The sequence below is a fragment of the Barbus barbus genome, assembly GCF_936440315.1.
Source record: "Barbus barbus genome assembly, chromosome: 30".
Taxonomy (NCBI): domain Eukaryota; kingdom Metazoa; phylum Chordata; class Actinopteri; order Cypriniformes; family Cyprinidae; genus Barbus; species Barbus barbus.
In genome coordinates, this window is record NC_136758.1 from 24,620,810 (window position 1) to 24,909,167 (window position 288,358).

At 37.1% G+C, this 288,358-nt stretch overlaps 13 protein-coding genes and 1 long non-coding RNA gene across 32 annotated transcripts; 6 read left to right on the plus strand and 8 right to left on the minus strand.

Annotated features, from left to right (window-relative positions):
• Positions 1 to 11,114: 11,114 nt before the first annotated feature.
• On the plus strand, positions 11,115 to 16,647 carry LOC306850780 (galectin-3-like). Of its 2 annotated transcripts, XM_079386639.1 has the most exons (6): positions 11,115 to 11,201; positions 14,022 to 14,032; positions 14,124 to 14,360; positions 14,544 to 14,632; positions 15,528 to 15,696; positions 16,010 to 16,647. In XM_079386639.1, the coding sequence occupies exons 2-6, from the start codon at positions 14,027 to 14,029 to the stop codon at positions 16,166 to 16,168; spliced, it is 660 nt and encodes a 219-aa protein (XP_079242765.1). In that variant the 5' UTR covers positions 11,115 to 11,201; positions 14,022 to 14,026; the 3' UTR covers positions 16,169 to 16,647. The 2 variants fall into 2 exon arrangements, with proteins under 2 accessions (XP_079242765.1, XP_079242766.1); XM_079386640.1 differs by lacking the exon at positions 11,115 to 11,201 and having other exon boundaries at positions 13,964 to 14,032.
• A 1,242-nt stretch (positions 16,648 to 17,889) lies between these two features.
• LOC306850646 (F-box only protein 34-like) lies at positions 17,890 to 33,922 on the plus strand. Of its 12 annotated transcripts, none has more exons than XM_079386386.1 (5): positions 17,961 to 18,129; positions 25,952 to 26,105; positions 26,620 to 26,884; positions 27,827 to 27,950; positions 30,715 to 33,916. In XM_079386386.1, exons 4-5 carry the CDS (start codon positions 27,910 to 27,912, stop codon positions 32,792 to 32,794), a joined length of 2,121 nt encoding a protein of 706 aa, XP_079242512.1. In that variant the 5' UTR covers positions 17,961 to 18,129; positions 25,952 to 26,105; positions 26,620 to 26,884; positions 27,827 to 27,909; the 3' UTR covers positions 32,795 to 33,916. The 12 variants fall into 12 exon arrangements, with proteins under 12 accessions (XP_079242505.1, XP_079242509.1, XP_079242513.1 ...); XM_079386388.1 differs by lacking the exon at positions 17,961 to 18,129 and adding an exon at positions 23,916 to 24,005; XM_079386387.1 differs by lacking the exon at positions 26,620 to 26,884 and having other exon boundaries at positions 17,952 to 18,129.
• Positions 33,923 to 34,609: 687 nt separating this feature from the next.
• LOC306850648 (beclin 1-associated autophagy-related key regulator-like) lies at positions 34,610 to 40,095 on the minus strand. 3 transcript variants are annotated; one of them, XR_013782424.1, is made up of 11 exons: positions 39,628 to 40,095; positions 39,017 to 39,079; positions 38,894 to 38,936; positions 38,705 to 38,786; positions 38,296 to 38,533; positions 37,585 to 37,808; positions 37,131 to 37,248; positions 36,753 to 36,843; positions 36,580 to 36,665; positions 35,164 to 35,911; positions 34,862 to 35,056 (listed from the first exon to the last, which is right to left on the minus strand). XR_013782424.1 is itself a non-coding variant. In XM_079386393.1 (10 exons), the coding sequence occupies exons 1-10, from the start codon at positions 39,918 to 39,920 to the stop codon at positions 35,614 to 35,616; spliced, it is 1,536 nt and encodes a 511-aa protein (XP_079242519.1). In that variant the 5' UTR covers positions 39,921 to 40,095; the 3' UTR covers positions 34,610 to 35,613. The 3 variants fall into 3 exon arrangements, 2 of the variants coding, with proteins under 2 accessions (XP_079242519.1, XP_079242518.1); XM_079386393.1 differs by having other exon boundaries at positions 34,610 to 35,911; XM_079386392.1 differs by having other exon boundaries at positions 34,862 to 35,911; positions 37,570 to 37,808.
• A 3,340-nt stretch (positions 40,096 to 43,435) lies between these two features.
• LOC306850649 (bifunctional peptidase and (3S)-lysyl hydroxylase Jmjd7-like) lies at positions 43,436 to 46,980 on the plus strand. 2 transcript variants are annotated; one of them, XM_079386394.1, is made up of 8 exons: positions 43,436 to 43,710; positions 44,063 to 44,216; positions 44,302 to 44,555; positions 44,650 to 44,706; positions 45,348 to 45,443; positions 45,569 to 45,642; positions 45,758 to 45,917; positions 46,045 to 46,980. In XM_079386394.1, exons 1-8 carry the CDS (start codon positions 43,662 to 43,664, stop codon positions 46,131 to 46,133), a joined length of 933 nt encoding a protein of 310 aa, XP_079242520.1. In that variant the 5' UTR covers positions 43,436 to 43,661; the 3' UTR covers positions 46,134 to 46,980. The 2 variants fall into 2 exon arrangements, with proteins under 2 accessions (XP_079242520.1, XP_079242521.1); XM_079386395.1 differs by having other exon boundaries at positions 43,455 to 43,710; positions 44,282 to 44,555.
• On the minus strand, positions 46,269 to 110,541 carry LOC306850650 (mitogen-activated protein kinase-binding protein 1-like). Its single transcript, XM_079386396.1, has 30 exons — positions 110,058 to 110,541; positions 105,140 to 105,231; positions 78,428 to 78,490; positions 77,316 to 77,373; positions 74,657 to 74,827; positions 73,401 to 73,538; positions 72,999 to 73,181; positions 69,151 to 69,311; positions 68,177 to 68,366; positions 65,553 to 65,690; positions 64,803 to 64,987; positions 64,460 to 64,551; positions 60,644 to 60,769; positions 60,494 to 60,564; positions 59,455 to 59,576; positions 57,361 to 57,436; positions 57,148 to 57,259; positions 56,984 to 57,047; positions 56,762 to 56,884; positions 56,529 to 56,674; positions 56,306 to 56,352; positions 55,998 to 56,228; positions 55,484 to 55,608; positions 53,850 to 53,989; positions 53,565 to 53,750; positions 52,904 to 52,979; positions 52,502 to 52,791; positions 51,490 to 52,353; positions 49,141 to 49,226; positions 46,269 to 49,011 (listed from the first exon to the last, which is right to left on the minus strand). The coding sequence occupies exons 1-30, from the start codon at positions 110,169 to 110,171 to the stop codon at positions 48,757 to 48,759; spliced, it is 4,725 nt and encodes a 1,574-aa protein (XP_079242522.1). The 5' UTR covers positions 110,172 to 110,541; the 3' UTR covers positions 46,269 to 48,756.
• LOC306850651 lies at positions 97,472 to 101,847 on the minus strand. Its single transcript, XR_013782425.1, has 3 exons — positions 100,797 to 101,847; positions 98,785 to 99,349; positions 97,472 to 98,411 (listed from the first exon to the last, which is right to left on the minus strand). It is a non-coding gene; the product is annotated as an uncharacterized lncRNA (long non-coding RNA).
• A 1,018-nt stretch (positions 110,542 to 111,559) lies between the features above and the next one.
• LOC306850845 (type-1 angiotensin II receptor A-like) lies at positions 111,560 to 113,877 on the minus strand. Its single transcript, XM_079386768.1, has one exon. It carries the CDS (start codon positions 112,972 to 112,974, stop codon positions 111,865 to 111,867), a length of 1,110 nt encoding a protein of 369 aa, XP_079242894.1. The 5' UTR covers positions 112,975 to 113,877; the 3' UTR covers positions 111,560 to 111,864.
• On the minus strand, positions 111,560 to 135,788 carry LOC306850844 (MAX gene-associated protein-like). 4 transcript variants are annotated; one of them, XM_079386764.1, is made up of 25 exons: positions 135,624 to 135,788; positions 130,290 to 131,442; positions 127,983 to 129,795; positions 127,437 to 127,509; positions 126,720 to 126,830; positions 126,503 to 126,622; positions 126,308 to 126,400; positions 125,559 to 126,190; positions 125,154 to 125,448; positions 124,760 to 124,950; positions 124,446 to 124,550; positions 124,321 to 124,357; positions 123,758 to 124,176; positions 123,389 to 123,638; positions 122,887 to 123,195; positions 121,763 to 122,065; positions 119,757 to 120,490; positions 119,485 to 119,648; positions 119,251 to 119,296; positions 119,012 to 119,131; positions 118,797 to 118,908; positions 118,100 to 118,633; positions 117,873 to 117,998; positions 117,661 to 117,783; positions 111,560 to 116,084 (listed from the first exon to the last, which is right to left on the minus strand). In XM_079386764.1, the coding sequence occupies exons 2-25, from the start codon at positions 131,375 to 131,377 to the stop codon at positions 115,192 to 115,194; spliced, it is 8,691 nt and encodes a 2,896-aa protein (XP_079242890.1). In that variant the 5' UTR covers positions 131,378 to 131,442; positions 135,624 to 135,788; the 3' UTR covers positions 111,560 to 115,191. The 4 variants fall into 4 exon arrangements, with proteins under 4 accessions (XP_079242890.1, XP_079242892.1, XP_079242891.1 ...); XM_079386766.1 differs by having other exon boundaries at positions 127,983 to 129,792; positions 135,624 to 135,772; XM_079386765.1 differs by having other exon boundaries at positions 135,395 to 135,699.
• A 223-nt stretch (positions 135,789 to 136,011) lies between these two features.
• On the minus strand, positions 136,012 to 154,161 carry LOC306849985 (tyrosine-protein kinase receptor TYRO3). Its single transcript, XM_079385389.1, has 19 exons — positions 153,831 to 154,161; positions 152,239 to 152,422; positions 149,931 to 150,031; positions 149,651 to 149,821; positions 146,227 to 146,313; positions 145,848 to 145,963; positions 145,122 to 145,302; positions 143,384 to 143,526; positions 142,772 to 142,910; positions 142,434 to 142,560; positions 142,009 to 142,103; positions 141,812 to 141,907; positions 140,457 to 140,537; positions 140,264 to 140,356; positions 140,054 to 140,175; positions 139,864 to 139,973; positions 139,549 to 139,708; positions 139,086 to 139,222; positions 136,012 to 138,290 (listed from the first exon to the last, which is right to left on the minus strand). Exons 1-19 carry the CDS (start codon positions 153,886 to 153,888, stop codon positions 137,870 to 137,872), a joined length of 2,622 nt encoding a protein of 873 aa, XP_079241515.1. The 5' UTR covers positions 153,889 to 154,161; the 3' UTR covers positions 136,012 to 137,869.
• Positions 154,162 to 154,876: 715 nt separating this feature from the next.
• On the plus strand, positions 154,877 to 223,646 carry LOC306850024 (mirror-image polydactyly gene 1 protein-like). Its single transcript, XM_079385438.1, has 14 exons — positions 154,877 to 154,991; positions 158,555 to 158,646; positions 174,605 to 174,689; positions 175,509 to 175,588; positions 179,201 to 179,414; positions 180,695 to 180,833; positions 183,075 to 183,180; positions 185,528 to 185,657; positions 189,634 to 189,667; positions 190,769 to 190,939; positions 196,117 to 196,224; positions 207,943 to 208,034; positions 217,345 to 217,530; positions 222,996 to 223,646. The coding sequence occupies exons 2-14, from the start codon at positions 158,601 to 158,603 to the stop codon at positions 223,060 to 223,062; spliced, it is 1,458 nt and encodes a 485-aa protein (XP_079241564.1). The 5' UTR covers positions 154,877 to 154,991; positions 158,555 to 158,600; the 3' UTR covers positions 223,063 to 223,646.
• Positions 223,647 to 227,685: 4,039 nt separating this feature from the next.
• Positions 227,686 to 230,387, minus strand: LOC306850352 (forkhead box protein A1-A-like). Its single transcript, XM_079385930.1, has 2 exons — positions 230,158 to 230,387; positions 227,686 to 229,380 (listed from the first exon to the last, which is right to left on the minus strand). Exons 1-2 carry the CDS (start codon positions 230,227 to 230,229, stop codon positions 228,166 to 228,168), a joined length of 1,287 nt encoding a protein of 428 aa, XP_079242056.1. The 5' UTR covers positions 230,230 to 230,387; the 3' UTR covers positions 227,686 to 228,165.
• Positions 230,388 to 231,896: 1,509 nt separating this feature from the next.
• On the plus strand, positions 231,897 to 237,395 carry LOC306849970 (uncharacterized protein). The gene is made up of 4 exons (XM_079385368.1): positions 231,897 to 232,015; positions 232,498 to 233,287; positions 235,889 to 236,049; positions 236,599 to 237,395. The coding sequence occupies exons 2-4, from the start codon at positions 232,700 to 232,702 to the stop codon at positions 236,600 to 236,602; spliced, it is 753 nt and encodes a 250-aa protein (XP_079241494.1). The 5' UTR covers positions 231,897 to 232,015; positions 232,498 to 232,699; the 3' UTR covers positions 236,603 to 237,395.
• A 29,784-nt stretch (positions 237,396 to 267,179) lies between these two features.
• Positions 267,180 to 268,283, plus strand: LOC306850379 (somatostatin receptor type 1-like; the record flags this gene model as incomplete). The annotated part of the gene is made up of 1 exon (XM_079385981.1): positions 267,180 to 268,283. The coding sequence occupies one exon, from the start codon at positions 267,180 to 267,182 to the stop codon at positions 268,281 to 268,283; it is 1,104 nt and encodes a 367-aa protein (XP_079242107.1).
• Positions 268,284 to 270,011: 1,728 nt separating this feature from the next.
• Positions 270,012 to 271,634, minus strand: LOC306849952 (complement component C1q receptor-like). The gene has a single exon (XM_079385344.1). It carries the CDS (start codon positions 271,607 to 271,609, stop codon positions 270,473 to 270,475), a length of 1,137 nt encoding a protein of 378 aa, XP_079241470.1. The 5' UTR covers positions 271,610 to 271,634; the 3' UTR covers positions 270,012 to 270,472.
• Positions 271,635 to 288,358: the final 16,724 nt, after the last annotated feature.

The window sequence follows — 288,358 nt, forward strand, 5'->3', positions numbered from 1 at the left end:
TTTTTAAAATATTTAAAAAGTATTTTTTTTTAAATCTGATATTTTTATGGTTTTATATAATTTTTTATCGCAAATTTAAAATACTAGGATTTACCTGTAAATGTGTTTAAATAAAGAAAAGCATGACAAACTAGTTTAAGGAAGCCGAACCTTTCACACCTCCACAAAGTATGAGACATAATCCTTATTATTCTTTTTTTTTCAGCCATTATCAGCCTTTATGTTGGTAATAAAACGTTTAATAAGCCACATTGCTTCAATCCCAGTACACCTAAGTATTATCAAAAGTATTTCTAAATAAATACAACAAAACATTTTCTTGTGACCTTACATGAAGTATTATGATAAAATGCATGATGTTGAAGAATTGGACCTGTTCTGCAGGTGCATTAGAGCTAACATTAGCATCATGCTACATAAGACAATTTATGAGATTAATAGTGCACTTTAACTCAGAACTCACTTGAAACCACCGTCGAGTGTTTGTAATAACTTCCTTTTGCGATCACGTGTGTATACACTTTGGGCGGCCACGATACATTATAAAAAGTAGCCAAAAAAAAAAAACCGCTATCCACAGCTCTGTAATTTTTACCGGACTGTATTTTCAAAATAGCCCAATTGTGCGGGAAAACTGCGACCCTGGCAACACTGGTTCACTGTACCTTTATCAAATATGAGTATGCATATCTCTTGTGCACTCTTGCTCTCTCTCTCTCCGCGTTCGCTTCACTTTAGTCTAGCCCGGCGCCTCATAATCACACAATCCCTGCGTCCCAATGTGCATACTATACACCCTATCTTCCCTAAATAGTAATGAAAATTACTAATATCACATAGAATTTAGGATGGATAGTGTGCACATTGGGACGCAGGCAATATTACCTTCCTCGCTGCGGTGACGGCAAGAAGTTGGGGTCAAACCTTATCAAACTATTAATTTGCGTTAAAAAAAATTTTAAATTATGATCTAATTATGATCTATCATCCAGTCACATTTTAGAGTTGGGATTATCCATTTTTTTAAGTTTTTAATTTTGAAAATATTTAAGTGTAATTTTCATAATTTTTTCTTATATTTTTATGGTTTTATATTAACATAATCTGACATATATTAAATTATATTATATTTACATAAAAATATAAAAATAACAAAAATGTTTTTATATATTTTTTCTTAACTAATTGTTTGTGATGTTTTTATTGTTTTATATGGACATATTTTAATTATAATCCATCATAGTCAGATCTTAGAGTTGGAACTATCCATACTGTAAGTTTTTGATTTTTAGATATTTAAAATGTAAACGTCAAAGTGACGTGACATGTGGCCAAGTATGGTTACCCATACTCAGAATTTTTGCTCTGCATTTAACCCATCCTAAGTGCACACACACAGCAGTGAACACACACACACCGTGAACACCCACCCGGAGCAGTGGGCAGCCATTTATGCTATATATATATATAATCTGACATAATATTTTTATTTAATAATTTTTTAAGTACTAATTTGTGATATTTTTAAGATTTTATATTACAATATAATCCATCATCCAGTCAGATTTTAGAGTTGGAACTATCCATTTTAAAGTTTGGATTTTGAAAATGTTTGAATGCGAGTTTATGTTGTAATATGATATTGTAAATAATAATTTAAGTTACCTAAATTACTATATTTATTTATTCGTTCATTCATTCATTCAAACCATCATTCATAGAGATTTTAGAAATATTTATACATTGTATATGGTTTTTTGTTTGGTATAGAAATATATTTCTCATGTGTGTTTGTGTGTGTTATATTTTTCTTCTTGCCACCTCTTGGCACTCCTCCTCAAGGGGGATGATTTCATTACAATATTAAAAACTACACATGAATAATTTGTTCCAGGCTAAATGTTCCATGTGTGTGTCGCCTTAGGGGACAAAGGAGTTGACACTGATAGGAGCGCTACACACACACCTACACAAACACATGCTCCCTAGAGCAGGAACCTGTCAGCGCAGTGCATGGATGCCTCTTTGTCACCATGTGGTCAAGGCTCGCTGGATCTGCGCCGCATGTCTTAATCTAACGGATCAGAGCGCTCATGCAAGCCCTGATGGCTGAACATTTGGGTGCCTTTTCATATTGAGGATTAGGGTTCATTTTCGGGACACCCTTTATTTGATCGAAAATGCCATTTCCCTAGACAATGGGGGTTGAGTGGAAACAATGTCACTGCGGCCGACCCGGGATGATATGACTCATTAATTCCTCACTAATTCCATTATTGGCAAGCAGCTTTGATGGAATATGTTGACTGAGGTCATGTTGGTGTTAAATGATATCTAATTGCCTTAAGCAGAGAAATATCTCAAAATCAGTGACTAATATTACTCTAACAGTGACACTAATCATTAAATGCAGAATCAACTAGATATCTTTTGCCCTTGCAAAATCTGCCACAGTGATGCTATGGTGTTATGGGTGGTTGCTAGGGTTTTTTAGGCAGTTGCTAGGGTGTTCTGTGTGTACTGGTTGGTTACTGGGTTTTCTCGGTGCTTGTCTCTGTGATAAATATACATAGGTCTGTAGATATGGCTCATGTTCAACATTAAGTTGAGCAAACAAACTACAAAAAGGCCTAAAATTTGAAGCAATAATTGTTCATCCTCCTCAAACCCCCTGTGTGTTTCCTTAGTGTAGCATTACAAAGACATGGCCAGCCAATGTAGTCCAGTGTTTTTGTAGTTAAAGGCAGATAATAGGCTATCTCAGAGTCTCAGTTCCCTGACTGATGTCCCATTCAGCATCAGTGACATGAGGCAGCCTCCTTTGGTTATCTGTGAAAGACATCTGCACACTGGACAGGTTGATTGACTGCTCGCTCTCTATCTCTCCGTGTGTATGTGCATGCATGGCCGTAACCAGGGTTTGAAAATGAGTGAGATCTGGGGTGGGGTTTATGCTATATAGTGTAATAATCCCTACAAGTAGCCTACAACTCATTATATTATACACTGAACATTTTTAAAGAGACAGACATGCAGATGTTTGTGAAAGATGTTTTCTATGGATATTTTAATCATTTGTTTATTATTCATGCAACAATGCATATTACTGTTATATTTTTCATTAATAACCAATGCTATATTTGCCTAGTGCTCTTATGAATGTTTTAGCATGATTTTATTAATACTGAATGAAATGGCATAGACTTCTTCACTGTTAATGTTTGCATATTTCATTTTATTCTGTAACCTACTTGTTCTACAGAACTGTATACTAGTTTTAAATGCTACTATTTTTGATAGCGTTGATAATGTTACTGATTTATAATAACATGATGTTTTTTTGCATTCCTTACTGAATGTGTTATCCTGTCCATGGGATATTTTGATTACTGTCTGTGTAGGTGCCGGCGATGCAGTGTTGCCAGATATTACTATGTAAACAAATAAAAACAGAAAAATAATTAAAACCGAAATGAGTTCAAATCTAGAAATAAGATCAAATAAAGATATCTCTAACCCTAAACTACAAATTGTCACTTTATTAACTTTCTCAACTGTCAAATTAGGTAGAAAATACAATTCCAAAGATGCTTATCATAGCTGGATCTGGCATAATACAATATAACTGCGGAAGCTGCGCCCGCGCCCTCACACACGACTCTATCAAGCCCTGTTCACTCCGCCAGCATCTTGCAGCGATCCTTTTCATACCACAGACATTCTTGTTAACTGTCTAAACTGAATTATTCATGCAAATACTCTTAAACAGCAAATTAGTCATTCATAGAAATTAAATTTTTTAACATGAAAATGTGACCTCATAGCTGGCTACGGCGATGTGTGCGTGCATGTGTGAGAAAAAGAGGGGAGGAGGGGGGGCAATGTGAAGTTGCATTACATATGCGTCTTTTGTCCTCTGCCCAGCAGCAAGTCAGATTCAACCTACTCAGCTAATGTTTTGCTCCGGTGAACCCTGTTGCTGATGCCTGCATGAAGTGGAGACATATCGGCATAAATGCAGCCTCATCTCACTTCAAACTGGCTCATCCAATTCTCTGAGCATCTAAAAAATTATTATAATTACAGTATAAGCATGCAGTGGGTTCTTCACAGAGCAGCTCTTTGTTGTCTGGTTTTGGGGTTACAAATGTTTGCATTAATTTAATCTCTCAGTTTTAATCCGTGCTGCAGCCCTTGAATGTAGACACAGTTGAATGGCTTGATTGTCTCTCCATTGTTTTTGTTTGACAGCTTGTTAGCTTTGTTTCTGTCTGTTGATGCATGAGTATTTGCTCTTCACATGCGTAGCAGTGAAGCTCATTAGTGAGACTTTGTCACTGCGGTCTCCAAATATGTTGATTACAGTATTTAATGTGCAATCAAGTGTCAGATATTTACTGTATGTGGTTAATGAGGGAAAAAAAATTTATGCAATCGTAATGAATGCAGATTATAATCAAATGCATGCTTTTAAAGGAATTGTTCAACCAAAATTGAAATTTAGTTTCTCACTCTCATGACATTTCAGATCCATTTTCTGGAATTTATTTTTTATTTCTTTGCATGGCACCTGTTTTCTTTCATAGTCAACATGTCTGTCAAGCTCCAAAATGGAGATAAAACACCTTGAAAGTAGCTTACAAATATGTATGTGGTCTGTTCCTCTCACAAAGCTATCACATGGCTTCAGAACTCTTGGATTATGGCGCTTTAATTGTGTGTTTTTTTGTCTATTGTGGAACTTGATAGACGTGGTTGCTATGAATTGTCCTTGTATGCAAAATAAAACTGCATGAATATTATTCAAATTTCCTATTTATAGAGTATGTTCCACAGAACAAATGATATATGAATATGAATATGGTAAAAAAGTAACAAATGACAGAGCTGTCATATTTGTGTGAACTCTTTCTTTAAAGAATGAATAAATGAACAATGAATGCAATTAACGTTTTCTTAAAAGCATTATCTATTCTAACTAATCAGAATATGAAAAGTCCCTTCAAATACTTCCAGTTTAGTTCTATTGAAACTGTTTTGCAGGATTCAAGGCCAAAAATGTCTCAAGCACTTCTGAATAAAGGACGGGCACTAGACCTTGAGGACTGAAGCATCCCATTATGAAGGAGCGAACAAAAAAACCATCATCATATGATGCAGGAGTAAGTGCTAGCGCGTGATTTTGATGACATTTTCAGCATTCCCAGAGCTTCTGCAGAAGCAAAAGTAGTTTGTCACTGCCGTGTGCTGTCAAGGATTTTGCCTTAACATGCGTTTGTGACCTTGTAACATTCTAGAAATGTCTTTTTGTCAATTTTTCAAATTCTCAACCATGCACTGAGGGTGTTTTTGTTCTGTTTAGTATCTCACCCAACTAACTTAAAAGGTGTGACTGTCAGTAGCAAACCAATTTTCATCGAAAAGTATGGAGCTTTGGTCAGCAATATGCTTCTACTTTTCTCTTCAAAGCCGAGACTGCTGCTTTGAGTCTGGGACACTGCTGATCATGCATAAAGGGTAAATAAATTGTACGTCATAGTGGTTTTTAGGTGAATGGTCAGCAAATGAAAAATGCAGAATGGGTTTCAACCCGTGGAAGGTCTGATTGCCATCACTGATGAGAGAACCCCCTGCCTTTAGAATGCATTCGCCTTTGGTTTGGTTTCTCAGTTGCAACAATCATTTGACTTTATCATGTGGGTTCCCCTCGTGCCGCAGAGGCGCTCTTTCTGCTTCTGCCATTAAACTCTGGGCTTCCAACAGGAACACAGAGTAGCCAAGCATTAGATTGAATGTCGTGTTTAGTTAAGCCCTTCCAGCCATCTCTGAAGGAGAAATAAACCAACCCGTTGTATCGTTCCAGTCTTGGAATCAAGCTTCAAACTAACTCTAATTCATTTGATCACAATCTTCCTACATCATCAAGAGCAAATTAGCTTAATTTAAATTCATAAACTACATCAGTGCAATCAAAGATTTGTGCAGTGTTTGTGTTGTGGTTTAATTTCAGCTTTTTATTTTTGCAGTTTGATAGGTAAATAGGAAAAAAATAGTTTTTTTTACTTGTTCAAAAGTTTGGGGCTGGTAAGTTTTTTTTCATTGTCTTTGAAAGAAGTCTCTTAAAGGAACACTCCACTTTTTTGAAAATAGTCTCATTTTCCAATTCCCCAAGAGTTAAACGGTTGAGTTATACCGTTTTTGAATCCATTCAGCCGATCTCCGGGTCTGGCGGTAGCACTTTTAGCGTAGCTTAGCATAGATCATTTAATTTGATTAGACCGTTAGCATCTCACTCAAAAATGACCAAAGAGTTTCAGTATTTTTCAAAACTTGACTCTTCTGTAGTTACATCGTGTACTAAGAGTGGCGGATAATGAATAGCTGTGATTTTCTAGGCCGATATGGCTAGGAACTATACTCTCATTCCGGCGTAATAATCAAGGAGCTCTGTTGCCGTACCATGGGTGCAGCAGGCACAAAGATATTACCCAGCGCCTGAAAGTAGTCCCTAGCTAGGTAACTAGTTATGAAATTGCTGGGGACTATTTTCAGGTGCTGCGTAATATCATTGCGCCTGCTGCACCCATGGTACGGCAGCAAAGTTCCTTGATATCGGCCTAGAAAATCGCAACTTTTCATTATCCGTCAGTCTTAGTACACGATGTAACTACAGAAGAGTCCAGTTTTAAATAGGAAAAATATTTAAACTCTTTGGTCATTGTTGAGCGATATGCTAACGGTCTAATCAAATTAAATTATCTATGCTATACTGTTCAAACTGACTGTAAGAGCACATAAATAAATGACCTTCCAGCAAAACATAGAGCAATACAGGAAATGACAAAGAGATAGCAAATATTGCATTTACGAGGCCAGATACGTGTATACAAGGACATTTTTGTGCAGTTGCGGTGGGGGTAGACCTGATGAGGCTCATAATCCAGATATGAAAATGTAAAAAAATGTAGTGATTGTTTTTGTTTTGATTCAGCTGGGACAGATAAGAGAGCTCTCACACAAAACAATTAGACGCTGCTTGTTATGCTTTTTTATGTTTGGACATGGCGAAATAGTTCAGATAATCAAACAAGCCTAAACAAACATGCCCTCTTTACGCCAGTGCTCAGGAAGATGCTAATAAAGCTGTTCGGTAGGGGGTATTTGGAGGAATGTTCTACAGATCCCTAAACATTAGTTCACTAGTACATAGAGAGCTGCATCTTTTCCATGTGAAAAATATTTGCATTCTCTCCTGTTTTCACAACAGCAGTGATACTATCCAAAAATATACAGTAAAGCTAGGGCTGGACAATAATTCAATATCAATATGTATCACGATATAATGTTTTTCAATAAATGTGATATGATTTTTAAACACATTTCCGATATTTCGATATACATTACCAATGTTTCTCATACATTGATTTATTTGTGGCGTTTGTTGAATTAACATGAGCACTACACGTTTTTTGAACAGTAAGGTTTTAAGAATTCTCATTTGTTCACCAAGCCTGCATTTATCTGATCCAAAGTACAGCAAAAACAGTAAAATTTGGAAATATTTTTACTATTTAAAATAACTGTTTTCTGTTTGAATATATTTTAAAATGTAATTTATACCTGTAACCAAAGCTGAATTTTCAGCCCTAAGTAAAGCGTTCCTAGACTACACTAATCGCTTTCACGGGCAATTCTTCCCAATGATGATAAGCTAAGATTTCAGTGTTATTATTTACAATACTAAACAAAATATTGTATTTCAGCATATAATGAAGATGGTACAAAAGCTGACAAATAAAGCAATTTCTGACAATTTCTGAGAAATCCATCATGGTGTTTTGTCTGCTCGGAACAAAGATAAACATCCACACCGAGAACTGTTCTTGTACTTATTAGGTTCTTAGACTTATTATCTTATCAAGCTTAATCAGTTGTCAATATTGGTCAACACATATTTGACCCCTCACCCCTGTCAGCCAATCACTTTATGACTTTTTCACTTTTTTACAGTCCTTGATTGACCCCTAGTGTTAATAAAACTGATTATAAACATTTCCCTGCCAGCCAAGCATTTGTTATAGATGTCAGTGAACCATTATATAAAAATTTACACCCTGCATAATGTAAGATAGATCATATATCCTGTTAAACATCTTGAATAAATATACAGAAAATTTGGGGAGCATGTGGTTTGCTGGAAGTTGTACAAGCATTCTAGAAAAGACAAGAGTAATTGAAGTTTTGTTCATGAACATTAGTCTGTGTTTGATTTGTGTTAATGCCAAATTAAGGCGTTTAAGGCTGGGAAAATGCTGTGGCATATTTGAACAAAGGCTTTAAACAAATCCACATTAGCATCATCTTACATCACTGATGCTTATTTACAGAGTAAACACGCCATCTAGTGGTTATGGAGTGCATTCACTTTCAAATGAACTGAATAGAAATTAAATTAAATCTAGATTATTGTTTATTATATTTGATTATTATATCCTATGAACACGTTTTCCTCCATGGATAAAGTCTTTTTGCAATGGATAAACTAAATGCTATTCTGAGGTTTCATACTGTTTCTTATCCTCGGTCATGTCATCTTAAATGTTCAACATAATAATGTAAAATATAATACACCAGTACAATACATTGTTAATTTGACTGTCCTGTTTAGCTAGTAGGACTTATATGAAATATATTTTGGTTAAAAATGGATTTTAAAGGATAAATTAATGTAAATTAAAATCACATAGGTGTGGCATATCAAGATGCTGATTGGACAGCATGATTATTGCACAGGTGTGCCTTAGGCTGGCCACAATAAAAGGCCACTCTAAAATGTGCAGTTTTATCACACAGTACAATGCCACAAATGTCGCAAGTCTTGAAGGAGCGTGCAGTTGGCATGCTGACTGCAGGAATGTCCACCAGAGCTGTTGCCCGTGAATTAAATGTTAATTTCTCTACCATAAGCCGTCTCCAAAGGTGTTTCAGAGAATTTGGCAGTACATCCAACCGGCCTCACAACCGCAGACCACGTGTAACCACACCATCCCAGGACCTCCACATCCAGCATATTCACCTCCAAGATCGTCTGAGACCAGCCACCCGGACAGCTGCTGCAACAATCGGTTTGCAAAACCAAAGAATTTCTGCACAAACTGTCAGAAACCGTCTCAGGGAAACTCATCTCCATGCTCGTCATCCTCATCGGGGTCTCGACCTGACTGTAGTTTGTCGTAGTAACCGACTCAAGTGGGCTCACTGTAGAGGGCAGATGGCAGACAGCATGTATGGCATCGTGTGGGTGAGCGGTTTGCTGATGTCAACGTTGTGGATCGAGTGGCCCATGGTGGTGGTGGGGTTATGGTATTGGCCGGCGTATGTAATTGACAACGAACACAGATGCATTTTATTGATGGCTTTTTGAATGCACAGAGAAACCGTGATGAAATCCTGAGGCCCATTGTTGTGCCATTCATCCACGACCATCACCTCATGTTGCAGCATGATAATGCACGACCCCATTTTGCAAGGATCTGTACACAATTCCTGGAAGCTGAAAACATCCCAGTTTTTGCATGACCAGCATGCTCACCGGACATGTCACCCATTGAGCATGTTTGGGATGCTCTGGATCGGCGTATACGACAGTGTGTTCCAGTTCCTGCCAATATACAGAAACTTCGCACAGCCATTGAAGAGGAGTGGACAACCTGATCAACTCTATGCGAAGGAAATGTGTTGCACTGCATGAGGAAAATGGTGGTCACACCAGATACTGACTGGTTTTCGGACCCCCCCCAATACAGTAAAACTGCACATTTTAGAGTGGCCTTTTATTGTGGCCAGCCTAAGGCACACCTGTGCAGTAATCATGCTGTCTAATCAGCATTTTGATATGCCACTCCTGTGAGGTGGATGGATTATCTCGGCAAAGGAGAAGTGCTCACTAACACAGATTTAGACAGATTTGTGAACAATATTTGAGAGAAATAGGCCTTTTGTGTACATAGAAAAAGTCTTAGATCTTTGAGTTCAGCTCATGAAAAATGGGGGCAAAAACAAAAGTGTTGCATTTATAAATTTGTTCAGTGTATATTCATCATCTTGTTACATAAAATGTAATATTTAAAATTTATTTAAGGCTGGCTCTGATTGCCATGCATTATTTAATCAGAACACATAACCTGCTGACAAATACATCCTTCCATTAATATTTAATGATTAATAAGGTAAAATGTATGATTATAACTTCATAGTTCACTCATGAAGAATTAAGATCTGTATTTGTAGAAACAAATTGTGCCCAGTGTGATTTTTCTAAAAATGTGTTTTAACTTTCAGTAGAAGGTGAATCAGCATTACATAAACATTACCATGCTAACATGAATCAGTGATACCAGTAAAACACCTGGATACACTTCACTGAATGTTTCTCTTGATCGTCAAATCTTTTTGATCTAAAGTCATCTTTCTTAAAATTAGTTTTTATAGGTGAATATAAAATGAGGCTTTGCGTGAATTTGTTTACAAACATTTTTAAAGCTCTATTTGTTAACATTAGTTAATATGAACTATAATGGAAAATATTTCTAAAGCATTTATTCATATTAATGTTCATTTCAACATTTACTAATACATTAAAACTAAATGTGTCTTATAATATTAGCAACATGAACTAACAATGAACAGTTGTATTTCTATTAAGTAACTTTAAAAAATATTGAAACAAATGGTTTGTAAGTTGTTACCACAAAATTATTATGCTCCAGCATTCCCTCGACCCTACATAGGATGAGCAGTTTGGAAAATGAATAGATGGATGAATTTATTATTATAATTTTTTTTAATCTGATGAGGTGGACCACCATTTAGGGAAGCTTTTCGCATGTCCTACATACATGGGAACTCCTTCGATACTGTTTAACAATCGTCCCATGGTGCAATACATAAATTTGACTGACATGAGTCATCTGTTACAGAAGAGGGACTCAGACTGCGTGACGGATAGTGGTATTTATTAACAGACTACGAGCAATATGGAGTTGAACAGGTAAGTGGTAATTCTGGATATCTTCGGAGATCTGGAGGAACGTTAACTTGAGTATCTTCTCTTGACAGGAGACAAGGAACAGGAGCTGGACACGACTGACAAAGACAGACTAGGGATCTCTGGAGGACACACTCGGGAGGAAACACAGCAGGTAAGTATCAGGCATAGAGTTTGTGATAGCAGTGGTAGTCCTCTTCGTATGAACGAGACTGGACACTGGAGTGTTGTGAGGTGTTTGTATTTGTAGGTGTGCTCAATCAATGATTAGGTGAAACCAGGACAGACAGAACAGAACAGAACAGACAGGTCCGTGACATAATCAAAGCTGCAATCTAGGCAAAGGGTGGTAATTTGAGCTAAAATATTACTTAGGTTTTATTTGTAAGATATTTTTGGTCATAATACTGTTATTTGTGTTAATTTGTCGCTTTTAATCAGAACACATCATTTCAGTACTATTCCAAAATGTGTAAAAAAGTAGCAATATTGAATTAATAGGTGTGTCCAGTGTATATAAACAGCCATGTAATGCCAGTTACTATGCAACGCTACATATGTTTTGAACTATAAACAGCTCTTCCAATCCTTGCCTAGTTGCCAACTTAGCTTTTTTCATTTATCTGTTCTTTTGTTCAACCAAACCAAAGAAAAAAAGAAGAGGAAACTCCTTGAAATCCCCCAAACACACCCATCCTTAAAACACATGTGGAATCTGGAGGTTAAGCGGCTCAAATGAACTGAGGTGCATGACCTCCAGAACACAGTGAAGAGCCAATATTGACTCAATCAGATAAGAACGTTTCAGTGTACTTTTAAAAACTTTATTCATAATCTCGCCTCTCCTCTGACTGATCATATTTCCCTATGGAAATCAGACCATGTGGTTGAATCATGTGGGTGTGGTCTCTTCTCAGAAGAGCTGGGGAGGGTTTTCAGGCCAGGGGTGAATATATGAACTCCACCTGGAAATTCCTGTCTGTATACCCATTGCCTCTACAGAGCAGTACCTGTGTGACACCAACTGCACAAATACAGGTATATATTTTCTTTTGGCTTTTTTTCTCATTTTCAACTTTCTAAGCAGCTTCAGGGTTAATAGATTTGAATTTGGTGTTTGTGTTTGTATAGCCATGTGTGTGGCTGGTGTGTTTTGCCTATGCAAACAGAAAGTGGTCCTGTCGTGTTGACATGAAAGATATCTTGAGAGTTTTACAGATATGAACAGTTTTAAAAGAAAAATAGAGTTTAGGTGCACTTTTGCTTTAGGTGATTTACAGACCGAGTGAAATCCACAGGCCTAAATTCATGTAAATTTCAGTAAAAAGACATAAACATTGCCATGCTAACATGAATCAGTGACATGCATACTTCTTACACTATCAGACAAACATCTGGATACATTTGACTAAATGTTTCTCTTGATCTTCAAATAAGTCTTCATATTCATTTTTGAAAGAAAGATTGTACTTTTGCTAGTTTTAAACACATGCCTTTATGTGGTTCACAGGCCCGGTGAAACCCACAGGCCTACTGACGCGTCTAAACTTGCAGTGTTCAAGTGGGAATCAAATGCAGATTGCACAATAATAAACTTTTGCTGTAGGGGAATAGTTTATATTGATCTGAGGTTGTAGAAATGAATGCTTGCGTGCAACTTTTGTACAGATATTCCACATTATTACTTTAAAAGCTGAAACATGTTAGCTGTGTAACTTATATTTCACCCAAAGCCATTTCAAGGGAACTTTATTTCATTTAACATGCATCTCTGTTAAGAAGAACGTGCATTTGTTACAATTCACACAGGGTTTTAAATAATACTGCATTATCTGCTACTGTAATCATCACGCATCCCCTCCGGCTCACCATTCATACAGTGCAAAGGGTGTGGTGGGTGGTTTCATGGACGAGTGAGTCATCAGCTCATGGGAGCATGTAATGTACTCCAGGGAACCAGGGATAAAATTTAATCATTTTTAAAACAAAAATTAACCAAATTTAATGGTGTTTTCAAAAACTGCTTTACTTTTATCACTCAAATGCACCCTTACTAACCTTAGTTTATATGTAACAGACTATGTTTTAGTGGAAAGATTGACCTTGGTGCATTCAGAATCTGAAGTAGTTCACCCAAAATTGAAACTTTGTTGAATGTTTTCTTAACCTCATTCCATCCAAGATGTGGATGAGTTTGTTTCTTCATCAAAACAGATTTGGAGAAATTTAGCATTACATCACTTGCTCACCAGTGGATCCTCTGCAGTGAATGGGTGCCGTCAGAATGAAAGTCCAAACAGCTGATAAAAACATCACAACAATCCACAACACGACTCCAGTTCATCAGTTAACTTCTCATGAAGGGAAAAGCTGCATGTTTGTAATAAATCCATAATTAGGATCTTTTTAACTTCAAACTGTTTCTGGACAAAATACCAGTCCACAATCCATAATAACGCTTCCTCCAGTGAAAAAGTCCATCATATTTCTGTCCTGATTTAGACGAGATGACTTTTTCATTTCATGGAGAAAGCAATTTTATGGATAGAAGACTCATATTTTAGTTGGAAGCAACAATTTGAAGTTAAAAACATCTTAACGATGAATTTCTCTATGACATTAATTAATGGACTGGAGTCATGTTGTGGATTTCTGTGATGTTTTTATCAGCTCTTTGGACTCTCATTCTGAAGGCAACCATTTACTGCAGAGGATCCATTGGAAAGCGATGCGATGCAAAACTTCTCTAAATCATTCAAATGAAGAGATAAACTGATCTACATCTTGGATGGCCTGGGGGTGAGTAACTTTTCAGCAAATTTTCAATTTTGTATGATCTATTTATTATTTATTCTAATAATGTTTTATATATATATACAAAAAAAAAACATATCTCCTACAGTATAGCATGGCCAGTGCATAATGATTTGTTTTTGCAAAATTAACAATGTCTAATCTCTGTTTTGGATTTCAGATATCATGGATGTAAGTACCGTTTTTATCACCTTAGTAATTCTATTTGTCTAATGTAGCACAACAAATATCATGTTATAATTTCACTTATGCTCCGTTTCAGCTTTCAGATGCCCTTGACTTCCCACAGCAAAATAATCAGCAGGCAGGAGGCCCAGTATGGCCCGGCCAACCAGCCAACCCCACCTGGCCTGCGCAGCCAAACCAAGCAGGCTGGCCAGGGCAACCATACCAACCAGCATGGGCTGGTCAGCCTGGGCAGCCTACAGCTCCTGGATGGCCTGGACCTGTACCTCAAACCGGCCCTTATGGTGCTCCTGGCCAAGCTCCAACAGCACTAGTAAGATGTTTTCACACTTCTTGGATTTGTACAACCATCATAGTGTTTTTGTCTGTAGAATACAGTTTAAATAACCAGGGCTGGTGAAGCTCCACATTTTCTTGTTAAGTGAACATTCTGTTAAATACAGTGCAGTGGTTCTTAGTTTATGCCCTTTTACTTTGCATTTAAATTTTATTCAAGACTGTGCCATTTGACCTGCCGCTACAAAGTGGAGCCTATAACAAGATGCTCATCACCATCGTTGGAGAGGTCAAACCTAACGCTAAACAGTAACCACAACAACACAATACACAACAGTGTAGCAAGCATCTGTCATTAATGATAGAGTACATATTAGTATTTAAGTCTAAATTTTAAATTCATGTATTGAGTTACAAATGAAATTTCATCCAATTGGATTACACAGTTTTACATGAAATAATAAACTGTGATGCATATATGTCCTACAAAAATGAAACGGGTAAGATTTCTGCACTGGTTTATTCCTAACTATTTGCATCTATTTGATTTTATTTAAATAGTTTTTCAAAATGCTTTTATTCAGCATAATTTTTTTTCTCTGTAAAAACAATTACACTCATTGAGTTAAAAAGTATAAACACCGTTAAAATACAGCTAGCAATAGCAATATTCAATTATTCAGTGATGATAAATAAATATATAAACGTGGTTATTAGTACTATTATTAGTACCTATTATTTATTAGTTAGCCCTAATAAAACTAATTACTGATACTAGTTCTAATAAAACAAACAAACAATATTATTAGTACTATTGCAGAAATCATACTTGTTTATGTGTGACTGACAAATATGCATCACATTTAGTTTATTAATTAGTTTGAAATTTTATATGCAGTTTAAATACATAGTTTAAATTTAGGCCTAAATATTTTTTATAAGTTTAATATACATGATTAAGTACATAATAAATTGTGTTATGTTAATACATTTTGGTAAGATTACAAAGACAAACATTTTGCTTGTAAATATTGTGCACCGATGAATTGTTCACAGTGAGATCAAGAACTAGTATTAAATGAAGAAATTACACGTGGCCAGTTTTGATTTCATTGTTATTATATAACAATTATCACAAGCTTCTTATTTGTGATGTCCCATTTGTTTTGTATGTGTGTATTCTTATATTTTCTCCTCCAATTAGTTTCACAGTTAATTTAAACCGAGGCAACGACATTGCGTTTCATCTAAACCCCCGCTTCAATGAAGAAGGAAGGAAAGTGATTGTGCGAAACAGCAAGATTGGAAACAATTGGGGCAAAGAAGAGCGTGAGCTCTCCTCCTTCCCTTTTGTCCCAGGAAAGCCTTTTGAGGTGAGCATGGCACAGAGCAACTTTGTTTCTTTTTTCATCTCAGTGGTTTTATTTAGATTAAACAAATGTCTTAAATATTTACTGTCAGGCGCTCATTGTGTTTAAAGACATTAGAGAATGTCTAAGATATCCGATAACTGGATGTCAGTGTGTAAAAGCAGAAAAAGAGGTCCCGAAATAGCATCACTAAAAATACTGCAACAAAACTCTTGTGCAAGGTTATGCATTTGTCTCCTGCCATGTTTGGTCAAAACTACATGCTGTGTGCCATGCTTGTTCAATTGCAACTGCTTACATTTGTTTTTAATTTCAGCTGAAGATCTTATGTACTGACACTGAATTTAAAGGGGCTGTGAACAAATCGCACCTTCTGGAATTCAAACATCGGATCCGTGAGCTCAACCAGATCAGAGCTCTTAGTATCTACGGTGATGTCACCCTCAACTCTGTTAATATGGAGACTCTGCAGTGAAATCATACAGACAAGTCTTTTAGCAATGATATGTGATAATCTGTTCAACCACATGTGCAAATTATTTTACCTCCAGTAATCATCTTTTCTCTTTTTTTACTACAGATGGTAGAGTGAAACAAATGTGCATGCAAATCCTGTTTTTCTCAATGCTGTAGTTAGCTTTTTTATATTGATATGCGAGATATATGATATTGAAGTGCCATTGATTATACACTTGCAAAGTCCGCTACATTCATGATGCTACTCAGAATAATAGTGGTGGTCATTGTTGGGAATGTGATATTGGCCAATCAAGAATAGTGCGTAAGTAATGTGATTCTAAAATAGGATTCTATGATCAGTAACCAGTGCCAAAAGATCATTCTTCTAGGTTTAATGATCCCATGATTAAAGAAACAACGACAGATGTAAAAACTGAGTGGTGTGCATGTAATTACAAGCTCCTAATATAAATAAAATAACAGCAGCGTAAACTGAAGTCAAGGCAGTGTTACATTTTTAATCATGGAAACAGTCTGTCAGAGACGCCCTGACGGAAATCTAATAGACCTGACCTCAATTATGCAGAGGTCTATTTATATAGTGCCTAAAGCACCTGATGACTCTTTGAAGAGTTGAACCCTGTTGCAACCCACAGATGAAACCTCCAGCATTGTATAACTAATGTGCACAAATTTCAAGAATCTTCCTTTGTGTCATGATTGTGTGATTCTGTGTTTTACATCACAAAAGCTATATTAACCCACTCATATCATATTACATACATATAGTGTATTTTTTGGAATATGTGGAATATGTATCAGGAAAATGTGAGATTCCTCAAATATTGTTACTTATCTGTCCAATAGGGGTGATTTTACTAGTTTGATAGTTTGCTAGATTTGTATTGTTTAATTGCTTATAGAAACAGAAGCCCAAAACAATGCAATAAATGAAAACCACATAAAATATATGTGACCATGGACCACAAAGCCAGTCATAAGCAGCACGGGTATATTTGTAGCAATAGCCAACAATACATTGTATGGGTCAAAATTATCTATTTTTATTTTATGCCAAAAATTATTAGGATATCAAATAAAAATCATGTCTAATGAAGATATTTTTTAATTTCCTACCATAAATATATCAAAACTTAATTTTTGAGATGTTTGATTACTAATATACATTGCTAAGGACTTAAAGGCGATTTTCTCAATATTGTGATTTTTTTTCGCACCCTCAGATTCCAGATTTTCAAATAGTTGTATCTCAGCCAAATATTGTCCTATCATAACAAACCATACACCAATGGACGGCTTATTTATTCAGCTTTCATATTTATATTATATTGTATGCATAAATCTCAGTTTTAAAAAAATGACCCTTATGACTGGTTTTTAGTCCAGGGTCACAGATAAACTTTTTCATTTCACTATTTTGGGCTTATTTCTATATATACAAATCTTTAAAATCATCAAATCATCCTAGGACAGAAAATGTACTTTATTTTAATAATGACTCATCAATAGTAACAAACCATTAACATTTACTAAAAAATATATGCAGTTATATATTTATATTTAATATAAATATATTAAAGTAAATATGTTATTAATTGTTCCCGCAAAATCTTCTAAAAATGTATGCAATTAAAAAAAAAAAAAAAAAAACTTGACTTGCCCATCCCAAGCGGTGCTCTGTATACATTTATGTACTGGGTGGATTCGTGCACGCTCGCGCGCGCGTCTTTATGCGCGTGCTCGCCATATATGAGGCAGTTCCCGCTGCGCGCTCGTCTGATCTGATCACACACGCGCGCGCAGACATGAAGCGTTGAGTCCTGAAGGACACACGACTTAAAAATTATGACAAGATGAGATGAATTCACCCGAGTAAAGACACAAGGCGACGAAGATATTGCCCCTTCAGCAAGTCAGTTCACCTCTTCGTTCGACTTTTATTCTGTTTTTGCTCAGGTCAGTTTTTAATCTTCTATTTCCTTATGTTTAGCTTATTACTCCTACGTGTCAGTCATAAATACCTTTATATTTGGCGTTAACTGAGTTTCAATGGCTTTAACTTGCATCTAAAGTGATGAAATGTAGCATTTATTCTTTGTTTTTTCCTCGATTTGTCATATGCTGAGCGGAACTAGCATTTAAACACCCCCAAAACAGGACCTACATCCTTATACAGACTCTAAATGACTTATTGTGGTTGTTTTGTTTATTATGCATGTGTATTTAAGAGCATATAACCGTTTAAGTACTCTTATTTTTCTCTTCTTTAAGGAGCAGATGTATGTGATGGCGTTTCTGTCAGTTAGCTTTAGTGCTAATGAGGTTAGACGCCTCTAGATTACATTTATTTTGAGTTTTTATTTTATTTTTTTATCTATCTATCTATATTTGTATATATTTCAGTGAAGTACTTGTATAACTTTATTGTCTTTTTTTTTTTGGTGCAATGGCCTATTCCTGATTTCTCTGTTATTTATTTTATATATTTGCATTTAAGTTTCAGGTTTGTTTTTATTCCTCTAAGAAAATGTGTTTTACATTGTAGAGAGTTTTAAGCTACTTCAGATACAGAGCTATAATGGTTTTAGGTAAATAGTTTTTTTTTCATTCAGTCACATTTCAAAAGCCTTTCTGACTCTTGAAGTCTTTCAGATTACATACAAATGAGAATTTAGGGGAACATGATGAATTCGACCCATCATAAGCCCTATTATGAGGATATGATCACACATACATGCTTATTATGAAGATATTATTGTATGACTTCTATAGAGATTGTTCTACCCGATCGCTGTAATTTAACTGAAACGCACACATCATGGTGTCCATGTGCATTAGTTGACCTGAGAAATCATGGTTAAGTTGTTGGAGGTGAGTGAGACACTAAAAACATATAATGTTTAACTACTTGATTACACTTCTGAACTTTGCCCCTGTGGAAGGTGTTAATACCAGCAACTCCGTCTCACCGGATTCAGTAATAATTTAACCAATTTTGACAATAGATTAAGTATATTAATTTGCTTATTTAATTCGTTGTGTGTCTAAATTAAAAATATATATATATATATTTTTTTTTGGTTATAGGCATTTGTTGGTTTTCAGACGCATGGTTATTAGACACTTAAAAACATGATCTATACCAAAATCAGTCATACTCTAATTTTTTTTTTGTATTCTGTGCAAGTTTGCTTTCCTGAAGTCAAGCTTGCAGCCAAATTTTGATCTGAAGCCTAGCGTATTTTTAACAGGTCAGTTGTTACCAACAGTGGGCTGATCTGCAAGCCTTGTTTTTCCGTAATGGGGAGGTGGAATGAGCATTTTGAAACTCTAGTCTACAGTTTTGTTAATTGCAGATCAGGAGTTCAAAGAGTGGCTTTTATCTTTGCTGGTGAGCTGTTATGCGGCATGTCAAAACCAGGCCATACATCCCGTTAAAGATGTGATATACGTCCTCATACTTGTTTGTCAGATGATGTGGTGGTGGGGTAGTTTTGTTTGTGGTCGCAGCAATTTTCTGCTGTCCTTTTGTCATCCTGTAGGCCATGTTTACACAGATTCATTTGTTTTCACTTTTCCAGGTTGTTTTATTTTAGGTGGGTCAATGTAGTCAAGGTGGCACATTGTTTTCTGGAAGGTCTTTAAATATAGATTTCAGTCATATCTTTGTGAACAACTGGAGAGGCGCAGAACATGCGTGAAGTTGTTTTAAAGCAAACATACATTTTGCAATACACAAGCCGGAAAGTTCAACACCAACCTGAGCAGTAAATGACTCTTAGATGAGTTAGTGTGTTTGATACAGAGGCATACCATAATTGTATAGTGATTACATACAAATTAAGTTATTTTAGTTATGCCTCAGAAATCTAGCATATAGTCTTGGACCATTTCTAATGAGTAGTTTAAACAATTCCTCTTATCAGTCCAATCAAGAGGTTGGTTTATTTGGCAAGCAAAAGTATTGATTTAAGCCACTGGTGTCATGTTGAAACGTGCAGAATTACAGCAGCTCTCTTTTGATGGCTGCCTTATGCAATGCAGTGAGAATATACTTAGTTAAGTGAGCACTTCATAAAACACAATTGAGCCCGACCACCTGTTTGAACGCAATGAGCTCTTGCGAGGGAAATCTGACAACTGGACTGCACAGCTTAAGAGAACCTGCTTGGCCACTCGGCCTGGAGTCATGTGGCAGACTAAAGGGAAGTGTGAAGCAGAAAGGTGTACCTTACCTCACTGAAAACCACTGAAAGCTTTTATACAAACCTCTCGCAGGGTAGAAATACCCAGCAGGTTGGGACAAGCTTTTGTCTTGAACATAGGCAGGTCTGCAGTATGTGGTTGGGATTGCATTGCCCCCTTTGGAACTGGGGTTTAGTGTGTTTTTCATCTAGCCTGAAATGCTTTGAAGTGTTTGTGTGGCAAAAATTTGCGCCTTTTCTGACAAACTCTGCATTATTCGGGTGGCATGTGAAATCCAGAGCCTTTATTTTCCACGATTACTAATATATTTTCCACGATTACTAATAAGTCTTTTTGTTTTGTTTGACACAATGTTTTTGTTTAATGTCTGTGGGCAGAAATGCACAATAGATATATACTAAACTAGGTAGTTTTAAAATTCACCCAGTGATCTGCCTGAATGGCTAATGGACTGAATAATTGGGCTGTTCTTTCAATATTCAGAATGATTTACAATGACGAAATCCAGTTAAACAAGCTGACCTTATTTGGTTAGTTTTATGTAAATGGACATTAGTGTATTAGTCATTGAAAATGCTCTATTTATATTTTGAATGATGGACAGTAACTAGCATATTATTTCGGTAAGATACCGTTAAGCATATTTTACAGCCATATTTGAATGATTTCTGAAGGATCATGTGACACAATGGAATAATGATGCAGAAAATTCAGCTTTGCGTCATAGGAATAAATAATATTTTAAATATTATTAAAATAGAAAACACTTAAATCGTAATGATGTTTCGCAATATTGCTATTTTTACAGTATGCAGCCTTAAGACTTGATGAATATAAAAACATCTATAAAAAAACATAATGTTCCCATCCCCAACCTTTGATGGTAGTTTATATACAAATTGTCTTTTTTTTTTTTTACTTATCCATCATACACAAGCTCACTTTAGAGTATTTTTTGTGCATGCTAAACTCGAAACATTCCACAGGGAAGGACTCATTGCAGACACTTTGTTGAACCCTATTAAGAACATTAGCATAGCTGGCACACCTTCTTAATGAGATCATACGTCTGTGTTCACATGTCTGCTCATTACAGACATTTATGACAGTGGGTGATTTAATAGGAGAGCGAGAGAAAAGACAGATAGCAGTTACAATGGCAACAAATTTGTCTTGGAAAGCTGACTGTGCTAGGTGTGTTCAACGTATCAGGTTTCAGCAGGCGAAGACCGTTCAAAGGCCTGCTTTTGTCTGAGGTAATGCAATGAATGTATATTGGTGCTATTTATTTTTATGCTTCTTGTCCTGGCTGGTTACTTTGGGTTGGGCTGTTGATATGCTTGTTGACCTGACCTAACTATTCCTAGTATGGTGTCAGAGTAGCAGCGTAGTATTTGGCAACAGGATGATTGCACATGCACACACTCTTATCGTGTACTGTTGCTCAAAGTGTCACAGAAGCAGTTGCAGAGCATGTGTGAACTTCTATTGAGATCTGGAATTCAGAGCCTTGGCTGTTGGGAAATCAGAGGCTCTACAGGTAGTTATTGATGTCTTCATTAAGGACTTTGAAGCAGATTGATTTGTCTTTGTTGTTAGCTTGCTGAACTACCGTTGACCTCCTTTCAAAGTAGTTCAATCTGCTGAGTGGTTAACACTAGTTGGTTCTTTGACTATATGATAAAGTCTTCTGGTATCATATGCAAACATTGAATAGGTACACAAGTCTGTTTGGGAGCTCGTTTGTCATGATAATCTTATGCTGAAGTTGCTGCTAAAATTACTGCCATTTCTGAGTGTTTTGGCTTTCATATTTGAAGTCGATTTAGACGTATTAGTCTTATTACTGACATCTAAACTAACAGTTTATTAATTATTAAACATAAGCACATATATCAGTGTATTTGGGTCAGCAATCAAAACAACAATGGACAGAGAGGGCAAAGATAATCACAAGCTTGTTTGTGAGTCAAGAACGTGCAGGAAGGCAACTTGAGAAGAAGGCAAATCATTGCACAATATCTCCACCACAACCCATCTACAGCTCAATTATGGGAAAGCAAACTCCCAAGTGCTTTGATTTGAAAGCGAACCAAATCAAATATAAAAGTGTATGCTGTCCATATGCCAAGTGCATTGAAAAATGCACTGACTCCCTTTGCTGGATTTGAAATAGAAAACCACAGATTTGCTTCATTGTTTCTGAGGAAGGGAAGTTGCACTGAAGAACCGTTGGGAAATTGAAATTCGGTCTGCTGCAGTGTATTTAGGTGGGATAAATTTTAGGACAAAAACATAAAAAAAAAACATTATAATAAATAAAATTTATTAGTATACACTTGTTTGTTTTGTTGGTGAATAATTTGATTGCACATAGCATCTTTTTTTTAAGAGTTTTAACCAGTATATTTTTTTGTTTATTTATATGAATAGAATTGCATTGATAGTTCTTTTTGCAACACTTGTATGTATGCTGTTTATAATATACAAATGATCTGTATACACAGAAGAGCCGAATGACCAAATTTGCATGCTATGTGGAATACTGTATCCCTCAAGGCAAAGCGCTCAACTTGACCATTTAATTCCCTGTGCAATGACTGCATTTGGATTATCAACCACAATTAAATCTCTCTTGATTTACAGATATTTTTTTAATTAAAAAATTCTCAAATTTAAACATGAATAGTAAGGTCATGTGACTCCATGCTTATGACATAATACATACTTTTTTGCGTTCCATTTTTGACACATATTTAGCAGTATACATTGCATACTTTGCAGTGTGCAGTACTTGGGAGTTGAATTCTGAATATGCCACTGCGGACATGACATGTACCCTGTCTTTATCCCTTTTGGTTTGGACCCAACTCTACAAGATACTTTCTACAAACTCAAAGGCTCCTCTGTTTGAAAGAGCAACTGAAAATTCTTGGGGTTTGTACCGTGAGAGATGCATGGTTCTTTGATTCATGTTTTTACAGGGCCTGAGATCTGGAAAGATCTATGAAAGCTATTGTAGCAGCTGGTCTGTTTTAGACGGTCTGGAAATGGCATTGTGTAAGCTTAGCAGCCGCCCCACCTCTCCTTTTGAATGAGTGCTATTGTTTTTGGAAAAGCGCGAGCAAGTTCAGGTAAAGGAAGTGCAATATGAGAAGTTCTTGGGCCTTTAAAGGACTTTGTATGTGCATTGTGCAGTTATGTGTGTGTATTCCAGTGTGGCGGTGTTTGTCCCACATCTTGTTTTGCTTGCATCACTGCACGTAAAGTGTGTAAGATGCTAGCAGGCAGATTCTGCTCTCCGACCCTGTTCTTCAGCGAAGGTCCAAAAGTATTGATTATCTTTGCCATTTATAGGCATGCAGGGATCTTGAATAGCCCATTGGCTCCTTATCAGACCTGCGTTTATTTCCTCCGGCAGGCGCACACGTGCTTGTAAGAGGAGCATTCCTGTCGTGGCCAATCACAGCTGCTTAGGTGAAATTCTGGAGGGTGTCAGTCAGACCAATAAAACCACGTGCTGTGCTGAAGACTGTGTACATACTATCCTCTGTAATGGAATACTGCGCAAATGCCGGAGTGGTGGAATTTACAATCCAATGACTTGCCGAATAGCTTGGATGCATGTGAGTAAACACAAAAGACATGTATGTACAAAACGGTCTGACACTCATTTGAAAAACATTGACGTTGTAAGGATCATTTTTTGACGCTGCGCAGGCTTTTAGGTGGTTGCTCGGTTGTGAATTTGCCTCAGGAGCTGCATGAACGTACTCGGAACGCACAGATAGCAAGAGGAAATTAAGTTATCTCTGCTTTGTTTTGGTCTGTCCGTTGAGACCATGTAATCTTGTTCTCAGTGGTCAGCTCAGCCAGTGTCCGTTTTATTAGCCAGTGTTTCGTTGTGGGCTTATGGATGGGACACGGGGATAATGTTCCAAAAACATATTTTTTCAGGCCTATCTGCTTTTCATGGGTGAAGTATCTCTTTGAAAACAAACTGCTTGGCTGCTTTTCTAGCCCCTGGAGAGGGAATGGGCATAAGAAATCCAGAGCCATGTCTTCTGTTCAGCTTTACTTCACATGTACTTATCTATGCAGTTTTATTTATGTTTCCAACTTTCCATGTTATGTGTGTCATAATCTTTTGAGCTGCAGTTTGACCTTCAGATTGTGAAATTTTTAAATCATTTGACATGATATACTTTTTTTTTGGGTATTGAATTTGTATTGAAGTAGTGCTGTATTTGTGACCCAATTTGTTACCAATTCAGGTTATTAAAGCTTTCTCACATCAGTGTTCTCTGTCTCTTATATAGGTTTCTATTTCTTGTCATATAGCCTAGTTATTTTAGAATTACACCCTCACAAGTGCTTGCTGCATACTGCATTAGCTATTTAAGTTAAACTGTGGTCACATTAAGCTTTGTGCATGCACAATTACATCGGACCCTTCACACTTTTCCGAATTATGCAGATTTGAGTTTTGAGTTAATCTGTGATGCATTGGTTAAATATCTTGTGGAAATTTGCAGGTCAGAGTTAACCAAAATTGAACTTTAGTATGCAATGGAAGACACAACTTTCTGGCCCTCTGTGGCCATGACTAAATTCTTTTTGACATGAAATACTCCATAATTGCCATAAGACCCCATAATGCATCACAGCCATAACCACGCCATCTCATTGGAATGTAGTTGCATGTTCTGTTGAGGCACAGCATTTGTAGCCATTGCAAGTGGTTAAAATTACCACTACAAAATACTCTGGGTAGATTGTAAATGTATAGATAATACACTTGTGTCCGAGTGGGTTTTTGTTCACCACTAGCCAGTTTGCAGAATCTTTTAAAACCTGAAGCCGTTGTTGAGTGCGTTTACGTGTACAACGTGATTCTGCTAACTTTCAAAAATCAGCTCATGAAAACCAGGTGCAAGAAAACATGTTTGTGCCAGATTACAACATCATCAGTGTTTCTCCTATGTTGGCATTATAATGGATAATGAATAAGCTGGGATAATGGGCAAAAATCAATGTGTGCTGAATAGGTTTTGCTTAATATGACCTACACGGTTATAAAAAAATAAAAAATGATGAATATTTTTAGCAGGCATTAAAAAGGTGACTTGCAAATTGTGAATACTACAACAAAAGCTTTGCAAACCGTAAGGTGAATTGCTGCAGGTTCCAGAAGTGATTAGAAAAGTACCAAATATGAGCTAGTACAGAAATGATGTACAAGAGACCTTGTGAGACCACAGAAAGAGAACTGAGAGGGGTTAACAAAGTGTTTTACAAGTTAACAGTGAGTCAAGTGCTCACGAAAGAGTCTTTAGATGGATTCAGCTGTTCTAATGGACGCTTTTACTGCTGGTAGAACTGCCCAACTGTACAAACCAATAAAAAGAAATCTGCAATAAATTAACTATTCTATAAAGTACTATAGTTGTCAGTAAATATATACTGTAAGGGTTTTATGTTTCAAAACTCTCCTTGTATAGACTTTGGACATGTGTGTACATGTTGGGAAGCTGAACTGTTTTCAATTCTATCCATCAATGTTGTTTTGCAGTGAGGCTGGAGTCCTGAGCCCTTCTGTTGGGAGACATCACTCGTACAGGAGGGAGGAGCCTAATGCCTCAGAAATGTGAAACTATCAGTTACTGCAGCTCCACCCCTTACTGGGAACCACGGTTACGAACCTCCAATCCGCCATCAGTCTGGAGGTAATTAGTACTTACTGCACTCAAGCCTATACATGACATCACACATTTTGAGGGTAATCTGATGGTAATTCACTCGCATTTGTTTAGATGGAATGAATCCACTTTGGTTTCTGCTGTTCATTTCCAGAAAAACAACAAACTCTTTCATCTGTTCATCATCATGGTTGACGTCCTCTATCCAGGGTGTTTTTTATTAATTTGTTTGGATGAGACGGCCAACATTGACGCTCAGCAAAATGTTTTCATTACAAAAACTTTAAAAAGCATTTACAATGTAGATTTGGCATTAATTTGGTGTTGATCTGTGGCACAACTATTAGCACACATTGAGCCATGGTGCTCATGTAGAGAGTTTCCCTTCAAAATGTACCTGTCAGTAAAAGAAAAGCTTTGCTTTTAGCATATTGTGGGGTGTAGAAAATCCAGCTGTTCTACGTGTGTTTAGCTTCACAAAAAGTGAGCTCGTGTTCCCATCTCGCCTTTAATTACCCCGCTGTTGTTTTGTCTCACTAAGGTACATGAGCTATAGACTACGGCTACACGCGGTGAAGTGTGCAGACCCAGATGCTCAGCCTTTTCCTCAGGAAGAACAGAGTGTAACAACATAATTGGAGCAAAGTAGACTTCATAATCGTGACCTCATCCTTGTTCGTTCCCCCCTCCATCCCCATCATTTGGACAGGTCCTCTGGCAGGCCCCTTTTAGAGGAAGTCTTGAGCGTTTACAAGAAGAGGGGCGCAAACAAATCTCCTGTTAACTGAAGCAGTGTGCTGATTTCAGTATGAGCTCACTTCATTCTTTGACATTATTCATTCTGATGTTTTGCTTTTCATTTGTGGGTATTTGTTTTCTTTTTACATAATGCTGTTGTGCTTTTTTTGCCCTCAAATTATCATTAGCTCACACGTGTTTTGGCCGTGGTCTCAAGGAAACTCTGAGTTGTGGGTGCGTCGAGGGCAAGGGTTGGGCGGCAGCTGTATGTTGTTGCCAGGTTGTGTAATGGGTAAAAATCAGCATTTGAGCACCAGATAGGAGCTGGCGTGCCTCCAGGGTAATCATACTCCTGTCCAGCAATGGTGCTGCAGTGTGTTCCCCAGCAAACTGGGAGGTTCTTTAGAGATTTTGAAGTAATCAGTATAGTTCCTTGGTTTCTTTTATGTGGTATTTTGTCATCCATCAAGTTATAAGTCAAATTAGATGTTTAACCTTTGATGATTATCATTTTATGAACAAAGTGGGGAAGCTAGCTAACACAGTCTATTACCTTCCCGTATTCAGTGTTGACGTTTTTAATCAGACTACCTTTTTCTTTATGCCTGACTTCGTGTTCTCAAAAGTACTGACTTTGGTACCAGTCTGTATTGAAATTTAAAAAATGTCCAATCAGCGGCCAACGGCAAATCAGCGGTGTTTAAAAATCCGTTCAACTGCACTCAAATGCTAGTGGGAAATGGACATTTAAAAAATTTCAGTACCGACTGGTACCAAAGTTGGTAGTTTTGACAACACTAGCCTGACCAAAAATTGTCCACCTGTTGAAATTATGTAGGCCTACCTCTAAAGATAATCTACGGTATTTGAGCTTTGCTAGCACAAAAAAATTTGTTGAGAACTGGAAGTCCGAGGCAGGGTTGTACCAGGAAATGTGAGCGTGCCTGTATCCATGGACAATCAAAGCCACTGTTGACTTGCCTTTTGTGTTGTCCCACTTTTTGTCCAAGACACCAGCTCAACAAAATGATTCTGACCTAACAGATTGACCTCTCCTGCTGTTTGCCACAAAGGAAGCTTGGCACAGGAGGAGATGTGCTGGTCTATGCAGGCTTTCCAAGGACACACCAAATGGTATTCTCACTTGTCAATGCACATGCCACTTGCCATGTTTACCATCCAATGAATGACTGCAGCCCACGCTCTTCCCTCCTATTTGAGCAAGCAAGTCACCTCCCACTCTCACTTTGGCTCTGAAATAACTGTCCACACTGTCCAAATGCCATCCCATGTTAAGTCACGTGAGAATCCCCAGTACCACTTTATCAGGTCTGAAACTTTAGTGGAAAAATGCCTTATATGCACTTGTGTCTGTGAGAGTGCAGTCCTCCCACACATAGATACTGCTATTGGCGGTGCCACAGGCTTGTTTGAAGGGCAGCTGGGTCTGTCAGCTGAGTGCTTGTGTAAGAACCCAGCTGTGTCTGGACCTGGGTGGCTCTGCTCCCATTATGTCAGCCTAAGGGCCAGAGGGAACAACTAGCCCTTGTGTTCACTGTGATGCTTCTTCTGCTTGAGGAGTTATTTGCCATTTTGCACGTGCTATATAATCACGTGCTAAACACACTGCTAAGAACTAGGGATGCAACAATACCATTTTTTCAGAAACGATCCGATCCAATACCGAAAATTCTCAGTATCTCCTGATACCGATCCAATCCAATACCAGCATTTTTTTTTTTTTTTTAAATCAGTGTAGAATTTCTTTACTTCTCTGTGTTGACCTGATTGTCACTCTTTAGGGTGTTAAACACATCTACTACACAGACAACTTAATTTTAATGAAAAATAACAAATGAGAAAATATATAATCATAATGTATGACAAAAATACTATTATAAACTAGGTTAGTGGATAATTCAGCAGCAAAAGATACTCTAGAAAAATCACGGGTGCACAATTATTTTATAAAATCTAGTAAAACATTTTTATTTACAAATAAAAGTGAATAAGTATACAACTAAATCTGGTAAAATGTTCCTCATTTCTCTCTCTCTCTCTCTCTCTCTCTCTCTCTCTCTCTCTCTCTCACTCTCACTCTCACTCTCACATATACACTAATAAATTAAAAGACATTTCTTTTACATGTATAGCACAGTAATGAAGGCAGCAACATATGATAGATAGGACAGAACAAGAAAGAATATTAAAAATCTTTCATTGTGCAGAAAAGTATTATAATACGAAAGGGTACGGCTCCAATACAGAGTGGCACAATGCACATCCCATGCACAGAATGATGCGCTTGAAATAACACTGAGTCACAGCTCGCAGGCTGCCCAGCCCTCCGAATCCGCACAGAAAAGTTCAAAGTACAAAAGGAAGAGATATTGATGCGTAGTTTATTAAATCTGTGCGTTAGTTTGAGCCTTTTCTTTTAACAGTTTTAAACCTCAGTTACTATGCGCTCTTGGAGAGTTTCATTGTTTTGACTGTCATAACCGAACGCAACATGCAGTTTGAACGCTGAATGGAGGATGACAGACAGCCGCAACGGAAAGAATTTATGTGAACTTGAATTTAATGACTTAAATATTTATCTGTACCTCGCATTGAACTATGGAACAGTTTCAGAACACTTGAAATGTAGTGCACAAAAAGTTTATGGTGCTTTATATCATTTTTGTGCCTTTTGTGGGGCTCAGCAGTAACAGAATAGTATATGCACAATATCGGATTTGGATCGGTCTCGTCTGACGATACCCGATCTGCAGAAAATGGCAGTATCAGATCCGATACCGATCCTGAGTATCGGATCGATGCATCCCTACTAAGAACCTGCTGCATTGACGGCTTGAACCAGCAGATTTTTGAAGTTTCCATCTCTAGATTCTTTTGTGCTATTTATTCTACAGTTTTATATCTAATGTGCATGAACAATAAATAAATGCAATAAATAAATTAGCAAATTATAAAATGGGCACATTAAAGAAATGACTTTTTGGTATTAAGTTTGTTTTCATTGATTTAAAGACTTGCATCATTAAGAATAGTTCACCTAAAAATGCTAATTTGCACTTTACCTCTTCTGTTTCAAAGCCTGTATGGTCCTTTAATACAGAAGAATGTTCAGCAGAATATGTTGCTTTTTTCCATGTAGGACGACAACTTGTAGTAAACATGGACTGTCGGGCTTCAAGTCAAGTCACCTTTATTTATGTAGCGTTTTATACAATACAGATTGTGTCAAATTAGCTTTGTAGTATTAAACTGGAAAATAGTGTTGATAATGCAAGGGGGCAACAGTAAGCACTCTTTTTTTCAGGTAAAGTCCTTGCAGCATCATTGATTCAGTTCTGTCATCGTCCAGCTCAGTTCAGTTCAAATAGTATATAAACAAGTCGACAATATTGTATTGCTTGAAATGAAGTGTCCCCAACTAGGCAAGCCAAAGGCAACAGAGGCAAGTAACCCAAGCTCCATTGGTGACAAAAATGGAGAACAAAACCCTGGGAGAAATCAGGCTCAGTTGGGGGCCAGTTTTCCTCTGACAAGATGAAACCAGCATGGTGTGGTTTAATTCCAGGCTGCAACACAAGTCAGATTGAGCAGTCTGGTTCTTGTGGTCTTGTGCCAATGACCGTCAAATCCCATTTGACTTTTCCCATATTTCAAGTCTTTTAACGCCATACAAAACAAACTTTGTGTAATTTGTGTGAATGGATTGAAATACTAGTGGACTAAAAGATTCCTTTAAGATGCATATGCTACCTTCGAATAGTAAAAGTGTTTTGTTTTTGTTTTTTTTGTTTAACCCTTTTAAGATATAATCAGGTTACAACTTTAGTGGAACACCTTGTATTTGTTTTAAAAATTCTCTTTTATCCCTTTTGCTTAGGTTTACCACCATGCACCTCAAACCATACCCCAAACCACAAGATAAAGAGATACATCGGGAATCTGTGCACGATGGAACAAGAGGCCTCCATGCCGACCAGCAGGGAGTGCTCAGGAAAGAGTGGGGCGTTCGCCAGGTGTGTGGGCTCATGGGCTCACCTGGCAACGGCACAGCCAACCGGTGTCCCCTCAGTGTCATCTCCACCAACACCCTTCGATGTGGCAGTGGGAGCAATGCACCAACTAGAATTAGTGGGGCCCGCAAGAACAGAGCATCCTCTCTCAAAACATTTACTAGTTCTTTAGTTCTGCTCTCACCTTCAACTGGTTTGGAGAATGAAAGCTCACTTAGGATCTACCAAGGAGAAGATGCAGAGGGATCTTTGGATATATGGGCTGTCATTAAACCTGGGAACACAAAAGAGAAAATTGCCATTTTTGCATCTCAGAAGTGTGGCAGTACTTGCAGTAGTGTTGTTGACAACACCTCAGAAACAGAAGCCATTGCCCCAGAGCTGCGGACTGCCTCTGTTAAAAACAAAGGTTGCTGGGATGGTGACTGGTCTGTGGCTAAACGTAGGAGAAGGTCTGGAAACCCAGACAAGTCAAAAAGTATGGAACCTTCTTCACCAAAAACTGAAACACCGCAGGTATCTCAACAGGAGAACCTCAATGAGATCATCGATCCTTGCAAAGGAGTTGCAGATGATGCAGTCAGGACAGAGGGAGAAGAGGATGAAAATACACTTTCTGTGGTGGAGATGGTGGCATACTTGGAGCAAAGAGCCAGTGACCAACAGGTGAGCTCCAAAGTCCCATCCTTACGCAGCACCAGCACCATCACTTTATCCAAAGTTAGAACAGTCCCTCAGCCTGCAGATCAGCAGTCCAAGGTTGCAGAAAAGCTGGAGGTCCAGGAAGACGAAGGAGAGTCTGTTCGAGTTCTGGATATGGTGGCCAAGTTGGAGTCACAGTGCCTGAGTAGACAAAGCCTCCGGGAAAGTGGAGGAGACCTCTCTCGAAACAATAGCTTACGGAGGAAGGTGGGGCGTGTGCTTCTGGCAGGGTCAGAACCCTACCCGCTGCCATCTCAACCAGTGTCGCCTACTGTCCCTCAGGACTCTAGAGTTGAGAGTGTCCCACAGCAACTGGATTGTGATTTAGACAAACTGAGTTCCCCACCTAAGACCCTTGAGTCGATAGAGACCTTGCAGTATGGGCTTGATACCTGCTCCCTCAAGGACGTAGAAAGTTCTTGTATCTCAAGAGAAGAAACTAGCACAGCTGTTGAGACGCTGCAGTCCTCACCAAATGATGCCATCTCAGAGTGCAGTGAGGAACCGATACCAGGCATGTTGTTTTTTGCCAAATCTTCTCCTCAGTCTCTGAAGGAGCATCACCTGCCCTCCCCATCAAAGAGCAGATCACCGAACAAAGAGCCTTCTGACATCCAGGACCTTGAGCCTTCTGTCGACACTTCAGTGTCTTTCAGAGAGGAGATCAAGAATGGGCTTGTGGCTGACCAAAATCATCAAACCTTTCAGGAGGCCGAGAGGGGAGAGACTTGCATAGTTAGTCAGGAGCCTGTGCCTTTTCCATTACGCCGCCTAGTGTCTCATGAATTTCTTGAAACTCGCTTCAAGATCCAGCTGCTTTTGGAGCCTCAGCAGTACATGGCTTTCCTGCCGCACCACATCATTGTAAAGATATTCTGCTTGCTGCCTACTGAGAGCCTGGCTGCCCTCAAGTGCACCTGCCATTACTTTAAATTTATCATTGAGAGTTACGCCGTACGGCCGGCGGACTCTCGTTGGGTGAGTGATCCACGCTACAAGGACGATCCCTGCAAGCAGTGTAAGAAGCGGTATGACCGTGGTGACGTTTCTCTCTGCCGTTGGCATCATAAGCCCTACTGCCAGGCGCTACCATATGGCCCGGGCTACTGGATGTGCTGCCGCAGGTCTCACAAAGACACACCAGGTTGCAATGTGGGACTTCATGACAACCGCTGGGTCCCTGCCTTTCATAGCATCAACATGCCAATTTACAAGAAAAGCAGGGACACTGACGATGATTTGTAGTGTGCCAGAAAGACAACTGCAGTGTGCAATTTATTTCTGAGGCCTGTGTATAAGTGAGAGTAGCTAGTGTGAATGGGCTGTGTGTTGCCAATGAGCATGTGCGCTTTTAATGTATAGTGCTTACAACCAGGTTGCTGAAACTAATAAGAAATTGCTGGATCTTTGAACTTCTACTCTGTCAACCAACCACTAATTCCCCTGTCAAAAACCCTCCTCAGGTCCTTAATGTTGTTCTGCACTTTAACCTTTAAAGATTGAATTTTGCAGAGTTCTATCTGGGTACTGCTTGATGATTTTTACTTCGAGTAAGCATTAATGACTAACTTATTTTTTCAGTTCAATCACCATTCTTTTTCTGTGCTTCGTAACACACCCTGACTGTATTTCCTGCACTGATATTGACTTAGTCTGCAATGTTAAACGTTTTTGAGCATTTAAAGTACTGTTTATCTCCCAACGTACTTGCATTCGTGATCAACTCATTGGCCTGTAGGGAAACTTTAAACGAGGGCACAATGAGTTACTGACACATTTGCTCCATTTCCCCATCTCCCGTTATCATCTCTTAGTACCGCTAAAAAGTCCTGGGATGTTAGTTGGCGAAATTACTTCACCACTTGATGGGATTGACTTTTTGAGATTGTTCTGAGCCCAGATGTTTACATTGTACATAGCACAGATTCCTACATATCATAACAGGGTGATGAATGATGGCACGAGTGTGGCATGAAATGCATTTAATCTTAATATGGGGTAAATTGCCTTGTTCGTTTTATGCTATTTTTTTGTGTATGTAGATATCTATGTGAAATGGTCGCTCTTGTTCTGCAGTGGGAATATTATGATAAACCCATGTGAACGGGTAGTGCATATTCTTCTCAAATTTTAAGTATTGATATCTCCCTTGTATGATGTATTGTTTCTTGACAGGAAACATTTAAATGTGGGAAGAGCGTTTCTCCATCTTGACGGTGAAAAACTGAACACCATCTGAAAAAAAGAACATTTCATTGCAATATACTGTTTTCCAAAGTGTCAGATTTTTTAAAATTATTGTTAGACATTGCTGTGCTCTGCCTGTTAAGGCATTTTATTTCAATAAAGTATATCTTGGAGAATTTGTAACCAATGTTCTGCTCTCTATCCTTTTTTTCTCTCATATATACTTACACAGCATACTTGTATTAATCATTTAAATTGTCTTTCTATTAGATTAATGTAAGCATGGTTTGGTTAAATACAAGCTGATAGTTATTTATTTTTGGTGATTTCTTGGGTTAGAACATTTGAATTTATAGTACTTAAATCTATTATTAAAAATCCACATCAGTCCTGAGATTTAATTACCAAACTTTGGATCCATTAGCTTTCATTTTGGTTCTTATGCTTCAAGTGCACATTCCTGAGTGGAAGATGTTACTGAGCAATAAAAAGTTTAGTTTCCAATGGAGAATAAGTGGGTCAAACCTTGGATTTAAGTTAGCTGGCAGTAAATTGTTTAAAACTGCCTGCCTTTGTTAGTACTTTCAAATCATGATTTAAAAAAAGCTTAAATGTTAGACACCCTGGAATTTTTGACACACAGGTCTTGCGCATACTAATGCATGTTGGTATGGAGGGTAGTATCACTACAGTTTTGTTACAAATAATGGAAATACCCTGTGCAAAAATGTATTTCTCACCCGTGTTAGATATTCTGCAAAAGAAAATATCTCAACTTGAGAGTATTCCACTTGTCTCAACACAGTGGATAATATATAGAACCCATTTTTCTTAAAACGATTAATCTTCAATTCATGTTAATCTACATCACTAAGTCTTATTCACTTCTTTAATATTTGGTCCACATTTAACTTTCCTTTAACGCCTTTAAACTTGTCAAATTTAAAAATATATAAAACATTGTAGGTGAAAACCCTAGGGTTTGAAATGTACTCACATACTTGACTTTTGCTTTTATGTCTTGTAGGAGAGTAGAAATATCATGGAATTGAGACCATATACTACATATTTAAACAATTAATTTTCAAACTCTGTGTATACAGGAATAATGCTTCAGTTCCTATTGCATTTCAGAGAGGTATTCTGTTTAATAATTGAAGTCGTCTGCTAATACAAATAAAACATTTCTACAATGAAACTTAGTAAATATGTATTTTTTTTTCAACAACTAAAGTTGGTGAAAAAATAAACTTGTACATAAATCCTAAGAGCAAATAGACAGCCAGCCTCTCTCCCAATGGATAACAAAGCAGGATATTTCTGCAGCGGTTGAGGAAATATAAAGGGAAAAAATTATTTGTCCATAAAATACAATTCCTCTTGTAAATTTATAATCTAATAAAACAAGACACACCGATAATATTTACCATTCTCTCAGACAAGTCCAGCAAAATTTATAGAGTATGGTTCTTTGAAGAGCTGGTGAAAAGTTGCAATCCATCAAACAAACTCTAAAAGCAAAGTCTGTCCAAGCGATGCTTTGAATGTACAATTTCTGCACCGATGAGCAAACAAAAATATTTGGCGATGTACACTGGATAAAGTTGACTGGTGTCTACAGTATAACGTGAGCTACAAAAGATCAGAACTGCAAAAGTAGTTCACTACTCTTCCGTCCTGCAATAAAACCACACAAGAGTTGCTTCTCCAGATCACATGCTTCACTCTGGTTTCTACCACACATTTATTCAGTATGAGCAGTTAGATGAAACTTCCCTTTATTTCTCCCAATGGCCAAGCTGACATAAGTGAGGATGACAGTAATGGGGTGTTTGCATAGGTCTAACCGGTTGAACCACCCCCACATCCACCAGGTATCAGCGCTGCCCGGTGTAGGTGAGGAACCAGGACGTGACAGACGCAGCCGCAGAGGAGATCATGCCCCCTGCATTACCAACTGGCTGGGACGCCTGCATGCCGCTCTGGGACAGATCCATAGGCTGGGAAGGGATGTCACAGAAGCGAGGGCTTGGAACCGTCTCCCAATCTGTGCCCAAGTCTGTTTCTTCATCCGTCACAGCCTCGTCTCCGCTCTCCTCCGCCGGTCCAGCCGCCTCTGGCTCCACAAACTCCATAGAGTCTTCCAAGTCAGCGCTCACCTCAAACGGCCCGGTTCTAGTGAACAAGAGTGGAAATGTTTGCAAAACATTAGTTTTCCATTATATGACTTGTACTACCATTCAAAAGTTTGGGGTCGGCAAGTTTTTTTTTTTAAAATGTTTTTTGTCTCATATGTTCACCAAGGCTGCATTTATTTGTAAAAACAATAATATTGTGAATTATTACAACAATTTGAAACAACATTTTTATTTAAAAATATATTCCTGTGATGCAAAGCTGAATTTTCAGCATTGCTCCAGTCTTAAGTGTCACATGATCCTTCAGAAATCATTCTAATATGCCGACTTGCTGCTCAAGAAACATTTATTATTATTGATGTTAAAACCATGTTACATTTTTTTTAGGATTCTTTGATTAATATAAAGTTCAAAGAACAATTTATTTGAATTAGATTATAAGTCTTTACTGTCACTTTTGATCAATTTAAAGTGTCCTTTCTGAACAACAACAACAAATCCTACTAACCCCAACGTTTTTAAACAGTGGTGGAAAAAAATAATAATACAGGGAGTGAATAAAAACTCACCAGCAAATAATTAAGACAACACTTGATTTTATCTATTGGAATTTATTTGGATCATAAATAATGGGCTGTAACATACATAATAGACAATATAAAAGTAAATTGTTTCACTAAGGAACAGAACAATATAATTTCTCACCTGCCAAGTTTCTTGTTTGCTGGAGACACCAGAAACATTATATTCCTCAAAGTGTGGTGAGGATGAAGCAGCTCACTGTCAACATGCTAAGAAGAATCAAGCATAAACATGAGGCGTGAGATCAGAATATGACTTCTCAGATCAGAGCGGTCTCAGCTTTGAGAAGAATTTACCTGTGAGAAGCAGAGGTGCAGGTTGTTGGTGTTGAGTTTGTTTACGGCACGGGTGAATCGGTAGCGGGTCAGATTATCACCGCAGAACTCACTGTACAAAAGACAAAACAGAATATAGGACATATGTTTATATTATAATAAATACTTAAAGAAAACAAACTTGTTTCAGCTAGTTGTCAGGGCAATATTTATCATTTTAATTTAACTTAATGCGAAAAATAAATTTATAAATAACAATATAGACATTTTAAAAACAAACCAAAAAAAAAAGAAGTATCAAAATTACAAAATTACTAAAATGTTAAGTAAAATTAAAATAGAAAAAAAATTCTAAATAATAATAAAAACTATAATAGACAATTAACATGCAGCTGTAACCTGTTGCACAATTTTTTCGGAAGGCTGACATCAAGAATATGAGACAGGATATTGATGAGCTGTGTAGTATAGCAGAGGGCGGCACTGATGGTGTGTGCCGGGTTGATGTGGTCCAACTCTACATAAGAAAATAAACGATTCTGTAAAATGAATGTGTCAAATATTTTCTTTCATTTAAAGAGGAACAGAAAGCATTAAAACTGAATGTACTGCATTTTGAAAGGATGTAAACATATATTTAGTTAACTATCACTGCACTGAGAAATATCAATCGGTTGGATGGTTGGTGTTTTAACGCCATTCCAGAATCCTTGACTATTTTCACGGTGAGCAACATATATAAAACCCATTTTAAAAACCCATATAAAGCTTTTAAAGTTTTCTTTAGATTATAGCTCTAAAATGGATTTAATGTTTTAGATGTACAGTAGCTAATTACCCATGAGTTCTGTACCTGGCCCCTGATTTCCACTCTTCTCCTCCACCCAGCTGTAATAGGCTGAGCAGTCTCCATTACTAGGAAGTGTGACGTGTGGCCCAGTGATACTGATGCTCGTTTCTCCGCTCTGATCGTCCCAGATCCAGCGGCCTGAGCTGTAGGTGATTCGCCTCGCCTCTGCGAGTTCACTGACGGTGCTGGAGGTCAGAGCAAGGTCATTCTCAGCCTCTGCTGGGTCCCTGCAGGCCAGAAATACTTCAGATTGTGAAAAATTATTACAATTTAAAATAACTGTTTTGTCTGAATCTATATGAACAAATAATAAAATAGATTTTTTTTTTAAATAAATATATTTGAAAATTTTATATATGTACTTTATTCCTGTGATGGCAGCCATTACTGAGTCAGTGTTGATGTACAAAATTTCAATTTTTAAAAATGACCTTACTGTCAATTCTGTGAATAACAAATAAAGCTATTCATTTCTTTCAACAAAAAAAGGCTCTATCAATCCCCACATTAAGGCTGTTCTACTAAGCAAGCAGCAAAATTATGCTGTCTTACAAGTTAAGAAGTTCTCACACAAAATCTAAGTTAGTTTACGATTATAGAATTCATTGCAACAAGCTCAGTTAAACTATTCATCCAAGGCCATGTGTAGTGTATGTTCATGTGTATTTTTAATGTTCATTAGAATATGTTTATGGTCATCTGCTCTGCTCTGACCTGCTGCCCTGCTTCTCTTCCTGGATGTTGAAGATGTGAGTGGTGAGCTCCAGGATGTGCTCTCTCCGCACTTCAGCCAGGACCTCCAGCCTCACCTGCAGCTCTTTGGATCTCTTCTCCAGGAGCTCGCCTAGACGTTGGTTATGTCGCTTAATTTTGTCCCTCTTTTCCTGATGTCGGCTGGCCCTACGCTGCAGTCGCTGCCCTTCCTCCTGGGAACGCAATAACAGCTCCCTCCCTAAGGTGTAGAAAAAGAAACAGCCAAGACATCAAACAACAAATTGCTATTTTTATTGTTTAACCTTTTCTTTTGAAAGAACAATCAAGAAAAACCTCACATAGTAGCTCAATGGGATTAATGCATGTTTACGCACTTTTCTCTTGGGATCTTTTTTGTTGTGATACTCACCACTCTTCACTTCTTCATTGCCGGTACAGATGGCCTCTTTGAGTTGCTGGATTTTCATCTTGCATGACATGATTTTCCACCTCTGTGTTAAACAAAATACAAAACCATTATTGTGAGAACTTTCTTAAAAACAGGCTTATATAATTTCTCATCCTTTAACTTTAAAATCAAGCACTTAAAAATACTTACAAGCTGATCTGCTTGGACCTTCTTGTCCATGGCTTTGATGACTCTGAAACAAAAGGAAAATTCAGACTGGGTATTATCTGTGAATAATGTTGATTTATGCATTACACAATGCTAATATAATACCTCTGCTGAAGATTCTCCTTTTCATTTTTGAGCTTTTGTAGTCTTTCAAGCTTTTCTGAATACCTGATGGCAAGAACAATATAGTGAGTAAAACACATTTCACTTGCTATATATACACACACACACACACACACATATATATATACATAATTATTATGATATTGTTACATTTAGCAATGTGACTCAGCTAAAGCTAACCAAGTCCACACATTAGCATATCAAAAACTGCCACAAAGTTTCTTTACAAAACTAAAACAAGCCACGACAACACTTTTAATCGTGTATTTAATGTATTTAATCACTGACTTGTGTCAAGAAAAGAACAAGGACGAAGAAACGTAAACGTCTTTCTTTGTTATCTGATAGTTTGTTTACAGAGTTAGCATTTAGCAACTTGACATTAGAGGGCCATGAATTAGCTAAATTCTATCTAACCTGTTCACAAAACGCATATTAACGCCGAAAACACTTCAAATCAAGAGGGAACTTATGCTTAAATAAAATAAATATATGTGAAACAGCTCGATAAATCTGAAAACTGTTAGCATGCTAGCGTGAGTTGTGTTAGCATACAGTGTAAATAATAATAATAATAAAATAATTAAACACACCTCTCTGGATTTCTCCCGTCAAAATACACGAAATCGCCGTTCTGAATGCAGCGGGCGCAGGTCAGTCTGCGTCTGGCCGTGTTGCAGAGCGGACATCTCTCCACGGCTACAAAGAGCCCCTCTGCATCATCCAGAGCCTCCACCATGACCGCGGCAGCAGCGTTCACGCACGCCGGCTGATGGTGCTGCTGAGGCGGCTGGGGTCGAACGGGCGCCCGGGTCTCTGATGAAGATTCCGGATGATCTTCACCAGGCCCCAAAGCCCGGGATTCGCCTGGTAAGGGACAAGCCATGATGACACAGGCTCTATTAAGAACAGAAGTCCCTTAGAAACGGTCGCTGTGAGTTTTACATGATCTGTGGTCAGAAATATGAAAATATAACCAGTAGTTCTGGTCCTAAGGTCTCTATGCCCAGCTGAGTGCAATGGCTGCCTGCCCTACGCACCACGTGACGTATGTTGTTTGTGTATGTTTTGTCACGTGTGGGGTGTCTTACAAAATTATATTTCTAAATATATTTCTAAATACCATCAATCAATACCATGGATCTTAAACACCATAGTAAAAGATGATATTTTAAGTTATTGTAAAATCAAAATAGTATAGGTCCCCTTCGTTTGGTGTACGTTTTCATATTTCTTCTTACATTTTATTCTTGGATATACATGAAAACATACATACACGTTTGTTTCTGTGAATTGTGGGGACGTTCCATAGACTTCTATTACTTTTATACTGACCAAACAATACTTTCTATCCCCTAACCCAACACCTACCCTTTACAGAAAACCATTGTTACACTTTCAGATAAACATCATTTACTATTTTTAATAATTTTTCTCCCCTCACAATGTCAAAAAATTCAGGTTTTACTATCCTTTTGGGGACATTTGTTCCCCACAATGTAGCATAAGTACACACACACACACACACACACATGTTGGTTTTTGTGGTTTATGGGGACTCTCCATAGGCGTAATGGTTTTTATACTGAACAAACTGTGTGTGCTATTGCCCTACACCAACCCTACACCTAAACTTAGCCCTCACAGGAAACTTTGTGCATTTTTAGATGTTCAAAAAAACACCATTTAGTATGTGTTTTAAGCCTTTTGAATTACGGGGACATAGGCAGTGTCCTCATAACCCACCTTCATATTGTAACACCTCTGTCATACCCATGTCATTATACAAATTTGTGTCCTCATAAACCACATAAACATGCACGCACACACACACACACACACACACACACACACACACACACACACACACATATTGAAAACAGTAAAAAACAAACAAAAAAACTTGCAAGTAAAGAATTTTGGAGTACTTTTCACAAGCTATATAAAGATATATATAGGAAATAAAGCTTAATATCATTTCACTGGTTCTGAAAAAGAGAAGTTTTCAAAGTTTATTTACCTGCATCAGCAAATATCAGTTCAACATGTACAAAAGGGACAAAACATAGTCATAACCCAAGTGGACATGTCTCCATATGAGAGCCCACATAAGGCAAAGCTGAATATTTTAACAAAACATTTACTTTTCACAGTAAGCTCTGGTATGCTCTGTTATTTCAGCAACCCTCACTAATGTAGACAACACAAAGTAAACAAAGACATTAAACAAAGCGCAATAACAAAAATTTAGATTAAATTATTGCATTCAAACCTTTCAAGCACCACTCATATATGGATACGAGGCACATCGTTATAGACATGCAGCACATGTAAGTCCAGCATTTCTACTGCTTGCTGAACCCTTTCAGGATGGGTAAATATTGAATTTGAATAGGCTTCATAGATCTCTGACCGCTCTTTCGCACCTAAAAACCATAATAACATGAAGAGAATGAGTTTTACCAAACAATTACGATGCAATACTTGGAATAGTTCCCCAGAAATGAAAATTTGCTTATGATTTGGAGATTTGTTTACTTCAAAGATGTTAATTGATGAATTGGAGCCATGTGGTTTACTTGTAGATTATTGTGATGTTTTTTCCAGCATGTTTTTTAGGCTCTCATTCTGACGGCACCCATTCACTGCAGAGGATCCATTGGTGAGCAATTAATCATATAATGCTAAATATTTCCAAATCTGTTCCAATGAAGAAACAAACTCTTGGATGGCCTGAGGGCGAGTACATTTTCAGCTAATTTGCATTTTTGGGTGAACTAGTGCTTTAAATTTGGACTATGTGAGATTAGATTAGTGAATCAGACTATACCTGTGAGCACAACATTTCCAGACACAAAAATCAGCAGCACAATACGTGGCTTCACCATGTGATATATCAATCCAGGAAACAACTCTGGCTCATAGCTGGAGGGGTAAAATGGTTAAAGACAGATGTTCCAAGGCCACTTATATTGTGGGCCAGTAACCATCAAACTTAATTATGACAGACAGACAGATGCCTGTCCAGACCTGCTGAACTGTTCGTGAGTGAGGACCAGGCCTTCTAAGCGGATAGGAAAGCAGACGTCACAACTTCCAACCATGTTTTGGATTTTGAAGTCAAGGAATTTGGCAGGGAAACCAAGTTTCTGTACCACCCAGGCATATTTCCGTGCAGCAAGGCGAGATTGCTCCTCACTGCTTGGAAAGATAAACAAAGGGAAAGGCAAATATAGGGTAAAAGACACATGTGAGACTAACATAGAGCTAAGTTGATCTATTTTACAGTTGTGCTACCCTAATGCATTATAGTTAGAGTTCTGAATATATATTATGTATAACTCTTGGCCCCAGTGCAGACCATTTTCCCAGAGCTGAATATGAACAGGTTTGGAAATATAGTATACAAAATTAGGAGTCAATGGCTGGTGGTTCAAAAGTAATCACTCTATATGTAAAGAAGTGCAAAGGATTCTATTGTAACTAACTTACTACAGACATGTGGTTTACTTAAATCATGGAGTTAAAGCATTTTACACTCTTAAAAATAAAGCTTCCAAAATTTGTATAGTGATGTCATAGAAGAACCATTTTTGGTTCCCCAAAGAATCTTTAGGTGAAAAGTTCCTAAAAGAATATTTTTTTCTTAGTGTGAAGCACATTGTAATAATCTAACCTTTATATAATCAAACCTTTTTCAATTATAAAGAAGTTTTTGTGGAATTGAAAGGTTGCACAGATGTTAAAAGGTTCTTCGTGGGACCCAATAAAGAACTTTTGTTTTTAAGAATGTAGCAATGTTTGAAATAAAGTTCTGGGCATATATGATGCCATAAGATGTTAAAAAGAATCCCGGATACACATACTTCCCATTTTTTCCATAAAATGCCTTACTGTAATTGCGGGATGATGCCTGAACTCTCTTTAAAAAAAATAATAAATAATTTAAATACATTGTTAACATTTTAAATTGTATAGCAATATTTTATTCGTATTTTAATTTAATTTGAAATATTTAATTTTATTAATTTGTCAATTTTTTCCATTTCCGTAGTAAGGTTTCAAATGTTTGATATTTCCTCTTAAATATGTTGATTTTGTTGTTTATAATTACTCAATTTGTTATAAGAACATGCAGACTTGAGTGCATCTCGATAAGATTGATTATGTTTTCAGCTAACAAAGACTTCATTTGGTCATCAAAGGTCATCAAAACTAAGGAGTTAGTTCTCTTTAGTGAACTCTAAATAAATAAAAAAATAACTAAATATATATTTTGTTGCATTTTGCGCTAACCAAATAACACAACGTTACTTTAAAAACATAAATAAATATATATTTCCTGAAGTGCAGTTCCCGGCCAGTAGAGGGAGACAGAGACAACGCTGTAAACAGTCACTTATGCGCATGAGCGGAAGACAAACTCTTAACATTAAACAACACTGTTAAACATGTGAAGTCTGCATGTGTGCTGTCTCTTATTATTTTAAAACATTAATAGTTCATTGTATAGCATGAATAGGTTGGCATGCATAGGAGGAAAGTATATTATGAGTATTTTAAGCTGACGGAGGCTTGTGAAAGTCACCAGTCAGTATTAGTTTTGTAGAAACATGTGGATAGTGTTATGGATGCAGTTAAAGAATGCTTGAGAAATCTTCCTAAAGAAGCTCGGGGTGAGTTACTGTCTATTAACATTTGAACACTTACAATAATCATTCATATGACAATAAAAAATATATATCGATAATTTTCATGCAATAGAATATTTACAATCATGTTAAATGATATATTTTGGTGCAATAGAAAAACAAATATCTTCTGCACCATAACATGTCATATTTTCATATCATACCTTACCTCAAAATTAAAAGAAGTATGTTAAAATTGGGCTTAATTGTTACAAAAACAATGTTACTGTAAGGTTGTGTGCAAAAATTGTTGTTTTGGCATGAGGTTAAAAACATAAGCAAGATATAATACTTGTAAAGGCTTATATCAGTGATATCGTTGTCTTTTCTTCCTTAGAGCTTTATCTTAATGATGCAGTGCCATACTTGGACGGGCCCCTCTCTCCACTTCAGTTTTATCGTGACTGGATTGGTCCCAACAAGCCCTGCATCATTCGCAATGCCTTCAGTGATTGGCCAGCTTTGTCTAAATGGAACCCCACATATCTCAGGTGAGCCAATCAGATGATCAGATCAGCCTGAGAGTTCTAATGTTTAAAGTTTACTCCCTAAATAGTTTTTATCATATTTGTGCAGAGAGAAAGTTGGCTCCAAAGTCATCAGTGTGGCTGTCACTCCAAACGGATATGCAGATGCTGTGAACGGGGATCGCTTTGTGATGCCAGAGGAGCGTCAGATGACCTTTAGCTCTCTGCTGGATATCATTGAGGAGAAGGTGAAGAGCAGTGGTGTGTTTTACGTTCAGAAGCAATGCTCAAATCTGACTGAGGAGTTACCGGAGCTGACGGGAGATGTACAGACTCACATCCCCTGGATGAGTGAAGCTCTTGGTAAGTCCACACATTTTGCATTCAGTATCTACTTGGATGTGCATTTGATTGGAGAATGGCTGAATAATGTGAAATGTGGATTTTTATCATTTAGGAAAACAGCCTGATGCTGTAAATTTCTGGCTTGGGGAGGAAGGCGCTGTCACATCGAGTGAGTCTGTCTTCATTTGTTCTTAAACATAAAATATTGTTTGAATAACTTTAAACCAGCGGACCAAAACAAGCATTGTAAAACGACATGGGCATTTTAATAAGGAATATACATTTTTCTAGGCCAAGCTCAAAAAATATGTTATTGAGTAGAACTTGTGAGTAAAAAATATTTTTTTATAATACTTACCCTTCCATATCCATGTATCCACAGGCCTTTAAATATAGTTGTGGACAAAAGGGGGCAATGTAGTCAAAAAGTTTGAAAGCCACTGCTGTCAAAAGATGAATCGCATCCAAAATAAAAGTTTTTGTTTACATAATATATGTGTGTGTGTGTGTACTGTGTATATTTCTTATGTTTATATAAACACAAACACATGGAATGTATATATTTAAGAAAATGTGTTGTTTATATATTACATATAATTAATATAAGATTATAAATGTATATACATGTAAATATTTTCAAAATATATACTGTATGTGTATTTATATATACATAATAAACATACACAATAAACATACATATATTGTGTAAACAAAAACTTATTTTGGATGCGATAAATCGCGATTAATCGTTTGACAGCACTACTTTAAACACACATTTTTGTGAGCGAACACCATTTTTTTTCTCTGTAGTGCATAAAGATCATTATGAGAACCTGTACTGTGTGATCTCTGGGCAGAAAGAGTTTATTTTGCTTCCGCCGACTGATAGACCTTTCATACCGTATGGTAAGAAGTTGTTTCTTTATCCATCTGTTTTATTTTTCTTGTTTAGTTTGAAAACTGAATGCTTTTTAACAAGAAAATGGCCTCTGGACTATCTATTGGCATTGTGTATTATTTCCTCAACATAGAGCTCTACCAGCCAGCGACATACAGACAGAAAGATGGCAACTTTGAAATAGTAGATGAGGAAGATTCAACCAAAGTGAGTTCATATAATTCATAAATGCTTATTAAAAATGCAGTTGTATATCTTACATTCATTTTATGATTATGCATGTTATAAATACATTTAAAAAAAATAATCTGCAATCTTTCAGGTGCCCTGGATCCCTCTAGACCCCCTGAACCCAGATTATGAACGATTTCCCTCTTACAGGCTGGCTAAACCTCTGCTCTGCACTGTGAAAGCTGGAGAGATGTTGTACCTGCCCTCCCTGTGGTTCCACCACGTTAGACAGTCTCATGGCTGCATAGCGGGTTGGTGATTTGACCGCCAATAATATTACAAACAATACCGACGTGGCTTGCAAATTCTGTTCTGTACTTTACTTACGTCCTACAATGAAACTAATCATGAATAAAACTGCTCTTTTTGTCTTGACAGTGAATTTCTGGTATGACATGGAATATGACATCAAGTACAATTACTTCCAGCTTGTGGAGTCCTTGACAAACACTGTTGGATCACCGTGAGACTGTTCAAAGGTGAAGATTTGGTTGATATAATCGATTATCAACAGCTGCTGGCTTTACATTTGGAGACTTCATGAGATATGCATGTACATTTTTCATGATATAGAATATATATTGCAATAAACAATGCAGTTTAACATGTAATAAATACAGTTTTATTTGTTTTAAGTTCTCTGAGAAAGATTTCAGGTGACAGATTGTATAAACACTGAGAATAGAAACACTTGACTTCGGTTTGGAGCAAAAGGTAAGACAACGTCACAAGTTTCCAAAAAGAAACAGTCTTCGAGAGCACTGGTCCATCTGTAATGCTAGAATACATCTTGATCAATTGACAATAGGTTAGATGAAAGCAGAGCTGGTCACCACAGAGATAGCGCTGAAAGCGGAAGGTTTGTATGATTGTTCATGAGGAGCAGGTCAAGCATACAACCATGCATTCTAGTTCAGGGAGAGAGCCAACCCTAAATTCTGCCTTTCTTCATGCATTTGTAGAGTATTCATGCTGATTCCCACACAGTACTTTTGTTACTGATGCAGTCCTACTGTACGGTTTTCACTTCTGCTACATCACTAGCCCACTAGCTAGCTAAATCAAATCTGTTTGGGCTCACGTTATATATAATTTTTCATCTCATGCATTTTCAGTCTTGCTTAAAGCCATAGAACTTGTCATGAGATGGCAAATAAGAGTTGCATACAATAATGTGTAAATAAATCTATTTTACTACAAGACTGCCAGTGCAATCTGCCATTGGTGAAAAGGGGTATGTAACAGTTGCGTAAAAATTAGCATTATTGTTGCAATTGCACATTTTGCATCTTTCATTGTTAATAAATTTGTACCAAAAGTACAAGAGAATGTGATAGAGGTGGAACTAAGCATCAAGACAATAAATACAATTTATGCATCTCAGACACCAGGCAAGTTGCAGCTGAACTAGTTGCTGTGCTGACTTAAGCGGGGTGAACACTGCAACTTTTTTTTATTTTATTTTAATGTCAGATCGTACAATATGACACCTGTGAGAAAAAGCCATGTCGACTGTATTTTATGTCAGGCTCTATGATATAAGTCTTTGGTCACCACTGACGGCATCAACTTAAGCGATCAAAGACTGCTAATTTGTCCTGTCGACAAAAAAATATTTTAAGCTCCCAAAATCGTGCTTTAGCTTAGATTTGTATCAGTAGAAGAGTTGGACACTATAAAACATGTGCAGGTTCATCTATATAAGAAGTTACAGTACACTTAACATGTTACGCCATCATTTTGAATTAAGCTTAATGACAAAAAAGTGCCTTACTGTACATTATCAATATTATCACGGAAAAAGAAGAGTTGTTTCAAGCAGAGGTCAGAGAGCACCTCAACCTAGTTAGCAATGGATTGTGGGAAAGACTGTGGAATACAGAGTGACTGTTTTGTTTAGCTCTTGGGAAAATAACAGAGCACATCACATAACAATAAAACACCTTTAAGAAGTCATAATTGGAAAACAAGTTTTTCTGTAAAAATGCTTTTCAGGATAAGGGTATTTTCAAAACCAGTTTTGTAAAACCTGTAAACCGTTCTCATAATTTGTGCACAAAAGTAAAAAAAAAACATCTTCTTGGCTATTGCAACTCTATCAGTGTCACCAGAACAATCAATTCAGTTCAGTGTTTTTATGGCAGTTTTGGTTTTGTCACAATCTGCAACCTATATTAATCAATTAGAGGTGGACAACATCCAAATATCACTGATCATTTCGATATATAACCTGCTTGAATTACAAATGCCAGATTCATTCCTTCAAGCAAATTGCTGGTCGAGATTAAGGCACCCGTATCCATGAGACAGTTACCATTCAAGTACAAAAAAAAGTCCTGCAAATAAAACAATACAAAATCATCCTTCAAATTCCCCCATTTTTCCTCTGGCACCCAACGGACTGTGCTGGGCATCAGGACATTGATACGATACTATACAACAAACAAATGTTGAAGAGCCTCTGTGCGACTCGTTGACCTATCACATGAGAATAAATATGAACCCCAACATCCCAATTCAACTTGAGAGTATCAGCACAAACACAACATACAGTATAAAAATCATTCCATAATAAAAGGTAAAAGTGAGACAAATCTGCCTTGCTAAGACTTCCAGGGATACAGGTCCCTTCGAAAGAGAGCACTGAGAATTTCTGAAAATATCAAACACGATGTTCAAATAAATGGTGGTTGCTGGAGATTCCTCTCAACAGTTTGTTTTTACACATGACAGAATATTGTATGCATATAAAATTGCTTATTCGTCTTTTAAGACGATATAACCACTGAATCCATTTTACTGTACCATGCAGTTAACAAAACCATATAATCAATTACTCTCCCTGATGCCGTGTAGGTCATTCAAAAGTTATGATGGCCAAATTATCTGGATGCGTTTTTAGTAGCAGGGCACAACAAAGAGGTGAGAAAAGTCAGGGGTGTGCTGGTGCCATAGTAGCATGCTAAACAGGGAGGTAGGATAGTGGAATTTCTTTTCAATCTCTTTATTAAAAGCTCCTCGCTATTTAAAAGAGTCTGCTGTGCAGTCTCATGGCTTGGTATCCTGTTGCAGCCACAGTGCATGTAGAAATCAGATTTTGTTGTCCATCCTCTTCTCCACTGCGCTGAGCAGCAGTCTGGAGTACTGCTCTAAAAGGGCAAGTGTCTTGTCGTCACCTAATGTTGCTTCACTGTTAGCTAATGTGCGCACAGTGCAAGTGCTGGGAGATCTTGAAGGAGTGCATGGTGGCAGGCAATTCAGCTCGTCTCTCATCACCTGAAATGCTTCGGCCAGCACATGTGCCATCTCCTGCTGCTCCTCACTGGAGTCGGTAGAGTTACTTAGCTACAGGAGCACACACACATATGTAAAGTTAGATTCAAGTCGCCCGCACAAATCAGTTTAGGCCGACGTGTGGGCTGAAGTGCAGCCTACTCTACAATTACATGTGAATGTGGCCAAATGATAACCTACCATTTTGTAGAGGTGGGAGGCTCTTTTAAAACTGCTCTGCAATTCACTGGCAACCAGCCTACAAGAATCCACACTGAGAGATGTGTCTGCAGAGGAGAAACCGAGCTCTGTTAGAGTCATACTGTGTCTTAAAATGAGCTGAGCAGCAAAAACATACAATTTTGACTGAGCATGCAAAGTAAAGTAAATCAGAACTATAAGGCATGGAAAATGATTTTGTGCAGTGGTACTCACCACAAGAGATTTACAGAAATATGAAATGGATTAACGTCATTCGTTGTTCCTGGAACAACATTCAAATTAACCAAGAACAACCCTAACATTAAAACCAGAGGGAAAGGATTAATCATAAGAATATTGTTGCAGGACCTTGTCCTAAAAGACCAGAGGTTAATGACTGGTTGGCAGGAATGATGTTCCAGGTACAGTTTTGCTCCTGGAGTAGGGCTGGGCGATATGACCAAAATCACGACACATTTATTTTTATTTCACGGCAACGATATATCATGATATAGTTATTTTTGCCTTAAATAAGGTTTTTTTTTGATACCACAGAAATGTCATAATTCTTGTCACCATGTCAATATCACAAAGAATAAAAAAACTTAATGCTAGCCTAAAAAAAAAAAAAAAAATCACTGAGGAAAAGTAAACAGTCAGCAATTAAATAATAATTAAAAAAACTAATTACAAGCAATAGGACAAAAAACTACAGTAGAACATAAGAAATGCTACATGCATTGTATAAAGTAATTAAATGTATAAAAACACTGCATATTCTTCACTGTAAATTAAATATATTTTTTCTTAAAGTTACAAAAGTTATTTAGTCAAGAACAGCAAGAGATTTTCTGTCTTTTGTTGTTTGATTAACATGAATGACAGACAGCAGGAATATTAGACTGATGTTACTTTAGGAGCTGCCCGGATACAGTATACTGTTACACATGTTTTCTTTCTCAGCGGTTTGCTTTCACTTAGGACTTAAATTACTGTGTTTAAGAGGATACTTGCAAAGACGGGCATTTTGACACATACAAGTGTGTGTATTTAACCGTTCAAGGACTATAAAGAGGCAAAAATAACTCTCAAACTCTATGAGCACCATCTTTGTGTGCATGTGCCTCTCTGATGGAGCTCAGAAGTTCTCTGAGTTCTCTTTCGCTGCTGATTGCATTTCAACGGCTTAAAAAACTGTAATGGTTAAAAACACGTGCAGACTGCAAGTCTTCGGATTGGATAACCTTGCCCTAACAAAATATTAACTCTAATGCACAGTTGCCAGGTTTTTGCAACAAAGCCCATCCAATTGCTACCCAAAGCTAGCCCAATCGTGTTTCAAGGGGGGGGGATTCGTTCCCCCCCCGGGTAAGAATCGCATTCTGGGGGCTAAAAATACATGCATTTGGTAGGTTTCCCCTGGTGCAATTCACATTCCAGGGGCTAAATATCACATTATTAGGGTCACTTATAATGTGAATGACCCGTGGCAACAGTGTTAAATTAGTCCGTGGACTTGGCAACACTGCCCTACTGTAAAATCAGAAGGATACCCTTGACGTAACCCATGGGTGTCCAATCCTGTTCCTGAAGGAGGCCCCTTCCAGCAGAATTTATCTGTAGCCCTAATTAAACATACCTGAACAAGCTAATCAAGGTTTTCTGGATCACTAGAAACTTCCGAGCACGTGTGATGGAGCTAAACCCTGCAGGAAAGTGGCCCTCAGGAGATTTGGACACCCTTGCCCTAACCCAGAGGTGTCCAAACTCTGTCCAGTTTAGCTCCAACGTGCCTCAACACACCTGCCTGGAAGATTCTAGTATGCCTAGTAAGAGCTTGATTAGCTAAACTCTGCAGAACAGTGGTCCCTCCTAGTTAGCCCTACCCTAACCTAAACCTACCCTAGAAATTATCAGTTAATATTATGTTGTTCCTGGCTTGAAATCTAAAAGAAGAGGTCAATAATTTGTTGGTAGGAATGTTCCAAAAAATGATGTTAATCCAAAAAGGTTCTACTTGTGTAAATCATGTTAATGCTTTGAGGATCATCCATTTGGATTGATAGAAAATGTTTCAGTGAGCAAAATACATGTCAAATAAATGACCTGTTAAAAGGTTGAGTACCACTGGATTAGAGGTTAGACGTTACAGCAAGTGTTAGTAGGAGCATGCCTCACCCTGCAGGTGGTAATGGTTAATGGGTGAAGAGGGTGAAGAAGAGATGAAGGATGTGATGGAGGAGGTAGAGGATGAGAGAGGCCAGAGCCCTTTGGTAAAGAAGTGTTTAGACAGCCCAAGCCGTAGCAGAACAGAAGATGGAACAAGGGAAGACTGATGTCCTGGCAAACCTGAATCTTGAGATCCTGAGGAAGACTGAAGAAGACTTAGACTGCACCGGCTCATGGGAGGGCACTCAGTCTTGGAGGTGTCCTCTTTTCTCGGCTCTGTGTGTGAGTGGAGTTCATCTTCCGTTAAATTCTTGGTCTGGTTGGGAACAAGTACCATACTAAGCTCAATCTGGTCTGGGGTTTCATATGGGCTCAAACAAACAGTTGTGACCGGTTGTGCAATGCTGTTGGGCAAGTGAACTGCTCCAGGATTTGAAGAGGGAGTTATTGGAGTTTTACATGAGGACTCCTTTTCCTTTTGTACAGGTTTGGGGGTCTTGCTGCATGGCGAGAAGGAAGATAACAAGGGTTTATCTGGAAGAGGATTAGGAATGTCTATATGGAGCAGTGGTCTAGCACTGCCAGTCAGTTTGACCTGGAGACCTTTAGAGGAAGCGTTTCCAGTTGAGCCAGTGCTCAGCGTGGGTATGACTGCTGCATGAGGCATGGAGGGGCCTGGAAATGGGGATGCCGAAGTATTAGGGGATGAAAACTGGGCAACAGGAGTGGTGGGCTTGCTTTGGGAGGTGTCTGAGCCCCGGCGTAGGTCTGAAGATCCTGTGTCTTCTAGCTCTACCACATTCAAGTTGTCACCCATGGAAACAGAGCGAGACATCTTGGCCATAGAGCTAGTGGTAGGGCTCATGTAGGAACGGGATTTGGATTTGGTAGGTGTGGTGATGTCCTTTGGCAGGGCACTCGTGGGGCTTATGATCGGGACGGTAGGAAGGGAACGCCGTGGTCTTTGCATCTGTTGGTGGTCTGGAGTCTGCGGCTGTGGATGAACTTCCTTAGAAGAATGACTGGATGTCTGGACCGCATCAGCTGATCAGAAGAGGGAGGAAACAAGTGATTAATGTGAGTAAAGAAGACAAGCCCCATGGAGGAACTAATGCAAAACAATATCCTAAAACCTAAATGTGAAATACTCCATATCACCATATTGAGTAGCTCAAGTTCATGGATGATTTACCCTCTGAGGAGATGTTGTGGATAGACTGAGCTTTCCTCATGCCTGCAGAACTGTTGTGACTTGCGGCAGCTTTAGCGACAGGGCTGATCAGTCTGCGGGAATCCATGAGGGGCGTGCGTTTCTTCTGGATTAAATGTTGAACTGTTGTCCTCTCAGTTCCATGGGATTCCTGCTGTTTGCCTGGACTCTTATTCTCCACGAGGGGCCGCACCTCTGAGACAAGTGGCCGTACTACTCCACTGGTGGTTTTAATGTCACTGCTTTTGTTTGAGGGGAACGGGAATGGAGTTCTGATAAAGATAGGGCAGAGCATGGTCATGTTTGCCCCTCAGAAGTCCAAATATCATTGAAAATAGATGCCACAGTTGGAAGGGATTCGGTCAAAGGGGGACTGTTTCTTACCTGCTAGGAGAGTTCTGGGAGAGAAACTTTGATGACATGCTGTCAGAGATATTTGGAGTTACTCTGGTTGGACTTGCTGCCAAATAAAAAGAGTATGAGAACTCACACTAACATTAAAGGAACACTCCACTTTTTTTGAAAATAGGCTCATTTTACAACTCTACAACCCTAGAGTTAAACAGTTGAGTTTTGCTGTTTTTGAATACATTCAGCCAAGCTCCTGATCTGGCGGTAGCACTTTTAGCTTAGTTTAGCATAGATCATTGAATTGGATTAGACCATTAGACCACTGCCGGAATGGGAGTATAGTTCCTAGCCATATCGGCCTAGAAAATCGCAACTTTTCATTTTCCATCGGTCTTAGTACACGATGTAACTACAGAAGAGTCAAGTTTTAAATAGGAAAATTAACTAAACTCTTTGGTCATTTTTGAGCAAGATGCTAATGGTCTAATCCAATTCAATGATCTATGCTAAGCTAAGCTAAAAGTGCTACTGCCAGATCAGGAGATCGGCTGAATGGATTCAAAAACGGTAAAACTCAACTGTTTAACTCTTGGGGAATTGTAAAATGAGCCTATTTCCAAAAAAAGTGGAGTGTTCCTTTAAAAAAAAAAATGCTTTTAGCAAATTATGAACATGTACAGTACAAACACCTTACCAAGGTTATTGAGGTCTGACAGGTTTGCAAAGTGCCTCTTGAGAAACGCCTCCTGGTCTGGGGTCTGAGGTACTACAGTCTGAACCTCATTCTTCCTCAGGCTGTCCTCCTCTTCCTCATCAAGATCTTCCATATCCAGTTCTGATGAGTTTCCATCTACACTCAATGGCTCAGTCGGCTCGGAGTCTACAGCAAATACGTGGAAATATACACTCTATCTCATCAAGGACCCATTGCAATTACTGAAATGATTGTGTAAGTCTTCTAGTTTAGTTTTTTAAATACCTTCTCCAGGGTGTTCAGGGCTTGAAAGACGACTGCTGGAATACTCCATAGAGCAGGCGCTGTCTGGACTCTGCTTCTCAGGACAAGAGTTCACTTTAGCACATCTCACTCCATGGGGCAACTTTTTCACTTGATACTCACTACGCACAAACAAAGAGAAGGGAGTGGACAGGAATTTGAGGATCATCTCAAAAGGGTGTTTTGTATCATATTATTAATTCAAACTGCACAATTAAAGAGATACTCCACCCAAAAATGAAATTTCTGTCTTAATTTACTCACTGTAATATCATTCCAAACCTTTATGACTTCTTTTCTTAAACATAAAAGAAGATACTTTGAGAAATGTCTCACAACTAGTGATGCGTGGATGAGCTAAAACATCACCCGAATCCGCAGCTTCAAATAAATTATCCACCCGCCATCCGCCTGCACCTATATTTTTGTCTGATTTAGATAACTGCACCCGATCGTCACATTCAGGGTTCATAAGGTCATGAAAAACCGTATTGATTTTAAAACAGCAATTTCCAGGCCTGTAAAGTTTTGGAAAAATAAATAAACCCAGAAAGTTTTGGAAAAGTCATGTTTCACAATTCTATGTACAATAGAATTATGCTTAATCAGATCCTGAATTTCAGTGTGGGATTGAGCATATATTCCCACAGCTTTCGACTTTAAAATGAGGGAAATTCCTGCAAAACATTTATTCAATATAGCGTGTAGGTTAGATGAGTAAATAAATTCACACAAACCATCAGATCAAATCAGTCATTTGAAAACAGCATGAGTGATTCAGCTGTACCGCGTCTTCTCTCTTTGACTTTCTCTTCACATCGGCGCATCTAGTGCTGCTGCACGCTGCGATGCAAGACTTTAGCTCTCGTTTCGGTACAGTTGACAGAATTGTCAATTGCCTAATCGGTCATTGTTGCATCGTCACAGAAATGTATTATTTGCATGTCTTTTTAAGCCTTTCAGCTTTTCTGTGCACATCCAAAGCGCGCGCTGCAAGTAGGCCACCAAATTGAGTTTGGTATCAAACAAGCAAAGCTTGCTGCACTTAAGTGGCCAAATACACACAAAATAACATCAAAATGGTCATCCTGGCAAGTATCCTCATAAGCACTGTCGTTTTGTCTTAAGTTAATGTAAACAGTTGCGAATGAAAACGCATGTGTATCAGTATTGGATCTGTGAGATACGTCTTGTGACAGCAGCCTAATAAAGCTGTGCTGTCTGTCATTAATCAAACAACAAAAGACAGAAAAAATCCCTCACTGCTCTTGACTAAATAATGTTTTGTTGAATAACTTTAATATGTTAATTTACAGTTTATTCAATTCCTGTAGCCTATTTAAAACATGTTCATATTTTAGAAAATGTAGTTAATATTTGCATCATTAATGATTTATCTTATCCACCCGCGACCCACCTACAAATAATCAAAATGCAATTTTTTATTGCAGCACCCGCGGATATAACCGAATTTCTGTTTTTGGGTGGAGTATCCCTTTAAAGATAGTTTGTGTGAAATGATAAGCAATGTTAGGTTGTCAGAATTAATCAGTGTATACTGAAAATGTACACCTACAGTGTAAATAAAATAAGCTACTAAGATTGTTTTTACTGACCTTCCAGCAAGACTGATTTGGTCTTCACATCCCTCAGGATACAGCACTTCTGTCTCTGGGGTTTGAGGGGACAGTTTGATGTAATGAGGACGTGCTTGTCCTCCTGGCTCATTCTCTTCAGGTACCTACAGAGAAGATACACAAGTCAAAAAGAGACAGAACAAACAAAGCAGTCTGCATTCATGAGCACAAATACAAGGCAATCATTTCAAAAGCTTTATTCATTCTCGTTTGATTGTATTTTGTCTGTATTATATCTAAAACCTGTTGAAGACACTGCAATATTATTTTAATGAGTTTCCACTTTGTTGCATGCTGGTTTATTATTGTTGCATCATACATTTTGAATTTCATGCCAAAAAATTAACTGGTTCATCGGTTTAAGCAGCAAAGTGGATCAAATTTATGCTGGTATAGTGAAAAGTTTAGCTCCATGAGACTATAGTTGACATTATATCAGATCAGATATTAAAGTTAAGTGTACATATATGTTTTATTTTCATATAAAGCTTACCCATGCGGCAATAGTCTGCAGACTGATGGTGCTGCCCAGTTCTTGGTTCCTAGGTGGGGGAAGATCTTTATGAACGTCTTGGGTTTTGCTGGGGAAGAGAGGCATGGCGAACGACTCCAGCTGCCTCAGGTCCAGCATGGACTTCACCTTCAGATCCATGCTACCCAATCGCCTGGACCAGCGCCGTCTTGGTCGTGGACCTGAACCCTCATGTTCACAACTGTTGGACTGCTTGGTAAGAGAGAGAATGTATGTTAAAGAGCAGCAACAAAATGAGAGAATCAAAGCTAAAATTATGACTTTCTTACCTTCTTCATGTGGGAATTGAGTGTGTTGCGTTTTTCTTCAGATGATCCTTGCAACAGAAACAAACACTAATATTAGAAGCTCACAAAACTTAAAATAAACATCTTGAAGAAGCCTCACCCAATAAAATTACACAATGTGACCCAACCCAACCCAAAAGAGCCGGATGTAGTATATATAACTAGCCAAACCAGTAAGACTCCTGGAGAGTGTTGGATACATTACCTGTGTCCTCGCCACCACTGCTGCCCGATGACAGGTGAGGAAACATCTCATCTTCCTCTTCAATGCCCTCCTCTTCCTCCACGTCTTTGTCGCTGTCGGACGACATGGTGCCAATGACCGGGGCACTGTGGATTTCTTTCCTTGTGCTGATACAAACCAGAAAACATTATAAAAATCACCATTTTGACTTGTGTAATTGCGAAAGCAACGCATTAGTCTGACTTGCTTTATACCTAAGTGTGTGTTGTTTATTTGGAGGGGTCTTCTGAACAGGTTTGCTGTTCTGTTTCAGGTCTGAAAGCCGCTGTCTCATATTGATGGTCAATTCAGGACAAAGCCTCCACACAAAGATACAGCTGAACACACAACAGCAGGCAAATTTAACATTGTAAAATGGTGAGCCGATTCAAAAATGGATATTTCATCTGAGAAATTGATGATTTCAGAATATCTACCTGTCTCCCGACACAGATATCAGATGTTTACAGTCATTAGTAAACTTCATTCCTGTTACAATCTCTAAAAGAGGACAACAACACAGTGCTTAGAATGCTTTAAAAGTGTTTCTTTAAAATACAGCATTATAGCTGCATAATCTCACACGCAGAGTTTATCTTACCAGAATGGCCAAACATGGTGGCCACACATTCTCCAGTGTATAAGTCAAAGATGCTGATGTTTTTGTCTGAGCAGCTTGTGGCCACATAGAGACCAGAGGGATCCGTCTGAACCTGATAAACCCATTCAGACATATCAATAAGCATATGACTGAGTTCAAAAGCAGTATCTGAATTAGTTTAATACCTAATCTTTTCATTCAAGGTCTGCCTACCTTGATAAGGGTCCCGTCCTCCCCTTGGGAGCCCTTGTAGACTTTCTTCTGTTTGCCATTGCAGATGTTAAAGATCCTGCAAATAAAAAGTAGCAGAAACCTTTATATATATATATATATATATATATATATATTGAAGCAATTGCAACATTGATAATAATAAGAAATGTTTCTTGAGTAGAAAATCAGCATATTAGAATGATTTGACGGATCATGTGAAGCCCAGAGTTATGATGGTGAAAATTCAGCTTTCCCATCACAGGGATAAATGAAATTTTTAAATATATGAAAATAAAAAAGAGTTACTTTAAATGTTATAATATTTAATATTTTAAATAATATTTTACAGTATTTTTATTAAAGAAATGCAGCCTTGGTGTGCATAACAATCTTCTTTCACAGACATTTAAAAATCTTACCAACCCAAAACTTTAAATAATGACTGGTTTGTTTCAGAAAACCTTGGCTTACATTACAAGTGGTCTGGGAAAATAAAAAATCTAAAAGTGTATAATTTCACCATTTAAATCTTCCTTTTCGATTTGGCAAATGCGCTTCAGAATTATGTACTGTATTTTACACCCTTCTTTTTTGAGCCACTTGGAGGCGCTACACCTTCATGCCTTCAACTGCCTTTCCTTACAGTGGATCAACCAAGTGCACTGCCAGCTTTGGGAGGAGCAGAACCAATGAACCCCTCAGGCTTCACATGACTTACAAGAGTCTGTGCCCATTAGAGGCATTGAAAACCCAGAATGAGCTCCAGTACAGAGGCCTACAGCACTGACCATAGACTCTATTGATATATTTGTTTAGGTCAGGCCTTCTTCTTTTAAGATCATTCATTGCCGCTGCACCAAACAGCATCAGAAAAGACGCTGCTTCCAGTGAGTTGAGTTTGAGACAAAGGCAGTAAATGGCCGGCTGTATTATACACGACATTCCTGGCATTTTTCTTGCCTACAGTGCAGAATTAATTTGCATTCATAGTTTGAACGAACAATAGGAAAACAGTTACAAGTCATGCACAGTGAGTCTTACAAAACACAACGAGGAAAAGAGTGCCAATATTGAATATAAGAATATAAAGAGCAAAACTTGAAAATTGTCAAATCAGCAGGAGGATGAATCTCAGAAAACTGCCAAAAACATGTCCAGGTCATTAAAGAAAATAATAATAATAATAATAAATAAATAAAAATATTACTTTCCTTAAAAACTACAAATGTACAAAAAATAAAATGTATTTTATTTAAAATATTATTTTAAAAAGTATATTATTTAATATAATACAAAATGTATACACTATAGTAAAATTAGTTGTACAGATCAGATTTTGATGATTATAAAATACCGTAATATAGTAATACAATATAGCAAAACAAAATTACACACAAAAAAACCTCAAAAGTAAAATCTGTTGGGGAAAATTGGGGGAAAATGTTTAATTACCATGAAAATAATGTCATACAAAAAAAGGCTAAATATAATTTTAGTTTTCCCTTTAGATTTAAAATATGACGTCTACATATTTGTGACATTCACCAAGTAAAACAATCACATGATGAGACAATCAGATTGTGTCTAATGACTTTAGTTGGTCAAATGTCTCAGACAGTACAGACAGGCTGACTCTGTCTGTCTGTGTGTGTGTGTGTGTGTGTGTGTGTGTGTGTGCATCTGCGTGCGCACATGGTCTACAACATGCTAGATGTGACTGGATTACCCAGTCAAGCCTCTAATGCCATCCTACTGTACAAACACCTGAGTGATAATCTGCTAACGCTGTGAGCACGGCTACAGATGACTGTAACACCTGTCAGATGAGGTCCAGATATATATAACATCCGTCTATATACAGTCATAACTTCATAATTGAGTCAAGATACTGTGAAATTATTAAATTACAGAAATTAAAACACATTGATGTAAATATAGATACAAAAACACGTGCTCACAATGATACAAACACATTAGCAAAATAATTGCCTGTATTTTCCTGAAAGACAGGCTCAAACAGGAGATGCACAAAGGACAGGATAATAATAAAACTACTACTACTACTATTATTAATAACAAACAAAAAAAACAAACCTGATGCTGCGATCCTGACATCCAATAACAGCGTATTTCCTTGTGGGGTCGATGTCCATGTCATACAGAGTAGTCTTCCTCGCTATGTGATGAGTGCGTGTGAACGCTGTTCCCTCCTCTGTCTGTTTTGGCATGTTTAATGATTAGTTCAGTGCAAAGAATAACCAATATAAACACTACTACTAAAATCATAATTCATAATCATGTTAATGAGTTCATTATTATTCAGTTTTCTCCAAAACGAGAATGAAAATGATCTTTAAGCATGATATTGTGGATTTACAAGCAGTCTGTTAATGATCCCTGGTCCTGGGTCACATTTTGAGGTCAGAATTAAACTGATTTAAGTTCTAGAGGTGATTTTCAGTGGCCTATATTACAGTTGCACAAGCTCCTCAAGACGTCATGTCTGGTCACTTGTCCACTCCATTAGTTTATTCAACCATTAAATCAATTGTCCACCTTAATCTGGTTTTATGTTTGGATTAAGGGTTTTGAGAAGCACATTACACTGTAAGAGTATAATAGGAAAATACAGGAGTTCAGAGGAAAACAAAGAAAATAACTAATTATTCAAACGTGAGACATGGAAAAAATGTCTTCTGCATGAGGAACTGTCTACAATTTCAATACCACCGTATCCATTGATAATTTTTATAACTATTACATAACTACTCTTCCCAGCCATATTCATGTCGGCTTTAACTGGAAAATATTTAATTCTATTAATGTTCATTCAGAAACATACTGAGAAAGTTGATATCTCAGGATTCATTTAGGACGTCAGAAGTGCTTGTTTGTGTCTCGCACTTAATCACTGGCCGTTGGTATCTCATTTGCAGACGGGTGTTAAGTGCTTGTGTGTCTATTTAAATCAGGTGTTCTTTGAAGCTCTGGCAATAGTTTCTCGAGGCCTGAGGAATCTCAGCTTATAAAAGAGTATAGAAATGCCACTCGTTCAATTTTAAAGATGTCCAATGAAAACATCATAGATTATGGTAAATAATAAACACCTAAATGTATTAAAAAGTGATCTCACCTTCTGTGCCGTGCGGAAGTAGATGCTCTTATCGGCACCGCAACTGATCATCCTGACTTTCCCATCGTTAGCTGAAACAAAAACAAAGACGTCACACGCATTCCAGCATTTGTTGTTCAATAAAACTTGGCAAGGTTGTCAAGATCTCACCAGCAAATCGGACAGCAGTGATAGAGGAAGAGTGTTCATCCAGTGTTTGCAGGAGGCCGTATTCCCGATCCGCATCCAGAACATGGATCAGTCTGTCTCTGCTGGCGGTGGCCAACAGTTTCAGCCCTAAACACACACATATTTAATACGTTAACACCAAAATATTAAGCAGCACAACCCTTTTTTACATCGATAATAATAAAAAAATATTTCCTGAGCAGCAAATCAGCATATTAGAATAATTTCTGAAGGATCACGTGACACTGAAGACCGGAGCCTATGCAGCAAAGGAATAAATTAAATTTTTAAATATATGAAAATAGAAAATAGTTATTTTAAATTGTAATAATATTTCAGAATATTACTGGGTCCCACTTTATATTAGGTGGCCTTAACTACAATGTACTTACATTTAAATTAATCATTTGATACAGTGCACTTATTGTGTACATACATGTTTTTACATTGTAATTATTTTTTAAAAATACCTGCATGTAATTACATCTGTTAAATTAATTTCTGTAATTACATTTATAGTTACACTGTTGACCTACCCATACCACCAAACCTGTCCCTAACCTTACCTGTATCCCACATCAATAGCAGAAAAAGTGTTTTGCAATATAATATGAACACAATAAGTACATTGTACTTATTTTTTGATGTACATAGCAGTTAAGGCCACCTTAGCTGAAGTAGGACCTATTACTGTTTTTACTTTAATTTGATCAAATAATTACAGCCTTGGTGAGACTTTTTTTTTTAAAGACATAAAAAAAAAAAATACTGACTCCATTCTACATGAACTTTTGAATGGCAGTGTACATGAATACAGTGTTCGTTTAATGACCATATGTGACCCTGGACCACAAAACCAGTCATAAGGGTAAATTGTTTTTAATTGAGACTTATACATCATATGAAAGCTGAATAAATAAGCTTTCCATTGATGTATGGTTTGGATAGGACAATATTTGGCTGAGATACAACTACTTGAATATCTGGAATAAAAAAAAATCTAAATATTGAGAAAACCGCCTTTTAAAGTTGTCCAAATTAAGTCCTTAGCAATGCATATTACAAATCCAAAATTAAGTTTTGATATATTTATGGTAGGAAATTTACAAAATATCTTCATGGAACATGATCTTTACATAATATCCTAATGATTTTTGGCATAAAAGAAAAATCAATAATTTTGACCCATACAATGTATTGTTGGCTATTGCTACAAATATACCCGTGCTACTCATGACTGGTTTTGTGGTCCAGGGTCACATACGTCATTGTATTATCATCTGATACCATTACCAGTAGCCCCCTAAATACATTTCTGTAAGGATACACCAGCTAAACTGCATTTCTGAAATAGTTTTCAGTATCCAGTGAGCCGTGTTGAGAGCGGCTTCTGGTTCGGTTCTCACACTTTTCACACCACAAGCTGATTCACTAACACGTTGTGTTCATGTGGGACTTCACACAGTCAAGAAAATAATGCAAATGCCTCTTAAAATGCGAGAACAGAACATGATATGTATTTGCAACACTAAGCAGAAGAAATGAGCCAGATCATGTTGAAATGAGTGTTCATCTCTGTCAAGAGATTCCCATCTAAGAGCTCTTAATATTATTACGGCTGCAGAGCAGACACACAAATGATAATGTGATGTTCTTCACTGCAAAAACTAATCAAAATGCAGCTCGTGAGAATTACAGATCCTCACAGGCCATTTAGAATGAAGCAATTGTTTTCTGAAGTGCATGTTGAGCAAATCTACAGAAGACACGGACAGTCTGATGGACAGATACTGTATCTGGAATGCAGACTGGGCAGTTTAGAAGTATGTAGTACCTTTTGAATGTGCCCTTTTTACATCCATTCCACATAATTCAGTGCAGAAAATCTCTAAATGCTGTGCAGATCAGATTTTGGCCTGTTATAGTGGATGGGATCAATGGTCTATTAAACTGAGAGAACCCTATCACAGTGTCATGAAAGAGCAGAAGAAAGCAAGCAAGAAGGCGAGATTGTGTACCTCTATGTGTGTTCTAGCAGATGTTCTGTTTCTCATCGAGCTGTACTCAATGTCTGGCCTTGAGCCTGATATAAACCACCAGCTAAGGCAACACATGGTAAGCACAACTTCACACTGAACTGCACTTAACAGGGGAAGATAATGACTCTCAATACGCCTGTTCTAAACCCCCAGCCCTGCACAGAGCCTCAAGAGCTTCAGAAAACTGGAGAGAATTACACTATTCTAGTTAGTGTGGTGGTTGGAGGCATTTTCACCATAATAGGGAAGAATAAGGATGAAAAACTCCCATGGATTTACACTGAAAAGGGGACCAAAGTATTATTGCTATTGTTAACTAAAAAAAAAAAAAAAAAAAAAAAAAGTTTTCTTTATTGAAATAAATCTAAACATAAAATTAAAAGTAAAACATTTTACTTATTAAAATTTTAATATGAAAAACAGTTTTCTTTATTGAAGTAAATCATCAAAATTAAAGGTAAAATAATCAAATTAAACAAAAAATTTAATAAAAACAATAAATAAAACTTTAAACAAGAATAAGAAATGTTGCCTTGGCAACTACCTGAAATAAAATAAGGTGAAGTTAAAATACTAAAATTACTACAGCTAATAAAAACATAGAAATATTTTTAAAACAAATAAAATGATAAAAGCCTATACCAAAATCACTAAAACTTAAACTAAAATTAAAATAAAAACTGAAAATTTTAAAATAAAAAGCTAATTCACAAAATTAATAAATAAATACTATAATAGTATATAATTAATACTAAAATAACACTGGACCCAAGCTGTATCTAATAAGTATCTTCCTAGCAACTACCCAGAAACATGATTTTTTTTGAGACATTATCACAATGATTATACCGTGGTATTCTATTTATACCATATGACTGTACCATAGTACTGCTACTTTTTTTTTTTGTAAGCGCTGACAGCTTCCAAGGGATATTATCTTGCCATTTTGGATCAACTATTGTTCACTCAACTATTACTGGTATGTCAGTTTCCTCTAACCATGTCACGTCAGCATCTGCACTCTTGAATGGATACCTTATATTTCCTTTCAATTCCTCTGAAAAATAATATTCTGTGTTATTTACAACTAAAGCTCTATCCGCAGCATCTGTGGCATGCTGTCGATTACCACAAAAAATGGTGCTACTGATAGTTGCATATTTTAAATGTTTACACACAGTGCATATTGATGCATGATTTTTGTTGTTTTTAAAACCTGAAGCACAAGAATAATTTTCTTTGGTAACTGACCGCATGTCACAGATGTTATCGTTAGTGCTTAAAGCTGATTTTTGTGCTACTAGAATCACAAAATTTTATGATTTTTTTCAAACAGGTTTCCTGAACAGGTTTCTGCCATTGGCTGAAAAACAAGTCATCCCGCCCAAAACTAAGCCAATGTCTCTGTGTTGGGTTTTGAAAGCAGCACACGAGTCAAATTATTTACACTTTTTAAAGATCAACTCAACAAATGACTGACTGTTGTCTCTTTACATTAAGCTGGGACATTGAAACATCTTAAGATTAGTGTAGCTTAATATTGCAAACATGACTTCAAGTTTAAATTGAACCTGTGAAGTTTACACTGAAAACACTGCTGTAAACGCTGCTGGTGGCATATGTGTGAAGTGGCGACTCCAAGGTTACAGAGCAGCTGCTGAGCATCTGAGCTGGATCAGCACTTCCTTTTTACTGGGGCATGAAGCAGCACCTCGGTGCAGGATTAATTAGCTACAAAAAAAAAACACTCAGCACTCACCAGTCTCGGGTTTTGAGTACTCTAGACACAGGATTTCAGAGTCGTGGGCCTGAACGTCTAGAATTTCCTCCTTGCTCTCCAAATCATGGATTCTGGAAACAGCACAAGTGATCGTAAACTAAAAATATTAGCATTTTCTGAAGAATAACATAGTATTATGCATTGAGAATGCTTTTGTAATACATACAGTCTTCACAGGAAGTGTAACATACAGTATTTTTTTCCCACATGCATGTGATACCCAGTACACAAAAACATTGTCCTTTCCATTAAAACCCTCAGAGGATCAATTAACTCAAATCAATTAGTGTAGAAGTGTTAAGCAGACATGTGAAAAACAGACCTCAGTGTTCCAGTGCGGTCCCCTGATGCCAGGTGCAGTCCGTCTGGGCTCACGCACATGGTCCTAATGCCTGTCCGGTTCTCTGAGGTCTGTGGGTCGGTCTTCTCAGAGTTACTGGAGATGGTGCAGTCCGTGTCCAGCAGGGTGGAGGTGTTGCTGTCCATATAAATGACCTTCTGGAGGTCCTTTGGTGACGAAAAAAAAGATAATTTGTGACTTGTTCATTACATTTATACAGATACATAAACTTAAATTACTTAAAATGCATGAATATTGTTATGTTTGATAAAATATCAAAGCAAATCTACCAAATCAACCAAGTAAACATTTCTGTGCAAAGTCTCCTATGCTCACCAAGGCTGCATTTATTTGATCAAAAATATAGTACTGTGAAATATTATTATAATTTAAATTAGCCGTTTTAAATTTCAGTATATTTAAAATGTAATTTGTTTCTGTGATGCAAAGCTGAATTTTCAGAAATCATTCTAATATGCTGATTTGCTGCTCAAGAAACATTTCTTATTATTATCAATGTTGAAAACCATTGTGCTGCTTAATATTTTAGTTAAAACTGTGATGTATTTTTCCTTTTTTATTTACAAAAGAACAGCATTAACTTAAAACAGAAATGTTTTGTAACGTTATGTAAAAATCTTTACTCTCACTTTTGATCAATTTTGATCAATTTATTTGCAATAAAAAAAAACTGATTGGATTCGTTTGAAGTCTCGAGTTTCCAGAACTCACATTGCTGATGACGTTTCGGCTGAGGGTGGTGTTCTGAGTGTCTGTGTTCCATAAACGGATAGTATTGTCAGAAGAACAGCTGAGGAACGATCCGGGAGACAAACGTGGCTGCTCTCCATCCTGCGGCTCTGGGTACACCTGCAGGACAAAGGAATGAGAAGTGACTCGTGGCATTACATCACACAAACTCAAACATAAAAACAAATATAGGTGTATTTACTCTAATGTGGCATTTTTATTAGGTCATTATCAACCAAAAAACAAAGGAGATGTCTTACGCACTGGGCGTTAATCACGCATCCTTTTTATACATAAAAACAATATCCATCTCAGTGATACACAGGGACAGCATTTTAATGAAAATATGTCTTTATTATTTTTATTATTTATCAACTATTTTAAAAGTAATAAGGTATTTTCTGGCCTAATTTCAATATAGTGTGACGAGTCGGCTGCCTCCCCCCTGTCCATCATCACCACCCCGTCCCGTATTCGCCGCCCTTCACCAGGCTCCCGACGGGAGTGGGTGTGTGAGAGAGGAGGGGCGCTGAACACCCAGGGCTGGCGGCGTGTGATGAGGCGCACCTGATGTGAATAGAGCCTCATCACCGCCGCCGTTTAAACGCCGAGCGCGCCTCTCCTCGGGAGACCGGTCTCTTCCCCGTGCATGCACACTGGTGTCCTCGTGGGTCCAGGAAGGGAGCGTCGAGGAGGACCGCCGCACCCGTTAGGCGGCTGACGGGCCAGGATGCCGGGCCGCCGAATCCCCCAGAAGCGCCGGGAATCCAGGAGATGGACGAAGCCGCGCAAGAGAGGCCGCCGCCACTCGCTCCCGGCCCCGAGAGGGGAGCGCGTGCGGCCACCGGACTCCGCCCCTTCCCTGGACCCTTCCCTGATGAACACTACCCTCCTTCACTAGCCCCGCGGCACAACGAGGACACCAGATTCCCCGTTTATTTGGACACTTTGCCCCTTTGGACACTTTATTTTCCTTTGTATTGTTTAATAAAAACCTCTCCGAGGCTTGACGCCACACCCACTGTGTCTGTCGTTTGCTCCTCCCGCCACAATAGTCACAACAACTGAAGCTGTTTGATGAATATTGTTCAACAAAACTCTTTAGATGACACTATATTCAAAATAAGTAGTGGCCTAACGGTTAGAGAGTCGGACTCGTAACTCAAAGGTTGCAAGTTCGAGTCTCAGGTCCGGCAGGAATAGTAGGTGGGGGGAGTGAATGTACAGCGCTCTCTTCCACCTTCAATACCAGGACTGAGGTGAGACCCTTGAACAAGGCACTGAACCCCCAACTGCTCCCTGGGCCCCGCTCCGGGTGTGTGTTCACAGTGTGTGTGTGTGTTCACTGCTGTGTGTGTGCACTTAGGATGGGTTAAATGCAGAGCACAAATTCCGAGTAGGCCACATTTCACGTCGCTTTCACATAATTCAGTTTATCATTGATTATATATTTAGCCCTGTACCAGTGTTATTTTAGTATCAATTATATAGTCATAGAGTTTTTGTTAATACTTTGAATTACATTTCTTTTTCATATGTTGTTTTTTTCAGCTCAATTTTAGTTCGTTTTAATATTTTTGAATTTGTATTAGTTTTGTTGATTTAGTTTTACTTCTTTTTTTGTATTTCTGTTAAAGTTGTTTTTATGGTTTTAGTTTTAGTTCATTTTAATAACCCTGACCTGTAATTATGGACATATTTCAGGAACTTTGATGAGGTCACAAAATGCCAGACAACTAAAGAAAGACACCACAAACCAAAAGGGAAGTCACAGTCATGAATCATGTGATCTGATATGAGCACACAACCCACGACACAACCTGGAAATACAGTACATACTGCATGTAGACAAATCCCACAGGATGTCTATTACAATGAACGAAAACACAGTAAAACACCATTCGCCTGGTACAAAAACAGCAAAATCATCACATTCCTGACTGGATAACAGATATAAAACAAGGTATAACAGTTACAAGCAAGACTGAAACCTACAGCGGGTGGGTTTTTATTAATACAACAATTAATGCAAAAACATGAGGCTCAAATACAAAAGAACTGCCTCACATTATTTCAGCAGGCAAAATGTCAACACACAACACAATGAAAGGACAAAAACAGACAAAACACACACACACTCAAAAGTCTGAATACATTTGACTGAATTTTCTCATAATCCTAAAAACCTTTCTTGTACTTGAAATGCATTAAATTAATTTTGTAGGTAAAAGTAAACTATGTATATGCTATAACTATTTTTACAAAACTTAAAATTATTTTAGGTTTTGTATTATATTTGATATATTCAGATTTTTTAATTTAATTAATTTATTTATTTATCATTATGTTTTATTTTATATTATATTTTTTATTTTATTTTGTTATTTTATGTTATTGTAGTTTTTGTTATTTTATGCTATTTCATTTCATTTTTTTTATTTTATTTATCCACCTGATCAGCACCATCTTTCCATCACCGCCTTAATGCTTGCATGAAATGTTTGTCTTATCTGGCATGTCGCCTTGGCAAATAGCTGAAATAAAATAAGTCTTTTTTATTTTACTTTATTTCAGTAAAAGTTTAAAATGTATGCCCTTTTTCTCACCTCCACACTCCATACGCAGGCCGAATGGTAGAGAGCCGAGTAAACCTTGCCCACTTTACGAAGATCACGTACATCCCACACGTACAGACTGTGATCGTTGTAGACACAGGACAGCCAGCGGTTCGTGGGGTCATAGGACACAGCCACTGTGTCAGGATAACGGACGTTTTCCTTGTAGGCAAAGAGATGGCTGTGAAGAGATCATAATAGAGGGACAGTAAAGACAGCTGTACTGAGAGGTCACTAAAGGTCTACTGGAAGTGTCACGAGAAAATCTTTCCAAGCAGAACCCACACTTAGACCACTGCTATTTCCTACCAATTATAAAGAGACAGACAGAATGACTGTTCATTCTGGGAGGAGTGTGTCCAATGGCAATGGCATGCATGGAGCAGTTTTTTTTATGGTACATTTGTTCATGATTTGTCTTTCTATGAAATGGCTTCCATTTACATTTCATGAACTGGAAAGGATTGAGACCATCCCTGCATTTACAGACAAATAAAAGTGAACAGAATTGTTACTTTTTGTAGTCTAGAAATGTACAGTAGGCTTAAAAAGACACAGACACATCTCAGTGTCTTAAAAACAGTCTTCCTGAACCGTAGAAAATATAATAGAGGTCAACAGCTCTGTCTCAGCCTTGCAGCAGTGTCTTTGCATATTTATGAGCGGTGGACTAAGAGGTCTCATGTGTTTGACAGTTTGGAAGGAAAGCAGGGAATGCTAAACAGATGTCAATGGCTAAGCTGTTTCATCGAGACTACATGAATCCACTCTGAATCTTAAAGCAGACGGAGATTTCAGGATGGTTTCTGGGTATTTGATTCTGAGCAATCACAATAAGTATCGTGGTGGTACCATAGCTCAGTGAAGGTAATAAATGCTACTTCAAATACAGTGCAATAACATTGATAAAACTGAACTAAGTAGTAGTTTTTTGTACCAAGACTCACTAATGTGGCTGATCTTACCTGGCCTCAGTAACAGTGGCGATGTCTGTGCCCAGGCTGTGAGGGTGAGGCAGCGTACAGATAAAGTGCAGGTCAGTGGGGCTGAACGCTCTCACAGTCCCATCAGCACAACCACAGAAGATCAGATCCTCGCTGACGGACAGAGAAGTGGCCATACTGGTCTGAGAGAGAGAAAAACGCAGGAATTGAGTTGAATAACTAATCCTAGGACTAAAGTTTTGGAGTGACAAGTTATTACTGAGCCCACACAAATTATATTATTAATGTTATAATCATAATTAAATTATAATATCAATATTAAAATTATCAAGATATATTTATTTATTTAACTTTTCTGCATTGACTCTGGGGGTAAAATAATTTATTTATATTTATAATTTAAAGCATTTCTTATATTATATATATATATATATATATATATATATATATATAGTGCTGCTTGAAAGTTTGTGAACCCTTTTGAATTTTCTATATTTGTGCACCCAATACATCATCAGATTTGCATACAAGTCCTGAAAGTAGACAAAGAGAACCCAATCAAACAAGTGAGAGAAAAATATTTTCTTTGTCATTTATTTATTGAGAAAAGTGATCCATATCTGTGCGCTGCAAATGTATGGGAATCTTTGCTTTCAGTATCTGGTGTAACCCTCTTTTGCTGCAGTAACTGAAGGTAAAGTTTCTTGTTGATCTGCACAATAACATGTAGGAGTTTTAGCCCATTCCTTAGTGCAGAACCACTTAAACTCTGTGATGTTGGTGGGTTTCCTCCAATGCTTGCTTAGGTCCTTCCACAACATTTTAATTGGATTAAGGTCTGGAATTTGACTCCAAAACATTAACTTTGTTCTTCTTTAACCATTCACACATGACTTGTGTGCTTGGGGTTGTTGCTATCAATGATAGCAGGCTGTCCTGGCCAAGATGCAGCAAAACAGGCACAAGCCATGATACTATCACCACCATGTTTCACAGATGGGACAAGATTCTTAAGATGGAATGCAGTGTGTTCATAATAGCTTCTCATTTAAACCAATAAGTTCTATTTTGGTTTCATCCATCCATTAAACCTTTCTCCAATAGTCCTCTGACTTGTCCATATGATCTTTAGCAAGCAATTTTCTTTTTGGAGAACAGTGGCTTTCTTCTTGCAACTCATGCACACCATCTCCTGACGGTGGGCTCATGAACATTAACATTAGCCAATGTGAGAAAGGCTTTTATTTGCTTAGAAGTTACCCTGGGAACTTTTGCAAACTCGCAGACTGTTACACGTTCTGCTTTGGAGTGATCTTTGTTGGTCGACCACTTCTCGGGAAGGTAACAGTGGTCTTGAATTTCCTCCATTTGTACACAATCTGTCTGACTGTGGATTTGTGAAGTCCAAACTCTTTAGAGATGGTTTTGTAACCTTTTCTAGCCTGATGAGCAACATCAACTCTTTTTCCAAGGTCCTCAGTAATCTCCTTTGTTCGTGACCTGATTCACTTCCACAAACATGATCAGACATGATCAGGTCACGTACTGACATTTGATAGTCATTGCACTGACTGAAAACACCTCTGCACAGATGGACTCTAATTTCACCTTTAAATTAACTGCTAATCCTAGAGATTCACATACTTTTGCCACTCATAGATATGCAATATTGGATCATTTTCCTGAATAAATAAATGACAAAGAAAATATTTTTGTCTCATTTGTTTGATTCGGTTCTCTTTGTCTACTTTCAGGACTTTTGAAAATCTGATTATGCTTTAAGCAACTAACCATATTTATGCAGAAATATAGAAAATTCTAGCAGCACTATATATATATATACATCACAATTAACATTTGCAGAGCTTTAAGCAACTACCCATAAGCACATTTACCACGTTGGCCAAGTCATTTTGTTGGGTGAATTGTATGAGACAAAATCGAGATATCTTATGAAATTCCACTGATAATTGCATGGGAAATGCACAATGCACAGACTGCAAATAAAAGCTGATGAGATATCAAACATAAAAATAATATGAAACAGGTGGCAATAAAGATAGAAAGTGTGAAAAAAGAAAATTTATTAGTGCCCGAGCAGGTTAAAAGTGAGAAGATAAGAGCTCATTTGTGAGTTTTTCTGTTAGATGTTCCTAATAAGAAAAATCTAATGCTAAAATATAAGAGCCTCCTTCACTGAAATATCACATTTAATTTACTGAGATAAGGACACGGAGGACTATTTGCTAAATAAGCTTTACTCAAGAGACCAAAATTCCTCTGTAGATTATCAAGTTGTACAATGATCCTGGGGTTCTTTTAGTTGATAGACTGTTAGACAGAGAGGCTTTTGTATCCTTTACCATCCTCTCTGTATCCCTTTCTTTCTGGCACTCTTCTGACTCTTTCTTGTTTTCTCAGTGCAGTGGGCTCAAGGGTCCCACAAAAGCAGAATTGTGCATGACCCACCTGCTCTAACCATGACCCACTTTGACAGTTTGTGAGGAGTCAAATCGAGATCTCATATCGGCTCTAAATCATGTGTTTAAGTTCACAACACGGCTGCCTAGTTTCTCATGGGTTTCTAAAGGTCTTCCAAAATACAAATTTCTTCTTCTCTTTTGTGAGATACAACAGACCTTTCTTAAAATAGATATTACTTCTTTATCTGATGTTTTTCTGTCTCCAGGCAGAGTAATAGATGCAGTAAATATAAATAAGGCACTGGATTAAATGATGAAATATCATGTTGGTATATTAATATCTTGTTTTTTTATGCTAAAACATTAAATTTACTGTATAAAATAAATTTAAATATTTTTCAATAACCTTTCAAAACACAACTGAATACTTAATACTAATAATTAATTGTAAAAACATAATTGAAATGTTTTAAAATACAATTAAATAATTAATTACTAATAATTAATCAATTAAATTATAATAGTGGCGGTGTATGCAATGAAATAATACTAAAATAATTAAAACAATGATGCAATGGGAAAATACAAAAAATATGTTAAAACGAATATAATAATAATAACAACAACAACAACAATAATGATAATAATTCTTAATATATATTTTTAAAACACACACAGGGCGGTGTATGCAGTGAATACAGCAAATGATGGGTATTTAAAAATTTTGTGGGTGGTGATTCTGTGTGGGCCTCATCATACTAGAGTGATAACTGGCAAGTGAAGGTAATGAGGTCAAACATCCAATGTACAGGTGAGCATGACTGATAGCAGCACTGTGACGTGTCGTTTAATGAGTTTTACAATGAGACGTGACAGCTGAATCCGTAGCCCTGATGTGAAACTTACTGCGAAACTGTCACTTTTCTGGACAGTGTGAGAGGAGAAGCAGAACAGACTAATATTAGACAGCAGCAGCAGCAGCAGCAGCATTAGTAATTAACACACTCCACTCTCGCTTTACACAGCCGAGAGCTTAGAAACACCCTCCGTTCACAGGGGCTTTGATATCAGAAAAGGAAAAAATAGCTTAACATGGATAAAGCACAAAACACACAGACAAGAAAGCCTAAACAAAGTTCAACTACAAATCAGGGGGTTAAAAATGTGTCAATTGAACTTTTAAAGTTTAATTCCAAGCATAAAATAGCTTTAATTTCACGCATATTCCTTTCACACGTTATTTAAAGGAATAGACTCAACAGCGACTTCTCATTAACTACACAAAAGTGGTTTTAATGTATTTTGAATAAAACAGGAGCTAAAATCATCTAAAAATCAATTCATTTTTACTTTTTGAACCAAATTATTGAGCTCTTTTGCACCCACTTATTCATGCATATTTGTGACAGACTACACAATCAACCAATCAGCATCCTCATCACTCACCCTGAGCTCCACCCACTTGTCCAGCATTCTTCTGTCGTTGAATTCACAGAGCAGCCCAGAGGAAGTGATGCAGAAGGTGCTGTTCGTCTTCCGGCCCTTTCCACAGGCCACATCGCTAAAGAAGTTATTCCGCAGCTCTCCAAGAAGACCAGAGCGGCCCAATAATGGTACTGTAGCGTTCACCTGTGAGAGATGATATTTATGAGGCTTTCACCTAAGACCTGGATAATATTTAGCACTGTGTGAATGGACTGGGAGTTCATGTGACATGACATTTTCAGCTGTGGTCAGGTTTGACATCTGTGGTGACGGTAAGTGAGAGTTAGAGACGGAAAGGATCAAAAAGAGCTGTAATTGGAAGAGATAAGGCTAGCTGTCATCTGCAACGTTAGCAATGTGTACCTTGGACGACTTGGTGTGGTCAAGGTACCAGAATTTCACGTGTCTGTTCCCGGCTGTAACAAAGTACGAGCTGTCATTTGAGAAAGACACAGCCATCACTTTACTGGACACCTTGTTTGCGGCAACCACAACATTTTTCTGAAAGGACAAAAAGACAAATATTCAATCAGCGACAACCTGTTTTTTTAGGTTATTGGTTAAATTAATTAAAGTTCAACAATCATAAGGGAAAAACCATGGTAAACACAGAATATGCAAGAAAATTAGCTGGAAATGTATTCTCCCTCGAGCCATCCAAGATGATGTGCTTATTCATCTGAACGGACTTGAATGTAAATTTAGCATTACATCACTTGCTCCCCATAGATCCTCTGCAGTGAATGGGTGCCGTCAGAATGAGAGTCCAAACAGCTGATAAAAACATCACAATAATCCACACCACTCCATTACATCAAATTAACAAAAAGTGAAGCAAAAAGCTGCTTGTTTGTAAGAAAAAAATCCATCATTAAGGTGTTTTAACTTTAAACTGTCACTTCTGGCCAAAATGTATAATAACGCAGGAAGCGCGAAAGCAGTAACCAGTGAAAAAGTCCATCCCCTGTTGTCCTCTCACATCAAAATCCACCAGCATATTTGTTTAGAACTGCTTTGGACCGTTTTTGCTTGAAAACAGTGTTTTTCTCTATGCATATTTCTGTCCTGATTCAGACAAGATTACTTTAGAGGACTTGCATTTTAGCCAAAAACAACAATTTGATGGATTTGTTTACAAATACAATTACAAATACACAGCTTTTTGCAATACTAGAAGTTAATTGAATAGCTGTGTGGATAATTGTGATGTTTTTATCAGTTGTTTGGACTCTCATTCTGACGGCACCCATTCACTGCTGAGGATCCATTGGTGAGCAAGTGATGTAAGGCTACATTTCTCCAAATCTCTTCAGATGAAGAAACAAACTCATCTACATCTTGGAAGGCCTGAGGGTGAGAACAGTTTTCATTTCTGGCTTAACTATTCCTTTAAATTCCTCTTCTTTTCATTCTTCAGCTACAAGCATATACTGTATAAAATATAATGTATATTGTTTACACTTCAAATATAGTGTTGCCTCGTGTTAACATCATTCCTTTGATGGATTGCAAACACTGCTATTACCTTCAGGAAAAGCAAATCTAGTTATCCAAACAGCATAAATAAAACAAACTAAATGAAAGCCATCTTTCATAACTGTACGAATATTGCTAGTCACCTTCCAGGCCCAGACATTGACGATCATGTCGTGCTGGTATCCCACACTGACGATATATTTACTATTGGGGGAGAAAGCCACACACGCCACGCCGTATTTATGTTCATGTAACTCCGCCACCTGTGTCCTCTCTGCCACATCCCAGACACGCACCGCCGGCATATGACCGCTCTTGAGAGAGAGAAAAAGAGATTATGAGGGCTGTCAACATGCTTTACTCCAAATCTCAACACAAGAGCAATATCTACCAGATTAAGAACCAAAAATAGACATTTATCATTTTCTATTACTTAACATATGCTGTCCTTTAAAACTTTATTTTCATCAAAGAATCCTGAAAAAAATGTAGCAAGGTTTTCACAAAAATATGAAGCAACATTGATAATAATAAAAAATGTTTCTTAAACCACAAATCAGCATATTAGAATGATTTCTGACGGATTATGTGACACTGAAGACTGGGGTAATGATGCTAATAATTCACAGGAAGAAATCAAATGATAAAATATATTGAAATATAAAACATTTATTTTAAATAGTAATTATATTTCACAATATTATATTACTTTTTTTTTTTTTACTGTACTTTTTGATCAAATAAATGCAGCCTTGGTGAGCATAAGAGACTTCTTTTGAATGAATGAATGAATGAAGTACAGTAAAGTATGTTTATGTTATATATTATACAAATATCCTAGACTTTTCCTGGCCAGGACATTTTTTATCCCCTGATATTTCCATATCTTCTCTGACTGTGGGAACCTTGGATTTATATTTTGATGTATTGCAAGCATGTATTCAAAGCACTTTTCCATTTTGTGCAGTGCTTGATTGTGCAACATGTTAACATAGATGTCGAGACAGGTCAGCCCGGTCCCACGTTACACAACTCCAATCAAGACAGATCATGCACGCAAACAAAAAGGAATTAATGAAGATTCATTCTGATTAATCTTACACAACATCCTGCTTTAATTCAGGACTGTGCCGCCAACATCTGATCAGCATTCAGCGCTGCAGGGGCTTCACGGTGAGAATGGGGTCAGAGGTCAAACCACAGTGAGCAGACATATGCCGATTTCAGACTGTTTCTGTCTCTTCCTTCAGGCACATTTTCTTTCTCTTCCTCTCTACATGCTTTCTTCCTTGCCCTTTCTTGGCACTCTTGCTTTCACCTTTTTATGACAGCAGACACAGTCTGTGTGCAGGTTGGCACGGTGCCGCCTGTTGCCATGGCAACCGGTAAGCACAAACTCACATCACTTTCACATGCTGGAGTAAGAAACTCCTCTCAAACGGAAAGGATTACTTTTTTGTCCAAAATATACAACTGCACACACACATACAAAATGTACAACCACACACACACACAAATCACCCGTCCACATGATTTAGTGGATTAGAGAGGCAGACAGGATCTGTGCTCATGTTCAGTCTTGCAAACAAAGTCCAAACAGCTCTGGTCACTGTCCACACTACTGTTTCCATTCATTACTGTCATGCCAGCTGACCAGAAGTATGGTCACTCAATGCACATTATCCTTAGTCCACCAAAAAAATATTCAACCACCTTCATGTCATTGCGTGACTGAGCTTCATATGTGAAGCCTAAAAAGACATTTTGAACAATATCTCAGTGTTTTTTGTCCATACAATAGAAATCAATTTTCACCAAAACTGTTTGGAACAACATGAAAGTGAGTAAATTATAATATTTGTGTGAACATTCGGCTTTAAGAAAAAAATCATAGTGGATAACACAAGCATCCATGTTCGTCATTCAAATAATACTATAATTTTATTATAATTAACAACAAAATGAATATTTCTAGAGACTGCACTCAAAAAGAAAGTGCTTCAAAACTGAGCAGAACCACAAACGTGTATAATGACTACAGAAATGTTCATGAATTGATTAGATAAATGATATTTCAGGATAATGGGGAACCTTTTAACACTCTAGCTAGAAATTTGCTAAATTTCTACCACCTTTTTTCTGCTCAGATAGCATTAAGTCTGTACATGAAGAGGAAAATAATAATAAAACCTGGTATTATTAATCAAGTTGACCAAATGATCCAATCAATCCCTGATAGACAAAATCAGCCTCCTTCCTGCATTATTCCCTGCTAAAATTTCAGATAATATGTCAGATTATAGAAGTTAAATGTGTTGCCAATTACATTTCATTTTGTCTTTAAACCAAGTAAGTAATTATTAATACTTTTAAATATTTTGATACTGTTATTTTTTGTTTCAATCATGTATTTTATTTTGAAGGTTGCAATACTGTGTTTTATTTCAAGCCAGACATAACTTGCATGCTTCTGCCTGATTTCTATATTGCGGTCAAAGCAGTTAAATCTCTTCAAATCCAAACGTTAGTGCTGCAGAATTGCGAAAGGAAAGCAATAGTCATCACATTTGTCTGTACTTGACTCCACTGTAACAAGAGACAAATTGCACTGATAGTTAGTCACTGACCAGAGGGATTTCAGAATTCAGGCCTGAAGGTGCAAGATAGAGAACTTCATTTTCATTCAGCCCGCCTACATCAGCTTTATATAAGTATGAGATACTGCTCCAGAGCTCCTGACTTCCTACTAGATCATGTGATATAACCACAAAGCACAGATATACTGAGGAAATGAGTACTCACCTCGCCCGTGACCACATATTTGCCATCAGGAGAGAAGGAGACCGTAGTGATGGCTTTCCTGTGAGAGAGTGGACGGAAGTATTTAGACAATGTCGAAGTGTATGCATCCTTCTAGTTGAGAGCTTTCCTCTCCGTCCATTGCTTACAGTGATTATATGTTTGAGCATCCCAACACTACAATATTTACTCAAGCAGTGGCATGAGTTTGGGACAGGACTATCTGTTTGGTCAACCACTTGCAGATGGGGTTTGTGTGTTGGGAAGCCAGTTTGGTAAAACAGTCATTATTTTAAGTATAAAAGTATTTATCAGTGAATTTTGACAGCAGTGCCATAGAAGAACCATTGTGGGTTCTCCAAAGAACCTTTCAGTGAACAGTTCTTAAAAGAACCATTTATTTTCTTGTGTGCAGAGCATTTTAATAACCTGAAGAACCTTTTTGCACTACACTCTTAAAAACAAAGCTTCCAAAAGGTTTTTTTTTTTTTTTGTTCCCAGTGACAAAGAACCATTTTGGCCTCCATAAAGAACCTTTCAGTAAACAGTTCTTAAAGGAACCATTTTTAGTGTGGAGAACGTTTTAAATTTTAATTTAAAGAACATTTCTTCCACTATAAAGAAAGGTTCCACATGTTTATGCTTCTTCATGGAACCATTGATGCCAATAAAGAACCTTTATTTTTAAAGGGGTCATATGACGTTGCTAAAAAGAACATTATTGTGTGTATTTGGTGTAATGCAATGTGTTTATGTGGTTCAAGGTTCAAAAAACACATTATTTTCCACATACTGTACATTATTGTTCCTCCTCTATGCTCTGCCCTTCTGAAACGTGTCGATTTTTACAAAGCTCATCGTTCTGAGATGAGAGGTGTGCTCTGATTGGCCAGCTATCCAGTGCATTGTGATTGGTCGAAAACCTCAAGCATTTGATGGAAATGTTATGCCCCTTACCGTATTGTGATGCTGTGTCCCGACGTGACGACACAAAAACAATAAAACCCATTATAAATGAGGTATTTGTTGAGTGTAGTACACTTGTGCAGCTAATGAGCCATAGGAGGTGACATTTATCCATGTTGTGCTTGGTTACAAAAGTATGAAAATCTTACCTGGAGCTATTGAGGATATGATGCTGTTTGTTTTTCTTAGGGTTCAGTAGCACCACCACACATCTATAAAATGACAAAAGAAAGGGGTCATAAAAATGCTATTTAGCAGACACTTTCCAATCCAAAATAACATAATTATCATTTAACTATGGTGACAGTCCCTCCAAAGTCTTACTCAATGACAACCTTTGAGTTAGCAGCCCAGATCTTTGACCACTAAGCCACAAGCCCACAATTTTGCTATCTAAAATCATGGAGTGGCATTCTCTACTTCCAAAATTAGACAAAAGAAAAAAATACAAAAATGCACAAATCAGACACGATTACACCTGACTTTCCTGATTAACAATGTGTATCTGTTCCTGTGTCTGTTAACGTGTATTAGTAAGCAGTTACCATGATAGTACCATGGTATTCTTTAAAGTACCTTGGAGTACTATGTACTGTAAAATAATATCATGGTTTTTGTTTCTGGTGAACATTCAGTACCATAATATGTCAAAGTGGTACAATGGTATTGCCATCTGAAAAGTCACTGTACTAGGATCCTGCCACAGTTTTCTTTTCTAGGTGTGTTTTTTGGGTTTTCTGTTGTACGGGTGCAGTGCGTGACAGAGGCAAGTCTTGTCTTCTGTGCCTTTCATCTTTCAAATACAGGAACAATCTCAATCCTTTTCAAAGAATGAAAAACAAACACAGCCCTTTAAAGCCTTTTATATAGAAGTACTATAGAGCTGGTCCCATAAAGACTGCCTGAGACAATGTTAGGTGGGGGAAATGATCTGCTACTGCAGACAGAAAAGGAAGGCAGTCAGACAAACAGAACACAGAGGAAATACGTCAATGACCAGAATCCTTCACATTTGGTTCACGCAGTTGGTCTGTAGTTCACTCAGAAAAATGACGACAATTAAAAACTGCTAAAACACAAATTTTCCCAATTAAATAAACAAATAAAATGCTGAAGTCCCTACTAAAAGTAAAATGCTGATACAGAGACAGTTAGTTCTTAAACCAGTTTTCAGAAAAACAAAAAGCATTTCCACAGCCACCCAAAGGAGATGAGTCAAGCCCCTTCAGCTCAGTACAGCATCTGATACATTAATTGCAATTAAACTAACTAAATATTTAAATAAATAAACAAAGTTAGATTAATAGATGGATAGACTTAAGCATAAATAGAAAAATAACAATAATTATTATTATAAAACAAATATATTTATAGCATAAATTAATACAGCTTTTAATACGGTTTTTAAATTAATATACAATTTTATATGGTTTAGAATTAAAATATAATAAATATGTAGCATAAATAAAAAATCCAAAATATATATTTCTTTACAATATATAACAATATATTTAATGTATTCATGTATTTTATGCATATACATTTAATATATAAAATATAGATACATCGATAGATAGACAGAGATACATTTATATAGATAATAATATTAATAAGCAATAATAATAGTAATCATAACAACAACAATACTAATAATAATCATAATCATAATAATAATAATAAGTTATTTTATTATACATATAGCATAACAAATTATGAAATAATTTATATATTTTAGATTATATATTATAGTTTATACTTATGTAATATATAATTATTGAAGGTAAATACATAAATGTATTCTCATAAATAAAATATTTATACTCGTTCATATGCACAATATTTTTTTTTTTTTTTTTTAAGTGCACGGGTCAGACTCCCTGCTATGCAACTTCATTCAGGGTCCATGTTTTGACTGACCTGCTGCTCTTTTGATGCACACAAGACTCATGACGTCAAACATGACAGATAATCAAAAGTTTCATTTGAGGTACTTAGATATCCTCAAATCACACTTGTATATTCTGCCTTGATTTCAAAGTCATATTACAAAAAACAGCTGACAGTTTCAAATGCTGCACAGGAACCCCTTTCTTGTCTGAGTGGGGGAATATAAGACAGAAACAATTAATGTGCAAAGTGCACCAGACTTTGATAATCAAACATCTGCATCTTCAGAGTAAAGGTCTCTTCCACTGGCTGAGGTCCAGCTCTATAGGTCAATTTAGACACAACACACACACAAAGAGAACCGAGTGCACTGCTCCTCTTTCTTCTAGTGTCAGTAGCAGAGATGAGTGAGACAAAGCCACCCAAGCGCTCGATCTCCCCCGACCACTGGAAGAGCGCTGTCTGGAATCTGTCAAGTCAAAGCCTCCCTGTCGTCCAGCTCTGTGCTTTACGAGCACATCTGAGAGAAGAGGGACAGAAAAGATGACCTCATGCTTCAGTAGCACATTACTCATGTCTCCATAAACCACTGATGTCAAAGACAGGGAAACCAGGGGAGGAGCGGACCTTCATTGTTGGCAAGTAATACCATTAATGGATCTCTTCCACTATATATAAGCCGAGCTGCTGATGGGATTGGCAGGCCTCGGATCAATGACTGTTGTACGTATGCAAACCTGTTGTACGAGCGTCTACAGCTCATCCCATTACAAAGATAAGCTGATATGAATCAGTGCACAGTCAGCAAACATGCCTGACCTTGTATTTACACGTGACCATCCAACATTCACTCATGAACCGCACTCAGACCATACATTCACCTGAAATTTGGCCTTTTTAAAAAAACAAACAATCTGATTGGCTGTTTCTATAAAACTGCTGCACAGGTTTTAACAGTCTACTGGGAAGCAAAGTTGTATTTACGAGGTACTAGGTTGCTCCAAAAACACATCAGAGGAAGAACTATAGTAGTTAAGGTTTGTTGCAACATTGAAGAATATTTAGAGATTTTGTTTAAGCAAATAAATGGGATATTCATAAACTTTAGTTAATGCATTAGGTATCACAAACCAGCAATGCATAAATATTTGAACAGAATTTATTAAGGTTTAATGTACATTTCTATATACACTAATGCATATTCAAATGTTATAAACTGCAATGAATAAATGTCCCTGTTCATTTTAGTTAACACAAACAATAAACTTTTTTTTTTTTACAGCATTTCTTAATTTAAAGTAAAAATTAATTTTAGTAAAAATACATTTGCTCACTGTTCACAGCATTAACTAATGTTGACAGACACATTTGATTTAAAAATGTATTAGTAAATGTTGAAATCATGGTTATAATTAACTAAAACTAAAATTAAAACAATGTTTTGTTGTTTTATTTTAGATTAAATTAAAAACTGATTCAAAATATGAATAAAACTATAATAGTATCTCAATGATACTAAATTAACACTGCTGTAGAAGTATTGTTTATTGTTAATTCATGTTAAATAATGTAGTTGACTATGCTATTAGATGAAACATCACTGTAAAGTGTTACCCAAAATATAGTGTATATATATTTATAAATTAACATTCATTTAGATTAATAAATACTGTAAAATTTTAGTTCATTGCTAGTCCGTCATAGTTAGGGTTAAACTCAATGCTAGCAAATTTAATCTGTGTAATCGCGATATCTGAATTGTTTGATTTTTGTTCACGTAATCTTTAGGGGGATGAAAATTCTGAACCATTTTCTGCACGAGTTACTGGTTTTCTGCATTTTTTATCAATTACTGTGTTATATTGAGGTCAATTTTATATTTAGCTGCCTTAAATGTCACATAAATAAGCCAACAGCACCACTTCTTCGCATACTCTCTTCAACAGGGTACTCTCTCTCCACAACACTTGTCTTGTAAAACAAGGTTACACTAAGTCAAGCCAGCAAATGAACCCTAACAAGAGAACATCAAATTTAATCAGCTAACACACCAAGGCACTGAATTGTGCCTAATAAAGTCTTGAGATGTGATTCTGTTTTCAAAAATAAACCATAAAAGCACCCAAAGCAGAGCCTGTTTCAGAAATCAGAAGGGAAACTCTAAATATTATTCAGTGCTTATGTTATAAGATGATGTAGGATAAACATCATTGTTTGAGCTGTTATATAAACAAAAGCTTTTATTAGTGTTATTTTAGCACTATTTATATAATATTATAGTACGTCATAATATTTAGATTTAGCTTTTATTTTTATATTTTCAGTATTCATTTTACTTTTAGTTTAAGTTTTAGTAATATTGTTATGTGCTTTTGACATTTTTATTAGTTTTTGCTTAATACAAATATTTATATTTAGCTTTATTTTTTTTGGTTTTAGTCTTAATGATCTTTTTTTTTTTTCAATTAGCTTTTCATCTTTTTTGTTATATTTTAGCTTTAATTTAATTACCAAAAATGTTATTCTAGTTAAGAATAACAGTCAAAACTGTTTAAATTTGAACCTTAACCTGAAAACAATCAATGTAGATCTTTGAGAGGATCCACATTTTATTCATTGTGCATCTAGATAGGAAGTCGTGGCCTAATGGTTAGAGAGTTGGACTTGTAATCCAAAGGTTGTGGGTTCGAGTCTCGGGCCGGCAGGGATTGTAGGTGGGGGGAGTGAATGTCCAGCGCTCTCTCCACCCTCAATACCACGACTGAGGTGCCCTTGAGCAAGGCACCGAACCCCCAACTACTCCCTGGGCGCCGCAGCATAAATGGCTGCCCACTGCTCCGGGTGTGTGTTCACGGTGTGTGTGTGTTCACTGCTGTGTGTGTGCACGTTGGATGGGTTAAATGCAGAGCACGAATTCCGAGTATGGGTCACCATACTTGGCTGAATGTCACTTCACTTCTTCACTTCAGATTAACTTTCCACACCACCAGAATCAACAACAACTTCAGCTAAAGCACTTTTTGTGTAACTCAATATTTTTTATTGTAATAAAAGCTGCATGTTCCCTCCAGCATTTCAACACAGACTCTCCTCCAGATCTCCTCCCGGAGGCCTGTTCTGTCAGCATGGAAGAGGAATTTCTGTTTTGGTTAGATCGTTGTAGGGTTGAACTGGGATAATAGGGCTGTTTCTCTCCGGTGAGCAGAGCTAGAGGAGAAATGAGGGCAGAATGCCCAAACACTCACAGACTTCAGTATGACTAAAGATTGACCGCACAGAGCCAAAGATTCAAGTTACTTTACACGCAACATGAACACTTTCTCAGAGTTATTTACAGTAGATTCTTCACTATACAGTTTCAGCCCAGAGCTAAACTCAAATTTCTATGAACATTTTCTGCAGTTTTCAAAAGAATTCCATGTGGTTTTGACTGATATCATATGAGTGTCATTGTACCATTTCAAACATAAGAACTTTATGAAAAAAGCTCTGCAATGAGGAAGTTTATCCGAACCATGAGATTCTGTGTAAAACAAGTTATCAAGTAATGACCCACATGTGCCATCATGTGCTTCTTGCAGCCCGGAAAAAGCTGATCCAGCTCATTATCTCACCTAGCAGGGAATCGAATAAGCCAAGTGGAGTGTAGTAGTGCACAGATCGGCCAAATGACTACATGCTCCAATGATTTTAGGCCACGACAACCCTCTGTAATACAGTTCTCCATATCATAAGTCATAAATATAGGCTACTATTATAAACAGATACAGTGGCATAACATTTATAATAGCAGCAACACAGCGTTTCACTTCACAAGATATTAATTGGTGGACTGGAGTGGTGTGGATAACTTGTGCAGAGGATTATTGTGATGTTTTTATCAGTTCTTTGGACTCTCATTCTGACGGCACCCATTCACTGCAGAGGATTCATTGGTGAGAAAGGGATGTAATGCTACATTTCTATTCAGAATCAGATGAAGATACAAACTCATCTACATCTTGGGTGGCCTGAGGGCAGATTTTCATTTTTGGGTGAACCATTCCTTTAAGAAATATTTTTAGGAACTCAAAATATTCTTAATTTTATTCTTAAGTTAGAAAATGAAAAGGAGTTTGTCTCTAGATATGATTAGGGGCTCTTCTCTTCATTGCAAAATATAATTTTTTTCACCTATTTTTTTTGTCTACCAGACAAAAAATAAATAAATAAAAATCACAAAATAATATGAAACGAGTTACAGTACATTAAGTTTAATACTTAAAGGGGTCATTGGATGCAAAATTCACTTTACATGTTGTTTGAACATAAATGTGTGTTGAAGTGTGTTTACATATCCACCCTATAATGATAAAAATCCACCTCGTGTTTTTTTTTAATCCCTATTTTAAAACCTCCTTTCTCAAATCAGGCTGTTCTGAGATTCCTTTCACGATGACGTAGTTCTGCACAGGCCACTCCCACGATAGTTGATTGACAAGATCGTCTTACGTTAGGCCCGCCCCTGAGTGAGCTGAGAGCTGTCTGCCATTGTGTTGACTCCGGTGCAGGGGAAGACAGGATGTCTCTGATTAAGCGATTGAGGTGTTTTGTTGTTGGACGTAATAATGAACATAGCAGTCGTCATTAACTCCTGACATCTGAGCCGCTGAAGACGCAGAGGATTAACGCTACTTTCGTTTTGAAGGGAATGCGATGATCCCTGATCTGCCAAAATGAGTCTATGTTCGCGCAAATCATTCGTGATCCAGCCTCACCTACATAATAAGTGAGTATAAGGGTTTTTTATGAATCTTTGCAAATCGCCTTTCCTAATATATGCTAGTTAGCAAGTTTCATGGCTGAAGTTGTCTGCTCGTCACCCCACAGAAGAGAGGGGCGGGGCCAGCAGAGCTCATTAGCATTTAAAGGAACATGGCTTTCTGAAAACAGAGCTGATTTTGGTAAATTAAAAAAGGTGTTTTTTACCCTACCATTGAGAAATTTTAACCAAAGTATGTTATAGACTTTTCATTAAGACCCTAAAGAATCATATCAACTTGGGCATGCGGCATCCGAAAATGGGCATCCGATGACCCCTTTAAGGATAGAGATTTTAACAAACTCCTAATCCTAAGAGCAACTTTAATTAGTAAGCATTACTAACTAGCATTCAGTTAAAAGTAGACTGCTACCAATGATTAGACAGATGTAACAGGTTCTGTGCTGATTAAATATTTGTGTCAGCATTACTACAAACAGTATCAAGTGTGATACAAAACAGCAAGAGACTGTCCATTCATTTTAGAAAGGACTTAAAACAAGCTCAAAGCTGTTGTTTGGCAGAAGCTAAAGATAACCAGATCTCAAACAGCTTGTGTTATGGTCTCTCAGGTTTCACAACTGTTCTGGGTGTAGACTGTCTCCGTGTGTGTACAAGGGTTCAAGACGAGGCAGATCAAATGTTGTGGCCAGTAAATAAGGACAGTTGTAGCCTTGCTCCATCTGGTGAGTGGGATAAAACACAAACAGGTGGTGAGGCACATACACCAGACATCACTCCCCATCACAATCAAAGACTTCCAGGAGTATTGCTTTCCAAGACCAAGCCCAGCCGTAAGTCTGGCTATTAGCAGGACCTCCCCATTGATCCAGGCCTGTTCGCTGCTCTGCTCCAGACAGATGGTGACCAGGATGCCCTAATCCTGCGCGTCTGGGCCCAGCAGTCAGCACGCTTTCAGATGGCAGAGGATTATGCTCCGTAGGGATGACCTGCTACTATGCTCATCTAAGGCAACCTTCCCGCTTATCTGCCCTGTGCCACTATCATCACCAAACTAAATTGCAAAAATAAGGATAAATAAAATATATCAATAAATAATGCTTTCAAACACTGACTAAAAACTATCACTCTAGTTTAAAAAAATATATAATGTAATTTTAAATGTAATTAAATTGTATAATTAACAACAATCAAGGCTGCATTTAATTGATCAAAAATTGTAAAAACAGTAACAGTAATTTGTGAAATATTACTATCATTGGTGCTCAGTTATCATTGATTCAATAATTATTTTGTCATTATCAGTGTTCAAAAAAAAGGATTCTGTGATGAACAGAAAGTTGAAAGAACAGAATTTATAATATATTTTATCAGTATGATTTATATCAAATATATATGATTTGTTATTTATTATAGCATTATAAGAATGTCACGTTTGATCAACATGTCCTTGCTGAAGAAAAAAAAGTATTAATTTATTTTTTTAAACTACTTATCCCAAATTTCTGAATGGTAGTGTATCACAGTTTTTCACAAAAATATTAAGCAGCACTTAATATTTTTTCAACATTGTATATTTATATAGATAGAGCTGGTGCATGCAAATATAAAATATACTTATAATCTGTTTTCACTGTAAGGGCAAAAACAATTTTCATCTTAAGATGTAATATATTCCTTCATGCTGTGGTAAACTTTTACATCAAACATCGCTGCTTTGTATCTTGTTTAATTCGCAACTTGTGAAAATGAGTTTTGGTAAGAAACTGCCATCCAGGATCACAGAGAGCAACTTTTCTTCCTTTAAGTGACCAGCATCTGCATGCAGTACATAGATTATGGTTGCAAGAATGTATTTTTAATTTAATTTAATTTATTTGGATTAATATCTTGTATGGCGGTTACTTCTCTGTTATAGTATGAATAACATGTCTCAGTCTGAGAGGACTTACAGTTGTGTTTATGTTAGTCTATTATGTTCTGTTAAGATCATGTTGAAATGCAAAATAAATAAATAAATAAAAGGTATGCAGTACATCACTAACCATGTACTTGTGGAAGACAATGTTAGTAAAGGGATTCCACCAGCCCTGCAAATAGCATTCTCCTTCCGCAGTGACCTTCAAGTGAGTTAAATTGATGGTTAAGAGGGAATGCATGGACTCTCTGCGTGTGTGTGTGTCTGTTTTGCATCTGATGCTTGCATTTGTGTATAAATATATGCAGTATGCAAAGAAACTGATATAAATTCAATTCAGTTGAATTCATCTAAACACTTTTACAAGTAGCCAACAGCATGTACAACACAACTATGATTTTCAATTAATGCCCACAAAGCCTTTTTCCAAGTACATGACAGCAAAGTCAGAATAAAAATGATACTTTTAATCTATCCTAATATGTTCTCCAGCATGAGTGGCTTCTACTTGTTTTGTATTCCCGCGGGTGTCTTTAGATTGCGGCTCTCCTCTCAGAGCATGTGTGTGAGTGTGAGATGTCATTAGGGAGTGTGTGTGTGGAGCCGGAGAGCCTCACGAGCGCTGAATACTGCAATGCAGCAGAGAGAACGACCACACACACCACAGCAATGCTAAATCAACCTCTATTCCTACAACCTTCCATTCTTTTTTTTTCACTCTCCCCATGTCACCCTTTCCTTCCTTCCTCACATCCGTCATCCTCTTCTCTCTCATTTCTCCTCGTCGCATTGGCCCGTTCAGCTCTACTGACCCACTTTACCGCAGCGTGCATGGGCGCAAGAGACTCTGACACACATTTTCATGCATCTTTGATTAACACAGAGGGCCGTTTATTCATTATGCTCATATCTATTCTACAGTGACCGCCGCATTACACCAGAACCCATTCATCATTCAAATGCTCGAATACAGTTCGCTGATGTTCCTGCATGCAGAAATGGATAAATTAGCCAAGGGTGCCTTATTATTATAAACGACCTTGTAGATTTGCAATAAATTGATCCGTTTACTTCACTACGTGTGTTCCATACATAAATATGATTGTAATGCATGCAAGTCATTTTTTATTTTTTTTTGCTTGTGCCTGCAAATACACTGCATTGAGAGCAATGCATGCTAAAACACAACAGGTGCAATCATAACTTCCTCTGGATCTACAAGAAATCAATGCTAAGAAATCAAAATGACATGTCATTCAGCTTTCATTGTCTGCATCTGGTTTGTCCTGTTTTTCCTGGCTTTGCGGAAGACTGTCCTAAACCACACATAATCTATTCACCCTTCAGGATAGCAGAGACAGTATACTATAAAACAATGCCTAATATGGAGTTTTAAAGTATTTCTCTTCAAGACAAAAGAGTAAAAACATGGGTCATGACAGGGTGTTTGAAAAGGCGCATGAAATGGTTCGCTCAATGGCATTAGTCAATATCAAAATAAAAAAATGACACTATTTACTTTCTAAATACACTCACCCAGAACAATACTTAAGTATGTAATATATAAAGTTAATTAAGATTGGCTAATGTTATTAAAGTAATAAGATAATTTTATGTTTTTGAACTAAAAAAATGCTCTTCTCACCAAGCGTGCATTTAGGTGATAAAAAATACAGTAAGCAGAAATATTGTGAATATTTCTATATAGCAGAAATATTATATTTTATTATAATATAAAAGAACTGCTTTCCATTTTAATATATTTTAAAATTTAATTCATGCCTGTGATGGCAAAGCTATGTTATTTATATAGTCCAACTGAAATATAGATTTGTTGGTGCATGCATATCATTTTGCATTCCCTATTCCCAGTTATATATATTCTGTGTTTAAAATTAATCATTTTCATAACAGGAATGCAAAACAACAGGAAACAATGAAAAGGTTAAAAACCAAACAGCAAAATAAATGACTAGCGAATGGTCTATTTACATCAAGACTGAAACAATTCATTTTAAAATAATAAAAACTAAAAGAAAAAAAATGAATTGTGGTATGGTGGCATTTTAACAATCAAGCTCAGTGGCACCAAACATTTGTAGCTACAGCAGTTTTGCATGTGTGACCCAAAACTTATATCATACTGGCCAGCACGTTTCCCTCATCTGATGAAAAATAAAATCAGCCATCTGGTGAATATTCCCAGCAGGCACCGGACGTCAATATGACGTCAGATTGACGTTGGACCCCAACGTCGGAGAGACGTTGTATTTTGGTTGAAAGTGAAAATCGGGTTGACGTCAGAACCCAACGTCAGATTGATGTCAGAACCCAACGTCAGATTGACGTCGGAACCCAACGTCAGATTGACGTCGGAACCCAACGTCGGAGAGACGTTGTATTTTGGTTGAAAGTGAAAATCGGGTTGACGTCAGAACCCAACGTCAGATTGACGTCAGAACCCAACGTCGGAGAGACGTTGTATTTTGGTTGAAAGTGAAAATCGGGTTGACGTCAGAACCCAACGTCAAATTGACGTCAGAACCCAACGTCAGATTGACGTCGGAACCCAACGTCAGATTGATGTCAATCTCCAACGTTGGACAGACGTTGTATTTTGGTTGAAAATGAAAATCGGGTTGACGTCAGAACCCAACGTCAGATTGACGTCAATCTCCGACGTTGGACAGACGTTGCATTTTGGTTGAAAATGAAAATCGGGTTGACGTCAGAACCCAACGTCAGATTGACGTCAATCTCCGACGTTGGACAGACGTTGCATTTTGGTTGAAAATGAAAATCGGGTTGACGTCAGAACCCAACGTCAGATTGACGTCAATCTCCGACGTTGGACAGACGTTGCATTTTGGTTGAAAATGAAAATCGGGTTGACGTCAGAACCCAACGTCAGAATGATGTCAGAACCCAACGTCAGATTGACGTCAATCTCCAACGTTGGACAGACGTTGTATTTTGGTTGAAAATGAAAATCGGGTTGACGTCAGAACCCAACGTCAGATTGACGTCAATCTCCAACGTTGGACAGACGTTGCATTTTGGTTGAAAATGAAAATCGGGTTGACGTCAGAACCCAACGTCAGGCTGATGTCAGAACCCAACGTCAGATTGACGTCAATCTCCGACGTTGGACAGACGTTGTATTTTGGTTGAAAATGAAAATCGGGTTGACGTCAGAATCCAACGTCAGACTGATGTCAAAACCCAACGTCAAATTGACGTCAATCTCCGACGTTGGACAGACGTTGTATTTTGGTTGAAAATGAAAATCGGGTTGACGTCAGAACCCAACGTCAGATTGATGTCAGAACCCAACGTCAGAACCCAATGTTGGACAGACGTTGTATTTTGGTTGAAAATGAAAATCAGGTTGACGTCAGAACCCAACGTCAGAATGATGTCAGAACCCAACGTCAGATTGACGTCAATCTCCAACGTTGGACAGACGTTGTATTTTGGTTGAAAATGAAAATCGGGTTGACGTCAGAATCCAACGTCAGATTGACGTCAATCTCCAACGTTGGACAGACGTTGCATTTTGGTTGAAAATGAAAATCGGGTTGACGTCAGAACCCAACGTCAGGCTGATGTCAGAACCCAACGTCAGATTGACGTCAATCTCCGACGTTGGACAGACGTTGTATTTTGGTTGAAAATGAAAATTGGGTTGACGTCAGAATCCAACGTCAGACTGATGTCAAAACCCAACGTCAAATTGACGTCAATCTCCGACGTTGGACAGACGTTGTATTTTGGTTGAAAATGAAAATCGGGTTGACGTCAGAACCCAACGTCAGATTGATGTCAGAACCCAACGTTGGACAGACGTTGTATTTTGGTTGAAAATGAAAATCAGGTTGACGTCAGAACCCAACGTCAGATTGACGTCAGAACCCAACGTTGGACAGACGTTGTATTTTGGTTGAAAATGAAAATCAGGTTGACGTCAGAACCCAACGTCAAATTGATGTCAGAACCCAACGTCAGAACCCAACGTTGGACAGATGTTGTATTTTGGGTGAAAATGAAAAATGCAACATCTATCCAACATTAGAGGTTGAGGTCAATCTTACATTAAGTTCTGATGTCAACCTGATTTTTGTCAGCCTCCAACAGTGGACAAACACTGCATTACATCCCTATCGAAACTGGCCATTACCACATTTGTTATCAACCTGTGAATACAAAAGGAAGAGGAGTTAAATGTCCAAATAATTAATTATACATAACACATTATGAACCGCTTGTTATAGTTTGTGTTAGGTTTGTCATATCTAATGTAGATGTCACATTGGTTGTACTGTGGTGCTAGATGGAAGATCATGGGCCCACCCAAATTGCTATGCTTTTATCTTCTGAAGACAAAACTGATATTGCGAAACCTAAAACCTTCCTGGTGTTAATGCTAAAAGGCAGTGAGGAAAAATCTCTAATCATTCACTTGGGTCTGTTGTATGTACACAAAAGTGAGAGAACAAACAACTGACTGAGCAAATTATGACTCTTATATGGTACCAAAAGCAATGTTTTGGGATATTTCACAGTATGAGTTCAGTAATATCAGCAGTCTGTCATTATTTTGTAAGTTGGCAATATTAGCACACATTTGCAAACAAGGCTTGACATTAACATAGAATCATCCCGTATTTAAGGCATATGAATGGTATTCCACATTACATCGATATGAGCGTGGTTTGTCCCATTTTTTTATTTACTTCAGTTTTATGTTTTTTGTTTGGCAACCGTTACTGCCAGTCATTTGACCGTTTCTTTATTTTTTTAACAGTGTAAAACTTACTTTATGGATTTTTTACTGACCAATTAAATAAAGTGATATCACTAAACCGTGTACAGAGGAACACTGTCCTTTCACAGATTTTCCTAGATTATTATGATCAAACGCATTCAATAAAGTGCTAAAAGTAAAATACTAGCCTAAACGTTCTACAGAGAAACACTTCTTATTTTACAGCTTATTAAAAAACAAAAAATTATAGTGTTAAAGGATGCTGACAATTGTAAATTAATAAAAGTTTTATTTTGAAAGACAAAATACAAAGTCTCTACATATACTGTACAAAACTGAAAATGCAATCATTCAGTTTTTGAAGTAAAACAGTGCAAATTTGAAAGGAAATACATTTCAAATACATTTCAACATTTAAAATACTGCACCAATTAACAGAACAGTTTGATGAGAAGTTAATGAGTTGAATTAAATATTCTCAGCACAAGAAATACAAAACATCTACAAGTTTCAAACGACTATTAATTCTAAAGGCTGGATTACACTACATGACTTTTCAAATCTGAACAGATTTTTAAAACACTAGGCATCATACATACAGTCAGGTCCATAAATATTGGGACATCGACACAATTCTAACATTTTTGGCTCTATACACCACCACAATGGATTTCAAATGAAACGAACAAGATGTGCTTTAACTGCAGACTGTCAGCTTTAATTTGAGGGTATTTACATTTACAATTTACAATTACAACAGTTTGCATATGTGCCTCCCACTTGTTAAGGGACCAAAAGTAATGGGACAATTGGCTTCTCAGCTGTTCCATGGCCAGGTGTGTGTTACTCCCTCACTATCCCAATTACAAGGAGCAGATAAAATGTCCAGAGTTAATTTCAAGTGTGCTATTTGCATTTGGAATCTGTTGCTGTCAACTGTCAAGATGAGATCCAAAGAGCTGTCACTATCAGTGAAGCAAGCCATCATTAGGCTGAAAAAACAAAACAAACCCATCAGAGAGATGGCAAAAACATTAGGCGTGGCCAAAACAACTGTTTGGAACATTCTTAAAAAGAAGGAACGCACCGGTGAGTTCAGCAACACCAAAAGACCCGGAAGACCACGGAAAACAACTGTGGTGGATGACCAAAGAATTCTTTCCCTGGTGAAGAAAACACCCTTCACAACAGTTGGCCAGATCAAGAACACTCTCCAGGAGGTAGGTGTATGTGTGTCAAAGTCAACAATCAAGAGAAGACTTCACCAGAGTGAATACAGAGGGTTCACCACAAGATGTAAACCATTGGTGAGCCTCAAAAACAGGAAGGCCAGATTAGAGTTTGCCAAACGGCATCGAAAAAAGCCTTCACAGTTCTGGAACAACATCCTATGGACAGATGAGACCAAGATCAACTTGTACCAGAGTGATGGGAAGAGAAGAGTATGGAGAAGGAAAGGAACTGTTCATGATCCTAAGCATACCACCTCATCAGTGAAGCATGGTGGTGGTAGTGTCATGCGTTGGCATGTATGGCTGCCAGTGGAACTGGTTCTCTTGTATTTATTGATGATGTGACTGCTGACAAAAGCAGCAGGATGAATTCTGAAGTGTTTCGGGCAATATTATCTGCTCATATTCAGCCAAATGCTTCAGAACTCACTGGACGGCGCTTCACAGTGCAGATGGACAATGACCCAAAGCATACTGCAAAAGCAACCAAAGAGTTTTTGAAGGGAAAGAAGTGGACTGTTATGCAATGGCCAAGTCAATCACCTGACCTGAATCCGATTGAGCATCCATTTCACTTGCTGAAGACCAAACTGAAGGGAAAATGCCCCAAGAACAAGCAGGAACTGAAGACGGTTGCAGTAGAGGCCTGGCAGAGCATCACCAGGGATGAAACCCAGCGTCTGGTGATGTCTATGCATTCCAGACTTCAGGCTGTAATTGACTGCAAAGGATTTGCAACCAAGTATTAAAAAGTGAAAGTTTGATTTGATTATTATTCTGTCCCATTACTTTTGGTCCCTTAACAAGTGGGAGGCACATATACAAACTGTTGTAATTCCTACACCGTTCACCTGATTTGGATGTAAATACCCTCAAATTAAAGCTGACAGTCTGCAGTTAAAGCACATCTTGTTCGTTTCATTTGAAATCCATTGTGGTGGCGTATAGAGCCAAAAATGTTAGAATTGTGTTGATGTCCCAATATTTATGGACCTGGCTATATACTGACTTTGTAAATCGTGACAAAGGAAAACTGGGCATCATACACAACATGACCGAGGATCATACACTACCAGACTTTAAAGTTGTTCCGAGCACAACAAACTCACTCAGAAACATGAGCCTTGGAGACGCGTGACAAATGGAAACAATATACGTTCTAAAATCGGCTGAAAATATCAAACATTTTTGATATCCTCCAACTGGATAGAATCTGAGTCTGAAGCTAAAAAACCGGAGTCTGTGACTATCAAATCTACAGACTGGCTCTGACTTTCGGCAACTAGTGTCAACTTCTCCAGACTGTAAATTGGCGGAAAATCAGGACAAAAAACGTGTAGTGTATTCCAGGCCTAATTATATATGATGCCCAGCTTTCCTTTGTCATTATTTACAAAATCGGTAAGTGTATGATGCCTGGTGATTTAAAAAGCTGTTCAGATTTTTAAAAGTCGTGTAGTGTATTCCAGGCTTAAAGGGATACTCCACCCCAAAATGAAAATTGTCATTAATCACTTACCCCCATGTTGTTCCAAGCCTGTAAAAGCTTCATTCATCTTCGGAACACAATTTAAGATATTTTGGATGAAACCCGGGAGGCTTGTGTCTGTCCCATTGACTGCCAAGTAAATTACACTGTCAAGGTCCAGAAAAGTATGAAACACATTGTCAGAATATGTTATGTAATGTTATGAAGCGATGAGAATACTTTTTATATAGAAATACAACAAAAATAATGACTTTATTCAACAATTAGGCACCGTAACGTCTCCTCTGCATCAGCACAGCGCCATTTTGGAGATTATGCCCTGGACGCAAAACACATACACTCTTCTGTATCAGCCTTGACACAGGGATGCGCTGTTTCATCCAAAATATCTTAAATTGTATTCAGAAGACGAACAAAGCTTTTATGGGTTTGGAACGACATGGTGGTAATTGATTAATGACAAAATTTTCATTTTGGGGTGGAGTATCTCTTTAAAACTGTTTCATTATTCAGATGTAAATTTGTGTAAACAAATTTCCTGAAGAGGAATTCTTGAGAAGCAATTGAAAAAATTAGGGTATCATAATTTTTTTATTTTAAAAAGATTGTGCAGGGAACTGTACTTTAGCTTGTATTATCCCAATCAGGTTTATAGTGTTTTTATCAATATTCTATTGACCCTTTTGGGCTCCAATATAGCTCTGATAATATATGTGGAAAAAAATTACATTGTATTTTAATCCTGAATACTAGCTACACAAGTGTAATAAAAAGTAAAATCAAAACATACAAATAAAGGTCCATGATTCTGCACCAGAAGTGACAGACACAGTAGATAAAGAGCAGTCCTCCAAATCTGAAGTAATCAGCTGGATCCTTGCTGCATCTGGGGGTTAAATAAATGCAAAAAAAAAAAGACAACAGATTTATTGAAAAGTCCTTAAAAAGGAGGATTCCATTTGTGTACCTTTTCTTTAAACAACATTTGACATTATGAGATATTCTGACTAATTTAATTATTTAGCTGTGACCTAATGGTTAGAGAGGCAGACTTGTAGTCTGAAGGTCATGGGTTCGAGTCTCAGTCCTGGCAGGAAACCCACTAGTGTAAACAGGGCTTGAGGTACCCTTGAGCAAGTTACAAGTTAAACCTACTTGTAATTATAAACACATTTACATTTAGCAGACGCTTTTATCCAAAGCGGCTTACATTGCATTCAAGTTACAGTTTCTACATTTTTATCAGCTCTTGCTTTCCCTGGGAATCGAACCCATGATCTTGGCGTTGCTAGCGCCATGCTCTACTATTTGAGCTACAGGAAATACAAATAAAGAAATGAGTATTCACAACAAATAACTTTTCCCAGATGTAAAAAATGGCAATTAGTACACTAAAAAAAATAAATATAATATTTTTATCAATTGCTAAAATGCTAATACCTGTATATTTATAACTAATAAAATTATTAATCTGTTTACACTGCTTTTCTATCACACGTCGGTGATGTCTAACAAATGTACTTGAGGAGATCATTAAATTACTCAAGTATCTTCATACTTCATCCACCTTATTCCTAAACGCAGAAGTAAGCCTGGGCGAGACTTCAAGTTCATTAGCCTTAAATAACAATAACAACATGCAGTAAATAGTAAAACTGTTTGTATTACAAACCAGTGTGTTCATAATTAAGATAATACACTAAAATAATATGGTATGACAAACCAATTTGCAATATCAAGCAGCAAAACGAGCAGTTCTGTATAGCTAAAAAAGTAAAAATATCTGGAAGCAAGACCCATAAAATCTATAAATGGGCCATTTTTATGTGAAGAATAAGGTGAATATGATGTCATCATTTACTCACTTATGTCTTTTCCAACCTGCATAACTGACTTTTTTTTTCTGTGGAACACAAAAGAAGATTAAAAAAGACATGAGGGTTAGAAAATGATGAGGGAGTTTTGATTTTGAGTGAGCTAAACTCAAGAATTAAGTTTGAATCAGAGTGGTGCCTTGGTGCAGAGTTTGCCTGCTTTGCCCATGTTCACATATAACGGCACATGATCATTAAAGTATTATGAATACTCACTTTTACAGAAGATCATATGGCAGAAGATTTTCAATCCCAAAACCTCTGGACCATGAGAGGGGAAACACACACACACACACACACACACACACGAATATTTAACAGGTTTAATAAAACAATAGTAATTGTTGACTTACTGACAGAGACAGACAGGCTTACAAAAAGTTTGGCTAACGTTACTCACCAGCTTTATACAAACACTTAGCAGTAAGTTGGATCAGAAAGCATGGTTTGCATAGTATTCTTAAGGTGGTTTCATGATCTCTCTGTTGAACACATGTCAGTTGTTCATGTTCCAGAGTGAGACATTTTATTTGACAATAAAATAACAATATTGTTATTTTTACTATTTCATTCTGTTATTAAAAATAAGATCAGCAAAAGGCGGCCTTCAGTACTTAACTCATATTAAGGTCCAGCTCCCGCTATTTATTCTGTCATTCATGTATATGTATCTATTACATAAACCTCCAGAACTTGTAGTACTAACGCTACGCGGATATATTTACATTTCGCGATATAAAAACAACAACAACGAGTCACTTTTAATCATTCCCAAGACATCGTCACACAGCCTTATCTGGACAGTATTAAAACATAATAACAAAACACAGAAACAGATTATGTCATCGCGATTATCATATCACTTTAACAGTAACAAAAAAACAATTATAAGAGGTACTTACCTTCTGTGTTTCCATTATGTGTCCATAGCCATTGTGTCTGTGTTCTCAATCGACACCGCATAACTCAAAATCGGTCAAAATAATAACTCATCTGTCAGATATGAGACAATCATGTGAAAGCCATTCCTAGAGCACTGAACGGAGCAGGACTGCAGATAAACAGAGCTGCAGTAACGACTGAGGTGAACTTTCAAATCTGAGCGGGAGGAGGCGTGCCCTGCTGTCATTGGTCAGATTCCTGGATGACATTCAGATTAACCAATCACGAACAAAGCAACATAGAGAGACGTCAAACAACTGTGTAACTGTAGAAAAAAATGTTTTAAACAAAAGATAGCAAATATGTATTGATTTTTTTTTTTTTAGGCTGTTACATGTAAGTAATTGGTAAAATTGTGTTTTCACTTATGCTCACAACCAGGGGCAGGCACATCTGTGCCATTCACTATTCACCTATAATTTCCATATGAATTTATAGTTAAAATAGGGTTAGGTTTAGGAGTACAGAGAAGGTGTGTACACGTCTGGCTATACTTGTAAATTACAGTTTCATTCACATGACCAATGATGACCCTTTTGAACTTTAACAAATCCCTTGCCTCAACTGTATAACCACTCTTATGCCTAAATGCAGCTGTGCCTACAACTGTGGCATTTTCTATATCTGACCCTTTGCTGTAAGTGTTACACCACCTGTTGGTTTAGGTTTATTCCTTTGTCCACAGTAACACTTACTAAAAACACTGTCATAATTGCAACATTTGTCTACAGATTACACTGTTGACTGCAGTGGCAATGCTGTTACAGCATTCGTGGTATGGGAAAATGTAAACGAAATGTTGATGTGCGACTAATTCAACAATAATTGAGGCCTATGATAATGAATGTACTCTTATTCATTTCATCACTGTATTGCTTGCAACAGCAAATGACTCCGTGGTTATGCAGTCACCTCACAGCAAGGTGTTTCCATAACGCAGACATGCACATTTGACAAATTGAGGATTCTACATTTTCCATATTTGAATGTATGTTTTCTACAAATTGCATGGAATGTATGCATTCCAGTCCTCTCAGACCCTTTTCTCTATGCTCTTGTTTTTTTCTCATTTCAAATTTCTCAGTAGATATAGGGTTTCTCTCACACAAATAACAAATGTATACTCTGATCAGATAACATACCAATATTTTTCGATGGCTGTATGACGTGATTGTGAAGTCAACATCTAATGATGTTAGAGTTTGACACTGAGTGAGCATTACCAATATGATGTCTAGGAGACGTTGGGTTTTGGTTGCCATACCTGACGACTGTATATGAGTATTTGACATCAATATGAACCTGGCTTAAGATGTTGGCTTGACGTTGGATTTTGGTTATTTTTTGCCACAACCTAATACTAACTATAGATCAACGTCAAATTATGTTATAATTTGACGTTGTGTGGACGTTACCATTATGACGTCTAGGCGACGTTGGGTTTTGGTTGCCATACCTGACGACTCTATATCAGTATTTGACGTCAATATGACGTTGGCTTAAGAAGTTGGCTCGACGTTGGATTTTGGTTAGTTAATGCCACAACCTAAAAACAACGTCAAATGATGTTAGAATCTGACGTTGTGTGGACGTTACCATTATGACGTCTAGGTGACGTTGGGTTTTGGTTGCCATACCTGATGACTGTATATCAGTATTTGACGTCCGTATGACGTTGGCTTGAGACGTTGGCTCGACGTTGGATTTTGGTTAGTTAATGCCACAACCTAAAAACAACTGAAGATCAACATCAAATGATGTTAGAATCTGACGTTGTGTGGACGTTACCATTATGACGTCTAGGCGACGTTGAGTTTTGGATGCCATACCTGACGACTGTATATCAGTATTTGACGTCAATATGACGTTGGCTTAAGACGTTGGCTCGACGTTGGATTTTGGTTAGTTAATGCCACAACCTAAAAACAACTGAAGATCAACGTCAAATGATTTTATAATCTGACGTTGTCTGGACGTTACCATTATGACGTCTAGGCGACGTTGAGTTTTGGATGCCATACCCAACGAATGTATATCAGTATTTGACGTCAATATGACGTTGGCTTTAGACGTTGGCTCGACGTTGGATTTTGGTTAGTTAATGCCACAACCTAAAAACAACGTCAAATGATGTTAGAATCTGACGTTGTGTGGACGTTACCATTATGACGTCTAGCCGACGTTGGGTTTTGGTTGCCATACCTGACCACTGTATATCAGTATTTGACGTCAATATGACGTTGGCTTTAGACGTTGGCTCGACGTTGGATTTTGGTTAGTTAATGCCACAACCTAAAAACAACGTCAAATGATGTTAGAATCTGACGTTGTGTGGACGTTACCATTATGACGTCTAGCCGACGTTGGGTTTTGGTTGCCATACCTGACGACTGTATATCAGTATTTGACGTCAATATGACGTTGGCTTAAGACGTTGGCTCGACGTTGGATTTTGGTTAGTTAATGCCACAACCTAAAAACAACGTCAAATGATGTTAGAATCTGACGTTGTGTGGACGTTACCATTATGACGTCTAGCCGACGTTGGGTTTTGGTTGCCATACCTGACGACTGTATATCAGTATTTGACGTCAATATGACGTTGGCTCAAGACGTTGGCTCGACGTTGGATTTTGGTTAGTTAATGCCACGACCTAAAAACAACGTCAAATGATGTTAGAATCTGACGTTGTGTGGACGTTACATTATGACGTCTAGCCGACGTTGGGTTTTGGTTGCCATACCTGACCACTGTATATCAGTATTTGACGTCAATATGACGTTGGCTGAAGACGTTGGCTCGACGTTGGATTTTGGTTAGTTAATGCCACAACCTAAAAACAACGTCAAATGATGTTAGAATCTGACGTTGTGTGGACGTTACCATTGTGACGTCTAGGCGACGTTGGGTTTTGGTTGCCATAACCGACGACTGTATATCAGTATTTGACGTCAATATGACGTTGGCTTTAGACGTTGGCTCGACGTTGGATTTTGGTTAGTTAATGCCACAACCTAAAAACAACGTCAAATGATGTTAGAATCTGACGTTGTGTGGACGTTACCATTATGACGTCTAGCCGACGTTGGGTTTTGGTTGCCATACCTGACCACTGTATATCAGTATTTGACGTCAATATGACGTTGGCTTTAGACGTTGGCTCGACGTTGGATTTTGGTTAGTTAATGCCACAACCTAAAAACAACGTCAAATGATGTTAGAATCTGACGTTGTGTGGACGTTACCATTATGACGTCTAGGCGACGTTGGGTTTTGGTTGCCATACCTGACCACTGTATATCAGTATTTGACGTCAATATGACGTTGGCTTTAGACGTTGGCTCGACGTTGGATTTTGGTTAGTTAATGCCACAACCTAAAAACAACGTCAAATGATGTTAGAATCTGACGTTGTGTGGACGTTACCATTGTGACGTCTAGGCGACGTTGGGTTTTGGTTGCCATAACCGACGACTGTATATCAGTATTTGACGTCAATATGACGTTGGCTTTAGACGTTGGCTCGACGTTGGATTTTGGTTAGTTAATGCCACAACCTAAAAACAACGTCAAATGATGTTAGAATCTGACGTTGTGTGGACGTTACCATTATGACGTCTAGCCGACGTTGGGTTTTGGTTGCCATACCTGACCACTGTACATCAGTATTTGACGTCAATATGACGTTGGCTTTAGACGTTGGCTCGACGTTGGATTTTGGTTAGTTAATGCCACAACCTAAAAACAACGTCAAATGATGTTAGAATCTGACGTTGTGTAGACGTTACCATTATGACGTCTAGCCGACGTTGGGTTTTGGTTGCCATACCTGACCACTGTATATCAGTATTTGACGTCAATATGACGTTGGCTTTAGACGTTGGCTCGACGTTGGATTTTGGTTAGTTAATGCCACAACCTAAAAACAACGTCAAATGATGTTAGAATCTGACGTTGTGTGGACGTTACCATTATGACGTCTAGGCGACGTTGGGTTTTGGTTGCCATACCTGACCACTGTATATCAGTATTTGACGTCAATATGACGTTGGCTTTAGACGTTGGCTCGACGTTGGATTTTGGTTAGTTAATGCCACAACCTAAAAACAACGTCAAATGATGTTAGAATCTGACGTTGTGTGGACGTTACCATTGTGACGTCTAGGCGACGTTGGGTTTTGGTTGCCATAACCGACGACTGTATATCAGTATTTGACGTCAATATGACGTTGGCTTTAGACGTTGGCTCGACGTTGGATTTTGGTTAGTTAATGCCACAACCTAAAAACAACGTCAAATGATGTTAGAATCTGACGTTGTGTGGACGTTACCATTATGACGTCTAGGCGACGTTGGGTTTTGGTTGCCATACCTGACCACTGTATATCAGTATTTGACGTCAATATGACGTTGGCTTTAGACGTTGGCTCGACGTTGGATTTTGGTTAGTTAATGCCACAACCTAAAAACAACGTCAAATGATGTTAGAATCTGACGTTGTGTGGACGTTACCATTGTGACGTCTAGGCGACGTTGGGTTTTGGTTGCCATAACCGACGACTGTATATCAGTATTTGACGTCAATATGACGTTGGCTTTAGACGTTGGCTCGACGTTGGATTTTGGTTAGTTAATGCCACAACCTAAAAACAACGTCAAATGATGTTAGAATCTGACGTTGTGTGGACGTTACCATTATGACGTCTAGCCGACGTTGGGTTTTGGTTGCCATACCTGACCACTGTACATCAGTATTTGACGTCAATATGACGTTGGCTTTAGACGTTGGCTCGACGTTGGATTTTGGTTAGTTAATGCCACAACCTAAAAACAACGTCAAATGATGTTAGAATCTGACGTTGTGTAGACGTTACCATTATGACGTCTAGGCGACGTTGGGTTTTGGTTGCCATACCTGACCACTGTATATCAGTATTTGACGTCAATATGACGTTGGCTTTAGACGTTGGCTCGACGTTGGATTTTGGTTAGTTAATGCCACAACCTAAAAACAACGTCAAATGATGTTAGAATCTGACGTTGTGTGGACGTTACCATTATGACGTCTAGCCGACGTTGGGTTTTGGTTGCCATACCTGACCACTGTATATCAGTATTTGACGTCAATATGACGTTGGCTTTAGACGTTGGCTCGACGTTGGATTTTGGTTAGTTAATGCCACAACCTAAAAACAACGTCAAATGATGTTAGAATCTGACGTTGTGTGGACGTTACCATTATGACGTCTAGGCGACGTTGGGTTTTGGTTGCCATACCCGACGACTGTATATCAGTATTTGACGTCAATATGACGTTGGCTTTAGACGTTGGCTCGACGTTGGATTTTGGTTACTTCCCAACACAACCTGAAAACAACTAAATATCAACGTCAATTGACGTCGGTCTTGGACGTCAAATCAACGTTGTCATTAGACGTTGGCTTGACATTGAATTTTGGTCACCTGACGTCGCGACCTAAATCCAACCTAATATTAACGTCATATGACGTTGTGTGCCTGCTGGGTTCACCACAAAAGCGGTGGCACATATTGAGAAAATGCAGATGGAACCAGGGTGTCCTTAAACCAGTCTTGCACAAATGTACTCATTTAGGTACAATTCATGAAAACAGGACAACTCCCCGAAGAAGGCCTCATCTTTAATTAATACACTACAGTCCTGAAGAAGTTAACTGCTCTTTTAGACCTGAAATAACATTCGTATTTCATTCGAATAATATTAATCCAAGATTTGTTTTAATCTCAGATGCTTTGAATGCACTGTGACCTTCCACTAGTCCCAAGATCAGATGATAATCGAGGCCGTAATCGGTTAAACCTGCAGGACAACACACTGCTGGGGAACATCTGCTTTGTGGAGGACTATAACTACAACAATGCAGACTTGGTTCCTTTCCATTTACAGTACATGCATATAAATATATGTGTACATGAACTACAGCACCATAAACGTCAACCTCAGATTTGTTTACAGCATCGGCACAGTATTCAAGCAAGAAAAATGCATTTCAGAGCCCTCGTAAAGAACAGACATGTGGGGTCTGTCAGTGGATCTGTGACAGCTGCATAAGCCTGCGCTAATTTTCCTACCTATAGCAAGCCAAGACATCTGCACCAAATGCTCGCTTGGCTCAATCAAACTGCTGACTTAGCATAGGGTGGAGTTTGTTATGGGAGCCGTGTGAGCTTTAAAAATAAAAAGAACACTTCTACTTTCCTATACTGCAGTCAATAGATCGCAGATAGAAGTACAGTTTGTTCAGTATGTAATACTGTTTTACGGTTCTAGCCAGGCCATTTTTAAACATGTTTTTAAACATGCATTTTCATCAGCATGTTTTTCAATGTGGTGATGGATACTCATGATGGCTAAAAACAAAGCAAAAGAGACAAAATATGGTCATAGTATCACCTTAATACACCTCGAACCCACTAAAACTCTATAAAGTGAAGTAAATTATTTCACAACACTATGATGTAAAAAAAATAAAAAATGATTGTGGTCTTCCAGCTAGTGAATCAATCATTACCGCCACACAAATTCAACTGTTTTCTATTATAATATATTTTAAATTGTAATTTATTCCTGTAATGCAAAGCTGATTTTTAGTCTTCAGTGTCACATTATCCTTCAGAAATCATTCTAATATGCTAACTTACTGCTCAAGAAGCATTTCTTATTATCAACATTGAAAACAGCTGCTTAATATTTTTGTGGAAATACATTTTTCCAGGATTCTTTGATGATGAATAGAAAGTTCAAAGAACAGCAATAGAAATATTTAGTAACATTTTAATTGCTTTTGCTGTCACTTTTAAATAATTTAATGCTTCCTTGCTGAATGAAAGTATTAAAATAAAATAAAAAATCTTACAAACACCAAACTTTTGAATGGTTGTGTACATGTTATATACAGTACACTGAGACTTAATTTCCAATCTTCTCCTCCTCATTAGGATGACATGTTATGGCAACAGAGAGTTAGGAATTTAGTTCAGAGAACTCAATCTTAACTAGTTAATCAGATTACAAGCACCATGTGATGAGTAGAGGAAGGTTTTTCTCCTTTGTTAACATGGATAGTATTTCTGGAGACCCACTTAATATAGCTTTGTAGAATAAAACTGTAATCTATTTAATGTATCAAAATGGAAATAAATAGTTTGTCTGAAGAATAAATCTGAAAAAAAAAGTTGACATTTGATGACTCCTAAAAAAATACTCTGTATGTGTACAGTGATGGTATAATGACACCTTTTATTATACCACACAACTGTATGATAATCCTTATTCATACACAGTGGCATTACCATGGTGCTCCAAAGTAATTCAAAGAACTGTGTTATTGCTATTGTGCATGTCTGAAAAAAAAACATGACAAGAGTGGAATAATGCAGATGGGCTCTACAATAAATCACAAAACCAGGTGCACTTCTCCACAAATAAAATAGACAAAGTAATTTTTATTCTTGGCCACTGCTCTAATTCAATCTATTTGAATGGCAAAAATATCTAAATTAAGCTGCATTCTTGCTTTGGCGAGAGAATCGAGCTGAATTTTCTATGCAAAACGCTAGACTAACACTCAGGAGTTTATAGGCCGTGTCTGTAGCACACAGACAAAATCTCTTTCAGATTCTGCACTTCCTGTTTGTACCACACCTTATTTCCTTCTGAGATCACTCATCTGTTATCAGACTCTTATCTCTCCTCTTTTCCTCTCTATGGTCTCTTTTGCCAATAGGAAATTCCTGCATCGCTTATGCTGAACAAGGCTATGTGACTCAACAAACTCTGTCTTTAGCAATGTGCTACAAAAAATAACCACCTTATGTGAATACCTCCAAAATGAGATCTGACTCACCATCATAGATCATCATTCCACTGACTACATTCACCTGGTTATTTAGGCATGTGTCAAAAAAAATTTCTAAAAACACGTCTTATCGTGTGAAACAGAGTTACTCACCCGGCTGGGTAGGCAACAAGTCCTGAATGTGGGTCACACCCCAAAGCACGATTCCCAGCGGAAGTGATTCCCAGGACTTTCTCCAACGTCACCTGTAGAATTACATTAAAAAAAGGTTTTTATGGGTACTACAAGATCATTAAAATTACAAACAGCGTTTAATGTCACATGAAGTGAAATAATATCATATACGTTCTGCTTTTACATCTGTAACATTATTTGAATGTTGTCTGAATACAAAATTATTTTTGAATATGAACAATATATAAATTTAAATAAATAAATAATTTTTTATACATATACACACAATATACATATACATACAAAATGGTGCTATATAGCACTAAAAATTGTTCTTTGGCTCATAATCATAGGGGAACCAATTTTGGTGCTGTATAGCACCACATCTTGGTGTTTCAGTGGTTCTTTAGCACTGCTGACCGCTACCATATACAGAACCTGTTAAGCTCCTGTATGGTTCTTCAGCGGTTCTTTGGGGTGATTGAGGTGCTATATAGCACCACTGCCATACAAAGAACCTGTTAATCTCCATTAAAGGTCCTTTACGAGCCAAAGAACCACCGTTGGTGCTGTTTAGCACCATTTTTGTTGAAGAAATACAGTGCAATATGGCACCTCTTATGGTTCTACATAGCACCATTTGACAAAGGTGCTGTACAGCACCTTTAAATACATGGTGCTATATAGCACCAAAAGTGGTTCCCCTATGATTACGAGCCAAGAACCACTTTTAGTGCTATATAGCACCATTGTTTTTTATAGTGAGTAAATATACTCTCTCTATATATATACATGTATGTATGTATGCATGTGTGTGTGTGTGTGTGTGCGTGTGTGTGCATATATATATATATATATTTATGTATATAATCTTTAAAAATTGCTCAAATATAAATTACATATAAATGAGAAAATATTAAATTTTAATAAAATATTTTTAAATAAAGAAAATGTAAAAATTATAATATAAAATATTTAAACATGTCTAAAATATATAAATACGACTAATTTATAACTAAATTGGACATCTAAACAAAAAAAGCGAGAAATCACATACAATCTACATTTCCTATGAGAACCAAAAATTACAATTACAAGAAAAAAACTGGAAAAACTAATTTCACTCATTTCACTTAAATTACGCAAGTGTTCTATTATTATATTAGCAATTACAAGTCTATAACTGCATGTAAATTATGACTGAAAAATAGACATCTTTTTAGACAGTATGAGATGAGTAAATCAGCTGTTAAATTACAGCAGCACAAGTGCTGATGTGCAACAAATTCACTTGGATGAAGACCTCTTATAAAATTAGTTTATTATGCAAGACGTTGTTTAAAGAACCTGAGAGACTTTAAATGGCCAGAGTACAGAACAACTACATAAAACTGCTCATTTTAGAGTGGCCTTTTATTGTGGCCAGCCTAAGGCACACCTGTGCAGTAATCATGCTGTCTAATCAGTATCTTGATATGCCACACCTGTGAGGTGGATGGATTATCAAAGGAGAAGTGCTCACTAACACAGATTTAGACAGATTTGTGAACAATATTTGAGAGAAATAGGCCTTTTGTGTACAAAGAAAAACTCTTAAATCTTTGAGTTCAGCTCGTGAAAAATGGGGGCAAAAACAAAAGTGTTTTGTTTATTATTTTGGTCAGTGTATGTATAAAATGAAGACATAATAATGTCATACTATCATTCTAGCAAAACAACGAGGAATGCACATGCACTGTGTTTTCACCGCATAAAAACAGATAGCTGAACATCTGCACCTGTCTTCAACATCTGATACCTATGTAGGACCAATAGATTTAAAAATTATTTTATGCCAGCTGTCATTGGTTTCCTAAATTACAAATGATCTTATGTATATTATTATTGGAAGTCATTGTTTTTGTTTTTGTTTTTGTTTCTGTTTGTTTTGTTTGTGTGTTGTGGTGTTTGTCGTTGTTTTCTGCTGGCTGTGAAACAAATTGCCCTTCGGGGATAATAAATTTGACTAAGACCTAAGACCTAAGACCTTTATTCTATGCATTAAAACCTCTGCCAGACCACTTCTTCAAAGCAAGCATGGCCATTTCCAGGATGAGGACACTCTCTCACATCAATCATGGCCACTTTAAGTACAGGTCAACGGAGAAATGAAAGGAACAACACCTGGTTTATGGAAGTAGTCTCCTCTAAATTTGCCATCTTAGACCATTTCCTCACTGTATGGGTTTATAAGGACCCAAGTTGTCTTTCCATGCTGGTTTTATCCCTCAAAAATGCAGGTTTCAAGAAATCCATAAGCTGAAGTCAGCATTTGGACTTCAAATGCTACGTATGTACATTCATTATTCTACCGTAAGCTGAATGTAGCCTCAGTGTATTACCACAATTTGTGCTGAACATGCCGATATAAAAACACTGTAATTATGGTTGTTGCTTTGATTAATCATCTTTCCAAAGATGTTGGACCTCCATATATCCACTGTCTATTAGTGTTTCGGAGTGCTGGAACAACGGAAAAAGAGCTCGTTTTCAAATGCATGCTGTTTTTCATCCATTTCTCGTTCACCATCTCTAATAGGAATTTCTGAACCAACGGCTGTGTCATGCACTTTTCCAGAAGCTTTCTTGCAATCGTTGTATGTCAGATCCTGGGAGAACAGCAAAGTCCTTGAGCCAGGAATCAATGAACTGCACAGCACCTGGAGGAATGGCTTTGATTTTCATACCGTGTGTAAACCTTGGAAAATAGAGCCCAGTCTAAGAGCCGAACTGATATATAGTCTTACAAAAAGCTCAGATCCCTTTGTCTGGATCCATACACTAGAGATTCCCCAAATGCTTTAGGCAAAGAGAGAGACAGATCTGCTCTTTTGTATGAAACAAAGGCACCTTGACAGAGTCTTTTGCATAGCCCTTAAATGGTAGTATGTACAAGATATTGTCTCTAGAGCAGTGATCATCACACACTCTGATAGTACCACTGACATTTATTATTTTTTATGAATTGCATGTTTAATGCATGAAATTTAATTGCAGAGGGTGTCTTCCCTGATGAATGTACTATTAAATTAGTCTTTTTAATATTATTGCATATGCAACCATTCAGTAACCATAAATATTTAAAACTGTTTATTATATTCTGAGCCCCAAAATATGGCTTGGGTCCCTCCTTCATTGTAAGTGTACTGAACAAAATGTATCACCATCCAAGCGAAAAGCATATATCTGATCACTTAGAGAGGTAATAGCACACCTCTCCTTTAAAGGAACAGTTCACATAAACTTGAACATTTGCTGATTTTTTTTTTTACTCTCAGGCCATCCAAGATGTAGAAGAGCTTGTTTCTTCATCGGAGCAGATTTGGAGAAATTTAGCAATTAAAGTGAAAAGCTACATGTTTGTAATAAACAAATCCATCATTATGACATTTTTAACCTCAAACTATTGCTTCGGATGAAAATATGGTCAAAATAGAGTTCTCTATCCATAATATCAGAGAAATACACACATTTTTGGGTGAACTATTCTTTAATAATAAACTTTAATAATCTTTTAATAAGTTTAATATGTGAGCTGGGGCATAAGTTGAGCATTAATACCAGTGATTCCTTAGCCAGCAGCACTGTGAACGCCATAATATAGACTAGCAAAGCATTCCATATAGACATGGATTTAGTTACTGAAAATAGTGCTGTCAAACGATTAATCGCATCCAAAATAAAAGTTTTTGTTTACATAATATATGCATGTATGCTGTGTATATTTATTATGTATATATAAATACACACACATGCATTTAAATATATATTAAATATTTATTTATAATATAAATTATATGAATATATAGACATGTATGCATGTAAATATTTCCAAAATATATACTGTATGTGTGTGTATTCAAATACATAATAAATATACACAGAACACACATGTATTATGCAAACAAAAACTTTTATTTTGGATGCGATTAATTGTTTGACAGCACTACTGAAAATGCATGTGCTACTGTGAACAACTGTGTGTAATTTATGAGCAACAAATCATATGCAGCTCTGGTCTCTGAGTTATTCAAAGCGTTCATCTCAGTTTCAAAACAGTCTTAACAATCATAAAGTCACAGGGCTCCTGTGCATGGAAGGGAAGTACAGTCATCCAAGGGTCTGCAGCAGTAAACAGGCAATCTGAATGGAATGCAACAGTCAGGGATGACTACTCTGACACAATAATAGTTACAGTTACAATAACAAGAGCAGTTGCATATATTCAAAGAACAAGACATGCATTCCACACTTACAATGTGTGTATATACAAAGTGCCACATTTGAAACAATGACGAGATTAGAGTTTGAGGTGGAAAATCTACAATTATCCACACTTATCTGTGAAAATACTGCATCCTTGAATATGAAATTTTCACAAAATGCACTTGACCACTGCTTTATTTATTTTTGAATTATATTATATATTGCATAAAAGCTGCAATTAACCCTAATCCCCAAACTGAAACGGCACCCAACGCAATGTAATATAATACAATAAACTGATTGAGATATGTGCTTAGGGTTTCTGTATATCGCAATGCATATTTGTGCAATATATTTTCTCAGCAACAATTTGTATTACATTACATTTTTACTGTACATTATATTTTCCCAGCATGCCGTTTACCAGGGCTTGAAATTATTTGTGACATGTGGCAAATATAGGTCAGTGAATTTTACAGTCTGACAGAGCCACAGTATGCCTTTACATAACAAACCCTGGAAAGAATCTGACATATTAGTGCCAATTCTCTGTAACCTTGCATTAAACTGTAGAAAATCACAGCTATACTGTTAAGACACATTTGCACACAACTGCAGATACAGTTTCCAAACATGCAGTAGTGCTCTGTACCTTATTACTGAGATTCTCTTTGTTGTTCCCAGCTTTACTTCTTCTCAGTTTGATGGAGGGCGAGCGGAGCAGATTTTTAATCCGACTTTTGATAGTTGTGTTTTCCACTGTCATCTTGATTTGTTGTGCTGTTGAGTCAATGTTTCCAGCAAACAAACGACGGGGCAGCTGAAGCCCTTCGCTTTACAGTCACATTCGGTAATCAATAAAACGATGCGCGTTTAAAACAAGCCATGATCTGTTCACAGCCTTGTTTTTTCATATATTAAACCAGTCCACCGTCATCACAAGCCACTATCGGAGCTTTAAATCCCGTGCGGCAGTCCTGTCGGTGAGAGACGCGCTCCTTACTAACCTCCATTTGTTAAAATGGACCATGTTTGGTGTTTAGAGTCAGCAGTTTTTGACGGCGAGCCGGTCGAATCACTTCCAGCAGTGATACCTTCACCGGTGCGATGTGTGTATTTAAAAATCCTACTACTGTAAAGGCTTGGCTCATGAATATTAATTATGCAAACCGACGTTTCTTTCAGTCAGCGTTTCTGATTGGCTGAAAGGCTGACGGTAGGCAATGAACGAGTTCTGTTTTGGGGGAACGCTTGGGTCCTGGATATGAATGAAATGACGTGGTTTGTTACCCCGAAAAGAACACGAATTTTTGAGTGCTTGACCTAATTAATATTAATATTGCCTTAGCCATAGTATACATTAAATACACACATCACGCATGACTGTTAGGTGGATTATACTACACATATGCGCTGTTGTGTGATACTGCAGTGGTAGTAGACAATTCGTTTACTCAAGGCAAATTGTTTATTTTGATGTATGCAGATAATAGGACTAATAGCAGAACAGAAAATTGTGGCATTATAATATTAATTTTGAGATAGTAACTCCGTTTTGCAACTTGGTAGCTGGTTTAAACGGATCCAAGCGCAAATGTACCATCTTGGATCAGCAACAAACCAGCAACCTGCTGGTCATACATCTACTGCATGAATGCCCTTTGCATTTTACAGCAATGGTTAAACACTGCATGGTTGCAATTCTCCAGTCTAGACCTGTCATTCTGTGATATATCCATGTGGATTTCCATGCACATAAATTTTGTAATATACATTTTCCAAGTACTCTAATGGAAAGACAACAAGGAGATGTCATAAAATCAGGAGCATGATGAACAATGAAGTGTATTTATGGCTGACAAAGATTTGTAAAGAACAAATTCAGCCTGCTGTGCCATTCAGACTGAAAATAGCAGTAATTGAATGACAAATGCAACTGCTTAAAATTCAACAGATTTATCACTTCATTCCCTAAACCTTTGTTGGTAAAAAAAAAAAAAAGTTAAAAAGGTTTGACAAATTAACATTTAAGCTATTTGTTGGACTAAATTACGGCTGATGCATATCTATATTTTTTTTACAACAAGCCTGCCATCTAGTGATGCCAAGTACCTTAGGATTTATTTACCTTAGGTTTTTTTTTTTTTTCATTCAACAGTAAACTCAACCTGGCTAGCACATACTATATGGCCACCTTTAGAGCAATTTAAATTTAGATAGAATTATTTTGATATTTGAAACAGTGAGTCAGACATGCACAGATACAAGATACACCTTTTATCTATAACAACTATATTAGTAAAATCTTACATTAATGGTTACAATATAGGAAATTATACACACACACAAAGCATGAAAACACAAGCACAAGAATATGAAACATTAGATACATCAACTCACAATTGTGTAACTAGACAAGTGTGGGTGGTCTTTTAAAATATAATTTTTTCATATTTTTATTATTTTGAGTTTTGCCCTTTGTCTTTGGAACCACCATGAAGTTGGATCACACTGGGAGGTTCCTCTGAAGGCCCTTCCAAATTTTGTTTCTTACTTACCTGTAAGGCCTTTCTAAACCAATTTGCCAACACAACCAGTTCACAGTGGCCTTGCTGCATGTGGAAAATTAAAGGATCGAGGCATGCATTGAGACAGTACAGTATCTGGGAGGCTTCAGAAAGCAGGTTGACCACCCATGCAACCCAGCAAGCGTTTTTGCAGTGATCCAAGCTGAAGAAAATGATACAGGCGATGATGTGAAGCAGCTGCCCTGGCACCCAACAAACCAGGAAGTTGGCAATGAAAACGGCAATCAGCCAGATGGTCTTGTCCAGGCCTTGCATGTTGCCTGGGCCCCACTGTTGCTGTGAATGCTTCATCCGGGAAATGATCTTCACATAGGAGGGAATGATGAGGAGCAATGGGACAGAAACCTGAATGGAGTAATAGGACAGAAGGTTATAGGTTGCTTCAGTGGTCCTAAACCTGGATATCACCACTGTTCCACACACATGGATGCCATCCTTCCTGACCCAGTAGAGAATGTTAGGATAACTGAAGTAGATGAAGAGGCCGGTGATGGCCCAGAGTAGAACCGAAACCAGTGCGCTGTTCCGAGGGGTCCGGATCATCCGGGACTCCAGAGGGAAGACGATTGCAAGGAAGCGGTCAGTGCTGATGGCGCAGATGAACATTGTACTAGATGTCAACCCGCCGAAGTATAGGATTTTCACCACCACGCAGAGTGAATGGCCAATTTTCCAGTGGTAGTCAGAGCTAATGTAGGCAGCCCAGGGTCCCATAGAGGCCAGATAAGCAAGGTCACATAGAGCCAGGTTCAGTACACCAATGGACCCAATACTCCAAGGTTGGGATGGACGCAGGCAAGCCCACAGACTCCAGAGGTTTCCAATTGTTCCAAGGATGGAAAGAGTGTAAATGACAAAAGGTATGAAGTTGGAAGCGTACATGCGGTTGGAGGGACAGTCCATGTAGGGAACCAAAGGAAGAGCCAAATCATTGGGGTAGGTGCAGTTCCAAGCCCAATAAGAACTGTTTACTGCCGACATTTCTTTGGTCTATATATATTTTTTAAGAGAAAAGAGCTAAATTAGTAACCCAACTCTTGTAAATTATTAATTTTAGCTTCCAGCACCATTTTGGTATGAATGCTAAACTTAATCACAATTTCAGTCTCATCTCATTCAACTCAAGCAAAATATGCATTAAAGAATGGATGGATCTTACCTTGAGAAAGCTGAAAGATGTTGGTCTAGACCTATCTGTCAATTGCTGTATATCAGCCCTGATCCCTCCTTGAAATACATGCGCATTTGCTCTTGGGAGTTATGTGCAAGGTAAAGACCACGAGTTGATAATTAACTGCTTCTGTAATTGTCTAAAGTCTGTATTAAATGTCAAATGATACACTTCTATTTTTTTTGGACAACTTGTTAATAGTGGCCAACTGATGGGCTACATTTCCCAAAAGCACCTTGGGCTGAATTATGTAATAGTGACCATATGGTTATTTTAAGACTGCTGGGATTTACTGATAACCATATCCATTTAGCCAGTTTTGTTTAAATACCTTCCAACAACCTTGTTGGAGTAACTGTTGCCATCATTCATGCGCATAAAAAAAATGCTTTAGTGAGTAAAATATACTTTAATGAACTTAAGCATGTTCCTTTAAAGCTCACTTTCCATCATTAAATTTCTGTATTATGTATTAAACAGCAAAATTTGCTCAACTTCTAATTGGCAATTGGAGCACATTTTAGAACAGGCCAGGGTATAAATAAATATGAAAAGATGAAGAACATCTTTTCAATCTTGCTTTTTTAAATCAACCAGAATGCCCAAAATCATGAATGTTAATGTAAATTTTAAAAACATTAACTTTTCACAGACTTGTGTACATTTTTATTGACTCAAAAAGACATTCATCCCTTTTACAAAGAAGGTGAGAGCACTGATTTATAGCATATAAAAAAATAAGTATTTTAACAGTTCACAGACTAACAAAAAAGGAATCAATTTTACATATTTACAATATCCAAGAAAGGTTATATCAGCCAATATACAGATTTTAACAAGCTAACATATTTACAAAATAAACCAGTGTAGCATTAAATATATACAAGAACCTATGTAGTTCATATGTAGTTTGTCTGTATCCGTTTTATCTAAATATAAAGCAAAACAATTGCATAGTGATTACTACATTTTAAGCTCAAACTGAGGAATCTCCTGAAAATAACCGCTCTTAATGTGACAATCGTGTTACAAGACTAAAACGATTCAGACATTGTAATTTATGTTGCTATTGAGGTGGGGAATATGAAAATAGGTTTTCACAACTAAAAGGCTCAAATGAAATAAACTGACTGCACTCAAAACTTCACCTATTACTTGCAAACCAAACAAAAAGACAAAAACATAAAACCTCAGAAGGGTACACACTGTCATTTCTTTTATTCCTAAACTCCTAATGCTATTGTTATAGGTTTACTATTCCCTAAGACAACAAACCTACGTCCCAATATGCATATAGAAGAACCTTTTGAAAGGCACTCAACATAAGATATAAAGTTTTGTGTATATAAGCAAGCTTTTCTGTAACAAGAACACAGACTGTTTGTAATGAATTTAACATCTATTATTGCCTTAACATGCATTGATGTAATGGGTTTAATCAACAGTGGTGTAAGTTTTGACTAATGCAAAGACAATGACATTTGAATTTATCTGCTAATGAGATCAGCCAAGAGTGAAGTGGCCTTACTGTTAAAAGTCACTGGGCAAATGTATTTATTCCTTAAAAGGTCGCCTGGAAAACCGCCTTAATGATCCCACAAAATCCCCATCGCAAACAATGATCAGCTTCACCTTCACCGTGCTAAGGGAGAAACAATCCTATGTTTAACGATCAAGTAAATGTTTTCTTTTTACTTTATTTTTGAACTCCAATGGGAAAGAAAAACATGGCTCCAATATGGAGGTTAGAATGAGTAAACGGCTTCTATCACAACTATTGCCACAAAGAGTGGAAACACAGTTGCTAGCAAAACCAGTCTAGTAGTTCGAGTGTTCAAAAAAAAAACAAAGTGAAGTGAATGAAACAAAACATCTTTGGATTTACAAGAGGCACAACAGGTGGTGCCCACGGCAGCAGGACTTACACAGGAAACAAACAATAAATACATTTTTTAAAAAACCTCCTATTCTGCACATAAACATGTTAAACGTGAGCAGCAGCTATACCTGATTCATAGATAGGTAGATCACATTTGTACTCTATGAACGTCTTCCTCATTTGTGTCCGGTTTGAAAACTGGGGAGCCGGTCACCTTATTCACAACAGCATCTTGAGCCTTTAACCCAAGAGGAACCAGTTTAGGCATTGGCCGCCATGTCACACTGGTCCCTTCATTGGCTGACTGACCTGATGCAGCTTCACATGCAGCTTTCATGTGCAACAGAGGTGGTGGAGTAGGGGCATCACCTTTAACGCAGCACGCTGAGGCTTGCGGACTTTGAGCATTTGTTGATGGTGCAACCCCAGATTCGGATGAAACCGAAGGTGAATCTGATCCAAAAATGACTTTGACCAAGTCATCCACTTTGGGTGGGATATCGATTTCATCTTTAGAGTCTGGAGCCATCAGATCTTCATCCAGAGTTAGAAACAAGGGACTGAGAGCACGGTCATCATCCTGTTCTGGATCTGCCTGCTTGTCCGAACATGTCTGTCCCTCGCCTGGCACAACAATCCTCTGATCTTCATCTTCGTTACTCAGCTGCTGGCTAAGGAGAACAAGTTCGTCTAACAAAGACAGTAGATTTTCATCCTCAGGATCATTGCTGTCATCTGGACCTTTCTTGTCCAGTCCTTCCTGGTTGGATGAAGTAACAGATGCACTGTTCTCATCTCCTCCAACAGGTTGTTTGGGGACATCCTTGGATTGAGGCTCATCCACAACCGCCCTTTCCTCCAAATCTGGAATTTTAACATCTGAGGAGTGCTGCTGATTTTCCACAGGTGCAGGGACAGATGTTGGCTGTGCCTGGACAACAGATGTATCTTCCTTACCAACTTTCTGTTGTATTACCAGATTCTTCACCGGTGGAACCAGAGAAATAACATTGGTGATATTTGGAAGGTTGGTGGAATTCACTGAAAATGAGGCATTGTAAAATAAAGACATTTTACTCATATGAATATTACTGAAGTATGGAAGCCCATTTCTGCCACTGAATTTAAAAACAAAAAAAAGTTAATTGTGACTTTTTTTCCTCAGAATTCTGAGAAAGTCAGAATAGCGATATATAACTAGCAATTCCGAGTTATAGTCATCTAGTTTATATCTTGCCATTCTGACTTTTTCCTCACAACTGAGTTTATATCTTACAATTCTGACTTCTCAGAACTGAGATATACTCACAAATGTTAGTCAATGTCCAATTCAGAGGGGAAAAATGACCAACTCTGACTTTAAAACTCAGAATTATGCTATAGTCAGAATTTCGAGATATAAACTTGCAATTCTGACTTAATTTCTCAGAACTGTGACTTCTGCTTATCAGAATTGCAGGTTTGAGGTCTGCATTCCCGGGACCCGACCAGGTTTCTTGCGACGCGGGATTAAATTCCCGAACAAAACACGGTAGCGGTCGGTAACTCTGGTGCAATTTGAACAGTAGCGGGTGGTCTAACAATATCCCGTTCCCGTACAGCCTGTACTTGGACTGTTATGCACTATCTGCACGCAGGAACCAGTGCTTTGTTTTATTTGCGGGGTCTGTGCGTGAATAACGATGCTCAGAGCAGGCGAGCCTACCAGTGGTGAATATAAGGCCCGCAGACAGAACAGGTAGTTGGTCGATGAGTGACAGAGCAGAATAAGGATGGAGCAAAGTGTGGATGCGCTGTCCTTGAAGAACGTTCAACTCGGTTGTGTTTATATTTTGCTTAGCCTATAATTTTAAATGACAGATGTCGAATTTATTTATTTATCTCTGTGACACTTTACCCAGGCTACAGTGTTTACAGCAAAATGTTAAACGAATTTACTATTTTGACAAGACGAATAAAATTATAATAGGCCATTTTTGTACAACCTACATTTCTTTCGCTCTGCTACACTTGTTCCTATTGTGTTGTAAATGTTAAACAAATTGTATTCTGACAAGACAAATAAAAATAAGAAATACAATTTTTGTACATGATCCTTATTTTCTGTGACACTTTTTTCCTACTGTGTTGGCAGCAAAATGTCTTACAAAATTTGTTTAACATTTTGCTGTCAATTTAAGACTCTTGACAAGACGAATAAAATAAATCCAATTTTGTCCATACTACACTTATTTGTTAGTCTCTCTCTCTTTCTTTCAGTAGAGGAAATGTGATTCTGGAAACGAGATCTAAATTTAGTGGAAATGGTCGGGTCGGAAAGAAAATTATTCAAAACGGACAGCAGATGAACAAAGAGTGACTATCGCGGGAGCGGGTGGGTACGGGATATAACCTTGCAGGAGCGGGACTTAAAAAAACAGTCAGACCTCTATTGCAGGTTTATATCACACAATTCTAACTTTAAAAGTCTCACTTGCAAGTTTACATCACAATTCTGAGGAATTGAGAGAAAGTTTCACAATTACCTTTTATTTTTTATTCATTGGCGGGAACTGACTTGTAGTCAACTTAATAATGTGATTCAATAAATATGACTATATCAGCCAAGGAAACTTACCTTGTGTGTTAATATTAACAGGACCGTTTGTAATTTTGATAAACTGAGGCTGCAATAATGGAAGGGGATTTTCCACTCCAACTGGGTGAGATACTGCAGGAACTATGGATACAGATGCTACACCTAGTTAAAAAAAGACCACAATGTTTGTTATCGATATTACTTAATGCATAACATTTTTAAAAGCATCTTTGACCTATTCAGACACACACCTGGTGTGGATGATTGCTGTGTCCCTACTGAGGTGATGCCAATCGGTTGAAGTGGGTTGTTTATGGTTATGATTTGGTTGCATGGAACCATGGTATTCATCAGAGGGAATACTTGAGGTATACACACTAAACAAGAGACATCGAAAAGTGTGAACATCCAAAAACCAGTTCCAACCATATCAAGTCAACATGGCAAATGTATGCATACGTTTTCTTCTTTGACTAACCATTAGTTAAAAGAGGCTCTTTGACTGGAGATCCTTGTGTCGCCTGGGATGAAGCACGGGAGAGAATGTTTGGCCGCGTTCTCTCACGTGGTATTGAGGAATGTTTTATAGGACTTGGGAGAGAGACAGGTTTCTTTTGTGGATTGGAGTTAAAAGATGGCTGAGGAGGTTTAGATGTGCTACCTTTCTCTTTATCCTGAGTTTTAAGAGTGTTTTTGCTGCTATCGAGGGTTGCGGGTGAGGCTGTTGGTGCAGAATTTGAAGCAGTTTCAGTCTTTTCCAGGCTATTTTGTTTTTTAATACTCAAGTCCATCGGTTTGGACGGAGAATAGGTGGGTTTGGGAACCTCTTTCAATTTGTTCTGGTATGCTAAACCTTTCTGTTTACTTCCAAGGTCAGCTAGTTTAGGTTTTGGTTTGGGCTTTGTCTCATTCAGCTGGGACTTCATCTGTTTTGCTTTAGACTGGGTTTCCAGGTCTTTTTGTTTAGCAATAATTTCATTAAGCTTCTGGCTGATGGACTCTGTACTCTTGTCTGTGGACAAAAACAGATATACCATTTGTTAACAAAACAGATGTTCAAGCATTCGTATTACATCTTATAATATAAAAAAAATCTCAAATATGATGTTGCTGATCTGTTATGATAACTTGTGTGCAAGAAAATAATTATTCCACAGTCTGAAGGACTGCCTTACCACACAACTGTGAAAGTGTCTGTAGGTAACACTGTCTCTTAAATTGCAGTCTCTGTCTTTTTTTTACTAGGCGGTCTTCCTGCTTAACCAGGGACTCAATCTCTTTTTGAGCCTTGAAAGTAAAAAGATGACATGGATGAAAAAAAATTACATAACACTATACAATATTTTCAATGCGTTTGCAAGCATGAAATGAAGCAAAGCCAACAACAAACCATTGTAAGGATTCTCATTTTGGAGGTTTCAAAATTTTTTGAAGGCTTTCCGAGTGTTGCCTGAAGTTTAAGAAAGCACTCTTTAAGTGTGCGGCGCCTTATTCTCTCCAGCCTCACTCTCTGCAGAAACGGGTTTTATAATACAATGCATGAAATATATTACACGTGTTACAAAACACATAGAAAGGGTTGGATCAGTCATTTGAAAAAATGTGTGAAACTGAGAGGATAAAACTTACCCTGACCTTCACCTCCAAACTTTTATTATGAATGTGCCTCCAGTTTCTGCAAAACATTTAAAATAATGTAATTTTGTTGATTTTGAGGACAGGAATTGGTTAATTTTTCATAAGAAAAGCATCTATTTCCAGATGTGTCTGTAGTGTAGACGTAGATCAGGTCAAATAACAAAAACATCAAAATAATGCAAACCACACTTCCACATAATCAGACGTTAATCAGTTGTGCATTACCTTGGATGTTGATTCCGCCTCAATGCAGATGCTCGAAATTTGGCAATACTGTTTTCCTCGGCAGACTCTTCAACGGTCTCAATATCGACCACCACCTCTGCAAAATCTTTCATCTCAGAGCCCAAACCATCTGTATCCAACATCCTCTCCACTTGATCAGAATCCTGGATAACAAGAAAAATAGAACTAGCCTGAACAAAAAATATAAGTTTGTTGATCTACATAAAATTATTCTTAAAAGGTGAAGAGAGTCAATTTTACAAAGCTCTTACACTCAAACTGTATGCATCTTCTTGGTCATCGTCACTGTACAGGTCAGAGTCATCAGTTAATTCTGTTACGTCCGAACCAATCTCTTCCTCGTCAGAAACTGGAGCTATGTCAAAATCTTTTTCTGTCACTTTGGGATTAGCTTTGTTACCAGTCTCAGCCAAACTCGAACCACCTCCAGAAAACTGGTTGGGTTTTGGAGAGGAGGCACCAGAAGATGGAAGCTCGGATATATTTTCTGCTATTTGTTCAGAACTGTCACATCTATTTTGATTAGAAGGATCCATCTCAGATTGGTTACGGACATGACCGACTGCCTCCTCTGTTGAAACTGAGCTAACAGAAATAGCGGTCTCAGACTTAGTGGAGTCTTGGTTGTATAGCGTTGAACATCCATGCTTAACCAATGGGAGGACAGGGGAGGAAGTTGGAGTGATAATTCCAGTGTTTTGAACAGGATGTGGTGGGAGAATTCTCAATGTACAAGTGCCAGACTGTCCCAGAAAACCTGGAACAACTTTAAGGGTAGAAGGAACGCTGCTCAATGAGATTGCCTTGGATGAAGTGAGTGTGACCGGCTTGGCACTCATAGATGAAGATGCAGAGACTGGTACAGTGACAGCAGGCTTTGACTGCGTTTGTGGTATTGGGCTGAAAGACTTGACTATGGTGGCGCTGCCACCCTGAGGCTTTTTTGGATTGACTGCAGTAGGTGCGGGCAAACGGATAAAGGTGGCTGCAGGGGGGAAAAAAATAATTAATGTAATGTCTTTTGGGGATAAAACACATATTTTGCCATTTCTCCAAAGAAGTTTATGAACTTGAGTAGAATCATCTTTGGACCATGAGGTGCAAAAATGACCACATGAATTTTGATATTAGACACTGTTTGCCAGCAAAACTATCAAATTAAACCACTAAAAGTGAATTTAAATGCTATTCGAAAACACTTAGTTTACATTTAACAAAATGGCTAAATGTGCTCATAACCTGTTGTTAATTTTCTTAACTATTTTATAACAGCTTTACTTAGTTATGATTATTGAACTAAATATAAGGCTTATATGTGTTCCTGTAGCTCAAACAATAGAGCAGGGATGCGAACGTTGGTCCTGAAGAGCCCCAGCCCCGCAGTTTTGCTTCAACCCTAATCAAACACACCTGAACAAGCTAATCAAGGGCTGTACCCGAAATCGCCCCCTATACCCTCGGCCATTTTAAGTGGTGTTCGAAACCTTAGTGGATGTTCTCGAGTGCACTCATTCAATCCCACAATGCACCGCAAAAACGAGTGTACAACCGATATACACTCAACGGCTAGAGAATCCCCAGAATGCACTGCGAGAGTAGCGCGCCGAGTCAATTCCCACGTCTCACCAGAAGATGGCGCCCGCAGCTGAATCATCCATTCATTGATTTTAGAAGCGCTCGTCCACGGCGTAATACAGTGGAATAAAACAAAGGTACAAAATTAATTGTAAATTGACTAGGGTTTATACATAATTTCCGTGACTGAGTTCTAGATAAATCCTTCAATCTTACTATTGGAGCTGCCCGTTTCAAATGATTATTTAACAGGAAGCAAACTATGCAAAAGCGGCAGTTCTTCCGGTGCATTCAGTGTCCGAATTCACTCACTCATTTTCATTCACTCCTTCAAGTGAACTATATGAGTGGACTAATGTAGGGAATAGTGAATGAGGGTATAGGGGGCGATTTCGGATACAGCCAAGGTCTGAACAGTTACTAGGAAGCTACAGGCAGGTGAGTTTTAATTGAGTTGGAGCTGAACTCTGCAGGGCTGTGGCTCTCCAGGACCGGAGTTCGCCACCCCTACAATGTCATGGGTTCGATTTCCAGAGAAAGCAAGGATTACCAAAATGTAAATGTGCACCTTGAATGTAAAGTGGCTTTGGATAAAAGTGTCTACCAAATGTGTAAATGTTAAACATCTATATTCACAGTTTTTTTTAGAACCAATTAATATGGCATTAAAGAAACCACTTACGTTGGCCTTGAGATAGGAGGCTGGGTTTGATGGCTTTGATTTGACTTAAAGGCACCAACTGCAAGAGCTGGCCATTAGGATTACGGTACAATGTGTTGCCATCAGCGGTCTTCACCACCTGAAGCAGCAACTTTTGGTTTTGGGTCTGTGGGGGCCGAGTCTGTGAGACCGGCTTTGTAAACCTTGGACCACTACTGGTGAGACCTGTACTACGGGACATAACTGTGATATAAACTGTCTTTTTTCCAGGAGTGGTTGATCCAGGTGAAGAGACAGTAGTTGTTGGGGCTAGATCAGACCCACCTGAAAATAGGGAAAATGTATTATGGCAACTTAAACATTGGGCTTGGTGGCTTGGTGAAATTATTCAAAGACACTGTGAAGTATATAAAGTCAGTAGGCCCAAAGCACCAAACTAGCCCATAATCAAAACAAATGATGACGGTGACACATTATGTTCTCAATAGCAAATCTGCTAATATAATATGCAAAGTATAAGCAGCGTTCACACTGGCTGCTGTATTCCCATTAGTAGTTGGCACAATGTCACTGTGAATTTACAATCAAGTTGAACAATGCTCACCTCAGTTGCATTGCAAATGGTCTATGAAAATTATATGACCACAAATTGCCAGGTAATTGAAATGTGTGACTGGTTGCTTTGCTTTAAACAAGTTAATCAGGCCATGTTTAACAATTACCATATATTTCACAATACTGAATGAATCAAAATAAATTTACATTTTCTTTTATCACTGTAAAGGTGGTGTCACACATCTTTACATGTCGGTCTGCGCAAGGGAAAGATCTAACATTAAGATACAATGTGTCATGTCAAAATCAAAAGGAGGTTTTGTTGAAGTTTGGCATCAAATGAAGCACATAAAAGATTTAATCTACAATAGCAGTCACAAATGATGATAAAAGACGACCATGGGAGGGGTACACAAAACATAGGAAGATGATCCAGCATCATACATTAAAGGTGCCGCAAGCTCTATATCACAAGCACAGACCCATATGAAGGCCAAGTATATTAAATTCTCCCAGTAGATGCATGGCCAAGGTTTTGTTGGAGGGGGAAGCACAGACACACAATGGCAAACCAAGGAAGCCAGGCTTACCCAGAGGGAGGCTGGGTGATTTAGTGAGGATGGTGATGGCAGGGGCTTGGACTTTTGATACAGTGGGAAAACTGGCGCTACCTGTGGAGTCTGAAGGCTTAGACACCTGGGTAACCAACCCTGCATTAACAGGGGAAAGAGCCACCCCAGGAGCCCCAGCCTCTCTGCCAATCATCAACATGGAGGAGGGGATGACAATTTTTGGAACGGAAGGCTGTAATTGTGAGGTGCTAGTGTTGGTCAGATTTTGAGAGTTGATGTGGTTGACCACAAACTGGGTGAAGACCTTTCCCACTGGGGGCTTGGTCACTGTGCAAAAAACAAATCAAGGAGCAGGTTAAATCTGCTACTTAAGTTATACGCATATTTACATGCAGTAAAGCTGCATAAATGTAACAGTGTTACGCACTGCTCGATAATATACTGGATGTCCAATATTTTGGTCAATATCCTTGAGAGCAAAATGTCTGGAGGTAAAACTGTGAACCTTTCCTTGACTTACCTACAGACTTGATGACCGGTTTGGCTGCAGAAGCAGACGTGCTTGTAACTGTGGTTACTGTGGACACAGTCGAGACCGGAACGGATGTGATAGAGGCCTTTGTAACAGTTGATGTTGTTACCACGTTAGGTCCAGACTGACTGACTGGACATATTCTCCCTGTAATATAAGCTGCCAGTCTGTTGGCAGGGTGCAAAGCTCCCATCTTCCCCAGCTCTAATTTGGCTTGTGGGTATGTCTTTCCATTAACCTGCAAGAACAATTGATCACAGGGTTCAAAGATCAAGTTCTAGTCCATTTGAAAATAAGCATAACTCAAAGTTAATTTAAATACATCTAAATGGTTTTATCAGATAATTGCATGCATACCATTATCCGTCCAGGAGCATCAGGTGCTTTTTTCTCAGCCTTGAGCAAGCCTGCAGGGCAACACCTGGAGAGGAAGGGCAGACCTTTCACCTCACTAGTCTCTATATCCTTTTTCAGCTCAGCTTTGTTTTGCGTAACCTTCTCATCTTCTGTTTTCTTTTCCGCAGGCTGAGAGATGATGACTTTGTATGTATCAAAAGAACCATCCTCGTTCTCTTGTAGAGTCTTGGAGACTGGGTGGATGAAGTACTTGCCAATCCAGAAAGGATGCTTCAAACGATCCTGAGCCATGTGCTCACATACTATCCGCATAATGCCATTTCTGGTGTCCGTACTAGCCCAACTGCATTCAGATATGATCTCAAGCCGCTTGGCAGGGCCAGACAAATTAAGAGGTACAAGCTCACCCTCCTCAATATCTGTGAGCAGAAGGAAAATAAGGTTTTCAATTTAAGGACCAGCTTTGTAAGGCATTTTAAATTCCTTGAACTTTACAATTTGTTGTTTGCATAAACCATGGTTACATTAGCTATTAACTAATTATCAGTTAGGGCAAAACTGACCTTGCGTAGACACCTGTGAGATGTGGTGTTGTTCAACCTGCAAAAATTACAAAAGGTTTAGTTAGTGTAAAGTTTTCACATGGTATGTACCAAAAAATGTGCCATCCTTCATGTAGGAATCTCACCATTTTTTGTTTATCATGGCACATAGAGGAAAACGGTCGTGAACGAGCACATGTAAGCTTGTTCTCCATATTGTCCTCAGTCATATTCAATTTTCTCTCTTCCACCTGAATACAGTATGGAAATAATTAGGATATAAAAGTGTACACACAATGAACTAAGCTAACATGAAAAATGAGAAATACAAGGAATCGACTACAGAAAGAATAATCTCTCCTGAAATAGTTAACCCATTAAAGCATGTTTAAATGAACAGTGATCGGTACGGATGTTATGGCTGCAATGTCTTCTAAAAATGTAAGTCTGAGTGTCTCACCCTTTTTTGTTTTGAAGGACTGAAAAAGATTTCCAGGTCATACTGAAGCTCTCGAGACAAAAGTGCTGGAGTGGGAGCTCTTGGAGGAGGAGGACAGAAAAGAACTTCTGAATCCAAACAGTCACTTTTTCGATCCCATAATGTACTCACACGCTTAGCCGGTTCAGGTGCTGTCTCCGGATCTGTCAGAACTGCAGGAGAAGGGCAACATAACTCAGTTAATTTAATGTGTATAGCTCTTTTCTCAATACAAATTTCACATATTTCAAAGCAGATTTTTAAGCAATACAAGCATATTGGGAAGATACAAAAATATTATGTTAAAATAATAGACAAAGTGGACAAATATTTGTAATGATAATAGTACACCTATTGCAATAAATTATAGACGGACCATAAGTCTTTCTCTTTTTGTTTTTCTTTTTCCATTTAGCCTTGTTCTCCTCTGATACTCCCTGAGGTTCAGACTCATCTGTTGCACTTTGCTCCTGTTTGGGGGTCTTAAGTGCAACAACTTTGCGTCGCAGGCAGCTACAGCCCAACATGCACTGTGGTTTTCCACAGTGATGATGTCGCCTCAAGTGAACCAGACTGGCACACACGCAGCCAAGCCTACAGAATACATTGAGGCAGGGTGGTGCACGTCGTCTTATAATTCTGATGGCTTCAGGGTTTCCTTTTGATACCCCCTTAAAACAGAAATAAAAAGAGATCAGGAAGAATGTAAGGTGTCTTAAAGAACATTGTCATTATTGACAGTCAAACTACACATTAAGATGAGCTCCACTTTGACTTGTACCTCAGCGGTGACAAGAGTGGCTAGTGCGATGGCTGCCCTTTCTTCTGTGATAAAGGTACGATGTTTGCCTTCCCACACTGCTCCATCTTCCACATCCATCAGCTTCACCAAAGTCTTAGGCAAACCTGTAGTACGTCCAGCTGCACAACTTGATGGTGCGGAGCCAGAAACTTCAACCATGGGAGTTTTATTAGAAACTACCTCTTCAGCAGTTTCAAGAACAGGCTTTTCAGGACTCAAACTTTTCTTATTTTTAGATTTCTTGTTTTGCTGTGGCTTTTTCGAGCACAAAGCAGGTTTGTTAACACTAAAGACTGGTTTTGTTTGCTTTGCTGTACTTGACTTTAAGGGTTTTTTAGATTTATTTTCCTCTTTGGTCTTAAATGTTGGCTTGACCTTATTGGATGTTGTGGATAAGGTAGCTGGTACTTGTTTCTTAAGTACACTATCCAGGGTACGAACGTAACTAGTGCTCTTAGTGGGTAGCTGGTATGCTACAGGTGTAACATCAGCCTGAGATAAGGTTGCAGCTCGTTCATCTATCAGTTTGCCCTCACTGGCCAGGTACTCATCCAGCATGTCACTACAAAATGCAGAGAGGTTCTTCTGTCCTGCATCTGTGCTTGACATGCCTGCAAATAAAATGCAATATTCTTTTAGCAGCATTATCATTTCAACATTTTATGTTACAGTTAAAATCATATTAAAAACATGTTCTTTTTAATGAATAACTGATAAAAATGGTATACCTTCAGTATGGGATCCCGAGCCAGAAAACTTGTCTCTCCATCCTTTAATTTTGGTGATGTCAGTGGTTTTTCCTGTCCTTGAAACAAACCGGACTACAGAGGGAACAATGCACTCATTACAATGAAAACCTGAATCATAATTCATGTATGATTTATTTGCTTATTGATTGTTAATATTAATAAAATATGTGTTACCTTGAGATGATGCTGAACTTCCTTCAGGCGAGACTACAGGTGGCGGTATGGGTAATTGCACACCCAGATATTGCAGGTCAATTTCCAGAGTGATATCAAGTAGATTCAACTTCAATCCAACTATGATGAGAGAATTTTAATTAGACCTTTACTGAAATGTTGTATATTGTATTGTAATACAATTGTGATATTTATAAAGAAGTTCAAAATCAGAAACCTTCTTGTAGCACTGGATGAATGACCTGTCTGTGCCTCATAACTTTCAGATCACATAAAAGGATTTTCTCTAGCTCCTCAATCTTTTCTTCTACATTTTCATAGCTGCCCCCTGTTTAAAAGCAAAAAAAAATAAATAAAATTAAAAATAAAAGTAAAAATTAATTTAAATCCTCAACACTTTAAAAGGAACTCTTTTTTGGAAATAGGCTCATTTTACAACTTCCCAAGAGTTAAACAGTTGAGTTTTATGGTTTTTGAATCCATTCAGACGATCTACGCGTCTGGCAGTAGCACTTTTAGCGTAGCATAGATCATTGAATCGGATTAGACCGTTAGCATCTCACTCAAAAATGACCAAAGAGTTTCGATATTTTTCCTATTTAAAGCTCGACTCTCCTGTAGTTACATTGTGTACTTTATTTTCGGTCGGCCTTAGTACACGATGTAACTACAGGAGAGTCAATCTTTAAATAGGAAAAATATGACCGGTCATTTTTGAGTGAGATGCTAACGGTGCATTCTTGATGACCAAATGCTAATGGTTTAATCCGATTCAATGATCTATGCTAAGTTAAGCTAAAAGTGCTACCGCCAGACCCGGAGATCGGCTGAATGGATTCAAAAACGGTAAAACTCAACTGTTTAACTCTAGGGGAGTTGTAAAATGAGCCTATTTCCAAAAAAGTGGAGTGTTCCTATAACATTTAATTCTTACCATCAGGATTCTCTGTGGTTTTTTGTGCAGCCGCCAAATTGTCATCATCTCCGATGTGAATCTCAAGCGCTTTCTATTTCAAAATGAAGGTATATAAACCACACAGAATGTCACAAGGATGTACTGATTGAAATTGCGCTGTACACAAGACAAAATAAAAAAAATATTGTTTAAAACATTTTAAAGTAGCAAAGCAAATAAAGTAAGAGTTGTCCATCAATTAAAATTCTTCTGACAAAAAATTTATTTGTATGAAGAACAGGCCAAATTCCAAATCATTACTTAAAAACTTCCCCTCCACATCATATTTGAAGGCATTCAGTTATTCGATTTGTATTTTCAAATATGGCATATACTTAATAAACACTGACCCAGTTTTGGTGTCAATAATAATTTACAGGAAAGGCAGAAGCAAATTACTTCACTGACATCAAGCTTACCACAATCATCATATGGATTTGTTGGAATAAGGGTGAGTTTTCATTTTAGGGTGGCTGGTTGCTTTTAAGTTTCCTTTCTACATTCTAAAGTTAATTAACATGTTACCTTTGACATGAAGGAGACAAACAATTGGCCTTCAACGTCCTCCAGGCTGGGCTGCATAGGAACAGGTATGGGTCTGTCGAACACCTCATTATCTTCAAAGAACTTAAATTTTCCTGTTTTTTTCTGTTTTGCCTTAGATTTCTTGAAAGTGCTTCCATTAAAGGATTGTTTAGTTGGTTCAGGAATGATGTGATCAGAAACACTTGTTTCACAACTAACAGCAGACTGCACGTCATTAAGAGGACCTGTTCTATCAGAGCACTGACTTTGAAAGAACAAGTCAATTGTTTCACTGGGTTGTTCTGGCCCATTGGGGACACTTGGTGACAACGATTCTTTTGATGTTAGAGTTCCATCCAGAGTTGTATCCGTAACAAAATCAAGAATCTTTCTGGGAGGCAGAGGCCTGTCATTGAACAGACCTAGTGGGAAAAGGTCGGGAGAGGAAGAAGCTGTGCAATCCAAAAGTCTTTCTGGAAATGAATCAAGGGTCTTTCTAGGAGGTACTGGTCTTTCACAGAATAGATTTGGTGGAAATGGGTCAGGAGAAGAAGGAGCTGGGCTGGGTAAGGAGAAGGCTGGGGACGATGGGTCGTCTAATGGCAAGGAAAGAGATTCTTCATGTGTGAACAGAGTGTTTTGAGGAACCTTTTCTGAAAAAAGCTCAGTACAAGAGCCCTTGGAACTGTCTAACAGACAATCAGAAATAGTATCACTCTCAGCATCATCAGGAATTGAGGTAAATTGCAGGAAAGGAATTATGCTATTGTCTGTACTAGATGGAATATCAAAAACAGATGTAGTGACAGAAGGGACAATTGGTGTGTCAGCAGAATCAGTGTTAACTTCAGGTGTAGTTTGTGAACAGGTGTCATTCACAATGTCACATGTAGAGAGAGATGAAATGTCTGACTGAGACCTGAGTGTGTTGTCAAGATCTGGCATAGAAACAGCATCAGCATTATGAAACACACTAGAGATATTGTCAGGTGTTGGGTCATATTCAGGTTTGGAGGGAGAGGTAGTGTTTGGGGCATTTAATGGATCACTGCAATTCAGGAAAGGTGAAAATCTAACAGATAATTGTGTTTCTGCTGGTACGGGGGATGCAGTTACTGACAGAGATGATAACGCAGTGGACTCAGATGTTATGTTGCTTGCATCTGTTGTTGATGATGATAATTTAACCATTTCAGATAATGAGGTAAGTACTGGTTGTGAATCTGAGTTAATGGTAACACTAGGTATGGAAGACAACAAGGCAGATGGGTTTTCAGGGGTTAGAACAGGTTCACAGGACTTTTCAGAGTCTAAGGATGAGCTGGGAACATCAGGTTTTTGTGTAGTAGGTCTTGTCTTAGACTTTCTCTGCTTAAGAAACTGAGCAAGGAGTGGCAGGGGTACACGTTCTGGCCGCTTGTGTGGTAAAGCTTTCTTTGTATTTGCTTCAGACTTGTCTTCAGTGTCCGGAGAAGAAAGGGTCTCCATCCCCTTTTCATTATTTTGGTCACTGGATAGCAATGTAATCTTATCAGTTTTGTGTTCATCTATTTTCAACTCTGTTTTTGAGGAGGTTTCTGTGCTTTTACATCTCTGAATGTCACCTATCACGGTTTCATCTTTAACAACTTGTAGTATATTTTCTGTTTTGGATGATATGTCCATCACCTCCTTTTGTTCACTTGTGCAAGTTGTGGATGCTTGCAAGACCATACCATTTTTCTTTATATTCTCGAGTGACAACCTTTTTACTTTCACATGAGCACCTTTAATGAAGTCTGAGAATGCCAATGATGATGGGCGCTTCTTGCTGCTGTCAGAGAACGGGAGAGAAAACAAGACAAAAATGTTACATTTGTCAAAATTGGCAAATATGTACCATATCTGAAAACATGTTTACATGCAGGCTGCAGCCTAAACCCACACTACGGAAGTATGTGAATTCAAACACTTTGACTTACAGCTACATCTTTCCATTTCTGGTCAACTAATGTAATAGTGGCTCAACCACTTAAAAAGAATCTCGTTGAGAACGTTAGATAAATTGTCAACATGTTTATGGCTAGCTACTTGAATAATATACCACACCCACCTTAACGGCACAGAAATCTGAAGGTTACTATATTGAGTATTGAGGTCTATTTCTACTGTAATGCAAGAATGCATGTCAAGTACATACAACAGGACAACGCATTGGTCAAGCATTCAAACATTTGCGTAGAGTATGTTTTTTGTGTAAACTTGATTCATAGTAAAGCAACATTTTGCTTCTGTTTGACAAATTTATGTTGTTAAAATTTGACTTACCACAAACTTTGAACATTTGTGTCTACAACGGGAGCGTCGCCATCAATAGCTTTCCTTTCGCCATTTGTAGGGCTGGGAACATTTTGATCCTTATTGATCTTTACAGCAGCATTTCTCTTCATGAACAGAGTTTTTAAATTATTCAAGGTCGTCATCTCCCTGCTTAGCTTGAGCTCACTCTCTGCTTCCTTAGTGGACATTCCATTCTTGGCCTTAGATGATCGAGCATTGACTGCATCGTCCCTGAAACCTTTGGCAAAGGGGTTGTAGTCAATTTTGAGTTGGGTGATGCGAAGGTTTTGATAGGCTGTGACCGCAAAGAACTCTGTCTGAGAAAAACGTAGAGTTACGACACTAGGTCTGTCAACTTGAATGTTTTCTGAGTCTTTGTCTGCAGGTATGATATGAAGTCGAGGAAGGTATCGGTGCATTGAGTGCAAAATAATATGGTCCTCCTGGTCCAAGTTGTTGCAAAGTTTCAGTCTGTAAAATGAAACAGGGTATTGCATCCAGTGTAGGCCAGTAGCAGGAGATTCTGGGTGTACAAACAAACGTGAAACATGAGGCTCAGCCTTCCCATTGGTTTCCCATCCTTTTCCACTCCATTTGTATCTATAGTTATCAACTGGAACAATATCCATTGCCAACAAGTAATTCTGGAAAGGTTCCATTCCCGAGAGACGAAAGCGGCAGTAAGGGAACATTCTACGACCTTGTTTGGTCAGTATCATCTCGGTCTGACATCTATAGAACTCATTCCACATACTGTTGTTGTCCAGTGTAGCAGTGATGCCCTTACATATAGCATCTGCTGGTAAGTTCTCAGACTGGATGATGTTGTTGGTGTCTGCAAATGTGGATGATGTTGGATGGATGCCTGTTGGAACAGAACCAACTGAAGATTTCACCATTTCATTTGCTTCACTTATTGCCATCAGGCTACCCTTGTCTTTCCCACTATCACCAGATGGCAACTGTTTAAGGACAACAAAGATGGACTGTGGGGATGTAGTGGGAAGTGCCAGTGTTGGGGCAGTCACGCCCTCTTCATGAAGCACCATTGCACCCTGCTTCTCTGTATCGGCCATGGGAGTTACAAAGTCATCTGGAAAGCTTCTGACCCTCTCACCTCATGGTATATCAGGTCTACATCCTTAAGAAAACAAGACATACATGACATGGCATGGTCAACACGTTTAAAAGCTAGTAACTGGAAAGCTTAACAAGTACATTACAAACAGTTTTTGTGTTACACATTAGATTACTCCTCTACTAGTTAGATGCAGTCCTGCTTGCCCTCTTCGCATAAATGTGAGAGGACAACAATTACATTCCAGAAATGCATTACCTTGTTTGTTGTCAAACTGTTTACACCCTGCTTGAAAAATATTTGAATCACAAGACTGGTGTGTAGTGTATGGTGCTTAGTGGACCTCTAAGTAGGGCCTATTACATTAGTCTCAAGGTAATACTTGTGAGGGCACCTAGGTAACTTCTAGACATAAAGTATATCTTGGACGTGGTAGTCAAGCATATTCAACCCTGCTCCTGGAAGGGTTCCACCTCACAACAGAGTTTTGTGCACACTTGAATCAGCTCATCAAAGGCTTCTGTACACTTAACATTTACAAGCAGGTGAAGGGTTGGAACGAATCTTTGCATGAACAGTCTACCTCTGGCTCTGGCTAATAAGGTAAATTAAAAGTCTTGGTGTTTGGTCGCACTCAAGTCAAGAGGAACTGTAAATATATGGAGGAACTGATACCAAGAATACTTTTAGCACTTAATGGAAATCTGCTGCCTTAAGAAGGGGAATTGACAAAAGATACTGTCATGGTACCTTGAACAGTCCATAGCTAACAGTGACCTTTGCCCTTTTTACACATGGTATTAAATTGATTTCTGTGATCTGATAACAAGGGGTTTGTTTTAAAGGGGTCGACATAAAATTTTGGGATGTGTTGTGTCTACCAAATTTGCAGCTGCCCTCCTTATTCTCATTCGGTTGCTTTCCCTTTCGCTTGTAAGCAGTGGAACATTAGTTTGTTCATTCAATAGTATTCGCAGGCCATACATGGAGCTCCTGAGAAAGATTTAAGTGCTACCAGGAGTGTCTTGACAAAATCTGAATAAGTATTTACTGGAGTATTACAAGCTGAAAACAGTGATTTGTTTCGACTCACTTGTGAATCACCGAAAACGCATCTTAGTACCATCTGGAAACGGGCCCTTTGAAATGGTGATATAAAAGCACCGTTTCGATTTTGAAACGTGCAGTGCTCATGTTTATTCAACGAAGTCAAAGCTTTTTGGAAAATCTATTTGTGGCTGTCAGTTTTGATATTGTGGCAGGCCGCCACAAATAAATCAATGTATGGAAAACACTGCTTTGCTTTTTAAAATAAAGGATAAAGGCACAGAGAAACTATGGCTGCGTCCGAAACCGCATACTTCCCTACTATATAGTATGCGAAAAACAGTATGCGAGGCGAGTAGTATGTCCGAATTCATAGTATTCGAAAAACAGTAGGCGAGAATTACCCGGATGACCTACTACTCCCGCCCGAATTCTGTAGAAGGCATACGATGGACACTTTACTATCCCATGAGACCACGGTAGAGGAGGCGTCATATTCGAAAAATGGCGGAAAGCGGCGACGCAGCTGTTTTCAAGTGCAAGTACCTCAAGGGAAAACGTTGTCATTGTGGTTAAATTGCACTTGTTTAAAATAATCAAAGTAAACGGCTGACTTATTAAAGTTTAACCGTTGTAAATCGATGAGATGACTTCATGAACATGGCGGATGTAGTACGTCCGAATTCTATTCATACTACCCTCATTCATACTATATAGAACGTACTTTTTTAACGGTCGAGAAGTACGTTTGAATTCAAATGTAGTACCTACACAAGTAGTATGCGATTTCGGACGCAGCCATTATCTTTGGAATCACTTTCAGAACTATTTTTTAAGCTGATGAACGATAAAAACATTTACAGCCAATCAGAATCAATCGTGCTATAACGAGCTCGATAATAAAAAGCAGCATACGAGTGTGCACTTACAGACAATATTGTTTGCTGGTGTGGACGCTAATATGGTTATCTTTATAGTTATCGTTCTTGGTGTGAACGGGATGGTACAATGAAGAAAAACATTTTTATTTTAAATGTAAACAATACTGGGTGTGACTGAGTTTTCAGGCAATAGTCATGGCAAGTTATCAGCTAACGAAGTAGCTGCAAAGCTGTGTCACAGTTGACTGAGCATGGGGACAATATGCACATATTTTGCATTAATTTTGCAGCCAAGCAAAACCTAAAAAAAGTCTAGAAGATACATTATGTATGCAGCTTTATGTTAGATTCGTTGAATAAAATGTAGGCGACATACAGAGAAAATGCATAATAAACATCATTCTTCCTGCAAGCTCATAGATGTTACTTTGTTCATTCTTGAAGTGCAAAAACCTTTTTATTTAACTTTTGTCTGTATGGTGATTACACTGACTGTTGTGGATTGCCATCTTGAGATTTATATCTGTCATAACTCTGTTTTTTCCTACGTGTGACATGACTCGGCCTGGCTCTTCTCATCCAGAACATTTTATTAAAAACTTAAAAGTACTAAATCATGACACCCTAAATGACAATTAGTTACCTACCTAAAATCTGAACATATGAACAGAATTATTTTAAAGCGATATCATAGAAAGCTTTTGTGAAAACTACTGAGTATAACTACTGAGTATGACTGTATGGATGTTTAAATTGCTTTTCAAAAGAATTCAAATTCTCAGTACTCACTTTAATAATAATAAATACCCATCAAATATAGACTGTGCAAGCAAATTAATATAATGCACTCATCAGGCCAGTAATAAATGCACTCATTCTGATTGATTGATTAGAACTATAACAATGTATTCTTATGTCAAGTGCAAGCATGTCATGTTAATTTGCTTAAAATTATGTTCCAATAAATATTACTAGGTAATTACTAACGATAATGAAAACAACTACTAGCTAAGTAACCGTTTTCTAAAACCAATAAGGCATTGTGACCATGCTGCATTGCGAATATAGTCACTCTGCTGCATGATTATATTCACAATATGGCACCTTATTTTTAAAATATGAGCAGGCAACAACCAATTATTTACTCTTTGTGCTGTGTAATTACACTCGCTACACTACTAGAATGGGGGAACCCACCAATTTGTGGTCAATGCTACACTTTTCCTCAAATACATGCTAGATGTTGATTAATTTGCTAAAAGCTGGGACTCATTTGATGAACGTGATTTTTTAATAAGTAAGGGTCACTCACATCATGTACATACTGCCAAATAGTAAGCGTTAATATTCCTCTGGTTATGTGACCGCAACGTGTCAGCCCCCATGAGTAGATAAAGTCTATGCAACAAAACAACTTTTATTCGGCTACTTGTAACAAGTCTTCATTCCATGTAAGCATTATTTAAATATTTTCTTACACATCAAGGTGTAAGACCTTCCATTTATACACATACACGGAAACACATAGAAGTTTCAGACCAAATATTTTAACATTTTGAATGCATTATTAATTACATAGGATATGCAATTTACTTATATAAATACTGTTACAATAATAAAATAAATGATTATTTATTAACAGAAGCGTTAAAATGAAATGGCTAGTAAGCAATAGTTAGCGTAAATGCTGCATCTGTGTTATAATAAATCATAAATAGTTTCCTATGAGGGTAAAGGTGTAAGATGCTCAGTACGTTTATTTATAATTTAGTGCAGTATACCGCCAAATATTAAAGGAAAATACACTAAATAAAAATATGCATCGACAATGCCATGAAATGACCCTAGCGCCATGCTTTTTCAAATGCAAAACAAGTCTACTCTTTAATAGACATCTACGATAATAAAACGCATTTGTAACGCGACGAGCGCGTGAATACCGAGAAGGCTCGTGAACTAGTAGTTTACCAAAACAACATGACTAGTCTGCCTAATTTACCTAATTCACAGGTACGCAAACGTGGCAGCCACCGACGTGCATAAATGTTATTTGTCCATTCAAAGTCAAGAAATGGAGTTTGAGTCACCTTTTGTGTAACGGGCGTCGAGTTATATTCGTCGATGGCGCATGTCTCTAATAGGCCCGAGAACTAAAAGTTGGCGCGGATGGCGCGTGCACGTCGAAACATCTCGAATGGCGGGCGAATCTGATGCGTGCGTGCTGAGAGATGATCTGCTCTGGCGAAAAACACCCTTGCTCTGCCAGGTTTTTCGATTTCTTTAACATATACAGCTTTATCCGGATTAGACTGTTACCTTTTGTCAATATGAAATGCATTATTATGCATACTCTCTCTCCTGTCTTCGTTAATGCTGTTTTGCTCTCTCTCTCCCTTCTCACATTATTACACCCTGCGTCTCACCCTCCGAGGTTTGCGTGCGTGCGGTGACGTCAGGACGTATGCGCAGGCGCTGGCCCTGACTGATGAGGCTTGTTGGTTGTACTGCGCATGCGTTTACTTAACGCCTTTGTTTACGTCATCATGGCTTCCTGGATTCGCATCGGTTTTTAGAAAAAAAAGGTTACGTTAAACACCTTTCTTTTGGAAATGATTTGAAACAAAGCGGCACAAATGCAATTTGTCATTCTAGATTCATTTTGGGGATCACAAACGTGGATTTTGAGACAAAGGGCTTTTTCAATGTACCTTTATTCTTTACATTTCTTCATTAAACATGATGTACAGTACGTTTTAGGATTTTGCTGACCCCAGAATACTATTTGGTAGACCACCTCAGTGAAGAAGAAGAAAAGACAATTCATTGTTTGTGGAAAGTAATATTAACATGTAAACGTGTCTGATAAACTGACATTTATACTTATTTTTTATCCCATCATTAGAAATGTTATTATCAGTTCTGTATCTCTAGGATGTTTTGAGCAATTTCACACACACACGCTCATATATACATACATACACACAGTATATAGACTATTTGTGCATTGATTTCATTTGGTTTTCTGAAACCCCAACAAGCTTTTTGAGTCTAGAATGAATGTTTTATTTAGTTTATGAAACAAACTGGAAAACAATTCTCCAAGTTCACAGCTGTAAGCACCACCAAGACGGACAAAAACAAGATATCAGGCATTGCTGTTTTATGCAACATTTTTACTATTTGTAATATATATATATATATACCTCTGAAACAACAAAAATCCACATTTTGCTTGCATTAAAGGTATTGTTCACTGGTGTTGAAATCTACAGCCTGTGGTTGAAATACATATAGCTGTAATTATAATAAACCCATTTTAGTCAGTTTCTAAGATTTATGATATCTTGGTAGGTATTTCATGCTAACACCATCTTTGCCCATTTAATTGTTCTGAGATGCGCAGGCAGCCCTCTTTACAAGGGTTAATAACACTGAATGATGTCAGATTTATTCACAACATATGACACATGAAAGTTTGTTACATGGCCGAACCCTCTAAAACTGTCTTGTATAGTAATGAACTAAAACACTAAATCTACTGCATTTAAAACGTCCACTGAAGAGATCGTACACAGCTCATTAACAGGTTCAAAATCACAATTAGCAAAAACAAGCTTTCATTCTATACTGCAATTCTTGCTGTTTTGAGTAATCATGACATACAGCATAAGACACAAATAATTTGCACATTATAAAACCTGTTGTCCCTTGATATCCCATCCTCAGAATGCTTTAAATAAGATATACTGTGCAGGCTAAAGGAATGATCTGGTTTAAGAGCAACAACCATAGAAAATAACTCAGCCCTAGCAAACAAAACAAAAATAGTGTTGATGGTAACGTGCTTATAATGGAGGTCTATAGTGCAATTGCTGTACACAACACATTTTTGTTCGTTTTAATAAGCTCTTATTTTCTATGGCATTATTAAGTGAAACTGATGGCAAATCTTTCATGTATTTTCCTGCTGCAAAAACACTGTTCCTCAGAAAAAAATCAGTAAGCTTACACAGCTTAACTTGTATTTAGCCCGGAACATTCCTTTAAGTACAAATATAGCAATGACAGTATGAGCTTATGTCATAGTATGCATTATAAATCCAAAAGAATTTCTTCATGCAACATAACAAATGTGCCGAAATGTTTGAAAACAAAGGCACCACATATATGAGTCCCAGGATGTGATTGACACTACATACAAAACACACACAAAAAATGCCGGCACTGTACCTGCAAAGACACATTTGCACAAAGATGTACATTTTACACTTTAAAAATCACATTTGTTGAAACACTGGCTTTGCTACAGTCATAATTAATAATTACCATTGAAACAAAGGTGTCAAATTATGTTTCTAAAAGGTATTAGCAGCTGATTGTACGTCCATGTAATGCCTCTAGATTTAGCATGGAGAACAGTTCTTTGTGTTAAGCATTATTCCTGGGATATAACCAGTAAAACGACGAAGGAATGTTTTTACGGACTCACTCTTGAGTCTTTACAAGTTGTGCAATCACTACCTACTAGATTATGTAAGCATGGCGAAAAATGACAAGAAAAATCACACATTAATGATAACATCCTCTTCCTCGTCCTTGACATCCTCAGACAGGCCGTCGTCAGAGTGCCTGCTTTCTTCATCAATGACTCTACCATGTGGGCCGATGATGTACCGGTAGTCTCCACCAATAGCAAGAGAAGCTCCTGATGATACCATTAACCAGTCCTTTTCGTCTTCCTCTATACCTACACACTGCCATGGTACCCCCCATGAGGGCTCTTCACTACTACGGGTCCCAGTATCTGCCACCGGCCCAGAGGCCTGTTCTCCTTCCTCTTCCTCCAGGTTGACATACAGCAGCGGTTCTTTTACAGGAGCTGGATTCAGCTTTGCCCACAAGAGCTCCAACTGGTCAATGAGGTGTTGGAAACTAGGACGACACTTTGGGACAGGAGACCAACAGCTGTGCATGATTTCATAACTGGAAGTGAGAAAAGATGGAATAGTTTTTATATTATATATTATATACACGGGTGTAAAATTGGTGTAGAAATGGGTAGTAAATTTCTCAAACAATTACAAAAAACAGTGGAAACATTGGATTAACACGAAATTTTGAAGCAGAAAAAGTGAAATTGTATTTTCTTGTAAAACATACTCCAATAATCTGTTTTATTTACAAGCAGAATGAATATTAAAAATTAGTATGGTTTTAAAATGTTTTGTGACTTTTAGTGTTAAATACTCTACCATTTAAAAGTCTGGTGTCAATAAGATTTTTTTTAAAGAAATTAATACTTTTATTCAGCAAGGGTGCATTAAAATGATCAAAAGTGATAAAAAAGGCTACTTTTACAATGTCAAAAAAAACTATTTATAATAAATGCTGCTGTCTTGAACTTTCTATTCATCAAAGAACCCTGAAAAAGTATGACAATTTTCACAAAAATATATATAAAAAAATAAATAAAAATTTTCAACATCAGAAATAATACATTTTTCTTGAGCAGCATATCAGCATATTAGAATGATCTCTGAAGGATCACGTGACACTGAAGACTGGAGTAATGATGCTGAAAATTCAGCTCTGCATCACGGAAATAAATGAAAATGTATAATACACTAAAACAGAAAAGAGTTATTTTAAATTGTAATAATATTTCACATTACTGTTTTTGTTGTATTTATGTTTTAAACAGATGCCGTCTTTGATCAAATAAATGTAAGAAGTAATGCATTTGAGAGACTTTCTTTATTATATCTTCTAAAAACTTACATGTCAGCAGGACAGTCAGGAGGCTGTTTGAGTCGTTCTCCTTTGATAAGATACTCATAGACTTCCGAGTTCTCCACCCCTGGATAAGGTGTTTGGCCTCTAGTCATGATCTCCCACATGGTTACACCAAATGCCCACTTAATCAAAAAAAAAATAAAATAAATTCAGTACCAGGCATTATCAGATGAACAAGGACTACATACACTAGTAAGAAATCATGAGCATTGTTGTTCAAAGAAACTATAATTTTAATATATTACATGGCTTTCTGGGATACTAGATTTCATTTGATCCTTCTGTGCTCAACTATATTTATATTATGACCACTAAATTGTATAACTGACCATTGTGAGAATAGCAAAGATACAGTATTAATTCTTTTTTAAGAAGAAGGTCTAAAAGTATGAAATACTAACAACTAATAGTAAAGAAATAACATATACAGACAAACAGTGTTCATTACCACATCACTCTGTGTTGTGTAGACATTATCTGCCAGGCTTTCCAAAGCAATCCACTTTACAGGCAACTTAGAGACAGATCCTTGTCTATAGTAGTCACCGCTGTAGATTTTCTTTGAGAGACCAAAATCTGCTACACACACACTCATGTTTTCATTCAACCTAACAGTGAGGATGCAGATGACGAGAAATATTACACTTGAGCTAATCCAGAGAGTTTGTGGTTAATAAGCAATATAAAAATATTTGGATAGTTTACATGTCTATTAAATATGATTAAAAATGTGCCGCTGTTACATGCACATGAAATAACTCACATGCAGTTGCGAGCAGCCAAATCCCGATGGATGATGTTTTTGCTGCTTAGATACTCCATCCCTCGAGCAATATCCAGCATGAACTGGATAAGAATTTGCTGAGACAGAGTCTACAAAAACAAGAGACAACTTCAGACATCTACATATACAGTAGCTGTGTGTTTGAGGAAGTGACAGGTAATAAACATACAAAAGGTTCATCTCCGAGGCGTGACATGAGAAGAAATGTGTGGAGATCTCCATGTTTCATGAAGGGCAGGATCACCATAGGAACGGGTAGTCGCTGCTGGGCTCTTCTGTGCAGACTCACACCTGCGGGAGTGAAGTCAACAACCATATGTTAAAGCAAACAGATTGTAACCCAAAGGTCAAGCAGAAAAGGAAAAGTGTGCCCACTAACCAATGAGCTGAATGACATTGGGATGATGGAAGTCTTTCATATAGGCAGCCTCTTTCAGACATTGCTCAATATCACTGGATGAGTTAATGTCAGCTGTGAGATACATCAATGCACAGAAACATTGAAAACACCAATATCATGGCCCGCAGACATCCTCCTGCTCATTAGCCAATCATTTTAGATGTTCACTTACTTTTTAGGACTTTCACAGCAACCTTCTGCCCAGAGTTATTTTCCAATTTGAGAAAAGCTTCTCTCACAGAGCCAAACTCACCTAGAAAACAAAACCCAGATGCTATTAATATTCTTCCTAATGTGAGTTATTTTGACTGCAGTGAACACAATTAAGGCAATGTTTTTATTTTATTTGTCCCCTCTGTATACATATAAATTTCTTATGCTAACCAAGGCTTCATTTATTTGATCAAAAATACAGTAAAAACAGTAATATTCTGAAAAATTATTACAATGTACAGCAATGTTTCTATTATGTATCTATTGATATATTTGAAAGTGTATCATTTTCCTGTTATGCAAAGCTGAATTCTCAGCATCATTACTCCGGAAGTTATTCAGAAATATGCTGATTTTCTAACCAAGAAATTTTTTTTTACTATCAACGTTAAAAACATCTGTGCTCTTTTTTCAAGAAAGAAATGAATACTTTTATTTAGCAAGGTTGCATTAAATTGATCAAAAGCGACAGTAAAGACATTGATAATGTTACAAAGGATTTCACCATCTTTTCAGTTCTTTTTAACTTTATATTCATCAAAGAATACTGAAACTAAATGTATCAGTGTTTCAACAAAAATATTAAGCAGCAAAAATGGTTTTCAACACTGAACCTTCATTAATAATCAAATGAACATCCAAGTCTTAAGAAAAATGGTAATGAGCTGCTCAATTAATTTAGCTGATGTAATTATATTAGTGTTATATATTTTCTGCTGCTCATTTCAAAGCATATTTAACAAATCTACATGCATGTTTAACATGTTGACCTCCAGTGTGAGGTAGTTATTTATTTTTATTCAGCTCACATATTTTGGAGTTGTGAAAAAAATAAAAAAAAGAAAAAAGAAAATCTGGTTAAACCGTATACCTGAAAAGATAGAATTTTGATATGTTACAAAAGAGTTGTAGTAAAATGTAATGGTCACAGTTATGTAGTTTTGAAATATGTTAAATCAAATAAAATTCAAAAACTGCATTACTTCTGAAAAAGGTTTTTGTTTTATCTTCCCAGAAAAGTAATCATTTTGATATATGTTGTGGAAAAGCAAATAAACAGAAAAAACTGTTATTTAGCAAAAAAAAAAAAAAAGATAAAATGTATTTTTTTCAACTGAGAAATAAACGCCCAATGTAACATGAAAAATTTATCATAAATGCCCAATGTCATATATGTGTAACATTACAGATCTTTCACAAGGAGGGGTTGTATTTGCAGAAACATGTTATAAGTGGTGCATTTGGTCTGTTTTATATGCCCCATCATTTTCCTATAAGGAGAAATTGGTCCGGGTTCTTATGTGTATAATGTACCTTTTCCAAGCATTCGTCCCAGAGTTAATAGCCTTTCAGAGATGAGAACATCCTGTAACTTGGCCTTCAAATCACTGTTGATTCCTAGACTGTCCACTAGAGGGAAACAGATTCGAAATTCAAAATTTCCTGTAAAACATGTACTGTAGGATGTCAATTATGGGGCAGTCATGCGTGCCAGCAATGTGTTCGCTTACACGTGGATTCTGGGGGCTCAGGGAACTGCCTGTTGAAGGACCTGGCAGCTGTAAAGGAAACTGGCACATCTGTCCCCGAAGCTGCAAATGCAGACCTGCAAACAAACCAAAACATTAAAAATAACCCATATTTCAGTTTTTTAAATAACAATTTAGAAATGCATTTTAACCAAACTGCCTAAAAAGGTAAAATACACAAACACATAATGATTGGAAGTGAGAAAATGGGTTTAAAATTCTTGGACTACAACTTCGATAGATTTATATCCAATTTTTTTGATAATTTTGAGCATAGTAGATCCAAACTGTAAAAGAACAGATCACAGTTTACCAGATTTCAGTCCTATTTCACACAAAATGTGTAGTTACTGCATTCTGGGCAAGATATATGGTGTATTAATGTGTAACAATCAGTAAAAACATACCCAAACTGGGTCTCTTTGCCTCTGTTGTGAACCAGTACAATCAACAGGAGTCCCACCATGGTGGCCACAAGAAGGCCGAAAAGCAGCCCCACCCACATATGGCCCCTCTGGGTCTGAGCCTGCATGGCTGAAATGAGACAACAAGAGCGTTAAACACCACTTCTGCTCAAAAGTGCCTGAAGCCACGCCATTCCTGCATAATGAGCCACACAAAGAAAAAAATCTCTCAGAGTGCTGCATTATGGGAACATGCAGTCACATGCAGTCAAAAAAGCTGCAGTGACCGCAGAAATCCCAATTTCAAAAGGCAGAAGGGCAGACAATAAGAGTGTACAGACCTGACACGGGCATCACGAGAACAGGCTGACTCCACGGGCCACATCCTGATATTGTGCATGCTGCAACCTGGAAAGTGGCGTTAAAGAAGCGCCCTGCACCCGAGAGACGGGCAACGTTGTCTTTAAAAAGTAAAGGATCCTATAAAGACAAAATCAAATTGTGCATAACAATTATGAGTGGGTAGCTCTTAAATGTCATGACAAAGGAAAATGAATGGCCTTTAGACATCCAAACCTGATGTGTAAATGACATTATATCATAGAAACTAGTCACATTTTTACCCATTACCCATCAAGCATGTTTCAAGCCATATTTATAAATATAGAGCTTTATACAACACAGATTGTTTCAAAGCAGCTTCACAGTAATAACAGTATTAATAAATTCTGAAATTACTTCAATTTCAGCTTTAAAGCAACTCTAAAGAAGACAATAGTGTCATTATTCAGTTCCATTTGGATTCAATGTTGACTCAATTCAGTTGTCATTATTGCAAAGTTAATCAATTACGAAATTAATCATTCAGATTCGATCCTGAAACAATTCAGTTCAATAATAGCGTCAGTATAGCAAAATTTCCTTCATAAGTGACTTCCTTTACAATGATGTACCTGACTCTCTCCTCCCTGGTTCCACTGCACTTTATATGCTAGTAACCTTCCGTGTAGCTCCTCCTGATCCAGTGACGCCCAGGACAGAGTGAGCTGCTGCTCGCTGAGTTCAAAGGTAAAGTTCTTTGGAGCTGCTGATGGTGCTGTATAAGAAAGATATGAAAACAGTAAAAAAAAAAAAGGGCAGCGTGCAGAGGGTCAAATGCCTCTGCATAACAATAAATAAGTTACAGCCTAACCCCTCAAGAATTGGTGGAATGGATTTCAAATGGAGAGTACTACACTCTTATTTATATTAATTATACTTGATAAGAAAGAAAAATATAATCAGCAGTAAATCAAATCCATTTAAACAGTTGCGACGACTGTTTTGGCCAGTAGGTGGCAGCCTTTTGGACGCTGTATGTGGCAGCATTGCATTGATATGGATTGGGGACACACACAATGGTGCATTGTACCACTCAGCCTGGAATCTACTGGACTGCAGCCAGTGCTAGCAGTTTACAAACATGCAAACAGGGTCAACTTCAGAAACCCCTTCTGCTCCTCAAACCCATCCACCAGCTCCTCCCCTTCCAAACCCCCTCACCCCAGGCATCTGGCCAGATCCAGCTCTCTGGGTTGTTTGTTTACTTCCAACCCACCAAAACGTTGGTCAAACTGGCTAACGGTTTTATTCCCAATGTAATGTTAAAAATGTTAGTCACTCAGGACTGTTTTACCAAAGTTTGGAATTAAATATGTCAGCGTCAATTAGCCCTCATTGATCCAAGCCCAATAATTTAGTGATGTATGCAGCAAAGCATGTTGTAGCTATAAGCTTTCTTCAAGATAGATCTAAGTCCTATAAACGCAATTTCCTTCCTTCCTTCCTCTCTTCTAAGTACCTCAACACTCTTCATGCAGACACAAAGTGCAAGGATGGCCAGATCAAATTTCAAATGATAATCAAAAGAAATGTAGGAGGGTTTTTTTGTCAAAAGTAAATTACTGTATTTAATAATTTTATTAAATTTTTTAATAAATGTATTAATTTCCTTAAACATATTTCTAATTGTCATATCACATATCAAACAAGTCCTAAAACTAAGTCTAATTTTCTCAAGTTTTTATAACATCTACAGTAGTAAACATTATGATTTTCAAATCTAACCCCTTCTGACCAATGGATTTGAGTTTTCCAATATATACACATTTCAGGAGGCCTTGAAATAGCTTATTTATAGTCTGCATATTATGCTGAGTTGGGTATTTTAAAATCAAGAAATACACACATCATCAAAACTACTTTTATAGGCAGAGCACTCATTAATAACAGTTTATAGCCAATTTTAGCCAAAAATGTTTGTTTTGCTTTAAACTTTTCAATTGGCTATAAATAAAATAAAATAAAAAACTAAAACATTTGGACTAGAGAAGGTCTGATCAGTTTTGCCCATGGGACCCTTAGCATTCTCTAACTCAAACACTAAAACACTGAACTAGCTATGCCAAGGTCATGGGTTCGATTCTCAGGGAATGCAAGAGCTGATAAAATGCTTACTTTGAATACAATACAAGCTGTTTCGGATAAAAGTGTCTGCCAAATGCATGAATGCAAGTCTGTAATTTAATTTCAATAGCAGTTGATAGCAATAGCATTTGAGCTAAAGCCATTAATGTTAATTTGACTCAGAACACATTAGAAAGAAACAGCATGCATGCATAATGACATTACCTTATCTAATGTTTCACATACCTGCCTCTGGAGTGTGAAAATCCACCCAGGGAGAGAAGGGGGAAGAGCCCACCTCATTATCACACCGGATTCTCACACTGTAATTTGAGTAACTGCTGAGTCCCTCAAACACATGCTGGAAGGGTGGAACTACCACATCCACATCAGTAAGTTTTACCTTCTTTCCAGGTCCCTTTGTCACCTACAAATGGATCACAGTCAGATATTTCTCATCTCATTATGGCACATAATCCAAATTTGAGTCTGGTAAAACTGGTAAAAAATAATTTTAAATAAAATTTCATTTAATTTAATCATATGGATTTAAATACTGAGAATTTAAAAAAAATATCTTCTCCAGATGTAACGAGGGTCTAGTTTATGGGTCACTAGCACAATCGAAGTTAAAAACAAAAAGCGAACCATGTTATCTGAGAACCAAACTCCATATTGTTAAAGGAAGGGTTCCATACAATGGAAGTCAATGGAGCTGGGTGCTTTAAAAAGGATAAAAGCACCTTAAAAGTAGTCCACCCAACCTGTGAGCAGTGTAAAGCATTCTCCCTAACATCTGCTATGTGTTACACAGGAGGAAAGCCATACGGGTTTGGAATAATAAGAGGGTGAATATATGATTTTCATTTTGGGGTCTACTAAGACTGTAAGGCAATAGGACAAGCATGAGGACGTTAACAGAAAAAGACATACAACAATGTCAAAAACGATGTGGTAACAGGTATACTCTACCTGTATAGTGCAGGTGGAAAGCTGTGAGTGCCCAGTGAAACCTGGACTCCATGTTAAGGTTATATTAAGATCAGACACATGATGCACCTTGACATCCTGGGGGGAATCAGGGCGGACTGCACATAAATATCACATGTAAAGAAAAACATTATAACAATAACATGTATTTATCTTCTCTCTGCTGAGAGCTTTTTGTGCCTTCAGACTTTTGTGGTTGTATTTGTGTGGTTGACTGTGTAATATGGTTGCTAAACTATATGATGGATTACTGCCAAAACAAAAACCAACAAATAATTTTGCATTCTGTATGCAATTACATTGAATTACAGCAATAAAAGTTATGTGTGCTGGAAGTGAAAAACACTACGGTATGTCTCACCTTTAATGTGCACTGTGCCTGTGCGTGACACGGAGATGCCTCGAGCGTTCTTAGCCTCACAGTAAAACTTTATACTGTCATTCACACCTGGTTGAGCAAATGAGAAACATATTGCTGTGGTCAGCGCTTCATGGAGTACTGATATCTCGAAATAAGCTTGCAAAAATGCATATTAAATGGGTCACATTTCACCCCAATATCAAAAGAAAGAAATAAGGAAAGTACAGTTGAGGGCAAAAGTTTACATACACCCCGCAGAATCTGCAAAATGTTAATTATTTTATCAAAATAAGAGGAATCATACAAAATGCATGTTATTGTTTATTTAGTACAGACCTGCATAAGACATTTCACATAAAAAATGTTTACATATAGTCCACATGAGAATAGGTGAATTTATAAAAATGACCCTGTTCAAAAGTTTACATATACTTGCTTCTTAATACGGTGTTGTTACCTGAATGATCCACAGCTGTTTTTTAGTTTAGTGATAGTTATTCATGAGTCCCTTATTTGTCCTGAACGGTTAAACTGCCCACTGTTCTTGAGAAAAATCCTTCAGGTTCCACACATTCTTTAGTTTATTAGCATTTCTGTGCATTAGAACCCTTTCCAACAATGACTGTATGATTTTGAGATCCATCTTTTCACACTGAGGACAACTGAGGGAATCATATGCAACTATTACAGAAGGTTCAAACACTCACTGATGCTTCAGAAGGAAACACAATGCATTAAAATGACATTATAATCTAACATTATTTTGATGATAATTTAAATATATTTTAAAATATTAATATTAATATTATATATAGGTTTCAAGAACAACTGGTTGAACTTGGGCAACCTGTATGGTAATTTAATGTGCAGAAGTGAGTTGCAAAAAGAGCGAATCAGACAGCAGGAGTTTTCTCAATAACTCAACGAAAGATTATAAAAAATATCCTGATCTCATGTGTCTGCCCGCCTCGTGAACAAGGCCATGGCAGCTGTGACATTGTTTTAAATCATGACAGAGTCATCTGTCCTCAGTAAACTGCTTGGAAAAAACAACAGCTTAGCTCAACACCGAGTGAGTCAAAAACCCATCTATGCCAAAGGTGCAAGTGGCTGATAATATGAAAGCATGACGTACAGTCTTACATAGACCTAATGACTCAATGATTTCTCAGCATTACGCTATTAAAATGGAAAGTTTACTTTACTGGGCTTCACCACACTGACAGTATTGATCACTGTAATGCATTCCCTCACAGAACAAAAGATCCAGTTACAAAATGTAAAGGTAGGGCGGTAAACTGGCCTTGACATTATCCACCAACAGAAGTCTTTTTACTACAACAATGACTTGTAACAGTCTGTAATGAAAAATACCAAAAACATTCATAAAGTCACCATGTTGCTAAAAATCTCTCACAACCCCATGTAATATTACACGACAAGTAAGCACAAACTTGCCCCACTGGAAACACACTACTGTTACACCTTTTGTACAAACTCAAAGTCACTCCACCTACTGAAAGCAACCAGTTCTACCAGACTCAGTTCTACAATTTATCTGCCCAATATATCATCCGATAGAAGATTTGAAAGAGGATTTCTGAATATTAGATGTTTCACAATGATGTTTCAGAATGTGATTAATATACTACAGGATCACTGACTGTTTAATGTTACACACAAACAAACGTCCATTGAATAATGAACCATAGGAGTGTTCTCAGGGCAGTATTGGGGAGTAACTAACTAATCATAGAGGCATCTGAGGAATACAGGCAATTAACTAATCAAGAGCATAAACTTGAACTTTAAAAGTTAACTTTAAAAACTGTTCAGCTTGTGGAAAATGAATGAGGGAAGATGGCAATGCTCAACATGGTGACTGTTGTAATGCTTTTTTACTTTAAAGTGCCAATGATTAGCATATGGGATTGGCTTTGCTCTATAACATTTATGTGCATTAGATTAGACAAACAAAAACAAAAAACTGTTTTAGCCTGATTTGAGCAAATGATTTGAACATTCAGTATGTTGACATTTATGATTTCAAATGTTAGCTTGCTAAACAGTTTTAAAGATCAGGGAGTGACTGGAAAGGCTACCTGCTGGTTGGACTTGAGTGACTTGAGTGAACTTGCTCCAAAAGGATTTTGGTGCACTTGCAGTCTTGACCACTTGAGAAAATGTGTACATGACAGAAAGTAATGCATAGAATTGTCCCAGATCTGTTAAATGCCACCAATTCCACACTATAGCATTATAGCAGTATTTAAGTCAAAGCGTTCATCATATCCAGGATCTCACAAGATCATGAAAGTTTGAGGGAAACTTTCCAGTGCACGCTGAATTAGATACTACACATAATAAAAATAATAATAATAAATATTATATTATTATTAAAACAAAGTGATTCACATTTTATTGATGAGTCTGCATTTTGTGTTGCAAATTGCATTAACTGTTACATAGGGACCACTGAACACATATTTTAGAAGTATTTTAAAGTACAAAGTATTAAAAACCAAAATGTGCAAATTAAACTCTGTAAAAACATTACTTGCATTTTTACAACACATGTAAGTGTGTCTCATCAGGTAATAGTTCTACGCACACTTGCAGTCTTCACAGCCACTTGAAAATTTGAAAGTGAAAAGTGAAAGTGATGTGACATACGGCCAAGTATGGTGACCCATACTCGGAATTTGTGCTCTGCCTTTAACCCATCCAAAGTGCACACACAACAGTGAACACACACACCGTGAACACACACCCGGAGCAGTGCACAGCCATTTATGCTGCGGCGCCCGGGGAGCAGTTGGGGGTTCGGTGCCTTGCTCAAGGACACCTCAGTCGTGGTATTGAGGGTGGAGAGAGCGCTGGACATTCACTCCCCCCACCTACAATTCCTGCCGGCCCGAGACTCGAACCCGCAACCTTTGGATTACGAGTCCAACTCTCTAACCATTAGGCCACGACTTCCCTTATGGAAGTATTTGAAGTGAGTGTGAAGTGACATACAGCCAAGTATGGTGACCAATACTCGGAATTCGTGCTCTGCATTTAACCCATCCAACGTGCACACACAACAGTGAATACACACACACAGTGAACACACACCCAGAGCAGTGGGCAGCCATTTATGCTGCGGCGCCCGGGGAGCAGTTGGGGGTTCGGTGCCTTGCTCAAGGGTACCTCAGTCGTGGTATTGAGGGTGGAGAGAGCGCTGGACATTCACTCCCCCCACCTACAATCCCTGCCGGCCCGAGACTCGAACCCGCAACCTTTGGATTACAAGTCCGACTCTCTAACCATTAGGCCATGACGATTTGGGGCAAATACCGGAGATATGTCATGTAAGAAGACAAGTGGTCAAGCGCAAAGACCGCAAGTGTGTGTATTGGGACAGACCCTTGGTGTTTCTCACCTTTAATAAAGAGAACTGAGGGGGAGGGTGTGAAATCCCCCTTCTGTTCGCCTCCCAGCCACCACAGCACCTCCACAGGTTCTGGAGGACCTGATGCAGCACACGTCAGGTTGAAGGGCTCCCCTGCAAATGCAGCCACATGCTCGGGTTCCACCACAAAATGAGGCACACCTAAAATACGAGCAGGAGGTGACAATCTATGTAGTGTTTGCACCAAAGCAACAAGATATAATTTAATAAATCAATTACTTGGTGGATTCTGAAGCAGCAACTGACATACCTTCGACTGTAATCCAAGCAGGCTCTGAGGAAATGATCCTGCCGTGATATTCAACCTCACACCAGTACTTCCCGGCATCTTGTTGCTGCACTGATTTAACACTAAAAAGAAAGAAACACTCAGAACAGACACTCTTTAAAGGGTAAAATGAACCACAAATGAAATTTGCATCCTTTACACACCCTCATGTTGATGTAAATCAAAATTTAAAATAGAGCAAGCGAGGCAAGGCAAACGCACACCTTAAGTTGAATGATAAAATATATGAATCAAGTAGAGGAGAACAATTGTACACTCACTTAACCGAAACGTTGGTTAATAAATATGCTTAAGTGAGTGTGCAGTTGTTCTCCTCAACTTGATTCAGATGTAAATCAAAATAACATTTATTGACCAAATGTGCCATGAGCACAAATGCATACATTTAAATAAAACATTTACAACATTCACACTGTTACTGAACTAAATCAAATCAACATTGAACTAAACTGAGGTGGATAATGACACCATTGTCTTTTTGGAGCTGCTTTACTGCTAAAACTCTGCAACATTAACACTGTTATTTTCTTGTTTATTATTATTATCTGTATTTTTTATAAAGTGCTATATAAATAAATGTGACTTGGCTTGACATAGACTTAGAAAAGTAGCAAATGCCACAACCTTGTCTAATAATGATCACGGAATAATGCCACATCCGTCTTAAAAGTTTTACAACTAGACAAGAGCCAGTCCGTCTAAGAGTGCTAAGATTTATGTATACAAAGGTCAGTTGCGCAAACAACGGCATGACTTGCATTCACATAAAAAAAAAACACATATGACGTATACATTTGTTTACAGCTATGACACCCACCACAGGAAACTAGCCATTTATAGATTATGCTGGCAGCGTGCCGTTCAGCAAGAAAACGTGACTTCTGTAATGCACTAAGCCAGTTTCTCTCTTCAATGTCTGTTATCCTCTTTAGCCTAATCTTACAGCAGGCAACACTTTCAAAAGTAAATTTCCACCCAAACTGTGTTTAGTCTAAGACTGGACTAAATCAGCATCTATGAACTGGGCAACTGGACTACGTCACGACACAAGCAAGAGATTATCAGCCCTGACAGCTTTCAGTAAAGCAAGCTCAGGTTACTAATGTCCATCTGCATTACTCGTTGTCTTCAGCCTACATTCCACTCAGAAGGGGCTACATTTACCTGCCTGCAAAGATGTTCGATGGAAAGTTCGAAATGATCTCCAAGGTTACTATAGCGTGACACACTGTTTGTGAGCTTTATTTTTATTTATATAGTCATTCAAAAGTTTAGGGTTGTAAGATTTTTTTTTATGTTTTAGAAATATGTCTCTTATGGATGTGTTTATTTGTATACAGTAACAGTAATATTGTGAAATATTATTATTTAAATATATTTTAGAATGTAATTTATTTCCGTGACGCAAAGCTGAATTTACAGCATCATTACTCCAGTCTTCAGAGTGAAAGTGATCCTTCAGAAATTATTATAATATGCTGATTCGCTGCTCAAGAATCATTTCTTAGTATTATCAATGGTGAAAATAATCTTGTATAACTTTGAAGGGCAAAGTTACTTGCTACAGTAACAAACATGTTAGACTTGACAGAAAAGTCCTTGATAAAGGTATTCATGTTTCTTGGTGTCTTTTACCAAACAGACAGTAGTGAACATGATCATATGATGTTGGAGTTACTGTGATATCTAACAAAGAAGCACAAACAACTGTTCTGGTGTTCTAGCTCTGCGCCCACACTGTGATAAAACAAAAAATGATACTCATACAGAGTCACAATCTCAAGGCCACAGTCTCATGACAACTGGACAGACTCCGTTTTAGGCAAAGGTGTAGGTTTGTTTGTCTTTTTGCTTACTGGATCAAACCAAAATAGTTCACCCACAAATCTCTATGATATTCTGGTGTCTATATATCTCCTTCACATCTATATTTTTAATCTGCTTTATTATCTGCCTTGTCTAAATGGTCTGAAAACCCTCTTACTTATGTCAACAAGACACATGTTGTTTGTGTTCAAATCCCTAACACTAGTTTGAGAAACAGTAGTAATAGTGGCGCTTGTCTTAGAAAATAGTTAGTGAATATGAGATTTGACAAATCAAATGACAATACACTCTAATCAGTTTCAACATCCCCTTCATACAGTCTGATGTCTCAGTTCATGCCTGAAAACAGTGTCAAGAAGTTACATTTCATTTCTAACCACTGAAGAAACATCTATGCTGAACAACATTCAGGATGTCCAGTTCCAGGTTCATATTTTGCTACCTGTGAAAGGTCTCCCAGTGATGTGCATCCAGTGTGATGTACATCTGATCAGTGCTGTAGACCTTCTCTCCGTCCTTCATCCAGATGATCTCTGGTTCACCCAAACCCTCAAAGGCACAGCCCAGACGGGCCATGTTACCCTGAGTCACCGTTTGGTTGAAAGGGTTTTTGGTGAACCGTAATCCTGGAGGACACACAGTGTGACATGTATCTATGACCGAAGTAATATGAAGACATTTGGACATACTTGATAAGCTGATCATCTCATGATCAGAGAGAGTTCTAGTAATGATTTAAAAGCTTAAAATTATTTTTGGCAAGCAAATGTAATATGAATTTTATAACATAATTATACTCTTAATCTATTATCTATATATATATTATATATTGCACCCAAAAGAAAGCAATAATATGGATAGACTGGAGTTTTATCCAGAAGCAATTGTTTCAGGTTAAAAACATCTTAATGATGGATTTGTTCATTAAACAGATTCTTAATCAGCTGTCTGGAATCTCATTCTGACGGCACCCATTCACTACAGAGGATCCATTGGTAAGCAAGTGATGTAATGTAGATGTAATTTCTACAAATCTGTTCTGATGAGGAAACAAACTCACCTACATTTTTAATGGCTCACAAAATTTTTAGGTGAACTATTCCTTTAAAAAACACAGTAATTCACATCACACGCTTTCTTGGTGGCTTCCTGCCTTTAAATGTCAAGTAAATCACACAAAAAAAGTCAGAGAATTGCAGAAAAAGACGTATGCAATATGTAATCTATGCCTCAAAAATTTGTAAAGAAACTTCAAGTGGCTTTTGTGCCCTTTTCTAAGACGTCTATTGTGTTGGGTCCATTTCTGGCATCTCTGACAGCGTGTACCTTCTGACTGTGGACAGCAGATGTCATGCATGCTGTAGATGTCTGAAAGATCTCCAATGTGACAACACAACACAGCTGGCCAAAACATCTGCATCAAAGATCACATTCATTTCCCAGGAACGAGGAAACTACAGTGACCTGTTCATGATGTAACTCTACAATCAATAAAGTAGCATCTATCTATCTATCTATCTATCTATCTATCGATTCAATCAGCTGTAACAGATTAGAGACTCTAAATGGCTGTTTTAGCAGAATTAAACTCTAAAAATGTATTTGGTTAAATAATGGGGCATAACAAAAGTGTGCCTTTTTCATTTAACTCTCTTTCTGGACACTTTTTCCAAATACCTTCTCTGTCTATAATCCAGTGGTTAAGATATAAAAAACTTTTTTAAATCACACTCGATCACAATAAAAAACAGAGATGCTTAATTGGTTTAAATTGGTTTTGGCTCTGTTAGTTTTGAATCTGTAATGACATCCGGTCAGTATTTCATTAAAAAAAAAAAAAAAAAAAAAGAGAGAGAGAATTATTATGCGAAGGTTATAAAAGAGGGTTATGGCACTTTCTGCTTGTGTTCATAATAAATGTCCTGTATATTCATAACATTACACTTAACTGATGTTTATCGTGAAACACAGTATCCACGTCAACACATCACCAGCTCTAAAGAGTTTAATGAAACTCTGCCTACACAAACTTACCGTGAATTCCCTCATTGGCGTGCAGTAAAAAGAGCAGGATACAAAGAGACACCCCCATTATAACATCCTCTGTTAAAGAGCTGAGTTATCTCCTTCACCTCAGGAAAGTTTGAACAGCAGGGGTTTAATGAATTAACTTGGTGTTCGTAAATCCCATTATATTCTTCACAGGAGTTTCAACTTCAGAATCAGCCTTTTGCATCTATTAAATCATGTTTCCGTGGTTAAACCGGTAAAAGTAGCATTTTGCTCATTGTTTTGATAAATCCTACCCGAGTTCGTGAGAGCGCGTTCAAGTAAAGTCTCTCGGTTTAGAAACACAGTAGCAATCACCCTGTAGGTCACGTGACGTAACTACACCTCACAACACCATAAACATCAACATGTTATTTGCAGCAGGGCCTTTCAAACTTTTTGAAGCTAATGGCATAGTCATGCATAATTATGAAATTTTTTTCACAAAAATTTGCAGGGGTTTCAAACAGTTTGAAGCCAAATACATAAATCTTCCTACATATTCAATTTAAAAAACTTAATAATTGTTTGTTATAGTGGCTTTTATTATATTGTTTTATTATTTTATAAATAAATAAATGGTCCATTATATTTTATTTTACAAACAAACATAAAATAATAACATGCAAAGAAACTGTTTTGTGTAATAAAAATAATTATGTATAAAACTGAAGAAAAAACTTTTTCAATTCAAAATTATTTTCTTTTTCAACAAGAAACATTGTGTCAACGTAGTATATTAAAAGAGTATATTGACTAACAATCTCGTGCTTTTACATACTTTTTTGTTTATATTTTATTATGTTAATTCATTTTCATTACATATTATTATAATTATTGTTGTTGTTGTACATTTTTCATTGTGCATTTGTCTGCAAACCACCTAACATTCTCTGGGGAATGAAACGGGACCGAACCCCTTCTGATCTAAAGCTATATTTATAAGGTTCCTCAGAGTCCTGGGGCAGAGCTATGATCTGTGTGAGGCAGCGGGGAGCGGCATCTAGTGGTCAGACGCAGCACAGTCGCTCGTTCTCCCGGTGGGACGGAGTGAAGCGTGGAAAGGAAGTTCCCCTCCAAAACTTTTAGGAAGCAATCCTGTCCGACCTGCACCAAATGAACGCCGACACCATAATTCTAATCACGGTAAGTCCGACAAACGTCCATCTTTCAATGACTACTCCTATCGATGTCTCACTGCATATATATGCTAATGAAGTTGAAGAAAATAGAACAGTGTTTGTGTTTTGACGGCGCGTGTCAGTCTAGGAGGGATTTAGGCTGCAAGCGATAAAAGTGCTAGTTTACTTTGACTAGTTACGGCTTGTTTTGACATAGTAACACATTAGACCTGTTTGAAACATTCCAGATTCAGTCAAGTGTTACTTTGTTACACGTATTCTCGCGCGCCGCTGTTTGGATGGATTTAAGGGCTGTGTCTCAACACTCCGTGAGCTGCCTACCTAGACAACAGTTTTGGGCACTTGTTTTGGTATACAAGAGTACTGCGCGTACAGTGATGGTAATACTATGGTACGTCGATGTGTGACATGGATTTATTAAATCATTATATATTCTGCTGAGACAATGAAAAAAGTGTAGTCTAATTTTGTTTATTTTAGTATTTTTGGTTTAAAGACTTTGTACATTTTATTTTTACTTTTTAATGCAGAAAAATGGCTGTAGAGTGATATTAATTTCAAAATAAATTTAACAAAACATTTTACTTGATTGTTATTGCAAGGATGATAGTATATGTTTTCTATTAAAATTTAATGAATAGTCAGTTATTGTGTGTCTTAAATATTAAATTAAATTAAATTAAAATATAAATAGTATAATTTGCAAAGAATGACCCTTACACCTTTATGATGGTCTTTAAGTTATTGTCAACATCATCATCATCATCATTATTATTATTATTAGATTGAGCTTTACATGAAATTACACATAGAAAAATGGTCCAAATGTTAAAAAATCAGCTCGTCCTTTGATATTGACCCATATAAATAACATAAATTTAAAAACATAACAATGGTGGCATATCCTCTGTTGATGGGGAACTCACTAGGTTTTGAGACACAGCCATTGTCTCCTCATGTGGATCATGTTGCATGCGTGTGCATGTGCAAGCTGAGATGGAGTATATAGTGTCCAGTCAAAAAACGCCGGCTTACTACACACACTAACACATACATGAATATCAGAAGCATGGCGCGGGATGTTCAGTGTGCACTTCAGAGGGCAAAAAACAAAATATCAACTTTGGAAAATGAGCTGTCTATAAAGTGAGTACGATGAGATCTTCGTTATTAATCAGTTACATTGATGTACATAATGGGACATAATAATCTGTGAGATTGCAAAATAATTTTAATTTAGTTTAGTTTTTATATTGTGCATTTAGCAAGGTGTTTGTAAAGTATGAAATGTTATTTGACAGAAATTGGATGCTACACTTTGTTAATGTCAATTGATAGCCATCGTCTTGTCTTCTAGACCACAGTTCAAATTGGCTGAATTACATTTTATTAGATATAAAATATCAAAACAAGTGGAATTTGCAAATCAAGTATGCTAGAGTTTTTGGTGCATTCAAGTTCTCTTGGGAAGTTCGTATTAACTTGGGAAGGCGTAATTACAACTTTCAAATTAACTTTGGTTGAAGTTAAATGGCGATGTAGCAAATTCAACAAGATTCTTTACAAAATGATGAATAATTAATGCAAATTGGGTGTGTTTTTCTTTGTTTTTATCCAATTTATGAAGGTGCGGTGAACTGGATTATGTATTATAGTTGCACAATGGTATTTTGTACATTCAACGTAGATTTTTCCCATTTTTGATAAAACAACATTTATTTTAACAAATTTACCATTAATACAGATGCCGTGTGTGATATATGATCTTTCTGACATGACTTGAAGCACCATTATCCCCTCAAGTTCCCACAGGTGTATTTCATTACATAAACTGCATGCTTGTTCCAGCTTTCACTAAAATAAATACCACTTGGTTTGAGATTTTGTAATGACAATGTCATTTTAAGTTTGACTTAAGTGACATTTGCACATTTGTAAGCTTAAATAAATTTTTAAAATCTGTTTAAATTTTTAAATAACAAATATTTCAAAAGCAAATGCAATGTTTAACATTGTTATACTTGCATCAGCGATATTAAACCCTGCTGATTCTCTGCTGTGTTCTCGGTTTTGGTCTAATCCACTCCAACCTGTGGTTTTCAAGTAATCTTTCTTTAAGCCCTAAGTTTCTGAGTTGAGGGTCTGTCAATGAGAAAATATGGTAAATGATAAAGTTGTTGAAATTTATCCTTTTTTTTTCTTTCTTTTTACAACCTAAATGCAATAAATTGCATGTGCAAAATACAATAGTACTGTAGTTGCAATAGAATATATAGTGATTAAATTTACAGTGACTTCATAAGTTTAATAAAAACAAAAAAGCAAAAACAACAGATGTGCATCATTTATTCATCATTTTGTAGAAGCTGAGTTTAAAAATCTTGCTTTTTTGGAGAAAAGGTACATCGCCATCTTGCTTTGATGAAAATGACTTGAATGTATCTGATGTTATGCTTATGACTTCCCATAAGAACTTCCTGAACAGACTTAAATGCACCATGTGCTCCAATTTACAGGGTCCTTGCATAGTGCACACTGAGCAGGGTATATAGAAGTTCACTTTACAAAATGTGTTGATTTGGAACGCTCTACAATATCATCAAATTTAGTAAACACATGTCTTCAGGGATAAAAGTTTTGATTATTATGACGCTGGCCGATAGGTTCTAACTCAGTGTGATATAATCACATCATTATTCACATGGCGCAGCTGATTGGTTTCTTTTCACATCAGCACCAAATGTGCTTGCTTCTCAGCATTCAAATACTTGGCTAGTGCTTGCTGTGGCAGTTGAAGCACCCTTCAGAAACTCTCCACCTTCCCCAGCTCCACCTGTATAGATCTGCTACGGGGTAATGTCATGTATGTTATTTATGGAGGTTGTTTCATTATATGTGCAGCAGCAGTATTTCTCACATGCTTGCAGCAGCATGTCTGTGGATGTATTGGCAGTAGCAAGTCTCGGTACTTGCTCTGCCATAGCAGATCTATTCCTCCAAGACCAAACACATTAACTCTCTGAAAGTTGTCATGACAGGAATATAAATAACCACTTTCACATATATAAATGCATATATTTAAGTACTTCTCGCTTGCATTACCAGTACATATAAATCAAAGAAAATCATAGGTTTTATATTAGGCTTATTTTATTTGTCATTGCGTGAGTTTTGATTGCACATAGGGCTGTTTTCATCACAGTCCTGGTTGGCAAGGTCTGCCAGGTATTTTTACCGATTTCCAGCTCATCTGCATGAATAATTGCATGCTAAGAAAAATTCAAACCCATACCATAATAGGGTTACTATATCACACCCTTGTGCTTTGGAGTAATATGGAATATCCCAGTCATTATGTATGTAGCAGCTACTTTGATATTTTTGCAGAAAGGAAAGTAATTGTAGGGCTGGTCATACACACACTCAGCTTTTGATATGTGAGCCCTGAGCTCATGAGGACATTGCAGAAGAGATTAGTCTAAATCACACTGAGAGCTAGAGCTCAAGCACTAGCATTGAAGAATAACCGCAATAAGTTATTGATACGTATCCTCTGTTGGTTTTAAGGGAAAGCTTCTCAGAGAGTGAAGAGGAGCTGCATCAGCTGTCATGGATGCACAAACAGGAACTGAAGGATTCGCTGGTTGATATGTACAAAGGTGAGTATGAAGAGATTGCTGTCCTTTGTATTTGACAGAGGGGTTTTTGTTTTTATTTTTTGCTTTATTTGTTATCGATAAGGTAAGTTTTTGTTTTTGGTAATATATAGTATTCACACTTTTGCAGAAAAGTGCATTCTTAAATATGAGCACTAGAGGGCATTCTTATGTCATATATTCAGGAACAGTGTCTTCAGTGCTTCATTGTTTTAACCTTAAACACTGTAATTAGTATTTATTGGCTTTTGAAAACAGTCAAATATCAGAGGGTTCTAAGAATGGCATGTAACTGTAATGTCAACTTTTAAAAACCTATAAAGGTTTATTAAAGCCTGCATATTACAGGCAGTCCTCTTACTAAAAGTCCTGTGGTAAAAGATGAGAAAAACATGATACTAAATACTCATGTACCATGGTATTTGCATGGAACTCCACTGTGGAATACAGTATTAGTATAGTACCCTATCTGAAGAACCTTTTGGGTTTTGTTGTTGAGTCCTGTTGGTCTTAAACCATATTTCTTTAGCATCCATATGAATGTCCACATAACTTTGTACAATGTTCTGTATAGTATAAATTATTGTTCAAAGATTTGTGAAGTTTTGGTAAGATTATTTTTAACTAAGTAATCTTTTTTTGGCAAGTATGCATGAAACTGATCAAAAGCAACAGGAAATACATTTATTATGTTAAAAAAGATTTCCGTTTTAAATAAATGCTGTTCTTTACAGCTTTCTGTTTATAAAAGAATACTGGGAAAAACATATAATGGTTTCCAGAATATATTAAGCAGCAAAATTGTTTTCAACATTAATAATAGGAACTGTTTCTTAAGAATTAAATGATCATATTAGAATGATTTCTGAAGGATCATGTGACACTGAAGACTGGAGTAATGATGCTGAAAATTCAGCTTTGCATCGCAAGAATAAATCACACTTTAAAATTTATTACAATAGAAAACTGTTATTTTAAGTTGTAATAATATTTTGTAGTATTACCGTGGTTATTGTATTTTTGATCAAATAAATCCATCCTTGGTGGTGAATATAAGGTACTTAAAAAACATTAAAAAATCTTACTGACCCCAAATGTTTGAACAATAGTGTGTGTGTGTTTACTGTATATACAGAAGGAAATTTGATACTTTTTCCATATATTAATTGTAACAGTGGTTGATTTTATGCTTTGCATTGGCACTGTCTAGTCTCCATCTGTGTGATCTAATCTATGTATATATAAGTTGGAGAGCTTCACTGATCCTCATAGGAGCTTCAGTCACTCGCTGTCAAACAGCGACGTGCATGGTAAAGGCCACCGATGAGGTTCGATCCTTCATAGCACCTCTACGTTGCGTGTGTTTGTTTTTTCGGAGTTAATGCCAGGTTAGCTGTTTCTCTGATGTGCTGACACATCCTGCAGTAGAAGAACCCAACCCAAAGCGTTACATCCTAGTGATGGGTGGAGGCCAAGACCTGGAACAGGATCTACTTAGCATGTATCCTGATATCTTAAACGCCAAGCGTGTGTGTATATGCGCCTCTGGGTATATGGCAGCATGCCTGATTTTTATGGGTTTGTGTGTTTTTGGTGCACAGACATTGTGTCTGCCACTCACGCATGCAACTTATGTTTTACGATCATTAATATTATCCGTAGGGGTTTTTTGTGTGAAGTTTTGCATTGCAGTCACCTGTATTAAAGCCATCTCCTTCCTTTTTGGTGGCAGATAAGCATGAAGCATTGATCCCACCCAATTCTCTCTTTAATCAGCTTGAATGTTTGTTTAGTTTAAGGCTATTATCCTTCACCACAGATAAAGAGTGTACAGCTATCCAAGTGGCAGTTAGCCGACATCAACATAACAATGTGCATGTTCCTCTAAAACGACAAGCACATTGCTGATTCATTTCTGAAAGTAAGGTGTTTTGAACATATATAAGGATTGATTAGCAATATCAGCACAGTGCATTTGTGAGTGTTGTATTGCTATTAGAAAGCAGTTCTGTAACCAAAAATTCATATCGGGACACGGTGCACTAAGTTTTTTTGATTGTTTGTTTGTTTGTTTTTACTCTGCCAATGAAAGCAAGTTGTAAATCATAGAACTTTAATTGCATTTAGTGAACACAGACAATTGGATTAATAGAAAAAGGAAAGTAAATTCAATACTGTTTGAATAAATACGTGTCCAAAATTAGTGAACCAGAATTGTTTTATAATTGTCATTAAATAGGCAGTAAGCAGATGCTGCTTTAGAAGGACTATCGGATTCAGTTATTAAACCTTTGAATATGCAGTGCAATCAAAAATCATTTGTGGATGTATCATAACATTCCTTTTAATCATTTATATAATTTCATTAAATTAGCTGTTTTGCAGCAGACTTCACATGCTTTTTGTTAACTTATTGTTCTTTATTATAGTTAAAAATTTCCCAAATATTAAAATGTTTTAAACTGCCTCAATTTCTTTTTCACTTTGCAAATGAATTGGATGCGAGATGATTATAGTAAGAGTTGGCCTATATATATCTGGCATTAGACATTTTTAGATTTTTCTTTAATGTCTATGTCTATGCCAGCCTGGACAGTTAAAAAAAACAAAAAAACTTTGGTGCTGCTTTGTCAAATCCACAACAGCTTTGGTTTGTTTATTGTGAATTTTGAGTATATAGTGTGGAAAACAATTAGACAAAAAAGATCTACCGACAGCATTGGATTTAATTGGTATTTTTTGTGAGAATTTTGACTATATAATGTGCAAAATAAGTATTTACATTTCAGCAATTGTATGCATTTTATTTGCCATAATTATATTGTAAAATACAGCTATATAGCATCATTTTATCAGTCATCAACCACCGTTCTCTTTAAATGTCAATATCGTCCATTGACTATCCCATACTGGTAGTTGCTACACTTTCCAATTGTTTTTCAAAGTGGCACAGAACAGCCAAATAAGAGTGACCGCACATCTTTGAACCCAAATCGAATTTCACGCCTGTGAGACTGCGTTTCTCTTGCGTCTGTTTCCCTGCTGATTTTATTTGTCTGATGTGCTTTGGGATAAGCGGACTGCTGTAGGCTGGGCCGTGTTATTACAACTGAGACGGTGGATTGTTTTCTTGCATGGGTAAACTGTCCTTTTGCAGTCCAAATGCAAAGTACACACACTAAGTCCATCATAACAAACACGCTAAGTTTCCTATGGAGCTGAATTGGCCTTCCCGACAAGAGCAGAAATAGGGCTGCAGTCTCAACAAGCTTTGTTCTTAGCAGGTGGATCGACCTTTGACATAACCCGTCACGCCCCTCTCCCCATGTGTGGGCCGTCCGGACAGGAGACGTAAACGAACTGTTTGGTCCCATCAGCTCAGCTCTTCTTACGGCAGTATAGTGTGGTCCTGCTCTGCTTTTCCGACAACCACCACCCACCCTGATATCACGTCTCACTCACTCTCCGCTGTGCTCGGCTTCACGGAGAGCAGGAGGCGCGTTGGCGACCCCTTCGGCTTCCTTGTGGGTCCCATTGAAGTTCAAAATCCCTAGAATGAAGTGCCGTGTGGCGTAACAGGCTTGTCTGCTCCCTAAGTGGGTGGTCTGCCAGTGACAGAGGGATTCCTCAGGGCTCTGTCCTCCTCTTTTGTGTCTCTGTGTTGGTTTAAGGAATAGACCTAGGATGGGCACTGCTTAACTGTGGAAGCCTGGTTACTGTGATCTGAAACCAAACAAACCTAGCAGAAAGACCAGCGCACTCACAAACATACAAAGATCCTGAGCTATAAAACCCAACGAGAGGTTGGCATCTCTTGAAAGGATCTCGAAATGAAGTTTTTTTTTGTTTTTGTTTTTGTTTTTTTCTGTGGATGTTTGGGTCAACCTTATGAAAACATGTTCAGGTCATATTTTTCTTCAAAAGATAAAATAAGATGATATATTTTGCATGAAGGTGAATTGTCCATTAGAATTTTCTTGCATTTTGACATTCCCAGATTCTCTCTAATGTAACGTGGATGTTTCATCGTTTTATTTATTTATTGTTGGTCATTCACATTATGTTTCTCTTTACATGCTCATTTATTATGGCAGGAAATAATGATGCTTTGAAAAAAAAAAGCTCATTTAAATCAGCATTTTTTATTTTATTATTATTATTATTTATATTAGAATTTTTTTTATAATATTATAGTAATTTCATATATTTATAATATTCTAATTTATGCAGATTTAAGTAAATATAATGATTTATAACAAACAAATGCTTCACACTTTATATATCATTTTTTATTTTGCCTGACCATAATGACAGTAATGAAAATATCACAATGCAAAAATAAATAATAAATAGATAAATAAGTTATAATAATAATAATAATAATAATGGTCATAAAAACAGGTTTCGTGGTCTCTACACTCAACATTTTTTATTTGGTCATGTTATTCTTAAATAATATATTTTCTTTTTTTTCTCCTTTTGTTTTTGGGAAGAAAAATTACCCAGATTTGTGTGTATTTGTTTTCTGTGATTTAAAAACAAAAACAAAATGTATACAGTCTCTTAAAGATTCTATCACTCTTGCACAAGTCAAAACTGTTTAAACTTATAGAAACTGCTGAAATCATTATAAAAATAGTTTAACAGACATATATCCAGACATGAAGAATCCAGACATGAAGCTTGTTAGGCTTATAATAAATGATATACTGTTTGCAACCCAATAAGTAAAGTGCCCCCTAACTCTAAGCCTTCTAAGTTTTTTTTGTGTGTTCTAAATAATAATAAGAAAATTTGGTTCAAATCAGCATCACAGGAGCTCTGATACATGAATTCTTAAGTGCTGTACTGTTTCGGACTGACACTCATATGATGCTAACGCTCCTACCACCCAGTTGCGAGCAGGATTCCAGACGACCTAGTGATGGCCCATGAAACAGAGAGGAAAACAAACAAGGCTTACTTTGCTGTGAACCACAGATGCTTGGGAACTGTTTGAACAGGGAGCAATTTAAACGGTCACTCCTGTGGCCTGTGTTCAAACATCAAGTGGTAATGAGGACGGAGTGCCTGGTCCTGTTGCCCCGGCCTCCCCTCGGCTTTTCAACACATTCACGCTCCCAAAGGAGGCTGGCCGAACAATGACGGGCCACTTTCACAGAGTGGCATTTTTACTGCTTTTTTACACACTTGTATTTCGGGAATGTTTAGACAGACCTGCGACAACCAGAAATGCTGGGCGTAGATGGTTCGCACTTGAGTTGGAGAATTTATTAGGAGAGCGGGAGCAGAGGATTGAAAAGCTTTGGCCTGTCATTAAAATAAAAATGACTTAAAAATGAGCTTTGTTCATGTATCCACCTTATTTTGCAATGCGGAAGTAAGCTATTTTCTTTGAATATGTAAGACTTCTAATTCATTAGCCGCTATACAGGTAAATATCTATAGAAGAATAACTATAGATATGTAATAACCATGTAAAAATGGTTTACAGTTTTTGGTTTGCAACGAAGGCTGCAATTATGTCGTCTGTCGCTTTAAATGCTTAGTAGGATGGATTCTGATTGGCTGTCATTGTTTTTAATCGTTCATCAGCTGGAAAAAAATGTTTTGTAAATGATTCTTGCAATATTGTTCCTCTGTCATTTGTTATATCTTTATCGTTATCATTATTGTTATTGTCCTTGGTGTGAACGGGCCTTAAGAGTATAAAGCTCTGAGTAAATTTCCATCACAATCAGCTCAGAAAAGGTCAGAAATACAGAGTTCATGTGGGCCTAGCTGTGGGTTAGTGAAGCATAGTCCTCTTGTTAAGTTCTTAACTTGTTCGTTCTTTAGAGAAGAGCATCATTGGTGTAGATTTGATCTAAGCACATGTACGTGAGCATGTATTCGGAAGAGACAGTCATGTGATTCCTCTATTGTACATCAGCTGCTCTGTAAATATTTGCAGTGATGTACATCCCTGAACACACAATACCTCCCAGAAGCCTCTCCGCATGTGTCCCACAGTGGCACCGACGTCACCCAAGTGCCTGCCATATCCGAATATCACACATTTATATCAACTTTGTTTGTTCCCCAATGTTCTCCAGTTGAAAAAGAACCCTGGAATGTCCTGGAGTGTTTTCTCACTTCAGTGTCCCGCTGTTTAAAGCCGGTTTGTTTGAAGGACAGGTCGAAACGGCAAGCATCACTCATCCTTGAGGGTGAAAAAAAAGAGAAAAGCTGTGTTTGGATTTGACGCTTCTGCATTGCCCAAAGTTCAGCTTTGCAGTTCGTGTTAGAGAAAGGATTTCCTGAACAAAGGAAGATGTGTTTGTTGAGGATCCTCGCACCACTAGCTATGTGTGTGTTTTAGCGCCGGGCGCTGAGGTGACATGCACAGCAATCACGGCGGATTTTGTAGCCCTTTCAGTGTTGCTTTGAAAAAGCAGGGTTAAATTTTGACTTAATATGAAAGTTTTTCCATTGATGATGGACACTTAGGGAATTTATTGGAGTATTTGTGTTGTCATTAGAATGATCAAAGTGGTTTATTGCCATTTGTCTCCTCCTTACAAAAAATGACCATGGCAAATGTAGTTTCCACCTAAACAGCAAGTCGCTACAGCTTTTTTCCTGCTGTTAAACCGTGATGATTTAATGAGATCTCTTGCAAACAATCTAAGGAGCTTTTACTGTGTCTAAATATGGTTTTCTAATGGAGAATGACTACATTTTGAAGGTTAACATTTCTGTTAGTATGTCTGTAAGCCAAGCAGATATGACTGATTTGGCAGTATGATAACATTAGAGGCCAAATATTGTCTTATTTATTCAATATATGGTATTACTAGCTCATATTACTATAGTATTTTGTAGGAGACTAGTAAAAGGGATACTTAACCCAAAAATGAAAATTCTGTCATCATTTAATCACCCTCAAGTTGTTCCAAACCTCAGTGATTGATTGATTGATTATGCTGAACACAAAAATGTGGGTAGCCATGATGTACTTCAGCATCATTTTGAGTAAAAAAATCAATAAATATAAGCATGTCAGTAGTTAACAATAAATGCAGGTATGGCCGATATATAGATATTGTGTTGCAATACAAAATACAACATGTATAGTAGGTTAATACATTTTTTTTTTTTTTTTTTTTGTATTTAAGTCAATGCTATTGTTCAAAGCAACCTTTTCAGCCATTCATAGGGCCCTATGAAATCCATTAAATTTTTTCCCAAATTCCGTTTTAATTTTTTTTTCTAAATTCAGTTTTTTCCATTTTATTTTTTCTGGATTCCGTTTTTTTCCGTTTTAATTTTTTTCTGGATTCTTTTTTTTAATGCTCACATTAAATGTTATTAGAGGGAAGTCGTGGCCTAATGGTTAGAGAGCAAGACTCGTAATCTAAAGGTTGAGAGTTCGAGTCTCAGGTCTGGCAGGAATAGTACGTGGGGGGAGTGAACGTATACAGTGCTCTCTCCACCCTCAATACCACGACTGAGGTGCCCTTGAGCAAGGCACCGAACCCCCAACTGCTCCCCGGGCGCTGCAGCATAAATGGCTGCCCACTGCTCCGGGTGTGTGTTCACGGTGTGTGTGTGTGTTCACTGCTGTGTGTGTGCACTTTGGATGGGTTAAATTCCCAGTATGGGCCACCATACTTGGCCGTATGTTACGTCACTTTCACTTTTTTCACTTTTTATACAAAGAGCATGTCTAATTAATTAAAATCATGAAACTTATACAATTTAACATTAATTTATTAAAAGTGTAACAAAAATGATATGTTTAGGGCTGTATGAAATGTTTTATTTTTTTCTCACCTTATGTTTTATTGTTAACAAATTCTGTGTTTTAGCATGTCTAATTATTTGAATGCATACAAACAATTTTTATTTATTCTTACAGTAGCCTTATGAAATGTGTTTCCCCCTCAGAAATTCTGTGTTGTGTATTTAAATTTTACTGGTTATCAGATGAAGGCATAAAACATTGATTTAATTTATATTTTAATTAATGAAAATTAAATATTTCAATTTTTGACAAATAAAGGGGATTTACTATTAAAATAAAAATATTTTGTGATTTATTTATTTAAAAAAATAAATTTGTATAATTTTTTTACAGTAGTAGTATTACGTACATTCTACTAAATAATAGTAATATAGCCTATTTCTGGCACAATGTCTTTAAGTTAAACCAAACTTTTATTTTTTATTGACGGGTTGGCATGAATACCTTTACAGTTCTGTGTGTGTATGATATGACGCTAGTTTTACTCAAATGAAATGGTAAAATGCTCGTGAAGTGACTCTCGGATCAGTTTTGGAGATATTGTTCATGTATTTATGTCCTCATTGATATGGAAGATACTGAAATCACCGCGAGTGCCACGCGCACTGTGTATAGCCTATAGTAAATAAAACAATTTTTAACATGTATTTATTGCTAAATAATATTGCTATTTTTAGAGCAACCTTATTCATTCTAAGAAGACAGTAGCAAAAGACAAGCACTCCCACCGGTTCATTTTTATTAGAGAATTGCTGTACGTAGATAGTAAGTCGAAACTTGCACAGCTTTCGATAGAAGCGACATGGAGTCGAGAAGGCGAAACACTTGGCCGGAATGTCTTTCATAAGACAGCTGACCTTGAGTTGACTCTTTCCATGAGCCCTACCTCTCTCCTGTCTGGCGTCTCTTCAGTGAGTAATAGCAGTCTCACGGCTGGTGACGCCACCTTGCACTAGTTTCACAATCTTTCTTGCCACAATAAGGCTTTGTTTTCCTTATGTTTTTGTACCTGAGTTCAAAAGCTTTTAAACTCGTATGTGGAAAGGAATGCGGTTGAAGTATTTTGTTTTGATATGAGCATGAGCAAAGGTGGTGACAAATAAAATGATTATTTTTATATGACCTAGGACCTAGAACGACTCTGCAGGAAAGTAAATGAATCAGGATTGTCTTCTCTATATCTTCTATATCTTTGTATATCTAAAAAAAAGTTAGACATTAGACATTGATTAAAACGTGAATTTTTTTTTGTGCTCCCAAACTGTGTGTAACAGTGTTAGGAATATGAGCAAAATCTTCCTTTGCTCGCATATCGACTGCATTAAGCTCATCCTTAAATAACTCTGTTCTCCCTCCCAAATGTTAGCCAATGCAAAGCTCAGCTTAGTCCATATTTACACAGCCAATTTTGAGGTTACACTCAGCAGAGGAATTATCCAATCGCTGAAATATTCACTCTTGACATCGAATCGCAGAATTCAAATAAAATGTGCTGTTTGTCTAAGTGCTTACAAATACAGACCTTTTAAAATACATTTTTGGTGAATAACTGACAACCTGACTTTGTCAGCAAATCAAGCTGTCAAAAGCGGCAAAATTTGCTCCAGGTGGATTGAAACAAATCATTTTCTGCATAATATAAGCACTGGCGTTAAACTAATGCTTAAGAGAAGTATTGGTACAAATATGTAATACTGTGCACTGAGTGTAGTGAACTTTTTTTATTTTTAAATTTAGGAATAAATTAAGAGATTATTGATGGTGGACGTGCAAGAGAGAGTTTATTCAAAAACAGCATTATGGGTGAGTGAGGTTGGAGGTCAAGTGTCATTTGATATGAACAATACAACTCTGATTTCCCAACATAGTTTATAGCAATAATGCTGTATTCACCATTACAAAGCACAGAATTATAGGATTCAAAATGGTCTTGATGTAGATATTACATATCAATAAAATACTTAATATACTTTAAGCATAGGAGTCATGTGACTTAATCAGATTGTCTGTGCAAGGTTTTCTGACCTTGGTTTAGTTGATAATTAAGGTTTATCTGTATTAGTCTGACTGCGTCAAGTTGTAATTTTTTAAAGTGTATTTAGTGATTGCATTAGTATTTGCATTGTGTGAAGCATTTATATTTGGCTTGATTCATATCACTCATGTCATAACTGATAATTGACAGGATCAAACACACAATGCAGAGCATTCAGGGTTTATCCTATTGCACATCTTAGGGGGCATTTTGCCTGCTTTTATTCATTCAAATCAGGCCTGTTTAAAGGCAGTTGTGGGTGGGGGAAGAGCTTTCTTTACTCCTAGCGTGGCTCACGCGTCTCTCGCACCCAAATTAGCTGGATATGGGGAAATTGAGGCACTCATCCTAGTAGAGGATCCTAATGCAGGAGGATCAGTGAATCGTGGCCTGATAGACACCACCGAGGACGGATCCATCAGAGAGATCTGAGATACTAGCGCTAGCTCATTTCCCACAGGCTCAATTCAATTATCACTGCGCCTGCTCTGAGAATGAGCCTTACGCCGGTAAGACGCTCCGTCCTGCTTCACAGATCCCACTCTCCCTGCTAGACGTCTCCATCATCTAAGAAACATAAGGCCTACCTAGAGAATTTTCAAGTAATGCAAGGAATTATGCTTTCATTTGAGAGACTGCGTAATCTTAGACCTTCAATGAAGTGATATTGATGGTCCTGGGGGTTTTCTATTATTCTATTTTGATTAGCTACTCTTTTAACTAGCCACCTGGTAAAAGAATGTTTGGAGAGAACAATTTTAGGTCATGCACATCGCAAGTAAAATTAGGATGGCTTAACAAAGTCTCAAACTTGATTTATCTCCCTCTAAAATGTTGTTTTTGTCGCTGAAAATGATGATGCAATTGAATACAAGTAAGCTTTCCAAGTAGGACACAATCTTTTTGATTTATAGTCTATTTGAGTGGGTTTGTTTGCTGAAGATCCAACAAGCTCTAAACCCCCTCAAGTTTTATCTTTCATCAGGATTGGTTAATCATCTACTTGATCCAATCAATATTTGTAGTTAGGAGTACCAGAAGTTGAGAATTGTTTATGCATTTTTTTTTTCTTTTGGCATTTCAGCTAAATATGAAATCAGGGTACAAAGTTGGTGTTGGTCCGAAGTTTATTTGTGCCACATGTGTTGAAGAGCCTCACTTTGATCTCAGCATCCATTTGAAGAATCGTTCACTTTAATTTTTACTGTCCGAGTTATAAATAATCTCTTATAGTTGGTATAGTATCTTGGTCTAAATTGGAAGATTGACACCCTGTAAATAAATAATAAATTAATATTAAACAATATTAATAAATAGTAAGTTATTATATTAATTGTTTTATTATTAATTTATACTGTATATCTGAGACCACATTGAGTTTATATCAGCTCAAGTGGAACATGCCTAATAATAGGACATTGTCAAAATATGTTAATTTTTCAGTTCAACTTTTGACTCAAATGCTATGCTGTTTCATGCTAAAATTAATTAATTTATTTAATATTATTAATTTATATGACATTAATTGCATTTGATAATTAAATAATAAATTTTTGTATTTATTTATAATTATTTATGAGAAAAAAATCATAATAGAATAATTTTCAGTAGTGCTCTCTGACTTTATATAGTTTGCTTTTAATGTTTAACTTTTACAGCTTTTCAAAAAAAAGTAGTTTTGTCTTTATTCCTGTTCATTCACTTATTTTTTTAATTCAGAAATAGTTTTCACTGATCGGCATTAACAGATGGAAAAAGGAAACAAATACCAGCCCTCCAGTGAGATAGAATCAGCTCACAGCACATGTAACTGATTGACAAAAACAGTTTCTATTGTTAATATCTGTCAGCAAGTCAATAAAATCTTTTGATCCAGGAAAAGTCAAGACCATTCAAAGCTTCACGACAGCCCGTGACAATCAAATTACACGGCGGGGTGCACCCAGGTGCTTGTGCGCACCTCCCCATATAAAAGAGCCTGTTTATCCATATCAAATCAATTCATGTCTGCCTTTTTCCTTCTGAGGCACAAGCATGCTGTACAATTAAACCTGCTTTAAGACTCTCTCCACATTAATGTCCGTATCAAAATTCATAAAGAATCAGTAAGACGAGAATCCTGAGCTCGTAGATTCACGGGGATTTCGCATGAAGCCCGTTTAATCAGGATAACACTGTTATTAATATTCATAAAGTCAGCTGGAATACAAATGACAGCCTGAAGAATCTGGAAACTTTTTGCCGAGGAAATGCATTAAATGCAGCTTAAAAAATTAATGGAATTTAGTTTATATTAGAGGGAAACGCCAAACCCCCCTCATCGAGCGATTGAAATTGGGCTTAGACATTTCTTTTTGAAGAATTCCATCTTTGACAGACATCAAAGGCATTTTCAATGAATGCGACGCATGAATGGTCATTTAAAAGGATTTAAAGACATTACACTGCAATAATTGTACATGAATAATAAGTAGCCCACCGAGGCAATTAGCTTAAAGTCTACAAGACAGGGAAAATGAAGATCACTGAGCGACAGCAAAGGACAAATTGAAATGAGAAAAGTTTGAAGGAAGGATAAAGTGGCTTTAAGTGGCAAATGCTGTTTTTGTAAGATTTGAGCCGTCTTTTACATTTGGTGCGGGCTTCTAACCTATTAATGTTTCGTTATTTACTCACGTTTTATCCCCGTCAACGAATATGGATGAAATATTCAACATTATCTGAGGCAAATTATAGTTAAATCTGAAAAGCTTCCTCTAGTGTATCTCTTTCACATGATATGACAGATATGTCTTTAAATTGCTCTAACAGGCTTTTACATTTTCACATTGTAATTACCACAATCTAGTAAAATTAAAAAAAGAATATATATATATTATTATTATTATTATTTTTTTTTTTTTTTTATTTATTTATTTATTTATTTTATTACTATTTATTTATGTTTTTATGTAACTGTTTTCAAACTGTTTTTTTTTTTTTTTTACTATTTATTTAATTATGTTTTTATGTAACTGTTTTCAAACTGGTTTCCCTAAAACTCTTTCTGTCTGCCATTGGCCAGTCAAACAGATAGTCCCACCTTAAGCACCACCATTGGTTGAGACAGTGCTACTGTGTGCCTTAATATTTATATTTTTTGGGCAACTTATAAATATCTTACAGCTTTTGGATATGAAGCTGGAATAAAACAAAGTATTTTAACATTCAAAAAAATCACACACTTTAATTCAATTAGTGGCCTTTAATTCCAATTTTGGTACTTTTAACTGTTTAACTATTAGGTTTGTGATTTATGTAATTATTTGAGCATTTAATTCAGAGGAATAAACGGCGATTAAACTATGATTCGATTTGAATCAGCTCCTCAACTAGCCGTGGAGCCACTGTTTATCCACAATGACTGGTTATTGGCTTCATTGTAGCATGTTACACTCTGCAAGCTTTGGCGTGAATGTAGTTTTCGTCACTGCCCTGCGAGCACCAAGGCTAATAGCTTATTAATCTATCATGAAACTCCTGCATATTATGTAGAAAATGTAGATGCGATGCTAATTCACCATCTGGAGCGGGAGCTGCAAAGAAATCGGCCTCCTATTGCACTCGGCACAATTCAAACTTTCATTAAGCCAGAACGAGCTCTTCCCTGTTTTTCAATATCGGATTATTGGATAGTATCAGTTTCATTAAGTTTCTTGGGGGTGATTCTCTCAGGAAACTGTGTCAATCAATGAATCGGCCCAAATTGATTTGGTAAAGCGCTCTTTTCTGGGAACTGTTTAACGTGTCTCCCCGAAAATTACGTGAACATCAAAAGGTCAGGATTGTATGCTTTGCGTTGTTTTTTTCCCCCCTTTCTATCTTTTCCAAAGCTGCTTTCTCTTGTTAGTGTTAACGGATTACCAGGCGTCTTAGCCGTACCTACTATCTTTAAAGTCTTTTTTCATCCTCGTCGTCCTCTCTTTCTCTGTGAAAGTGCGGTGTGCGGGGCCAGCTCCCGCTCAGAGTCTATCACTGAGATTAATGGAGCCCTGTGGTGTTTGGCACAAAAAGCCAGTTGTCCGTTCACGCCTGACTGTGTCTGAGCTGAATAGCGTGTGAGCGGTGTGAGCTGTGTGTGCTGGCTTACAGCGCGGGGATAACGTTCCACTGGCATCTGCCCCAGGGGTCACCCCCACCCGCCTCGCGCACAACCTCCCAAGAGCACTCACTTTTTATGTCTTCTTAGCTCTCTTCTGCCAACTTTCTCTCATGCTGTCTGCTGTCCCCTCTATCGTTTTCATGACCTTTGTTTCCTTTTCCCAAGAACCTGATCATTGTTTGTCCTGTGGTTTTTACATGTACCATCATTAAGGATGCTGGGAATTTAAACTAGTTGGGTTTTTCACTCTTAAAAAAAGGTTTTCACAGCGATGCCATAGAGTGCATCTTTAGTTTGACTTTTAGTGAACAGTTCTTAAAAACAGTTCTTTTCCTTTTAAGTAAAAAACAAAACCACTCTGTTCTACATAACACACGTTCTACACTCTTTTAGTCCACATCTATTAGCTTTGTGTTCATTTGTGCTTTTGTAGTGTGCTATAGTGCGCTATCTGTGTATATATATATATATATATATATATGTGTATGTGTATATATGTGTGTATATATATATGTATATGTAATATTGTGATTTTTCTTTTTTCCAATTTAAAATTTTTCTTTTTATTATATTTTAAAATGTAATTTATTCCTGTGATTCAAAGCTGAATTTTCTACAGCCATTACTCTGGTTTTCAGTGTCACGTGATCCTTCAGAAATCATTCTAATAAGCTGATTTGCTGCTCAAGATTTTTATGGAAACTTTTTTTTTTTTGATGAATAGAAGATTCAGAAGAACAGCATTTATTTGAAATGGAAATCTTTTGTAACATAAATGTTTTTATAGTCACTTTTCATCAATTTCATGCATCCATTAATTTCTTCCAAAAACAAATATTTTTGAACTGTAGTGTACATCAGCACAGGAAATGAAATGTGTCAATCCAATGATTTGGGAAGTAAGTAGACATAATGAGCAGTTCAGCACAGAAAATTGATAATGCTTCAGAGATTCGTGAAGTACAAAGTCTTTAAATCTAGAAGAGCTTTGGAAATTTTAGGTCATTTGTACAATTAGAAACGCCATTTGAATTAATAAAATACCATGTGTTCAGGGAAACTGAACTAAATTATTGCTTTGGCTAGAAATTGCTATTAGTAAGTACAATGTTGAAAATCCTAGTGGTGTGGGAAGTGGGAATCCTTTAGAAGACATTTGTGACCTATTAAGGTTTTCCTAAGCAAAGTGGTTCCCAAAAAATAACCGACCAGGAAACACATTGTGTGTTTTCCAGGTTCAGTCCGACCCTTTCTTGAAGACATTCCGCGTTCTGGTTTGTAAATGTGACACCGCAAAGCACCTACAGTTGACAGAACTGAAATGGCAAGTGTTTACGTTTGTAAGCCCCCGGTGTGTGTGTTGTGTTAAGAAGTTCTTGTCTCAGAAGCTCCACCACTAGAGGGAAGCTCTCCACCACGGCTCCTACCGCCAGCGATCAACAGGCTCTGCCGTCTGAATGTCAGCGTTCCTGCTAATTGCCTCCTGTCTGTTTGTTGCTTGCTTATGAATTAGCTTCCGTTCACGGAACGAAATTATCCACCATTATTTAATTACACCTGAGTAGATGACGCTTTAATTGGCGCTTCCTGACTAGGATCTGATATGGCTTGAGCTGTATTAAATGGCTGTTTACTTTTCTGATAGCTAAAAGCATTAAAACGATTGCATGGTGGGATTACGCTTTGTTAATTGCCCGCGTTCATTAGTCCTCCATAAACTGCGAGGTAAAGCACTGGTACACAGTGGATGAGATAAAGACAAAGTCTTAAAGCATAATTTCACACGGCAAATTAAAAGCCGTCTGTCTTGTTTTGCTGCCTCTACTCCAGAGGTTATTAAAGATTGCTCTCCACCAAGCACCCCGAGATCATATTGACAGGCTGTAATTAATACTAACCTTTCTAAGTCTAATGGAAAAGGAGTGAGCTAGAGCCTGTGATGAAAAGCATTTTTTTTTTCCGCAGTGAAATTAATCATATCCCTTCTATATATTTCCAGATAATCCTAAAGTCAATGAAGAACTGAAACAAAGGCTGCCGTCCCCTGTAAAGCACCATTGTTCAGAGACCACACCACAACTTGGGTAAAGATGCCTTCCTCGGCTCATTTTACACTGTTTGTCAATGGCTTTCTTCCACATGTTACAATTAAGGACGGTTTTAATATGTTCGAAATGTTTATCAGTGTACATTGCAGGCGATGATTACACGCTGTAATGATATCTTTGCAGAGATGTGTTTTCTAAATCCAAAACGGTGTTACAATGTTTAAAAATCAGCTGCTAGTTTAGTTTGTTCATCTTTAGTTCGATGCAAATGTAATTTGGTTACAGGTTTGTGCAGAAAATGCATGCAATGAAAGATTTTGTTAATTGTTTTAAAGCACTTCACTACTGAACTGGCTCAGTTTATGATTTAAACTTGTATTTAAGTTATTATTTATGACAAAGCAATGCAATGAACTAGAATTCTGAATTTTGGAAGTATACATGTTGTATGATGAATTAGCTCAGTTTGCAATGGGTTTAAAGTACATTTTGGCTGTATTTTCACATTTATAGTGTTTGTATATTACAGCTCAAGTGGTATTTGTATTTACTCTTGATACTGATTGTTTGTTTCGCAAAAAATACAACTTGTAAAAAGAGTTAACTCTGTCCTCTTAGGGTCAGAACTCTTGAAGGTCTTTGATATTTGCTTCATGTCCTTGCTTTACTCAGCGCTTTGAAACAAAACATGCAGGTCCTTCAAAGCAATGTCATTGATGTACAGTTTGTCAATATCCTGTTCCTGTCTTCTCCTGAGTATGTCAGACAGAGTGCACTGCTGTTAGATATCGAAGGGGATGAGAAAAAAAAAAACAAGTGTTGATTTTATATATTTCACATCTTTTTTTCTTCCAGAGCCTCTTTAGGAGAAACTACTTCAGCTACATCCCAGTGTCACAGTTTATCAAAAGCCCTGGAGGAGAAACTCACACAAGGTAATAAATTATACATTAGTTTTATTATTTTAGTGCATGATAATTGCTATCAAATCACAACAAAACATATCTTATTAAAAAAGCTAATTGTGTTATTTTACAGTTATATGGCTCTTTTTTCTTGCCTCATTTGTTTAGTATTTATGCTACTACCATTTCCTCTTGCATTTTTGCCAGAATGTGTCTGTTTTTATGAGTATAGACTTGTTTTACAGGCTTCCCGATGTCTAAATGCTCTATATAGTACATTAACAGTTATTTACATGTATTTATTTATTTATTCATTTATCTACATAAACATTTATTTACATTATTCCATAATGCCGGGCTGCTGCGTAATAACTTTACCTAGGCCATAATGCTGTAGAAGAGACACTATTTAGATAGACTGGTTGGAATGACAATGAGAGATAAACAGAGTATTTACCAACCCTTCACCAGACGCTCCTGATATGCAAATTTATTCTGCCTCGCTGCTCAAATATACATTTTGGCTGTTGGTGAAACACTTCAATCTTTTTGCAGGCGGTTAATCAGCCTGTGTTTGATTATTAGTGACAGACATTAGTAAGATGGCACAAGAATGAATAGAGGAAATGGTCATGTCTGGTAATTTTCTGGTGATGTGCACCATTTAGATTTGAATTAAGAATATTTTTTAAATGGCAGTTACATTCCTGAATTTGACTTGGGTTTGAGACAGCAAACAAAAAATCAGTGTTTGATTATTTTATTTTTAACTTATTTTAATTTTCTGCTTAATAATTGATATATTGAATGATTTTGACATTTATTTACATATATATATATATATATATATATATATATATATATATATATATATATATATATATATATATATATATATATATACATATATATATATACATATATATATATACATTATATACATATAATATTATTATATTTTATGGACCACTGTGGAAAAAGACTTAATTACTCAAAATGCTCTAATTAGAATAGAGCCAAAAAGCTTATAAAATGGAAACTTCAAATTAAACATCCAAGTTATCTTTTTTTGCTAGTTTTGGTGTTGTGATGGACAAATTGTTGTATAACTCTATTGTGTTTCTTTGAATTACAATTTAGTGCATTCCTTTTTCTCTCATTCAATCCAATATCATGCAGTTTGTGGCCAATTCAATTCAAATTCACACTCATCATTCTTCATTTCTGAATTTGCTCTTAATGTTGAGTCCTTTTTCACTTGGTTCCCGTAGGAAATGGGCCTTTACTTTGCACGCTTAGATTAAAAGTCCCGTTCACCCCATTTGTGAGGGAAATGGCGCTTTAAACACACATTCTCAGGGGCAGTTACCTTTGTGAGAGACACCCAGAGAGAGAGATAAAATTAAAGAAGTAACCCAGGTTAGGGAACAATGTATCCAAAAGTCGCATATTTGCAGTGTGACAAAGGGCTTCTATAAGTGTGTTTGGCGTTATTATTCATGGTTTGAATTTGGTGTTTGCACGGGTGAGTCTTACGGGGAATACTAATAACTGTCTCCAGCAATCCTGAGAGCAGAGCCCTAGCAACAAAGCCATGAGGCAGACCTCCCTGATCTCGACTTCAAAACCTGACCTTTCGCTAAATAATTGTGGCGGCTAAGCTGGAGCTTTTTGGACATCGTGGTCGCAAGACTCGAGCATCATGACGCATTTATTAACGCAGAATGATTCCCCCTTTTTTGATGCTTTTGATTTAAGCACTCTGTGTTTGAGTTTTGCTCAATTTGAATTGCATTGATGTTGAACTGATTTATGTATATTTTATAATCGTAGGACGGCCTGGCGGCTTTTTTCTGAAGCACTTGACCCTGTGCATGCACTTAGCGCTACTATCGGTTTAATTTGCTTGTAGATGTTAAAGCTGAAGTGTGAGTTTTTTTGTATTTTTTTTGTAGGTTGATTCCACTGAAATGTGTGAACATTGTGGCTTTGTGGCATTATCAAAACATTGCTCTGTTTGTTGAGCATCCTGACCAGCTCCACCCAGCAACACTCAACCAATAGCGTGAATTTGAGGGAGGGACTATCTGTTTGGCATGTTAATGGCAGATGAATTCAGGAAACCTGTTTGAAAGACATTATTTTTAACAAAAAATTATGCATTTTAGCTTTAAAAATAGTTTGAACACCCTCTGCTTCTCACAATTTCAACCTTCATTGCATCTTTCAGGTCTCTGTCTTCACTAGTTTTGTCGTCACAAATTTACACTCATTTAAAATCTCTGATTCAAGGGCCGTCGCTCTTTGATCACAAACGATCCGGGTTACATCCAGCTTTCCCTGAGGAGCAAAGCACGTTTTCAGAAAGGCTGCCAGAGAGACAGGCCTCTGTGTTTGCCTCTCTGGCCCTGAGCGCTACAGAAACATTGACAGAAGACCTCGTTTTCCCCCTCCTGCCAGTCACTCGGCACGGATCGCCACATTCCCTCGTGAAAGACGGCCAGACCTAGTTTCCTTTTCAGAGAGCTGACGCAAACCAACCAACAGAGCTTCCTTTCAAACCGTCAGACTGTAATCTCCCAGCAGAAGAATGGAAGTCTTATATGTTATGGTTGCAATGTCTTTCTTGTGGGTTTTCCTTTTCAGAGAGCTCCTAAAGCTTTTTCTGGATGCTAAAATACTTTTCTTTTTTTTTTTTCTTTTTTTTATATGCAGAGTCAGCTTAGGTTGATTTCACTGAATAGTCTAAACAGTGTGGCGCTTTTGAAACATGCTCTGTTTGTTTGAACATTCCGACATTGACTCCAATAGCAATAGCATTGGATTGGAGTGGTTGGATCATCTGTTTAGCCGACCAATGACAGCCAGGAAAACCTGTTTGAAAACAGTAACTATTTTTTCACTAGCTTGTAATAGTGGAGGATAAAAGGATTAAAATTTGGAAGGAATTGTTCACCCAAAAATAAATTCTGCAAACCTTTCTTTCTTTCTTATGCTCTTTTCCTTATAATGAATGTCTGTAGTGACCAGAGTCTGATCCAAAAATGACTAAAAGCTCCATCAAATCTTAATATCACGTCATTTGTATGAGTAAAAGAAAAAAAATCTCATACCAGATTTGACACCACAGTATGCCTAATTTATATATGCACATATTTGAATTACATAAATGAGATTTGAGAGCAATGGTAGTCGTGAAGACGATTTACAGTGAATTAAATTTTATTTCTTCACATAAAGCCATGGTATAATAATAGTAATAATCAGAGGCAATCAAACTGTCTACAACAAATAAACAAAAACTTGGTTTAGGGTCAAAAAATGAAAATACATTTTATATAATATTATATTAATTAAAAATAACGTATATTCTTTGCATTTCACTGCAAAAATAAAACAAAAAGAACAGTTGCAAATTATATGAAATTATGTTTGACATTTTCCCCTTCTCCTGGGATGTTGCACGTCAGGTCAAATCAGTGGTAAACACAGACCAACTATGGTTTGGACATCATTTAGTAATAGTAATGCAGTGCAATTATTTAGTCATTTTTGGAGCATAACATCACCTGGTGGTACTTTAAAAGTGAAGAAAAGCAATTATGATGTTACTGTTTCTCTTACTCTATTTTTTTGGCACAGTATCTAAGACTCCCAGGCCCAGAGAAGGTTTGACGCTCAGACTCCCTCCACCCCCACCCGTGCCAGGCTCAGTTTCAGCTGAAGTGAGAATCATGGAGGAGGAGAGACGGTCTCCACAGAGACCCGCAGCACAGCAGGAGCAGGATATTAACGAGACAGCCAGCAGTCCGGTCCACACACCTCACGTCAGCAGGGCAGGGTCTGCCGCGCTCAGGTCAGGAGAACAGAGAGACTCACTTACACGGAGTAATCAAAATCCAATCATTATTAGGGCTGAAAAGTTCATTTTAATTTTAGTTTGCAGCTTTTTTAGCCTCAGCCTTTGTGTTTTTACTTTTAGTTGTGTTTTTTCCATTCCCTTGAAACAATTTTTCTATGTTCAAAATGGAATACTACCATACTGTGTACTTTTTTTTTTTTAAGTATGGAAAGCAGTATGTAACGATAAGCAATGATAATGCTTTGTTGTCATGTCACTAATAATTTAATTGCAATAATAAATAATTATAATAAATAAATGATTTGTGTAAACATTCATACTGTCTCTATATTTATATATTATATTATATTTATATAAATTACTTTATTTTGATTCAGTTTTTACATGATCTTGCTACTTTTAATGTTCAATTCTAATAATTATAAAATAATATATTATTTCTTTACATATTTGCATACTTAATTTTAGATATAATTATTTACACAATTATATAATTACATTATTTATTTTATGTTAAAATTTATGGTAAGTTATATCATTTTAATTCTATTTTATGCAAAAATACATTAAATTTTGCCAAGCTAGTAAAATAATGCAACAAGGAGAAATGCAAAAAATTTGGTACTCTTGAAATTGTCAAATGGAGTGCATTGCATTGTGGTATACATTATACCATGCAGTCAGCTTTGTTATATACCATACAAATGCAGTAGGTCATCCAACTGTTCCGTGTGTACAAAAATGTGCATACTGTGCATAGTATTAATATTACATACTAATTTATAAAAAAAAAATAGTAGGTAGTATGCCATTTAAAAAATATCCAATTTGCAACAGTTGTTTAGTTTCATTTGTCTTGAGTACTATCAAGAAAGCCTTTATAGAATATGAATATATCAGTAATATTCACTTTTAGCATGGTTGTCCATTGTAAGATGATTTTAATTATATCGCAGCATGAAACTATAAATATAGATTCCAATGCATTTTCTTTGCCTCCTTAATAAGAACTGAATCGAATTCCTGGCTACAAGAGGGAAGTAATTTACCATGCAATACAGTGCAGTAATACTTTAATATTACCTTAAAGGTCAACTGTATGATTTGACTAATATCTCAAAGTAAATAAGTCACAGTAATATTCTTGAAAGTGAGAGACCGCATCCCTTGTGTATTTGATAATTGCATGTCAGAATGTGAATGATTCATTTTTTGTTGCCCGTTTGGGAGTCTAATATACGAACGTTTCTAATGAACTTTTGTCTTTTCTGAAGGCATGCTCCAGCTCACGAGGACCAGGGAAATTCTAAAGTTATCACCGACTGCAAAAAGCAAGTACCAGTTCTGGATAAAGAGAAAAACATTGCCTTTCTCTTAAAGGAGCTGGATTCTCTTAGAGAACTCAATAAGAAGGTGAATTTGCATGTTAAGAAGTTCTTGAAGTCAGTCATTCTGGGCCTAAATAGACAGGTTAGACGCCATATTGAAGTTAACAAAGATGAAAACGAGGCTGTGAGAGATAGACTTACAGTCTTGTACAGGATCATGTAATTTTCAGAACTAACAACTTTCAAAACTGTTTATGAAGTTTTGACTACTGAAAGTTGTTTTTTGGGAAGACATTTGATTAGCTGAACAATGTTGTTAAACAACAGTACAATGACAATCCATGCACTACTTCTACCCCTCACAGCCTCGTTTTCATTCCTGTCAAAAATTAAACTTGACACTACCCTGACTTGTTTTGTAATCTGCTCATTCAGTCAGAGAGTAGACTAGCTTTCTTTTTGAAATTTAGGTTGTTAGTCTTGTACTGAGATACACGTCATAACATAACATAGCATTTTGCTAAAATGTTTTCATATGTGCCTTTCCTAGCAGCTCTGCATAAGTTAGCAAACATTGCCATACTTCTGCAGTTCACACTCAATCTGTCGTCTTATTATCTAATGGTAGTGTCCTTCATACTCTATACATCCAATATTAACTTTAGGTAGGTAGCTAGCTTTTGTTAGCAAACGTTGCCAAGCTAGTCGACATTGGGTTGAAAAAAACTCAGTGCTGTGCTGATTGCAACAATTTCTGTTTCCATGGTAACAGTGCGTTCTGTGGTAGTGCAGTACTTGAAAATGAAGTGTTTAATGACCAAGTTGTCTGTGGAGTTTGTGCTTACAATCCATTTTAACTCTGTGATGTTATGGCAGGATTTGGTTTAAACCATCAGGAGTTGATTGTGTTGTAAAAAGTCGTCACTATACGTCAGGTGGCTGGGAAGGGATTGAAATCTAAGAGGGCAGAAGTCGTTGTTAACCTTTAGTAAACTGCATTACATTCTGTTCTGCTCCATCATTGTTCTTTCAGGGCATAGGACTAGAGTCTTGAAATTGTGTTAGTCAGTGTATGTGGCATATCTGCACCCATCTGGAGACGTGTCGTTTGAGGGGTCGGAGAGGGGGAAACGACTGTAATTGATGTCCCTGGTTTGCAAGTAGTTGTGATTCCTGACAAAGGAGCAGGAACATGTCCCAAGAGTGTGTTTTTGCTGGCAGTGATCTGAGAGAGCCCTTTGAGGACTCTGGACCAACCCCGTCATGTTTTCAATGTCCGGGAGGACAAAAACAAACGGGATGAAAATATTTAAGACAGGAGGTTAAATCTATCATTGAGAGGCTCATAAAATATGACTCACCAATCCAGATTTACAGCCAAGACATGACAGTTCATCTTTTTTTTATTTTTTTTATAAGAAGTCCTGAATTATATGATGTAGTGGTGCAAATACAAAAGCTTGACGCAGGGGTTATAAAGTTGTGGTTGGCTGATATGAGTTTTTCAGTTAAAGTGTGGCCAGTAGATGCCAATATATGATATTCAGGTCATATTTCACCTAAAAACCTATTTTCTGCATAAAAAAAATTAAGCCATAAATTAGAATCTTTACAGTGTTTTACTTGGGGTGAGGGTTTTTTATAAGGAAGTTCAAACTTTTATTCAGCAAGAACACAAAGTGACAGTAAAATATTGCAACAAAATTGTTACAAAAGATTGCTGAAGAACAATTCTGTTCTTTTGAACTTTGTTAATTGGAGAATCCTGAAAAAAATGTGTCAGTTTTACACAGAAATATTAAGCAGCATAAATGTTTTCAACATTGATAATAAGAAAGGTTTCTTAAGTGTCAAGTCAGCATATTAGAATGATTTCTGAAAGATCATGTGACACTGAAGACTGGAGTAATGATGCTGAAAATTCAACTTTTTATCACAGGAATAAATTATATTCTAAAATATATTCGAATAGAAAACAGGTATTTTAAATTGCACTAAAATTTTATAGTATTGCTGTTTAACTGTATTTTTGACCAAATTCAGCCTTGGCAAGCATAAGAAACTTCTTTCAAAACTATGAAAAAAAAATAAAAATCTTACCAACTGCAAACTTTTGAACAGTGGTGTATATTTTTAACTGTTGGGTGAAATACGACCTAAAATTTTATGCAGTTTCATGCAAAAATTATTAATTTACACTTTTTAGTAGACTGTGGAAATAACCACAAAATAAACACAAATTAGTATTCGTCTACCAAGCAGCTTTGTTGATCATCAGTGTGAATAAAGTTATAAAGTTCTACTTATGTCTTGTGTGTGTCTACAGCTCCAGGAGAAGTTGGCGCTGAAGGAGAAGGAGTTGGAAACCAAGCTTCTGGACTCTCAGCTGCAGGAGGCAGAGCTGGAGGCATGTGCCAGTGAGAGAGCAGCAGGTAGGATGCATGGGTGAAAAGATGGATGCGTATATGGTTGAAAGGAATAAAGAATAAGTAGGCTCATTTAATATGGCAGCATTTACCTTTTTACGTATGAGGTGTGACATTGCATAATCTCTAAATGCAAGCGTCTGACCTTCCAATAGAATAAACACTTTTAATGAATTAGTTAGTACATGTCAGCAGAGCCCGAGAAAAGCACACTTTGACAATTGTAAACATAAACCAGAATGTCTAACATAAAGTGATCATGCCTCTCTGTAACAGATTATTTTGTCAATGAAAAGTACACGCTCCTCACCTTTGCTGAACAAATATTTAGCCAATATTCACTTTTCATTAGAACTTAACTAGCTAAAAAGCGCCATCTCACAGTTTGTTAATTAAACGGAAATACGTAACGCGTGACTTATATGACACGCAATTAGGCAGCCAAATTGTTCATTTAATAAGGTGATGATAATGCATGTATTCGCCGCCCTCATTTCAATATGATTTGTATAGTTCGGGTTGGAGATGTTTAATCAGCAAATTCCAGCAATATTGATTTGCTTTGTGAACTTTGTAGTGGCTTAGTGCGGGAATGACTGTTTATCGTAACATGCAGGAAAGAATTGATGCGAGTGATGGATAACAGTGCCGCGTTCGGTGGGATTAGAGATGGTGCCAAGGACCGTTTGGTAACTCCTGTGGATTTTACCAAATTGTCTGCCTGATTTTTAAGTTTTGTGCAGGTCAGGTCAGGTGCTTGAATCAAAATCAGAGCAAATTTTAATCAAACCTCTCTTATTTGGAATAAACTTTGCTCATTTATTTATTTTGTTTTCGTTCAAGCATTTCTCCATACCTTCTTTGTTTGTTTGTCTGTTATTTTGTTCGTTCATCTGTCTTTTGTCCATTTTAATTCATCAATTTCTTTATTTCTTCATTCATATTGACTAGTGGTCTTGGTGTGTAATAATGCTTAGCAAATTGGATCATGGATCATTTCATTTGTTAGTTCGTTCTCTCAAATTTGTTATTTGTTCATTCATTCATTCATTTATTCGTGTTTGTTTATTTGTTCATTTGTTCGCTCAGTCAGCCATTTATATTTGCTAGCAGCCTTTGTGTGTTATAAGGTTTTGGAAATTGGTTCATAGATAATTTAGCTTGTTAGTTCATCCGTTTATTTATTTATTGGTTAATTTCTTTGCATTCATTCATTCAGTTGTTTGTTTGTATGTTTGTTCGGTCATTTATATCTGCTAGTGGCCTTTGTGGGTAACAATGCATTGGAAATTGACTGATGGATACTTCTGTTAGTTTATTTGTTATTTGTTAAATTTTTAATTCATTCATTCATTTCTTTGGTGTTTGTTTTTTTTTGTTAATTTGTTTGTTCAGTCAGTCATTTATATTTGCTAGTTATATTGGTTTTTGTTCAGAATTATGCTTTGGAAATTGGTAAATGGTTCATTTTTACTTGTTAGTTTGTTCATTTATTTATTTGTTCATTTTATTCCTTTGCATTTGTTCTTTCGTTGAGTCATTTATATTTGCTAGCAGTCAGTATTGTTTTGCCATAATATATTGTCATTCATTCATTCATTCTGTCATTTATTCAGTCAGTCATTATTTGGTTGTGTGTTTGTTGATTCATTCATTCATTTATTCATTCAGTAATTTATATTTTCTAGCGGTCTGTTTCTCCAGTGTTGCTTGGAGAGTCGTCAGTATGCCCATGGACCCATTCATCGTTCGTTTGTTCATTTGCTTGTTTGTTCGGTCATTAGTTCATTCATTTGTTCATTCATTCACCAGGGGCCTTCGTTTCCAATATTGTTTTGGAAATGCATACGTCAGCATGCCCGTGGACCTTCTGAGGCCTGTAGGTCAAACACAGTCATGTTTGTCCTCCTATATGAGGTTATTTTTCAGATGGTTTCTGACATCCATGAGCCTGGTGTAATTGCTCGCTGTTCCCGTACAATGTTGATAAACCAGAATGTTTCCATGCTGAAATTTCATAAATAAAATGTCTCCACAGTCTCCAAGAGCCTGGAACTCTGACTTCAGGGTGTTGCTGCTGTTTTTATTGCTCTGGGCGCTCGTGCACACACACACATGCATACAGACACACACCTCCCCAGGGGAAACTGTCTTCTCAAAATAAGGCTCACTTAGAGTTATTAATACTTATGCCATAGTGTTTCAACTGCAATAACCTCTTTCCCGAGGAGCTTAGCCTTGTTATTGTGCAGCTGGAGCTCTGGAGTGCAATACCAGAATAATAACCTCCCTCTCTCTCCTTCTCCCTCCCTCTCTCTCTCCCTCCCTCCCTCTCTCTCTCTCTCTCTCTCAGCGTTAGTCGAGGAAATCTATAAGGCTCAGAGGGAGAGAGACCAGGCTGTGATGGCCAGACTGCGTCTGGCTAACAAGGAGAGGGATGAAGCTTTACTTCGGGCCAAGAAGCTTCAGGAGGCGACGCTGGAGTATGTGCCGTTCAAACCTCTTCCAAAACCAGACCATCAGTTCAGTCTGTCTAACTACATGCTGCTCTGATCATTTCTGTTCTCTCCAAGAAGCTCCTCACAAAGTGAAAATCAATCATTTCAATTTGCAATTTTCACACGGTCAAGTTGTGCCATCATACTCAAAATTAGATTGTAATACTGATACCTGTATATAAAACAGGAGCAGAATAAAATGCTGAGTAAGTCATTTGTATAATGATGGGAATTATCCCTTTGACTTGAATATTATGTCAGAATGGTTTTAGGAGTGATTTACACAGAAATTTTATTTTTGTAAATGAGGCCCATTGATTGTTGAAGCCCTGGCTTAGTGGTCTAGACACGTGGAGTTTTAGTGCTGATTAAGGCTGGGCGATGCAGCTACATTATTCCATATATATCTCCATATATACACTACTGTTAAAAAGTTGGCGTCAGTAAGAAAAATTTAATTTTATTTGGCAGAGATGCATTAAATCAACAGTTAAGGATTTTACTGTTGCAAAAATTTGATTTCAAATAAATACTGTTCTTTTGAAACTTCTAGTCATGAAAGAATCCTGAAAAAATGTTAACGCTGTTTCCACACAAACATTAAGCAGCACAACTATTTTCAATATTGATAATAAGAAGAAATGTTTACCATATGCAAACCATACATCAATGGAAAGCTTATCTATTCCGCTTTCATATGGTTCAATTTCAAACAATTACTGTTTTTACTGCATTTTTGATCAAATAAATGTAGCCTTGGTTGGCATAACACATTTTTAAATGGTATTTTGAAAACATTTACATTTGGCAGACACTTTTATCCAAAGCAACTTGCATTGCATTAATGGTAATCATTTGATCAGTTCATGCATTCCCTTGGCATTGCAAGCACTATGACGTACAATACTGTGTCTTAAAGACTTGCTGAAAATGGATTCTGTTGTAGTGCTTTCCTAATGACACAAGGGGTAAATGGCTGTGAAAATTTAGCAATATTTTATTTCGCCAAAAATAAATACTAAATATTGAAGATATCGAATATTTGATATATATTTAATATACTACTCAGGCCTAGTGCTCATACAGTCAGTAGAGTTTGATATACCTTGACGCATCTCATTGTATTTATTGATAGGAGTAGTGAAAAGGGCTTATGTCTGGTAACATTATATTGTCTGATAAACGTCTTCGGTGACGCACGTTGATAAATGGGTAACTGTGAAGCTTACTTTATGGTCAGAAGCTTCTGTGAGGTGCCTTAGGTTCTGTGTCCACCCTTAGTCCAAGAGCCATTAAAGTTTCTCAGCGTTTTTAAAGGCAGTGGATTTTAAGGGTTTGAGAAGCACACGAGGCATATGGCTTTACTCAGCATTGTGATGGGAAGCTGCTTTATTCTTCCTGCTAGAGGACAAACTGAATGAACAGAAAAGGGTTTGAGGGGAAATCCAATATCGATTGGTTTGGAAATATATCAGAGGGGTGTGACATTTTTAAGAGTCCCCTCATCCTAGTACTGGGTTGTCATTCAGAAGTTCCACTCTATAGGAAATCAATCCCGTGCTTTAAACCTATGGATATTTGCTGTTTACCACCCTGCCTGCTGGGTCCTAATTAATATGATCTTCTTCCTTGTATGTTTAACTGCTCATAACTGGAGCTGTTGTTTGATGACGGGCCTTTCAAAACGAATATTGCCCTATGCCCTCCAGGGGACGGAAGTATTTATATCCTGTTCAAGAACGGTTGTGGTTTTAAAAAGGCTCAATGTTTATGAGGATGCAACAACTAGTATATTTTAAATATGAGTTAAAGCTCTTCTTTATTGCTTGACGTCCTTTTCCAGAGGTATTCATATAACCTTACACCCTGTTTAATATTTCAGTCGGCCTCATGATTTATTGATAGTTACTCAAGTCGCTCAAACCGCAATTATCAAGAGGCATGAAATGCATTTTCTGGCCGCCCAATGAGCGCAAAATCTCTTCAAAATTTAATTATTAAATCACGTCCCTCCTATAGCTGTGTTCAAGGGCTCCATTCCGACCCCTCTCTCAAAAAAATTATAATTGATAGCCAAGTGGAATCCCATTATCTTTGAGGGAATATGGACGCACGTGTTCTAAGCCCTTATTTTCGGAGGTCACTCTTGGGTCCATTGTGTGAATGAGTATGTACCTTTATAATGGATGGAGATCCATGTAATGCCTTTGTAAATGAGTGGAGGGGTTGTTGTTTTTTCTGCCTGGTGGCTGATGGAGGAATTCGATTTGCTCTTAAAGGAGCATCACATCGGTGAGGTCTGTAAAAGTAGGCAGGGTGAATTTCTGCAGTTCACCTGCCGTCATTTCTCTCTGAAACCAGTGAAACTGTGGCAGTATAAATATACAGTGGGGACCTTATATTTTCCATTTGCATTACCATTTCAAAGTTTGGGGTTGGTATATTTTTTTTATAAAGAAGTTAATCTAAGCAGTGATGCATTAAATTGATCAAAAGTGACAGTAAAGTAATTTATAATGTTACAACAGATTTATTTTTCAAATTGTTTTGAACTTTCTATTTATCAAAGAATTCTAAAAAAAAATGTATTATGGATTCCACAAACATATTAAGTACTGTTTTCAACTTGGATAATAGTAATAAATGTTTCTTGAGAAACAAATCAGCATAGAAGGATTTCTGAAGGATCGTGTGACCCTGAAGACTGGAGCAATGATGCTGAAATTTCAGCTTTGCATCACAGGAATTAATTCTTTTTTTAAATATACTTAAATAGAAAACTTATTTTAAATTTGTAAAAAATATTTCACAGTATGGTAACACTTAATAGGAAACACTTATTCGCTATTAACTATGATTTGTCCCTCAACAAATTCCTAATTTGCTGCTTATTAATAGTTACTAAGGTAGTTATTGGGAAGGATTAGGGATGTAGAATGAGGTCATGTAGAGTAAGGCATTAATATGTGCTTAATTACTACTAATAAATGGCTAATATTCTAGTAATATGCATGCTAATAAGCAACTAGTTAAGAGACCTTAAAATAAAGTGTTACCCACAATATTACTGTTTTTAATGTATTTTTGATCAAATAAATGCAGCCTTGGTGAGCATAAGTTTTTTTTTGTTTTTTCAAAAACATTAAAAATAACTTACCGACACTAAACTTTTGAATGGTAGTGTAAATGTGCATAATTTTTTTATTATGATTTTTTAAAATCATTTTAAATAATATTGGAAATATTAGACTTTTTTTTTAATTAAATAACAATTTTACATTATCATTATTTTTTTATTTTTATTTTTTTAAACCTAACTTTTTGTTTATTTGCACTTATTTAATTTTTTTTTATAGTGAGATCTCAGATTCTCGGACCCCACTGTATATATTTCATACATTTATTGCAAAACCTCAAGATTTGACTTGCCATGCCGTTGATCTACATTAGCCATGAGCAAATCTTTGTGACTGTGCATTTGTTATGGAGGTCCATATGAAAAACCTTCAAAATCATAAATATTTCCAACAGTGTGTGACGCGTGTGTCTCCAGGCATTTGGCTCCATAATTACTGTTGTCTTTGCCTTTATAAAGATGCTCATGGCAGGTGTGGCACAAAAGGTTCAGGCCTAATCCGTCTCTCCGATTCCCCACACATATGAACAATTGATCCCAATAGTCATATAAAGTAGTAAACATTAATAACTTAACAATTCGCTGTCAGTTCTGAGCAGAATGGGCATTACAGTGGAATAACAGCACGAGCAGGCGGCACTTTTAATATCTCTGAGTGTGTCTTCTGCTTTCATACCAAAACCCACAGAATGCAATTACTGGATTTGGGAAGTGATCTCATTTTGCAGAGTGACATAAAGGAAACTCAAGGAAGCTCACTACATTTCATTTCTCTATTTCTCTCTCTCACACACTTTTTTTTTATCTCTCTCCATCTCTCTCCAGGCTGGAGAATATTAAACCTGAAGAAAGTGATGTGGTAAGCCTTCCTCACTAGAGAATTTCATCTCTGATTGTTCTGTGTACCCTTTTTGTCCGACTGTCTTAAATGAAAACACAGCCACATGAAGGGCTTGTTTTGATGCTTATTCTGATGAAGAAATTGTTCATTTTCTGTGCATCTGTTGCACATGAACGTAAAATCAGGTAGCTATTTGATGAGCATTTTTGAACTGTGCCTCTATTGACAGTGGTTTGCTAATAATTACTTGACGTAATGTCTCAAGTTGCTTCTGTTTCTTTCATCAAAAAAAGCAGATAAGTGACCAAAGGCATCTGAAAAGATTTGACGAAATTTAGCATCACATCACTTGCTCACCAATGGATGCTCTGCAGTGAATGGGTGCCGTCAGAATGAGAGTCCAAACAGCTGATAAAAACAGCACAATAATCCACAAGTAGCCATACGACTCCAGTCCATCTATTAACGTCTTGTGAAGTGAAAATATAAATGTTTGTAAGAAACAAATCCATCATTATGGCATTTTAGTTTTAAACCGTCACTTTTGGGCGCAATACCAGTCCATAATCAATAATAATGCTTCCTCCAGTGAAAAGGTCCGTCCCCTGTTGTGCTCTCATATCAAAATCCACCAACGTATTGTTTAGAACTGTTTTGAAACCGTGTTTGATCTGTGCATATTTCGCTCCTGATTCAGACGAGATGACTTTTTCACTCGAGAAAGCAATATTATGGATTTAGTACTCGTATTTTAGCCGTAAGCAATGATTTGAAATTAAAACCATCTTAATGATGGATTTGTTTCTTATAAACACACATCTTTTCACTTCAGAAGATATTAATTGATGGATTGGAGTTGTGTGGATTATTGTGATGTTTTTTGACTCTCATTCTAACGGCACCCATTCACTGCAGAGGATCCATTGGTGAGCAAATGATGTAATGCTAAATTTCTCCAAATCTGTTCTGATGAAGAAACAAACTCATTTATTCTCTGAGGGAGAGTAAATTTTCATTTTTTTGAAACGATTCCTTTAAAATGTGATCAACTGATTTTTGAGATGATATTTAGCATTACTTTTCATCTGAGATATGATGCCATTTGTGTGTTTTGGTCAGGACCTGGAAGAGTTGTTGAACAGGGTTAACAGCGCGGACTCTGCCCTTGCTATCGAGCAGAGCGGGGCGGCCATCATCGAACAGATCCAGAGGGCCAGAGAGCATCGCTCCCAGATCACCTCAGAGGAGATGAAAGCCGTCATAGAGGAGAGAGACGCTGCTTTAACCAGGGTACAAACCTACAGCATGCACACACTCTCAGCTAAGGGTCAATCCTAACACACACCAGCCCTAAACACTCCACTCACAGTAGTTGTGTACCAAGCCAGAAACCTTTACACCATAAAAAAAAAAAATCAAATACGACTCTCTAAATATTGACTATCTCTCCTCCTGCGTTTTAACTCCTCTGCAAGATGACTTTGATTATTGGTCTATTAAAGCACATACATCTGTGTTTATTCACAGATCCTGCACTGATTTAAGAATCAACACACCAGCTACCTAATTCACATGTAGGGACAAATATTGCTGCATAACCTCAAATATTTGGTATATCGTTCCTACACACATAATTCAATCAAATGAAAACAAACAAGCAGGTAGCTAAATATTGACATCCAGATATTCAGCATCATCATAGAGTTCAAGTGTGGGGCAGTGGATGTATTTGCTGGGATTTCTTTGTTGGTAAATGCTGCCTACGTCTCATAATTGTTGTTATATAATGTGGTTGATTTATTTGAACAGAGAATTGTATCTAACGGTCATTCCCAGTGTTGTTTTGGGTCAGCGGGTAGTGTGTGTTGTAACTTTTATCGGGTGTGATGGTACAGGTCATAGAGGCCTTTCTGACTATTTGGTTTCCCAGACTTGTGACACTCAGTATTTTAGATGGGTAATTTACTGTAATCAATATTAATGGATATGAGGTGGTGTTTATTGGATATGAGTGATGCAAAACTCATTTATATTATCAAAAATATGAGTGATTCGGTCTAAAATGTTGATATTTTAGAAATAAAATTCTGCAACAAAACATAATGTAGATAAAGAGTAAAAAAGGGAACTGTTCATTCGATTGCAAATTCATCTGTGTAGGTGGTTGCCAGCTATAATGTGCTCTAATATTTCTGTGGTTGGATACGCAGAAATATTTTTGATTAAAATGTTTTCCATCTTCCTTGTTGGACCTGCTATGGTCCTTAAAACCCTGCCCGACAGGAGTCCATAAGCAGGAGAAAAAAAGCCATTGCTGCAAACTGAACAAATGCAGCTATGTGGAAGACTTGCTGTGCTACGACACCTCTACATCTCTTTTTTTGTGTCTTTGTGTGTGTCTGTGTGTCTGTGTGTGTGTGTGTAAACTCATAAATGAATAATGGCAGAGTTTGTGGCATAAGAAACACAGTTGCTTAGTTCCGGCACATATACATCAGAGCTGTAAAACTCAGACTTTTAACTATAGAGTACCCAGTCCACCTAACTGGCTTATTTCTGCCTGTACCGGAGAGATTTTTTTGCATACCATATTTTGTTAAAAAAAAATGTACGTCACCATTCAAAAGTTTGGTATCATAAGATTTTGCAGTCTGTAATAAAATAACTGTTTTCTATTTAAATATATTATAAAATATAATTGATTTCTTTGATGCAAAGCTGAATTTTCAGCATCACATGATCCTTCAGAAATCATTCTAATATGCTGATTTGCAGCTCAAGAAGCATTTTTATCATTAATGTTGAAAACAGTTGGGATGCTTAATTTTTGGGGTTTTTTTGTGAAAACCATGGTTCATTTCCTTCAGGCACATTGTTGAAAAAAGTTTAGCATTTATTTGAAATTGTTAGAAAAAAATTCTATGTAAAACTCTTTACAGTCACTTTTGATCTGTTTAATGCATCCTTGCTGAATAAAAGTATTAATTTCCTTGAAAAAAGGAAATGACCCCAAACTTTTGAACAATAGTGTATTTTTTTTATTAATTTTTAAAATCTATTTTATGACGTTTTTAATATTATATGCTTTTATTATATTAAGCAATTAATTTTTTAAAGTCCAAGAATATAAGGAAGTCTAAGATAACGACTTATTTGTTTAAAAAATGAAAAAAATATATATATATTGTGAGAAAAATTTATAAATTGAGACCTTATAGTTGGTTTTTGTTCTCTTCATAGTGTAAATGTACTTGTATCACTCAGAGTCTTCCAGTCCACTGAGTCCTTTATTGGATGTAGGCCAGATTAATAAAATAAATCCTGTCGTGCAGATAAATTCAACCAGAAAGCCAGTGGCAGCTCGACCATGACAACCTGTGTCAACCTCTCTGATATGAGCAGAAGGCCAGGTGTCAGTCTTCTAACTCCACCCAAAACCCACCAGCACACGCTGTCAAACGCTGCCATGCTTTTTCATTGGGGCCAAAAACCTGAATCTATGGGGTAATTTCAGAAGTAAGTTGCAAACCCCACACCTAATCTCTCTGAGACGGGAATGGGTCCTCTCTCTATCCTCAAGGATATCTCCCTCCCCTGCCGTTCCTCCCATCTCTCTCCTCATCTCGTAGGGATTAGAGCCCGGCTGCAGGCAGAGGGCCGCCACATCCCTTTGGCCTGCCGGAATATGAAAAGCTGGATAAGTGCTGGAGGAAATAAATCTTATTCTCACTTCCTTCCTCTCCTCACAGTTAACGCGGCGAATAAGATCCGCTTCGTTATGTCCCTGCGCTGGGCGCTTATTGAATTTCTCTTGATCTTGATAGAGTGCTGATGTTAAAGTGAGAGGGGAAATGAAGTCGCATCTCGAGATCTTATTCCGCTGATTTTTTTTTACGCTCGTTGTGCATGATGCCACGTGGTTCAGACCTCTTGTGTTGTTGTGCTGGTTAGTATGGATTAAAAAGTTAAAATAGATTAATATGTCTGTCTCTACTCCCCATTTCGCCCCAACCGCAGCTATTTTTGGTGCCTTTTGCGTCACCGCAGAGGTGCATTCTGATTAAAATACGTTTCCCCCTAAAAGACATCTGCTGCCCGAGAACCATAACTCAGGCTGACACTAAAGAGGCACTGTGTGTTTTGTCTGGACGGCGGTGGTATTATTTTAGTCTGCAGAGGAAAGAAACAGGAGTGGGGTCGGTGGCTGAGAGGCTTGTTTGCGCCGGCGCTACTCTTTGAGACGGCTGAATGTTGAAACATTGGGACTTGTCAGGCCGTGAGGATGGTTTACATTCTTGGTAAGTGTCCGTCGATCCTGGAATGTGTACATGGAGAGGAGCACATATGGACTGGTAGAAAACAAGCCCGCTTACAATAATACCCACCAAAGAGCTGGTCATGTCGGTGTATGTTTAAAGTCTGTCTGACAGCCCACCAGAGAGTCTTGTACTGTATGGGAAAATGAGGATAGGCTTTGTGGATATAGGGAATTATGTTTTTGGTCACACTTTATTTTAAGGTCCAATTCTCGCTATTTACAAGCCATTAACTATGACTATTGCTTCAATGAACTCCTAATTTGCTGCTTATTAATCGTTAGTAATCGGCATGCTAATAAGAAACTAGTTAAGAGTGAGAATTGGTCCTTATACTAAAGTGTTTCACATTTCACATTTACATAGTTATATTTTTCTTTGACATAATATTATTTATGTCAATATTATTTAGGTACATTTAGTTGAGCCATTGTTTACATTGTTTACCTTAAAGACCTGTAGTTTAATTTGTTGGAAAAATGCAGAATTTAGTCATTCTAAATAATTTACATAATTATTTAATTATTAGTTTTTTTACTCATTTCATTCATTTTTATTTATTATTTTTAATAAATTTGCTTTAGTGTGTAATTAATTGTATCTATATAACATTACTATTAGTAAAATTGAATAATTCCTCAGACAAATCATTTACATGGTTTTAAAAATATTTCTTATTTTTCAAATATTAAAATATTTGTAGTTTTATTTTTAATTATTCTTTTATGTATTTAATATATTTTTGATTAATTTTATTATTAATTTTACAGGTACATGCAGATAAATAAATAATAGTAATACAAAAACAAAAAAGAAAACCGGTCACACTTTATTTTAAGGTCCAGTTCTTGCTATTAACTATGAGTTTTGCCTCAATAAACTGTTAATTTGCTGCTTTTAAATAGTTAAGGCAGTTGTTAGGTTTAGGTATTGGGTAGAATATGGTCATGCAGAATATGTGCTAATAAACAGCCAATATGTTAATAATTGGCATGCTAATAAACAACTAGTTAATCTTGAGAATTGGTCAAAAACGAAAAACTTTAATGGCATCTCTCAAACACAAGCAGTTGTCTGCAGTTTTTTTTAAATATATGAATACTACTGAATTACTGAAGTGGTTTAAACTATGGATGTTCCACAGCAGTCTCTTGAATTTTGTGCATATTTTTCTTCATAAAAGTCAGTGATTTTTATTTTTGAAATGTACCACAAATGAGTCTGTCCCTCCAGGGATCACAGACACAAATGGAGAGTAATATCAGCAAGTGTGTGCTGAGGTTCTTACAGTAAATATAGTAATAACTGAGAATGTAGGATTATACCCTGCAGAGATTTCACCTCTCTTAGAACAGACTTACATACACATGATTTTTCCATGTGGCGGTGCAACTGGTCTTCACATGGTTCCTGAGCCAACTTTAATACAAATATTATTTAAACGCTTTCAAAAAAGTTACAATCATATTTGTCCACCAGTGTTTTGCAGTTTAAATGATTCTGTCAAGATAACCCCCACTCCTCAAAAAAGAAATAAAATATTATTTTCCATAAGACTATATAATATATCCAACCAGTTATTTTAAAATGTAAATATAATAAACTATAAATGCACAGTGGAAATTTCTAAGAAACATCTGTCCCACGGTACAGAAACATTGAAAAGGACCTAATGGACCCTTTTCACAAGACACTGATGTATGTACATTTATAACACTATACTTTGCATCAAATTACAAAAAATTAGTTTCTAATGCAGCGTCTATGGGAGGGATGGTAAATTTGACATCGTTCTGTCTTCTGACTGCCGTTATCAGTCTCTCTCAACTTTTTTCCTTTTTTGAAAGTCATGAAAACACTATCGTGGAGTTTTTCTTTTGCTATTTGAGCAAATGGGAATGCAAAAAAATATTGTTGTGGTACTCTCCTGTTCACTGTTCTTGAAGTTAACCCAACTATGACGACTTCCGCTGCTGAGAATCCCGGAAATGTGAAAAAGGTATCATAGGATCACTTAACACAATTTTGGCTTGTCTAGTTCATGCAAAAGCAACCAGGTGTGAAAGCAAGTGTCTTTTAGCTGGTCTAATAACCTGGGTAAATTCTGATTTAATGCGTTCAAGTGATACCGTTTCTCTCTCTCATCTCCAGTGCAAGCGTCTGGAACAAGAGCTTCTTCGTGTGAAAGAGCCGTGCCATAATTCTGCAAACAGCACCCGCCACCTGGCTGCCCAAAACAATCGGGAACGAGCGAGCAAGGTAAAACACACACACCACCCACGTGGGAAGAAGCCTCTGGAAATGAATGTCATGAGCCCTCGGGTTAGCCTGCACTAGCTTTCAGCGAATACACGTAACACGCCAGGGTGTTTGCCAACAACACCATTCTCCAGTCCGACCTTCACTGTACGTGCGGCCTCGCATATGATGTCCCGGCCCCTTTATCAGCTTGTCATTACGCTCTCCACTGTATCATTCATTAACTTCTATTTGCTCTCTCCTGCTCTTGTTTTCCAGTGATTTGCAGTGATAGACTGGCGGCCCCGGGTGTCTGTTTGACAGGGTTTTAGGATGACACAGGCCGGTCAGTGTGCTGCGATGCATCGCCACGGGTCTGTCAGGGAGACGCAGGGCAAACACGGGCCTATTTGATTTGCTGTATTTATCTGATGCAGCCAGAGCCCTTGAGTTTAATGCAGAGTGCTGTAAAAGGGCCATCATTAGATAGAGCTGAGTAAACACGTGCTGAGAGAGACTGGGCCGAGCAGGGGGCTGCTTTCAGCAGGGGTGCTGAGTCAGGGCCATGCCCCATACCTTTACCACACATTAACACACTTACAAACCTGCATCTTAAGTTAATATACGAATGCACTAACTGCATTTGATGTCATCATCCACTTAACCTCACAACCCACTGGGCTGATGATGTCAGGGTGGAGGTTGAGTTTGTGTTATTGTTAGCATGGTAACAGTTTTTATTTGATATAATTTGATGACTTAGTGTCTGTATTTTTCCTTTCAACATACAAAGTTTTATTCTTCGCATATCTACATATCAGTGTAATGGCAGTGAAATATTTGCTGTTATTTTACATTGTACATTACCTAGATTTATTGTTACTTTTATTATTTATGATATTAATAACAAAAAGGTAATGTCTAAATAATTTAATAAATAATCAAAAGTAAATTTTTTATTTAATTTTAATCAAATTATTATTATTATTATTATTATTATGAATAGTAATAATAATAACAAAAACTTAATAAAATATCTAGACAAATAAAAAATGATCAAAATAAAATCAAAATAAATCATTTTTCTTATTTTAATAAATTTGTATTTTTATTTTATTATTATTTTTAATAATAAATTATTATTAATATTATCAAAGCAATCTATATTATAAATTATATTATAATTATTTTATTATATTAAATATTATAATTGATAATTTATTATTATTATTAATAATACATTTTATTATTACAAATTATTATTATTATTATTATTTATTTATTTTTAAAAACTTTAATTTTTTTTTATTATTGTTGTTGTTGTTTTTGTGTATGTTAAATTGAGCCCTAATTTTTAAAAGTGATTTAAGGAAATGTATTTCAGATGCTAATTTATTCATGTGTTTTCTAGGCCAGTATTTACGTTTTGATTGTGTATAATCAAATAATAATCAAAAGTAAATTGAAAGAAACAATTTATTATTTAATCTTAATTGAATTATTATTATTATTATTATTATTATTATTATGACTAGTAATAATAATAATAACAAAAAGTTAATACTATATAACTAAATAATAATCTAAATGAAATCTAAATAAATTATTTGTATTTAATTTAAATTAATTAAAAATAATATATATTTTTAATAATAAACTGTTATTATTATAAATTGTTAATATTATTATTAATAATAATAACAAATTGTTAAATTGTTATTAAAAACTATTCTTATTATCTATAAATAATAATCATTATTATTTATTTATTTCTAAAAACAAATGTTAACTCATTTTTTTTATTGTTGTTTTGTTTTGTTAAATTGAGCCCTAATCTTTAAAAGTATTGTATTTCAGATTCCTGCATTTTCTAGGCCAGTATTTACTTGTTTTGATAGTGTAGCCATATGATGAACACGAAGCAATGTGAGGGGCAAAACCGATCATAATGATATTCCAGTTTCATGACAGATTTTATGATTAACAAGTAGATGCTGGGTTATTTATATTTAGTCGTAATGATGTGGATTGTGGTCTGAAAATGCTGGGATGCAACTGTGCCACATGGTGACGATTACCGGTAGATATAAAATAATAATTATTTATAATCTGATAAAAAGGTCCAGTCTGTCTCCAGGCAAAGCTTTCTGAAGATTTAAAAAAAATTATATTTCACATTTAAGACGGTTTGGCTGATGGCTTATTAAGAAATATATTAAATTTTGTTATTAATGTAGCACTTGGTTTTTCTATAAATCCCCTTAATTATAGATTGACTCCTGGGATTACAGAGCGGGGTTTTTAATTTAAAACGAAATGGGAACAGCTGTCGTAAAATTAGTCAACAGTGCCAGGAACATATCCAAAAAACAATTTAAAAATGAACAGGACTTCCACTTATCGATTGACATTTTACTTTAAAGAAAGCCGGAGGAAATCTGCAGAGTGAAAAAAAAAAAAAGAGTTGAGTTTAAGATGATGAGCAAAGTCTTCTCCATCTCAAATCTTTATATTTAGCTTTTAGCTCACACTAACTTTTAGGGATTTCATTTGGATGATTAATTTCAAGGTTTTTAATCGCCACACTCTTTAGAGATAGAAAATGTTAACCGGTGTTCTTTTTTATCATGGAAATTATGATCAAAGATAGGCAAGATGTTTTTTCTTTTCTCTTTTCAATTAAGATGGAAATTAGGGACATATTTAGTGTTTGCTGTCATTTCATCATCATTTTTCACCAGAACAGCAAAGCACCTGCAAAGTGTTTTTTTGGCTTGTGACTTTTGTCAGTTGATAGCACCCCGGGCGATTCCTTGTCTTATCTCCTCAGTCGGCCTCATTTTCACCTCAGCGCAAGTACAAGAACCTGTTCCACAACCATCTCCGAGTCGTCACAATAAATTCATCATACAGCTTTATTGTGGGTCAGGTTTCGTTATCTTTGTGGACACCAGTTGCCCACAGTAAAAAATGACCTACAATATAGTCACTAAAAAATGAAATCTAAAATGGCCAGGTGGTGTATAAATGGGTGTGTTTTAAGGTGGAAAAATGATCAGGCACACATTTAATCTATGTACATCCTTACCCCTTGCATGTTAATTTTTAGCCATTTCGCTAAGTTGATTACATTTTTAGCACTTTTTAACACACTTAACACAACAAAAAATATGTTAACAGGAAATCCTGACAATAATTTCAAATGTGTGTGCAGGTTTGTTGGGACCAATTTCATGAGAAGAAATGTCCTGACAGAAAACAAGATCCATTAAGGGACAAAAATGAATTGTTACAGTTATTATGTAATGATTAGAATTTGCGTGCATTAACATAATAGAGATTCATGTATATGCTGGTTCGTTGGCTGGTTTTAGTCCCTCTGAAATAAATGCTGAGTGGGGGATGTGGACGAGAGCTTTGCCCTCGCTCCGAACCACCTGTGTTTGCTCTGCAGCTTTTCTATGTGCATTGACAACAGTGAAGTGATCTCACACGCTTGCTCCTGCCCCCATCACTCTCTAGGCCTAGACCTCACCTTTAACTCTGATATAATCTGCTCTGAACCTCATGGACCATTAAATGTGGATAATATCTTTATGGCCCTTTTGCTGGCAGTTTCCCCAAAAAATGCCCTTCTGTTTAGAAATATTGAAATTCTGTGGAACACAGTAGTGGAAGCTGTAGCCCTCATATCTCATTCAAAACTGCCAGATGTAATATCAGTGAACTACTACCAACATCTTGTCGCGTTTGAATATTTGGAATTGAATGAACTAACTTTAAATATAGCAAATTAATTATGGACTACTTTAATGATACTTTTATGGTGCTTTTTTAACTTTGATAGTCCCTGTTCACTATATGCCTTCGTCTTATAGAAAAGAACGAAATGGGTGCCATGTGCTTGTTGTAATTAAAATAAACTTATTCACTGAATCTAATAACATACATATTTGACTATTCAAAATGTGTTGTGGTCAATCTCAGGTATCTTTATTTCATTTGTACAAGATCTCTAAGTGGAAAACTGGTGCATTGTTCTCAGTCCTGTTGTCTTTTAAAAAGCAAGTTTAAAAGCATGTCAAGTAATTCCTTTGTTTTCCTCTTAAGAAAGTGTTTATTTTAAAGAAATGGTTGGTTACACGTTGAAATAATTGAGATTTGTGACTAAAATTCATTATATTTGTATGAAAGCTTTATTTTCAATAAAGCTCAATTTTGTAAATTTTTTATATATTTTTTAAACGATTAACCGCGATTAATCACATCCAAAATAAAAGTTTTTGTTTACATAGTGTATGTGTGTGTACTGTGTATATTTATTATGTATATATAAATACATTCTCATGCATGTATATATTTAAGCAATAAATATTTGGTTTATATATTAAATATATTTATTTATAATATCAAATATGTGAATGTAAATTATACATGTGGATATTTTCTAAATATACTGTGTGTGTATAAGAAATATACACAGTACACACACATATATTATGTAAACAAACTTTTAATTTGGATGCGATTAATCGTTTGACAGTTTTATTTAGTGTTATTTTCATTTTTTATGTAATTAAACAATTTGATAAATAATGGAGTCAATAAAATAAAAGGAATTATTTTTTGTGTTCCACAGAAAAAATTTAATTTATAAATTTTTGGAATGACATTTTAGGTGAATAAATTATGATAGTTTACATTTCTGGGTGAACTTCTGTCTGATTCTCTGTTTTATGTGTGAGCTGTAGCCTAACGGCACACATGCTGTAGACACATTGAGCCCTGGTGCTCATGCATTCGAATCTGACCTGCATCATGTCCTGGTTTCATTCCCCCTCATATAAATGATAGTGGGTCCTCATAAAGATTGCATAAACCATCTCTTTCAGAGCATGCTATTCTTTGCGGATGTAGAAGGTATGGGTCTTATAGGCGTTTTAATGCCAGGTGCATCAGCTCTGCTGTTGTGCTGACTGAGTTACGAGAGAGATTTATGAGTGTGTTCTGCGGAGGTGGGCTCTCATGTATTTGGGCTCTTTGTTGTCAGACGAGGATGCGAGTCTTTTGTCTCTGTCCTGTCGAACTGAATTTGTTTGATCAGACATCATCAGGTGACACAGGCTTGAAAATAGAGAAGGATGCATGTGTTTCACAGGATTAGTCCTTTATAATGAAACGCCTGTTGAGTCCAGTTCACATTTGTGTTACATGTGAAACATGTTAAAATTCTAACAACAGTTCTAATAACATAAGTATAGTTTGGTAATAGTTAAGCAGATACTTTTATGCATGTATTAGAAGTTGGAAAAGTGCAGGCTAGACATGTGAGTATAATCTGGCAGCAGACTATTTTTCCCATGTGAAAAAGTAGGACACTTTAGCATACTTTAGCAAAAAGAGTACTTATTACGGAAATAATATACATTAAAAGAATATACTTCAGTCCAAACTGAATGTAATGTTGTATGTTAATTGCATTTGAATGAGAATGTATTATAGTTTCGATTATATTTTTTAAGTCTTTATCATTTTGAAATTTTAACTATATTGTCTTTGAAATATGCGTCCTGCTGAATGTACTGACAAGTATTTATGGTTTCATTTATTTATGATCGTTTCATTTCTATTGTCAATTCAGTTGGAACTTGTATATCATGTATTTAAATACATTTGTAATTCCATATTTTTAATGAAGTGATTTGGTATATTTTAAAATATAATAACTTTAAATGTGAATATTAACAATAAATATAAACTTTACATGCTTAGGTATGTTAGTCAAACCATCAAAAAACATTAAGTGTACTTTAAAGCATGACAAAAGATTATTAAAACAATAATTTATAAAATAAAGTAAAACAAAATAAAGTAAAACTTTAAATTTGACATTATTACAAAGTGCAGTTTTCTTGTGTACTTAAGTGTAAGAAACAGGAAAGTGTTTAAGTGGTGATAAGGCTACACTTAAGTGGATTTTATTTTATTAATATTATATTATCTGAAAGTATAGTTTAAAAAAATATTCATTTAAGATTTGAAGTACACTACCAGTGCACATTCAATACAGTTAAGTCCACTTTGATTTTTTTGAAGATGTAAATAAAACAAAGATTATGTATGTGGGTGGCCATATGTTAATGTGACGTAATAACAATGATTAACACATTTTACATATAATAAAAATAACACATTTTTGCAGCTTAGATTTCATAAATGTTCTGAACGACGTGCTTTGTGACCGTTTAGTTATTTCAAAAGAGCAAGAAAAATCCTGTTTTCCATGATATGTCCCATCATTTTGCCCTACCGCTTCTAAGTGGCAGCGTTCAGTGACCTCTGACATGATACGGGCCGTGCTGCTTTAAATGAGCTCCAGTCAGAGCGACGGAGCGGACTGTGACACCGCTGATAACCTCCATCACATCCTCCTCTCCCCACTGGGTCAGAAAGGCCACGACCAGCCCACCTCTGCCCCACCAAACGCTCGCTCATAAAGGTCAAGGCTGCGACCCTCCTTTGCAGGGCTTAATCTCTACAGGTTAACATGTTACTCTGGGAACCTAATTTGGATAATATTGTAATGAATGCTGATAAAATACATAAGATTAAAAGAATTGCGCTTTGAAGTCGAGCTCCCCTCCCTGTTGGAGAAAAGTACATATTGACTTTAGAGGTTTGAGGCTTTTTGATGTTCTCTTTGACTTGCGAGACCTGCACTCCAGTAATTAGAATGATTGGGGCCGCGCCAGCGGAAGCTGCATGCGCTTATGGGTAAAAGTGTTTCGGGGATTTAAATGCACCGGGCGTTCGAGTCGTAGGCCTGTTTCTGTTACAGTCATGCGTTGTGGTGAGAAAGCACGCAGACTTATCTATAGCATGCAAAGATTGTATTTGCATCTGTGTCTTTAGCCTGCAGTTGAAGATTTTTAATCACAGTCTGCATCGGAGATGTATAACTGTATAAATGCTTAACGGGGAATTTTCTCAGAAAGTTCTGGCAAGGTTCTCTCAAACTTATGAACAGTTATTCTTCCAGTAACATTAATAGAATTTAAGGTTACCTGATTTTTAATAACACTGTCAAAAAACGTTAGAACTTTTTTGTTAACGTTAACTTAATTTTTTTCGTAAAACATTTTAATTGTTAGTGCATCCAACATATTTTTTCTTTAAATGTTGCTACTTACTACTTTCAGATGGTGGAGAAAACATTTAAAAGTAACATTTCCATAATTTTTGCAGAATTATCAAATTGAATGTTCTCTTGTGAAAAAGTGGAAAAAAAATTTTTTTTTTAAACATTTAAAATTCTGGTCATTTTAAATGTTCAGAGAGCAATCAGAATAACGTTTTCATGACTTAATGAGCATGTTAGCAAAACGTTCTTGGAACACATTTTCCTTTCATTTCATTTTTCTTTTAACATTTTAATTGTTAGTTATTTTAGTTTGTCTAACATTTAACGTAGGAGTCGCTGCTTAGTTTCAGATGGTTCAGAAAACATTCCCATAATGTTTGCAGAATTTTAAAATGACCAAGAAAAAAAAAAAAAACACTAAAAACTGGACATTTTAAATGTTCAGAGAACATTGTTTTCATAACTTAATGGGATCATTAGCAAACTTTTCATAAAATATTTTTTTATTAGCTGGGCATTTTGCATGTTGCATGCCTGCATTGTGAAGCATTGCCGATTTTGGCTATTGTGCTCCAGTTGATTTTAGTGAAAAAGAAACTCCCATCCAGTGCATCTTGATAAGATACTGCCCTGTTTCAAACAGGTGCCAAACTGAATGTGTTTTGCAGACAATGCATCCACTAGGATGAAAGCTTTCAAGCTTTATCGCAGTTTATGATACACCACAAAGATAAGGCACGGACAGCATTCATGTGTTTTTGAAGAAAACTGTTGAAATTCCAAGCCTATCAATGACACAGCTCAATTCAACAAACCAAGGTATAGAAAAAGTTAGAGTCATTCATCTCCAGCACTTATGGTAACTCCACGACTTGCATTCATTCGAAGGAATAGTGCAACAATGAAATATAAATATTGCCATTATTCACTCACCATCATGTCATTCCAAACCTGTATGGCTTTCTTTATTCTGTGGAACACAAAAGGACACGCTTTAATTAATCTCTGAGCTGCTGTTTTAAATATGACAAACATATGTGATTTGTTTTAAGCTCTGCTAATGGGATAAAAAGCACTAAAAAAGTACATTTAAAGGCCAGTTCAAACCAAAGAGGATAATTATATTGATAACTATAACTACAAAATGTTAATAATCATTCTATAACACTACACAATGCAATGTGTCATTCAAAATAAGTGATAAAACCCCTGGGGAAAAAAACAATCATTGCTGAATATTCCTTCATAACAGTATTTTTATGGACTTTTCTTAGAGTCTAGTTCACGTCTTTGTATGAAAAAAAGACCAGAATTTGTCTAGTATTTGCAGAATATCTTTCCTTTCCAGTCTCAAATCTTATTCGCACATCTGCTCAAAGATATCTTATGATTTCTGAAGATTTTTAATATTACACACAAGCACTTTAAGTGCTTATTTGTCTTGTTGGAAAGTTTAAATTTTTCTTTTAGTCCTCCCATACAAGTGTGGAATAATATGGTGATCAGTAAATGAAAGAATCTTTTTTTGGGGGGTAAACTATTTCTTTAAAAGAAAACGGACATGTTGTTCCTCTGTCTTTCTCTTTTAACCCCCCTCTTCTCTGTTTATCTCCCAACTCTCCCTGTCTTTGTCCTCCCTCGTCTCTCAGGAGTATATTGCAGGCCTTTACAGTAGCACAGGTTGTCGTGTTTGTTTAGACAGTCTCCATTGTGTCTGTCTGCTCGCCCAGCTGTTGATAGGATGAGAGCCCATCAATACATCTGTTTCAACGGCAGGTCATTAGCAGCGGCTTTATTGTGCCGCAGGTTTAGGCACTGAGAGGTAGGGGACAGTGTTTACCCAGCCTTCCCCGCACCCACCGGCCCAGAGATCCCTCGGTCTCACGACACACCGCTGCTGAGTAGGTGCTGAGTTAGGAGACAATAGAGTCAATTGGATCCCCCTCAGACTGAGTTTCTCCTTGTGTGCGCACAAACCAATGAATGAAGTTCAGATGGAGATCTGTCTGGCATTGGCGATGACTAAAAGCTGAGTTCTGCCTGATCTGAAGTTGAGAAAACAATGCAATGAGCCCGTAAATATGAAATGATGTTATTTAATGCTTGATTGCTTGTCATTAGACCAGTATGCTTTACGTGATAGTAGGAGATTCCGCTTGCGTTAAATGCTCGCAATAACGCTTGCACGGCAACAATTGCGTTCTCTTCCGTACTGATGAAAGCACAGTCCATGCAACATTTTTTATTTATTTGGGTTGATTCATTACTGTTACAACAATTGATTTGCATCATATTTTTAGTATTTGTACAGTGCCTTGCAAAAGTATTAATTTTTTTCTTGTTTTATGTTGCTGCCTTATGTTAAACCGCTTTAAATTACTTTTTTTCCACCACATCAATCTACAGTCCATACACCATATTGACAAAGCAAAAACAGAATTTTCACAACTTCGTAAATTTATTAAAAATAAAAAACTGAAATAAGTACATTGCAAAAGTATTCATACCCTTAACTAAATATTTAGCTGAAGCACCTTTACAGCCTCAAATCTTTTTTTGTTTGATGTGACGAGCTTTTCTCATCAGCATTTGGCAATTATCTGCCATTCTTCTCCTCACCTCTTCACCTCTCAAGGTCTGTCAGTTTGGATGGGGACAGATGCACATTTTCAGGTTTCTCCAGAAATATTTTATTTGGTTTAATCCCAGGCTGTGGCTGGGCCACTTAAGGACATTCACAGAGTTACCTTTAAGCCATCTTGCTGTGTGTTTAGGTTCATTGTCCTGTTGGAAGGCGAACCTTCTGCCCAGTCTGAGATTCTGAATGCTCTGCACTGGGTTTTCATTAAGGCTATCTCAATATTTTGGTGCATTGAGCTTTTCTTCTACTTCTTCCACAGCATGAGGCTGCTACCAGCACACTTTACCTTTGGGATGGTGATGAGCAGAGCTGGTTTCCTTCAAACATGATGCTTAAAATTGAGGTTCATCAGACCAGAGAATCTTGTTTCTCACAGTCTGAGGGTCCTTTTCTGCAAATTCCAAGTGTGTTTTCATGTGTCTTCACCGAGGAGAGGATTGAGTTTAGCCACACCGCCATAAGGCCCAGATCGGTGGAGTGTTGCAGTGATGTTTGTCCTTCTGTAAGTTTCTCCGATCTACATATATGATCATGGAGCTCAACTAGAGTAACCATCAGGTTCTTGGTCACCACTCTAACCAAAGCTCTTCTCCATCAATTGCTCAGTTTGGCCAGGAGGCCAGCTCTAGGAAGAATCCTGGTTGTTTCAAATTTCTTCTATTAAGGGTAACAGAGACTGTATGCATTTGTGACCCTTCAATGAAGCAGAATTTTTTTCTGAACTTTTCCCCAGATGTGTGGCTTTACACAAACCTGTTTCTGAGCTCTACAGGCAGTTCTTTTGACCTCAGGGCTTGTTTTTTGCTCTGATATGCATTATCAGCTATTAAACCTTTTATTAAATGTGTGCCTTTGCCAATCATACCCATTCAATTGAATTTGCCACAGGTTACCTTCACTCAAAGTCTAGTAACATCTACAAGCAATATGAATGTTCCAGAGCTAAATTTCAATTGTCCCAGATAAGGGTATGAATACTTATGCAATGGAATTATTTAAGTTTTTTATTTTTAATAAATCTACAAAGTTGTGAAAAATCTGTTTTTGCTTTGTCAATATGGTGTATGGACTGTAGATTAATGTGGGAAAAAAGTAATTTAAAGCAGTTTAACATAAGGCAGCAACATAACAAAACATGAAAAAAATGTATGAATACTTTCGCAAGGCGCTGTATTTTTTGTATTTGTATAGCTCAATATATTGGACAGTTGATCATCAAATATTTAGCAGTTTTTTGACTCTGCATTGGTGAGAAATCATGTCCGCTTGGCTAATTAATTTTAGTAGTTCCCCGTTGTCAGTTCCACAGTCTACCGGCAGTTAGAAAATGTGGTTAATGTATAAATATTATGTATTAATATCAGTGTTTTTTTAAGCATTATTTATTTTATTGTTTTTAGCTAGGAAACCATAAAGTAAATTTTATAAATTTTTTAACCGTTTTTATTTATGCATTAATTATTATTATTTATTTATTTTTTACTCTTCGTTACATAGTTCACATGGGATTCTTTGTTTCTTGGAGGTTTAGTAAATATTAATTAATATGTATTAATTTCAACAGTTTTTATTTATTTAATTTCAGCAGATGTATTTGTTTTATTTCTTTTCTTTTTTTTCTTTTGCTATTAGTAAAACTCATCTTGATTGTGCGCCAATTCTCCTGATGGAATTCTATGCATTTCTTTGAGGTTTATTTAGGAGACAATAAAGTAAATAATTAATAATTATGTATTCATTTAAACTGTTTTTATTTATCCATCATTTATTTTCCTTTTTCATTTTATCAATATTTTTGGGGGGTTTTTCTCTAATAAAACATCAGCTGTGCTGTTCACCTCATGTAACTCTTCGTGCTTCTTAAAGGTTTAGTTTTTTGTTTGAGCTGTCCATACATGAACTGTGTTTTGTAACAGAGCGCGATATGATCTGACATGCATTTCTCCAATCTCTACAGCTTGAGGAGGAGCTTCAAGAAGCTCAGAGAGAACGAGGTAAAGCCCTGCTGCACAGTCACACAGTGGAAGAGGAGCTGCAAACCTTACGCAGGTATCACTGGTGAACCACCTCACCTTACACTGCTCAGTATCTCCTTAAACCACTCACTTGATGCGTTTTACAGTTTGTTTGAGATGTGGCGGAGCATGAACCTGCTGTGACATGCCTTAAGTGTTCAATGAACTTACAAATAAACAAAGGTGCAGGGCAAGGTGTTTTGAAGGATTGTAATAATTCAGGTGATGGATAATGTGTTTGTGTTAGTGCAGGAATTAGGAGAAAGCCTTTGCATGCCATTCCAGAGGTGAGGAGCCAAAAGGACTTTGTTTTAAAGGGTCCAGTCCATCATCTCTGGATTCCTGAGGTTTATGCATGTCACAAGAACCATATGACAATGACTTTTGACTCGATAAACTCCTCTAATATGTTGCTTATTAATAGTTAATAAGGTAGTTGTTAAATTACTATATTGAGTAGGATTAGGGATGTAGAGTCATGCAGAATGTGCTTTTAAATGACTAATAATCAGACAATATGTTAATAGTAGGCATGCTAATAATCAACTAGTTAAGAGTGAGAATTGGTCCCTATGTGTTACCCCATAGTTTTATCTACCCAGACTTTTGACTAATTTACACCACAAATGTTCATTGTTGCAGCCTGGGAGCTCATAAACGTAACTTAGTTTCCCATCCAACCATTTTAGAGACGACTATCCATTTTTTTGTTTCATCAGGTGATCTGAGGTTAAGACTAGTACCGTTGTTCACCTACACTCTTAAAAATAAAGGTTCTTTATTGGCATCTATGGCTCCATGAAGAACGTTTAACATTTATGGACTCTTTCGATTTCACAGAAGTGGAAAGTTTTTTAGATTATTAAAATGGTCCTCAGACTAAGAAAAATGGTTCTTTTAAGAACTGTTCACCAGAAGGTTCTTTTACGAAACCTGTTCTTTTCAAAACCTTTATTTTTAAGTTCGTTAGTACACAGTATAAATCTTCCTTTTACTTGTATAACTCCTTTTGGTTATGTATTTAATAGCCAGCAGTAGAATAGTTTTTAATGAGGTGGTTTCTGTGTCACAAAACTTCCATAATTTAAAAAAAACCCTCATTGCCTGTCACTCATTTCACCTAATTTCATTATTGATCGAAGCATCATGCACTGAGTCATCATCATCCAGCTTTATAACAGATTATGAGCATTGAAACTGGCTTTTATGTGTTTTGTTTGCTTTGCCCAGAGAAAAATAAATCGCTCGACTTAAGTGCAGTGAGTCATTAGATTACCGCCAACTCATGATCTCAAGGACTGGAGCGTTCGTGAAGTTGTGATCTCGAGCCACGTCTCCAGCAGACGCTGTCAGAGGTCGGTCCACACTGGGATTCTCAGCGCAAAAAAGCCTCCAGAGGCACTGACCACAAACGTTTCTGCACCACCTAACATCTGATTGTTTTGGCCTACGAGTTGAACTTTTAGAGTTGTTTATTTAAGCTTTTATTCAAAATGATAGTCGGGGTCTTAAATAACCAAACCGAAGCGTTCCCAGTGGTTGTGATGGACTACCGCAGGCCCTCCCTCCCCAGTTCTTGTCTTCCAGCCAGAGGGATTGTTTGCTTTACTTGGGGTTTATCTGTCAGTGAGGACGGCTTTGATAGATGATATGGAGTAAATACATTTGGCTCATAAACTGGTCTTGCTGGTTAAGTGAGCCGTGTCCGGTTTCACCGAGACGTACATCCGTGTGTATCAAGGACTTTCCATTTGCATTCGTCACATCTTATTAGATCTCTTCAGCATCTCATTGTGCATGATTGCGTGTTTGTGTTTCACTCCAAAAGGGTTTTACCACCCAGTCCTGCTGTAGGAGAACTATTGCTAACACTTTGCAGTAAGGTTTTTTTTTTTTACAGTATTTATTCATCTACACTTATGCTACTGCTACATTAATGCATATACATTTTTGACATTTTAAGTTGGATAAATTAACATTAGCCAATGTTTTATGGACAAACATGAATTAACAATGAACAATAGTCTGCTGCAACAGTTTGGGGTTATTAAGATTTCTTTAATATTTATTTTCACCAAGGCTGCATTTATTTGATAAAAAACAGTGATATTGGGAAAAAAAAAAAATATTTTAATACATATGTGATGGCAAAGCTGAATTTACAGCATCATTACTACAGTCTTCAGTGTCACATGATTCTTAAGAAATCGTTCTAATATGCTGATTTGCTGCTCTAGAAACATTTCTGATTATTATCAATGTTGAAAACCGTTGTGCTGCTTAATATTTGTGTGGAAACCTTGACACATTTTTATAAGAATTCCTTAATGAATAAAAAGAACAGCATTTGTTTAAAATATGATAAATAATTATTCGAAATAGAATTTATTTATTATAATTAAATGTATTTATATGAATAATTTATTTAGATAAATAATAAGGGTTTTGCCACTTTTGAGCAATTTAATGCATCCTTGCTCAATAAAAGTATACATTTCTTTAAAACAAATCTTGTTTATATTTATACATTTCAAATTAATATTAAACTAGATTTTTTAAGAAATATGAAAATGTTGTTCACTGCTAGTTCATGGTATCTAATCCATTCATTTATATTAATAAATTGGCCATATTTTAAAGTGCGTCCAAACATCTTTTAAGGTTTATAAAGAACTATTCAGATAAGAACATGGTTATCTGAAGAGTTGTTATTGTTTTTTGGTGTGTGTATGATGTTGGTGCTCAGCAGAGGCATCTACGAACTACTTGTTTTGAAATCTGTCCTTCTAAAGTAATTCAGTTCGGCGTCTGGTGCTGCACACCCAAACTCACTTAATCTGAGAAGAGAGCTCTCACTCTTGTAGTCTTTTCTGTCTGTCCCAGCAGGAGGAGGAGAAGGAACACATTGTATTTCCTCAGACAATCTGCATTGTGTGAGCATCAGGGTGTCCAACACTGGTCCCCAGCCCCTGCCAATGTGGCTGCAGCGCTGAACCTTTAAAAGGAGAATCCTCCAGGCCCAACAAAGGCCAGAGTATGACTGCGTGTGTTTGCTCTCAGGATTGCCCGACCACCTCCATTGTGTCTTTTTAGGATAACAGACAGTCTGTGTCACATGAAAGGGCAGCGAACAGATGAGAGAGAGAATGGGGTGGTAGAAAGAAATGTCTGCGGCGTGAACCTTGGGCTCTGATAGAACTGGCTCCAAATAGTGTAGCGTACACACGCTCCCCGCTGATCAAGAGAAACACTTAGGCAATTTTGTTCACTTGGGGTGGGTTGTTTTAATGGGTTATCATTGGCCAACGGTGAAGGAGAGGTTAGACTGTGAGTTTAAGGTGCTTTGTTTGAGCGTCAGCCAAGAGGGAGTCTGCGCTAGATAGACGTGTATTAACACCAGCAGTCCCCATACTGTCCAACTCCCCAGTGATCGCTCATTATCACACATACTAACAGCTCGACCTGTCAACACTTGCAGCTCGATAGTCATTAGCAGATACAACGTGCACATACATGAGCTCTCTTTTTCCAATACTCTTGCACTACACCGTAAGCCAAAGAGCCCAGTTTCGATTTTCAGCTCAAATCTGTGAAAAGGGCATTACAGTTGTCTATACGTGGAGTAACTAGTGCGTGAACAAGAACTGCTGCATTATTGGTAGAGAGAAAGGGACGAAGACGATTAATATTATGTAAGTGGAAGTATGCAGTCCGCGTGATACTATTAATTTGAGTTTCAAAGGATAGTGTGCTATCCATGATAACACCCAAACGTTTAACCTGTGAGGAAGGAGAGATTGCATTATTGTCAATGTACAAGGGAAAACAATTAGATTTAGACAAAACAGATCTAGTGCCAACAAGTAGGGCCTCAGTTTTGTTGCCATTTAGCTTCAGGAAATTAGTTGAAAGCCAATCTCTAATTTCAACTAGACAGCAGGATAAAGATGGTGGTGGAAAAGAACCAGTGGGCTTGGCAGACAGGTAAAGTTGGGTGTCATCTGCATAACAATGAAAATGAACACCATGTTTCCTCAAAATGTAACCAAGAGGGAGTATATAAATAATGAAAAGAAGCGGGCCCAAAACAGAACCCGGGGAAACTTTTCTACTATCTGAGAGATAAACGGTAAATTTGAAATTGGACGGAAATTATCAAAGTTAAATGGAATGCATATTACTAATCAGAAATTAAGTTTTGATATATTTACAAAATATCTTCATGGAAGATGATGTCTACTTAATATCCTAATGATTTTTGGCATAAAAGAAAAATGGATAATTTTGACCCATACAATATATTTTTGGCTATTGCTACAAATATACACCAACGACTTAAAACTGATTTTGTGGTCCAGGGTCATATATATATATATATGTGTGAGGATATAAATATATATATAAAAAACTACAATCAATAAATAAACAAACATGTATGTATATATGTGTGTATGTATGTATGTGTGTGTGTGTGTATATATATATATATATATATATATATATATATATATATATATATATATATATATTAGTTTCCCCGGGTTCTATATATATATAAAAATTCAACATTTTTTTCCGGTATTTATTTGAAATAGACATCTTTTATAACATTATAAATGTCTTTACTATAATATTTTATCAATTTAATGCATGGTATACATATATAAATAAACAGATTTGAGCCAGTCTTTTGCGGAGTCTCTCTCTCATTTTGGTATTTGATATTTGTGTTTATTATTAACTTTGAATATGAGGTTACATAGTAGCAAGTTGTCTGATCTTTACAGAGATTTCTAATCATTCATCTCTCAGCGAACTGAATATCAGTGGCATTTATTTCCATTTTCTTGTGTTTTCCCCTTTTCATTCAAACCCCTGCCGATTGAGCAGAAATTACTTATTCTCAGAAATCCTTCGACGCTGATAACACCAGTAGTTATGCCACATTGCTAGATGGAAACTTTGAATTTATGTGATATTTATAACGCCTGTGGCATTAACCGACTTTATCCCCAAAACAGAGCAAACTGCAGCTGCTGCATTAGCCGTCTTCGCCGTTCTGTGCAGCAAAATACATTTTGTAGATTGCATGGAACTCCTCCCAGCAAGCAGCGCCTGCTTTATCCAAACGCACAGCAGCGTTCCTGCCCAGGCTCAGAGAAAGAAATTCTCTGTTTTCATGAACGAGTGTTCACAACTTTGGTGTTTGTGTTCACCATTGGGTGTGTTCTCATGTTTCTGTGTTCTATTGAGGGAACGAGACATATTGAAACAACCACGGCCTTTATCAGCAACTGTCAGCATGAGTGATTGGTGTAAGGAATGGTTGGCGGTGGGATATGGTCGGTAGTTAGCTTATATCCACCTCAGGTTGCTATAGACACCTGTCAGTAGAATGTCTCTGCTTTGGCTGCGGTCTCTATGTACTTTTTTTGCCTGTAGATAAATGCTCTCTATTAAAAGGTTATTTTACATTTCCCATCTGATAGCATTTTGTGGCGGTGTTAATGGTTAACTGGCCTGTAGAGTTAGAGGGCAGGTTCGTTGGGATCCCACCCCTGTGATCAGGTATCTTACGGCTCTGGTTAATGTTTAACAGAGTTCTCAGGTCGTCTGTCTGGCAACCTTTATAACTAGACCAACATACACTGCTGTTTTCACGAGTAGCATATGTTTGGTTGAATGCAGTGAATCGAATTTTAAAATGTACAAGGGGAGTTGTTAGCATTTTATAAGTGGGTTTTCACTGTCACTGTTACTGTTGCTCATACTTTAAGGAATACTTGTAAAAATCTACTTACCCACAGGCCATCCGAAATTTATAAGAGTTTGTTTTTTCATCAGAACAAATTTATCATTACGTCTCTTGCTCACCATTGGATCCTCTGCAGTGAATGGGTGCCGTCAGAATGAGAATCCAAACAGGAGATAAAACGTTGCAATTATCCACAAGTGATCCACACAAGTCCATTAATTAATGTTTTGTGAATTTAATAGTTCCATGTTTGTAGTACATAAATTCATTAAGTATTTTAAAACTTCAAACCATTGCTTCTGGATAACATCTGTGGTATGAAGAACCTTTAACACCCATCCAATCTTTCCACAAAAGGTTCTTTATAATGTAAAAAATTTCAGATTATTAAAATATTCTTTGCACTTATTAAAAATGGTTCTTTAATGAACAGTTCACTGAAAGGTTCCTATAGTGGAACCAAAAATGTTTATTCTATGCCATTGCCTCAAACCCTTTTGGAACCTTTTATTTTTAAGAGTATAGTATAATCACTTATAATTTCACACATCTCTCACAGCTTCTATGTAGTGAACTGTGTACTAGACAGGTTGCGTTTATATGCCTGTTTATGGAGCTCCATCATACTGGCATCTCCATTCCTCGGAGCGGGATAGGAACGTCTTATAATGATTCTCACAAAGTGGGGACCAGGATGGACCAGTTGTGTCTGTGAGGGGGTGGGTGGACTTAGATAAGATAATCCATAGTGTGGCAATGCTTCTCTGCCCTTGTTTGTCACTGTCATTGGACCTTTGTACCCAATATGTTTGCATTTAATTACACAAAGCACACAACTTTACATCACTTTCTCGACCATCAATATCGCATCAGAATTGATTACCTCCTGCCTTAAAAAAATAAAGGAACAACCTGACATGGAAACCTTCCTGGAACTCATTAGCAAGACTGAATGAGTAATATGACTTTAGGGCAACAACACACAGGCACATTGGCTAAAGCCAAACGACAAAAGCTGCTGCCGCTCAATCTTGATGTCTCTGTCACTATAGACACATGCAGGCATGCGAGCCAGACAGATGTTTTGTATTGTCAGCTAATCGTGGCATTGTACTAAATGCATTGTTTCCCTGGCTAATATGAATGCCCACTTAATAGCGCTGTGGTTTTCTGTATGTCTGTGGTCGCAGGTGAGCACGGCGTACCTGTGTGTGTTATTACAGCCGTTCATCTCGTTTCTGCTTGAATAAAAAGGGGAGCAGGTGTTATCATTATTTAGACCTGATATTGACATCTCCCTGCTTTTGGTGTCATATTAAATCACATTAGTCCTATGCAGTTTGTTGGCAGCTTTTCAAGCACCTTTAAGCATAGAACGTTATAATGGGGCTTGTTAAGGGGAGACAAAATTACTTTTCATTTGACAAACAATAAAACAGGTAATAAAATCTATTAGATGTAGAGTATGTAACCACATAGCAACCAAGTCTGTCCTTCTTATTTTGCAAGAAAGAGAAAGCCATTTCTTTGAATGAGTGAGACTTACGATTCATTACGCTATAGGTAAATAACTATGTTCAGTGCACTAGTCTGTTTGTGATTGTGATAATAAATTCCAATATTATGATAACACATACCAATTTGCTATATAAAGCACTATGTTGGACTGTTTTGTACAGGTAAAATAATTGGAAGTGAATGAAACTCATGAAAGAAATCTCAATGTGTAACTTTAGGCTGTTCACACTAAGGACGAAAACTATAACGATAAAGAAAAATCGTATTAAATTCCGTTTTAAAAGAATAGCAGATAATTGCATAGAGGAACGATAATTGCACAAAGGAACAATATTATCATTGAAATCACTTTCAAAATCAGTTTTTTTCCAGATGATGTACAATAAAAAAGCTAACAGCCAATCATCTGGAAGTGAATGACAACGCAAGCCTCGCAACTTACAAGTTACAAACAGCTGCACCTGCTCTCACTTGTGGAGAAAGTTATCTGTTAGCATTTTTTATTCATCACAATGGCAGTTGTTTGACTGCTGCATGCAGCTCTGAAAGCACACAATCATCTTTCCACATTGGCACGGGCATCATATGAGTGCAATCACCTGAACTGTAAATGCCATGTCAAATACAGGAATGCCTTGGCAACACTTTAGCATTTTGGTGGCTTTGAATTGCACAGGAAAGCTGCATCTTGTTTTCTTTAGAAATGTTTATTCTTTGGAACGTCTGTTTTCTCAAGAACTTGATTTGTTTTTTTGTGACTGTTAGTGGCATTTCAGTTTATTACTATTACTCCATAAGAGCTTTTGGGTGGTTGTACAGTTCTGCTTGTGTTCGTTGGTTAGACTGATATGTATCTCTCATCGTCGCCCCTACCCTTCCGTTTTTATCTTGACCCTCCTTATCTCACGCCTTGTTGAAAAACACCTGTCTGAATTTCACCTCAAGTTGGATGCAGCGCCGTGAGAGCGCTAATGTATTCTGCTGACATTCTGAGGAATTATTAGCCCCAGATATTGTTTCTTGTACTGACATTCCGTTTGAATATTAGATGTGTCTGTTGATATAGAGTTATAATTCCCCACCTCCAGGTAAACTGCAAGTATGCTCTCTCTGTGTCTGGGTCAAGTTTCATGTTTGTGTAAGAAATTTGACCATTGGCATTTCTCCTCCTGGTTTATGAAACATGAGCCTGATGCTACACCGTCATCCGTTATATTGTTCTTGTAATTTTAATGATTGTCTTTCCCGAGGATCTATTGAAGTGTGCGATGAATAACAAAGATATGTACTTTTGTAGGTTTTATATGCATTAAAATTGGTATTACTTGGAAATGAACTCACTTACAAATTCAGTACAGTTCATTTTAGTTAATATTTTTTCAATTAATAAACATTCAAATAATCTATTTTGCTTACTTCATTTGTTAGAATGCAATGAAAACAGTAACCTAAACGCATAAATTACCTGGTCAAGTAAAAAATTTGTTAATATCGCTGAATCAACCTAAATACATTAATTTCTACCAACAAAACTCATTTTTATGGGTTAAATCAGGTAGATATACTACTAAAACTAAAAGCAATTGCAGTAAACAGTGCAGTTTTAGAGTCTAAGTTTTGTTAATAAAATATATATATAGCGTTTATATTACGGTTTGTTGTGTTTTAAATGTAAGACATGGCCCATGCATAATCTGTGCCCTATTTTTTACATAATTTTACATTTAGTAAAGGACAAAATGTGCAGAATTTTGCTTAATGAATTTAAATATGTTAAACTCTTGCTAGTTAAAGGTATTATCAAGTTAGCCATTTTATATTTTATTGAAGTAACCAAAGTTATTTATTTATTTATTTATATATATATACACATACACACATATACACGCGCACATATACACGCGCACACACACACACACACATATATATATATAATTTTTTTTTTGTTTTATTTTTTGAATACTGACATAAGGTGTGGTAACACTTCTTTCAATTATAGCCAATTATACATGGCCAATTCATGACTGACTCTATCACTAATTACACTTATTTATCAAAACTGTGTTTTCAGTGTGCTACAGCATCATGAGGCTGATGAGACCAGTCTGGACAGTCCTGCCACCTCAAACCAGAGCCAGTCCCAGATTCAGCCCCTGCTGTACCGTTTGCAGCAGCTGACGTCAGAATTTCAGAGCGCTCAGACCCAGCTGTGTCTGACCCAGGAGAGAGAGAGGGAAGCCAATGAGAAAGTGCAGAGGTGGGTACAGACGTGTGCTTTCTGGTTTAACATGGGAAAGTTTAAACAACATACCAAAACCATGCTAAACTACCAGTCTACCGGTCAAAATCTTGGAATGATTAGGATTTTTAAAATGTTTTGGATCTATTTATCATTACCAGTGTTTTCAAAAATGCTCAATATTTTTGTGGAAACGGTGATACACTACTGTTCAAATGTTTTGGCTGTAAAGACATTTAAATGCTCTTCTTTCTATTCATTAATATTACAAATATTACAAAATTACAAAACAAAAATATTTTTTCAGCATTTATAATGAGAAATGTTTCTTGAGCAGCAGATCAGTATATTAGAATGATTTCTGAAGGATCATGTGACACTGAAGACTGGAGTAATGATGCTGAAAATACAGCTTTGCATCAAGGAATAAATTACATTTTAAAATGTTTAAATAGAAAGAGTTATTTAAAATTGCAATTATATTTTACTGTTTTACTACATCATTAATCAAATAAATACAGCTTTGGTGAGCATAAGAGACATGGCTCAAGAACATAATTTCTTGAATATCCCAAACTTTTGACCAGTTGTGTGTGTATTTATATGTAAATTAATTTTTTATTTATTTTGGTTTGGAATACTGACATATGTTATCACTTCTTTCAAGCAGCCAATTGAACATGGCCAATTTATGACTGACTAATTACACTTATGTATCAAAACTGTGTTTTCAGTGTGCTTACAGCATCAGGCTGACTATACACATCAGGCACATTTTTCCACATCAGGCAAAAGTGAGGAAGACTTTTGTGATCCATTAAAGAAGCCTGTTTATTCCTGTTTGGATAAATTCCTGCACTTGTTGGATGTTCCTAAAGCCTGTTCTCTCAGTCTCTCTGACCTTGCCCTCCTGATCTGTTCTGTACATTTCTAAAAACTGGTCATCGGGTAGATATTCCCTCTCTCTCCCTCTTGTCTCACTCGCATGGGGGGCTCCCAACGCAAAGCAAACACAGGCCGGCTTGCTGATCTATTTACTTGATGAATTAACCAAAGGGGGTGGAGATGCTGAGCAGAGGGGGTGCTCAAAACACAGAGAGAACCCCCCACTACCCCATCACAATGACAGAACTTTAGTGCATTGTTTACACATGCCGCTCTGAAGGGTTTCCATTTTCAGAGGTAAGATCACACAGCCTCTGCTGCATGACATGAAACTCCATATCCCACAATGCACTTTGCTTTGAGCGGCGCTGCTGTCCTCACCTAGACAGCAATTGTGTATCAGAGCAGCTTGTTTGTGTACTGTGGTCTGACCAAGCGGCGTCCGCAGTGCAAGGTTCAGTCGTGTGAGTCACTTACTGTCTGTGGCATAGAGTCAAACTGCTCATTTCACCCCTGCACAGGGCTACTGGAAGAGTCTCTGTGTAGTATTACTGGAAGCTAACAAGTCCCCTGTATTCTGAGAATCAGCATGCTATTTATTGCTCGAGGCCCTGAATTTGTGCCTAATCACTTCACCTAGTTCTTCTAGTTATTTTAGCACATCAATTTAAATTAAATGAAAATGAGAAACGTTGCTTTGGCAACTAACTGAAGTAAACAAAAGACTAGGTTTTTATTGTAGTTTGTTTCATTTCAAGTAATAGTGGGTTTTTTTCTGTTTTTAGTTTTAGATAACTAAAAACTTTGCTCAGAACAAATGTGCAAAAATTGTGCATTTAGCTACACAGCATCTTATCACTGGGACAGTAACCTTTAAGTGACAACTTTGCATCTACCCCTAAAAGGTGCATATTTGGAGCTTAGAGTAAAAATATGTGCCCTTAAGATATTACTATGAATTTTTTTAAGTGTAAATAAACTACAAAGATGTTCATTCGATGGTTCTGCCACAGTGATGAGCTATTGTACCTCTAAAGGTACAATTTATGCTCTTTTTTTGAGTGTATGACCTGTGTTGTATGGAAAAGAATTTGAATTATTAAGATTATTTTGAGTTTATGGGGTGAGTAAATGTGACAGAATTTGAAACAACACATTCTTCTTGCAGCGAGCCCTCGTGTATTGATGGTTGGGGTCTAGGTGATGGCTATTTTGTCTCACAGAGCAAAGGATAACATGAGTGTCAGCTTCTGGGTGAGTGTACGACTGGGATCGTCTGCAGTAAGCGGAATCGGATCAGCGCCGGTCGCACCTGACCGCTAGCTGACATTCAGATGGATGCCCTGCACTCACCGGGCTCCGGGCGGCCTGTGGGAAGCCGCTCTGACGTGGGCCTCGTCGCATGACGGTGAGAAGAATGCAGGGGTGATGCGATTGGCCTCCAGGCTCCCACAGCGGGGCGAACCGGGGAGGAGGAAGCCCAGCGCCGACCCAGAATGTGGCACCTGAGTGCCGTTCCTCCAGGCCCAATGACAGAGGAGCTGAGCTGAATGTCTAATGGCCTGCTGAATCAAATTTGGCCGTGAGAAGTGCACAAAGGACCTTTTCATTGGCTGGACGGCCCACAAATGGGCTGCGGCTGGTACGTCCCATCCAGGGTTATTACTTACTAAAACTAAAACATTACAAAAAACTTTTGTTACTTGAAATAAAATACACTTTAACAGAAATAAAATATTAATTTTATATTTAATTTTATTATATTTATTATAAATGCACTTATTTTATTTCCGCTAGTTGCCGAGGGAACATTTCTCATTTTCATGTAGTTTAACTTGATGTACTAAAATAACTGCAATAAAATAAATACAAATTATATAACTAATAAAAATGACAAAAAAAGAAAAACTAATTCAGAATATTAATAAAAAACTATTATGTATAATATATATTTTTATTAAACAAATATATATATATATATTTCAGGAAGCTGCTGAGGTAACATTTCTCAGTTGTCATGTAGTTTAACTTGATGTACTAAAATATCTAAAACTAAAATTACCATTCATATAAACTATATAGACTTCTTTTTTTTAATATAGTAAAAATGACAAAAACGCACAACAAAATTACTTAAAACGTTGACTAAAATTAAAATGAAAAAATTAAATATAAAAATAAAACACATTCAGAATATGAATAAAAACTACATATAAATATATATTTTTTTATGTTTATATAATATAAATATTTAAAAAATAAAAACTAATTCAGAATATTAATAAAAATGATAACACTAGTTGTATTATGCTGCAGTCTTTTGTCCCGTTCTGCATCTCGCGCATTGCTAAAAATCCCGCTGAGTTATCAGCATGATCTTATAGCATTTCATGTAAGCATTTTTGTCAGGCATTGTCATGGCATAATTATAGATTATGAACAGGATCTTCTTTTGCATTGAAACATGGATATGTTGTCGTCCCATACATAAAACGTGCTGTTGTTTAGAATTAATGCACGGCTGCTGTTTACTCTGTGTTATTTGAGCTGGAATTGTTGGTTTTGCGACTCCGTGAATTCTTAATCGGGATTTGCGCTTTTGCCGGCTCTTCCCTCGCGTGTATGTTTGGGTTTACGGCCACTCTCTGCAAACAGTGTTCACCAAATCCTCCCCAGCCCGCAGGCACACCTTGGAGATCCTGCCACGGAAAGGCAGACCTGTTAATTGTGCAAACATGACAGGGAGGCTAATGAATATATTTAAAACGCTAAAAATGTGCACATAGGGGGGAAAGGTGTTTCTGTGCATGTTTATGGAGGAGAGATAGTCTAGTGTTGTCTGTCTGCATGTTTGTGTGTTTTGGGTAGAATTGTGTGTGTGATATATGATGGCTGTTTGCTTGTATATGTATATATGCTCCTGTGCGTGGCCTGTTCATTTAGCAACAGTGACCTTTTATAAATATTAGTCTGCTGTTTTGAACCGTCCCCACCCCCTCATCTTCCCCTCTTTCGCTCCAAAGTGACGCATTTCTCTCGGCCACAGAGCGCCTCTGAGAAATACATATGGTCCTGCGGCTGCTCTTCAATCTCTCTGTATGGGAAAACAGGTGGAGACTTCGGCAGGAGCAAGGCTTGGGTCAGACCACTCCCATATGCTCACTTGATAAGACTGAGAAACCTTGGTAGACAATACTAGCACTGGCTATGCTAAGCACGTCTTATCAGGATTGCTATGAAGGCTCTGATAGAGCTGGGCTTGCTTTGTTGTTGTAAGACGGCTTGAACTCAATGTTATCGTCTCTTTTTATTTGAAAAAGCTTGGATTTATCAATCCTGAGCTCTCTACAACCTTCTGCATTTGTCATGCATGCCTTTATTTAATGTAATGTATTAATATATTAAATACTTAACTTTCAAGTCTGACTTTCAGATCACTGAATACTGATAAATTTACTCGGAGTATTATAGATATTTGGATCTTATAAGCAATCACGCCAACCTAGCATTGTGCTTGTGGCTAAGAAATTGAGAAGTACCGTATGTTATTTCTTCATAAAGTGTAAAAATCTTGTAATTTAATTAATGCATTGTCTAAACAAATTACTGAAATTTATGCATACAATTTTCTTTTCATTGTTTTTTGTCTGTCATATTTAATTGAGAGATTGCAACCTGAACAAATTTGAGATTTACACATTTAAATAAAATGCCTTTTAACTTCTATATGTTATATATATATATATATATATATAGAGAGAGAGAGAGAGAGAGAGTGTTAAGCTTTTTTGGTCATTTTTCTTTTTTTTAATGTCTAGGTTTTTATTCATTTTCATATATAGACATGACAAACATAATGCATTGAATTTAAATAAAACGTATATGCAAATCTCAAATTTGTTTGAAATATTCACACACAGAATTTCTATATAAATTATAATTTGATATAAAAAAAGTGATGTAGCTTGAATATTATAACAAATAATAATCAGAAGTCTTTTCTCTAGTTCATGTTCTTTAAGTAATGTCATATTAAGCGAGTTTCCATTTTAGTTCTGTAAATTAAGTGACCTGATTTAATCTATTTGTCCTATTATCACATTTTTTATTTATTGCATAGTATAACATCATCTGAAGTAATATCAAAGTTTCTGAAGAGTATTTTTTTTTTGGAGCGGAAGCAGCATTTGTTTGGATGGAGAGAAGCAGGTCTGCTTTGGTTCCCCATTATTCATTTGCTCCTGAAGAATCCCTTCACCCATCTAGATCTCCCTCCATTTCCACAGAGTCTGTGGGATCATCGCCCTCATAAGCACAGGTTTAGTCACCCCGACCAATCACATGACACCACACACAGGCTTCTGTTTGCTGGAGTAAAGGCAGGCGGATATTTGGAGGATTTGGGCATTGACACCAGCATGGATGTCTCACCCACTTTAAGAAGTGTCTACATCCACTCTCTGCATCTTTGCGTTCCTCCAAGAGCGCCCTTGTGTGAGGAGAAAACAGCTAAGAGCTGGCCTGCGTTTGTCTTGCTTTTCTTTCATTTACACAATCACTTATTTCTGCCTTCCCTCTCTGTGTCTTTCCGTTCTCAGGTTGGAGCGGCTGGTGGAGGTGTTACGGAAGAAAGTGGGCACTGGCAGTGTCCGGAAAGTCATCTGACCGACTGGCCGTCGGGTGACCCGAGCAGACGGCCACATCTGGTGACCAGGCTGCAGCATTTAACTCTGAGCAAACAGCCGAAGCCTGGCCTGGGCAAACACAGGCTGGAAGTGGCGTTCTTTCTCTCAGCCCTGTTCTCATTCCAGCCCAGGCTCAGAAACGCCATCGTAAATGTTTAACCACATTCTCTCTGCAGTCACCAATAAAACAACTGCAGCCAGCCCTTTACCTCCACACTCTATCTACTACTCCAAAGGTTTTCTTTTTTTCGTTCTTTCTTCTCCTCTCGGTCGATTTTTACTTACAGTGTGAGGTTAAGTCTGGTTAAACAAGGGAGATTTGATTGGACGATTACTTTGTGAGGTACTGAGACTTTATTTTTCATAGAAAGCCAGCTGTTTTTGGACAAAGCTGGGATTTGGGGATGGACAAACTGGACTATAGATATTTGACATTTTTCCCAAATTAATAAAGGGAGTTATAACAACAATATCAGTCGACACAATCACTATTTATGATCATGAATGCTATTTCGGTATTTACTCTTAAATGTTATTTAATAATAAATTGTTTCTGTGATTATCAATGAGTGTTTTTGGATATATTGGCAATAGAAATTATAGGATAAATCCTTAAAATATATATATTTTTAAATCATCAAATCAAATCGAATTATGCAGTCCGCTAATAGAGAATATGGTTGTATAATTGTTCAATATTTATTTGTTTTACATGACTCGCATGAACCCTCTTATTTATTAAGTAAATATGAAATAAGTCTTTTGAGGAGAAATAAGTCTTAATTTTTTTCTAAATTTGTTTTTAATTCAAATTAATTTTAAAATTATTCAATCAAACCCGTAAATAACACACTTTTTAATTCAAGTGCATTACATGTTGTGCTGGGTGAAATATTGTTGAAATATTTGCAATTGTGCATTACTTTTTAATGTGTTCTTAAAATTAGTATTGTTTATTGCAAACAATCCCAAAATTTGAGTAAAAAAAAAAAAAAGTCAGCTAATTTTGGAAGTGCAAATCAGATATACAGTATATTGTGGGAATGACAATTCTGAGAAAAAAAAAGGGGTGGATGATTCTTTGAATTCTTATTAATGTGTTGCGAGTGTTTAATGGGAACTGCTTTGCATGCTGATAATTTACAAACATAAAATGGGCCAAAGAGGTCTGTCAACCTCTACCAATGACTAGATACCCCAAACAATTATATAAGCATGCTTAATGTTGCCTTTCCCTGTCCGTCCTTCAGCAGAGCTCTTCTTCAGCCTGATCGATTATGTACTCAGAAATATGTTAGATGCACCGGTGAATAAAGAAAGGGCTGTTTAGGCCAGACGTGCCACTGAGTGTCCCTCCCCTCAAATAAACGCCCGACACCAGGACAAGCTTGTCGATTTTCCTCCTATAGGTTACCGTGGAGATGGCACAACCTGGGTGTCCCGCCACATCCCTATGGAAAACACTTTTCTTTTTTTTTTCTCAGCAGAAAACTTTTGTTTTTTAAGATGTGCGTTCTTAAATGATTTGTTTGAGATGTGGATGTTCCGAGTGGGTGTGGAGGCTGGAGGCTGTGTTTATTGGGGCATGTGGAGTGAAATGCCCCATTACCACCCCCAAATTCAGTGTGCGTGATCATCGACTTACAAAAAAACTTTTATATGCTTTAATTAAAACCGTGTTTCGGCTGCACATATTGAATGACCCTCAGAGAAAAGCACCACTGATCCGGTTGCTATAACGACACCAAATATTTCAAGCTCTCTCTTTTTCTCTGTCTGCTTCTGTCTTTCTCATAGTAGCTGTTTATTTATACAAACATAGTGCACATTTTTTGTGGGACGTTTTTATTTTTCCCAGGTTCTGATGAAGCTGATAAATTTGTGTTGTTTGGAATTGTTAAAATTGTGCATTGTTGACATGGATAACCTTATATTCTAAATTGAATATAATATAAATATTGAGCATATAATATAAAGTAATTTAGACCAGAGTACCAGAATCTCATAATAGCCTATCTTTTAAATTTAATTAAAGCTTCCAAAGGGTTGTTTGCACTTGCAGCAACGCCATAGAAGAAGCATTTTTGGTTTCCCAAAGAACATTTCTTAAAATAACCATTTTTATTAGTGAGAAAAAATATTTTAATAATCTAAAGAACCTTAGAAAGGTTCTTCGTGGAACCAATAAAGAACCTTTATTTTTAAGAGTGCAAATGAATACTTTTTTGCGTTATTCGTTTAAAAAAATTGCATTCTTTCAAATGCATTATTCCTCTAATCGTCGAATAATAAATTATATAAAATTAAAGGAATGAAAATAAGAAAAAATGCACTATCCAATGAAACTCCAACGAAGCCAACTGCTGTAGAATAATGAAGACTCAAAACACGGAACGCCGCGAGGGGAGTGCGAGACCACCAACCTAACATGGTCGATGCATATTAGAGGGGCACAAAGCTCTAATAAACTTCTCCCGTATCATTTTTAATGGAAAAGCAGCTGCTTCTAAAGCTGATGTCGGATAGAGATCTCTCCCTCTTCTCTCTCGCCCTTTGAAAGGCCCTTTCTTTCGTGTGTGTGATTCTGAAGGGGTATTGCTTTGCTCTTTTCGTTGGCCAAGCACAATTGTGTTATTGGAGATAATTAATTCAATCCCCATCAGAAGGTATTAGGAGCGCCTTGGCCCTGTAGTGCTTTTCCAAACTCAGAATGAAAAGAGGGAGAAGAAAGGTCTACGGATAGACCCGCTGATGGGCGCTTTGAACTAAAGGGCCGTGCGTATTGTTGTCGAAATTTTGCTCCATAAGGCTGAAGAAAGCGCCAGAGCTTTTGATGGGGGAACGAGAAATGCCACATAAGTTTGAACGCTGCCTGCTGATCGCATATGTTAAGCCTGGCTCGTTTAAAGATGTGCAGTAATTGTGCAATGCAACATAGAAATGTCGAAAAGCGTTATATAGAAGTAAAACAGTCAAACGTTGCCCTGTACAATCACTGCGTCAATTAGGCCACAAACAATAAAATTCCCATGCAAATGATTGCATATCTAAATTATACATGCCACTATTTAAATCATACGATTATATGGGAAATAAAGGAGCAGTTTGTTATCCCTTTTAAAGAGTTTTCCCTAAAATGTGTTAAATATTTCTGCACTGCCCTTGTAAACTGTTGGATTTTCAGAAGCGCATATTAATAATGCTTTGCTTTCATTCTCATCATCATCAGAGCGGACCATTTCGAGTCACGGTTTCTGTCACAAAGATTTAAATAAAACAATGTTTCCGATAAAGCATTTGATTATGTGAAAACCAAATATACATAATCAAATCACACAGCGATACAGCAATGTGATTTATTAACTAAAATGTTATTTTAAATTATGCATTAAAGAGTGGGTATAATGAGGTATAACTAAAATGAAAATAATTAATGGTATATTTTTCATTTGTATTTTATTTATAGTTTGAATTTGTATATTATTTAATCAATCCCCTAAACCTCACATGATTTATTTGTTATGTGTAAGCAGGCATTTCTGTTAGATATTTAGACATTTTTTTAGGTAAATATAGCGTGCGCAAGAGAGAGTGTAATTTAGATTATTTAAACGTGATTTTAATCCTTGCAATATTGGATCGTTCCCCAAAAAAAGTACAATTTTATTTTCTAAAATTATAAGTTATTATTATTCTATTATTATTATTTACACATTTCAGTATCGTTCATTGCAATTATTATTAGCTTTTCCATCTCCTGGCTAAATATTTCTGTCGCGAGCTCTAATTCAGTCTCAGATAAATCGAATGCACCGGACCCTACTTTTGGAAGAAAAAAAAAGTTTTCTTTATTTTTAAATCGAATTAAAAAGAAAAAACACCAATATCAGCTGTTTAACCTTAGTTTATAGGCTGCACATATCGAGATTTCTCAAGCCTGAAGTCAATTATCCATTTTATTTACGCATCGGGGGGGAATTACAAGATAATTAAATGAATTTCACGGCTACTCAGCCAAAATGCATGTATACAAAATACCATGATCAAAGTCAAATCTGTTCAGGTTCACGTGCCCATCATGTAGGTTACGCTCCACAAAAAGATGATTTGGCCTCTCTATGATATTGTTTAAAATCCCATTTAAAACGAGATCGGATCTTTTATGAAGCGAGTCTTTGAGGCTGCGCGTGTGTTAGATTTGGATTTTCTCTTGGTCTTTTACCAACAACAAGTCAAAACCAGACGGGCTCAGCCAAAAGCTGGCTTTGAAAGCAGACAGCCTATTTTGAAGAATTCAATTTGATTAAAATAGCATCTATTTCTATTTTATTTCAAGTCATTATTGAGCATGCATTGCTTTTAATAGCTTGGACACTCAATAATGCAAATGCAAAATAATAAATAGAATAGCCTAATTATATTAAAAAAAAATGAATCGGAAAAAATAAAATCAGATATTCTTATTAAATATGTAGTTTGTTTTTTCAGCAATTGCCAATGTATTTTCACGAAAAATGCATGCATAAAAGCATGCATTCACCAATGCATTCATAATTCATTCTCCTTCATAATTTCACCTCTTTGTATAAAAATATCACAAACGTTTTGCTTGATTAAGAAATACATATTTTTATTCACAATGCATTTCCACCTTGGATTAATTTATTTCAATACAAGATTGGGAAGTGTTTTTTTTTTTTTTTTTTTTTTTTTTTTGTCAAAACGAGGTAAGTAAACCCCAAAAATAATGAGTACAATGACAACATTCAAATACATCTGCAACAGACAGGGGCATCGCTTTTATACCAGCAACAAGACCAAAGTTGACCTTCATTCGTGCACGTTGTAACACAAAGGGGGACTACAGGTTTGGGGATCACAACAAGTATTTTACAAGCTCAAAATGATTTAAATACACTAGCAATGATTTATAACTGGGATATACAATCATTGGGAACACTTTACAATATTTTATTATACGCATACACATTTTGTTATATTTTAAAGTAACAGTTCCTTTGCACTAAGTGCATGCAAAAAATAAAATAAAGTTTTTTTTTGTTTTTTATTCGTTGCCAACTGACTAAGATGTATTAAGAACAGGCCTGGAATACACACCTTGGTAGTAAGAGGCCTCTAAAGCCGAAGGGTCCATGCTGGCTCTCCCGGCCATGGGCAAACTGGAAGACATCCCTGAGCCATAGGAGGAATATTGCAACGCTTGTTCATACGCTTTCAATTCCAGTTTATGCTGTTGCTCTGAGGAGGACATTAAATTATTGATGGAAAACGGGTGGTTGAAGGAGTAATGGGGATCTCCTTTGAGGTGCAGCTGCGGTTCGTGGGCCATAGAGTGCAGCGAGGACAGGGACGTGGACACGGGGTGCACCTGCGGGCCGGTGCTCTTCAGTTCAGAGCCGGCGGAGCTAGCGCTCCTGTGGTCCAAACTGGGAGGACTGGACGACTGGTTCGAGGAGGTTATGGAGCTCGAGTCCATGTGGCCAGGTTTGCTGCTGGTGCTGTCGCTGGCCGGCGAGCCCGAGCCGCTCGACTGCTCTCGCTTTCCGTCTGACCTCTTTCCGTCCGACAACTTTTTGTCGCATTTAAAGCGCTTCTGTCTTCGCAAGTAACAGCCATTCTCAAACATATTCCCAGAATCAGGGTGCAGAGCCCAGTAGGAGCCCTTTCCCGGCTTCTCGGGCGACCGGGACACTTTGACGAAGCAGTCGTTGAAAGACAACGAGTGCCTGATGGAGTTCTGCCACCTCTGCTGGTTCTGACGGTAGTAGGGGAACAGGTCCATTATCCACTGGTAAATCTCACTTAAGGTAAGCATTTTGCTGGGAGCCTGCTGGATGGCCATTGTGATGAGGGAGATGTAGGAGTAGGGCGGCTTGGCGTGCGGGTAACTTCTCCTGAAAGTCTTGTTGTCTCTGGCCCGGTTCAGGTTGGGCTGCGCGTATGTCATGGAGCTCATGGTGGGGCTCATGCTGGAGTACGGGTTCAGCGCGTTCATGGAGCTGTGCTGAGCCGTCATGGCGTTCAGGTTAGACGGGCTGAGCGCGGTGCCCATGGTCGACACGCCGCAGCTCATCCCGTTCATGGCGCCGGTGGCACCCGGGGGCATCCCGGCCATGGTGCCTGGGCTCAGTCCCGCACTCAGCGCTGGGTTCGCGTAGGACATGTTGAAAGAACTGGAAGTCATATTCCCACTGGTGGACATGCCCATGTAACTGTTCATGTTATTCATGGAGCTCAGGCCAGCGTTCATGCTGCTGTTCGTCATGGGAGAATAGACCTGAAATAAAGAAATCGTGGCTTCTAATATATTTGTATTCAGCCATTTTATTCGTATAGAACGTAATTTTGCATCTTTTCTCTGAGACAACAATGTAATTTCCCTAATTTTTTTTAATCATTATTTAAATAGTTACAGTATAAACCGAGTTAACCGATTTATAAAACGAGGCAGCAATTCATACCATTAAAAATAGTAGCTATTTTGTTTTAAATGTGAGAAAATTTTAATTTTTAATCTAGATGTGGTAATGTTTTTATTTTGCTCTTTTTAAAATAACGAAATATGTGCAGTCGCTGATGCACGTGTCATGTTTTATTTTATATCAGCCTACAAACATAGACTGTTTTATATAATTTAACTTAATAAAGCAATTTTGCTCAAATTAAACGAGACAAAATAGTAGGTTATCATGTGAATTTGTGTAATATATACATAATCGATAATAAATTGAATACAAATAGTTTAGTCAGCTACTAATTTTTATTCGTTTATATTATTTTGATAGACAATTATATTTGCTAAACTCTTCCAATATCAGACTATTGTGACCCACTTGCAATGGCATCACTGCTGCCACCAAGTGGGTTGGTCAATGGCTGATATTTTCTCAGCTTCAGATAACAATTCAGCGGAATATTTACATTTCATTTTTCAGTCTTTTTAAAAATGTTTGCGCCTCGGTTTTAATCGGTTAATGCATTATTCACGTGCGTGCAGCAACAAACTTTCAGGCTATTCCAGCAGCTCAGAGTAGAAGTAATAGTCATCTCTCACCTCTTGTGCATCATTATAGTAGCTGCTCCAGTCTGGAGTTTCGTGTCCTTCCATTTTCACTGCGCCCAACATTATGGAGGAAATCCGCAGCTCGTGCACATGCAGTTCGCAGACTCACAGCGCGCGTGTGTGTGTGTGTGTGTGAGTGTGAGTGTGAGTGTGCGCGCGTCCTGGCACCGCGCAGTCACTGGTGGGATGTTGTGCGCGGCTTTGGGTAAAGTGAGGAAATGTTGGGACTGAACTGGAGATCTTCCCCTGTCTCTTACGTAGACCACGGTACAGCCCACTTTCTATGTCTCATTTGCCTGGATCTCTCTCCTTCTTCCAGGAACACGGTTACTCTGCTGTTTTAAACAGGAATGTCCAGTGTGTTTTATTTCACAATACTGTTCACAGGAAAAAGTAAAAAAACAACAACATTATATTGCACAATAGCCTATTGCATATCCGAAGACTCTAAACATTTTTAGCATATTGTATTTATTTACTTAATTTTTTAAAAATAAGTTACAATTTACTAATACTTTTACTTATTTACTATAAACTTAAATGAAGGAATTATTTAACATTTAGAATATATTTTAAAACACAAGTGTACTTCATTTAATTTTGAATTCAGCTGAAGTTCCAGGTCCTTTGAACTATGTGTCATCTGAGGAAATAATATTGTATATTAATGTAATATAATTATATTTTATATTTGTTTAACTTGCATAACATAATTATAATACTCTATCATATCCTTCATCAATATGCCTTTAGAAGATGTTATAACGTTCATACAAAAATATATAAATATTTTGAATATGCAAGTATTATTTAATATACTGATATTGATGTTATTCTTGAAGTTGCAGCAATTTTTAAATTTAATTTTAACATTATTTTTTTTTTACTTATAATAGATATTAATAAAATAAAAGTTATTATTAAATATGACCAAAATAATGCATGTGTTTGCTGTGTCATTTAGGCTATATTTAAATATCAAAATGTATGAAAATATATTAATTTTAACATTTTGAACTAGGCCTGTAATAGATGAATACAAACAACATTTAATACTTGCAACTTGAAATGTACTATTTAACAGATCGTGATTGATTTCATTTTATTTGTGTTAAGTGTTACCAAATCTGAACAAGCTTCACAGTAATAGCAAATTAAGTATTAATCACTTGTAATAACTTTGAAAGCTATTAATTTTGATATTGTGTCCTGCATGTAGGAAGGACCTGGAAACCCCAGCATCTCCCTCCTCATATAAACAAGAGGTCAGATTTCCCACTGTACACCTGCTAATGAGCGAATGACAGCACTGATCATCCACTTACAGCGGATTATCTCCAGTGATCTCTCACACCATTAGAGCACAGATCGATTCCTCACAGGATGGAATGAAATGGCCCTTGAAGCAAAGAACATTAGACCATGTCAAAGCCCCCATGAGAGACAGAGACAGAGAGGGAGGGAGGGATAGAGAGTATCATCATTGCCTTGTCAGTAGGTTAAATGCATGATTTATCAAATAAATAAAAACAGGCTAAAGCACTAAAGCACACCATGATTAATGTTTATTTATTTTATTTTTATTTTATTTATTTTTTTGTGGGGGAGGGGGTGCTATATACGTAAATAAAAGGGCTAACATAAAAAAATATACATAAATATTAACATCAACATAATGATCTAGTACTTGAATATTTTCTCTGGCACGCGCAAGGCTACGCCGGTTGCTAGGAGACGCTGCGTGGCGTCTCACTGTTTGAGTTTCTGAGGTGAGAAGCTGAAGTTATTTTTCAGCCGATACAATTTAATTTGAAGTACATTTTCAAGGCGGGAGTACATTCATGAAAAGGTAAGATACTTTTAAAGAATATTTTAAAGGTTTTGTACAGATTTGTTGCGTTGCAGCATGATGAAAAGCAACTTTTGAGATAGAAAGCTAACTTAACTTAGCTGGCTAACTATATAAGTTAACGCGTTTATAGCTTTGAACCGTCTAGTTTGAAACTTATTTTTACAAATTTTTGTCTTTATAAGTAGCACAACCGTGTAAAGATGGCGTATAATGAGAATAGAGAATGAGGATAAATAACAACATTACAAAATTCAATTGATAGAATTGAACTAAGACTTGTAACGTTAATTATATAAGTTAGCCTGTATATAATATTTTGCAGATAGAAGTCTTTTAACAGTCTTTGTTAAAAGACTGAAACAAATATGGAAGCAAAATGTTCAGAAATGAGGCAAAAAATGTTTTTCCCCAATATTAAGCATATTTGTTTAAAACAAATCATATGATTTTATCTGTTTTTGTTTCCTTTTCATTTCCAGGATTTCCAATATATGAAGCACCCATATGAATTCAATCAGAACAGAAGTAGACTTCTTTCTTACCTTGCCAGGTGAGCCCTGTCATCACAGATTTCCCCCGCATCCTGACAAAACCCAGCTGTGTTGGGACTCAAATAGACTTTCACTTTCCTCTCCTCTGCAAACTGTCCCCTAAATCCATGTTTCAACAAAGACCTACAAAATGAGCTGGGGTCAGAGCACAAGCCCAAACATTTCCTCCATAGACAAATCAGGGAACACAATGGCTCTTCCAAAACTTAAAGCCAGGCATGGGATTGTCAGAAAGCCCGTCATAGCCTCTCTCGCAGGGACCACCAAAGCAGTATCCTTGTCCCAAAGGCCGCAACCTCCTGCTAAGCCCAGATCAGAGAGGCCTTTATCAGCAGGTGGATCTTACAAACCTTGCACACTTGCTCAGCAGGTTTCAGGTGAGGAGATGAAAATCCTCAGCAATCAACAGTCCACTTTCTTTGGAGGACAGAACCAGCCGGATTTGGTGTCGGGCTCTGTGAGTTCAGCACAGAATGGGCATAAAAGAGCGCAGAGAGGAAAGAGTGAAAAATTACGGGAGCCTCATAAACATCAAACTCTCTCCAAACACAGCAGCTCCCAGAGTCACACCAGCAGCGCTGGCTCAAGCACAATCCAATGCATCAAATCCACCTCTGAGCTGCTAAATGAAGCCAGACTTATTGCTGGACCTGAGCTGCCAGATGAGTTTGACCAACAGAGGGCGCCAAATGAGACCTTAGCAGACACATTAGTGATGGTAAGTGGGCATATAGAGGATGATAGTGGTACTATTGTACATTCTATGGAAAGAAGCTGGACACAGTTGCAGCTCTTATGATAAGGTTAGCATTTTATTTATTTTATTTTATATAAGTTATTATACACGAAAAGAGAAGTTCAACACAGCTGCAGCTCTGATGATGAGCTTAGCTGTTTATTTTATATTTTATTTGTATTAGTTTAATAAGTTTTTTTCTTGTATATGAAAGTTGGACAGAGCTGTAGCTCTGATGATGAGGTTAGCTGTTTATTATATATTATTTTATTTAAAGTGCCCCTATTATGGGTAATGAAAGGTTCATATTTTGGTTTTGGGAGTCCCCAACAACAGGTTGACATGCATGCAAGGTCAAAAAATACTTTCATTTTCTTATAATATGCATTTATTTTTACCTTACTTGCTCAACGAGTCCCTAACAATTTGTTCTATGATTAATTTTTTTCAAACCCCTCCTTTGCGTGACGCTAATCGGCAGTGATTGGTCTAATTTTCATTTCATCATGCCTGTATGCCTGATAAAGCAGCGTTTGTGAGCGCAGTGCTACTTTGTGTACAGCCTTACTGTGCGTTCACACCGCCGGCGTCGAGAGCGTCAAAATTCGCCCTGGCCGCCCTGACTGAGACGCTGTAGAAAAGATTCGTGGACGCTCTGACGTAGATCGTATGCTCGTCTTGTATTTAAAGGAGCCGCAAAAGAAACAAGTACGTTGAGCCAATGAAAAGCCATTTGTGTGGTGTGGATTTGTGTTCATGGTTAAGTGCTAGTCTAATTTCAACATTATAGGAGACATTTACTAGCCTTGGTCTTTAATTAACATTAATTTGTGTGCAGCCTACATTACAAACTGTCCAGATTGAAGTGTAGCCTTAATGTAATTGGTCAAATCGGTGTTGTTTTGAGCAAATAAATTGCATTCCCGCTGAAAAACAAACGTTGTAGCGGGAAAATGTACCCTATCATTTTTATTTATTTATCTCCCTGTACACAAACAGGGACACGTCAAATATTATCGGGAAACCCGCCACAGCAATAACTAATCTCTCTTCCATTTTGCATGGGAACTAATGTGGTCGGAACCAAAGTTTACAGAACTGCGTTCTCTGGAACTCTCTCAAGCGGAGGACTTCTACATTCCGATTGGTTGCCGCCCAACCGCGTCATAGCTCATTACCATAAAGTTGACCTGATTTCAACTCTCCTCGACGCTCTCACCGCCCAAGACTCGCCGCGCCGCTCTCGCCGGAGCTCGCCGCCGGCTCTCATTGAAAATGAATGACTTCCGGCCGCTTTGACGCTCTCGCCGCCGGCGGTGTGAACGCACAGTTACTGAGGAAACAGCTATTTGTACCGCTCCAAAAGCAGCACCTAGTGGCGAAGAAAGAATTTGCATTTTCATTCAGACCAACGCGAAAAGACCAACAAGAGGGCAGGCAATATCCTAATGTTTTATGTTGAGGTCAACGTAAAACGGCTTGGGATTCGTTTTAAAAATGACTCGTTTCAATGATTCAGTGTCGACTCTTTCTTTTCAGAGACAATAACTTTATACAAGGTGCACATTCAGATTTAAAAGTTTGCAGGATGTTTTCATTCACTTAGAGCTGTGTTACACACTGCATGACGGGTCATTTTCAAAAATCCATAATAGGGGTACTTTATTGTCTTATTTTATTGGTTTAATAGTTTATTATTTTAGTTTTATATATAAAGAGGAGGATACAGCTGCAGCTCTGATTAGGTTAGCTGTTTATTCTTTAATCTTTTATTTTATTGATAAGTTTAGCATTTTATTTTATTTTATTAGGTTAGTAGTTTATTATTTGTTTTTTTATATTTTAATTGTATATGGAAAGAGGAGTTGGACACAACTGCAGCCCAGATGATTCTTTATTGATTTATTTTATTGTTTATTTTTATTTTATTTTATATTATATGGAAAGAGAAGTTACATAGCTGCAGTTCTGATAAAGTTAGTTTTATTTATTTATTCACTATTTAAATGTATAAAATAATGACAACTCCAAACAAATTCACTTTCATGAGCAATTATTATTATTATTGTTATTATTATTAGTGGATAGTTCAATCTGAACAGTATATTTATTGTTTTATCATTTAAAACATAACAATTGCTGTTGTACTTGATGCAGAACATGCAATATCTTCCTTTAAAATAAAAGCTGCTTGGTTTGATATTTTGTATCTAATGCATGTACAACATGTCAATGTAATGAGATATACTGTGCAATATTACACAAACTGCTTTGGGATGGCGTCAACATGCACAGCATAAATCTTCTATCTGAAGTGCTACAATAAAACATAACAAGAGTAAGACAACATATTTCTAAGGGGAGCTGTCAGTTTCAGAAACCCCAGAGGCAACAAAGGAGCAACACATTAGTTTGTTTTTCAAGCCCTGGTGAGCTTGTGGCTATGATATATTGTATTGAGTCTCATTGCAGTGAGGAAATCTGTAGCATTTCCTGTTAGTACATTCTGATGGGTAAAGTCATAGGCTTGGAATGAAAACTTCTAAGAGGAATGTTTATGAACTTATGTTTATTTTTATTCAGGGGCCAACTCAAAGAGACACTTCAGTACCAAAAGTGAAATTAACAGACCAATGTGCCATCCACCTGTATCATCTGGTGTCTACAAGATGGCTGAGTCAGTTTTACACAAGGATTCTGATATTGGCTCTGATAGTGGAGGACTCAAGGATCTCTTATCCCAGGTAAACAATAACAGTTATTTGATTATACAACTACTAAAAGTGGAAAGTTGTGCAATCAAATAACTTTTAAAAGTTTGTAAGTATGAGCAGGTGCTGAATGTATAGGTTGGATACATGTTCCTACAATCTATGTAAATATTTACATTTACATTTAATCATTTAGCAGATGCTTTTATCCAAAGCGACTTACAAATGAGGAGAATAATAGAAGCAATCAAACCAAAGAAAGAGCAAAAGTGCTGTGACAAATCTCAGTTAGTCTAGCACAGTACACATAGCTAGTTTTTTGTTTAAGAATAGAATAGAATAGAATAGGTAAGTGCTAGTATTAGTTCGTCAGGTGCTGGCTAAAAAGATGTGTCTTTAGATGTTTTTTGAAAATGGCTAAAGACTCAGCTGTTCGAATAGAGATAGGGAGGCCATTCCAAAAGCTGGGAACAGTCCAGGAAAAGGTCCATGAGAGTGATTTGATGCCCCTTTGGGATGGCACCACAAGGCGTCATTCATAAATAATTTGTATATATACTGTATTTTTTTTATATTTTTAAGGTGACCAATGAAGATATAATAATGGCCTGTGGATGTAGCTTGACTCCAGTTCAGAGACCAGAAAGGACATCCCATCAGACCAAAACCATTCAAGGCCTTTCACTTCTGGCAACCTGGACACCTAAAAAAAGAGTATAAAATATTTAGTGATATGTAGTGGCCTCCAAAAAGTATTTGGACATAAATAGTATGCATTTAATTGCATTAGATGGCAAATTATCAAAGCAAGTTTCACCTGGCCCAAGTGGAGCAGGATTTGTTTTTCTCAAAATAGTTTTGTTTTTGATCAATGGCATTTAACGGGTGTTTTGGTGATTTTTAGTGGATGTATGAAGTCAGTTTACACAGCCATTCCACAGGTGTAGTTCATCACATTAAGTATGAACATATTCCACTTACGTTTTACAACCACAAAGTGTCCAAATACTTTTTTGTTGTATTGCACATTATTTTAAAACTTACAGTCTTCTTTTTGTGAAAATGATGTTATCCCTTATGAAAAAGAAAGCACACTTTAGCATACTTTTAAAAAGAGTACTTATTACATACATAATATACTTTAAAAGAATATGCTTTATGCAAAGTGTGTCAGGTATTAAAATATATTTGTAATTACACATTTGTAGTGATGAAGTTGCAATTTAGTACACTTAAAATATATTAAATGTTATATTTATTAACACACTACCATTAAAATGACTTACCATGAGCTTTTGTATGTTAGTGAACACAGCAAGCTACATCGTCTACATCCTTTAAGCATGACAACAGTTTATTAAAGCACACTTCTTTTTCAGAAAGCTATCTTTTTGTTAAACTAGGTGTGGATTTGATGCAATGACATTCAGACATTTTTAAGTGAGTCATCAATGATCAAATGCTTTTGAGGCTGCTGTATACTTGTTTTTATGCATTATGACACTAACGTTCACTAATCTATGTGTTGATATATTGGTATGTTCCACTTGGTATCAGCATGTCAATCTCTCAACGCATCGCTAGCGGAAGGGCGCAGAGGGGTGGCCTTGGACGCAAATGATCATCTAGTTTCACGCTACCTGAGAAGAGCGTCCAAAGCTGTCATCAGCCCTATTTAGGGAGCCGTAACACAGCGAGTAATTGCCCGTCACTTACTCCACTCATCTGTGCTACGGGTCTGTCTGGAGCCAGCGCACCTACGCATCCCTCCTCCCGACCTCTCCAGCACTCACCTGAGAGCTGATAACGCAAGATTTACTACCTACACGGCTGGACCTGCGCCACTCCCTCACTCTCAAAAAAGAGCCTTTTAATTACTATTTTTTTCCAGTCACAAGGGTCACTGAAAGGTTCCTGTTGGATGCGGTTGAGAGGGTTTATATGAGCGCCGCCTGCCTATGGGGCAGATGGATAGTGAGGCAGGTTGAAGGTTCCTCCTTACGGTTCAGGAATGTTTCTTTTCAGTGCAGGCAGGGTCAGTGACTTTGGTGTGACCTTCCAGGTCTTTCGATGAGGCTTAACCGTGCTATAGCGAGGTGATAAATCTAGCCTGTCACAGGCCAGAGTGAACGAAATGTACGCAATAAATTGGCGCTGTCAGTTGAGCCGTGGGGACGTGGGTGGCGGAGGGCCTCTCCTGCCTGTCTGCAGTTTGAGGAACACAAAGGGCCCACACACAAAGTCAGTTCTGAGGTCGTTTCTCCTGCTGTCTACAGTTCAAACAGTGGTGTGAAGTTATGACAGAGACGATCTGTGCAAATAGACTGACTCATCATCTTTTTATGGCAGAACATAGTGCCTGTACCACATTGAGTTGGTACCCAAAATGGTTTACGTTTAAGGTCCAAGAAATGTTCCTATGAGACCCTGATATCAGATTGAATGCAAAAATTATTTCTGTAATGACATTTATTTATATTCGGTCATGAAGCATAATTTCCGGCCGTTGGAAACTGGAGACCATTGATTACACTGAGACTAGTGAGCAAGCAAGCATCATTTGGTACATACAGTGGTGTTCTGAAGTCTGAGACCACTAATGGAAATGCTTTTATTTTGCATTTGTCATTTTGCTTTGGAAGAGGCCATATAAGAAGTTTTTCTATCTTGCTTTCTTCAGACCACGTTTTCTTAAACCATTTTTTAAAGCACATAACAGGGTTTTTTTCCCCTCTAATTGTTTGTTCTGTCTGCAGTGCAGAAGGGTATAAAACCATCCACCATTTGTGTACCACTCCTGCTAGTCAAGTCGTGTCTGTTGAGTTACAACTTGTTTCCAGACTCTGCCACACTCAAAACCTGATCGATGCAACAGCACAGTTTAACCAGCAGAGGACAGCACTTGGACATATATCTCATCCTGACACGCAAAGGTATCCAGTAATCTACAGCCATGTTTCTTTTAGAATGCTTCTCATTAAAACTCATTCATTATGAATTCAGGTCACCATTTAGGTTCTAACTCTTCCTCTTAAAGCACTGTACCTGTTCAAGTCACTCTAAAGATATATTGCCAAGTCAAATATGACATTTCAAGATCCAATGATATACCGTTAATGATTTATCACTCATTGTAGGCTGGTGTGTGAAGGTGTTTCTGTTGATTCTACTGGGGTTTCAGCACAGACAGACTGCATTTCCCACATGCCTAAACAGACTTCAGATGTTTTGGAGGACTGGCAGAGAATAGCAGAGTATTACGTTGAGAGACCAAGGATTATGATGCGTGGACGTGCTGTAAGAAAGATCTATTATTTTATGACTCACCGTCAGTGGCTTTCATCAAAGCGACTAATGCATGACATTGACAACTAGATGTGCTGAAGTCAAACCAAGGCTCCGGTTTTAAGGGAGTATAGGCAAAACTGTTTTGCTTCACCGAGGCAGTGATTTATGATAGTTAATAATTATGATATTTAGTGCATTATCAAATATGCAATAAAGGTTAGTTATAACCGACTTTAAGTCTGTTACCTTTTCTAAGTAGATTATATGTAAAACACTGGTTTATGTTCGTTCAAACATAGTAGAGTTTAATAAAACAAAATTATACCCAGTTTTCCCCACTGTACTTGTGATATTGTGTCACTAGATGGCATTAGACACACATTATTTTCCCAATATAATTAACAGATGAATTAAAGATTTACACAATTCTTAGTGTTCAAGCTCCTGGGTTGGTTATTATTATTAGACTGTTGCATAAGCCCACTGATCATCATTAGAATTCTTTTATTTGATTTTTAATAGCTCTTTCCAACATCCAATTAATGAAATTCTTTATTTCTCATAGGCAACATTGTGTCCCAGTGTGCTCAGAATGTTCTGGAGCCCAGCACCTCCTAAATTCATCTGCGCCCCCTGTGTTATGAAAGACAACCTTTTCCCCAAATACCAGGTATAGAGGCATCATTAACAGACTTGTGCTTCCATCTCAGTGTGCTGGGACTTTTAACAGCACCTTTTTGCTGCAGAAATCACTGCATGCCTCCTCCCATCAGCTTCCAGCATTTAAGCTGTAGACTTCTGCATTCAGAGAAGATCCCAGAGCAACTCTGTGTCTCTACAGTAACAAGGATACATGCTTTCTCTCTGTCTTGATCTATCTATCTTGATTTGAATGCAATTTTCTTGTAAGCGAATAATAAAAGAGAAATGGGGTGAAGCACTGAAGAGGATGATCTTGTCAAGAGTTTAAATTAAAAAATGAGCACTTGACTTACATATTAATGCCTGCAATTCACATAATTTATAGCTATTAATATGATCTCAAGGATATTTCCTTGAGCTTGCTCATGCTGGGAATATTAAATTACTCAGGAAAATAACTGAAGTTAAATTTTGTTCCAGTGTTAAACACTTTTATGCTATAAAGTCACTGCTCTGGCTTACATTTTTATTCATTTTTGTATCCTCAGATAACCCAGGCAGACTTGTGCAAAGAGAATCTGTTGGACGAGCTGCACAATGTGGAGTCGGTTAGCCAAGTGATGGACACAGAACAGGTTACTTCTGAGGTTTGCATATTTAATTAACCTTAATTAACATAGTCTAAAGAGGAAGTTCCAGAAAACAAATTCGGACAAGTTGATTTCTTAAAAAAAAAAAAAATGTTTTTTTAGTTTAAAATACTTATAGTTGTGTTATTGACAAAATGACATATCCATGAAACTCTTTACAAACATTTCTGTGTTATATTTTTATTATAATGTTTCCATAACTTTATGTACTAGTGTTCAAAAGCTTGTGGTCAGTATGATTTTTTAAAATACTTTTAGCGAGGATGCATTAAATTGATCAAAAGTGACAGGAGAGGAAATTTATTTGAATTTCAATTTCAAATACATGCTATTCTTTTTCTATTTTTTTTTTTTAATTAAGCATATTTTCACATTTTACAACATTCATAATCAAGAAATGTTTCTTTAACAGCAAATCAGCACATTAGAATGCTTTCTGAAGGATCATGTGACACTGAAGACTGGAGTAATGATCACAGGAATAAATTACATTTTAAATAGTTAAAAGTTATTTTAAATTGTAATAATTTTTCCCAATGTTATTTTTACTGTGCTTTAATCAAATAAATACAGCCTTGGTGAGCAAAAGAGACTTCCTTCCAAAAAATATAAAAATCAATTCCAAACTTTTTTAACAATAGTAAACACTATTTAATATGTTATAAATATACCATATAGTCGCTACATGCATAATATTTAGGCTATACATACATAGTTTTTATACAACAATTACAAAACTATTTAAAGGGATCCCCGGGTATTAAGATATGTATAGCTTATTATAATGTAAATGATGTCTCTTATTTAAATATGTAGTAGAAAACCCATGAAAATGTTTGTTATTTAAAAAAAGCAACATTGTTTTTGGACTATGGGGGCGCCATTATTTTATGTGCATAGTACATTCTGCATCGATGATGTCAAATGGTTGCACTCAGTGAGCTACTGCTTTTTACCACAACAGAATACACAACTAGGAAAATAAAATACTGATATGATACCACATTGTGTGGCTTTTGGTTGTAATTTTCAATCGAAGGGCAACAAGAGAAGCAATGTAAGACTTCACCGCTTTCCTAGCGATAAGAAAAGGAGAAAAGAATGGATGCCTGTGGACGAATAAAGATGCCTGTGGACGAATAAAACTTCCTAAAGACACGCTTCTTTTTCTCTCCACTTTAGCCCTGATGTCTTTGAGTCTTTTAGTAGACCACAGCTACTGAAAGAGTTTACAAAAGGCTGAGACAAGAAACGCTGTATGCCATCTGTTAGGATGTAAACATGCCGATGCTAATCATGCGGCCACTAGAGGAGTTTCTCAGCATGGATTTCCCTCGATATCCAGGGCATTTAGGCTCCTTGTAGGGAAAAATTGATAGTACAGAATTTGGTTCAAACCTATACTTATATACATCGCCACCTGTGTGCAACCATTTTACGTCATCAGAATAATGGCGCATAGTCCAAAATATGTATAAAACAATGTGATTTTTTTTAAAGTAACATAAATCTTTAATGGGTTTTCTACTACATATTTCAGTAAGAGACATAATTTACATTGTATTAAGCCATACAAGTCTTAATACCCAGGGATCCCTTTAAATTAGGTTTTGAAGCAGTATAGAATGTCACAATGCAGAACTCTGCTGACACTGCTGTGCCAACTTTTCATATTTGTCTCCATACATACAAGAAAAGAAAGAATTGTTAGTTTGCATTCATGTCATTAACTCCAGTGAATTCTCAAGACTGTTTTCTGAATAACACTGTGTTGGACATTCTCTAAAAACTTGGCCTTGTCCCCAGGAAAATGTCTCGCCTATTAAGTGTAAGTCTGTTGCAGACTTCAGAGCAACAGCCTCACCAACTCCCTCATGGTTCATCTCAGCAGAACAGGTTGAAAGTCTATTCTAGTTTTGTTGTTGGAGAATTATTTGATGAATTCCTAGTACTTTTTTTTTATTAGTTAACCTTGTCTCTTCTTATGTAAAGCTAGACTCTCGGTAAGATAACAACTGTGCTCTTTTCTGTGTTTGGTGGTTTAGCTACCAATGCCTTAAAGTTTTCACCTTTTGAAATCTTTCCTACACCTCTGCAAATTTCAGTTTCTACTACTAACAGATCTCTTTTTTCTCATTTTCATTATGTGCAGCCTATATGTTATGTAAAGTACTTGAAACAATTCAGCCTTTTTAATGTAACACTTGGATGCAAGTTGTTCTGGTGCATTGTAGGAGAAAGGAGCGCAACCAGACTTTCACATCTTGTAATATCCTGTCTCCCCTCGGGGTTTCAGGCGAGACGGCCTCACTCTGCCCCGCACTTAACCCCAGATCTCGAGCCCCATCTTCGTCTGCAGTCCAACTTCACCACCCTTTCCCAGGAGCTGGAGCATGTGTGGTGGCAGCGGCAACAGAACTCAATCTGTGCAGCTCTGGCCAAAGAATCCCCATCCAATGCCAAACAGACAAAGCCTCAGGAGGTTCACAAAGAGCCCAACTCATCAGACCGGCCCTGCCAGGTCCCAAACCACAGGAGAAACAAAGGCAAAGAGAGGGCAAGGGTGTCCCATTTCAAACACAGGGCCAAGAAAAGAGGAAAAACACTCAGCTCTGTCAAGATGGCCTATGTTTGGAAAAAACTGAGAGATCCACCACGGACACTGACAAGGTTTTTTTTTTTTTCGATTTTAGAATTAGAAAACAACACCAAAACATGACATTAAATGTAAACCAATGATATAAAACTGACTTTTATAGCAATTTATGATGCAGTATTAGAGTGTATCTCATAAATATTCTAAAAGGTATATTTCTGTCCAATTAGTATTCTAAAAGGAACTGTTTTGAACATCATTCTTTCAACATTTAATTCTATTGTGATGCATTAATAATGTGTTTATCTTTCCTTTTACTATCTAAAAGGAGTGAGTCTATGTGTCAGTTACCATGGGAGTCTAAAACCCCCAGTCTGCCCATGCTCCTGGATTTTGAGACCTTTGCCATGGATCATGGTGGGATACCTGACACGACACCACCCCGAGAGTGGGTAAGAGACATATGGGACACCTGGTTTGACGAAGTCTTTCCCCCTCTGGAAAATGTCCAGTGCGCAGGCTCTTTTCCTGGTGGTCTGGAGGAGAACCAGCTTCCACAGGACGATATCCAGGAACTGGACAAAGTGGTTTTGGATAAAGGTCTCAATAGAGTTGATTTGGAGCATGAAGTGGTCAAGCTGACCCAAACTTTGACTTAAAGTGGAAACCACAGTGCCTTCGACTGTTGTCGTCGTGGAGCACTTTACATCAAACTTGGTTATCTCAACCAGGCCCTTGAAGAGCTCAATGCTGTAAGCCTTATTTTCTTGTCCTTTATTAGTGATAAATAATAAATAATTATGCTTACTATAGCACTGCGTGCTATAGTAAGCATAATTAATACTGTTGCTCATAAGTTTTTTTTCAGTGTTAGCTCATTACAAAATGGTTCATTTCAGAAATCATTATCCAAACAAACCAGAACAGAATGTTCTACAGATGCGACCTGATTTTCTGCTTAGTTTATTGCGTACTAATGATCGATCTGTTGTTTTTATATTTGTAAAGTCTATCTCCCTGGAGCCCCATTTACTGGATGCCTACTGGCACAGACATCGCATCTACCTGCTGAGAAATGACCCCGATAAAGCTCTGTATGATCTAAACGTCATTGTTGAGAACAACAAGAAGCATGCAGGTGTGTGCATGAGTCCACTTACATTACCAGACAGCAGGGAGACAAGATACTGATGCAATACTAGTGTATGCTATCTGACTTCTGTATTGGACAAAACAGAGCCTATACGGTTAAAGGGCACATATCAAACCAAGACTATCATGTTTTGAAAAAAAAAAAAAATTTGATGTGCTTATATAGACATACTGCAATGTTTGCATTGCTGAGCTTCCTCCTCTGTTCACAGAGATAATTTATGAAAAGTAAATTCTCTAGTCTAAATGACTAAATATGAAAAAATGAAAAAAGTTTTTAGAAAAAAACTAAATGAAAATTTGAAATGCTAGCTTAGCAACTGAATTTACATTTGAAGCACAACAATTATTAAATGGAAATAAATAACAACTAAAACTGAAATAAAAATAAACCTACAATAATAAAAATAGACAAATTGACAAAATTACAAAAAATGTAATTAAAAATAAAGCTAAAATAAAAGCTAATTCAAAATATTAATACAATTCTAATAGTGTATAAGTAGTACTACAATAACACTGATTCAGAATTTGTCGTGATTATGATGTGATAACCATGAGCGCATTAACATATGACTAGCCACGTTATAATAAAAAGTAGCATTGTAATATACAGGAAATGCCCACTCAGTGTTCATCAGCCTGGCCCTAGTCTTAAAGGCTAAAAACAGCCTGTTTAATTGTAAAGGTAAAAGAGAATGTAAAATACTCATGTAATTATAAATTATTATATTTCTGGTGAAAAAAACCTTCTTCAGAACAAAGTGAAGAAGCTCATGACTGATGCCCTATGTGTTTCAGATGCCTTCTTGTCTACAGCAGAAATCTACAAACAAAGAGGGGAAACCGCACTGGCCCTATTCAGCTACACCCAAGCCATCAAAGTCAAGCCAGATGATGCAGAGATCTACTTTAAGAGGGCAAAGATGTATGTAAAGATGGGCGAGATACTGCTGGTCATGGAGGACTATGCCAAAGTGAGACAATATAATTAGATATGCATTTCCAGAAGCAAAAACCAATGCTTGCAAGGTGATGTGTAATAGACTAATCACAATTAACTATGACTCTATTTAATCTAATCAGGTAGATTTTGAACATTAATCATCATTTATTTCTTAAAGCTGTCATACATAAGGAATTCAATTTTCCTTGACCTTTTGAGATAAATGAGTTTGAAAATATACAGCCCTGTAACTTTCAGAAGTGAAGATTTCTCCAATTCTCCCAAGACCACATATTGAACCTAAGCAGCAAAAACAACTCAAGTCTCTCAATCTGAGTTATGAAAGTATTTTTTCATAGTGCAGTAAACTCTTTTTCTTATAAAATCTTTTATAATGTCAGCAAAGCTAATTCGATATCCAGAAATTTGACATTTTGACATCCCCATAAGGTAATATAAGTAGGGCAGATACATATTCCTCTTCTACGCTTTTGCTTGTGGCTGCTGTGGTTTTATTGATTGATTTTTACTTATGCTTTTTATATTCTATATTCAAGCTGCATTTAATATATGAAAGGTGCTGTACATTCAAAATGTATTATAATTATCATTCTCATTCTCAAATAAAATTTTTTTTTAGCATATCCTTTCTGCAGTCTGATATTACCAGTTTGTGCAGCACATTTCAGCATGAATTGTTTTGTGAACCTGTCAGAATGTGATACAGGCTTTGCAACAAGGCTGTTGGGAGAGTCAAATTCATCCTGAACTTTAACTGCAAAGTGCAGCTTCTCATTTCACTTGTGAAGAGGACCTTTCTTAAAAGCACAGCAGCACAAAACGAGCCACTTAATGGTCTGTTTAACTCTAAGGGTCAGAGAGAAGGTGGGAAATGGATTTGTAAAAAACTAAATAGACCTATTTTTAGCACAATAAAAGATGTTTGAATGGAATCTGTACATTTGTTGCATTGCAACCACTGTCAGAAGGCTTTTTGAATTGCTGTTTGCCAGGTGTTATTTTTGCACTCTTTAATCACTGTAATTAGCATGTATTAGTTTTAGTGGACAGAATATTTCAGTTTTTCAAAGCTTATCTGAGCAGAACACAGTTGGCAGGCACGTCATGCACTCTAAATATAAATCCAAGATCTGTTTGAGTTCACAAATGAGTGCTGATAATGCTGATTATAGAACATTGTTGCTTAAGCATTGGCACAGTCATTACAATTTACATGGAACATAGAAGATTTAAAAAATAAATCCTTTTTGACTCCTAGACCTTCACCATAGACTCTACGAGGACTGATGCAATGATGATCCATGGAATACAGCACTTCAACACCTCCAAATGGATGCAGGCCCTGGAAGATTTCTCCCTGCTGCTAAAGCAAGAACCTGGGAATGCTACAGCCAGGTCAGGATTATATACCTCATTCAGCATGCTTTGTGTTTGATTTACACTAAAAACGTAATTACTTTACATCTTTGCTGATGTGTATATCCTATTATTGTTTTTTTCCACTCACTGCAGAACATACAGAGGAAGGATCTATACCAAGCTGGATCAGTTTGAGAAATCTATCAAGGACTTTTCTCTGGCTGTGCACTTGGATCCCAGTAGCTGGTTGGCGTTTTACCACAGAGGGTGTCTGCTGAGATAATGCCTCATATGGCCTTAAGGGACCTCAGCACATCTGGTAACACACGTGCATGCTTGATATAACACATGAAAATGTGCAATTTTCACAGTTTCACAGTTACTCTATATAAAAACATAGTACTTGGCCAACATTTTGAGGCAGACTGATGCCCATGGGTTTAAGTAAAATGCTGAGGTCTGACTGTTGAAAACGCAGGTAGATTAGATAGATCAGTGGTTTTCAACCTTTTTTACTCCGAGGCCCCCCTCCTCTCCAAATCAATACCGCAAGCCCCCCCCCCCAACTTTCAATTCCATTTAATTATTTATAAACAAAACTTCAAGATAGATTTAAATATTCTGTGTTCTATTTTGCATACTTTGCAAAAATGTCACTGCAGGCATTCATTACAACTTAAAAGTACTTAAAAGTACCTAATGCTCAATTATAAAGTAACTTTAAGAAATAAGCACAAGTCAACCTGCCATACCCCACAGGGAGGTGCCACAGGACTGCATAAAAACTACTATACGGCCCTATTCAGAATCACTAAACACTAAACAAAAATTCAAATGAACAATAGAAACATTCTGCATGTGTGGAGACTGCTATCTGAAGGCGCCTTGACGTTATTAGTGAACAGTCATTAAAAAGTTGTCAGAACAAGTGAATGTGTCTGTGTTTGGAGCATCTGATGCCCATATGTACATAAACACCACTGATCCTCACAAACTTTCGTGAGCATCCGTTGTAAAACACTCGCTGTACATTAATTTTGACAACTACGTCAATATACTGAACTGTATTCAAGCAAAAACATGATGTTTTAGTGATCAGTGCGCCGAGAGTGCACATACGTTACACAGTTTGGTTGCGCATCAAAAATAACTTGACTCTTGTATGTCACTGTAATCGTCTTTACCTTGATTACAATTGTCATCTATCAAAACCTTACTAGTGCGACATTGGGTTGATTTATCCAGCTGAGAATTGAAGTTTGCATTTTGAGCCGCCGTTCAGTCTGTATTTCTCACAGCGCGATGAGAAACAGGATATAACCTCAGAGCACCCACAAGAGGTGGTGCTGTTATTTTTTAATTGTTTTAAAATTTAACATATCAATCATAAAATTAGTGAATTGGATATACTTTAATTTTAAATTATCTCACCAAAAAAAAAGGTAAACATGAGTGTTTTTCATATGATTTCTTCAGGAAGCCCACAGGAAAGAAAAAACTGAAACAAGATCTCGTTAATATCTCATATGCCTTTAATGTTTTTTTAGACAACTATGGGATTGATCTGCTTCTCTGTTTTTTTCTCTTGAGAGAGACCTCAGTACTTTATGGAAGCTTGTTTCTGCTTGTATTTCAGAATTATGAGAGGAAAAAAGTCTGAATTGTTAGACTTTTCAGACTTTTTTTCTCTGAATTCTGAGTTTATATCTCACAATTTTTTTTCTGAATATATATGTATATATTCTTACTGTACATCAACAGTTTGTCTCTTAAAGACTTTTAGGTGAAACATCTGAGACAAAGCTGTCAGCTGATGATGTTCAAATGTGGGCTGTCAGATCTCAATGTGCTCAGTTGTGACGTCATATACATACGGATTTCTGAATGCCCTATTTTTTAGCTTAGATTTCATAAATGGTCTTGGGAGGGAAATCCTGTTTTCCATATTATGTCTCTATATCTTTGATCTAAATCTTTAAAGAAAGCCATTTTGCACACAGTTATGCACCATCAATGGGGCCACTCTCATAACATCTCATGGCAGGCAGCTGCATCTGTTGCTTCAGGTGATATGAGGATGTTAATATCACTACTCAGCCAGCAGAACAAATAAGAACCATCAAGTCTTATCGTACATAATTTTGGCAGCTGTAATCTGCTGCTTTGATCTCTGAAGATTGGAGGAATATTTTGTCAGCGTTGTCTACTGCAAACTGAACAGCTTCATCAGTAAAGTGTTTTACACTGCCCACCTAAGCACTGTGGTGCTGTGTAACAGGAGTGTAGGAGTGAGTAGAGCTTCGGCACTGAGCCTATTTTTGTGACATGTACCATGCAGAAAATACTCAGCAGAAAATGTACTTTAAGCCAATTTATCAACATAATCTTTTGCAGTATATGAAGCAATATACATATTGGAGCAAACCAGTCACCATTGTCAGGATTGATGCAAGGTCCACATGTTTGCAGCACTTTGAATTTTATTTCATCTGAATAAATTACAACGGCCTGCATCATATTTGCATATGAAATCCAATACTCATTTCTTACAAATATTTTGGGGTGCTGATTCCAAAAATAGTGCCTATTTTACAATAGCATGTCACACTTTCTCACAAAATATGATGCATTTGGGCTTTCTGCAACCTCTATAAAGTGAAAACGTCTTGTTTTCTCCATTAATCACCAGAAAAATTGCCACAAATACATGGTTCCTGTCTTCCTTTGAGCCAGGTTACAAGTATTTCTTCAATTCTCCACCATTTTGTCAGATGCATAAATTATTATTAAGACATTATTTTATGCCCTATACTGATTTTGCAGATTGTAAGTTAAATAATATATTTTGGATACTTCTTTTTGTAATTAAAACCAAAACTTTTGCCTGTTTTTGTTATTTTTATAAGTGCATTAAAGCTGATAAATACATATCATTTGAACAATCATTCTTATTTTGTTTAATAAACTGTATGTGATGGAAAGTTTTTATTGATATTTTTTAACCCAGCATCATCAAAATAGGTAATATTAGGCCTTTTTGCAAATCAGCAGAAATTGTATTAATTGTATTAACTTGTATTAATTCTCAGTGGCCAGCTCCTGATGAAATCACTCTTATCATTTGTATAAAGCCATGCATACAGTGCTCATGTCAGCACTTTGAGTTACTCTATTACAATATCTACACTACAATGTATTGGCCAGGCCCTCTCACTAGCCATGTTTTATCTGTATATGTGTGTGTTATAGTTCTCATCAATGACAGTGCAGAAAACCTGAGTGCATTCCTGCACCGCGGTCTGGTCTACATGACGCTCTACCGCTGGCGGCAGGCTATGGCTGATTTTGAAGCTGTGATCAAACTTGACAGGTGATGTCCCAGCCTCCTCCACTCTGTGACAAAAAGACCTTCATTTTCTTTTGTTGCACCAGTTCAGCAGCAGGCCGTAGTTGAGGATAAATTTATTGAAGCATGAAACTCTTTGAAAGTTACTTTTCAAAAGATCTCTTCTTGGTAAAAAGTGACACTGAGCAGTCTCTGATAATAAACTGTTGTTTAACAATAAACTGATTGTTCAGCTGACAAAACCTCTTTAAAGACTTTGAGTTGATAAAAACTACATAAAATAATTTTGAAAGTTGTGAGTTGTGAAAATTACATGATTTACAACCTTTATACAGCACATGCCATTGTAAAGACAAAGTCTGACACTCACAGCCTCGTTTTCATCTGCATTAAATTCAATATGGCATCTACGTAAGCTGATTAAGGTCTATAGTTGTGGTTTGCAATTTAAACAAACCCCAAACCCTGTTTGTGCTACACTATGCTCATGACTAATACTTAAAATCATGCAGCTCGTTGAGTAGGTGTGTTATTATTTTTTCTTGTTATGATTTCACTTGCAGGGGAAATAAATATATAAATTAATTTTAAAAGTAAAATTAAGTAAATATAAAGAAAATAAAAAATAAATCCAACAATGTATTGTTAGACATATTTAAATGTTTTGCTATATTCATAAATATAAATATATGAATGTGATCATTTAAAAAAAGCATTTGGTGATTTTATTTGACTATGCTTTTCTTTTGTTCCTATTTCCTTTGGTCTTTTAACCACATGGACTGTTTTATTTCTGATTATTGAATCTGATAATAATCAGAATCTGATATTATAACTGATTATTATTATTATTGATTTTTTATTTATTGTTGAACAAAGTCAACAGACATGGCCTACAATAAGTATACAAGCCAGGGCACTATTTCATTTTCAATTAATACTGTGGATAACGGCATGCCATGTTAATTTCAGATTTTTGGTTACTAAAATATTTAATTTTAATGTAGATTTTTATAAAACTAACTAAACCAGTGATCTTTTATATTTCACAGGTGAATAATCTGAGTAGAGCGGTGAAGGATTTGACTTGAGCCATCCATATAAAGCCATATGCTTATGATCTGCACGTCATGAGGTAATTTAAACATACAAATTTGCATGTCCTTGATTCTATTTTCTAGTTCTTGAGTTGCTGTATGGTTCTTTGGAGATTAAAAACCTAAAATGCTTCCTCTATGAACCTTATTCAGAACACCACCGTGTTTATTCTGACACAAGACTGTGAAGGAGAGAAGTACAGTTTGTTCAATAGGTCTTACACTTAATTGCGAATATGTCTTCCCAAAATTCCAGTTAAAAATGGCTGTGGAAATTGGACATAATGTAAAACCTCAAACCAGTGCAACCAACTGAATGGAATTTACTTCTGTCCTTCATTTGTCTTCATTTAAAAATCTAACCTTGACTTAGGTCCGTGACAACAGTCTATAAAAAACCCTTATTGTTTTTAACTGCTGAAACTCTATAGAGAAAAGTTCTTTCAATTTTTGTGTCCGGTTTTAGAGGGAAGTACTTGTTTGAAATGAAACAGTTTGACCTGGCTACCCTCTGTATACGGTACGCAGCGGAAATGAAAATAGGTAATGATCACATAAGTTAATTTCACTCTTCAGCAAATTGCCAGCATACTTTTAGTTCCTGAAATATCTCAGCCCTTCTCTCTGCCATCTATTAATGAGCATCATTAAATCTTGTTAGGCCACCTGGCCCAATTGAAGGTGAAGTAAACCTTGCAGGGAAATGTGGTTTATGTCGCCATAACAACAACTAGACCCAGCTGTAAAGCTCTTCTCCTTTCTGTCACAGCTCTGGGTTTATCACCGGTCCAGCAAGCTGCCGTCCAATCGTTCCTGGGGAACTATGCCAATGCTGTCGTCTGTCTTGAGGAAGCGGTCGATACGTGCCCTTCTCCTCCACACCTCATTCTTCTCGGGAGGACGCTGATGAGGGAGTACCGGTTCAAAGTGAGTCCGAGACTTGTGCAGGGTGTATCTCGGTCAAGCTGTGTGTGGCAGAACTAAGCCAGCAAAACACCTTAACAAACTTCTCCAAAGACACAACACAAACATGTCATTATTAGTATTACTTGTTCAGCAGCTTTAGAAATACACTAAATTGATAAACTAGAGGCTGTGCATTACTGTTATTTTTACAGTTATATTCACTAATGTTCAAACATTTGATTTTTAATCCATATTTTTTTTATCAAAAATACTGTAAAAACTGTGAATATATTTTTAAATCTTATTTATTCCTGTGAATTTTCAGCATCATTACTCCAGTCTTCAGTGTCACGTGATCCTTCAGAAATTATTCTAATATGCAGACTTGGGTGCTCAAGAAACATTTCTTATTATTATCAATTTTGAAAACAGTTGTGCAGCTTAATATTTTTGTGTGATTTTTTTTTTTTTTTTCATAAAAAATGCACTTTATACATTTGAAATAAAACTACAAAAATTATATCAAAACATATGCACCGCGGTGCATTTTTTCACGATTCTTCACTGAATAGAAATTTTAAAAGACAGAAAGACAGCATTTATTTGAAAAATAAATCTTTTGTAACATTATAAATGTCTAAACTGTCCCCTCTGATCAGTTTAATGCATCCTTGCTGAATAAAAGTATTAATTTATTTAAAAAATTTCTTAATGACCCCAAACTTTTGAACAGTGGTGTACACTTGTTACACTAGTGTACACAGCAGATTATTTTTCATTATTGTGATCTTAATTTATTAAGAATAAATATGTATTTTATGAAAAAAGCACAATAAATAATTTGTCTGTTTTAATGTAGTTTGTTACCTTAATACAACAATTTTTTGTTTTACAGAAACTTGGCACATTAATACAGAATTTAAGTGAAATGTGCTTTTAGATGTGCGTGCAATGGCTATTTCATGTTTTGCCTTGCTGAATCATTCTAGAATTTAATGAGAAACCATATTACTACCACAGTTGAAACATTTGAGCATGCCGCTAGGCTAGCAACGCCAAGGTCACGGGTTCGATTCCCAGGGAATGCATGAATATAACTTATAAAATGTATACCTTGGATGCATCTGCCAAATGTAAATGCAAAAGTCTTTCTGTCAGCATTCTGTAACTTCCGTTACCTCTTATAAAGCATCTTTTAGTCTGCTAGTAGGCAGTATTGTGATCTATTAATGCTGCAGTTTTCCATGGTTTATATTATGTCATACACAGGAAGCAGTGGAGAGTTTCAGAAAGGCCCTGTCACTTCTGGGTTCCAGTAAAACTAAACTCATTACTTCACAAGAGGCTGCAGAGGTCCTCTATCTTATGGGCATATGCTACATGAAACAAATGCTTTTGTTACAGGTAAATCATTGAATAATACAGTCAACATTAAAACAAATAAAACGTACCCCTTTAACTTTCTTCAAACACGTTTCTGAATACTACTATGTGTGGTCCAAAAATGATAACACAAATGTAGCATTTTATCACATTTATAAGACATAACTAAACAGATGGAAACACAACCATATCTGTCACTATTCTCTCATCACCTTTTTTTTTAATTCAGGAGAGTGAAGACTCTCTTCTCCTCCATGCTTTGGATGCTTTTAACAGTGCTGTGAGCATGAACCCAGACCACGCTGAGGCTCACCATCAGAGAGGACTGTGCCGCGTGCATCTACAAGACTCCACAGGTGTGCAGGACTTTAACAAAGCACTCCAGATCAACCCAAACCTCTATAAGGTACACCTTGATTCTAGCTGTCTGAACTGATAATGTTCTGTTCAATAGGTTAAGAATAAAACTTATTTTTCTTTTTTTGTCAAGGTGCATCTCAGCCGAGCTGCCCTTTATGGGGCTCAAGGACGATATGCAAAGGCTGTACTCGACTGTAATGAAGCTATCAGGATCCAGCCCAAGAGTGTCAGAGCATACTTGTATAAAGGAGCTCTTAAATTCTATTTGAAAGTTAGTAAAAATAGCACAGTTTTGAGCATAATTACCTGTCACTTGAGGCTGATGGTCTCTATGGTATTTGAGAGAAATGTTGTGCACTTATCATCTTGTTTTAGGCATACAAGAGTGCAGCGGAGGATCTGACAATGGCAATCCAGATGGACAGTATTTGCATACTACAACCGTGGTGTATGTTTTCATGAGCTGCGGGATTATGAACTCGTGACGTTTCTTTTCATTTCCCCGCTTTGCATGCGTGTTTTCAAATCGGCAATGTATACAGAATCATACAGAAACGTATACAATAATGCAGTATGCTTTTTCATAACAATTGTACTTCTGCATTTGCATTTTCATTCATAATTGTTCTCTTCCTCCGCATTATTTTTCTTTATTCTTCAAGGCTCTCAGAGACTATAGCATTACGCTGCTCTTGGGCTGTAAAACGGAGCTTGAGCTGAAAGTCTTGATAAACCGTGGCCTTCTTTATGTGGAGCTGAATGACTATGGCAGTGCCCTTCAGGTAGGCCTGTAATCCGTTTGTCTCTAGGATTTTGAAAGCATATTCATCATGAGATTTATAGTTTTTCATATTTCTCTAGTCTTGTTTTCACGAAATGTCATTTACAACTCAGTTTTACATCCATAACGGCGTAGTATGAGTTTATCCCTTGGGAATTGATTGGATTGCATGTGTAGCCATTAAATATAATAATAAAGCCAGGTGGTTTTAGAGGATGGAATTTTTTTTGGAATAATATGAACCGATTTTAATAAAGTAAATGAAGTAATTTTTGGTTAAGTTGACTTTAGTAGCATTATTATAAAAGCAGTAGCAGTGCAAATAATGTTAGTGAAAATGTTTGTGTTTTGTTTTAGGATTTTAAGGCTGCAGCACAGAAACAACCAGAGGATGTAATAATTCTTCATGCACTGGGAGTTATTCACCATAGGTGTGTATTTATTTTGAGTTATCATTTAGTATGATTGACTATTTTCACAGTGCTAAAATTTCACAGTGTCAGTCTTCAAGCAACAACTGAAAACTCATCTCTTTTGACACTACTTACTACTTATTACTATTTATTCCTCCTTTGCGAGCTTGTACTTATTTGAACAATGCCTGAGACTTGGTGTTACGAGCATTTCGTCTGTCTGATTGTCTCCTCAAGATGAATCGCTTTATGACTTCCCCAATTGTAAGTCGCTTTGGATAAAAGCATCTGCAAAATGACTAAATGTAAAATGTAAATTGCCATGTTTAAGCTGCGAACCATTTTCACTCAGCAGTGGCAGTGGGGTCATATTAACTGCTCCACAGCATGTTAAACTGCTATTGTGTTTAAAATAAAAGATCAAGGCTTTAGCCCTCTGAGACACATCATGGCAGGTCATGTGATTTTATTCACTGAGAATTTCTTAGAACTTGGAATTCATTGAATTTAGTTGCGTTTTCATTCTGCTCTTTAGAGTGAAGTACTGAATGCACCACAGTAAAGAGGTGATTCATATAGTATCAGTCTGTAGATTGCATTATGGAAAAGCAAGATTTTCTTGAGCCTTTAAAGTAAAATGATTAAAAATATAATATAATATAATATAATATAACACACAAATGAAAATATGCCCATTTATGTAAAGTTGTAAAAACTGCAAAAAAAAAAAGTTTATTAAAGGGATAAAATGTAAAACTAAATTATGCCTGAATTATGAAATTCTAAATAAATCGTGAGTAATTATGTCTTTTGCGACAATACATTTTTTTACTGTGGAAGGCGTGATTTTTTTTTTCAGGATTCTTTTCTGAATATAAAGTTCAAAAGAATTGATTTGAAATAGAAATCTTTTGTAACATTATAAATGTCTTTACTGTCTCTTTTGATTAATCCATCATTTCTGAATAAGATAAGATACTTTTTGATGATTGAGTTCATGTGTGGAAAGTGATAAAAATGTATAACATGGCTATTATTATTAAAGCACAAGAAATTGTCAGAGAAAAAAATACTGTATTTTTCTTCTCATAGTCCTAAAGTATGAGTTTGAGTGGAAGAACACTCTAAGGACTACATTATTAATGGTGTCCTGAAACCTTGTATGGCATTTATGAATAGTTATTGAAGGTCTCTGTTAACTGTGCCGCTTACCATGCAGATCTGCATTTAAATGGAGAATTCAGAGCATAATATATCTATTATTTTTATTGATCAAGACTCAAAAGGTGCTGCGCTTCCAGAATGCGTTCAGACCGATTTATATCAGACTAATAGAGAGACAGGACATCTCATCTCTTTACATGGACTATATAATATGAAATATCTTAGTAGCTCACTGACGAGACGCATTGCTCTCTGAACTATCATTTACAAAAGAACAGAATGCTTTCGAATCCATAGAAGTCGACTTTCAAATAAATGGCTTTTCACAATAATTGCAGGGTGTTTTTTTTTTCTTTTTAAACTGAGACTTCTGGGTGAATTCAAAGCTCACACTGGGAATGTTGCACAGCTTGTGATTCAGTTTTCAAAAGCAAGAGAGAGGGGACGTTTTTACAGCGTGTTTAAGGCAAAGTTCATAATTAAGAAGACAGCTAATTTTCATGTGCAAACAGAATTAGGACACATCACTGTGGGTAATAGTCTGCATTCTTTGTCTGTTTTCAAGGCTCGGCCAGTTACAGGAAGCTGTGGATGCTTACAGCCAAGCTTTAAGACTTGATCCCTTCTTGCAAGATTCCCATGTGGGCAGAGGCAATGTTTTCATGGATTATGGGCACATTCACGCCAGGAAACAAGCCCAGAGGGACTTCCTCTCAGCCCTGCATCTCAATCCACTCTGTTCAAGTGCCCGCATTAGCCTGGCATACAACTTACAGGTAGTGTAAAAATAATTGTCTTGCTTCTTTTTATTTCTCACAGGTTGATCTTTCATAGCTTAACAGACTTTGAGAAGTTCCCAAATGCTTCATTTAAGTCTCTGACACATCCTTCTCTTAATCTTCCTTTGGAGAAATAAAAAAGTAAAAAAAAATCAAAATAAAAAGCTCTCAAATTAATGTGGATATCATACTACCTCTGATAATTTGGTCTTGGGAGAATTTGATGTAAAAAGCCTCTGAATTTTGACTGTAGAATTTGTTTCCTGGCAAAAATGAGCACTGTTGTGATCCTTTCGGAATCTTTCATAAAAGATTACTTTTTTATCTCTCAGTAGAAACATCTGAGAAACAGGAGATTTAAACAGTCTCTATTTGATCTCATTGATGTTTAGGGGACCTAACTGAGATAGTATAGAGATTTCTGTTTTTTTGTATGGGTAACATAAAAAAGTTTGCACAGTACTGCTGTATTATAAATTGGATTTTAGTGCAGTTGTATTTGTATGGAAGCTTTTTTCTGCGACGAAATTAAAAAAGGTAATTGTGACTTTTTATCTCACAATTCGGACTTTTGTCTTTCAATTCTGAGAAGAAAAGTCTTGGAACTCGCAATTTTAAGAAGAAAAGTCCAAATTATGAGGTGAAAAGGCACAATTACCTTTTGTATTTTTGTATTCATTGGCAAAAACAAGCTTTTTTCCGCCACGGAATAAAAAAATGACGTTTACTTTTAAGCAAACTTATATCTCCCAGTTGTTAATATCTCACTATTTTGAGTTTATATCTCAGACTGTTTTACTAAGAATTGTGAGAAAAACAAAGTAAGAATTGTAAGAGAATTACCTTTATTTTTTTTTTATTCCGTGGCAGAAATAAGCTTAAATTTATTCATCAATAATTGTATATTCTCAGATGCAGCAATATCCTCTACTTAAAGGTCCACTGAAGTGCCTTGAAACACGCAGCGTTGTTCTATGTGGTAATGTAATTTAAACTGAAACAGGAAGACCTGTATCGAGCAGCCCCGCCCCCTTTTTAAAATAGCCAATTGCATTTTGTTTATATCTGCTCGCCAGAGCCGTTGAGCTCAGTAAAACTTTATTTGACAGCCACAGTCTAATATATTACCCCCTGGATTAAATATGAAATTCTTAGTAAAACAAAATAGTGATCATTATCATGCTGAGGCTGTGTAGTTTTAAAAGTGTTTAATATAGGCCTATGCCGACTCGCGCATATGATCCCCTCACGATCGCATCTCCGGCCTGGAGCCAAAGTCTAAAGGCGGGCGCTTTGGATTCTAGAAAGCATTTGATTGGTCAGAAGATTTGATGAGAAGAAAATCAAGAAAATCATTGATCCATTTTGGCAGAACTGACGAACTGCAAGATTTGAATGCTTATATCTCATTCTAAATCCGAATTTTGTCACTGTTTTGGAGCACACTGGCTTATAGACAATCTTAAGACTAACATATTCATACTAACACCCAAAAAACTTTCATATTGATTTCATGGGGACTTTAACAATTAATATGCTGGATGATATGGGCAAGTCGTGTCATCTCATATTTCTGAAATTGAAATCTTGTCCTATTTTTTCTGTTGCCTATTGTGATTTTATGTCTTACATAAATCACCTTATCATAAAATGTTGACTTGTTATAATACTGTGGCGGGCTGAAGAATCACATGAGGGGTTCGGGTGAAATAAGGACCCTGGAGGGTGTATTTTATTTAAACAAAAGTGCAAGGAAGTGCCAACGTGTCTCGTGCTCCAGTCCCGTGCTGTGTGGTCCGTCCTTCTTCTCTGACTTGTGTGCTCCGTGCTCTGTGCTCCAAAACGTCGGGCTGGTCGGTCACGCACTACTGTCTGCTGAAGGGAAAAAAAGTACACATTTAGTTGGCTTCCTCGTGGAGACATGTCTCACCCTCTTGTGTGGCGAAGCGGCTTTTGTAGCCCTCTCCCGAGTGGCTTCAGCTGTGGCCGACCAGCCCACGGTGATTGTGCGCAGGTGTTTCTCCTCCGTTGCCAGGGCGACGCTGATAGGTGCTCGGGACACTTGTCACAATACACATAATAATCTCAGCAGACAACCAGCATGTCCAAAATTTGTCTGTTATAGGAAGGAAACTAAATCACAAGAAAGTAATCATAACTGACAACAGAGTCTTGACAACACAATTAGCATAGTTATTTTAGAATTCCTCAATTACAGATCAAGTAAAATATTTTGCATTACAAAAATTTGAGTGGTCTCTTTCAATGCTTGAAATGTAGATAACAATAAATTATGCATAATAAATAATTCATGCTTGGTAAATCGTAACCTCGTTAACCTCTGTAATCTTAATTTCTACATTCTCCTCTATTCAAAACTTTTGTTTGTGTGTCTGGTATCTTTTGTCTCTATGCACTATCTCTGACTTTGTTGCTCAGTTCTCTTTTTTAAAAAGAAACCTTTCTTGTGTATTAAGTGTAGAAGTGTGGAATGGCCAATGCCCCGAGACAAACCACAGAAATCAGGTCAACAGTAAGAAACAAACAAGGATGTATCTGATTGCTTTTGGTATTCATCCTGGCCCTCATTATCTCGGTCTCTTCCCCGGAGAGGGAACCGTATCTTGCAGACAGCCTGTTGCCTCTCAAGTCTATTGATTTCCAATAATCCATGTCGATATCTTGTCCTCTACGGCAGGTTTTGGGATTCTTCCAGAGAGCCTGGAATCAGTTCACTGTGGCTGTAGAGGTGAGCCCTAAATGCTGGGCGGCGTATGAAGGCAGAGCTGTTACCAGCCTACAGATGGGCATATAAACACTGCTATAAAGGTTGTTAATAAAATTTTTAAAAGAAATGAATACTTTTATTTAGCAAGGAAGTGATCATGCAGTTATAATGTTACAAAATATTCCTGTTTCAAATAAATGCTGTTCTTTTGAAATTACTATTCAGCACAGAATTCTGAATAAAAAAAAAATGATCAGATTCTACAAAACATGAACCAGCACTGTTTTCAATATTGATAATAATAATAAGAAATATTTCTTGAGCAGCAAATCAGCATATTAGAATGATTTCTGGAAGATCATGTGACACTGAAGACTGGAGTAATGATGCTGAAACAACAGCTTTGCATCACAGGAATAAATTACACTTAAAATATATTAAAATAGAAAACTTTTTTTAAATTGTGGTAATATTTTACAATATTACTGCCTTTAATGTATTTTTTATAAAATAATTGCAACCTTAGTGAGCATACAAGACAAAAACATGAACAAATCTTAACCCCAAATTTTTTGGAACAGAATGTATTTATTTACTTAATTATTTAGTCTTTTTTTTGGTGAATTTTTCCTATATTATCTCTTCTTGTCTTTGCCCTTTTCAGTGTAACCCTCATGCAGAGCAGCTCTTCACAAACCGAGGTCTGATCCAACAGTTCATGGGAGATAAAGCTAGTGCCATGAAGAACTACCAGACCGCTATCAGCCTCAACCCGGAATATTCCCTCGCTTACTTCAACGCTGCCAACCTCTTCTTTTACAATGGACAGTTTGAGCAGGTAAAACCAGAGGCAATTCACTCTAGACGAGAGCCGCTGAGATATATAGTGAGTCTCCTTTTTTCTGCGACACAGGCATGTGAGTACTACAGCCGAGCTTTTGAGCTGGACCCCTCAGATGAGTCTGCCATCCTGAACCGAGCCATCACTCACGCTCTGCTGCGGAAGGTCCCAGCATCCCTGCAGGACTTCAATGAGGCTCTCTGCCTCAACCCGCTGTCTGCACATGCCTACTTAAACAGAGCCAACCTGTACTGCTCTCTCAGACAGTTCCAATCAGCCGAAAAGGACCTTACGCAAGGTGAGCCGTAGAGTTCACTGCCACCTTATATTAAAGGAGCAGTACTCTACACTCATGGACCATTATGTCCCCTGAAGTCAATTTATACACTACCAGTCAAAGGTTTGGAAAAATTAAGATTTTGTTTTAGAAAAAAAAAGTCACGATGCTCGAACCTGCTTTTATTTGATCAGAAATAATATAATATAATAAAATAATTTGAAATAATAGATTTCTGCTTTAAAATTTAATTTATTCCTATGATGCAAAGCTGAAATTTCATTAATGTAGTCTTCAGTGTCACATGATCCTTCAGAAACCATTATAATATTCTGGTCTGCTGCTCGAAAAATAAATACTTTTATTCAGTAAGGATGCATTAATAATAATAAACACAGTTAATAAAAAAGTTATTATAAATTGTAATATTTCACAATATTAGAGTTTTTTTAATCAAATAGCATAATAGACTTCTTTCAGAAGCAATACAAATTTTAACTATTTAAAACTTTTGACTAGAAGTGTACATGTCAATTAAGGATTTTTGCACTAAACATTCACATTACTATTTTCCATGTCTTTTTGTCTAGTATAAAACAGGCTCTATTTGTTACTTATTCTTTGTAGAGACAAAAACTAAACTAACTTGTATGATTTATTTAGGCTTTTGTTTTTAATTCTATTTTTATTTGTATTTCAAGCTGACATGAGAATGATAATTGCAACTAATTTGGTAGTACGCAGATAACTCTCTATGAATACTGAAGGTCACATTAATCATCATACAGCAAGACCAAAAGCTGACTACAGAGTATATTGTGTTTCTTGATTTCATTGGCGTATATATAGAAAGGTTATAATGTTCCAACTTTGAAACTTCCTGATATTAATATGCCAATAATGATTCATCACTTTACAGGGAGATTTGTACATCATGCCGACTTTCGATGTCTTCTGCACTTAATTACGTCTGATAACACTGGCTGATATCTCTGTGGAGGGCTTTTGTCAAGATGATGAATAGAGAGCTGGTGAAAAGATAGCAAAGTTGTCTTTATCCTCAACAAATCCAGACAGTCATACACATGCTATAGGCACAGTCTTATATAGTCAGACCTCCCACAAGTCCACTCATTGACCGTCTGATTGCACATTGAAATCATTAGCTATAGGATTTTTTAAATGTTTTTGAAAGAAGTCTCTTATGGTCACCAGGGCTGCATTATTTGATCAAAAATACAGTAAAACAGCAATATTGTGAAATATTATTACAATTAAAAAGAACTATTTTCTGTTTTAATGAATTTTAAAATGTTATTTCAGAACTGAATTTTCAGCATCATTTAAGTCTTCAGTGTCACATGATCCTTCAGAAATCATTCTAATTTGCTACTCAGGAAAGCTTATTATTATTATTATCAATATTGAAAACAGTTGTGCTGCTTAATATTTTTATGGAAACTGTGATACAATTACCCCAGGATTCCTTAATGAATAGAAAGCTCAAAATAGCTGTATTTGATTGAATCTTTTATACATTAATCTTTTGTAGCATTATAAATGCCTTTGCTATCACTTTCAATAAATTTAATGCATCCTTGCTGAATAAAAGTAAATAAATAAATAAAATACTGGCCACAAACTTTGAATGGTAATGTTTTTTTTAGAACATTAGAACACTGATTTATTCTAAAAATAAATCAGTGCTTATTTTTATGGCTGTTTTTCAGTATTCACAAGGAATTTTATTTGATCTTTATTCTATTTAATAATTTTCCTCACAACTGTCCCTAAATGGCATGTAAAAAAATATTCCTGTCTAAATGGCAGTTATTGACCTAAACAAGCTGTAGTGTAAAACATAATGTAGTGTAGACTTAATAATAAATGTAAGTCCAAAGACTGACTCCATTACCATTACGCCTATGGGATGTCCCCATAAAACATGGAAACCCAACATGTGTGTGTGTGTGTGTGTGTGTGTGTGTGTGTGTGAGAGAGAGAGAGAGAGAGAGAGAGAGAGGCAGATGAATGCTTTCAACACACACTTTCACACACAAGAGGACAAGAGCATGATGGGTTTGGCCACATGACTGCCTGGGGAAAAGAAAAAAAGACACAGGAGGAAAACAAATGCAGCAACCATGTCTCTTTACTGCTCTACACCTAGAGACAGGTGGTTACTATGGTTACAGTGTAAACCGATTATAGATTTCCTCTTGGCAGGCTGCATATTTATGAAGTCGAACACAAGGATGTGCAAGCATTTCTGATATAAAAACCCAGAGTTTCTTAGAGCCCCTCCACCTGCAACTGAAACAGGTGGGATATTAGGAAACAGATGGCCCTCATTATTTAATGAGTATGTTCTCTGTGAATGGAGTAATCACTTGCTATTCCAGCATGCGCTTTCAAACTATCTAATTTTGTTAGCCGTAAATAGACACATTGAACACTTATCCTATAAACCCTAAAAATGAGTTTTTCTACATTATCTCACTCAAATCAAAGTCTTTACATGTGCGAGCTCTTTGAAGCAAAACAACGTCTGCTTGCAAATTGTCCCTCTTGTGTGAACTAAAAAGTAGATGTACTCCTATTCGCTATCACTCACAGCCTGATGTTTCAGTCACGAATAAGCACTGGGTGATGTGTTCTAGCCAAATATTAACGTCAGTCTCTCTGTGAGAAGAACAGAGCTGAGAGACGAACTGTGAACAAAGCTGCTTTGGTGAAGACAACACAAATAGTGCTACACCTCTCTGTGTAAACAGGAGACAGATTGATAACTGCCGGGGAAGGTGAGAGTGACATTTTGCTTTAACATATCTCTGAGTGTGTGTGTGTGTGTGTGTTTCTTGAAGCTCTGATGCTGCAGCCTGGAGATGCTCTTCTTTATAAACTGAGGGCTGATGTTCGGGGTCATCTGGGATGGAAGGAGCAGGCGCTGGACGACTACAGAACGGCGGTGGAGCTTCAGGACTCGAGATGCTGCTCAGGGTCGGAGAATGATCAAAATTAGATTTTTCCTTCTTAGATTAGCTAATGCAAAACAGTTGTTGAACATTTTTGTCTTAATTTAATAAATAAATTTGTTAAATGTGAGTTTGAAACTACATTAAATAAATTATTGAATGTGTGGAAAACCAAGATCCAGATCGACAATTTAATTAGATTTTTTTTTTATCATCCAGCCATCTGTTATAATACTCTACTAAATTAAAACATAGCTTTTATTCTTTATTTCTTATTTTACACCAGACAAATATCATTAGCATATGTTAAATAAAGTAGTAATTTTAATTGTAGTTTTTTTTATTTGTTTTTATTTATTTAAATTTAGTTTATTAATTGTATTTTTATTTTTTATATATTAAATTAATTTAATAATAAATTAGTTTGTAGCTAAATTCAAGTAGAATAAGTATATCATATTTTTGTTGAAAAGGCTTCATTGCATTAAAAATATAATTTTATGACATTTTATTTTGAGTGAATATGCCATGCATAACTTGGTTTGTTGTCTAAGATTTTTTAGGGTTTCTAAAAAAAGTTTATTTTGCATACCAAGGCTGTATTCATTGCATACAAAGTACAGTAAAATCAAAAATATTGTGATTTTTTTTTACTATTTTAAAAAACTATTTTTTATTTTTAAATATTTTAAAATTAAATGTATTCCTGTTGCAAAACAATTTGAGCATCATTGCTCCTGTCTTCAGTGTCACACGATCCTTGAGAACCCGTTCTAATATGCTGATGTCCTACTCAAGAAATATTTCTTGTCAATGTTTTTTGTGAAAAATTGTGATACAGTTTTTAGGATTCTTTGATGAATAGAAAGTTTAAAAAACAGCATTTATTTGAAATAAAATCTTTGGTAACATGAATGTTTTGGGGTCACTTTTTGATCATGTGTCCTTACTGAAAAAAGTATTTACCTTATGACTTTAGAATAGACTGCATAAGAGCTGCTTTGCTTTTTCTTTTCTGCCAGCTAAGGAGGTCTAAAGTACCTGCAGTTTCTCATTCATCTCAATAGCAGATGGTCAGCTGATTCATGCAGCTCAGAAATACACAACCTGGATGCCGCTACCTTCATTTCATGGACAGGCAGTTTTGTTCACTGGTGAAACATCTACTATATTATAATGATTTTTTTTGCAATTGCAGTTTACATTTGTGAATGATCATCAATAGAGAGAGAGATGTTTAGAGAGCAATCAATAGAGAGCAGTTTGTACATTTTAGAAATTATATATCAGAATAGCATAAATTTAATACTTAGGGTTTAGATCAGATGTTAAGCACAGTGAGATATTTGTTCATTAGATATAATTGTTTTTGTAATTACCAACTGTTTTGATTGTAAAACTATTTAAATTTGTCTAATTAATGAACGTCTTTTAATAAGCAGCCTAATAGCCAGACCTGGACAGCTGTATCTACCTAATGTCTGATATCATATTTGCCCTAAAGAAGTCAGGTCACTTCATATGAAACCGTGCAAAGACTCTTAACTAGACGGAAAGAGAGAAACACCTGCTGAATGATATGGCTCTTCTCCAGTTCAGCGAGAGAGAGAGAGAAGAGTGTGAAGACAGCCATCTGCTCCTCACATGTTGTGCTCTGACTGGGCTCATTACATTTCAAGGACAACACGAGTATCCATCTGTGAGAAAAAATGAGGTATCACTCAAATTCTGACAAAAGTGTTTCAGGTTTTTGCTATTCTTATATCCTATTTTCAAGGTGTGAGCATTTTGAGATGGAGTGTATCAGCTTGGGAGTGAATAGGGTAAAATTATTTCAGGTGAGAAATGGTTCTTGTTAAATGAATAGAATATTGTGGGCATGTTACAACAAACTGAAATTCTTCAAACTTTAATTACAGCCCCCCCCCCCCCTCCGAAAATGTCCTTAGTCTGAGACTTAATTTTTTTTTCAAGCGACATCCACCAAACTCTGCACCTGCAGCCTCCTCTGACATAATGTGTTATGTTTTCCTACAAATCATATGGATGAAGAATTGTGTTGTCACTTTAGATAAAAGCATCTGCTAAATTATAAATGTAAAAATATATATATTTTTAAAAATCCTATTGACTACATTTGAAAAACTGTAATCCCTTTAAAATTTACATTCACCAAATAGACATAGTGTAATGCAACAATGCAAAAATTGTTTTCAATGACTCAAGTTAATCATTTATTCGTTGTTTTTATATATGTATTTATTTCTTTATTTACTCATTGGGCATTTAGCATATTACTTTTCTCCAGTTAAAGCTGAACTAGATGCAACAGGCTCTATTTACATGTGCATTTATTTAAGCATAATTGTTTATCTATTTATTTGTTTATTGTATTTACACATATTCAGAGATGCTTCTAAATGTAGTGAATCAGAAACCTGGTATTTTTGCCTAAACTATGTAGTCCCTGAAACAGTTTTCAGTTTTAACTGAAGCTGGATTATTTTCTTTAGCTTTGCGTCCATCACTAGGTGGTGCCAGAAATAAGCACAGATAAGTTTTCTCTTCACACTCACGGGTGCTTTGGTGTTGTTATAAGGCATTGTGCAGTATAGGAAAACTATATAAAGACTATGGCAACAGTCACAAAAGATGCCTATATCAGGGTTCAACTGAATAACTCCAGATTCAAAATACTGAGCTTTTCATTTGTTCCGTGGACCTTCTGTAAAAGCCCTTTCTTTGTCGTAGGATGAACAACATGTTTTATTCAATTTTAGAGGGAAAGGGCATGAAGAAAATCTATGAATTTTAAACTCACCTGAGTGTGAAAACTAAGCCTACTTGTTTTAACCCTAAAAAGAGCATCTAGTCTGTGTGACTGCTTGCAACTCATTGCAAAGGCATGGGTTGGGTTTCTAATAAATATATTCATAAACGCAATTATTTCTAGAGTAGTCCTGTGACAACGTCGAGGACATGACCGTAATGAAATCTCCCCCAGAGACGCAAAGGTCAGTTTTTTCTACTCTTTTTTTCCGCATTTAAAGATCCAAAAACCCAAAGCAAGTAAAAGCAAATCAAGCTGAGTGTTGTTATAAGTTACCGGATGCAACAAGAAAGACCAAACATTGTACGAGTTGCTCTGTTTGATATTGAAAATGTCTGTTTTTATGATATTGAGTTAATACTGACATTGGAAAGAAGGTCTAGGTGTCGTCGAGAAACTATTTTTGTTTCTCAAACACGGTCACAGATCCATTAGGACCCGATGGCGTCACGTTGCACGTGTGACGTCTGTGAATGTGATGCATGTGGATGTGGAGTAACTGTCCATGGTGCTGAAACCGCCGCAGCGTCGGGATGCGCCTTCCGGAGTCTCGCAGCATCGATGCGCGCATTTTCTGAGCGCCTATTTATACACTTGAAATCCACAGAAAGGCTCGAAACAGTGTCGGAATGCTGCCCAACGACACCTTCAAGAACCTGGAGGATGGTTTCTATCTGTTAAACTTGTCCAGCAACGAGACGCATAACGGGGATTCTCACGGCAGCAGCGCGATCTTCATCTCCTTCATCTATTCCGTAGTGTGTCTGGTGGGACTCTATGGGAACTCGATGGTGATTTATGTGATCTTCAGGTATGCGAAGATGAAAACTGCGACGAACATCTACATTTTGAACTTGGCGATCGCGGATGAGTTACTCATGCTGAGTGTGCCTTTCCTAGTCACCTCTTCTTTACTTCACCACTGGCCCTTTGGGTCTCTCCTGTGTCGATTGGTTTTAAGTGTTGATGCCATTAACATGTTCACCAGCATCTATTGTCTGACTGTGTTGAGTATCGATCGCTACATCTCCGTGGTGCATCCCATCAAAGCAGCCCGGTACCGGAGACCAACCATCGCCAAAATGGTCAACTTGGGGGTCTGGATATTCTCCATCCTGGTCATCCTACCCATCATCATCTTCTCCACCACTGCACCCAACTCTGACGGATCGGTAGCTTGCAACATGCAGATGCCTGAGCCCGAGCGTCAGTGGATGGCTGTATTTGTGATCTACGCCTTTCTGATGGGCTTTCTCTTCCCTGTCATTGCCATCTGCATGTGCTACATCCTCATCATAGTGAAGATGCGGGTGGTCGCATTGAAAGCGGGCTGGCAGCAGCGCAAAAAGTCCGAGAGGAAGATCACGCTGATGGTGATGATGGTGGTGACGGTGTTTGTGATCTGCTGGATGCCTTTTCACATCGTGCAGCTGGTCAGCGTGTTCGTCCAGCAGCACAATGCCACCCTCAGTCAGCTGGCTGTGATTTTGGGATATGCCAACAGCTGTGCCAACCCCATCCTGTACGGATTCCTGTCGGACAACTTCAGACGCTCCTTCCAGAGGATTTTATGCCTCCGCTGGTGGGATAACGCCACGGAGGAGCCCATAGATTACTATGCCACGGCTCTGAAGAGTCGAGAATACAGTGTGGATGACTTTCAGCCGGACAATCTGGAATCGGGCAGCACGTACAGGAATGGCACCTGCACATCCAGAACTACAACGCTGTAGGACTCGGTATTACAGCATAAAGACTTCTATCTGTTGTAACTGCAGTGTGTGTTTTGTGTTGAAATGTATTGGTAAGACTTCATAATAACGTTCGTTAACGCCATTATTAGATTATATAATGCTAGTAGTTAATGTGCATTTTTGCCTATATGAATGTGCATTAACTTTTATGCACATTATATAATGCTTTCAATGGCTTATTGATGAAAGTTATTATAAAGTGTGTCGATATGGGAAAAATGTGTGACATACAGATAAAAAAAGAAATATCCACAGCCAAATATTTAGTTGTTTGATTTGAAATGGAATAAAACCTGGGGAAATCATTCACTCTCAGTGTATTATGTGGTAAAACTAGATTTGTATTTTCCGAAGGAAGTTTGCATGCAATGCTTGCAAAGCAGGAACAAAACAGAGTTACAGTTTTGGCATTTTATGTTTTGGTTCTGTGCACAGGAATGAAATTAGAACTGCCTTGCATTGTCATTATATTAAGTATTCAAATATATGCAAGAAAGAAGACCAATCGCAGTGCAGAATGCAAATGTAACATCACCGCAGTCATTGAAGTTTTGAGAAGCGTCTCGCTGCAGCCTACAAGATCCAGGGGGCGTGGTTGGATCCAGATCCAACTCCTCCCACCTGCCTATACCTAAACCTACTCATCTCCACCCTCGATTCCTAAACCTACCCATCTCCACCCCCGGATCCCTAAACCCACACCATCTCCACCCCTAAACCTACCCATCTCCACCCCCCCTACACGTGGATCCAACCACGCCCCCTGGATGTTGTGGACTGCAGCGAGCCCTACTTGGAAGTTTTGAGTAGCACGATCGTGTCGATGTTAGTCAGTGACTTTTTTTAACATTTAATGTTACATTTCTTTATTAAAAAAAAGAGCAAATGTTCGAGACTGCACTTAGTGACGTTAAAAAAGACGGCTGCTACATAACATTTCCAGTAGTGTTGTTGGTTAAGCGCGTAGCCGAGTTCGTCCGCCTTTTTCCGAAATCGATCTTCTCTCTTTTCACATCTCATATCACATCGTAAAGCCATTTGTTTTCAATAAAAATCAAAATAAAATAACGCAAAGTAAAGTAGGAAATAAAGCATCGGAGGTGTATCTGAGCAGGTGTGCTAAAAGATGCTTTGTTGACTCGCGGAGTGGTGAAAACACGGAATGGAGTCTAATTTATATGGACTCTGAATGAGCCAAATGGAATAGATTTGAGGAAGCAGCGGCGTGGAATTCTAAATGGAGTTTAATTTATTAGGGAATTCGTCTATGGCAAGCCGTTTTGACTTTTATTCCTTCTCAGGATATGAATTCTTGATATCAACAATTCAGTTTTCACTAGTTAAAATGCTAATTCTTTATATCAAGAATTAAATAGTTGATATCTGTAATTGTATTTTCACTATTTAAATGTCACCATAGGCTGCCATTCAAAATCAATTGTTGATATGACGAATTAATTTTTTACTAGTTGAAATTTCAATTTCACATATCAGAAATACAATTATTACAAGTAAAAATGTCTATTCTTGATATCAACCATTTAACTGCACAATAATAGCTAACCTGACTAAACTCACACTGGAGCCACGCGTCACTGGTCCTTTCTGCTGTTTACAAGCAGTCCCAAAAACAAGTATGATCTCACGTCACGCCAAGGACATCTATTTCAGCGATATTTGTCAGATAATAAAGACATTTACGTGTGGTACTCAAAGCCGCGTACAGCAGCTTAAACATCCGTCTTTATTTATATAACTCTTCAGTTAAAAATACAGGTGTGAAACTTTCATGTTGTGAAACATAGAAATATATAATTAGAAAACACATCAAATTGCAATATTAACACAATATCTTCTACAGCTGTTACATCTCCACTTAGGTGCATTTAAATATCAGCTATGAAAGAGTAAACAAATACAGAGTACGCTCCTAATAAATCTAATTACCGTAGATGTGACTAGATAGGATTTCCAAATCCACAAGACCCTGATTTCAACTGTGAGACGAAATGGCAAATGAAATTCAAAGGCAGTAATTACACAGCACTCTTGTGACTCCAGACCTCACACCCAAATGTTCTGAGAGAGGAATATCTTGCAGTAAGCACCCTCTGTAGTCTGCATATGTCACATTGAATTATCTTTCACATTTGCACAGTCTCTCCCACTTAGGTTTCCTCCTTTTCATTCACCTTCTCCATGGAGCTGGATCCATTCAAAGCCACAGCCTCCGCCTTCCTCTGGGCCAGTTTTATGGATCTCCTCCTCAGGCATCCTTTCACGATGGCCGCCACGATCACCAGCAGCACTATGAAAATCAGCAGAGCTATAATTGCAGGTACTACGATATTTGAAATGTCTCCATCGCTCTTGTCAGTATGAACAACTGTCTCATTCATTCTGGCATCATCAGGCAGAGACGTTGGTTGAGTTAGCACAGATTTGCCCCTGTTTATTTTTGAATATTCATTGTTTTTCAGATTGGTGGTGGGCGGCTTTGACGATCCATTACAAATGCCATCGTCATTGTACGAACATAGACATTTGTAAGAGCCTTCTGTGTTCAGGCATCCTTGCTTGCATGGTTTGGATTCTTCACATTCGTTTACATCCACACAGTTTCCAGATGCATCCCTCCTGTAGCCTTTTTGGCACTCCTGGCAGAGTTGCGATATATTTACGTTTTTGCCGCCCACCAGAGTCCAAACCAGATCTTTGGAGCATGTCAGATTGAACCTGGCACCAGAAAGGCAAACAATCTGACGTGTGTACGGATCATTTGATGGCTCAGTCATGTCACGTGTGCTGAGTATTTCTGGACGAGGACATGCCAGCTTGACGTTTCGTTTGCAAATGAAAGGATGATCATTTTTGCAGGTAGTATCCTCAAACCCATTGCTTTTTGCACCAGAGTCACTGTATTCCACTGAAAGCAGCCCACAACGAATATTTGTGCAAGTATCCTGAGGTTTGGTTTTCCAGGTTTTAACATCAGAATGAGTGCTGTTGTCCACCGTCCAGAAGAATCCTTTAAGAGGCAAATGCTGTTCAACACAAATGCCTTTATCCCTCTTTAGTCCAATCCAAAACAACGTGGTGGGTTTGCTATTCATATCCCAGATTGTTTTCAGAATCTTGTCCATTTCCTTCTCATTTGGAATGTTGGTCAGGAAACTTCCAGGTTTGCAGTAATTCTGAGCATTTTCGAATGAGAGTTTGTTCAAATGAACAGTGTAGGACGATTCGAGCAAACAACGTGCCATGTTGAGGAAGCTCGTAAAATATAATCCCGTCCAGAGCTGCATGTCTGCACGCTGACTGGAACTAAATGAAACTGTCTGCTTTCTTAGCTGCCCCTGTGAGGTCCTCCCAAGACAACAAGCACAGGAAGTCTGTTCAGCCTTGATACAGTCGTTCACTTCCTCTTGGGTGGTGGTGCTGCTGAAGCAAAACAATCGCAACTATGAACAAAATCGGTTGTTGTTGAAACAAAAGCTCGCATAATACACAAACTCCCACAGCAGAGTGATAGATGAGCTCAAACCGATGGGAAAAACCTATGTTCCTTGGCACAGGATCCGTTAAATCCAAGCATGGATCAACAACACCCATTACCTCCTTGAAGGTTTTAGATTTCAATACCTTGGAAACATCATAACTGCCTATTCTAGCATCCCATCATAAAGATATGTGTAACACTGGACAAGGACTTTTCCTATTTATTTTACTTGCTCATTGTGTCTATAACAGGATTCTTTGACAAAACAAACTCTGGGAAAAAAAATTCCCGGAAGCATTGCTCATTGCATTTGGGAATGCGCTTTACAGTAGTCCTATACCTTTGTTTTACATGTCACACTTAACACTGTCAGATTCGAATGCGTGTTGATTGACCTCAGTGTGTGTTTTCAAGGGCTCACGTGGGACTAATGCGGCGTTGAGTGTCCCATGACTAACACAGTATTATTCTATCCTTCTAAACAGGCCGCTTCATGACGGACCAGCAGATGCTTCCTGGAGGAAATGTCAATGAATGGCAGGAAGTGAGGTTGAAGGGGGCACTTGATTTTATGTTCTACAGTCTGGAGGGTCAGGGGGGTGGAGAATAAGGACAGGAAATAGAATTATGAGTAAGAGGGAAAGGAGTTACCAGTATGCCAAGAAAGACCAAAGAACAAGAAGTTGAAATGAAGGTGATGCAGGTGTTTATATACAAAATGTAATATATGATTATAAATACTTTGTTTATGCTAATTTGTTATAATTAAATATTATAATATAATGTACATTTCAATAATTATATTATTGACTTTTTATGTTTGTCGCTAATTTGATATTAGAATTAATAAATGAATAAAATAAAAAAGTATAAGTAAATAAAAACGCGAATATAATAAAATTATATTTACTATATATACACACACCTTTTTTAAACTTAGTCTCAGTTTAACAATGTTCTCAGAAAATGTGTTACACAATGCAACACTGTTATTTAGTAGGTGGCATGTGTGTATTTATAAAAATTTCACACACTCTAGTACTGAATTCCTCCTACGGCACATCTTGAAGGAAGACAGCTAGTGAGTCATGATTTAGTTAAAAGTAGGTTTGAAAGATACAACCCATGGCAGTATTGAATGCCAAGAAATGTTAAACTGCTAACTTAAAAAAAAAAAAAGTAGCTTGAAGCTCATCAGCTCCAGACAGCTTACATCGTAACAACGCTGCTGACATCAACAGCTTACAGTTGCATTGCCGGTTAGTGCTGGTCTAGATGGTGGATCAGCACTGGCATGCTGTGCAACAGCTGGTGAGGCTAGTCAACCTGCTGTTTAAGTAGACCAGCACCAAAAACACTACATATGCTGGTCTTTTGAGCAGGAAACAGAGTCCTACATCAGCTAATACAAGCACCTGGCTGGATTGACTTGACAGGTGTGTAGTTTCACCTTCATCTCACCATCAAAACATGTAATTGAGCACATTAATTATACTGTAATATTTAGAAGGATGTCAGTGTGACACATGTTGTAGGATGGAAAAAATAGCTGGTTTAGACATTGCATATTTTAAACACAACCTGTCTAATACCATGGGTACAATGTCAGACTAAAAACTGCAAAAGTCTCTGTTTATTCTCATTGCTGTCTAGGAGAAACATTAAAGTGATCTTTTTGGCATTTTTCTTTCGTACAGATCTCGGTATCCTGTTGTGGAACGTAAATTCTTGGGAATGACAGGTTTTTCCCCAGTCTAAGTAGGAAACATTTTTTAACAAATTTCTTTCTTTCTTTCTTTCTGAAATGTTTTTGTTTTTGTGAATTTAACATAAATTCAAATTTATTTATTCATGTATTTAGTTAGTAAAACCACTCAAATCTATTAATTTGGAAATTATAATTTTTTAGATTTTATGTGTCCATATTTAAAAAGAAATCAAAATATAGTGTAAGATTTCAGTTTTATAATTCTGAGTAACTCTTGATTTTAAAGGCTGAATTTTTTTTTGTATGTATATATTTATTTATTAAAATGTATTTATTTATTTAATAATTAAATTAAAATTTATGTTTAATTAAACCTTTATTTTTACTTCAGCTATTATTACTTTTTATATGTTCATAATTGGTCATTTTTGTAGCATGTAAATTAAAATACAGCATGAGATTGTAGCTTCATGAAACCTTTTTGTGTTTATATATGAAATATACATTCTGTTTTTATTCATGTATTATTACATTTAAATGTTATTTTACCCCATATTACATTTTATATGTTCGTGTTTGCTCATTTCATAATAAAAAAACAGCATGATTATGTGATAATTATATCTTCATGAACATAATTGCTCTTAATTTCAGAGGCTCTTTAAGAGTCATCGTGTTTGTCTCAGTATCAGCACTGTGTGAAAATTAGATCAGTGTTCTCGCAGAAAATCTGTTACACAATACAGCACTGTTCACTAGCAGGAGGAAAAAGAGCCAGTTTAGTCACTGCACATTTACACAAGCTGTCTACAAGCATGTGTGCAATGTCAGGCCAAGACTTCAGAGTAAAGCAACTCTGAAGCAACAGAGTAAAGCAAGCAGAATCAGAAACTCTTTGCAAGTACTTTCAAGCAAGCACTACCGATGCATTGCAAAGCATCCTGTTGTATACTGTACATACTTCAAGTATGTTTTTAGGGTGGTAACAAACCTCAGTGGTCAACTGGCTGCAAAAGAAGACAGTCTGCGTTAATGCCGGTTATATTTAGTGCCCTGTATGGCGGGACTAAAAAAGTGGTGCATTATTAATTCTGACACATTTCCAAATGCACTTGCATAAAGCACTATTCAAATCTAACACATTACTGTCTGCATGTGAGGCACTAATGTGAGACTCTTTAAATCTAGCAATTCACTTTCATTTAAGCAATTAAACAATCGCAGCACTCCTAATGGACTGACTAAGAACTTTTCTTTAAAATTAATTTAACCACTTTGACTTTAAATGTCAAAAGCTTTTACAGGCAGCTTTATAAGTTAGATGGGGGCATCTGAGGAAGCCAGTACAGCGCAGCACTAATCACTGGGCAATTTAGAGCTGTCACTCAAACATGTTTCTTTCATGATTCAAAAACAGCCATTTCAATTTCACAAAATGTAACTACATTACAAAACATCCCCACAGGATTAATATTCCCACCGGATAAACACTCCACACGTCTTTTACGTGGACCCATAAAACAAGTAGGCAGATGCAGACCAAGATAAAGATGTGCCTCGCTTTCTTCTAAAGCTGGAAATCAAAAGCGAGCCGTCTAACGTTGTGTATCACGATACACCTTGATCCTTCACTGGTGAAACACTTGATAGATGTTGATGAGTCAAAGCAAGTCCCTGTGGTCTCATTATACAGCCACTGAAAGCCTCTCCCAGGTTTGATGTTTGATCAGTTGAGCGGCCTTGCATTTGACTGTTTTCTACTTAGACTGGAGAAAACCTGACATTCCCAAGACAGAATTTGTGTTCTGAGCTCCACAACGAGATACAGGCATCTAAGAAATATCACAAATGAGATGTTTCTGTGAGATTACATGAAATATAAATGAGTATATTAAGGTCTATAATCTCACGTGTCTTCAGATTTGTAATGTTTGTTCTCAGATTTGCCTACATACCAAAATCTACCATTACAAGTCAAATATTATAATATGAACTCAAAAATTTTGCCAACTTTCTGTATATTTGTCATTTATTTTTCTCTAGTCTAAGTAAAACATTCTATTCTGTGCCTTTCTATTAAATTATAGTTTTTTCAATTCTAATTTATTTAACATTCAAATTAATTTGATCTATTTTACACTATTATTTATTTGAATAAGTTCAAGTTTGGTCATATTTCATTCTTTCTTTTCATTATTTATTATGCAATCTTTTGTTTATTCATTAATTTTTCTGTTCAGTTGTTTATTTACTTATTTGTCTATCAAACATTAATTTTATATTCATTTGTTATTTATTTATAGAGATTTATGTATTTGTAAGTATTTTTATTTATTTTATTTCTATATACCTGTAAATCAAAATATATATGAACTAAACATTTTCCCTCAATAAACTCCTAATTTTCTGCTTATTGATAGTTGTTGTTGTAGTTATGTTTAGGTATTGGGTAGGGATGTAGAATATGGTCATGCAGAATAAAGCATTAATATGTGCTTTACAAGTATTAATAAACAGCCAATATACTAGTAATATGCATGCTAATAAGCAACAAGCTAATAGTGAAGAGTTTTCCCTAATCTAAAGTGTACCAGCACTTCTTACTAGCTTTACAAAGAGTCCATTTTAAACTCTTTAAGATGAAGCATTAGTCTGTTTTATTTTTCACATCCATCAACCTTTGATTTGAATATCAGAAGTAAACAGGCAGTGATATTTAACTTCAGTGCAGAATAGCTAATCGCCACTCATTTATTCTTAATTATGTTTGAAATGACCCTGTAATTGGCACCTCGGGAGCTCGCAGAAGGCAATGCGTCCAGTCGCGCATCTGAGAAGACTTGAATAAGTCTCGAGCTGTCTGAGTTCATTAATACAATATCCAAGCTAATAGGAGAACACGCTGCCAGTTCATATTCTCATAACACATGAATAAAATATGGTGACATTTACTGACCTCACCACAAGAGAGGCAAGCGTAGAATAAACAGACACATGTGGAATAGTGTGTAGAGCAAACACACTCGTGCTGTGGTAGGACTGAGTGAGTAGTAATTGTGATTAAAGGAGACGGTCTTATTTTTCGTTATGGTTTGTGTTGAGTTATAGGGGTTTCTTGGTTCCTGAGGAGCATCTATGTTCTCATAATCAGAGATTGACGACCACATTTACTATTAAATTGCCAGGTATATAAAACATCAGACAGAAGTGGACTGAATGCTGTAACTGAAGTTATTCCTAACTTCTGATTGCCTTCAATAATAGCTCTGACAGATAACACTAGTAAACATCAAGACTTTGTATTGTGTCTTTAAAGTAGGCCATTATTTAAGCACCATCATGTTCCTTTCCTTTCCATCCATTTATTTATTTACTTATTTATTTTTGGAAGAACGTATGCTCTCAGACATTTTTTTTTGTAAATTGTTGTGTTTTTCAGGGAAATGAAAATCATACAGGTTTTAATTGGAATGAGGCATTTTTATTTTTCAGAAATGAAGTTCAGTTTTAGGCGAATCATCACTTTATGGATTTGAAGATTTTTATTTTTGCAATCTATGTTTTTAAAACCTTTGAGGTCTCCCTCTTCTTCTTTTTCTATGAAGCAAGAGAGGTTGAAAACCCTGACTGACAGGAACACATTGACACTAGTTTTAGTGATTGACAGCAAAGACCATGCTTCTATGATTCCCGTCAGTTACACTGACAACCAGTTACCATTTGGGGTTCAGTTCATACAGCACATAACCAAAATAATTCTCAAAATTCAGCTGGGAATCTTGAAAATGAAAGGGAGTCACTCTGATTATATACTTTTGTTGTCAATCATTTTTTTTAAGCAGAGTGCATATGAACAGACTCCAAAACTGATTCAGGACTGAGTGCCACCAATTACGATAACTAATGGTAAAGATCGTTCTAAATTTAAAAGAATAGAGTCCACAACTATAATGATATTTTTTTTCAGCTGATGAACGATAAAAACATAGACTTAGTCAGGTTAGACGCCATATTGAATTGAACACGGATGAAAACGAGGCTGTGAGGGATAGATTTACAATGGCATACACTGTACAAAAAAATCCTAGATCACATACTCATCACAACTCATAAGTTTCAAAACTGTTTTATGTAGTTTTTGTCTACTGGAAGTTTTATTTCTTCTTCCGGAAAGACGTTTCGTAAGCTGAACAATATCGTGCGTTGGTGTGGATGCTAGTTGTCTTTCTTTGTGTTCTTTAACCAGTAATCTGCATCGACTGCAGTGGATTTTGGTTTTCAGTGTGTTTAAGTGTGCAATTTACAGAGAAAAGGACAAATTAAAGTGGATGGTTCAAGCAGAGATAATTGAACTGCGTTTCCTCATGCAGACAGACCAACAACTGGCCTGCGCTATGGATTGTTGGAGATTTGATACAAACTCTGGGGATAATTCACGAGCCAGTTAAAACATTGTTCCCTGACATCTTTCCCACAGAGGTTTGTGGTTTCATTTGTTGTTTTCTCTCTGAAGTCTGTGTCTTCTCTCAGCATGCTAAGTGATGATTTGTTTTTGTGCCAGAATGTGTTTTGACGATGGCATACGGTACTCTGTTGCACAACTGTGATGCTCACATTCAGGTTGTGCTGATTGTTTTGATATTTGAGGGAAGTGGGAAATTTCCTGACCCCGACCAGGGTGTAGATCGTTCTGCTTATCCAAAGAAAACGCGTCTCCTCTTTGCAAATTGCAACTGTAATTACAGCGGAAGAGATAACAAATCTGAGCTTCTATAAATCCTGACGTTTGCATGTTAGAGGGCACAGGAAACGTGTTTAAGCCCATGGGGATTTCCACTTAATGCAACGGGAACTCCACTGCCATGTTGCTGACTTCCGCGTAACCGAAAAGAGCAAGACGGCAAAAGAAGCCCACAGATTCGAAGCGCTGCTATTTATAGCATCTCAACTCTATTAGGATTAAGGTTGGATATTTCATTAAAGTTCAGTGCCTTGCTGGTTTCCTCTAAATCAGTGTTTGCTAGGTGAACAGAAGGCTAGAAGAGATGATGGAACAGTGCTATAAACCATTATCAGAGCAACATCTTGATATTTACTTTGATTAACATCCTCCTTCAAAATCCCATCACGTTACAGTTTATTGCCCCAGAATATCTCCTGGTTTCGTTGGAGTATGTGGGTCAAAGCGGAAATGAATGTCAAAAACTGCAATAATAAAAGTATTGAGATGTGTTTTCTCTCACCGCCTTTTGAAAGATGATTGCTAATTTTTCTTTACGTATACATTGGAAAATGGCTAGTAAGAAACTGCTAGTAAATTTCACAAATAATTACAAAGAAATGCAATTATCATTGAATTTAATGTGAAATTTTGAAGTAGAAAGACTCAGATGTGACCCTGGACCACAAAACCAGTCATAAGGGTAAATTTTTCAAAATTGAGATTTCTGAATAAATAAGCTTTCCATTGATGCATTGTTTGTTATGATAGGACAATATTTGGCCGAGATACAATTATTTGAATATCTGGAATATGAAGGGGCAAAAAAAAAATCTTAAATATTGAGAAAGTCGCCTTTAAAGCTGTCCAAATGATGTCCTTAGCAATGCATATTACTAATCCAAAAATATTTTTAATATATTTACGGTAGGAAATTTACATAATATCTTCATGGAACATGATATTTACTTGATATCCTAATGATTTTTGGCATAAAAGACAAAGTGATAGTTTTGACCCATACAGTGTATTTTTGGCTATTGCTATAAACATACCCCTGCTACTTATGACTGATTTTGTGGTCCAGGGTCACATATAGTAATTTGTGTAACATACTCCATTAATCCTTATTTTACGTATTTATTCACTCATTTTTACAGTATATGGTTCAATGTGGAGTCACACATTCCACAAAACAGTATTATTTTGGGTGAAGAATCAAAGCACAGAATAGTTTCACTTTGCAGGGAAACCTTGAAAGCACACAATGCTAATGTTTCAATATTATAGTCTAAAACCTCTTAATCTTTGTGTTTAACTTGTCAGTCATTGCTACTGGTTGGGAAGGTTTCTAGAAAGAAATGTATTCAGACACATGAAAGGACGGGGATGTTTTAAATAACGTGTAAATGGCAGGTTAACAGTGACTGATGGGAACCTTTCATTATAAAGATCGCTTTGATCTGTCGCTTTTTGTGCACCCTTGTGCATGAAACATTTGGATTTATGTTCAGTCAGCATGTGACACATCAAACAAATGGAAGGGGAAAATGGCACAGCATTAAGAGAAGTGGATCTTCACAGAGGAAAAAAAATGTTAATGATTAAAGAACACAGAAATTCAAATAGGCAAATATTACTATATTTATACAAATGAAACATACTGTCAGGGAATTGTTGTGTGTCTGTCATGTGTTCCTGCCCCTTGTGCCCATATTTGGTTTGTTTCCTGTCCTTGTCATATGTAATCATCAGTTAATTCTTGTCTAGCCGTGTTCGTCTCATTAGCGTGTGTATTTAAGTTCCTGCCCGTTGAGTTTCGTGCTGTCTGGTCTACTCGTTAACCCCGGTGTGTGATGTCCTTGTCTGCCTTGCCTTGTCCTGCCCTGTCCTGATGTTAAGTAAAGACTATTATTTGAGTTTATATCCTCGTCTGCGTGTTCCTGGTTCCTCCCTCGTGTGTGCACCGTGACAGAAGACCAGACCTTAACAGTAAGCGGCGCCCCTTCACCTCGTTTTGTTTTCAGTTTTTCAAAAGTCTTGTTTTGTTCCTGTTTTGTCTGTTACTCGCGGCATGGAAGTCGCCACTCGACATCCCGCCTTAGCCCACTGCAAGTCGGCGTGGGAGTTCGGCAGGATTACCGCGAGTGCCGCGAGTCCGCTGGCCGTGAGCCCTGCAAGTCTGCCGATCGCGGGAGAAGTTCGCCGTTGTCCGCGGCTCATCCTACCCGCCGATCGCGGGAGATATCCGCCGCTGCCCGCGGCTATCCCAACCTCGCCGCTCACACCGAGCCCGCCGTTCGCGGGAGTTCACGCCGCCGTCCGCGGCACACCGAGCCCGCCGTTCGCGGGAGTTCACGCCGCCGTCCGCGGCACACCGAGCCCGCCGTTCGCGGGAGTTCACGCCGCCACCTGCGGTGCACCCAAGTCCGCCGTCCGTGGGGAAAGCCAACCCACCGTCGGCGGCTTCACCGTGCCCGCCGTTCGCGGGAGATCAACGCTGCCGTCCGCGGGGAAAGCCAACCCGCCGTCGGCGGCTCCCCCTGTTCACGCCGCCGTCCGCGGCTCCCCTGTGCACGCCGCCGGTCCGCCTCTGACTCAATGTCCGCCTCTGACTCAATGCCCGCCGGTCCGCCGCTGACTCAATGCCCACCGGATTGCCGCTGACTCAAGCCCACCGGATTGCCGCTGACTCAAGCCCACCGGATTGCCGCTGACTCAAGCCTGCCGGTCGCCGATACCCTCTCCGTGGATCAAGTCCACATGTCACGGCCAGGAGAGCCGTGTTTGTGTTTGTTGTGCCCACAGGAACATTTTAAACTTACCTTGTCATGCCATGTCTTGTCTTGTCCATGGAGACTCGTCTGGGGCAGGCGGCTCCTTGAATTGTGGCCATGGAGGCCAGTCGCAGCCGCTTGCCCCCCCTGTCGCAGAAGTGGAGGAGGTTGCTGAGGGACCCTGTGAGGGCCCCTGACTCCTCGTCAAGCCCAGAGGAAGACTCAGCTTCCTAGCCAGCCCAGGAGGGCTTCTGGTTCCTGTGGGATGTCCTGTTGTGTTTGTCTGACCCTGGAGGGTTTCATGTCGTGTCTTGTACTGTTTTGTTTGTCTAGCCCCGGAGGGCTCCTGATACCCCCTGGATTCCCCATGGAAATTTTGGGGGGGGGGTAGTAGAGCTCTGGGTGGAGTGGGTGGGCCGAAGAAGGATGTCATGGCCACAGTTACCACCTGCCATGGCCTCCTGAGCTCCCTGCTCCGCCATGGGTCCTGTCTGTCTGTTCCGCTCTGGAGGTCCCCGTCCTGTGGTCCGTGTCTGTCCTGAGAGGCCTCCAGAGCGCCCACCCCCCCCTCCCCGATGGAACTGTTAAGGCTCGGGACGAGCCTTTCGGGAGGGGGGAGTTATGTCAGGGAATTGTTGTGTGTCTGTCATGTGTTCCTGCCCCTTGTGCCCATATTTGGTTTGTTTCCTGTCCTTGTCATATGTAATCATCAGTTAATTCTTGTCTAGCCGTGTTCGTCTCATTAGCGTGTGTATTTAAGTTCCTGCCCGTTGAGTTTCGTGCTGTCTGGTCTACTCGTTAACCCCGGTGTGTGATGTCCTTGTCTGCCTTGCCTTGTCCTGCCCTGTCCTGATGTTAAGTAAAGACTATTATTTGAGTTTATATCCTCGTCTGCGTGTTCCTGGTTCCTCCCTCGTGTGTGCACCGTGACACATACAGTATTTGTATGCTATTATAGTTTCATGTTTCTAGCACATCATAAATTATGTTTGTCCATGTGACAACTTGCCCCATTTAGTGTGGCAACATGTCCTGGTCCTTTATTGATTGTAGTCGAGGTTTATACCAAATATATTGGTACACTTTAATGCTGACAAAGTTTGGAAAGGACTCTTCTTATGGGATTTGAGAGCAAGGACAGATGCTCCAAAAGAAATGCATCATAGTGACATTTAAACAAAAGCAATCCATTAAAGCAAATGGGAACAAGAGATGAGAAAAATATGCATGTTTACATTTCATGCTATTGCATAACTGTCATCCTTGAAAATGAATTGCAAGCGGTGCAGTTTTTAGTCTGTAAACAAATGCTTTTGTTCAACTGCTGGAAAAGAAAAATATATTCCTTTGTGTTCTAATTGAACTCAGGCTTTTAAAGGAGTGACGTTCTGATATACACATGAAATTTGTTCATATACAGTAATACAGTATAAACCTTGTCCTGCATAATTAAGAATAGTTGCATATGTAATTGAACTCCTGGTGTGAGACTCTAAGTTGATGGCGACGCAGAAAAATCCAGTATCCCTATAGCCTCAAGTGCTTCCCATCTGCGTTCATTTTACCTCTCGCAGGCAGCTTATACAAGCACACGAAAACTAATTTACAAAGGAATGTAGTAAATTAATGCTTTAAGCGATAGCAATTTCAAATGAATTAACCGGTGACCAATAGGAAGCAACAGTGACAATATTGTTGTGGCAGGCATATTAGATTTATTTAGTGCATTTGTGTGAGAGAGGAATGGCTGGAGGCGAAAGGGGATGTTGTTACCAGTCTGAAGATAATGAGAAATAAACATATTTGTGTAAAATGTCAAATATAATCAGAAATCTGTGGCATCTCTGCTCAATTAAACACTGCAGATCACTGACTTAATCAGAATTTAATCATGAATGTAGTAAATGTAAAATTAAGTGAGGATTATGCTTTAAAAAATAAACTTAAATCAAGATCCAAACACAGCGTCCAATCAAAAGATCTCTGTTTACCAAATCTGCATTTATTTGACAAAAGATACAGTAACAGAATAATATTGTGAAATATTATTACAATTTAAAATAACTTTAAATAACCATTTGTGAATACATAAAATATATTAGATTTTTTTTTAATTTGTTTCAGAAATGCATTTATCTTGAATGTCCTATCGTCAAATGCATCCAGTATAATGCAACAAATAACTACACAAATACTGTACAGCACTAAAAGCTTCCATGAACACAGATGTAGTTCCCTAAGTAAGAGCACTTGCACCCTCCAAACATACTATACGCATCTGGCATTGTTCGCCCTCTCTCTCAGTATTGATCAGTCCTTTTCTCCAAGTAATGCTAATGGATTTCTTGCTTTTTAAGTCTGCTTAATGGCAACCTCCATTCACAGCGCTCCATCTCGGGGTAAATCAGGGCCATTTCTCATGCTGAAGCGTATATTATTCTGGAAGTTTGGGTGAGTTGAAATGGACCACTCTTTTATTAAAATGTTGCTTTTGGTTTAATCACATATGGATTTTCCTCAAGTAATGCAGTGATGTCATATACCTTAAATGCTGGTCCTTTTCAGCACCAAAATAAATCAGAACACAACTGGAGCAAAATATGAATTTTTCAGAACCAGGAGAAAAAAGTTGCTCCTTCATTACCGTTAGACTTGATTAATTTTTGGATTTCAAACTTTATTTTAGATCATATTTGATGTATGCATCAGCTTAGTTTCAGGTGTTTCTCCAAAATTCTTTGGGAGAATTAGAAATATAATATATCACAAATACAAACAGGAATAATAAATTAAGAATCTGGATCTCGAAGTTATCTGGATTATGACACACACACACACACACAACATTCTTCTGTTCTGACCTTGGAAACTTACAAATATGAGCATGTTTATTAAGTTATTAAAAAGTCTCTTTTTTCTTCTCCTACTGGCCGTGAATCTGAAACACCCTGTTCCATTCAGCTCTTGTGTTTCTTGAGTGCTCCAGCTTTAATGTCAGATGTCATGTTGATAAGACTTATCTCTAAAGTGCTTCTGTCGAGGGCTGTTGCTCCAATCACATTCTGGATGCTATTTTCCTTTGCAATTATTAAATTAAAGCAGATATGACTGGTGTTGTGGTGTGGTCGAACAGTTCACATCACTTCTTTGGCTGGAGGCAATATGTACTGAACAACTTCAGAAGAAATTTACCATTGTAGATTTGAGCCTCGACTTCGGCATCAGTAAAATGAAAATAAAATGCATATACATGCAATTATACATTATGGGTTAATTAATTGTTAAGTATTTCTGTAACTCCATATAGATATTGTTACAAAAAGTAAGGGATGCACCTCTATATACCATTACCATATTACCACATATTTTTCTCACCTCTTCCAATGTAGAATTTTTGGCATGTCAATGACTTATGGGTCAGATTAGTGAATCCTTTGGCAAATTTGTTTAATGTCTTTGCCTTTTCATGCACAAAAAGCTGCATCATTGGTGTTAACTTAGCATAGACACTCTCTCACACACACACACACACACACACACACACACATCTATTACCAAGGTGACTCTGTGCTTTAGGGGCTTGTATCTGTCCACTGAGCAGTAATGAAGGCCATAACTCCAAATTACCCCCAAAGGTCATCTGTCTGGCGGGTGGCTGGAGTTCTGCAGTGTTGCGTTCACAGACAAAAGCTCTTCTCCATGTCCACTGATCAATAACGAGTCAATTCTGTTAAAATGTCTGAACCATTCAGCGTGTTAAGAACATATTATTGCTTTTCACACTTGAAATATTTAATCCTGGGTCACTCCATGGCAAAGCGAATGCTGGTTATCTTTTACTACGAACGTTCTAAGGTGTGCAGTTATTTTCAGGGAAAGCCACGGCAAATGTAGTTCCAGGCAGCCCTTGACCTCATTACATCATGTCTGTATCACTTCGCCAAATGATTTGAGTTATTTCAAAGGTCCTTACAGCCCAAAACAGCAAAATAATAATAATAATATGCTTAATTTATATAGCGCCTTTCCCAAGCTCAAGGACACTTTACAAAAGCAGTAACACAATGGACAGTCATTTCACATAGTCACAAACAGGCAGTTCAGATAATCAAATTAAGTTGGACAGTAGACATTTGCCCAGTCCAGAAACAAAATGAAACAAAAGAATGCAGTTGCATATCATGATACAGCAAAGACACATAGAAACAACATAGCAACACATAACATAGAAAATGTGCGGTATTAACAAACAAACAGACAACAGAAGCAGCAAATGCAAGACCGATTCACATAACAAAAATACTTAGAAAAGCATTACAGCTGGTAATGCAGTAGTTGTAAAGAGTCTAAAGAAACATAATTATGACTTTTTGTATTGAGTAAACAAGTAGGCTTTAAGCTGTGATTTAGACTCAGAGAGTGAGGTAATTGTCCTTAGGGCCAGTGGCAGAGAGTTCCATAGCTTAGGAGCCATGACAGAAAATGACCTGCCACCCATTGAAGACAGACAAAATGTACCTACAGTCAGAAGATTACACCCTGAAAATCGAAGTGACCGAGATGGAATGTAAGGAGAAAGTAGGTCAGAATGGTAAGAAGGAGCAAGGCCATTGAGTGATTTAAAGGTAAGCAGAATAATTTTATAAATAATGCGAGATGACACGGATCGCCAGTGGAGATCAAATAAGACAGGTGTGATATGAGCAGATCATAGAGTTAATATTCATGCAGCAGAATTTTTAATGTATTGTAAGCGAGAAATTGTGTGTGCTGGTAAGCCAGCAAAAAGAGCATCACAGTAGTCGATGTGCGATGTAATAAAAGCATGCACTAATGATTCTGCATCTTTTAGGCTAGCATAAAAACAAACTTGGGCTATACGGCAAAGCTGAAGGAATGCAACTTTGGAAAGCTTATTAATATAAACATCTAGGGTTAGTGAAGGATCAAGAGTAATACCCAAATTTCTAACGGTGGCTGATGGAAAAAATTGTTGTAGCATCAAGGTTAAAGCTGGGAACTTTAGTTATATTTTTTGTTAGAGTTGGGGGGCCAGTGATTAAGATTTCAGTCTTTTTTCAGACTTAGAAATTTGGAATTTAGCTATGTCTTTAACTCATTAACACACAAAGATAGTGATGTGGTTTGGGGGATAGAATCTGGATGGCAAGCCGTACAGTATATATCTGAATATTGTCAGCATAACAGTGATAATGAAAACCATAGCGACAAATAATATGTCCAAGAGGTATAATGTAAATAATAAACAGTAATGAGCCAAGAACAGAGCCCTGGGGAACACCCCGTCTAAATAGAGCAGTGGGGGATTTATAATTGCGCATAGTACTGTATTATTGTCTATCGGAAAGGAAGAGAACCAAGATAAAGCAGCACTTGAGACTCCTATGAAAGGCGAGAGAGCATTATTGTGACAGACAGTATAAAATGCTGAGCTGAGGTCGAGTAATAGGAGAATGGAAAGATTACCTGAGTCACCAGAAAGTAAAAGATCATTAACAACCTTTACTAAAGCAGTTTCAGTACTGTGATGTGAACGGAAACCAGACTGAAAAATGTCAAACTGTTCATTGAGAGCTGCACTCACATACAGTTTGCACACACATGCAATGATGTTATTAGCGCTGTGATTTTATCAGTAACATAGTTTAACAACTTAAAAACTACATGACTTCTCACAAGCGAGGTAACAACAACGGCGTAACAAAAACACCATTGAGAGACACACAGACTCACAGAGGTAAAATGTTCCCTTTTCCACTCCAACTGATGCATTTTTCTGTTGACTTCTGACATTTTCCCCTCAAATGCTGAAACGACTGTTTACACAAACTCCATCCGGTATTACCGTGACGATCAAACGTGGTTGTGGCTAGAAGGGATACAGCTAAAACTGGAAGCCTACACCTACCCCAGCCCTAAACCTACCCCTCACAATAATGCAAAAATAGTAATTATTGTTTTAAAGTGTGACAAAAATTACACTATTGATGTGCACATGCCCAGTAGGTGAAGCTGTATCATAGCTTTAACCGTCCATCATGAATATGGCACTGCAAAAGGGTGTCTGTTGCTAATTATCTAACATTTTCACAATGTACAAGTTAGCTATTGTAGTGCTTTCGTAACCACTAAGCACAGGTAAAAGCGGTACTACCCCTCTTCTAAATTAGAAGTGTAAACTTTCCTTTAACCCGGGTTAAAAGCGGGGTTTAGAACGACGACTGCACTTAGCCAGGCCGGTAAACCAGTGCTGGGTTTCAAGCTCTTTATGAGGTACTTTACCACAGAGCGTGTTTTATTAAAGGTGACACTTCATGAATATTGATAAAACTGTGAGGATGTGATTTTGGCAGAACCAGAGTAAGAGAGAAATGGGATTGGAGGAAAGGCAGATAAAATGAAGGATGATTTATTACACAGGGCTAGCATCCATTCACTGCCAGGCACAGAGAGAGGCCGGACCGCTCCACCCTCCCATTTATCCCGATTAAAATGCCTCCACCTTTCCTGTCCTTTTATCTGTCACCTCTGTTCATAGCACTAGGCTCAGAATGCTAATGTGATCCGTATTTGGAATGCTGATGTAATCCATATGTTATCTGTTGAAACATTGCAGCGTTGTTATTAAGTAATGCAGTGTAAGCAGTGTGTCTTTGCACGAGTCTCCGGGGGCCTCAATAAATCCGCCCCACTGAATCAGCTCTATTGCATTTGGTATTTATGAAGTCGATCTTTTATCTGGAGAAACTGCCTTTCATTTTCTCCATAGGCATCTTCTTTAGTAACTTCTTCAGTAGCCAGGTTTTAGAGGAATTACTGCATTACAAACTCTGTTTTAAAGCAAAAAAAGTTTATGAAAACTTGAGAGAATGGTCCAAGGTAAAAGACTATGTATTATGAGTAAGTACTTATATACCACGGTCTGTCTGAATAGCCTGCTTGATTCTGATTGACTGAAGTGGATAGGTGTGTTAAAACCATTGAATCAGTCAGTTTAATCACCGTTCTGAACTGAAATTTTACATTTTTACTAATAGTAAAATGGGTAATAATACCCTAATAATACATATTTGAAAGGGATTAACATTCTTAACTGAAATTTATTAGATTCGTTTACACATGGTAAATCTATGGCTACTGTAGTGGTAACCATGGTAAATTTGAGGTTACTGCAGTTCTATTACAAAAACTATAGTTGAACAATGGTCACTGTGATTTATTTTCATTTGGGACTGCCAGTGACAGGCTGGCCTTTTTATTCTATTTTTTATTTAATTCCATTTGAACTTTTAAGGTTCAATTGAAATAAATTTAATTGCATAGTTGTCA

What these genes read in the sequence shown, in the direction of transcription:
- LOC306850780 (XM_079386639.1), top strand. An exon ending in GCCAAGCTCCAACAGCACTA is followed by an intron (nt 14,361 to 14,543) that starts GTAAGATGTTTT and finishes ATTTTATTCAAG; the next exon opens with ACTGTGCCATTTGACCTGCC. An exon ending in GTCAAACCTAACGCTAAACA is followed by an intron (nt 14,633 to 15,527) that starts GTAACCACAACA and finishes TCCTCCAATTAG; the next exon opens with TTTCACAGTTAATTTAAACC.
- LOC306850646 (XM_079386379.1), top strand. Translation starts at nt 26,014, where the DNA reads ATGCCTCAGAAATGTGAAACTATCAGTTACTGCAGCTCCACCCCTTAC. An exon ending in AATCCGCCATCAGTCTGGAG is followed by an intron (nt 26,106 to 30,714) that starts GTAATTAGTACT and finishes CCTTTTGCTTAG; the next exon opens with GTTTACCACCATGCACCTCA.
- LOC306850648 (XM_079386392.1), bottom strand. Translation starts at nt 39,920, where the DNA reads ATGGCTTGTCCCTTACCAGGCGAATCCCGGGCTTTGGGGCCTGGTGAA. An exon ending in CAATGAAGAAGTGAAGAGTG is followed by an intron (nt 38,534 to 38,704) that starts GTGAGTATCACA and finishes TCTACACCTTAG; the next exon opens with GGAGGGAGCTGTTATTGCGT. An exon ending in TGCACCTCTGCTTCTCACAG is followed by an intron (nt 36,666 to 36,752) that starts GTAAATTCTTCT and finishes GATTCTTCTTAG; the next exon opens with CATGTTGACAGTGAGCTGCT.
- LOC306850649 (XM_079386394.1), top strand. Translation starts at nt 43,662, where the DNA reads ATGGATGCAGTTAAAGAATGCTTGAGAAATCTTCCTAAAGAAGCTCGG. An exon ending in TGGAACCCCACATATCTCAG is followed by an intron (nt 44,217 to 44,301) that starts GTGAGCCAATCA and finishes ATATTTGTGCAG; the next exon opens with AGAGAAAGTTGGCTCCAAAG. An exon ending in TAGACCTTTCATACCGTATG is followed by an intron (nt 45,444 to 45,568) that starts GTAAGAAGTTGT and finishes TCCTCAACATAG; the next exon opens with AGCTCTACCAGCCAGCGACA.
- LOC306850650 (XM_079386396.1), bottom strand. Translation starts at nt 110,171, where the DNA reads ATGACAGTGGAAAACACAACTATCAAAAGTCGGATTAAAAATCTGCTC. An exon ending in GCCGAAACGTCATCAGCAAT is followed by an intron (nt 64,988 to 65,552) that starts GTGAGTTCTGGA and finishes TCGTCACCAAAG; the next exon opens with GACCTCCAGAAGGTCATTTA. An exon ending in AGGACGGGACCCTTATCAAG is followed by an intron (nt 57,260 to 57,360) that starts GTAGGCAGACCT and finishes TGGGTTTATCAG; the next exon opens with GTTCAGACGGATCCCTCTGG.
- LOC306850845 (XM_079386768.1), bottom strand. Translation starts at nt 112,974, where the DNA reads ATGTCGGCAGTAAACAGTTCTTATTGGGCTTGGAACTGCACCTACCCC.
- LOC306850844 (XM_079386764.1), bottom strand. Translation starts at nt 131,377, where the DNA reads ATGGCCGATACAGAGAAGCAGGGTGCAATGGTGCTTCATGAAGAGGGC. An exon ending in ACAAATGTTCAAAGTTTGTG is followed by an intron (nt 129,796 to 130,289) that starts GTAAGTCAAATT and finishes GTTCTCTGACAG; the next exon opens with CAGCAAGAAGCGCCCATCAT. An exon ending in GTCCTTCAAAACAAAAAAGG is followed by an intron (nt 124,551 to 124,759) that starts GTGAGACACTCA and finishes TACTGTATTCAG; the next exon opens with GTGGAAGAGAGAAAATTGAA.
- LOC306849985 (XM_079385389.1), bottom strand. Translation starts at nt 153,888, where the DNA reads ATGGGGGTGTCTCTTTGTATCCTGCTCTTTTTACTGCACGCCAATGAG. An exon ending in TGCTTGGATTACAGTCGAAG is followed by an intron (nt 149,822 to 149,930) that starts GTATGTCAGTTG and finishes CTCGTATTTTAG; the next exon opens with GTGTGCCTCATTTTGTGGTG. An exon ending in GGCAAAGAGACCCAGTTTGG is followed by an intron (nt 142,104 to 142,433) that starts GTATGTTTTTAC and finishes GTTTGTTTGCAG; the next exon opens with GTCTGCATTTGCAGCTTCGG.
- LOC306850024 (XM_079385438.1), top strand. Translation starts at nt 158,601, where the DNA reads ATGCACAAACAGGAACTGAAGGATTCGCTGGTTGATATGTACAAAG. An exon ending in GCAGGGTCTGCCGCGCTCAG is followed by an intron (nt 179,415 to 180,694) that starts GTCAGGAGAACA and finishes TCTTTTCTGAAG; the next exon opens with GCATGCTCCAGCTCACGAGG. An exon ending in GAGACGCTGCTTTAACCAGG is followed by an intron (nt 190,940 to 196,116) that starts GTACAAACCTAC and finishes TCTCATCTCCAG; the next exon opens with TGCAAGCGTCTGGAACAAGA.
- LOC306850352 (XM_079385930.1), bottom strand. Translation starts at nt 230,229, where the DNA reads ATGTTGGGCGCAGTGAAAATGGAAGGACACGAAACTCCAGACTGGAGC. An exon ending in ACTATAATGATGCACAAGAG is followed by an intron (nt 229,381 to 230,157) that starts GTGAGAGATGAC and finishes TCTTTATTTCAG; the next exon opens with GTCTATTCTCCCATGACGAA.
- LOC306849970 (XM_079385368.1), top strand. Translation starts at nt 232,700, where the DNA reads ATGAGCTGGGGTCAGAGCACAAGCCCAAACATTTCCTCCATAGACAAA. An exon ending in TAGCAGACACATTAGTGATG is followed by an intron (nt 233,288 to 235,888) that starts GTAAGTGGGCAT and finishes ATTTTTATTCAG; the next exon opens with GGGCCAACTCAAAGAGACAC.
- LOC306849952 (XM_079385344.1), bottom strand. Translation starts at nt 271,609, where the DNA reads ATGCAGCTCTGGACGGGATTATATTTTACGAGCTTCCTCAACATGGCA.